General features: G+C 38.0%; 5 protein-coding genes across 13 annotated transcripts; 2 read left to right on the forward strand and 3 right to left on the reverse strand.

Annotated features, from left to right (window-relative positions):
- Positions 1–42691: 42691 nt before the first annotated feature.
- Positions 42692–231118, forward strand: il1rapl1a (interleukin 1 receptor accessory protein-like 1a). 7 transcript variants are annotated; one of them, XM_042002238.1, is made up of 13 exons: positions 42692–43466; positions 43899–44032; positions 70047–70150; positions 130514–130799; positions 140595–140781; positions 142118–142271; positions 177835–177909; positions 215283–215415; positions 219195–219340; positions 222441–222587; positions 225497–225667; positions 226599–226643; positions 228838–231118. In XM_042002238.1, the coding sequence occupies exons 3-13, from the start codon at positions 70069–70071 to the stop codon at positions 229557–229559; spliced, it is 2148 nt and encodes a 715-aa protein (XP_041858172.1). In that variant the 5' UTR covers positions 42692–43466; positions 43899–44032; positions 70047–70068; the 3' UTR covers positions 229560–231118. The 7 variants fall into 7 exon arrangements, with proteins under 7 accessions (XP_041858172.1, XP_041858170.1, XP_041858175.1 ...); XM_042002236.1 differs by lacking the exon at positions 43899–44032; XM_042002241.1 differs by lacking the exon at positions 43899–44032 and having other exon boundaries at positions 222444–222587.
- Positions 231119–235650: 4532 nt separating this feature from the next.
- Positions 235651–237211, reverse strand: nr0b1 (nuclear receptor subfamily 0, group B, member 1). Its single transcript, XM_042002244.1, has 2 exons — positions 236402–237211; positions 235651–236117 (listed from the first exon to the last, which is right to left on the reverse strand). Exons 1-2 carry the CDS (start codon positions 237036–237038, stop codon positions 235876–235878), a joined length of 879 nt encoding a protein of 292 aa, XP_041858178.1. The 5' UTR covers positions 237039–237211; the 3' UTR covers positions 235651–235875.
- Positions 237212–262830: 25619 nt separating this feature from the next.
- LOC121650487 (TLR adapter interacting with SLC15A4 on the lysosome) lies at positions 262831–264480 on the reverse strand. Of its 2 annotated transcripts, none has more exons than XM_042002024.1 (2): positions 264363–264480; positions 262831–264038 (listed from the first exon to the last, which is right to left on the reverse strand). In XM_042002024.1, exon 2 carries the CDS (start codon positions 264034–264036, stop codon positions 263083–263085), a length of 954 nt encoding a protein of 317 aa, XP_041857958.1. In that variant the 5' UTR covers positions 264037–264038; positions 264363–264480; the 3' UTR covers positions 262831–263082. The 2 variants fall into 2 exon arrangements, with proteins under 2 accessions (XP_041857958.1, XP_041857959.1); XM_042002025.1 differs by having other exon boundaries at positions 264319–264466.
- A 1541-nt stretch (positions 264481–266021) lies between these two features.
- On the forward strand, positions 266022–269881 carry LOC121650511 (uncharacterized protein C13orf42). The gene is made up of 3 exons (XM_042002066.1): positions 266022–266587; positions 266664–266808; positions 269316–269881. Exons 1-3 carry the CDS (start codon positions 266174–266176, stop codon positions 269558–269560), a joined length of 804 nt encoding a protein of 267 aa, XP_041858000.1. The 5' UTR covers positions 266022–266173; the 3' UTR covers positions 269561–269881.
- Positions 269882–270721: 840 nt separating this feature from the next.
- Positions 270722–276424, reverse strand: rnaseh2b (ribonuclease H2, subunit B). Of its 2 annotated transcripts, XM_042002064.1 has the most exons (11): positions 276257–276424; positions 275877–275945; positions 275006–275113; positions 274494–274570; positions 272455–272566; positions 272308–272372; positions 272119–272218; positions 271663–271744; positions 271532–271577; positions 271214–271291; positions 270722–270887 (listed from the first exon to the last, which is right to left on the reverse strand). In XM_042002064.1, exons 1-11 carry the CDS (start codon positions 276318–276320, stop codon positions 270777–270779), a joined length of 912 nt encoding a protein of 303 aa, XP_041857998.1. In that variant the 5' UTR covers positions 276321–276424; the 3' UTR covers positions 270722–270776. The 2 variants fall into 2 exon arrangements, with proteins under 2 accessions (XP_041857998.1, XP_041857999.1); XM_042002065.1 differs by lacking the exon at positions 271214–271291.
- Between the last annotated feature and the right edge of the window lie 11934 nt (positions 276425–288358).

A 288358-nucleotide genomic window follows, 5' to 3' on the forward strand; every position in this document is an offset into this window, starting at 1 on the left:
TGGGATTGCTGGATGCCGCTGTGTGAACACAGACCAGCGCTGTCACTGTGAGGTGATGTGTCTCAGGAGCATCAGGGGTAAGCAGCTCGTTAAAATGCTGCTTAGATTTACGCAGCAGTAAAATCCAAACCTCAGGGTCTGAGCCGAGTCGGAGTACATGTGCAAGCACGGACGTACACAGCGACATACCCGCTTTCTTCCTTTACACAACTGTGCACATCAAGAAAAAGGTTCAACTCTGAAACTGAAGAAAACATCGCAGGGATTGTTGATGGTGGAAAGCAAGGTGTGGACTGCAGGTTACCTGTTTATCACCCTTATCCTCACCCTAGCATGCATCACTGTGTACATCAGTAAAAGAAAGGGAAGGCAGGGGGATGCTGATTCATGCTGGTTGTAATGGACCAAGGAAAAAAGGAAGAGGAAGGAAGAGAATACGCTTTAAAATGACACTGAATGTGTGGGGAAAAAAAAATAAAAGAAAGAAAATAAGCTGCCAATATCAGCCATAAAACTGAAACGACAGCAGGCACAAACCCATGAATCAGTCTGTGACATGGCTGTAGAGCTGAGTGTGACAGGGACAGGTTCCAGTTATACCAAAACCCAACCGTCAGTCTGGGTGTTTACTGAAGTGGCATGAATAATTGCTAATACGTTTCTTTTATTAGCTTTTCTTCAAACAGCAGCAAATCATTTTCATCTAAAAATGGATTGGGAACACACAAGCAGAGCTATATTTGCACAATATCTTGTACAACAACAGATGGCTTTGTATTACCAGTTCATGATTAAAACCTACAAATACATCTCTAAAATGGGAATAACTAGCTTCTTGCACTTTGCACTGTGGGTACATGTAGCCATTATAGTTTTTGCCGTGAGACTGGGTTGAGATAACAGTGATCTTGTTGTATTTTACTTGGCTTAAAAGGTTAAATGAGAAAGCTGCTGTCTTACACAGTGTTTACAGGCTTGATACACAGCTATCGATTTCAGGTTCAGTGCCGCAGCATTACCATTTCTTCTGTCTTACTGTACAACATATCTCCTATTTAAAAAATCACCTCAGGTAGTTTGATTATAAAGTGCTTATAGAGTAATGTTGCTGTTGATAAAGCACCCAGTGGGAGTGTGATATTGAGATGTTTCCAACAGCTTGCAATCTCACCTAAATTTTCTGAAACCTTCTACAAGCCTACAGGGAGACAAGGATACAAAGCCTGCCAGAAGAAGACAATAGAGAATGGCCAAAAGAGTAGCATCTCATCAATCTTTGGCTCACTTTCGGTCTTAATGATGTGGAAACATATTCTTTTTAGTTTCTAAATTATGAAGTCATCAGACTCCACTGGATTTTATTATGCTTTGTTTTTTTTAGAGGATGCAGGAGCTCCAATAAAGCTTATTTCAATATAGTGAAATCTGGTTGAAATTGTTACTCAAGTATAATACAGATGTAGATTTATATCTGACAGATAAAAAAAAAGACTATGTGCATCTCTGAGGCCTTACAAGAGCAGATGGAGTCTCTTGGCTTTGTGAATATGAGAATAAAAAATAAGGTAAATCTAGTTCCTGCTCTGTAACACCAATCCGGCCAAAGATTAATGTCTTTGATCATTGCAGATACAGCTATAATTCTTTAACGCTTCCTGATGCTTCATCTTTTTTTTTGTTTTTGTTTTTGTATGTGTTTTTATGCCAGTAACCTTTTTGAACTGTGCCATATCTTGTCATTCATTAGCAACAAATTTATCATCCACATTATCATGATGACACATTTCTATAACCAAGATAAGCTACTGCCATCTTGCTGGTTGTTTACTCCTTCATTTACTTAGCTCATATGATGGCATCCACCCTTGTTGCCAAGACACCAGACTCTGCAGACTGTCTTATATTTATCACTTGAATTGCATACATTCTTGTGTGATTTTATAACTTTTATTTTCTGAGATATTGCCATTAAAAAAAATCTCTTCAAGGATTATTATGGTTATTCTAAACATTCAGGGAGCTGGTTTACCAATAAGTTAGATCTAATAACTGTTCTTATCTAAGAAAACTACTTATTTGGAGTGAAGGTATTTTAGTTGATTAGTCCATATCTGCAAATATATTTGTCTGGACTAGCACTGGATGAATGGTCATGAAATTCTGATTCTTCAATGATAAATTCTGTTACTTTATCCACTTTTTATAGAACAAAACTATAAAGCTAACTTTTGTTTGTCTATTAAATGTCTCAGAAATGGTTTAGTGGATTAAAACTCATGTACAAGAGTAGTCAAATTGTATAGTATTAATGATTTCAGCACAACGATGCAATTTTGTGCCTATCACAGAGCCAAATAACCCTACTGGAGATAGTTTCCTTTTTCTACAATAGGCTTACTTGAAAAATACAATTTTTCTGATGTATAATATTTCAATAAGAATAAAACACTTAAAAGGTTCAAACAAAATGTACAAAAATTGAATTTGAAACACTTTTGTTTCAAGTGGTTGTGTAAAGCTAACAGAGGGGAACAGAGAGACAAAGAAAACAGTTTTAAAGAATGGGGATTAAATGATTGGCTTTCAAAGCAAATGGAAAATGGAAGCAATAAAGTATAGCATGTAAAGTAAAAAATGACACAAGCAGAGCAGATGTAAGAAGAACAAGTCTTTCTTATACACGTTCAGGATAACATTCAAATACTATAAACATCATAAAGATACTTTTATAATGCTATTATTTTCTTTCTGTCTTCAAATGAAGCTTACTAAGCCCACACATTTGTTTTTATATGTAAATAGACTCCCTGATCTCTATGTGCTACTATATAGCAAACCGAGTGACCTTAATGTCTAGACTCAATCTCTCATTTAGATAATATTAACTGTCTTCTGGTGTGGAAGTCAGACTGTAGCTTGCTGAGCATAGCATTGATGCAGTTAATGAGCAAAATACACAGCAGGAGTAAGATAGAATTACGACTTCTTGGCCTTGATGAGGAATCATTAAACAATTCCTTGAGAAGCAGCAAGACTTCCTGTTTTCTTGACACCAAAGCCAGTGTTATACCCTTGAAAAGTGAACAATGGGAAGGAAGCAGTTTATTCACAAAGTTGTTCTTTCTTTTCTCTCCCTCCCTCCACACTCTGCCTCTGTTGACTTAGAAATTACCTTGAATTGCAAACATTGTGTGTTAATATACCGTATAATGTGACACTAAATATGCGGATCTGTACAGCACAACACCTGATTTCACATCTGAGTGTCAAAGTGCCATCTGTGGGGTCACCTGGTGGCCCCGGTCTGATGTCATGGCGAGTGCCGGACAGAAACATGCAGGAGTAGGGAGAGGGAACAACATAGAAACTAACTATGAAAGAAAAAGAGGAGGGAAAGAAGTCAAAGCCCCCCTTTAAAAAAAGGGTGCTCAACTTTTCACAACATCTTACGTAAGATGGGCAAAAGTAAAAACATGAGAAGGTTGTTGGATAAAAATGAGTGGATGGAGACAAAAAGCAGCGATTATCTGCTTAAATCTGTTCTGAGCTGCTTAAGTTGGAAACAGGCAAGAGAAGCTGCTCACTAAAGCCTTAGGAGAAGGAGGCTGCGACAGAATCAATGAGCCACAATTACCTTGTTTTTGGAGTTTCTGCTTCAAATTTTATAGTTTCAGCAATATGTTAGTTGGAACGTCATAGCGGCCGCACAGCTGGAACATAAGCATATTTTAAATCCCTTTTAAAATATGATTTTTTTCACAGTATGTCCTCCACTAATCAGTAAGCTTATTTTTGTGTAAACACTATGTAGAGTGAGCTCTTCCCATTTGTGTTTTGAGAACACTTCTTTTAAAACTTTGCAAATTTCTTCCATAGCTGCCCAGAAATGAATATTCCTTCTTATGTGCTTCATCGTTGTCAACAGTCATGTCGAAAATGAAAACAAACTTTTCAAACAAAAAGAGAAGAGTGAGATGAGGCGAGCATCTGAACAAATGTTTGAGAGGCCACATCTGTGAGTGTGTTATGAATGTGTGTGTGTTGTATTTGTTTGCAAGTTGGAAATGGTATGACAGCACGTTAGTCACTGCAGTCGCACTCCGCTGCTCTGGAGTGGCACTGCAGATGGATGTCTCTCCAATGCTTCAGTGAGTATGCCAATTCAGCAGCTCAAACAGATGCTAAATGTAGATATAAGCTGTAACTGCTATTTGCCCAACTCTGGTGATTGAGGATCTACTTTCTCTGGCATCTTCATTGGAAACAATCAGATAAAGATAAGATAGCATTGGCTTAAAGGGATATTTTTTTTTAGATTATTTCCTATATTTTACCAGGAAGGACCAACTGAGATACAAGATCTCTTCTCGGGAATGCCATTATATTGGTCCTAATGTGGCAGGAAGAAATCTCTTTATCTTTGCACTTCCTAATCTGAAAGACCCACACCTGAGGCCTGTACTATAAAGCTGGATTTTCTCTTAACTTCAGGGTTAACCCATGGTTTTCTGTATGATGACACAGGTTCCTTTTTTACCGGGAGAAATCACCATGGTAACTTACACTGAATGGCTGACCTGCTCCAGAGAAGGTTATGTTCTGGATGCGAGATCAACAAATATAAAAGCACCACCTCCGGATAAAGCAGTTCTCTTGGTAAATGGCCTGCCCTTTTTTTCAAAACATCCTGACCACGTTGGTGCACGGATCGTGAGAGGAGCGCTTAGGCGAGAAGAATTTTTAGGGATAGATACATCCTTTTGATGAAGAAATAAAGCCACTGAGTGCTTTGAAGAATGTTTTGTTCTTGTTCTTGACTTGTTACTAAGTCCGTTTAGCTCCACTAGGGTTGCATCTGACATAATGAGGATAATGATAATGGTCACACATGGCAGAACCATGAATTTATGGAACAAAAAATTACTTGTACCGTCATGGCAAAGAATTAAAATTCCAAAACAAAACGTACTCACATGGGGGCATACTGAGCCTCAAATAAACCCGAGAAAATTATAAAGGAAAGGAAAGGCCTGACTGGTAAAAATCCAGGACTCAGATTTATGACTTGGGTTTCCGGTTCCACAGGTTAACAAAGGTAAACGCTCCAACCTGGAATGGGGGGAGTACTTTGTTAAGTTATATCAAAGATATGGGAAATTCCTGAACTTTAATCTTCTGCAGCACAAATCTGCCTTAAAAGGAACTAAAAATGTTTTATGGATTCCAGATGGAACTCATCCAGAACGTTGTCCTTTTGAAGCGTTAATTTTCTTTCTAAACTTGTGTTTCTTTTCAACTGATAAGCAAAACCCCCTTACTACAGGTTTCAACTCCTAATGAACCCTCTTCAAAAAGGTGGGACCGGAGGGTGTGCTCCAACTACAGGGGGATCACACTCCTCAGCCTCTCCTGTAAGGTCTATTCAGGGGTGCTGAAGAGAAAGGTCCGTCAGGGAGTCGAACCTCGGATTGAGGAGGAGCAGTGTGGTTTTTGTTCCGGTCGTGGAACAGTGGACCAGCTCTACACCCTCTTCAGGATCTTTGAGGGGGCATGGGAGTTTGGACTTGGAGAAGGCATTCGACCGTGTGCCCCGGGGACTCTTGTGGGGGGTACTCCGGGAGTATGGAGTGCCGGATCCTCTTGTACGAGCTCTCGGGTCCCTGTACGACCGGTGTCAGAGCCTGGTCCGCATTGCCGGCAGTAAATCAGAATCATTTCCAGTGCGGGTTGGACTCCGCTAAGGCTGCCCTTTGTCACCGATTCTGTTTATAACTTTTATGGACAGAATTTCTTGTCACAGCGAAGGTGTTGAGGGGATCCTGTTTGGTGGCCTCAGGATTGGGTCTCTGCTCTTTGCAGATAATGTGGATCTGTTGGCTTCGTCGGGCCGTGATCTTCAGCTCTCACTGGAGCGATTCGCAGCCGAGTGTGAAGCGGCTGGGATGAGAATCAGCACCTCCAAATCTGAGACCATGGTCCTCAGCCGGAAAAGGGTGGAGTGCTCTCTCCAGGTCTGCAATAGGGTCCTGCCCAAAGGGGAGGCCAAACCACCTGTGCCAACTTCCTAAAGTGCCCGGGAGAGTCACCACAACGGTCATAAGTTGGCTCGATCCAAACAGAACCAGCGAGTCCTGCTCAGATCAATTCTCTGCTTGTCTGCTCAAGGAATGGTTGGTGTGCTGTCCAGAGTTGGTCTTAGTGAAGTAGTTCTACATCTTAGTTAAACTTCCAGCTTTAAACAGATGAGATTCAGTTTTCCCTCTTTTTCTTTTAGGATTCAGAGATCCCTTTTTTTCAGTCTTTAGTTGAATTAACACCACAGGATAATTAACTTTTGTTTCACTTCTTGCATACATGTAATTCATTCTGACACATTACATGATCTTGAAATAAGATTCTGGTTTGAACACCATATTCTGCATTTTACAATGTTTTATTTATTTACCCATGCAAAGTCCTTTGTAAATATTTCCTTTTTGTTTATGCATGATTAGACTACTAATAAATATTTCATATTTAACCTAAACTGGTCTGGTTATTATGAACTCCTCTTTTGAGTCATGTTTTGAGTCCCTTCGAATTAAGAATTCACGTTATTAGAGTCCTGAGACTGATTGATTGATAAGTGGTTGATTTGACTAGCTTGAATGAATTAATTTAATAAATGAATTAATTTAGTACTCTAATGGTGTCCACGCAGCTATTACATTAGTATAAAGCTATATGTGTGGTGGTGCTCCTCAAAGTATAATCAATATTTGGACTAATAATTCATAATTTTATGAAATGATTCAAATGAATGATTTTATTAAAAATCTTTAATTTTTAATGACGCTAAATCACTACAAGAGTCAGCAGTTTTCTGTTAGCATTATTTCCTGGCTGTTGCTGTGGCAACAGTGTTGCTCCTGACCTAGATGATGTCTTTGAATTCTTCATATTTTTAAAGAATCTGAGGCTGCTCTGCAGGATTTCTGCGATTGGTGAGATGCTGCAGACAATATCCCTTTCATGTGAGTGCGCACTCACCTAGATGGAAAAACACTGGGCTGAAATACGATGTTTATAACCAGCTTCGTAGTTATCAGAATTACAAATGTCTGGGTGAGTCAACCCAGATGATGGAGAGATGTCCTGTGTATGTTAATCCAATTTTGTAGTACAGGCCGCTGGTATGGCTCTGCAATATATAAGCAGATGTCTGCACCTTTAGTGTCTCTGTCCCAGACTAACGCTGGTGTAGTGGGCTGCAGTTTGGTGGCTTCCCCTTTCCTCTGGTTGGTTCCTCTGTGCATTTGGAATTATGGTTGTAGTTTGGTTGTGAAATCTGTGCCGGATCATTGGTTTTAGAGCTTCTCCTCCTGAGAAGTAAGGATGTTGTGTACCTCGGCTCCCAGGCATGTTGCAGCGCAGGTATTTCCGGCTTTTGTGGGATCTCTTTGCTGCTTTCCTAAGTGTCTCATCTTTGCTGGAGGTGTTGGTCATTGGCCCTGGTACCCCACCCAAACAATGAACGAGAGCTGTGGATCTACCAACTGAGTACTAAGTGTCGTGGCTTGGCAACCATGTTGGAGTTAGGTTTGTTGTGTTTTTGTTTTCAAATTTTGCTTTGCATGATTTTAGATTTTTTAGGCCAAGTTAAGACAAAAATTCAGATCTCGTTTGCCAACATGTTAACTGTAGGATGACTAGTCAACAGCCCATATTATAATAGGAAGGGTTCACTGTGTTTATTTCATATTGTCACGAGGTTGATGCTGGAACACTGTGTAATAAACACATCTGAGCCTTCACCCTGTTGTGGCTGATGATGTGCAGCTTATCAAAGCTGAAGTAAATCAGATGATGTTGCCTGATAAGTTTAAGAATCTTACAACAGGCAGATCTTTTTCACTTCTTATAAGCTTGTCATCCGATCTTAAGGCTTGGAACTAACAATGTTCAGTCATTCTCCACGTTTTTATAGTGTGCAATGAACATTCCTGCCTCATATAAATACTTGTTTGCAGAAAATTTTGTGGTTTATATGTGATATATACTTTGTTGTGTTTAGCTGAGGTCAGAAAATTGCTTTATCGAAAAGAGAAGGTGCAACAAATGCTGATGGAAGAAAAGCTTATTCTATTCTGCTTATTTTGTTTTATCTTTTTAATTCACAGTACACATTTTTGCATGCTGCTGGCTTGCTGGATGGCTGGATGGCTGGATGGATGGATGGATGGATGGATGGATGGATGGATGGATGGATGGATGGAAGGATGGATGGATGGATGGATGGAAGGGACAGGCCATCCCAATTCTGACTGGTAGCTCATCAAGTTTATTTAAATGGGAACCAAAATAAACATATAGATATAGACATAGATATACTTATATTATTATTTGCAGCTTGCTTTATTATCCTGAATTTTTTAATTATATTGTTTTACTTGTTTCATTTAAATAGTTTCTCTTCTGCATTTGATAAAGAACTATATAAATGAAGATTTATATAGTATATTTATATAATTAATGACAGAAGTCTACAGAAATGTTAAACATGCATTTGTACAGCACAGTAAATGTTATGGCTAATAGGTGTGTGAAGTATGGATGGTTATAGTACTGGGAAAGGAGAGTTTGGGGGTTTGGTGAATATAACTAACAACTTTAAAACAGGGCCACACTTCAGTCAATAAATTCCAGTGGCTACAAGGGCAGCTGCACTAGTGTTGATTGGTTGATCATTGGTCTTTCTGAATTATTCACATATACTCTGTAATATGAATCATTTTTAAAGCTTGAAAACGTTCTTTGTTTGTAAAACCAATTAGTTCCTTTTCAAACTTCACATTATGTATATTTTTCTTTAAAATCTATAAACAGAGTTTTCTTTTTGACATTGGAAAGGGCTCAAAGCTGTTATTTAAGGGTTTCCAGGCAGCTAAGAATCATTGACACTGACACTGATTCTAACAAAAGCAAACAATGATCATGCTGGGTGTTTTAGTTACTGATATCTATTAATTGGCCAACCCACACTAACTTCGATCTTACTCGTTAAAGGTTTCCAGGATATGCCACTGAAGGATACCAAAGAAAAGAAGAATCAAACAAATTGCTTATTAAAATACATAAAACTTTGAAAAGAAGTGAAAATGAGTGTTGTACGGAATCTGTGTTACTAGTGGTGTGGTTCCAGATTTTAGTCTTTTTCATATTTGTTAAAGCTTATTTGCAAACAGACAGTAAAAGGAAATTCATTGAGTCTGGCTTTATGTCCAAATTAATTTCACAATATTCTTGCTTGCATTTCAAAGGAACCCTAACAGTTCTCTCTTGCACAAAACATCACACTGTTGCCTTTAGACATTTTACACAGGTAGAGATACACTGGTCTTGTTTTGTTTAGTGATCAGCCTGTGATTTGTGATTTGCTACTAGCAGTAATCCTTGAAAAGGGGCCACTATGGTGCATCCAAATTTATTCACTGTCAAGTGTCTTTTCCTGACCAGCTGTTGTACATTTGCATGCTGCAAGCATGCAGAGCTCTAATGCTCGTTGTGGCCACCTCACTAGAACAGATGTCACACCTGGTTTGTGTGATCTCTGTTGTGGGGGTGACCTCTTGGTCTCTAGGTAAGATACAGTGCTGATGGTGCCTGCAGATACAGATGGATGTGTATATATATATATATATATATATGTCTGTGCATGTCGCTGTGAATGCATTAAGGCTTCATCTCCCAGTCAATTTACATGTGTGAACCTGAATGCATGTGCTTTTTGACAGTATTTTGGTGTTTTAACTGAATGAAGCAAAACAGTCACACCTAATGATTACAGACAATGAATATATGGAAAACATTATGTGGTATGATAGAACTGATAGAAAATGGAAATAGTCACTTTAAGCACAAAAAATGCACCTCTAGAATTTTTCAGACCCTGCTAAAACCCCTCTAGACAAAGATGGTATTCCTGGTTGTCGTCTTACTGTTACTAACAAAGCCTTGGAAATCCTTTCTCCCGGGCCTCCATCCTCCAAAATACACACATATACGCACTGATACAACACTAATCTCCCTCACATAGTCTCTAATGGGAAGGATTCAACTGAGTAGTTTTAGAAGAAAAAAAGTAGAAATGCAAAGTGATAGAGCACAGAGAAGGAAGGTACAGTATATGCTCAGAGAAGAAGGGCTCAAGGGAAACAGAGGAGGCAAGTTGGTCTGTCAGAAAATCATATTTGTCTGAGTGGGAGATGTCAAAGAAAGACAGAGTAGGAAAGTTAAAATCATAAAAAAGGGGAGACTAAAAAGGAAAGACACACCACTAGAGATGGCTTAGCAGTCTCACATCACCCGTGTTTGAAGCTGAAGAGAAAAACACTTTTCTGAACTTATCCGCACTGACACAATCAGGGATTACTCCTTCTATCCCCACACAATGTCAGCCTATGACAAGGCTCTACCAGGCTGGCCCAGCAGTGATAACATACATATGCAACATAGGACACATCTGGCTGTCTCTAGGAATTATGAACAGACATTCACAGAGATGCATGTAACTCCTCTAAGCATGCTTTAAACTGACACACTGAGAAAAGGCATGTATAGCAGGTGTATGGCATTGCCTGTGTGCACACACATCAGTCTGTGCCTGTGATTGTGTATGCTTTTGGGTGAATCTTCAGTAACAGTACCTCTTTGCGTGGACAAAGCACTCTGTATTTAGGAATGTGTGGGCTTGCTGAGAGCAGGGAAGGTCACTGGAAACATGTAAATGAGTTGCATGAATCAGCGGTTCCAAATGTAAGCTGTGCATTAAGTTATATAAAGGCCGAATACAAACAAAAGAGGATACGCTATGTTGTGGAGCTTTTAGAGAGCTTACTGTATTGAGCCAGGTGTAATGAAATTAACACAGTTTATTTTGTTTTAAATAGCCTGTGGATGGAGTCCAGTCTGTCTCCCAGTGTACCATCTTCTCAGCATTTTCAGGACCCTTTGACAACAGGCTGTAGCTTACAAGGTAGCTCCTGTTTAGTATGATATTTCTATATGAAAGGTTAACATCTAGAAAACCATGATCATTGTCAAATACAAAGTCATCCAGGTGTATAAACCTAACTACATGTGTTGTCTAAACAAAACCATTTTTCAAAATGAATACAACCAATGAGCTTGCACTGAAACAGAAAAGCAACTATCATTCTAGACTGAAGAGGGACAAAAACTGTAGTCAAAATGTGAAAAAAGAAAAAAAAAAAAAATCAAATCTGGGTTTCAGAATGAAAAGTCTTACAGCTTTCCCACCAATATGGCTGATACCTTCTGAGGTTTACTTTGGTTGAGACAGTGTTTGCTTCAAATATAGTTTCAGCCGTGGATCACAGCTGGGACACCAAGAGAGCTTTGTGTGTATCTCAGAGACTCTACTAGCTTTGATAAAACATCAGTATTTTCCACCATGGGAATGAGAATGGGTTGAAGAAGTTTACATTTGCATTAGGGTTGAACTTGCACCAATACTTGATAACAATGCTGTCAAAGAATAGAAGCCAAGAGCAAAGCTGCCATGCATAGAAATATTTTTCTCATCATTGCACTGGTAATGTTTAACCTGATTGTTTTTGTTCTAATGTTTCTGTGCTTCTAATTTGCAATACTCTGTGTATTGAATAAGAAGTCTCCAATAGTTTAAAAAGATAATATAAATGTAAAAGATGTTTTGCTGTAGGCTTAAATATGTGCTGTGCTTATTAGACTAAAGAAAATACTAGCAAAACAAACAACTAGCTAATAGAACTAATATTAGCAACCTTTGTTGCCCTTAGACCGCTTTTCCACAGCTGTATTTTTTTGAATGATTACTTATCATTGGACTAAAAAGAGAAAACATTTGCTTTCAAACCTTTTTCACCATCTTACTTGCAGGTTTTGTTACAGTTTGTTACTCTTGACATGTCTGACAACATCACTTCAAATTTCTTTGTTTTGTTGCTTGTATCTAAATCAAAACAACTAAATGTTTTTTCATGAAATGACATCTGTATGTCTCTCAAGCTTCTAAAGCCATTATGAATTATATTCATGCTGACAGTAAAAAGTACTGCATGCAGCAGTATATAGAGCTGAGGTTTTGTTGCTGGGATCAATCTACATGTAAGTACTGTGTAATCTGCTTTTCTTCGATTCAGTACCACACAGTAACATGGTTTGTCTTGAGCAATGATACACTGAGTGCATGTGTTTGGTTTTCTCCATGTGTCTGCACATGTATCTGAAACTTGTGATATGTTGACCTCCAGGTGTGCACTTTTTGTCCATGAGTTTCTTGATGTCATTTGTGGAGAGCACATTAATGAGATCTGGCCTGGGAAATCATCAGGATATGTGCTCTGATGCCCATTTAATTTTTGTTTTGGGCTAACTATATTGACTAGCAAGAGAATATTTAGTTTACAAGTCCCCATTAATCACCTGAGCTAAATATCATTTGTTTATGGACCATTTTAGAGCATGTTTCTGTTACCAATGGTTCACATTCACTTATCAATGAAGGGGCATTTTAAATCAGTACAGAAATGAGCCTACTGAAAGTGTTGTATAGTATCTAAACACATTATTATTAATATTTATAAAAGTTGTATTGACATAGTAAAAAAACAAGAGCTGCTGGAGGAAATGAAATAGGTGAGAAGAAAAACACTTTCATCTTATCATATACACTGTATCATACTGTATATTATATAGGAGCTGTGCAGTGAGTCACACACTTCTCAAGCTGAATCTTATAGAGACAACAAAGTGTAGATTCAAGTAGTGTGTATCTCTTTTATGTATATTTCATTGGACAACAAACAGAAAGAACATAAAGGCATATATATTTTTAACACCTCAATGATATATAGAATGATGCTTTGTATTGTAACTTTAAAATGTTAAAAGGTTTCTTTGTAAAAAAAGAAAACTGACAGAAAACTTGATAATTTTTACTTGATTTGCTTTTATTAGTCAAGCAACTTACTGATTTGATTCATGTATGTTAATTTATATATATATATATATATATATATATATATATATATATATATATATATATATATATATATATATATATATATATAGCCACCAGTGAAAGACATAGACCTTTCATCTCAGCTCAGAAAAGACAGTATCAACAATGAAACCATTTTTTTTCCTCTCATTTTAGCTAAATTATTTTTTATTAAGGATCTTGAGCTTTAGCTTTAAAAAGGATACAGGAACAAGGGTGTTTCCAAATCAAGAAAAACAAAATATAAAAAAAGGTAACACTGATTCCACTTGACGAGTAACATAAACCCAAAGAAAATAATTACCCTTATTCTACATAACCACTAATACAAAAGCAGCTGCACCCATGCTTGTAATGTGTCTAAGATAAATTAACTAAAGGAATATCCAATTAAATCAAATCAAATCAAGCTTTGTTGTCTTTTTTTGCTATACATATGCCAGTAGTACAGACAAGATGAGAAGTCACTTCTTTTTTTTTTTTTTTCTCTAACTTGTCCTGTAGAGCATCAGCATCATAGCAGGCAGAATGATGGTCTGGTTGCTGTATTCTGCTGAACAAATTTGCTTTGCCAAGGGGAGCTCTATGAGTATAAGGCTCCTCTTGATAATCAGATTTTTAATATTAAAATAATTATTTATTTAGAATTATGGAATTTACATAACCTTGCTGGACCTGACCAAAGGGTACAGACAAAAAAAAGAAGAATAGTCAACAAAAGTGAAATAGAAAGTAAATAAACGAAAGGAGACAAAGATGCAATAGATAGAACACCAGACAACCAACTGCCCACCACCCCCGAATCCCCCCAGCCCACATACACACCTATACCTATATCATTATGGCACATATACACACACAGAAACACACACACACCTAAACACACGCAAACCTTTTGGTCTCACCCCTAAACACACCCCAGCACCCCTCCCGTACCCACCTTTGCTCCCGGGCCATACCCTGGGTCCCGGGGTGGCAACCAAAAACCAGGGCATGCACCAACCTACCCCATGGCACCAATTCTAAAGCAATTTAGTTAAAACACCCCCACTTATGCAATCACGCCCCCTCCCCTCATACATCCCTTGTGTGTCATATTTTCAAGTTGGCAGAATTTACAAAACTGGTCAAATTAAGTCTCTGTAGAAGCAACCTGCGATGTAAAGTGCAGTTCCCAGTTAAAATCGTCTACTAGATAATAAGACTAAAAACTATAAATACTGTAAATTAAAACTGCAATCCTAAAATTAGATTAAGGTGCAGCATGTGTGCATATCTGCACCAGCAGTTCAGCATCATGACAGCTTGTGGAATGAAGTTGTCATGGTTGTGGTACAAATCTAAGCCTGTCTATTCTGGACACTACGTGACAACAGTTAACTTTAAATGTATAAAGAAGCGCAACCCTGCTAATGAGAGAACAGATTTAAACAAGAGGTGCAGTGGCACGCTGCTAACATTAAATCACAGATGCTCCTACAGAGATATTAGACACACTTTTAAACAGCAGGTGCAGTCAATTGTTCAATCAAGCGTAGCAGTAGGTTGGACTTAGGTGAAGTGACACAGGATAAAATGTTGGGTAAATACAGATTAATGTAGTGTTTTCATAATTTGTCTGCAAAGATAAAAAAAAAAAAAGTTTAATTAACTGCAGTGCAAGAAAAGTGCACTCTAACAGATGCTACAGTAGGACTCCCTGGTTTTATGGTGAGCTATGGTGCAAAATCATCAGCAGCGTTGACTGATGTTACCCCAAATCACTTGGCTGTGAGATGGGTGTTCTCAGCCCAACTTCTAAAATGCAATTCTACTTTCGCTGCCTCATTTGCTTTTTCATTTACCAACTTCATTCTCATGCTCCTGCACTTATTTGTTCTGGGAGATATAAAACACACTTTTGATGGTTTGAGAGATGAAACCACTTCTCCATAATGCAGTTTTTTCCCATATATTTTGAGGGGAGGAATGCGCAAGAAAGGGAAAATACAGTTTCCGCTTATATTCTTCTCTTTCTGTTAAGTTTGATCACAGCTTCTAATCATTGTCAAGGTTATGTTAATTGTAAAGCAGCTGCTTTAAAAATGATTCCAACCTGTTTTTGCACGATTCATACTTTTCTAAAATGAGTAGTCACCAGGATATTAAGATTGATAAATCACAATTTATCCAATAACTCTGCCATGTATTATTACCTTCTTGGATGGCAATGTTGGTAATGCGGTTGTACTGTAGTTGTATTGGTAAATAATACACAACTGAGGTATGAGTCCAGAGAGATGATTTAATTACTGTTAATCAATTGGTGCAGATATGTTATGTTTTTTATAACCAATCGAAACATTGAAATGGAATAAAGACCCAGATGACTCAAAGTTTTTGCTTTATCTCACTGCCTTTTTTTTCCTCCTGAAAGCTTCCTGAAGTTTACATATCTTAAATGGTAAATGGCCCGGATTTATATAGCGCTTTACTGTACCTGGAACGATACCCACCCATTTACTCACACATTCACGCAATGATGGCGGAAGCTGCCATGCAAGGCGCTCAACCATGATCCATCAGGAGCTAGTAGTGTGGGGTTCCCCAAGAATCAATTTTAGGCTCAGTTCTTTGTAATCTGTATGAGTTCCCTCTTGGGAAAGACATCAGGAGACACAGCATTGATTTTCACAGCTATGCTGATGATATGCAGCTTTACATTGCTGTGTCTCCTGATGATGTGGAGCCAGATAACAGTCTTTTAAAATGTATTTTAGATATAAAGTCACGGATGACATAGAACTTCTTACTCTTAACCAGGATAAAACTGAAGTTCTAATTATTGATCCTGAAGACAAGAGAGAGTTCATTTTACCAAAATTACATCATTTCAGTCCTTTTAAATGTCAGTCCTTGCCAGCACGGAGATGCTGATGCATGCTTTTATTTCTAGGATAGATTACTGCAATGTCCTGCTCTCTGGTCTTCCCAAAAAGTGTGTTTCAAATTTACAGCTACTTCAGAACTCTGCAGCACACCTTCTTACGAGGTCCAGAGGGTGGGAACACATTACGCCAGTTTTAAAATTGCTGCATTGGATGCCCATGTGTTTCAGGACTGATTTTAAGGTTTTTTTTAGTTGTTTATAAATTTCTTAATGGTCTTGGGCCTTAAATTATGAACCCTCACGGACTCTGAGGTCCTCTGGTTACCAAGCGTAAGGACCAAAACATATGGCGAGGTCTCTTTCCACTACTATGACCCTCGCCAGAGAACCTCAGGGCTGCAGAGACTGTTGATGTTTTTAAAAAGAGGCTCAACACCCACCTTTTTAGCTTAGCTTTTAACTGAATTTTATCTGATCTTAATTTATTGGATATAATTTTATTTTAGTGATTTTATTTTATTCTGTTTTATTATCTTTTACCACGTTCCTTTATGTGTATTATTTAATTTATTCATTTATTTATTTATCTAACTCCAGTGTTTTCCTTATAGGGATCCTTTGTGCTGGGAGCTTCGCCTGCTTGGTCTGGAGGTTGTTGCCACAGTGATCAACCCTGACTGGGTGGCTTGGGTTCCTGCACTGCAGCCCTGCGGCTGTGGCAATCTATAAGTAAGGGGGAGAGGGCGATGGGACTTTTATAGCTCATTGAAAACAAATCAGAAGTGTGAATCTACTTGATGCATTTTTGTACAGCATCTTACACCAAAAACCGGATGGAGGTTAAGCAAAATACTAGGCAGAGAAAATTATTTCCAAAGACCATACCAATCTGGAAGGGGATCAAAATTTTGTGTGATGTACAAATATATTGAGGTAACTTCTTATTAATTCCAAAAGTGTAATTTTTTCCCTACATTTTTTTTATTAATTTATTTAATTTATGCATTTTCATCTGTTGTACGAGGCAACTGAAGATCTCCAGTCTTCCTTTGGAAATGTCTCTGCAGGTGGTCAAGCACTGCATGATTTAATCTAATGACTAACTCAAAACTACATGAGACCTGCATAAGCAAACAGTAACATATGTAAGTACACATGCATTTATTCATTGATAAGTCCCACAGTCCCGTCAGCCCCACACACTTGTACAAAATAAGTGATAGCATGTCTCATTTTGAACAGTCAGCTTCCTTTAGCTTTTTAAAATGGCACTACTTGTAAAACATTACATGCATAAACACTAAATCTAATATTGTGGTGCTTTTAACCTTAAAGAGAAAATAGAATTTTATGCAAATGATATGTAAGATTTTTATATATATTATATATATATATATATATATATGTGTGTGTGTGTGTGTGTGTGTGTGTGATATTCACCACCACCCCTCCCCCATCTTCTTTGATCCTTGCAACATTCTCTGTATGCACTGCTCTTATTCTCCCTAAACTTTTCATTACCCTCCCTATTCTGAGTAAAAGAACTTCAGTGTCATGGGTTTATTTTGTCCCTTGGTAGTCTTGTGTTTATCTGCTTCTGGCACCCTTCCTTCCCTCTCCCACTCTTCAAAGACTCTCTGCTCTACTCTTGCCTCATGCTCCACTCACTCTCTTATACAGTACACACACATGTGCACAATACACACACACAGGTACTCTGTAATAGGACTAGCCCCAGGGGGCCAGAACAAAGCGGATGCTGTTAATCGAACCTGTGGTAAGGGAGAGGGAGAAGTAAGGGGAGGGGTTTCTTGGGGTGGGACTCTATGCAGGGGCTTGGGTCAGGCACTGTTCAGCTTGGCAGCACATAATGCTGATTCATGTTGAGTAGGACTAGATGTAAAAAAATGAGGGGGCTATTAAACTATATATCACACTTGTAGGTTTTACTCAGCCCTGGGTTAAGTACATTAACCCAGGGCTGAGTACATGGGGTCCACATTTAACCAGTTGACCTACCCAGCATCCCATGCGTATGATACAATGTCCAATAACTTGCATCAGTGTCAAAATAAAACATCACAGACCTGATACAAATTAACCCTAACTAACACAAAGGGGAAAAAATAAAAATAAGAGTAAAATATATATCAATGAACCACTTTGTTACGCTTCATGCTATAGTTTTTGATATGAAAGTAAAAACGAATGGCTGTTAAAGGAAACTGCATGCTTTAAAAGATATTTGTGAATAAACTAAAGATAAAAATATATTTTTAAGTTCTAAAGTTATTAAACATCTGACGCCAGTTTTAAATGCAGTGTTGTGTTATCGTTAGTATTTGTTTTTCCTTTGAGAGATATGATCGGCATTAAAAATTGGAAAGGTATTTAACTTTGCTTTTGATTTCTAACCTGTTTTAAGTTGATCATCTTGTCATGCCCAGATCGGCTTTTCATGAATACTTAGCTTTTTAATCATGTTTATTTCACTGATTGAAAAATCTCAAAGTGTTTTTTTTTAAATACATAAGTTAATCAATAGGGTAATGAAGGTTTTTAGGTTGTATCAATTTTATTATTATTAATATAGCTCCTGTGGCCTTAAGGAAATGTCACAGGATCTACATTCTGTTGAGTTTTACATGATGTTCACTTTTAATCCCCAAAGTTCATAAATAAACACACTGTTTGCACAGGTCTGGGTACAAATCGTTACTAACTGGCTTCCATAGATAATATCCAAAACTTTAAAAGTATCTAAGTCCACTCATCACCACGTAGTTGATGGGACAAAACTGACGTTTAGGCTTGGTGTCTATGGGAAAAAAGAAATTCCTCTGTATTTTAGTACCATGGTATCATGCTGTGTTTGTTGTTCTCTGAATGCTTATAGTCAATGGCATCATGTTGCTCCAGAAATCAATTGAAAAGGTTGAAAGGTTCAGATGATCTTTTCACAGCGCCGACCGCTCGTTGAACCTGCTTTCATCTGAAAACAAACAGTGTTATTATCACCAATTACTGCTTTGATTGATGTACAGACCTTATCTGAACCAAACAAACAAAAGATCTTTGTTGGTCATAAAACAAAATCAAAAATCAAGAGGGAAAGAGTTAGAAAAAGCATGTACTTACAACAATGATAGCAACATTGCCTTTGTTGTGATCCATAAAAGGCCATAGATGCTTCATATCATAATCCCGGTATAACTATCAGCATGATTCATCACTGCTTTTCATGTTTAATTCAATGTGTCAAATTAAAAAAATGACTGATTTTACAAAGTTGCACATATGCAAGTACATATAAGTAACCTATGCTGAATTAAATAAAACACCTGCAATGATTAATAGTTCTGTTAAATTAAATGCCTTAAATTCTTAACTGTACTTCTGTACTTCTCAGTGATGCTTTTAGTAGGAAATGTCTTGCAATTTTCTGTATTTCTGAGTGAAAAAGAGGGAACAAACCAGGGATTTGATGCAAAGCAGAGTGTATTTTATGTAACACTGTGAAGTAGATCAGAGAGCAGAGCATGACCTATTTTTTGGACTCCGTGGAGACAATGTTTCTGTTTCATGCACTGGAAACTATGACTCCTGCACTTCATACTGTAACCTCTTTGCAAATCTTTTAGTGCATTAGGAGGTTAAGGGTGGACTCATAACTCTTCTCTTCAAGGCAATTAGTGGAAGTATGTTATTTGATATTATCTAAATATAAAGTTACTTGATCATATGGAGTCAATAGAAGGAGTTTGTATGCAATTGTGGTGTTGAAGAAGAAGTGGTCATTCACCAACTGGAGGGTCAGCTTCTAATCTTTCATACTCTGCAAAGTCTCACAGAACAAGATGCTGAATCCATATGGGCTTCAAAGTGCTTTAGGTATAATTTACAAAGGCAACTGTGAAATCTTTACATATAAATGTATGCATTGTTGTTCTTAAAGCTCCTGGCGATGTCCAGGAATTCAGAAGCATCAACAGAATGGCAGAAAATAAGATCCTCAAGCCAACCTCAATTAAGACTTTTTTATAATATAGTATGTAGACTTGCTGTGTTGTTCCTAACAAGCAAACCCATACAAAGTGGTTCTCAGCAAAAGTCAGAAGTTAAGGTTATTTCCAACACATCTAACTTTACTTTTTGCCTGTAGAATTGAATTTCTTTTATTTGGTCATTGAGGGTGTTTACCTGCACAACAAAAATCTGATCATTAGTTGATTTCTGGAGTTATCAGGTTTTCAAGTGATCATATAAACATTAAAATCTGATATCCTATATCAGATAACTGCCCTTATCGGATTAGGAGAAATAGGATATGCATACCTAGATTACTTTCTAGTACTCTGATATCTTTGTGCATGTAAAATCGTATATCCAATTTTTTTATTTCGTGTTTTTACATCTGCACATGTGCAAAAGAATCCTTTGACTGAGAAAAAAAAAAGACATTAAAAAGGAGGTTAAAAAAGACAGAAGCCACACAGTCACAACCCAACCAGGAAAAAAGAACAAACAAACAAACATTAAACATTGGCATGCAATGTTTTGGTAATCGCTACACTGAATGCAGGGGCAGACAGGGACAAAAAATTAGCCATAACATTTTGCCCCATACCGGCTCATTCATGCACACCACAAGTCTTTGAGCCACTGAAACTATGCATTTAGCAGGAATCAGTGAGAGTAAATATGTTAAATACTTCCAAAAAGTGTCTTTTGTTACGAAAACAAAAATCTATACTCCAGCACATTGATGGATGTAAGAGGAGAAGTAATTCCACTCTTTTTGATGGAGGAAGAAAATAGAAGACATGAGAAATAATTAATCAGATTAAAACTGTTTCCAGTTCAAGTGTAGAAAGTTTCTCTCTGTCTGCTGCTGCTGTTCTCTTGTATGTTACCTCAACCAGGTTTAACTAAAGCTTGAATGGGGATTTTGTTTGTCTTTTTTATTATAATGATGCAGTCAGGTCCAGAATGATTGGAATCTCTGGTAAAGAGGCAAACAGCTACATAGTATTAACATATGGACTTAAGTGTAGGCTGAATAAAACTTGTTTATTTCTGTACATTGTTCATAAACACAGAAACTGCCTCTAACACATTTTGACCCAAAAGTATCCGACTATCAGCCCACAACCAATAACAAACAGGCTGATAAAAAAAATTCAAAATTTGCTGACTCATTGTTAATGTTGATGAATGATGTTGAGAAAATAATGTTTTCACTTTCAAAAAGATGATTTAGTTCAGAAAGACACTGAAGAGCTAAATTTAAGTTCAGCTATTTTAACCAATGAAAACAACCAATTAACCAGGTAATAAAACAGCTGTTTTAATGGTGTGCTTGCATCATTTCATCATAACTTTATAGTTTATAGTTATATTTTAGTATGTTCACCACTTACTGGGTTACTGGGCCTTTTTACTCAGAGCAAAACATCAGTGATGTGAAAGCAGTGCAGCTTACCACAGATTCTTCCACCCTCATCATCATCATCCACAGCAGCTGATGAAGGTGCTGCTGCGATCAAACTGTCAATAGTTTTAGGAGCTTCACCAGCAACATTTTTTTGGACAGAGGCCTCCTCTTTCACTTTACACACATAAATAGCTACGCTATTTCAAATGTTGTCAAATATCGCTACTCATATACTCCTCATACTTGCTTTACAGTGGCATGGTTGCTAGGCAACAGATCTACTAGAGGGCATGGTAGATTTCACTTCCATGTTAAGGTCAGTTTCAGACAATATCAAACATGGCGACAGTTCTCTGTCCCTATCCCCAGGTGAAGCAACATCATCGAAACGTGTGGAGTACATTCAAGCAGCCTTCCTTCGTAAGGTTCTGCCATTTCCTCTTCTCTTTTGTTTCTTTTCACTGGTCACACGAGCCATAATGCACAAAACAGTGCTCTCGATTTCTGGTTGCACTTCTTGTTTGCTGCGTTTGATTACGCATTCACAAGCTCTCTGAAAACAAATCGAAATACATATGAAATTAACAAAGAAGATGGACATAAGGCTCCATCCGTATGTATTTATTGTTGAGCATAACTGAGCCCTTAGGAGGTGGCAGGGACTTCCTATAAAGCTCCTCAAAGCTCATGAAGTGGAGATGGGAATTAAGCAAGTTGCACTAAAGTCAGTCTGGGGAGAAAAGACAGAGCAGTGGAGAGGTTTAAAGGATGGGGATCAGTCTAATCGGATTGAAAAGTAGTTGGTGAGAAGGACCATTTGACTAGAGTAGTGACAACAGAATTAAGAATGTGCAGAGTTTGACAATGTGGGAAACAGAAATTGTAGCAGGATGAAAAGTCCAAACACCAGGACAGAGGTGAAGTGGTGATGTTCATTTATAAAACCTTTGTAAGGCCACAATGAAGAAATTGCACCATCCATAAATTTTACTTTCTTTTCCAAACAAAAGCTTGGTTATTTAATATTTCAAGACTTATATAATATTTTAACTTTGATTTTTACACCCTTTGTTTATGCAGACAGAAGAAGACTATGTCAAGTACAATTTCACACAATGTCCTGTTTTATTTTCATTTAATTACACTTAATATTTTATTTTTAAGAACATTTGAAAGATATGGGGTTCATTAAAATAACTATTTTGTCACTAAGTCTAAAAGGGAATTCCACAATTCCCAAAATTATGTTGTCAGAGATCAGGCAAAGACAAAAACCTATAGGCAAGCTGGGATTGTACAAGCAGGAATGCTCAAGGAAATAAATGTCTGGAACGTTAGAAGAAAAAATAACTAAATAAACAACGGAGTGTGCATACTGAGAAAATCAAGACGGATGGCAAACAGGTGTTTATGGAACAGAGCAGTGCTGCAATCAGCAGAACTCAGAACAGGTGTAGTCAACATGAAGCTAAACTAAAAGAAATGAGCAATTGACAACAAAAACTAAAATTGAACAGAAAATGAAAAAGTCAAACCAGGGCAATATCTTATTTAGGAAAAGTCCTCGAAGCTACCATTTTATTATAAATATTTAATTTTATTCAGCATTGAGTAACATTTAACCTGATGAAATAAAACCACATTATGATTGTATGCCAACTAAGAATTTAGTTTACACCCATTATTTAAGGAATTTTACATCTATTCAGTTCTTTGGAAGCAGATGAACTTCTTCCAAATTTGTGTAAGTTAATTAAAGGTACTCCTGATAGAGTGAATCACACAGACAGACAGTTTAAAACACTAATAAATGAGTTCCTCTTTCCGCATATAGTCCACAACAGACATAGGGCTCTATTGGGCACTGGGCCCCCATTACTTACATCTTTTTTTTTTTTTTGTATTGCACCTCCTGTTCTACACTTCTCTCCAACATAAACTAGATTTTATGACTATTCTACCTTAAAAAAAATGATTTGTTGACCTTAATTCTCCATCAATAGATGCTGGGCAAATCTGAAGAAGCTATTTTTTTTAAATTATGACAAGTATAAGTACAAGTACGATTTTTATATTTATCTTTAAGAGTACTTTGGGTCACTCTAGAAGCATTGAGTCATTGAATCAGGCTGAAATTTTCAACCAGCTGTGTACAACAGAAAAAAAAAAAAAACTCATGCAGGTGGACAGAGCTCTGCTAGCCAGCAACATAAAACATTTCTTTCCACTCACACAAACACACTCACACACATCCAACCTCTCTTCAACCGCTGTGGGATCATTAGAACTGTTTGAGGAGTAAGTGGAGAGACCAAGTTTCTCTCCTCAGGCAGAATACTGCCTGGCATTTAGCCCATATCCCAGCACCCGTATCACCACTCAGACTGTGTGTATGTGAGTTAAAATGAGTTTGTGCAAGTTTGTGTGAGAGCTTTTCAAATGCTGTGCTCTGTCTCTGGAAATGACCCGTGACTTTGTAAAAGCTTTTCTCGTTTCTTCAGGACATGTAATAAAATCTTGTGTTTGAAGACTTGATGTACATGAAACCACATTTAAATCCTACTATCAGACCTGTGCATATTAATTTCCAGAAAAAAAACATTTTTTTAGAGTCTGATTTGTTGCTCTTGTGGTGGGTTTATCTAAAATTAACTAAATATTCTGTATTTTTTCCATTAAGCATTACCTGCTTTGTTAAAACACACACACACACACACACACACACACACACACACACACACACACACACACACACACAGATAGATAGATAGATAGATAGATAGATAGATAGATAGATAGATAGATAGATAGATAGATAGATAGATAGATAGATAGATAGATAGATAGATAGATTTTCTGTGAAACCATCTTTTTCTATTTCTGCCTTTCCTCTTTTCCTCTCCACTTCGAGTTACATAAAGTGGTGTGAAGGCCTGGCTGTGTGGGCTGCAGAGTGGAGGTGGGCCTCACCACTTTCTGAACTTTCATTCACTAAGGAGCTTGTAAGTTCAAAAGCTTCGCAAACATCCTCAGCCAGCCCACTGTTACAGAGCACAAGACTATTTATGAACATACTTCCAGTGCTAGGCACATTAAAGTCACAACTCCCTCTGTTTTTTAAATGTTACAGTCCCTCTGGTACTATAAGATGCACACTTTAAACTAATGACTGCTCTGCTGTTTTGTCTCATTACAAATGTTTGTCTCATTTAGCTTCTGCAATTTCTTTTTGTGGCTGTGTGACTTTGGTTTAACCATGCTTAAATCATCAGTTAGTCTAATGACACTGTAACTGCTTTTTGTGAGTTGCTATCAGATCACAAACCTCTACTTTAACATTTAAAACACCAAACTCATTCATTCATAAAGTTACTCTTCATATTGGAGAGTTTACAAATATTTTTATCAATTACACAATTAACAACTAACTGCACCAATAAAATACAATACATTTGAAACATTTGATCAAGTAACTGACATTATGGTATTGACCAATGGTTTATTAATGAGTTTGCTTAGTGTTCTATTTCAGAGCAGTTTAATAATTAATAATTTAATCTAAATATCTGATGACAGACCACTGAAAACATTTTCAAGCGTATAAAAGGCAATCAATGGAAGATATTGGATGATGCAAAAAGACTGCATACAAAGTGAAGGCAGTGTGTTTACCTGGGACTGAAAATCTGAAATTGTTTAATCTTCTGAGTTTTGTTAGTGATAAATTCATTGCATGACTTAGTTGATGAAAGCTCACAGATATTCTGGTAATAAAATTTCTCAGCCTATCAGCACAAAGTTTGATCATTGTTTATGTTTTTTAAAGGATTATTTCTGTTGTACTGTTATAAAGCACATGGAGTTCAGTAACATAGCATTTATAGTTTTAGAACTAAAGTTGTCTACATGGCTGTTTACTAAAACCCTGTGTGGTGACAGGTATGGAACGGAGATCTTGAATGATTAAGACAGCTGTCATTTCTTGTAAAAGTTATGATTGTGATGAACTCTGAGCCAACACTTTTGTACTCAGACATTATCTTCTTAAACAAAGGATCCAATCAAATTTGTGGTAGAACATTTGGAAATGATGAGTCTACAGCGTACCACTCATTATCAGTCCATGGGTTAGTGGGGGGACCAGAAATCACCCACTAGTACAAATACAAAGTAAGTGACATAATCAAACAAGACCACAACAAATTCAATCAAAAAACACTAAGTTTATGTGCCCCCTGGATGTCTACAAACAGAACTTGAAAACCAAAGCAATTAAATGAGAGCAAATTAAATTTGTGTGGATCTCAGTGAGACTGTTTATAATTTGTGATTACTGTTTACACCTGCCTCTATGTTAGTAGTCTTATGGCCTTTTCTGTTTAATAGTGGAACATTAATTTAACACAAACACCTGTCATTGTCACAATCCATGGGAAACAGAGGAAAGGATGGACCCAAAGGCAGGACTACAGGGCAAAAGGTAAGTTGATGTGGGAACTCAGACTTTACTGATATAATCAAACCAAAGATGCTACAAAGGCAGGATTCTCAGCATTCTGAATAAAACGGAGGCAAAAACATGATGGACAACTGGACATACTGATGGGACATAGTTTGCCAAGGCTTCATAATGTGTGTTAAATAATCCAGGAAGTATTTCTGTGAAGCACATGTCGAGGCTTGTATCGTGTCAGAGACGCGACGTCGTTGATGAGTGGTTTAAAAAGCAGCTCAGTTCTTGCCATGAGCCTCATCTGCGTTATGTGGAAGAATGTTTCCACTCTTGTTGTTTCCCCCCAAAAAACAGTAAAAAAATAAATAAATAAATAAGGGAATTGACTAAACCCAACCACAGTTGAAAATATATTTTTTTTAAATAAAAATTAATAAAATCCCCCCTTCCTTCTCTACATGTGCAGGTTAAATAAGCACTTTCCCTCTTCCCTGCCTGAAATTAACCATTTTTTTTTCGAACCAATTTGCTGGAAAGCTTCAGTGCTTCATGAAGCTTCATCTGATCATCACTTGCAGATAGTGTTGGGCTTGTCATTTTAAAAAGTAATTCATTTTAGTTACTAGTTACTTCTTGCAAAAAGTAACAGTGTTAGTAATGGAGGTACAGCATTATAAGAATAAAAATACTTGGAAAAGTAATTATTCCATTACTTTAAAAAAAAAAAAGGTTGAAATATGTTCCATTAACAAAACTACAAATTCATCTGCATATTCATTTATTCATAATAAAACTGAATATTAGATCTGGCTAATGAATGAAATAGAAACCTAATGCAATAAATAAATAACAGAAAAATGATCAACACTAATCTCAGGTTGCTGGATGTTGTGGCTCTGTCTCCTCCTCGGGAGCAGTGCTTACAGTCACCATGAAGAAACTCTGTTTCTCGTCCCAAAGAAAATTTTTCATAATGTTACTTTCTTTTATCTCTATGGGGGAAAAGCCATGTGATTCCTGATTAAAAATCTTCTCTTGTTTTCTCTGTAATCGCTGTTGCCCCGTCTCCTAATTGTTTGTGTGTGATTGTGTGCATGTATGTGTGGCTGTGCACACTGACTTACCCAAGTTTGCCATGACATTTTACTCTTCATCAGTTAATCATCATCAGTTAGGCTATGTTGTTGTTTCTTCCCCTAAGCCATTGTGCAGTCTATAGTGCAGCATTATGCGTCTTCAGTGTTAACTGTTAACTGAAATCTGGTTGTAAAAATAATGTGGTGAAAACTTCTGGCTCAAACACAAGACGGTGCTTCTATTGAAACATTGAGTGTATTCTCCATTTTCAACCATATCCCTCCACCTCCTCTGTAGTAGTAGTAGCACAGTATAATCTGAACAAATGTGAAACTTAAGTTCACCCAAAACAAAAATGAATCTCATTTTATAGTAGTAACGTGCTGTCAGTAACGTTTTATCCTCAGTAACGGTAACGGTGTTGTAACAATGGAAAGAGTAATTAGTTGTATTGCCCGTTACTGAAAAAAGCAACACAGTTAGTAACGCATTTATAAATGCCGTTATTCCCATTACTGCGCGCCGGCCATACAGTCTGCATGATTAACTGAAACAGATGTTGCTATGACAATAGCAACAAATAATGATCTGGTATAGAAACAAGAAGCAGATGTGGCAACCAGCAACTAAGAACAAGGGAGCAGGAAAAAACACAGCAGAATTCACAGGAGTACAAACTGCACAAATAAAACAGGAAGCAAGACTAACACTGAGGAACAGAACAAGCTAAAAGAAATGAAACCAATCTTATCTTCAGAGTTTTTAAACTAAAGTCCTGGGAACAGATTGAGGACACAATACAAGGCATTAAAAAGAAATTGAATAAGCACTAAGCCTGAGCAGTCATAGGTTTTAGGTTATTTTTATTGGTTTAACCTGTTAAAATGACTAATTTATCCCAACACACAAAGTCAACACACTCACTGACAAGCTAAAATGAGGGGATTTGATAAAGTCTGTAATGATGGTGTAAATCCTGGCTGTCTGAAGAAGGTTTTTCTAAATTTATTTACAATAAACATTAAAAAGCAGCGCTCTAAAAATGATGTGATGTGCAAAACCACATGAAAAAGCCTTAAACCAGGAATGATAAAGACTAGAATTGTGAATTTTGTTTTTGTTTTATCTTAATGCAACCTTTTAAATGTTAATGGAAATATATATTATTTCTAATAAATAGGAGCTTCCCTTTATACTAAAGCTTTGTGTAATGTGTCCGTACGCTGAGAGAAAAAGCAACAGTTTAAATAAATATATTGTTGAGTAAGTGAGGTAGCTGGGTTGTGCTTTTAATTTCTGTCAGTGTTGGTCTGTGAGATGCTGTCCAGGCTGTATGAAGACCGAGCATCACTTCATAACATGGACAGATTGGATTAGTATCAGCACTTAACAAACGAGGAACATCCTTCATACTAGTCTACCGGCTGTCTGACATGAACAAGGCAGGGGATACTCCTGTTCTTTCACTCCAGATCAACTTACTAATAAAACATCTACTGCAGCCTGCCATCTCACCATATGAGCACAACAGCATGAACTTCCACACACACACAGTATTACGTGTTATAACAGTAACAAAACCAATATTCATAACACCATTAGCAAAAGCTTCACAATGGAAGACAAACTATTTTAACTTTTAACAAAAGTCATTCACATGGCTGATCTTAATAGCTTTTTTTTTTTTTTTTTTTACTTTCAGCTTCTAATTAGAAGCATTTTGCTGCAGAGCAAATAAATCACTGCATATCCTGAATCATCATACAAATTCATGCAAACTCATTCACAGCAAAACAATGAAGTGGCAAATATCTAACACTCCTCCTTGTCACTCTAGGCTAAAAGCACTCTCCTTCTGTCTCCCAATGTCTTTTAAGACTTTCAGTAACTTGTCTTCTGCTTTCAGACCAGGTCTTTGTTTTTGCACTTGTCCTTTGTGTATGTTTTTACAGCTGGCTGATTTGGGATTTTACCAAACCACTTCATTAAGTTGATGTTTCAGTGACACAGACTCAGATAATCTACAATTTCAGTGGAATTTCACATGTCCTGAAAGGGGTTAAAAGGTCCATTTAAACCACAGTAATGTACTTGAAGAGAGAACATGAGCCTATTCTATAAGTAATATATTTAATAGTATATTGCTACAGTTTTGAGCAAACATCTCTAAACTAAACTACTGTTCTAAAACTACAATTAATAATTAAAATTGTAATTGTTCTTATTTTTATCACAATTACAATAAAACTGTTAAACTGTTAATAAAAATGTTCTAGACTACAGTTCTGCTAAGTGTTTTAATATGTTTTGAGCCATAATGAGAAAGCCAGGTCCTCTAAATCCGTGGTTCCCAAACTATTTTCCTTGGGGACCCCCTTCATGCAAATACTAAAAAGCCATGGAACCCCTGCCCCACTCTGTGCTGAAACCATGCTTGGTTTTATGCTTTCAAAAGTGAGATTCTCACCTTAAATAATGCATTCTGGCTGAGTCTTATCATTCCATAAAGCCTGTTAAACTAAAAACATCTAACCATACTTTTTCTTTCTTAAAACAGGGGCAATGTGTGGACATTAATCACAATGGCTCTGAAATTTCAAAGCCTCGGGGACCACCTATGCTCTTCAGGGGACCCCAGGTTGGGAACCACTGCTCTAAATTACATTAGCCAACAGCTAAATTAACGTGTTATCAAAGAGATAGACATTACAACATGGTGATTCGTACCAATCACTTCTGCATACTATTGACATGACATGTGGGTGGTTTAAGTGCTTTTGAAGTGGATAAAATTTACTACTGAGAATCCAAACATCACTTCATATGACTGATTCACTATGTAGATAGTTATATAGTCAGTTATATAAAATGATGATGAACCACACAACAACTAAAACTAAGTTAATTTAAAAACATAAACAAGATGGGATACATACCAAACTGTCCAGAGTTAAAGTCCTTTGTTTAACTCATGTAGTCATTTTGTTTTTATTTAAATTTGCATTTTTTTTTTTCATTTTTTTTTTTATTTCAATCTACATATAGAAAGGTCCAAACTTTATTTCTCCAGATAAAAGATTATTCAAATGCAGAGTTGTGAGGGGGCTGCAGCTGCTACTGGTCCATCACAGAACCAACACAGAGACAAACATTCAGTCTGACTCACAATTACTCCTAGTGAGAATCAGCCTAACATGCCTGTCTTTGGACTTTGAGAGGAAGCCGGGAGATGACCCATGCATACATGGGGAGAGCACACAAACTCCTCACAAGTTTCCCCCAAAAACCTATGTATATTAAATTGAGTATGTACATTAAAAAATTATATTGGATTTTTTTGAGTGTGTTTGTGGTCTACTGGGAGAATCACTAACCTGGGTGGGGGAGGATCTCAACAGAGCTGTTTTGTACTGGGATGCCTCAAAAAGCAATGGACGCAAGCGAACGTCAGATCAAGCAACATCCATCACTGATCAATATGTCTGATTTTACTTCTATCAAGTCCGACAAAGGCTGAAATTGCAACGTGTCTGACTGTTAAGTTTTACCAATTACTCATTCAGATAATTACACATGTACACTATGACTGTAGCCCCTCCCATCAGCTGCCATGGGGTCTGTTTTGATCAATGAAATCAGGTGTCACAGACTTACTTTTGAGCTAATTTGAGATAATTTATCCTGTTATCATAAGAAAAAGGTCCCCGTTGTCTCGATGACGATTAAAAAAAGAATAACAACTGATACTGGTCACTCTTCTGTAGCTGCATACATGTTGTTGCACATCTTTATCTTTGTAGTGATAACCAGACCTAATTTCAGTCCAAGCATTAACTCAGTGACAAACATTTTTTAACAGAAAAAGCAGGCTTTAGACAATGAATGCACTAGCGTAATTTGATTAAATGTTTTTAAAAGAATTTGCCTTTAAATTTCAGGGAAAAGTGCCACATTGATCACTTGTTTTCTATTATAAAATGTAACTATATTAATGTTGGAATATTAATCAAATGTACATGGATATATTGTTGGAATTTACTGCACTTTATTTAACAATATAGACACCAAACCCCTCATTTCTATTAAAGGACATACCTTCACCTCAGGTATTAGGTATCAGGTATGGTCAGCTTTCATTATGTCATTAACTAAGTAGCTATTGTAGGAAAAAACTAGGCGGTCCTCTCAATGCTATAATATCTAATGCTATAACAACAGCAAAACTGGGAATGATGGAGGTCTGGAATTACATGTGAAGAAAATTGTGTTTGCCCTGCACGATTTCCAAATCCCAGCAAAATAATTCAGTCATCATGCTCCTTCTGTCTGTATGCCAATGGCCAGAGTGGATTAAATCGGTCTTAACAGCATTCTTTCAGCAGGAGAGCTAGGCAAGTTAGAGCCCTAGGGATTTAAAGCTAATTTAATGAAGGTGTCTGGTATGAAAATCTCTAGTTATACGCACATGTCAACATCATTTTCACTGTCATGACAGAGACACAGATAGTGGGAAAGATGGAGTGAAAGAGCAACTGTGGCATTCCTGCTAATGTCTCTCTCAGACAATCAAGGTGTAGATAGCCATCTGCAGTTTTTCCTTCAGTTCTATGGAACATAAAACATGCAACTAAATCATACTGTGCTTAACTCCACCCCTTTTGTTCTTCATGAAATTCAGAAATAAGAGTACCAGCAGAAGGGAAAAGGCTATCATAGAGTATAAGCTTCAGTCTCTTTTTCGCCTATTTAGGCTGGTCTTGAAATGATGCACAACTGAGCGTGTGTTAGTGGCATATCTGTAGCAAGACCTTTTTCTGACTGGGTCTAAGGATCATAGATTTCTTGTTGCTTTCTGTCTGCTGCGTCTCTAAGACATTTCCACTGCCTTTAATAGGACTTTTCTCTTTGTATCTCTGAAGATAGAAGTGTGAAGCAGTTAGAGGCAAGGAGACTGAGTCCACATTCAGCCCTATATGCCCTATGTAATAGTCTGTAATTGTTTTACACGCTGAGTGCTGACATCCTCAAGGCATCTTCTGGAATCACTTAGATTCTATTTCCATTTTCAGTTCTATGTGGATGAGTCTTTGCACATCTAATAAGCAAATCCTCCACACGTTAAGGACTAGCTTAATTACTGATTTTTGGCTGACCTTGCTGTATGAACTTAGCTGTAGAGCATCAATTGTGTCTCATCAATTTCTATGTTAATGAACACTAGAGGCATTGGGAGGCACAGGGAGGAGACGATTGTTTTTGAACAAAGTTGATGTTCCCAAAGAGGACTTATATGATGACAAGATTGTTAAGCAACCGTCTGTTAAAAGAGACCTCAACTGCTTGGTGTCACATAAGAAAATACTTTTAGAACACCAATAAGTGACAGACTCATTGCAGAGTGGAAACTTTGCATTATTGTCGTAATAAAATATGTTGTCTAGGTAACCATTTTTTGTGTGATTGTTGTCTGACTTATTTTCCATTGTATTTCTTTCTTAGCACTCATGTATTCCTCCTCTCTAAAGCTGTTTCAGCTGTTTCAGCTTACTTCTATAGAAGAAATAACACTGCAGCTGTTACTTTATTATTATTATTCAACATCCCAGTGATAGCATGGATCACCACGGCAACCCAGAGAATACTCAGGTGTGTTGGTGCAGGGATACATGGAAAACCTGCTGGATTGCGGCCCTCGTAGGACCGAATTGAGTAGCCCTGGTCTAAAGGAAAGCGGCAAGGACGATGCCGAGGCACAGGGTTAATGACTTTACTTAGCATAGCAGATTCTAGAAAAACATGCATTGAGAAGCTTTTTTTTTTCTTTTTCTTTTATGCTTTTTTTTAAATGAAGCTGGGAAATCCCTTCATTGCATACAACCCATCACTTTACATTGGGAGCAGTGGGCCTCCAGATTCCAGCAGATTCCAGAAAGCACAAAGGGGTTAAGGGCCTTGCTCAGCAGGCCATAATTTCACCTCTCTAACCACTAGGCCCCCACCCCTACATTATCACTATTATAGTCCTAATTCCAATTATAATTATGATGTCAGAACATAAGTTGGAGAAAATGTAACTTTTTTCCCTCTTTACCTACATTCTGCTTTCATTTTTTAACAGAAACACTATAATGGAAGATTAATATAAAGGACTAGGCCTCAGGAGCAAAAAAAAGAAAAGAAAGAAAAAAAAAGAAAAAAGAAAATCAGTGGTTCAGTTCCTCAGTTCCCCATATTATGTCAAAGTGTCTTTGGGTAAGATCCTGAAGTCTACGTTCCCTTTCATGCATTTCAAAAAGCCCAGAGACTTTTTTTTTGTTGTTTTTATGGATAAAATAAGAATCACGATATTGTAAAAATTTGGGTGTGCTGTCATTGAATGGCCAGACAGATAAGAACACATTTGTCAAGGCCACATGCAAGGAAAAAATTAATGGAACTTTTCCTGAAATACAGCATTAAAATGTGCACAAACAAAAGTTGATGGAAACACAACTAAATAGTTTAACCAAATAGCTTCTACTGTTAGAATACTTCTACCAATTACTTCTGAAAGGAAGACTCACCTTCAAGGTCATCTGGCCAGTTATTTATAACAGCTCACACCACAGTGCAGTCCTGAAGGGCCACCTTAGGCTGTTCCTGATGTGCTGTGTAACAGTGTAATAGTCAGCCAAACTGACTATTACACTGTTTAACCCATTGAGAAAAACTAAGAGATTTTTTAAAAACACGGACCGTTAATGCCACTAAAATGAACCCACTTGGGATAACAAACACATAAGCAAGAAAATACTTTGTCAGTGATAAAAAAAAATAAGGATTATATTATTTACATGGCTGCATCATGGCTCCATATGGAAAAGAATCCCGAGAGGAAAACAAAGACAAAAAGGTCTACAGGACGATCAGCACCTACCAAAACAGAGTTGAGACACAGTTGAAGCAATTAGGAGATAAAGAAAACACCAAAGAGCCATGGACTTTAGTGTATCTGTCCTAACACCACAGGGCTCCACTTACACAATCTTACTTTGATAAAACAAAATGGCAAATGAGTCAGACAGAAATTTGAGTGTCTGTGACAACTCAGAAAGTGTTAATGACACTGTATAATGCCAGCCTCTATGGGCGCCTTCCAATTAAAGAAAAGGCGAAGAAAAACTGCTTTGTGAAAATGTTTTTTTGCTCTGTTTGGTATGCATAATTCTAAAAAGTATATTGATTTGTATCTGTATTAAAACTAAGGCATATCTATTAATTTTTGACACTACATTGCTCAGATGCTCACACCAAACATCCTGCATGATGCACATGAAGCACGTGTTTATACCTGTAATGCTTTACTTTGCTGCACCTATGGGTTTCTTCCTCATATCTCACTCTCTTCTGTTCCTCAGCCTTTCCATGTATTCCTGTGAATGAAAAGTGCTGATCCTGCTCCAGGCTTCTGATTAAAAGGAACAGCCTCAACTGGGAATTATCTGGAATGCTCCCATGACGGCTCCGGATGCAAGCTCTTGATTGGCTGCTTGATGTATATTTCAGATAAGATGGGAGATCTTAATGAGACTGACTAATGATGTTGACACGTGTCTCAGAGTTAAAGGAAATGAGAAATGCCTGCAAACTCCAACTGAGAAGTTAATTTAGAAAGACAACATTTTGATGCCAAATCAAACCCTCATCAAGGTCAAACTATTAAAAGATGGTTACCATGCTCATGTAAGGTCAAACTGTTAGAACTGGGATGCAAAGAGATTTAAATCAAGATCAATTGCAGCTTTTTCCTTCTCAGACTGATTAATGGTTACAGATTTTGGTGATTTTGTGCAGCCTTGCCCATTTATTATACTCAATTATTTAATAGTCATATAAAAACTTTTTTTATATGTCCTCTATAGTGTTGCATCTAACTTCTGTATATCCTACAGGTTTTTTTTTTTATGATGGTTTTACAGCAATGCACCCCCCCTTTTTTTTTTTTTTTTAATTATTATTTAATAAGTTACGGGATGCTGGGCATGTTTGATGCTACACTCACGCCTGTCATCATGCAGTTTGTTTGCATATTTTATAGCTTCTTTGGTGCAACCTTTTCTGACAAAGACCCAACTATGACTATCTCTTGTTTGTCTGAATGAATTTGTGGCTTTAAATTCCAGTCTTCAAATGGCCTAAGATCTACATTTTGATTTTTATATATTATTACACATAGAATTTTCTTGTAACTGCACACATTTACAAAACATCCTCCTAAAAGAAGTACTTGTAAAACTATTTGGCTCTGTGTTTTACAGGATGTTAGTTTAGTTTAGTTTAGTTTTTCAGTTTTTTTGTAATAATTTGGTTAATGGTTTGTAGGAGAGGTTGAAATGTTGTTCCCTGTTTAAATATTTGGAATTGCTCATTATATTGATGAACCCCAAGCTATAAATGTTTTGCTAAGTGTTACACTTTTCAAAAAGCTCTCAGCACAGAGTTTTGCATCAATACTGGAAAAAGCTCATAGTATAGTCATTATTCACACAAGGTCCTGCTGCTTAAAAAAATCATTTTAGTCAAAAAGAAAGTGCCATCAAAAGGAACGTCAACTAAAATGCAATGTTACATGACCCGAGTTCCTTGATAGCCATTTTATGATTAGAAAAGCTGGACATCAAGTAGAAGAAAAAGAATTTGAATAAAACCTCAAAGTTGACAGTGGCTGACATAAGCCAGGGCTCTTCAACTCTAGTTATCGAGGGCCACTGCTGTGGAGGTTTTAGATGTTTTCCAGCTTCAACATGCCCGACTCAAAATGGTAAAATGGTAAATGATCTGTATTTAAATAGCACTTTACTGTACCTAGAATGATACCCAAAGCGCTTCACCCATTCACACACTGATGGCAGAAGCTGCCATGCAAGGCTCTCAATCACGACCCATCAGGAGCAATTTGGGGTTCGGTGTCTTGCTCAGGGACACCTTAACATGAGCTTGACAGGCCAAGGATCAAACTGGCAACCCTCAGACTACAAGATGACCGCTCTACCCACTGAGCCATACAGCCCCAAACAAATGGATCATTGCGCAGAACTTGACAACAAGCTGTTGGATCAGTTTTATTTGAATTGGATGGTTTGGAGCAGAAACCCGCAGGACAGTGGCCCTGACATAAGCAACTGACCAAATGATCAAGTGAAACTTGACACTGATGCCTTTTTTACACCACAAATTCATACACCTCAAACAGACAGTCCAGTTAAAGCGTTACGGTACTCTGATATGGAAAGATGCCCCTTTGATCAAAGCGAGGCGATCATAGCATCTACTGGGTGAAACGTCCACAATGATAACACGAACACGGCCAAACAAATCCAGAAAACAAAAGGCTTCTTATCTGGTCGAGCAGTTTATGTTTCCAAGGACACTTATGTATACGGAGACAGAGGATCAGTTACTGAGAGACAAATTTACTCTCAAAGGCAAGGAATTGAAAAATGAAAACTGTAGAGAGAAAACCTCTGAGGGACTGGGAACAATATTCTCGCTCTCATGTACTGCTTTTATTTCATTTGTGTTTCTTCGGCTGTCTGTAGTTTTTTTTTTTTTTTTTTTTTTGCTGGCACAGATGTGTATACCAGATGAGCAGGGCAAATGGCTTCATCTCTACAATTACAAGAAGGTCGTGACCTGCTGTCACGGCAACCGCTTGGCATTCATTTGGAAACTGCTTGGCACCCAAAACCTGCAGATTTCATAAACCTGCAATTAGACGTAGGGCATGTATCAGTCAGCTCACTCTGTGAAACATCTGCTGGTCTCTGTGTGTGTGTGGGGAGGGGTGTGTGTGTGTGTGTGTGTGTGTGTGTGTGTGTGTGTGTGTGTGTGTGTGTGTGTGTGTGTGTGTTTGTTTTCTCTATGACAAAAATCAGCAGAAAAGCGAGACAGTGCAGTCATTGTGATGTTTTTCAAAATATCCTGGATTTTCTTTTTGATTTTCCAGCTTTTGCTCTAGAAGTCATGTTCCTTTTAAGCTGTGATATTGTGCTTGAAGCTGCCTGCTCAACAAAAGGCTTTTTTTCAGTTGCCTGCAAGAACTTAGTTTGCACAAGAGTGTTTTAGCACCTTTCAAGTTCTTGTTTTATAACCTGGAACTTATGATTTTGTCTCATAGTAGATGTTTTCTCCCAAAATGCTGCCAACAATTGGTAATGAAGACAGAACGGCTGTTGTCTGGTTACCATATATGATTAAATGAAATTATGTTTTGGTAGGTCTTGGTGGAAAAATGTTCATGCAATGTAAAAAAAAAAATAGTAATGAATGCAAGATTAAATGAGGCCTTTTACAGAGGTGAAGCAAATAAAAATAATGAACGTAGATGGTGCATTCTACTGCAGTAACTATCTTTTTTTCCTGCACTCAGCTTCAATTGGTTATTGGAAAAGCAGGGGAAAGCAGGAAGAGTTAATACATTTGATGCTGCTTAAATAAATTAACAATCTCAGTGTTCTCTGTATTTTTCAGTGATGATCAGGCCTGGGAATGCATTATATCAATGTGCCCTCTTGCTTGTGTGTGCATTTGTGCAAGGATAGAGTGAGCACGATAGATTTGTGATGCAGCTTCAGAGTATTGGTTGGCTGGGTCATGAGTAGAAACAGCCAATGAGAGAGAGAAGGAAAAAAAAGCTGTTTCTGAAGCAGGGACTTCTGGCATTCTGGCTGTGCAGCCTCTTTTTGGAGGAGAGGAAGTGAGGAGATGGCAGCAGGATGTGAACTGTCCAATAAAACGCTCCTGGCTCTACAGATGCAGGTTTTGTGGAAGATGTCCTTGATAAAATGCAGATAATCAATGTTGTGCTCAGTAATCTTTCTGGATAAGATGAATCTACTCTCTAGCTGGTATGTATAAAATATAGCAATAAATGAGCAAAATATTCTCCCCAACAGTTGTGAGCAATCTAACACTGTGCCACAAGCATAACTGTAAAAATCTATGTCTGAATTTGTTCTTGTGTAGCCAGTTATCCGTGGAGACAAACAGGTTTTTTTCCCCCCTTGTATTCAATTTAAACTAAAGAATAATTGTTTCTTTATCTGATTGCATTTAAAAGCAAAGTCTATTTCTGTTCATGCAGGAAAGTGGGACATGGTGCTAATTCAAGAAATTGCTCTTTAAAGTGAAGTTGGTGCCTTTTGATATGATGGAAACATTATATGTGGAGCTGTAACTGCTCTGTCAAAGTCACTACAGTGCAGTGAGATTGAGCAGAAGAAGACTGGAGAATGCTGCCGGAAAAGGAGATGAAGAAGAAGAGGAAGACGTGTGGGAGTCAGATGCGATGCAATCTCTCAGCAGTTTCTATGGCATCGGTCATCCATTTAGTGAGTGAGTGAGTGAGTGAGTGAGTGAGTGAGTGAGTGAGTGAGGGGGGGAGGGAGGGAGGGAGGGAGAGAGGGGGGGAGGGTGTATTTTCGAAGGAGAATGAAGAGGAGGGTTTATGTCATAGTAGTCAGCCTCTATATTTTCTGCAGGCGTGATGATGGTCAGGTACCTACTCATGCTCTGAAAGAAAAATTGTGGAGGCAGACACATCTGTGACGAGTTTCCTGAGCCCTGAGCAAGTGCAGTTATACAAGACAGCTCACTACTTTCCCATCTAGTTTAGAGAGGCCACAGATCCTGATTAGATTTGACAAAGTAAGGTTAATACATTCACAGCCACAAAAGCTGGCGTATTCTGTAAAAGAACCGAATTACAGGACAAAACCACACAGTGTGTCTCAGTCACATGTTCAGCCAACACATTTCCCCAGAACATTTTCACAGCTTTTAGCTAGCGATTCTACAAGTCTCTGGAACTGTGGGATCTGGTGATGGTGAAGGCCACATGTCATTATATATCATTTTCATGTTCATCTTTCATTAGCCAGTTTTAATTCAGTATCGAAGCAAATTTGGAGCAATTCATTTGAAAAGCTACAAAAGAAGAAATGTGAATCAGAGACAATTCCATAGACTGGTTGAAAACCAATAAATTAGGATGTGTAGTGTCACCAAAGGATGACAGTAAACGCTGAATTGCAAATGGTTGTAATTCAGTGAAACAAGTACTTGACCAAATTGGGGGGAAAAAATCTAATGTGGAAACTGGTTGTAACGAAGCAGAGGTTCGTTACTTTACCTGGGACTTGTAAATATTGTATAGCACACTAATTGGTTCATGTACATTTTCACGTTAAGTTGCAGTTTGGCACTTTAAAAGAATTACAATTATGCACAAAGGTTGAACTGTTTATTTATTACTGATGTGGTTTGTTTTACAGATGCCTGCAAAGACAGCCGTTAACAGTAATAGGCAGAACATTGTGTAAATCTGAAGTCATAGGTAATTTAATGAAGCTTTACTTACCTGGCACATGGCCTCTCCAGGGTGACTGGGCAAATGGGTTTCAGGTGGCCTGGATTTCTTTTAATGAGTTGGGAGAGACCATGTGGCAGGAAGATTGTTGGAGTTTTTGTATATTGGGTTTTGGTTTAACTTCATGCTTGCCATATTAAGTATATAGTGTGTGTGTGTGTGTGTGAATATTTTTAGCTTTTGTAGGATTAATTTTAATAGAGAAATGGGTTATAATTGAGAATGCACCTGTTGGGGGAATGGTACAGCCCAATCAGCAGCAGAGGATAAATGAGGAGGATTTGCTCATTTGTGTGTGGCTGCTGATGGTGACTGGACTACCCTGCAACAGAAGGAGTGAGTTTCCTATGATTGATGAATAAAACCTTTTTTTGGGATTGGATTCTGTGGTCCTCGCCTCACTGTTTTCCAGCCGTTCTTAGGCCAGCCTGCTCACACTGGTAAAAACACTTCTTTGTGATTTAACTTTAATTTCTGTCAAATACGTGTAGTTTATAGTGAGTCAGGTGAGATTTGTCTCCTTTGACAGTGCATAAAGTTTTTTTTTAAAACCATTTCTCTTGTTCATTAGTCAAAATTTTACATAATGTCTTATATCTTCCAAAAAAGAATCAAAAACATGACTCTTTGATCCCCAGAAACTACTCCACACTGGACAGAAATAATAAGATGAACACTCACAATGATCCTTCCCTCTGATGAAACAAGCTGATTCAAACCATGTCAGTAAACTACACTCAAAACATAACTAAGTCAATAGGTCTTTTCTCTTTAGAGTTCAGCGTTTTCCTTAATGTTTCACTCATCTGTAGGAGTGGCTGGTTTACACTCATACAGCCCCAATTTATTGGATCTAAAAATATAAATATTTTTGTAGCAATTACATTTTTGTAACATCTTCACTATTATACAGCACATGTATAAATGCAGTTCATCCAATGGCCACTAAAACTGAAACTATTCAAATTCAAAAGAATAGTGAAGGATAGAAAAAGTTTACACAGAACTAAATTTTTCTCCAAAAGTCATTTTAAAGGGGTCATCCAATGCTTTTGGGGGTTCTCCTCTCCTCTCCTCTCCTCTCTATGCTTCATCTAATTTTTTTCATGTAAAATGTCTCTGGAGTAATAAAACCCCCAAGACCACTCCAAAGGGAGTCTCACAGAAAACACTACCCCTTAGTTGCCTCAAGTGCCTCATTTGTAGTCCAGGCTTTTCTTTAACATTGTCATGTAAGAGACTTGCATAATGCCTGTCTAGCAACTGCTTTGCCAGATCTTAGGAAGAGAAGTTTGTCGTTCTTTATTTGTAACCAGTCAAGTGGCCAACCAGAGTGGTCAGGATGTTTTAAAAGGGAAAGCATAAAGAGACAATATGAAGAGTTTCACTGATCCACAGGTTGAGAAAAATACCCTCCAGTTAGAATCATGTATCTGTAAATGACCATAATACAACGTCTTTATATGTATAATGAAATTTCACAGGATACCAGCTTTGACCCTTAAAACTCATTTTGCTCATTTAGCACTGTGGTATATTATCTGATTGGAACCAATACTACTGCACAACAATGCAAACTATTTAACAGATTGTCATTAGAGGATTAAGATAAACAAAGAAAGCCAAATTCCTATGTACTATGTGACATGTGAGAGGAAAATGTTAAAAGGATTTTGTTTGTTGTTCTTGATCATTCATAGAAAATGCTTTTTATTTCTTTCTGTCAAAGAGAAATAGAGTCGTGTGGTCCATCCTTATAGGTGCATGGAGGTCCTAGTAAGACACAAAGGGATGCATAGAAACAAAAAGAGGAGAAACAGACTTTGCCACCAGTTGAATTCAGTTTATTTCTATTGCACAAGTGATGCCAGCTTACTTTTGTTGATTCAATTAACTTCAATTTACAATTTCATTTGTAACAAGTTGATTTACATTTATCCAAGTACATTTATTAAGTTCATTCAACTTAACATTCAAACCAACTCAAATCCTTTGGTACCGACTGCAAAGGCTCATTTAACCTTTTATGATTTCTACCCGATGAATCTGTGTTACGCGCTTAACTGCCTTATGTTTACATTTAGACAATGTTGTTGTTTTTTTTTTCTGTTTGAATGTTGAAATTATGAATGTGAACAACAGTACAGAGAGAGACACCCATGCATCAACACTTATGGTTGGCTTATTCCAACAGCAGAAATAAAGCATGACATCTTGTTTTGTCAGTATTTACAAAATAAAACACACCTATTTTGGAAACTAAAACTACAATGTAAAAGTATACAATTTGAATATTTTGTTTCCTATAATGTGAATTATTAATTTAATTTTGGGATCAATTTTTTCATTTGTAACTTGAATCTTTTAAGAAAACTTTTTATAGAACTGAGTCAGAGTGATTCAGATTCTTTAATTGTTCTAAGTAAGTCTGACTTACAACTTATTTGTTTTGAATTGAAAAAAAAATGGTTAGTTCAACTTTTTTTTCACAGTGTAATCAAGTTAAGTCCTATTCATTATTAAACCTGATCATTCATTTATTAATTTATGAATGGAAATTCATTTATTTAATGTTAATTAATAATAATTAGCCTAGCTAAGAAAACCAAACGTTTGTAGCAAATCTTCCTTTTATTTTAGTTTCGAGGATCAGTGGTGCATGCAGATGTTCATCATCACTGTAAATGATAATAAAATGGTGGCAATAGAGGACAGCAAAGATTAGCCAATTAATATTAACATTTGCTTGCCATTTTTATTTTCAAAATATCAACACACACACACACATCTTGACTGATTCTTATCTTGACTTTGATTTAAATTCCTCAAAGTTAAAGAGTAAAGTTTAAGTTTGGTTTGGATTTTTGTCCTGGTTAAATAAATAAAATCTTAAGATACTGATTCGGTTAATAATAAAACATCAGCACATAAGCAGCACATTTCTGTTGTACTCCAAAATCTTTTATTTAAAATTTTAAATCTCAAAACTCTATATTTAATTTTCGTTGTTCTTCATCCACAGGCAAAAGTAATAGTTAACTCCCCTTATTGGCTTATGCTGGTCTTTTAAATGTCAGCAGTAAAATAATTTAAACTGGAGCTGCCCATCTCTTGTGCTTGTCCTGCATTGATCAGATTGATTTGCACCAAAAGTGATTTTTTTTTCTTTTTTCTGCAGGCGTGAGGTTATGAATTCAGACTTCAGTTACAGCTTTCATCTCAAATGAGGCAGGGGCATGTGTATGCGGAACCATTAGGTTCAGTTTTAACCCCCTTCCCTCTCTTTCTCTCTCTGTCTCCGTTGATCTTACTCCCTTTTCCTTTTACCCTCCTCTCTTCTCTGTTCCTCCCATTTTCTACCTTCTCCTTTTTCTCTCTCTCTTCCGACAAGTGAAGCTCCTTATTTTGCACATCCCTCTCTGTTGAGCGTCGAAGCTTTGAGTTGAGTTATAGATGTCTGCTGGAATTTCTTCTCCCCTCATCCATTTTACTGTTTAATCGATGAGGATGACAGAGTGCAGGTGCAGCCGCGACGTGTGTTAGAGCCAACAGGGACGGCTGCGTGGTGCACTAGGACCGGGGAGAGACTGCTCTCATCGTGAGCGTTGCAACTACAGAGCGGAGCTGTGAAGGAAACCCCCAATTGGATCTGGCGATTATATCCATACATTTCTCTTTTTTTTTTCTCCCCACATCTCCACCGCGGCGCGGCTGAGTGAGGATCGCACCACCGAGAGCGTTTGGGATGGTCAAGCACCCACAGGAGAGGATTAGTAACTGAGCGCGATTTGCGTCAAAGTCAGCTGTCAGATATTTTGGAGGGAGGCTGTCATTTGGCAGCTTCACCCAAACTCGTTTTGTCTTATCATGTTTCACGGGGTTCAGTAGTAGAGTCTTCTCCCTAACCCGGCATCCCTTTTATTTCCAGCGCGCAAAGTCACATCTGCGAAGGAGAGAGCTTGGCGCACTTCTTGCCCACAGGACAGAAACAAAATCTACATCCTTGTGTTTGGAATTAATCAGGACGATTGGCTGAATGGGTGACCTCGCTGAAACACAGAACATCCCCAGCTTGCACCCACTGTGTGGAAAGGTTTTCCTCTCTATTGACCAGGAGTTGTGATGTCCAAAGCCTTCCCTACTGACTGACCCACGGCGTCGTACGATTTTGGAATCGAGTTGTAGGTAGGCCACTTTTTACCTCTTCTTGTACGGACATAACGCGGCTCTTCGTGGCATTTGTTAAAGTTTGCAGACCTCATTTTAAACTAGTTGTTCGATTATGCAGCAATACATTAATCGTTAATGGCTCGGGGGGTTTACGTCGGGCACTTTCAGCAGTTATTCTAGATAAACCACGGAGGTGGAGATGTAATAGGCACTTAATCAGTTTAAAAATAAGGCTCTGGGCCAGTTAAAGGCTTTAAGAAGTTCAGTACCTGTCAGTGATGCAGCATTAATATTTGTTCAAATATAAAATGTAGTAGAAAGCATTTAAAAGAAATGGACAAACAACTAAAGTAAGGAGCAGCCTGAGAGCAAATATCATTGTTTGTGTTTTATTTTTTAACTGAATAGCTCTGTTTTGTGTGTTTGGCTTCCGATGTGTTTGCTCAGGAACTCAATCATGGAGAAGCCCTCTGCAGTGCAGTCTCGTACAGCGGGCCGCCGGGCTCACTGAAGCTCACTCAGGAGAGGATTTAGATAAAGGTGTAAGCGAAGCGGCAGCTTTCCCTGAAGGCAGTCTACCAGTAAGCCTTATTATATGCACAATCCTGTCTTTATACAGGCTGCTGGATGTACTGAGGCAACGATTTAACAATGAAACAAACAGGAAAATACACACACAAAAAACTTGTGCTCGCTCTTTATCTACCCTCTCTCTCTCTCTCTCTCTCTCTCTCTCTCTCTCTCTCTTATTGTGTGTATTTGTGTCACGTGTACACTCACACACCACTGATACAGTTTGAAATGTGTGTGTGTGTGTGTGTGTAGTTACGTGGTCTAAACTGCCACAACCCACAAAACGTTGCATTTTCTTTATTTTCTCCGCAAAGTGTTTCCGTGATATAAAGAAACAAGAATCCCAGCTTCGTGCTTAATCGGTGTGGGTTGAACAGGTTTGGGTTTCGTGCCATTTCGACCTACTGTACGAGTTGCCCACAGGGAAAGGAAAAGAAAAGAAAAGAAAAGAAAGGAAAAGGGGCGGCCCATTGCGTGGAACCGTGCAAATACCGACGCATAACGCATGAATCTGAGCAGTAAAAGATGATCGCATCACTGGTGGTGATCCTTGATTGCCTGCATCGTCAACTCTATTTATTTATTTATACTCTCTCTCTCCCTCTCTCACTCTTACACACACGCACACAAACACCCATGCACGCACATACGCGCGTACACAAAGTAGTGGGCCATTCAAGTTGAATGGAAGTCCACCAGTGCTGTTTCGCTGGACTGCAGTTTAGGTGGGCGACATCAAGCCCAGCATATACGTCGTTAATCATATCTTTTTTTTTTCTTTTTTTTTTTTTTAAATCTGTCTAATAACAGTTTGTGCTGCTAGAGACATCGTGTCAAGGGTCCAGTAAGATTTGAGCCACATCTCCAGCTCTGGTTGTTAACGAAGAAAAGTATTGAGACAAAATGTCTCTGTGCCTCATTTGATTATCGGCGTAATTTTTACGAACGCAGGGCCTCTCCTTAATGAATTCCGGGAAGTCACTTCTGTCAGACGTCGCAAAGTGCGGCGGATAAGCGGCAGGCCGTCGCTCCTGCCAGCAGCGCCTAGTCATTGGGAAGATGACAGGAACTGTCCGTGGTGCTGAAACTGAAAGCTCTTTTTGTTCGACTCTGACCTCATTTTGTAAGTTGGAGTGTTCATTTGCTGCAGTAACTCTTTCATGGCTTCAGTTACACTTTATGTTTGAACATTTGAGCATCAAGTGACCCGCATGCATGGATGGTGCACTGAGCGGTTCATATATTCGCATTAGACAGAAACTGTAAAGAAAATATATAGAAGTATTTATTTATTCCTCCCAGCCATGCTATGTTTCATACATTTTTAATATTGCTCATTCTAATCGAGACATTGTTCCCAATGCTGCACTGCTCATACTGTGATGACACATTGTCCTTTACATCCTGTCCCTTTTTTCATAGATTTGACCCTGAATCATACTTTAAATACTATTACTCAGTCTATCAGATAATTTGAAATTAGTTTCGTATCACAAACAGCAGTCTAATGTCTTGAGGACGTCCGCTCCTGCGGCCAGACTATTAAGTCAAAAATAAATTATTTCTTTTCAAGTCTTTAATCCAGTAATTAATAATCAAGCACACTTTACATTTTCTTTTTGTAGGTTTTAAAAATCACACTACTGTATGAAAATAAGCCACAGAATACAACAGTTTTAGCAGCATTTACAACACCAAATGTCATCTTCACACAACTGATGTTTGTGCAAGGTTTAAACCAATGCTCGAGCTGTAATTTCCATTTGGGCTCCACAGGGTTAAACACACAATTCCCGGTACAACGTGCAGGGTGCACACTATGTCTGCTATAAACACAGTTGGAGAACTGATATACAACCCAAGAGGAAATCAAATTAACTCTGGGGGAGCTGTGACAGCTACTGTGAGCCCAATAATTGACTGCATTGCTTCTCTGTGATTACTGTTGCTTAGTATCTATAAATGTGCATAATTTTCTGTGTATCTCAAAATGTCTCAACACGATAGCAGCATTTGATAACGTTTGCTTTAGGAGTTCTTCACTAATACCCAGCAGGACCATCTTTCACCAGATCTTTTGTGTTAATTGTCATCTGTTATAAAGTGATGGAGTCTCCTTGAAATGGACGTATCCAGGTGATGGATAACATCTGTTTTTTTCCAAGGTTGATTGAATTAAGCCATGCCATAGACCGATTGCTCTCCTACGATGTGAAAGTGATCCTGTGGTGGAGTGTATCAATAAACTGGTGGTTAGAGTGTAAGTGGTGGTGTTGCTTGGAGCAGGCATCCAGTCATGAGGAAGAAGGACACGCTTAGGGAGAGTTCCACAGATCACACAGCAGATTGGGAGCCCTTGGTGCTAACGTCTGTTGGTCCCTGCCATAGGGGGAGAGAGGGGAGGGGCCACACAGAGCTGACCCAGAACCACATAATGGGCCAGCTTCAGGTCAGCTTCCTTACAGAAGCCAGCCCTGTGTCGCTGTTATTTTATCATTAGCAGCTTTTTAGTATACATCACAAGCCCTTGCTCCTGAGTTATTCAGTAAATTAACTGGAGTTGTGATCAGGTGAAGAGACAGATTCAGTGCAAAGCATTGAGCAAGCCCAGCATTTTGATGGCTTTGTTTTGAAGGCTGGTTGCTTTGACGTGGACCCCCATGAGGCCACTGGCAGCTGAGCTCCCACTGTGGCAGATTGATATTTGTAATTTAAGGGAAGCTGTCACACAGCATCCTCCAGATGGAGAGAGCCACGGAGGCACACAGTCAATTAAACGTGGTTTGTTTAGAAATAATCATTTTGATGTGGAAGCTAAGGATTTATTTGTGGCATATTGGCTCAAAATGTCAAAATTTTCAATTACATAGCAAAGAAGAAACTCATTATTATAACGCAACAACGGAATGGTACAGAGAGCTGTCATGTGATAGGTGCATTTAAATACTCTATTATCCAGTGAAATACCAAAACAGTCAAGATCACAGCAGAAAGCACAGGTAAGGGATTTGTGTCTCTGCTACAGAAAATGCTATGGGATAGGTGAAGGGCTAATTCAGTAAGTCCCACTCATGTGAATAAGCATGTGCACATGCATGTTGTTTTCGTCACTGAACCATTGGACGTGATATTTGGCAGTGGGTTGTTTTTTAAAGAGCCACATCTTCCTTGACACACATTCTTGCTTTATTGTTATTCAAACACACAGTAAAAAAGCCTCTTAGTTAACTGCCCCTCAAAAGAGCCAAACATGCACAACACATAGAACATCCATCTCACAAATTAGGACAATGGCATTTTGATGCAAGTTTGATGACCTTCAAGCTTGAACTCATATTTGTATTAATTGGTATAAGCAATAGTTCTACTCTGTGATTATGTGTTAAGAGCTCTATAATTTAGCCTTTCTATATACAGGTGTTAGGGGTTGGGGGTGGAGATGGATGGGAGCCAGACAGAATGGTGGGATGATGCATGTTAGATTTTTATTTACTCTTTTTTGTTTACAGCTGTTAGATATAATTACAACAGTGCCATACCATTCCCTATTCTTATAATCAGTTTGGTAACAAGAACAAAACCGCAGACATGGTCGAGTTCAGTTCAAAATTCATGCACCTGTTCTGAAAATAGAGGATTAAGCTGAAAAAAAAAACTTCAGCCACATCAAGTTATATAGTTGGCTTTTAAATCTTCAGTTCGGAACACTCATAAACTTATTAACAACGAGTAAGATTTTTTCCTCTCAAATCAATTTCTAGCCTTGTTCCTTAGTAGCAAACAGTCAACCGCCTGGTAGTCGAGAACAACCAAGTGGGACAATATGGAAGATCTGATTAAACATAAGGTACCTAGAGATGTGTAAACATGCAGCATTTAACGTGATTGAAACATTAATTGGAAGAATAATTTTCAAAATGTAATCTTCCATCATTATCTGATTTGATTTGTTTAAGACTGTGTTAAGAAAATATACGTATATTTATTATTAATGCACTTCAGCTGCTTTGAGCTTTTTTAAGTAAATTTTTTGTTTGCGTTGCAGGAAGTATTCAAAATCAGATATGTTGATCCAAGAGACCACAGGATACTTGGTTATAGATGCTTGAACTCACTTCCAGTGATAGCTCTTCTGATAAACTCTCTGACATTATCACTTTCAGAAATCTAACACTGATGCCTTGCTTGTTTTTTCTTTATCCTTTAAATTCTGTTTCTCTGCCGGTAGTACCTGGAGCTCTTTCTCATGAGACGTAATTTCTCATCTTTACTGTACTTTAACAGATGTCAATGTAGAGTAAGACCTATCAAGAGACTGAGCTTGGCTTTTGAATTCAGTCACTTGGAATTAGATTTAAGCATTTTAACAGCAGATATGCTGATTTTTGTACCTTTAAGTTTAGGTGAAATGATTTTATGCTTACACATTTGCAGAGCAGGTTCTCCTGACGTGAACCCATCAGATTTTAATTTTCCAGTAGTTTTGCACCAATTATGCCTTCCAGTTTTTGTATCAAAACCCAACCAAACCATAAATACAACTACTGTAAGATCAGAAATCTTTTCCATCTTGTTGAAACCACAAAACAGTCATGTTGTTTTACAGATCGGACCACAAAGTATTTGTGTCTTCATATTATACTATCAATGTTTCATAAGCATTCTCAACAGTATCAGCTCCACTAGAGTGGCTTAAATTCTACTCAAAAGTACATTTTTCTGCAATAATCAAAATTAAGCAAATTTCTAATGAAAGATTTGGGATTTAGGATATGGAAACTTTCAGTTAAATCATGCTGAACTGGTTAGCTTGTTGTGTTTTATAAATAATAATTACAAAGATTCTGAGATTGAAAGGCTTTGAAATAAGCTGTTATAAGGTTTTAGTTTATAAAGAATGTTTGTGGCAGATGTAGATGTTTAGCTGTCAAAGTTAAAGCGTCTACACTGTATTGCCACTGTGGTGCATATTAAAAAGAATAAAATAATGTATTAAAGTGCAACCTATTATTTTAGTTGCTAAAATCCAAAAATACCTTCATTCAGTCTTGTACTAGGTGGTCAGATCGTATATCTACTGCAGCAGCATTAAATTTACCATAAACCTAACAAAAAAGCATGCCAACTACTCATTACCCTAATGAACAAAACTAAAAGCAGTAACTCTTAATGCTCCAGTTGCATAAGGGTTTTCGCTGATTTCACTTGGTGTTACAGCATTATTGTTAGGTGGTAGATGTGAGTACATCTATAATGAGATCGACCACAAACATTATCCCTGCACAATCTAATATGTAGCGTTTCATTAACTCCCTGTCATTCACTATCTGGAGAATATATTTCTCTCATTTTTTTCTGTCACATTTTCTCTCCTGCTTTAGAGACACTTAAGCCTCTTAAAAGTCATCCTCCTACTCCTGACAGTTTTTGCACTAAGTAGCTCTATTAAGACCCTATAAAGATGCTTTGTGAATGATATATCTATGATATTTTGTGTTAATTGTAAGAGAAATATTGCCATAATCCTGAGGGTTTTTTTTCTCATATTTTTGTCAACAGGAGCAACTATTTGAGCTTTATGAGTTTGTGGCTGCATCAGACAGCAGTTATACTGCACAGGCTTTCTTGAAAGATGGCAAAGTTGCTTTTCTCTCGATCAGTTTGGAGGACATGTTGCCCTCTCGGCCGCTTGGTGCACGTAAGCATGTCTTCCAGTTCCATCCAGAAAAGAAAACAAGAAAAACTGTGTGGATACTGTTGACTGTATATTACATGATTGTGTCATGCATTTGATAAAACTTCAATACATCGTATTCCTGACCTCATTCATATTAGTTTCTCCCTCACTGTATACATGCTGCTTTTAGCCTTGCCCATAAAGCACAAAGGGTTAGACCACACCGGCTGTAATGAAATCATTCTCTCAGCTGTCACTTTGCATTGGTTCTGGACAAATCTTAGGAATGTCCTGTGGGATAAGAGATGAAATATGAGCAGTCTCAGCTCATGTGCACTTACAACACACACAAATGAAATGAGTGAAGGAATGAAACATATGAAATACTCTTTTCTGTGACACATAACACACACACACACACACACACACACACACACGACTAACCCTGGTAAATTACTTTGTCTTACAGCATAACATTGTATTTAAAGGTGTAATTTAATCATCTCTGTTTTTATAGAATTGGTGCAGAAAGTGAATCACAGTGATGGCACTCCTTAGAGACATAGATGTTCAAAATCCCACAGCTGGCAGTTTCGTTCGCAAGAAAATGGTTTTTGAGAATTTTCATGATCAGATTCGCTTGCAACAGAGAAATTGTTAGCCACGATTTTTTAGTCGAATGGAGGTATAAGAAAAAAACAGAAGAGAGAGACAGAAGGTGAGAGAAAAGCAACTTTACCTCAATTTTCTATTTCTCAGTTCGTCAACATGTCGCTGAAACTAAAAAGGAGGAAAGACTGAAATACATTGACAAGGTCATGCAAGAATTGGCAAGGGAGAGAAGGAAAGGGAGCTGCAGTAAAAAAGAGAAAAGAAGAGGCGTTTCTGTAGTTTCCTTAAGCTAAAACATTCTGCCCTGTTACAGTATGTTGTCAGCAGCAGTGGTCTGTGTTATGGTGCAATGAGTCTCTCGGGAGTGGGGACTGCCATAAATACTGCACCGTTTTGAACAGTGATGTAGGTGCACATTGTGTACAGAATGCCGGCGATTAGTGCCATCGGTCAGTAATGAGTGGGAACCAAGTCCCAGCCAATTGTTAAAGGTCTTTAAACACGCTTCCAATCACGTTTACACAGAAGCACACACATGGCAGCAGTCTAGCGCAGCAGAAATCTTCCTTGTTAGAGAATGAGCCGAAATTTAAACCCTTAAACGTTCAGATCTCATTATGAACACACACATGCTTTTCAAGTTTGTGTAATGATGGATGACCGCTAAGTGTCTATGTTTGTTAGAGCTGATGCGTGTTTGTCGACGGTCAGTGACATCAATGTGTCTGTTCATCTTGTGTACTTGTGTGTGTGTTTGCATGCCCGTGCACACCGATTTGACACACAGGCCCAGTCAGTCCTGTTCTTGGCTCCAGCAGTGATCTGGCACTTCTCCTAGTCCTGCAGCTCCTGCCATGCTTCCCTCCCTCTCTCCTGCTGCCTCCCCACCTCCTTCTCCTCCTCCTATCCTTTTTTTTTTTCCTCCATCCACACACCAGTGCAGATCAGCCTGCCCAGGCATTGCAGGTTGTTAAAAAACGAATAAAGAATAAAGAAAGAAAGGTAAAAGAGACCGAAAGAGAGAGAAATGATTGCACTTTTACCCAGGCTCTCCTGGTATGTCTCCTCATTTCTTGCTGTTTTTGTAATGCTTTGCTTTCATATAACAGTAATATGGCAAGATTATGTAGCCAAATATAAAACACCACATAGAAGATGCTGAACACATGGCCCGTAAAGAGATGTGGCTATTTACATGCCAGAGTTGCAATCGACAAAACCCCCCTCTCAATATTCCTTTGGCAAAACCTTGGATAACCTCACAGCAGGGATGCACATATTCACACACATACAAAAAACACACACCGCTGCACTGTTGAACAGTTCTGTTTCTGTTCACATAAATCCTGTAATAAGATTCCATCTGAGATAACTGGACTGCTCCCTGCAGGGCCTTTACGCTTCTCTGAGACCCACAGCAGCTGCACTATGGATACAGCTGTGCTTGGAGAACAATCAATGATACTGACTGTGTGTGGATATGTGTGTGTGTGTGTATGGAGGATTTTAAATACCATTTCTAGATCAACAGCAAAAAGTGGACACTAGATAATAAAGTTCAGCAGCCACTCTGACTTTTAAACAGCCCCAACTCTTTTTTTTTTCTTGGTAGTAAAACCAGATTTTTTTTTGTCTTGCTTCACTGGTTTTAACTTTTTTTTAGATTAAAATAAGAATATATAATCTAATAAAGCTAAATATAGCTGCATAATTCAAGAGAGAGAGATACACACTGGTAGAGCCCACAGCTGTCTTGTTTAGTCCAGGTAATAATTTATCAAGTTATTAATCCACTAATTGCTGCAGCTGTTCAGTGTATTAATTGTTTTATTTCAACGAAATGAAAGCAGTCTGAGGAATTAATGTAAATGTTTTTATGCTGAAGAGTCTCTAGTTGCAAATATAGTCACTATATATGGATATTTATGCTTAAACTAAAACACATAATTTCCCATTAGCATTGGTGGATCTAAACATTTTTACATGGGGTTGCAAGGGAGGGGCAAGATGAGTAGACAGGGTGGCGTTAGTTGAGTTTACATGGAGCACTTTTGACCCGATCAAACATCAACATGAAATGTGACATGTAAACACCTGAGCTTATCCGATCAGCCCCGATCAGAATGAAGTTTCAATCTGATCGGGTGGGAGGGGGGTTAACCTTTTCACGATTGGACGAACAGAAAACTATAGGCATGTTTAACACTCTTTCTGTGATGGATGTTGTTTCTGCTCATGCTTGAACCACGTGGAGGTTTGGTGTCATGATGAGTTTCAGGAAAGATTTAAAAAATGCTGTCACTAAAACAGAACTAGACTGTGGAGGATAAAACTTTTAGTTGGAAACTCTGGAGTCTTCTGACTGCTGAGATTTTCAATAATCAGTAGCTCTTTCAAACAAGTTGTTCAAGTAGATATTTGATTAAATTTAAGAAAATCCTTTTGGTTGTCTTTATTTTCTTCTTCTAAATTAGTGCAAATTGTGAGTGTTAAAAGTTTTACAATCAATCTTTCCATCATGTAAGCACACAACTGATCAGATCACTTTATTTAGTGTGAAAATAAACACGTCAGCTGGAATCTCTGTCAGATTCATCTCAGTAATAAAGGAGAAAAATTTGTTAATGTAAACGTAGCTATTGATTGTCTTCTCTGCAGTATGGGAAAATCCCCCAAATCTACAAAAACCATTTAAAACAATTTACTCCATTTTTATCCTTCTAAGAAAACAAAGACTATATTTAATCATAAATTTAAGAAAAGAACCCTCAAAATAAACAGAAAAAGAAATTAAAGTGCAGGACAGATATCAGCAATCTTTTTTTAAGAGAGCTGAAGATGACAGTGCTGTGCAGCAAAACATCTCACAAACATCAAAATCTGGAACTTTTGCAACACAGAGAACAACTAGATTCCTCACATAATTATCCCTGTATTTTGATATTTCCAAAAAATATATAGTGACAACTAGAATTATCTATTAGAGTTTCACAGAGTTTATAATAGAATTTGAATCATATTGAGTTTTATTTATAAATACTGCCTGTATAAATTGACTAGATAAGTAAAGTTTCACTATTAGCATGTTGTTTTATTATGGAACTTACTCATATTCCTACACATTGCCTTCTTTGTTTGTGTGTGTGTGCGAATGAGTGTTTGGGACCTCTGGTTGGCCAGAGGCACTGTTCTGCAACACCCATAAGTTGCTCTTATTGGTTCAGATGCTGATGAAGCCCATATATCTTTCACTGTGAAAACAGACAGGGTCTTGGACATTTTGTTGGCAGTCAAGAAGACTTTTCCATCTCAGTTCAAGTCTGTCATTACTGTTGTTTTGCTCACACTTTGGTAAGTTGCAACGGTGTGTTTGTTGTGTGTGATTTAGCTTTTTTTCTGGCATAAACAAAGTGGGTTATTGTTTATGAATGAATGTTATAATAGCAAATGTCTTCAAAATTATAAGAGTTTATGGAAATTTTCTTTCTTTCATATTTTGCCTCTCCACACTGTGTGTGGTTTCAGATATTGAGATGCCGTTTTATGAAACTCTAAAGCTCATTTTTTCCAAATCAGTGACAGCATTTTTAAAGTTTATTGAGTTTGAAGAAATAATCCATCACAAGGAGTTGCCTCTTGCTAAATTCCATCAAAATGATTAAAAAGTTTTGGTCCACAAACTTTTCTATCTGTGTTTCATCTGCACAAAGGGGGATGTTGAGCGAGCGGAGATGAGAAATGAGGTGGCATCCAATATGTCTACTTTCTGATTCACTGATTGCATTGTGGTAAAGAGAATGCAGGCTTTAGCAAACAGTTAGCATTCTGCATGGTTTGCCTTTTCTCAGGCTTGCCCTAAAGCAAATTGGCTATTTACTAGTCAAACCCAAATGCTGAGAGAAAGTAGAACCTTGTTGCATCACATTAAAATTATTGGCCAAGTATAAAAACATTTTGCTCTTACTCACACTTTCACCATTTGCAGAGCAAGAAACACACACACACACAAAAAAAATAATAACATGAATTTGATAAATCTAAACATACAATTACGTTTAAAGATAGTTTTCATGTATAAGAAAACAGGCATGAAATAGAAATTAATGACAAGAGAACAGAAAAAAGTGCTATGTGCACAGATTGTCTGATTGTTAATTATAAAGAAGAAAAATGCAAAAAAAAAAAAAAAAAAACGCTTGTCCGCATACTGCTCAGCACAATAGTACAAATTGTAAATTGCACGGAGATGATGAGATAAAGCAGATATCTGTGCAGCTGAGATAAATTCATATTTGTTTTCAATCAATAGTGTTTTTACACAAATATGCAAAACCTAATTTACTGAGCTGTGCAGCAATCCGGGCCAGATTAATGTTATCCACATGCATCTCATGTTTTAGAATGCACCGGTATAAAAAGTTTCTGAAGGAGTGACTGAATGTTTCATTGGTTTCTTTTTTATCTGTTGCAACCAATCTCAACCTCCCTTCCTTCGGTCTCCGCTTTCCTCTCAATTTCTTCTAGCGCTCTCTATTCCCAGCCTGTCCCTAGTCAAGCAGAGAATCGATTTTTAAACAGGCAAGACTCTGGGGACTGAGCACAGAACCATTACTGGCCTCATTTAGGCTTCATTGCCACGACGATGGCTTCTCTAGACAATAGGATAGACTCTGTCATGGATACCAAAGCGTAAATGCACATTCCAGCTGAAAACCGCTCAAGCCAGCATTTCCTGTCTTCAGGCAGTTTTGTTTGTTTGTTTGTTTATTTATTTTTTTGTTAAAGAATCTTGTCCGTTTGAGAGAATGCGACGTGATGCCTCTCCACACATCGGTAATGCGCCCATCCATTTCACAGTTGCAGTCAAGAAAGGAGGGGGATATAGCTAATGTATGGACCGTGTTCTATGCTTTTTTACTGCCTGCCAGCTTTCTCTTTTTCATTTCTGCCACACTTTTTGTAAAGTCTGCAACATATGGCAGTGTGTCTGTTCTGTAAACAGCGGCTGCTGAGTCCTCATCTGGGAACTGGGCTCTTTTATAGCAGCTGCATGTCTATCAGGCATATGATGCATGTAGAGCCAATCAAGCCCTATTTCTCTATCTAGGATTGAAAGGATCCAGGAAAGCAGCACTTGAACAGTTTTTCTAGCATGATGCTACATCATTCTGTGATCAAACTGCAATGATGAAAGTGAGATATGCACTTCTGAATTGTTCAGGAATCCCTTCAGCTGACATGTCAGCTGGTGAAGAAGAAAACGCTAAATACAAATGAGATCTGGATCTTAGAGTCCAATCCCAACAAAAGTTTAGAGATTGACTTGAAAGGCATTCTGTTGCAACAGTTGCAGATTTAGACATGCGGTTTGGCACTGTGATGAATATTTGGATGCCCTCTAACAACAAATGCCAGCAATTTGGTAAATGAGCGATATTATGTTCTACTCTTGATTAAAAAAAGAATTCATTGGAAGGAATCAATAACCATTTGGTGGTATTTTTATTCAATTAGATTGATGAGTAGATAGAGTTTAGATGACCCTCAAGATCCCCCAGCTCCCTAGCTTGGCTACATCATTCACACCTAAAGGAAACTTTCATATTCAGCTTATTCCAAGACTGACCTTAATCCTCCCCAAATTTATAAGAGTGCGTTTTGAGACTGAAAAACAAATGAGACAGAGCTCTGGATAAGTGTAACTACACTACATATTTACTGTATTACATTGAGCGTGTCAGATTTATTACCCTGAATGGCAAAGAATATCATAGAAAAGGTTAATAAACCAACTGTTTTTTTTAATCAAAATACTTTAATAAGTTATTTAACAACATTAACCAAAGAGATTTTCATATAAAATAAAAGGTGGAGATACTAAATTTACTGAAAGGTACGTTACCAAATGTCTTGAAAATCCAGTTCCAATATTTTATACTCTGCAAATGGTTGTAGGTGATAAAAGTCCTTCCACATAGGGACAAGTTTCTACTACAGCTGTAGTTTATTGTTTGGACATTTCATCCACCCAGAACCGGAATATCTGGATTCCAAAACCACTGCTCCCAGGTGCATCTTTTTTCACAACCCGATGACACAAACAACCCCGGAAACGCTGTCAGTGTTCACACAAGAGCTGTATTACACACTGTGTTTCAATAAAAAATAAATAATTAAAAAATAAAAGAACGAACACCGACAGAAAAAAGACGTGGACAGAAGTCGAGCCACCTTTTCAACTACAATTTCTGTTGCAGCTACAACCAAGTGCAGCCTCCACTCCAATTTAAGTTTGTTTTAACAACTTATGAAATTTATTTAGGCATCTGAATATAGTCTATTGTGTATTTTGGAAACCTGCAGGTTATAATAGAGCCTTGTGACTCAGTGATTGTCTTTCAGGACCAAATCTGCTCACTGCTGATGTTTACTTCAGTAAGTAAAGTCCAGCCTCTTTGGTTCTAGTTAAACTGATGTGAACGGGGGCCGGTTCGCCAGCAAGCACTGAGCTTCTCAGACTAGACAACAACCCCTGGGTCTGTGTGAAAGGACAAGCGCAGACCTTTGTCTGTTTCTTTGGCCTTTTTGCTGGCGGTTAGCATTTGTGCACGTTCCATGTCTTCTTCTCAGGTTTTGGTGTATTTCTTTGCCAGCACCACTTACAGACTTGATATGGATATTACAGCATTTTCAATGGAACGTTTTTGCATCTTCATGTGGATCTGGCCTAAAATTGAATTGGAGAGAAAAGATGATGCAACCACTGGTTCCCTAAGCAATTCAGTCTTTTCTGAAATGGCTTCATATAAATACAATTATTATGAATTGGACTAATGGGAATTATCTAAGCAGTTAGATTTAATTGGATTATAAATGGACAATTTCTTCAAAGTTGCATTGAGATGACTCCATCATGGTACTGTACAAATAAAGCTGAACTGAATTTAATTTAAACTAATTGAATTAATAAAACCTAGAGTAAAAAGAGAAACTTACCTGAAACATGGTGGAGGTTAAATAATGCTGCAGGGCTGCTGCTTCTGGCAATAGGAGTACCGAATATGATTCAAAGGAATGACTCAATTTAAAGGTTTCTAAGGCCTTTCAGAGCTAAATGATTTACCAGCGACAAACAGCAACATGTAAAGCAGGAGTCTTCAACATGACTTAGGCTCAAAGAACTCATTACACAAAACAAAAGTGGATCCAAAAGAAGAGGTGGTTTTTCCTTTTTAAACTGGCTAATAATAATTTGTGACCTTAATCCCATTTGTAGAGAACTGAAATGTGTCATGGAAAAATGGACCTGTGCAAGCTGGAAAAAGCTGAAAAAACATAGCAGTGCAGGAGTGGCTGTAGCTTCTATATGGTCATAGAAACATTTTAAAGATGTTTCTAAAGCAGCTGAATAGTAGTGGGATTTTTTTTACAGTAACTTCCATTTTTTTTTTACAGTAACTCCATTAATTCATTCAGACCCGAGGTTTGCTCAAAGCGTGGGAACTGCAGCACATATATGGTGTATCAAATATTAATGTGTTTTTTTTAAATCACTTGTTTACAAATATTTTAATAACTGTTTAATTATTCAACCATGCCCCAAATACAAAGTGTTGTAGCGTAATAGTAAAATAGATGGAAGAAAGAATGTGCAAAAAAAAATTTGATGGTTGAATTATATGTAGAGCAGAGGCATCATATCCAAACTTAAAGGTCAATATCAAAAAGGTTAGCTATGATCTTGATGTCCTAATTTGTGTTACATGTTACCACTAAGCTATTACAATCATCCTCTTAAAATTATATTCACTATAGAAGGTGAACATAACCTCTGCTGTGTTCTTTAGACAAGTAAAAAATTTATTAAAGATGATGTGAAATCTTCATTGTGCAATTTCTTTTTGTAGTATGGGAGTTGCTGGTTTATGTATGTTACTTTGTGTTTAAAAGAGATGGTTTGGGTCAGAAAAAGCAGTTTATTGCACATCAAGCAGCAAAAACAAGCTAATTAATTGAGGCAACAATGAATCAACTCTTGTATTCTGTGAGGCAAAAACAACCATTTTTGTCAATGGAGCTTGGTACCTTTTCAGAGAGATAGTTAAAATACATTTTCTGACCCTGTTTATAGGAAGGCTTTATGTTTCAGTCTCCTGCTTGCTTCAGCAACTGGGTAATGTAAAATGAAAACACTGATCAGTTAAAGCTTGAAGTGTCATTGATTACAAGGGGCCTTAATCAACAGAAGCGGACTGAAAGTGCCATTTAAAAGCAAAACACAAATCAATGGTGTTGGTATGGTCTAAGGTTCAGTTGACAGTATGTTGCTATAAATAAAACACTTATATCACGCTGCCTTACTTCAAAGAAGCTAACGTGAAGCGATGATAAATATGAAGGTGTACCATCTAGCCAAAGTTATGCAATGGCCCTTAACAATGTTTTGAGAAATCAGCAATTTGGTTTTGTAATTTCAACATTAGCAGATTGTTTGCCTGCTTGCCTCTGACTCAAAATATGCAACAGAATTGAGTAATATAAGCACAAAAAATGATTTCACCAATTGTAGATTTCTTCTATAATGTCATGAATCTGTCCCAGTCTTTTTGTAGCACTGCTTGAATTCTAAACTGTACAGAGTTCACAACACACCCCACACATAGTGCACAGTTGCTGTACTCTACACTAGGGTTGGGCATCTAAGGTATAATGCCGATCCAATACGCATCTCGATACTAAGTATCCGATGCGATATATTAACGATACATGTGTGGCATTTTGCGATGCGGTATGATACGATTTACACCCATATCATGATACGATGCAATAATTCAGTACTATTTAAATAGATCAATTTCATGTAGTAATGTGAAAGAGGATGCAGTGCAAATGAATTAGTTTGATTTTTTATTAACCAAGTAAAGCCAAGACATTTTTACAAACTGTTTTTTCTCTCAGAGCTTGAGTGTTGGTTTACAGTAAGGCCATTTTAAAACACATGGCACATACTTAGGCCAATTTTAAAACACATGGCACATACTTAGGCCATTTTAAAACACATGGCACATACTTAGGCCATTTTAAAACACATGGCACATACTACTTAGGCCATTTTAAAACACATGGCACATATTTAAGTATTTCCAAGAAAAACAATGTATGAGTGCAATATATACTAAAATATATATGTATTTGCACTCTTTAGAAAGAAGGCTTACAGTTGCACAATAACTGTGATTTCACTTTTCAACTGGAGGAAGGGGATGCAGGGACACTGGCAGACGCTTCCACAACAACACCGTGGCGCCGCTTCAAGTGAGATATCAGATTAGTCGTACTGCCCATGTATTTTACAGATGCGCGGCACATTTTACAAATTGCAGCTGTCTTGTCAAGTCGTCCTTCTTTCTTGTAAAATCCATAGTGTTCCCAAACTTTGGACTTGAAACTAAGTGGAGGATAAATGATCTTGGCGTCCGACATGTTTGTTTTGCTAATTCGCGCTTCCTGACAACTACCTGTGGGCGCATCACTGGCTTCATCCGCGCAGCCCCCATGAGTTGTAGTGTAAACATCCGCAAGTCCGTTGCTTAGGCCTACTTTATGTAGGTCGTTTAAATTATGCGCTAAAAAAACAGGTTGACAACACTTGTTAATAAATAATCACATTCTGTATAAAAAGAATAAGCCGTATCTCAGAAAAACCGATGCATCTCGCAAAAACCGATGCATCTAGATTTGCTTCAAAAGTTTCATTCATCCTCTGCTGCTCTACCGATGCACTCGCATCGTGCACGCGCACGACCGCGTATCGATTCATATCGGTTAATCTTCCCATCCCTACTCTACACTGATTAACAGAACATCATACTTTTTAGCTAGTCCTGCTCATGTCAGCTGCTAGCTAATCTGTTTTACCTTCCCAATGAAATGCTGGTGAGTACAATACCCCTTAGATGTCTCAGCTGCACTCTTCTGCCTAAAAAGAAAAAAGAAAAAAAAGTCACAAAAAAACAAAACCCTAGCACAACCATTTTTTGAAGCTTTATTTAATCCCAAATTGTGATCAAGCTTGTGGTACATTGCTAAGCAGTTCAATATTTTCAGTCGCCTTGTAATAACTGCAGTTTTGTCCAGTTACTTTCATGCATATGACTGTTAGGAAACATCAGTCTATATTTTGATTATACTCATAATAACATAGTTAAAGGAGACTTATTATGCCTTCTTTTCACAAGCTGACAAAGTTTCTTGAGGTCTTAATAACAAAGACCAAATAACACAGAAACCGAAGTAGCTCCCTTTTCATGTATTAATTTACACTCAGAGCACACAACAAACAGACCTACATTTCCCTCATCTCCACTTTGACCATAGACAACTCTGGTGCCCCTTTCAGGTATAGTCTTGTCATGAGTCATCTGTTCAATTAACCTGATTTCTTAGAAAACACATTGCAGATTCTAACCGCTTCTGGCCAGCCAACTTGTAATTCCTCTATCATGTCGGCTCCATAATCTCCATAAGCTCATTCCTCTGTTAAAAAATGTCCTGGTAGGGTGTTATTAATGCAATTTGTATTTATTGAAGTTCTCGCTTTCAAGTAAAGTATTATCTGAAGTTTAAGCTTGGTATAAATAAGTTGGATATCCTTGTATATGACCAATCTTAACAGCTCACTGAATAACTTTTATATGCTTGCAAGCACAGAAAAAATCATATATATTTTATTCTGAATCCTCATGTATGTGTTGACAGTACAACCTCATTATGTTGTAATTAAATAGTCTGTATACATTTACACGTGTTGTCTACAGACATAATGTTGTGGAGAGATATGTCAGGTTCAACGAGCAAAAAATAGCAATACTGTTGTGTCCATGGACTTAAATGTTCAGGTATTTGTTAATAAAACAAAGACACTGCAGTCATTATCTGTTAATTAATTCTATAGTTGTGTCATATCCATTTAGTGATTAAAATGTTTTTCATTACAGCAACAAGAGTAACAAGAGAACACATGGACTATTTGCATGGTACTTTCCTAGTTGTATTTGACCACTCGAAGCATTTTTACACTTCATGCTAGATTCACCTTTTCACACACACAGTCATACAGCACCTTTTAGTATGAGTGCTTTTAAGATGCTATGTGTGTGTGTGCATATCTAGATAGATTTTTACTGTGTGTTGGGGTGTATTTTTGACATTGTTTTTAGTGCACCAGCTGCCCCCAGAGGGGTGTGTACACTAAATGGGTGAAGAGAGGGTTGGCCTCTGCTCTCTATCAAAGGCAGCATTGACTGGGAGCACGAGAGCGTCTCTGCAGCCAGTCATCCTTGGACAGCTGACAATGGCCTGAGCACTGGGGACGTAGCTGAAAGCAGTCAACAACAACTGGGGAAAAACGCTTCGCTGCTGGTGGAATGTGTCTGAACTCAAACCTCAACAACTCACCGTTCCGCTCCTGACCAATCACAAGCGAGTGACTCGGGTTTGCCTGCAAGCTCTTTCAGTTAATTACGCACACAGTGTTGCTTTTTGTGTTTGAATGTGCTCTTCATGCGCTTGTGTCTAGGAGAACAGCAGGGGAGCGGATTGGCTCAGAATTGTGTGGTAATTAATCTCACTCAGTGAAGAAGTGCATGTTGGGACCAAGGCAGGGCATAGCTCACAGCACCTTGCTTGTTAGCTCTAACCACCTATGGCCAGCCCCTGGAGATTAACCAGGGCTCGCCACGGTCAAAAGCGGTCAAATGCATTTTAACGAAAGCTCACTCAGCCTACTACCAAGATTATTTTTTATTTGCAGACAGTGATTCACCTCACTACTGCAAGATAATACTCATGGGGCTTGACTCACACTGTGACACATCTGGCAAACAGCAGAGCAAACACACATGTACACACAGATGCTGCATCCAGCAAACATCGGAGCAGGTAGACATACACGAAGGATAGCTGCACTGTGCTGTGCCCTGCACTAGCTCTCCCAGCATGAATTTCTTTGACACAGTGACACACAGAAACACCTTTGACTCATTCACTTGTGTGTGTATGTATGTATGTGTGTGTGTGTGTGTGTGTGTGTACTTTCCCTTTGCTTTTTGGTGACGCCTTTAATGGTGCCATAGCTAAAGCTACACATTTAGTAACAATGAAACTTGAGGAGCGGCAGCAACACTCAAATTGAGTTTCATTCCAATTTTACTTATGATTTTAAATATTTAACTTGCACTGTATTAAAAGTATCAGTGTCTTTGCAAATCTCCCAGAGCATAACTTCTCTACAGCAAAAGCCTGCTGAAGCAAATAAATAATGTAGGTTCAAAGAATAGAGGATTAAATCTAAACACCATAAATACATATCTCATGACTCCAGGATATGATATGAATACAACGGAGGAAAATCTTTTCACCTGTCGAATTCTCATTCAGTATTCTGTGCTTATTACTCATGCAATATTGATCAAAAACTGGTCTGCTCATGTGTATGACAGTCAGTTAAATCTTGTGTATTTGCTCTGGTTTACCTGCAGCACCATTATAAATTATCATGCTCTTTCTTTGAATACTATATTGATGAACCTCATACTTTGAGCCTTATATGTGTAGAATTAAATACACATGTATACCAACATAATCTATTCTCCTGTGTAAGAATTCCTTTTATGGAACAGATTTATGAATTGCCTGAGCAGACGACATGTTTTACTGAAGACAGCTGTTCCAAAGGTGTTAAACAAGTGACGGGGCTTTAAGAAAGCAGCAAGATGAGCATTTTCAATGTCTAGGTTTTTCGTCCTGGCAACTTTTCAAGCTAAGACTGCAGTGGAGGGTGCCCCAAAATTGGATTAACTCCCTAAATCACAAGATCAATCAACCACTGCTTGGCATGCCAAGATGGCAGAGCGTCCTTCTCTATCTTAAGATGGCATAACTGCATGCTATATTAACAGTAACAGAGCAGAAACTCTCTGTGAATTCTAGAGAAATGAAAGAAAAAGAAAAGTGGAATATGAGGGTTGCATACGCATAGTCCTCTGTGCACAAGAGAGTGTGTCAGCAGCAAAAAGCTTGAGTTGGTCATTTCATTTTGGGAAATGATACAGCTATCCTGAAAGATACAGTTCCATAACCGGTGGCAAGTCAGTAAATTCCTCTTTGTTAAGGCCAGTCAGCAGGCAATGTTAGGCCGTGCCCCTCATTTTCTGATAAAAAAAAAAAAAAAAAAAAAAAAAAAAAACAGCAGGCGAACGGCATGTGTGCTTCTGTGTGTGATGATGTGTGCAAGCTTCAAGCATCGCTGAAGCGTAGATATCATGCCATGCCTCTGTGTGTGCCTTCTCAAACACACCTGCTCCTGATGCCTCAGAGAAAAAGCTTGGCATGCAGTTAACCACACAAGCAAGACGATATCTGTGTGGTACTATTTACCTCTGTTCAGTTCTTTATACAGTTCAAAGTCACCAACCTCAGTCAGTTAGAATCTGATACCGTTGGATTGTTAGAGATGGTTTTGCTGAGCAATGGTACTGCAGCATCATAGCATTCATGCACTGTTACCTGAATAAGTCTCTTTCATTTGTTGTAACCACCTTTGACCATAGTGCAAAATAGCATTTTCACAGAAAGTCCCAAAATTTGTAAAATGACAATTCCCAGGCTCCAAAATTATTACAAATGTAAATTTGCTTTTAAAAATCGTGACAAATTCTAATTTTGCATTATTCAAAATTGTTAAAAATGAATGGTAATTATTTATTTTGTTAAATGATTGTTAAACTCCATCTGGGCCAACATGACTTAAGTTTGTTCACTTTTCTACTTTACTGTCACTTGCAATTGGCTTAGGACTTGTTAATAAGTAACTACATTTAGAAATGGAAAAATCCATAAGTAAGATTTGGCATAAAAAAAAGTAAATTGCCAGGGTGGGTGAGGCGGGGGTATCAGGTATAGAGAAGGGAATTCTAACAGATATTCAGGGGAAACTGACCTTTACCAAGAGCAAGTGAATGTAGTAGATAATGTACTTTTAATGTACTTGTACAGGTTAAACTCAAACAATTAGAATATCACACAAAACTTAATTTTTTTCAGTAATTTAACTTAAAAAAGCAAACTAATAAATTATAGAGACTCATTAAATGCAAAGTGAGATAGTTCAAGCATTTATTTTTTATCATTTAAATGATTATGGTTTATAGTTAATTAAAAAAAACCATAACACTTGTAAAGGACTCTTGAGCATTTAAATGGTCTCTCCGTTTATTTCAGTAGAATTGACAATCATGGGAAAGGCTTCTGACCTGACAGTTGAGCAGAAAACCATCACTGACACCCTCCACAAGAAGGGAAAGCTTCAGAAGGGTAATTGCAAAAGAAGCTGGATGCTCTCAAAGTGCTGCATCAAAGCACATCAATAAAAAGTTGAGTGGAAGGGAAAAATGTGAAAGAAAAAGTTTCCCCACTAGTAGGGATGACCACAGCCTGGAGAGGATCATTAAGAAAAGGCCATTCACAATTGTGTGGGAGCATGTGTGTGGGAGCATCACAATTTCTGATGAGAACAAACTTTCCATTTCATTTGGAAATCAAAGTCCTAGAGTCTGGAGGAAGAATGGAGAGGCAACGATCCAAGACACTTAAGTGCAGCGTGACGTTTCAACAGTCTGTGTTGATTTGGGGAGCCATGTCATCGGCCAGTGTTGGTCCACTGGGCTTTATTAAGTCCAAAGCCAAGGCAGTTGTCTACCAGGAGATTTCAGAGCACTTCATGCTTCCTTTAACAGAAAAGCTTTTTGGAGATGCTGACTTTATTTTCCAGCACCTGCCCACACTGCCAAAAGAACCAAAACCTGGTTCAATGACCACAGGATTTCTGTGCTTGATTGGCCAGAAAACTCCCCTGACCTGAACCCCGTAGGAAATCTATGGGGTATTGCCAAGAGAAAGATGAGACACATTAGACCTAGCAATGCAGAAGAGTTAAAGGTCGCTATAGAAGTATCCTGGTCTTCCATTACACCCCAGCAGTAGGCTGATAACATCCATGCCACGCTGCATTAAGGCAGTAATTCATGCAAAAGGGATAATTCATGCATGATTAAATCTGTACAATTCAGGATCATCCTAAGTAAACAATTGTAGATGAAAAAATATCACTGGCTTTTACAAATAATGCTTTCTTATTCACTTTAGATGGCCACTTTGGTTTTAATGATCGATTCATCCATTCATCCATTATCTGAACCCAGTTATTCCAGTGCAGGGTCTGAAGGGGGCTGGAGCCAATCCCATCTGCTACTAGGTGAGACAGGGTACACCCTAAACAGGTCAGCAGTCCATTAAAGGGCAATAAAGGTCTCATTTAAATGAGCCAACTTTTTCCTGATCTGTGCACTGACTTGTCCCCCCCCCAATCAAAATTTTTTTTTTGACCCACCACTGACAATCAGCAAGACAAACATTATCATCCTTGTTTAAGAGCTTTATTTTAACACTACTCTCTTTTTTGCAGGGTGAGAAAACATAGCTCACATAGAAATGAAAGTCATAGACTGTAAGACAAGGCCACTTGAATGTTAGGTGAGTAAGTAACACACATGGTTAAAAAATTTCCCTTTAGCCTTTTGATTCTACCAGGGGACCAAGTGAACCTTTAAGGTGATCAGTATGTTATTCAGTGCTGCGTGGGTTCCTTTTAAGCATGACAAAATGTCCTAAGAACCTTTGAAAGTTGAGTAATTGATGAAAGAAAATAAAACAGCTTGAACTCTCCGCTTAGGCGCCACCATAAAGCTCCATTTTATGCAGGACCGAATCACTGGATGGTGAAAAGCCTGCATTATGGAGTCCACAGACTGGTGTCTAATGCGTGTTAATGCTTTCTCTCAACCTGTCCATCAACGAGCAGTCTGTTCTGGCGAGTATACACTGAGAGGTCAGTTTGACCTGTCAACCATTTTGGCTTTGATTCTTAGAAGTTGCTTTTTAGCACTTATGTGTTCCAGTGACAGCTTCTTTGTGGTGAGAAATACAGGAAGTACAGGGAGGTGAAATGGAAAAAGAGGTGTGGGCAGATGAGGTTGGTTGGATGTTCATGGTGGTCGTGTGAGCAGCACAATGCCTCGCTGTGAAGCAGGCTGGTGATGTCATAGTTGGCAGGACCCAAAGCTCACTGTGCATGTGAAGACATGACATGATTTGGATACAGAGGAGGGTCATTGACATTGTTATGCTGAATTAGACTACTGAAAAAGGTCCACAGCTGAGTCAAACTGGAAACTGAGGGGATGGAAAGGCAGTGCTCTATCATTCAGAGACAAACACTTTGAATGCCAATCTTCAGTAGGGCTAAATACATAGTACATTAGTTCTATAAGATATAAAGTTACAGTGAGACTGTTTATTAATATTTAATTTTTTTCAGTCTCTGCATTGCGCTTGTCTTGTGACCATGGCAGCAACAGCTACAGATGGTTCATCAAGAGTGCTTGAAGAAACTAACCTCTAACAGATCTGGATCTTTGAGCTAGCTTCTCATTAGCTGTTTGTGTCTTCCTGCCCAACCAGACATTAAGCTCAAGTTGCAGCAAACAAACACATAGAGCTGACTTACTTACGTTCCCTTTTTTCAGGCTTTTTCTATGAAGATTTAAAATTATTAATATGTGGTAGATTTTTTTGGCAATGCGGTGTTCATCAGCTGAAAGTTGTTTCCCTAGCAGAATGTGATTGAGGATGGGAGAAAGGCGTCTTTTTTACAGCAAGCGTTGAGTGTGCCGTGTAAACACACCCTTAGAGAGGCTCTTTTCATTAGCTATGCAAATCTGGGCACGTGACTTGCTGCAGTTTCCAAGGTCCCTCCTGGCTCTGTTTGTCTTAGTTTCAGTTTTCAAAGACCAGGGCCCAGTCTTGTCCTTTCAGGTTCATTGAATTAATTTGCTGTGGGTTGTGTTTTCTTTTTTTTTTTTTCTTTTTTTTTGGGGGGGGGGGGGGGGGGGGGGGGGGGTATAGTGAGATTGACAGAAACATGGATTTGGATATTGGTGAATCCATCCGTCTCTTCCTATAACCTTTTAGCTGCTTGGTGCTTCTGAGGCATACAACCAAGAAGAGTATTATTTTCAGTAAGTAAGAGCTTTGCTTCCTTTTTTTGTCATTACTTGACCTAAAAAAAAAGTAAAACATATTTCAACCCACACACAACCAACACAGAGAATCCATCATCCATCAGTCATTGCTTCTGGCCAATAAATACAAAATTTTGAGCTCAAAACTGTGGCTACAATAAACTCGAGGATTATGGACCAGAGCAGCTGCAGGTAAACCAAAGTCTGACTGCTGAGAGTGAAACATCAGGCGTGAGAGCAACTCCAAGATTTTTAGTTTGATCCTCAGAGATCCACTTTACCCACACATTCTTGTTCCTGCCTCATTGTGTTCTGGTGCTTAGTTGAGAGTTCTCCATGAGTTTTCATTACAGGAGGTTGCTTTCACTGTAACGGTCCAGTGTACAGTACACAACACAACAGTGGCGATAAGTGGCACCAAGGCCAGATTGACTGCAAATATCAACAAGAAAATAACATTCTGTAGCACATAGTTATCAACAAGTCCATTAGACTGTTGTTTTTCACACACACATATATATATATATATATATATATATGGCTGTCAAATGATTAAAATTTTTAATCACGAGTCATCACCATTTGCGATTATGTCTGAAATTTGCACGTTTTTACTATACTGTTTCAACAGAACAAGCCAATGCTTACAAATATATACTGTTAACTTAAATTCCCTTAGGTAAACGTCAGATGCCCAAGGGTTGGTAAATGCAGCATGTAATGTACTTCTATATGTTCTAAAAAAATCTCTACCATGTTCTAGATCATAATTCAGAATTCATATATCATCAACTCACAAACCATCTCCATGGTAATACTTTATGTCATAAAACCACCAGATGTGAGGACTAAAGTTAACCAGCCAACATTGATGAAGGAACTCTGATAAAACTGATGATCTGGATAAAAACATGTTTTTCTTTTATGACTGAAGTGTAAGTGTTTGTGCAGCAGTGATAAAAGTCCAACAGCAGCATCACCCAAAGTAAACACCTGTTGATAAAATAGATCATTGGCTGTTTGTCTCACAAGTTTTTCTTCACTTTTTTTACATTAGATGATGACTTTAGTTGTAATAAGCAGGGTAAGACAGTGTATTTGTATAGCACTTTTCATGTACAGGACAATTCAAAGTGCTTCACATAAAACAAAAGTATTACAGATATTAAGAAATATATTATAAAATAATATATATATATATATATATATATATATATATATATATATATAATCAGTTCAATATTTCATAAAATCTAGACCTAAAGAAAGGTCTTATTTGTGCCCCCCCTTTTCCTGGTTAGTGCTCCTGCCCCCCATCAGAACTTTTCTAGACCCGTCCCTGCATAGCTGAAGCGTAAACCCTGTCTACCAACAGCCAGCCACTGTATTAGATAAGGTCCTGAAGTTTCCTCTTTCTCAGTTGAGCCATAGACATACGCAACAAGAGAGAAAAGCCGATCAGCTGATCACTGACAGTGGTTATGATTTGCTGAACAACATGAGAGGAGAGGGAGGAAGCAGCTGCTGCATAGAGACAACCAGAGAGCCACTAGAGCAGACACGTTGGTGCAAAACGCAGGGTATGTGTAAGAAAAAAAAATGTAGGAAAAGTGCAGGTGTGGCTCTTCTTTTACATCTTTAGAGGGTTGGTAAAGCATTATGGTTTAGTTTAAAATATGTCATTTTACAGCGTTAAGCCACTGAAATGAGCAGTAGTGAAGGAATACATAGTTTCACTACATGTACAAAGTATGAATAAACCATGGATAACATATCCAGATTCAACCCCTTCATCTTCACCTTTTTTAATCAGTAAAGGTAACTGGTAATAGCGCCAGCACTGTTATGATGGTGGTTGCATTTGAAGAGTAATATCATCAGCTAACAATGGCAGCTAATAAACTGTTACTTTGATGAGTGTATTCCTTTTTCATTTAACATCAAATTTATACAGCAGCACCAGCTCTATTTCAGGAGCCGGCTATTAGAGGGTAATTACTACATGTTAGATTATGTCATTTACTCAGAGAAGATGAGGAGCAGAGAATGAGTCACCTCCATCAATTAATGCAAGATATGAGTCGATGAGGGGTATGGGTGGGATATTTGTTAAATCTCTCTGAGTCACGAGGTGATAATTTGAAATTTTCTTAAGGTGCCTCCACCCTCCTACCACACCCCTTTTTTATGAAAATGGCGATTAAGAGCAGTGTTTCTTACACATGTAATTATTTCTTTATTGATTCGTCTGCATCTCAGAGAATGGTTTTTCATGAACTATATCCATGTAGTGATAACTCGTCTCAATTACAATCATGAAAGAAAATCGTTACAAGAAAGTCCCCCCCAGGGGAATGTGGAAAATGGTGTGTTGGTGTGAGTGTCCAAGTATGTTTGTGCAGGACTGGCTGTACAAATGTTTGTACAATTGTGTGTGTGCTTGCTTGCTGTAGTGTTTGCAGAACATCCTTCCCCACTGACACTTGCTCTTGTTGCAACAAGGAGTTAGTTGATCTCATGTACAGGCAGTGATTGATGGCTCTGTCTCTCTCCTTCCTCATCCCTCCTTTTCCTCTTTCTTTCTTCTCATTTTAGGCTGTGAGGACAGGGGAGGAAGATGAGACCTCCCAGCCCTCTCCTGATCCTGCTGTACTTCACCCTATCCAAGAGTGTTAAGGTGGTCTCAAAAAGGGGCTCAGGTATTTTCTACACTTTTTCTAAAGCCCTTGTATGCAATGCTGTTTACTTATGTATGATATAGACTGTTTAATACCTCTTTGGTAATGTGTTATATTGTCTTCTCTTAAGATTGTATTATTATATGTCCAAGTCAGGGTTTGGCACAGTTGTTGATGCTAGTTATTTCTTGCACAATTTATGTTTTTGTTACACAGATTATAATGTGCATTTAAGAATTGTGTTTAGCTGGTGGCTAAAAAATGCTCACTGATGATATTGCATCTCCTGGTATACTAAAAGCATCATCTCATGATTCTGTTGGCTTTTGGTGCTAGAGCAAAACAGAAGTGTTAGTGTTTCCGTTCAGGCTTAAGAAATATTACTCAAGAGGATGATTGACAGGTAATTGCAGAGGATGTTACCTTCGCTACAATAGAAGGGCTGTTAAGCAATTTAGCAATGAGAGCAGCTATTTTTTCAACTTGCGCTTTGGATGAAGAGCATATTACTTAATGAAGAGATATACAACGCACCTCTTTGAATTCACTAGACCTGCCTTAATCTAGAGAGTGACAGCTCCCAAATGATCCAATTGCTCAGTGACTGGGTACCAAGGGTCAATGTGAAACTAATTTTAGTTCTAAATGCCAGCAAATTGAACATCAATGCTTAAAAATGCAAAGGTCAAAAGGAAAAATAGTGAACAAAAAGACTGAGTGTAGAAACTTTTCATGACACAAAGGCCATAAAGGAAACACTTAAGCATCCAGCACATTTCCACGCACAGTTAAATCAAGCTACAGTTATAGCTCAGCTAGGTCACTTCATTAGGATGCATTCACCTGAGCCCCTCCTTAACAAATCTTAGTTCGTTACTCGGAAAGTCTGGTTTGTTTGGGGAGGTGTAAATGTGCAACCGAATTCTGAAACGCATCACAAAGGTGACCTCTGGTCACTGGTCTCTGTTTACTTCAAGTTAACCACACACAGGCAACCTACATGGCAGAAACAGAGGTTGCCCTTCCCAGTAGATCAGCAAGGTTTTTTTGTTAATTGTTTTGTCTTTTCCATCAGTAATCCTTAATACAGCACTGCCTCAGGCAAAGGGGGGGGTATGTTTTTCAAAAAGCTTGGTTCGTTTGATTTTGCGCAATGTGAAAGCAGACTCAGACTGGCTGAATGTCACACCCCCAGCTGAACTAACTCCCTAATTATACTGAGTCTAGTGGACTAATTGGGTGTGAAAATGACTTTAGACTGCTCTCCTTGTCCCAGTATACAAGCGCAGATGGGCAATCAGTTTATAATGATAGCCGGTCTCATGTCCCCTTTTAGTGAGCTACTATAGGTGATTAATACAAAAGGTAAACTTTCTTCTGGTTTTTTATGTAAACATACTGAATGTAAAAACAAGCTGCTTGTCAAATGAAAAACTGTCTTTTTAATGGTATTCTTATTTCATGCCACAATTAGTGATCACTAAATCTAATTAAGTACTTAATGTTGTATTTTCATCAAATCTAAGCTAATGTTTTTTTAGTAGGTAAATATCTAATAATCATTGCTTGCACACAAAACTGCTAACAGTGCCGGTTACCCAATGTGCTCTTTTATAAGCTTCTCTAGAGGTCTTTCATTATTTCAGCTAAAGGGGTTAATATGTATTGAAAGATATACTTACAAGGCAGAGGCACAATGAAGTGTTGTAAAAAGAAATCCATTTACTTACTAAAATATAAGCAACAACATTACTATGATTGGCAGCTTAACCAAAAATTGGTGCATTAGGATTCATGCTTGTGTTTTCATTAAATATGTCATTTTGGGGGCTTGCTGTCATAGTAAATTGGCTGGTCTCCAAAATGTTAGCCAGCCAGAATGGCATGAGCCAGCCTCTGTAGCTTCTTTTATATTTTCTCTGAATGTGGCGGCTCATTTCTCCCCAGGCATTTTGTTCTCAGCACTGAAAATAATTTCACTCAACACTGAGTAACAGCTTACAGTAATCTAAAGCACTCCAAATTAGCAAAAGTTTAAACTGGCAGTCTGCTGTCAGCTTACATGTTTGCTGCAGTTTACACATTTGTCAGGTCAGCTCAGTTGACAGATGTGTTATTTCAAGTCTCATAAGTGTCTGCAAACCTTTTCTTTTTTTAAATAGGAGGTTGTAGTAATTGCAATGAATTATTGTGAGGTCTTAAATTTGTTATCCATTTGTCTTTTTGATATGTTAGAGATTGATATAAAGATACTTGTACAAAACAAGGAACGGTGGTATGTTGGAAACTACTTAGCCTAATATTTAAACAATCATTAAGTTTTTTTTTTTTTTTTTCAGTTTTGTTTTATATTGTTTTTAAAGACTACCAGCACAACGATGACGGGGAGTAAATGTAGCTAATGAACCAATGACTATTGAAAAACAATTTAATCTTGTTTTATGGGATAAACTGATGCTATTTAAATGGGCATCTCTTGAAGTTTGAGATGATTTTCAGTAGTACTGCATTTAAACTTACTCATTACCTTCAAATCTATTTTTTCTATCAAAGGGCTACAACAACCCATCAACACAGTTGATGGAAAATATGACAAAATAGTAAAAACTCAAATATTCAAAACAGCTTAGCTAAAGATAATGACTGAGCTTTGCACTTTTAGCTTGTGTGTTGTATAAATGTTGTATTGTTTTATTAATTTATTTATTTATATTTTTATTTATAATTTTTTTGTCTTTTTTAATCTATGAGAGCTCAAAAAATTATGGAGTCAAGTTATCTGATCATATATTTCTGTGAGCATAAAGTTCAAATTTTGATATGTCAGAAAATCCCATCAATGAGTCAACTTAAACACTACATGTATTCAGTCATTTTATGGCAGATTCTTTCTCTTTGTTTTGCTGCAATGAAATACGAGTAGATTATTAAGATGTTTACATTAAATTTAACTTTAAACAGCCAATAATAAAAATATAAGAAGTTATCCCATGCCTTGTAAATATTTTATATTCAAATGTAAAAAATACAAGCTCCATTGGATAAAGTAGAAATGGCAGTTAATTTTATTAAAAATTTGTGGTTAATGTCTTTTTAGTCATTTTCACATGTACCAAATTCATCTCGCGGGCCAGATTACTGTCTGTGACCGGCTGATTTTAACCCCCGGGCTGTACATTTGACACCCTTGTCTTAGAATAAGTCAAAATAGTTGGTGAAGATGGTGCCCGCTAACTCTAAGCTAAGGTTTTATTATAAAGATTTTTGCTTTCCTCTCTCTTAACTGTTTTTTTCCAACTCACTTTGACATTGTTGCTGCTCCGCCTGCCTCGCTGCAGTCGTTAAACAGGAGATCTTGATATTGAGAGGAAGGCAAAAATCTTTGCAACTTAAACTGCCCTTTAAAGTCTTTATCATCTTGAAAAGATTAGACAACTTATAGATGCTTGATCTTGCCCCATAAGAGGTTTTCAGGCAATCATTTCACATATAATTGGTTAAATCAAAGAGCTAAATCAGCCTTACAACTTTGTTCAGGCCCATAAGAATACTTAAAAAAGATCAGTGGCATATAATTGATGATCATTTATGTGGTCGCAAATTCTAATGCATAATTATAGTCTCACTATATCACAGCACTGGAGTAACACACCACTGAGCTTTATCATTCATGAACAGAATACAGTAACAGGCCGAGAGACTAATTCTATAGAAGGTATTTTCAGCAACTGAGCTGTATTTATTTTAATACATAAATAATTGTGACATTAGGTATCTGTTAAAGTTGCACCACTATAATAAAGTTAGACATTGACTGCATGTGCAGACAGTACACATGCATGTAGTTCAAGCGCACATTTGATAGTAGGTCCATTACATACGCCCACACACAGTAGTACTTTTGTGTTTGTACATTTGCTCCAACCAGGAATGCCACACATATAAGACCCACTGCAGCACATCGGATGGGTCAGGTGGATCTTTTTGGTCCCTTTGGTCAAATATTGTCAATATTACCTCCTGAGCATGGATCAAAGGTGATGTGCAATAAATATTTTGTGGTTATACACAATGAAACAAAGATGAGCTCCTATGCAGGACTATTGTAAAGGCAATCACACTTTTTATGACAGTGAGGATTTAAGCCATTGCATGTGCAAATAATGCTTGTCACAGACAGTTGGTGAGCTTTTTTTTATAGCTTCCATATTACAAAAACAAATATTTTATATCCTTTTGTATTACTAACCTTCTCTTTGTGCTGTATTGTGGCAATCACTCTGTGAAAGTAGCTAAAATCAGTTTAAATGACTCACTTCACAAACTATATCTCCAAACAAGCAGGGCCTGTATAAAGTTATTATGTCAGCACTGTACGGCAGTCCACCACGACAAACCATCCAAGCTTCTTCTTTTATTTTATTCTTTTTTATTTCTGTAGTTGAACTTTTAAACAAGACAACACAAGTGTAACCAATTCTCACCCTTCTGGCACAAGGCTTTTGCTTTTAGCCTCTATCTCAAGCTTACACATGTCCTAAACAAATCTTAGGCCAAATGAGAAAAGCAGTTGTGCTCAAAGTAAAAAAAAACAAAACAAAACAAAACATATTTTCCACACTCCCACCGTTGGTTTTCCTAATAACAGATCAAATTTTGATCGGCTGTTGATCACCAGTCATGCATTTTTTGTCTTCAGGTGGGTAAGTGCAGCACCGGGTAGGTTAACCTCTCATTCTATGTCGCAGATTCAGAAACACTAAATCTCTGTGCTATGTGTATGTCAGCATAAAAATATTTTAGAAATGTATATTCTTTGCCTGTTAACCCTGTAAGGTCAGTACGTATGAACTGCTGAGCATTTTCCATCTTCCATCCACCTGTTGCCAATATTCTCTGCCTCCACAGAGGTAGGTAGGAAAGTGTATGTGTGTGTGTATTACTATGGTAACACCACATTGTATCTCCTTCCCTCTGAGTCACCTCCACTTTGCTTTTTGCATTTTTTTCCACACTGTAAAAATAAGTTTAGTTATTGGGATTATGTTGTGTCTACGTCCATGCAGTGGACTTCCACTTTAGGCCACATTATGTTTTTATAACATAATGTTTAATATGAAATGTCCTTCTAAAAATAATTTGGTTTATTATTAAAGACAAATATTTATTGATCTTGGAGCATTCTTGGTTTTTATGGGATCATCGTTTAATCTGGACCAGTGTTAGTGGTGTAAAAATGGAAGAAATATGTTTAAAATATATATTTAAAACATATTTCTATTACTATATCCTTCTAAGTTTGCTTCTGTTTTCAAAAACTCAAACACATACACCCATTACAGTGGGTATGAAGACCATCCAAGGTTACTTTTCAGTGGGTTTCTCTTGTCTTTGTGATGTTCAACTGGCCACTTTTCATCAAGGTGAAAACAAGCGTTGCACTTGCATTTGCTCTTCTGTGCCAAGTGTTATGTCTATGTACATGAGCCATATGCATATTTTTAGGCCTCTGCTCAAAACTGCATAACCAAGAAGAAATGAGGGGGATACTTTAATTTTAAAAATTATTTATACCAGTATATATTTGGAATGATGCAGCTGTACCTCTAAACCCCAGTTTGGCAATCTGTTCTCAACACTCCCCAATTTGGGACGTCAGGTTTTAGAAAGTTAAACTAACTAGAATTATCTTTACAATACAACACAGTTCTACTGTAGAGTAGGATTCAGTCTGTTTCTTTGCTGCAACACACCTGGCTCAAATTAAGAGATCCATTTCATTTGAATCAGATGTGTTGCAGCAGGACAACATCTAAAACCTGCAGGGCCATAGTTGGTGATATCTGTTGTAGAGCACTGATGTTGTATTAATATAAGTTGTTTAGTGCAATCATTCAATCTCTCCTACTAAAAATAGATGTTTAGACACTGAGCTAAACTCAAAGAAATCAGCATTTTGCTTCAGGCCCATGAGAAAATATCAATGCCTTTTAATTTAAAATTAATTTTGAAGACTCAATTTAAACTTTAGCTTGCTAAGTCACAGAATACAATGGCTTTCATAATGGGCTAATATTCAGAATACAGTAACACAATGTGGGGCTAGTCTTAAGGATTATGACTTCATTTTTACTGTATTTTTCAGCCATGGAAACATCTTTAACACTAAATTGCTTGCATACATGTGACTCATTGTATAATTAGATTTGTGTCATTATAATTTATACAGCATGTAGAGATATATGCAGTCATTCGGAAGCAGCCACTCGGGTGTGCTTGTGTATCCTTTTGTTCATGCCTACACACTCATACTCACTATTGGCTATGTGGTAGTATGCTTTAGTCCACTGAGAATTTACACAAAGATCCACATGGATCAGAGCCAGGACAGCACATAAGATCAATCCAGTGGGTCCTCAGGGTCCTTCTGTCAAATATCAGTAGCAGTAAAGTCAATATTGCCCTGTGTGTGTGGGTCAAAGGTCACTGTCATTTTGCTATATGATAGCATTTTTGAAGGGTTCTTGTGTCTTTCTTGAAGACTCTAAGTGAATAAACGGGAAAAATCAAACATGCTTATATAAAACTAACAGTCTCGGACATGGAAAGTCACTTTAAGTCTTTTGTGATTCAGTTGCATACACAGGCGTGCAAATGCATTGTGTACATGCATTTACATATGAATATGTACTTGTGTTCCATGTATGTTTAATTTTATTTAAAGAACATCTGAGGTTGAAGTTTGATATCTTGCTTTTAATTGTGCTTTTGGTAAGAAATTCACTGACCCTGAATAAGATCAATGTTTTTTCTGAATCTCTGACTTTTTTCATTCTTTCATAGATGGTATTGTTCTGTTTTCTCAGGTCCCTATCTTAGTCTCTGACAAACTGAAGAGGACAGGGGTTAGGCATCAGTGTTAAAGATAAAATGCATGGTAAAGGAGATTAATTGGCTGATAAAGCCCCTGGTGGGTCATTGTTTTCTAGTTCAAAGGTTTAGGACATTTGTCTTCATGTGTTGCAGATGAAAGAAATGGAGACCGACTCTCGTGATTGCTGTTAAATTAGCTTCAAATGATCACCCCAGGCTTCTTATATGGACTCAGGTCTGAATGATTTCTTGGTAGTTATCATTCTTTTTGGGCCCAAATCACAAATTTCAACACAACGTAGGCAGAGGAAGAAAAAATTAGAGAGAAAGGTAGTGACTTTTGTTTGGAATAGTCTTCTAATGATTTTTTTTTTTTTTTTTTTTTTTTTGGGCCATTGTGTTTCAGATGGGTATACTCTATTGTTTCTCTATGACTGGAGAAAGAATGGGGAATTTGACTCCACAACCTTATATAGCTGTGGGTAAGGGATTAACTGTGAGGGTTTGATTAGCCCTCTAGGGATGCTGGGAGAACCAACTCAACAATTGATTTTCCCTCCCTATGTCTGGGTGGCATTCCCAGTGTTGTAACACTCAAAAATCCTATAATTATTCAATGTGGAATGTGCTTGGGTCTGTATTACGAAGACTAATGAGTTTCCCAAAGGTGTGAAGGCTACATGTCTCTCCTATTCTCTCACTCTTTGTGCCACGCTTGGTGCTGCTCATACTTTTAATGACCACTAAAGCTCCGCAGAATGAGATAGTAGTTGGGATGGGCAATTGTTGTTGGTTTGTACACACAGATGAGTGAACTCATATATGAGCTGTTTGCGTTTGACCCACATCTTGGCGTGCGTATACTTTGCTGCTGCAAATAAGGGTTTTTACTCCAGGCGCTCTGTGTGATTGTGCAGTGGACTGACCACAGCCATGCTGATGCCACTTGCGATTCACTCCCAGGGACTGTGAGCAGTTCTCTGACAGAAAGAAGCTGTCAGGGTCCATCCATCAGACCCCAGTTGTCCAAGTGGTCCACACACATGACAACACAGAAGATCACAAAGATTACACATGCTGTATAAAAATTGCTATAAAGATAGATGGAATTTATTCAAGTCTATTAAAGATTTAAATTTTCAATAATTTAGGATCTGAGGATAGTAATTGTTGCCGTTTTTCAGAGGGATTTGTGTCCATTCTTGCTGAATACAAGGGTTTAGCTGCTCAACACTCATTTGATTTGCCTCTTTATGATGCTCCATACATTTTCAGTAGGAGACAGATGTGGACTGCAGGCAGATCAGTTAAGCATACACACACTGTGTTTATGAAATCATGCTGTCGAAAACTGTACATAGTGAATGCTGGCATTGTTCTGCTCAAATAACCTCAGATTTCCTGATAAGAGACATTGCCTTTATCATAGCAAAAGTCCATTATATGCTTGAGCATAAATGGTACTTTCACATAGGTGCAAGTTGCCCATGTCAGAGAGGCTCACTTCCTAACATCATCATTACAGATGCTGACTTTTGTTAGCTGCTGATAATAGCCATTTTTTTTCATCTATGGCACATGGAACCCATCCATGCATTTGAATTCCTGCTGTTTTTCCCAAAAGCCCCCCCCCCCCCAAAAAAAATACAAAAAAAGAAAGTAAGTAAGTGGTTAATATGCAATATGTTTTCTGCTTGTGTAATACAGTTCAGGTTACATTTCTGGATGCAGCAGCAGACTGTGTTGAGAGAAAGTGGCTTTCCAAGGTATTCCTAAGATCATGTGGTTATACAGATCAGAGTGGTATGATGATTTCTGATGCAGTGCTTCTTAAGGGCCTGAAATTCACTTGCGTCAAACAGTGGTTTCAAGGTTAGGCATTTACATTTAGATTTAGCTCAACTCAGTGAGTTTTATTCACACTAATATGCTCTGTAATTTGGAAATTTACACAAATGAATTGACAGATTCACACTTGTGTTGCATTTTTAGAAAACCAAAAACCAAAACCAAAAACCAAAACTACTCTTGAAATACAATTTGTAACTTCAAACTATTCCATGCAAAGATAATTAAACATTTCTTTTGTAGGATGAAGACATGGCTCTGCAGCCAAATCTTTTACTAAAAGATCATATTAAGTAATGAGAAAATGGTTAAAAAAAAAAAAAAAACTTTTACAAGAATCTTATAGTAGGGGGAAACCCAGTGACTCATTCAAGTTTTATAAACACAAATTAAAAAAAAATCAACAAGTATCATTAAAGATAGTCAAAGTTGATCAAACAGCTTCTTAATGCTTTACAAAATGAAAAACAAGGCAACGATTAATACCCAGGTTTTTAATATAGACTGACAAACGCTGGGTTTCCATAGTGGTGAACCAGATCTGAAGCAAACTTTCAAGATGTTGCTTAATAAGAAAAACATGCAGGATCATTTCTATTACCTGATTTGAGACAGAAAAAACAAGATTACATGTTGTTATAACTGTTACACTTGTTGTTATAATTGTTACACTTTGGGCAGACAACAGTGTCCTCAGGCTTGTTTAACACACTTACTCTCATCATAAGCAGTTTCTGCCTTCCAGCACACTTTTTGGGATTAAGCTGTAATTCAAACTGACATCAAGAGATGCCACAACATTTGGAGGAATGTGGGAAGACCAGAGGCCAGCAGTATCTGCGGTCTGACCTGATTGTAAGTAGTGTAAGTAACTTTGTGGGAAACAGATAATTAACCATGGTTACAAGGTCAAAAGCAAGAGGAACAACCAAAGCAAAGCCTAATTGACTCACTTGATCTTGAACCAAAGGCATCAGATGTAACATCTTCTTCAACAAAGCCAATGGACAATGGCGTGCCACAACACCAGGGCTCATCAAAACTGGACAACAGAAAAATAGAAAAGCATTGCCTGGTTTAACGATTTCGATTTTAACATTCAGATGACATGAAAGCATGGATCCGTCCTGCCTTGAATCAGCTGTTCAAGCTGGTTGTGGTGGTGTAATGGTGTGGGGGATATTTTTTGTCACACACTTTGATCCCCTTAGGACCCATAAAGTGACGGGCAAGCATGTACGAATAACTAAAGAATTAATTAGTTAAATGGTGGCCTTGCATTATAAATGTGGGCTGTTTGATCAAAATATTATTCTTGCTTGCTGCTACTTCATATTCTTGAGGAAAGCTGTAAATATAAAAGAAGCTGAAATTTATTTGTACAAGTACCTCTAGCACTAGTTTATAGTTTAGAGAAAACTTAAATGTCGTGCTACAGCTAAAATGTTTTATTGTCAACAAACAGTTGAAATTTCAAGCCAAACAAAAATGAGAAAAACATTGTTTTTTATAGTGTAAATGATTGGAGTGAAAGTCAGAAACGGGCACAATCCTTGACAAAACAGGTTGGAACTCTACAAAAATCGAAAAGTAGAATCGGCCTGGAGAAACTGCAGTCAGTTTATTTCACACACCCTTGGTCAAAATCCATGAGCTTGTGGTGAGAAATCCCATCTGATTTAGTTTTAAAGTAACAGAGGTGTTCTCAATGGTTCACTGCACACTGAGGAGGAATAGGCCATCTTTCACTGTGGAATTAATGATGTCTTAGTTCGATCAGGTGTCCCAGTAAACCATGACAGTAAACCAGGATTAACAAAAGCAGGACGTTCCCTTAGTGGAATGCAGCCATCAGTAGCAGACCTGTGCTTTTCCTACTGTGACAAGTTGAGTTGCCTGCCAAGACAGAGGTCTGTCTATTCTGTGAGTACTGTGCACTGCATGTCCACCAATCAGTGCCTCCTGCTCAAAGGAAGGATGTAGTGTATTGTCATAAGCAGGGTTCTCATGATGCTGTGTGTGTTTTCTTTTGCCTCATCGTCACTGCAGACAATAAACCTCATTATGAACTACTCACAGCTGCAACTCCGCATCATCACAACTGCTGCTCTCCTACACAGAGACACAAAAAATAAAACGCTGGATGAATGCTTTGTCCATTTATCCACTCTAAAAGTCATAAGAGAGCCAGACAATACACATCACTAAACACATCCAAGGCCCACTGACCGGTCTGTTAGCTGAAATAATGGCTTTTAAACACAGCCTGCAGGGATGAGTGAACATGCTGCAGTGGAAAACATCGCTCTGCACTCAGCTCAAATAAAAGAGGATGGGAGCCCCTCGGTGTCTTACAGCTAACCCAGTGAAGGCACATGTCATGCAGCTATTATTCCAAGTTTCTTGTAGTAATTCAGTTGGTCTTAAAGGGATTACTGGCTCCACATTCAAAGCATAATATTGTCAAAAGTTAAACAATTACAAAGTTTTCCTTATTTCCTACACAGATACAGGTTTAGTTTAAATTTTTAAGCTCCTCAAAGGCCTATATATTCTCACATGATGCAGTTCTATTTTCACATCTGGCAAGTGTTTACTTTGGCCAAAAATACTCATAAGGAGGCTGGAGGAAATGGCAAACAGCACTCTAGGGAGACATTACCATCTCACAGTTTGCAAGGATGGGTTGTAAAACTGCTATTGGACATGTGAAAAGATCTTTTTATGATTGTATAACAGATAGATTTATCCAGTAGTCCAAAATTTAGTCGTGCTACAATAAAATCGTAGAAATTATATAAAGTTAATGTTTTAAATTGTGTGTTTTTATAGAGCTGCTTTTTTGTGACACAGTTTCATGTATTATGAACATTTAAAGCATAGTATGTTTTTTTTTCCGCCATGCAGCCCCTTACACATTTTGATGTGACACTTAATAACAACATATGCCATACAGACATAAAAGGGCCATCCATTCTATTCTATTCTATTCTATTCTATTCTACAGTCATTTAGCAGACGTTTTTATCCAAAGCGACTTACATTTGAGATCCAACATAGGTTGCGTCAACTGGACCGAGTTTAGTTTTGTAAAAATGTTTCAGTCTTCATCCAGGATTTCCAGGATTTCTGGTGATTTCTGCAGCCTGTGAAACTGCTGATTAGAGTCTAGTTAGAGTAACCATTGTCCATAGTTTCACTTGTGGCTAAATGTGAATAGGTGTAATCAGTCTAATTCAGATATCTGAAAGGATGCTATTGTAGGAATGGGAGAGGTGATGTTTCAGTCCTCCTCCTATGTAAAGTGAAAGTTTAGACTTTAACTTTGTGGTCCTCAAAAGAGTGTTGTTTATCATAAGAAGCAGGAAAAGAGTTGCGTCCTGCCCTGTTAAGTTGGCTGTCCTGTGTTGAGCCACCTGTCTGTTGAGTGGTTATTTAGTTTCCCCAGCGTAGAGCTGATTACAGTCCTTACTGCACTGAACTGCATACAGAATATTGTTTTATTGTGACTGTGGGGGTCAAGTCCTTAGGATGAACCGTTTTCTGTCTGATGGTGTGCCTAGGTTTGAAAAACCAAGATATTTGGTGTTTGTTAAAAATCCTCCTGAGTTTTCTCAGATGTTCCAGCCACATAAGGGATGTCAGGGCTTCCCTTTCCTTTTTCTTTTTATCTTTTCTCCCTGTGTTGGTGTTGTTTCTGGGTCTTGTTGTAGTTTTAAAGAGGGTCCAGTGGGTAGACACAGTCCTTAAATGCTGCCTTTACGTGCTTCTTTTCTTTCTCCTGGGCTTCTGCATTGGTGGGGATGTTATCTGCCTGGTACTAAATGGTTCTGATGACTCCCTACGTATGTTCAAGGGGATGCTGGGAATTGAAAGAGATGTTTTGTTTGTTTGTAGGTTTGATTGTATGTTTAGCAACATATAAAATGCAAATATGTTTCAGTGATTTGTACCATAAGTTCTTCTAGCATCTCTCAAAATACTTTCCGTATTCATTATAGTTGATCGATAGGAGAATCAAATGCAGAGGAAAGCTATTTAAAAACACGTCACCAAAGAAAAAAAGAAAAAAAATACTGTCATAGCAATAAGAAATGAGAAGACAAAATAAATTCACCTTGGATATAACTGTTTAAAGAAACAGTTCATGTTTTTAATTGCATGTATCTTTTCAATTTAAGTCTTTTACAGTGATTATTTTCCATTAAAATGAAAAGCAATTTAGAATAAATAGAGTTGTAGAAAATAAATTATAAAGAGATATAAAATAGCTGCTTCGGGAGGTGGTCAGTGTTTGTAAGATCTGTTTCTTTGAGGAACAACTATGTTTAAACCTTTTCTTTTAACGTGATTATCTTTTCAAAAGCACAAAGAGCATATTTTCATAAATTACTTCAACACAGTATTGTATGTTAATGAATATATTTAATATTGACAGAGGAAAAAAAAATGATTTACAGAGGGGTTTTTGTGTACGTAATGGTTCTAAATTAATTTCAGCAAGACTGTGATTTAAAAAAACTAATTATACATAGATTGGTAGAGTGCTGCTTGCTGTGTCTGTGTCAAAAACAACTGAAGTCAGCTTACTGTCTTTCTACTCTGATATGACAGGTTATTGCCAAGTGATCCCCAGTGAGATGTCAGGAATACATATGTGCGCATGCACTGTCTGTAAGATGTGTTATTCATGTGACTTGTGATATCCCAACCTTGGCGTGTGTGTTGTTCCTCTGAGCTAGGATTTAAAAAAGAAAAAAAAAAGAATGATAAAGCCAATATTCTAGATGACTCTGCAAAGTCTTGCTCCAAATCCCTGATAAGAGGCTGCTGTGGATCACCGTAAATCTGACATGGCCCCAAGGCAGCATGGGGAATGAAGTCCACAGAGAGGATGCTTCAATAACCACTCGATAAGTGTGAGGACAGGAATGCGAAATCCAGGCAGTCTGTCAGTTAGTTAATTTATTTGTCAAGGTTCCCCTCCTTTCATCCCACAAATCACACTGCTGCAATTTCTCTGACACTTTAAAACTGAAATGTGCCTTTCTGTACATTCCCTCTGTCAAGTAGATGAGCTAAATGACATACACAAATAACATGTAGGGAAATCTTGTCTCTACTTGTCATGCTTGTCTCATACCCCCCACACCCCAGGCTTCCTAGACGCTCGTATTGAACATTCATTCCCTTCATTCTTCAGGCAGGACATGAGCATTATAGTTTATTGACGGATCAACACTCCATTTTGACATCTATACACACTAACATATGACTGCAGCCTGTTTCAGCTTTAATGACCGATCACCTCTAAATTTACAGGTTTAAAATGATGCTGTATGTTAAAGACTAGTTTCAGCCCCCTCATGTCTTTAGTTTTTTGCATTAAAATGCTAACGCGGTTGCCTTTGATGATGATTAACAATGCTGTCCTCGTCCATGATGCATCTTTGTTGGCGTGAGCCGATAAGCAGGAATGTCAAACTAAGTGTTTATTTATGATAAGCAGAGAATATGGTCACCTGTGTTATCCAACAAGACATCAGTGTGGAAAGAGGCCAATAAAGTGGAATAAATGTAAGCACGAGTATATTCACATTTCATAAATATACTCAGATTGAAAAGTTGTACATGGTGTTAAAGAAATAGAAGACGAGGAGCAGCATGTATTCACTGGAAATTTTCATTTGTTTACTGCTAGCTCCCAACCCACATAGATGTACAGAGGCTGTACCGGCCCGGTCAATACTTCTCTCTCTAAATGATGAGGAATGACCTGTGCTGCAGTAACACTCTGCTTGTAGATTGATCACATGCAGACTATTGGAGATTAAGTGGCTTTTTTGTAGGAAGCCAGACTTGTTTTCCTTGTTTTATTCACTTAAGCTGCACAGTGTTAGCAGAGGATACATGCAGGCATTTTTATGAGAAGCTATTGTATGAAATTATATTTGACTGCATTATTGTCTCGTTTACTGGTGTCACAAGCAAGAAGATGGTTGATTCTTTTAATTTGGAAAGTGAAAATTCTATATTTTTGTTTTCTATTTTTACTTTAAGCCATGAGTGTTTGGTGGTGTGAAGGTGAGAGTTCCTAAGAACATACAGGAGGACTGAAAATCCTGTGTAGTGCAAACTGACAGAAGTACTTAAAAACACCACAGTCTCTTAAACACCACACCAAGTGGTAACCCCCCAGGCTGAGACCCGAGCGTGGAGCTGTCAAAAAGCTGCATTTCCTCGAAAGACTACTTGGAGCTGCCTCCCAAAGTTACTGTGTACCTGGGGATCCAAATGTTAAAGTCTTCTTGCATTAAATAAATTGTTTTCTTTATGGTGGGTGGATTTTTATGTAGTTAATGTGTGAATGCATAGCTCTCCTTAAGCTTCATACTGAAAATAAGCAGTCCACAAAACCTGTGGATAATGTCACTGTGGCTGTATCCATCTTTTGTTTGTATGTGTGTTGCATACAATATGTTGAAATAATAGGCACCATGGAAAATATGGTGAAGTCCAACTCCACTGGCAAGTAGACATATGTTCTTTTGTTTAAGTAAGCTGTTGTAAAAGCTAACAAAATCCTAACTGAAGAGGCAGGAGGAGGCTGGTGGTGAAGTGGCTGTTAGTTTACACATGGCATTTTGCTTCTTTACCTGAAGCCAGATTCACACTGTAAGATTTTAAGGACAATTTCCGTGTCACAGATAAAAATTTGAGGCCTTTGCCAAATGGCACCAATCTCAGGCCTAATCACCAGTCACTATGTGTGAACACTTCAAATATGCATTTTGTGAGAAATGGAAGGACACAAGAGGCTGAAATCCATAAGAAGAACACAAAAAGAAAACAAAACAAAACATAGAAACAGATGAGGAAGAATATGGTGAAGATGCATAGTCTGTGTGTGGACTCAGGAAATCAAGAAAAGCCTCCCTGATGTTTCCAGCATGAAATATCATAACACACTCAAGAGAAAAAAGGTGAAGAGGCAGATGAGTTGGGGGTAAGTGTGGTGTACAACATCTGCCACTGGCTAGACAAGCATGTCATGTAGTTTACACAGCGATCAGATACCCTACGGATGTAGCCTATAATTAAAGGCTGAATAATTAGGATTTTTTCTGTAAACATAATTTAAAATGTTCTCATTTGCTGCGAAGGATAAAAGGAAGCTTCTCTATAAACAAGCTAACTCCTACATCAACAATGTCTTTGTCAAGTTTTTCTCCTTCAAAATAAGAGTTCTTTCCTACTTCCTGGTTCCTTAACCAATCATATGCGACTCCCCAAGGTTGCCTAACAACAACAAGGCAGCGTTTGGTATTTTATGGCGGCAAAAGAGCAGCAGCGTGCAGGTATGGAAGCTAGTAAAAGAAGCGGACCAGAAATAGCTTCAGAAAAACCTAAAAAGCCTCTGCATCCTGCTAAAAAAGCAAACTTTTAAGTTTTTTTTTTTGTCTGAATGTCTGATGTACAAATAAGATTTCAGATATTTTTTAAGAAACTATAGTAAAATCACCAACACAAGTGAGGCAGGACTAGTGACTCCCAAGTGAATGGTAGAGACCACTTTGTAATGTGCTGCTGCGAAGTCCTGCTCATTCCACGTATTTCTCTGAGTATGCTGTTTAAGTGATACACACTAATGCTAAATCTGTTGTAAAGGGTCGGGTATATTTTTCTTGAAAAAAGCCATGACTTTAAGTAGCTTTCATAAAGTAGGCCTTTAATTCTCTGATGGTTTCCATATAACAACCATAGTAGTGTGGTAATTATCCCCCTCTATTAAAGCATGCTCAGAAATGCATGCAGTGTGATGCCATGTGTGTATTAATGGGCATGCTTTGGTGTTGTGTCATGTGGAGGCTGCATATTCCAAAGTGAACACATGATTAGAGAGACACATAGTGTAATATGTGTTTGCTGGTCGGCACTGATAATGAAGCAATTATTCAGGGGAATCATTCATGTTAGTGGCTCGTGTTAATAAAATGGGACATTCAGCAGATGACCTACTGTACCTGTGCGTGTGAATGTTTACATGAGTGGGTCCTACAGAAATAATCTGCCAGGTAATTAAATGCTGGTAAATGAGAAATGCCACTCGACACTTACTGACGTCAAGGCAATTTCGTTTGCATTACATGGCTCTTATGCAGCTGCAGTGTAAGGGCTCCGTTTGTACCTAATTTCTCAGAAACCTTCACTGTCTGTTGTACTTTTGCTTCTTCGTGTTAGAGGAAAGCAGAAGATTTAAAGATAACATGTTATTATTTGCACCTCAGTTTGCTTCTTTTGTTATTTCCTCTATGTATTTATTTGTATGCAGAGAAAGAGAAAGTTACTTGTTTTTATTCTTGTTCTATTTTTTTCTTTTGTTGTTGTTGTTTTTTTAGAGGTTTAGTATTGATTTAAACCAGTTCAAATCATAGATGTATTCATTGCAATCAACAAATTAAAAGAATGTTTTAAAACAATCAATACAGGTTTGAAGTTTGGAAAAAAACAACAAAAGAAAAAACTTCAATATAACAGTGGGCTCACTGTCAAATGAGCAAAAGCCGTTCCCCAACCCTTACCCCCCTACGTTAGAAAAAATCCAAACTCACAAAATGAAAGACAGAAAAAGAAAACTATAGCCCAAAAATGTCTGAAAAAATAAATAAACAAATAAATAAGTATATTTTAAAATGTTACATTATCACTACCATACTCCATTGATTTTTAGCCAAGTCCAATCATAAACATGAAGTAAACTTCACCGGTGGGAAAATGGTTGGTTGGCAAGAATCGCAACATCATAAAACCCAAAATTTGACTATTTGAAATGCTTTGCACATGTTAAATTGACCAAAAACATTATAAATTTACAATATTTGGGGAAAGAAAAACAATCACAAACATACTTTAAGTTTGAAATGGTATTATCTATATGTCACCTGGCTTCATTTGTGACATCTTTAACTTTACCTTCTTGCTTTGTAGGTGTGGTATCATACACACTGCAGTCCTAAAATTATGAGGTTAAAAACTCGAATATTTGCTAAGTTCCGTTTGGATTTATTGGAGATTTTATTGAATATGTTAACCCTTTAAAGCCAGACCTAAGGAGAAATGGGGAGAAAAATAGGTTTTGAGCAAAGTTTTTACCATAAAATGATGGAAAAGGTCTCAGAAACAGTATGTATCAAATATGATATGTATGGCATTATAGGGTTAATGTAAACAACAAAATCAGCAAGATGGCGTGTGAATACAGTTTGCAATCCTCCAGATCATTTATAGCAAGCATGAAGTTGCAGGAGAACCTCCTTCATCATGAAGGACCCCAGCTGCCCTGCACACAGCCTGTCTGTCCTGCCCATCAGGGAGGAGGCTGCACAGCATCAGAGTCGGAACCACAAGGCTCAGCAGGAGTTGCTACCCTGGTGCTTTAAGACTATTCAACTCAGTCACTAGGTCAACAGTCGGTGCATAATCCCACCTTGTATAACATGCTGCAATATAATGTGCAATAACCCAATTATAATTATGTGCAATTTTTCACCTTATCACCCAGACTGTGCAATAATCTTTTACATCTCAATACCTTGCTCACAACTTCTTTTATCTTATTTTATTATTTTATGCTCTTCATTTTTCCTACTTTACATTTCATACAATACCTCACTAACGATCCTGTGGATCATAATTTTTTCCTTTCATGTCAAATGTACAGAATGACAATAAAAAAATCTTCATTTTGTCAGTTTAAACATACAAAACAGTAACTCCCAGCACACACATGCCATATATAACTTGTATATTTTTCTGCCTCCTCTGTGTCTTACCCAGGTGCATCTCTAGAACATTTTCAGTTCAACAGAGAAAGTGAATTACTTTGATCTAATATGGTGAAACGTTTAAAAAGACAACTAATAGGAACAGAGGTTCCCTCCAAATTTAATAGAATATCTAAAGCAGCACAAAAAATACTACTTCTAATAAACCATTGTTTAATAGAAAATTTGAGTACATTACTGGACACAGCATCCATCACCAGTATTATTTATTGGCACTATTGTTTTTAGAAGTTATTACATCAGATGCCTTTAAATCAGAGGTTGCACAGCCGGCCACAAAACTACAAAGAGCAGCAAACTAGAACCCCCCTTCAAGCCTTTAGAAATAAACAGATAAATAAATCACCCACAGTACTCTGTCATCTCCTCCTGTTAAAGTGATATGCGCTCAGTTGCTGTTATTAGACCTTTTAAAGCACCAACTTATAATAAATATACATAAGAAAAACACTCATGCATGCATCCTCGGTATCTGTGCATCTATTTTTTATCCTCATTAAATGAAACTTACAAAAAAAAGTGAAGCTCATGCTGTGAATGTGGGGGATGGATCCAAGTTTGTCTTCATATGCTAATGAGAGGATCCTGCTTCAACAGACTGCAGTGTGTTTATTGTTTGTGATTATATGTTATATTTATTTATTTGTTTGCTTGGCAAAGGTAGGGTGATTTCTAAGCACAGTTATTTTTACATGTCATTAAAAGCCGTGCAGTGCAGCCCCATCACCCTGACAACTACATCCCTTCTTTTCCCTCCTGCTTATCACCATAACAACTAATCTACCGTAAATAGTGCTGTGTCCCTCTGTCTGCCTGTGTCTCATTCTTTCTCTCTTTCAATCCTTTCTACTTTTTTCTCCGTCTCTTTCCACTCCTCTTGTTGCTACATCACCTCCCTCGTCCTTCACCACTGCCATTTCTTCCATTCCTCTGTAGTTGCTCTGTTCAGAGTTCATTTTTCTGTGCCACTGCAGATGTGGGTGGTTCTGATGACTGCACAATAACCTTTCTGCTGCCTCGCATTGTCAAGTGCCTGAGTTCAGATGACGATCAATACAAAAGGCAGCTAGAACAAGTTATTTAGAAACGTCTTAGAATCCTGAAGTGATTAATACTTTTTTTCCCAATAAATATTCCTTTAAAAACATCCTTATTTACATACATGTACGAATTTGTATTTTATCTGATCTAGTTTGATTAGGTGTATTACTAGAAGATCCGTGCCTATTTGTTTGACCTGAATGTGTTATTGACGATGAGACTGGCCTGACAACTTGATTGGCCTGCTACGCTCAGGGAATAACCAGCCTGGCAGGCTTTTACAATCAAAGATCAAGCCAATGGTCTGTTTGGCTGAGTAGCTCTGGGACAGACTTAACAGCCTGATGTGCTAATGCAGAGTTATCCCAAGGTTGAGCAGGATAGCAAGGACATACATACTGTTCTGTAGTCTACGCTGATCCATAATCTGTTCAGAACCAAAGAAAATTTGAAAAGGGGACAGCAAACACTTATCTGTGCTTCAAAAACCTTCTTTCAGTTTGATTAATTTTGCATCCTCTGCTCTTTTTTTACTCAATTGTTTCTCAGTGCTTGATTCCCACTGGTTAATCACTGCTTGAAATCACTAATTGTTCTGTTTTCTTTCTTGTTTCTTCCCCCTCCTTTCTCTTCCTGACTTAATCTTTTCATCAGCAGCGCACGTGAGGTCACCTTTGTGCACCTCTACCCCATTTCCTGTCTTTTTTCTCCTTTCATTGTGTTCTTCTCCTTTGCTCTTTCCTTTCACCCTTCATCCAAAGCTCAAGGGAAGCCCTCTTGGGTCCCTCTTATATAACCACCACCCCCTCATTCTCCTGGATAAGCTCATGTGTAAGAAGCAACGTGAGCGTTAAGGCAGGAGGAATATTGACATCAGCAATTCACACAAAAATATTAAATTCATTCTTCTCACAGACAGCTGAGGCCTAATGAAAGCTTTGATTTAAAATTGGGATAATTTGGAGTTTGACTGACAACTATAGGAAACGCCTTAAGTAACAAGAGAAAAAGTGTATGAATGGTGTTTAGAGCATACCAGTTAAAATGTCAATTGAGACGATGGTCTTTAAGGCTTTATTTGAAGGCAGCTATTACCACACATCTCGAAATCCTATAGTGTCCTTTCTCGAGCTGTTTCCCATACGCATGCCTCAGTGGTTTGCTGTAGGTGATGTTGCAGGCTGTGACGTCGGAACTCTTTTGAAGCTAAAAATGCCTACTTCTTTCTTCGTATTTCCCTCTTTCATTCTGCTTTCATTTAGAGGTTGTCTTAAGCTACCAGGCTTAACGCTATTTACATTTTCATTATTCCTGCGTTACCAGGAAGAAATGGCATGAAATCCAGCAGTGTTCAGGACATTAGACAAGCTTCATTCTCACAGCAAGTGGATTTACATAAATAAGGAGGCTGATACATGGCAGTAGGGGAAAAAAATGAGACAACAAAAGATGGGGGGGGGGGCTCTAAAATGGATCAAGAGGACAAGTTGTGGTGCACATGCAATATTGGTGAGAGAGATACAAAGTGTTAAATGAGAGGAGATGGCAGCAGATTCTCTGGCTGTATAAAGTGGGCTCTGAGGGAGTGACAGAGGTCCTCTGATTGCACTGCATGTGATCAATACAGCCCTGGCTTCCCTCATTACTGGCTCAGATTTCATTGCATACAGTGAAGTGGTAGGATCCAGCTGTTTATGTCTGCTTGTGGACACTAAGGAATCTTAAGTTTTAGCCTTGTTTTTGCCTCATATTTGTTTATCCTTATATCTTAAAGTTACTTTGTGGTTTTGTGTCAGTTGCAGTTTTGTTAGGTTTACTTTGTCTAACCATGATTTTTTTCTTCTTTTTTAAATGCCTAACCTTTAAGATAAAAAACAATCCTGGGACAAAAGTGGGTGGATTACGCTTGAACTTGCTTTTTCAAGTTCAGTGGTTTACTTCTTTGTATGAGACTGATCATTTTATAGTTGTGCAACTTCGTCTTTGTGACAGCTTCACATGCTCCAAAATAAAGGCGTGTTACAATTTGCAACAGAAAATGTACAGTCAGTTCATCAGTAAACCAATGTGGCTAGTACATTTTCTGGGGTATAAATAAGAAAAATCTTTAAAGTTGATTCCAGTAATGCAATTAATGGTATGATGAAAGCTTCATAAAGATAATAAATCACTAAAAGAAAAAAAATGTTTCTATGTAATGATAGTCTTGGAGAAATAAAGAGCCAGATGTTGGCATGCCTTTGCAGCATTTTATAAAGAAAGAAAAAATACAATTCAGAGAGGGAGAAGCCCTAAATATGCATTGAAAAAGCGAAAATGGATTGAAAATATTGTTGCCAAACATTAATGAATGCAGATAATTTGTTAAGATAATCATATATAAAATTAAATATCTATATAAATCAAATTTAATATTCTATCTTTTGTAATTTTTTCTGTTTATTTTATTTATTTCATTTCATATCTTTAAGCTGTATTTACTGAATTTATTTTTCCTCATATTCCCTTCATTTATTTTCATAAGCGTTTATATTTCTTTTTATCTATTTATTATTCTTCTTGACCAATAGTACAAAGCTTCACAGATTAAATGAGTAAAAATGGCTCATTTTAACATTTTGTTGTCACCTTGGAATTGTCAAATATTTGAAATATTTGCTTGCAAAAATAACCAGAAATGCAGGTGTGCATTTTATGCTAATTTTGTATCTTTGGCAACGAAGGAAATGAGTAAAAATTGTTTTTGTGTATTTCTGTCCAAGTTTAAGTAATTCCTTTTGAATACTAATGACAGATTAGCCTCAGAGGATTCCTCAAACTTCACCAATTGTTCTTTGTGGATCTCAGCCAATCACGGACACGGATTTCCCTCTTTCAACCCTCTCAGTGCAATTTTTTTCTAACCACTGTGACCTTGGGGACCCTCTCTTCAAACCAGGAATAAAGACAGAACAAAAAGAGGAAAGAGCTCTATTTTCCGTTTTTCTTCCTCCGTTTCTTTTCAGCTGAATTTTCTCAGGAATTTTCTATTTAAAATCTTTCTAAGAGGCTTGCTGGTGTTGTGTGTTGGGTGAATCCATCACCTGCTTGCCGGGAGGCTCTCTCAGCAGTCCACAGTGAACCTTAGAGAGAAATGTTCTAAAGAAAGAGGCTCAGTGAGCACATCAGGAACAGCTCACTTCCTCGGAGACTATACATCTTTCTACCAGCTGCTCCTTACTGCAGACTTCTCATCGTATATGCAGTGTACTAATGTAAAGACCTCTCACTGTAATGGTAAACTCAGAGGCATGTATGATATACTCAGCTACTGATTCATATTTTATATTACTCTTATGAAACAAGACATTTAAAAGTCTTATGCAAGCTTCTGAAATACAAGTATCCCACAGGGTACTGTTTAAAAGACACAGACTTGTCAGAACTCAAAATCTGACATCATATACAAATACATCATCTGTCTAAAACAGGAATGACTTCATATCTTTTTAAAATATAATATAGTGCACACATTTTTAAATCTGGGACACCTACAATAAATTATGAGAAAACAGTTGCATAATTCAGGTTCTCTGTTACAGACACATATACTTGTCTGATGAAAGATAAACATCATGAGCACATCAACAAGAGGCAGATCATTGTGCACGTAAGAGCTGAGTACACAAGCTGTGCTTGTATATGGGCTCTCCTAACTGTTTGGTTATGAGGGTTAAAGGTCACCCTCTATACACAGTGAAAGACTGAGGTGAGAGATTGTTATTTATGCAAGAACGTTAGTATCGGCAACTCTGCTCATGGGTGATTTTTTTTCCTGATTCAACAACTAATGTAATTCCAATAATTGTGTTGCAGTCTATAAAAGTAATTTGTCTGGTTCTTTAGGTTTGATTTTGATGCAGAATACCAAATAACAGCAATCTAATAGACAGTGCAGTTCAGCTTGTGCCTTATTTCAGTGTAATTTTGACTTTTAAGGTACAATACTCATCTGTTAAAAGGACATTTGTCATTTATCATACAGATGAAGAACAACAACTGTGCACACATGCATTTGTTAGCACTGGCAGATATGCTCTTATCACAGCCATTTAAAACTCATCATCATTATCTGTGAGTGAGACAGATGGAAAGAGTATGGACGGGAAAGTGGTGTTGAGGTGATAGGGTGAAGGACAGCACCTTTCCACAGATGCACATCCCCATTTCCCAAAAGAGTCTTCATATCCCTGATCATGTATTCAGTTCACTTTTTTGTCCTGCTCCACAAACCCCCAGAGGTTTCAGCCAAATTAGCTGAATTATTTTAAAGTAGCTGAATGCCTGCTTTTCACTAATGGAATGGTGCTTTCGGGCAGATGTTTTATTGAAAAGGAGGAGGTTTTAATTCACTTTAAATTTTTGATAAGTAATGTTATACTTAGATTATAGGCAAACCAATTTCCCCCCTCTAATGGATAAGGGAGCTGTGTGAACAACTTTACAGCAAATACCCAATGCTCTAACACTGACGCACACTCAGTATTTCTAGAGAATGGGAAATTTATATTTTGAAAAGACAGGAACAGACAGTAATGACCATAATTGCCTGACAAGGCTAATTCACATCCACAGCTCAATAAGCTACTTGCTGTGTTTGCACCTCTCAAGAGAATCCTGCCTTTCAGTCATAGTCACAGTTTTTTTTTTTTTTTTTTTTTTTTCAATTCTTTGTTTAAACATCTCGTTGTTGAGAGGACTTGAATTTTTTTCCTCCACTTCTGCTCGGTCCTGCTAACTGTATTTGGATATGCAGAATATACAGTACATTTTCTTTTCCTATTATCTCCCTGCTCTTTTGCACATATTTCCACAGTACTGAGCATATCTCAGGGTCTCCTGTCTCTCCTGTAGCTCTTACTTCAACATTAAGTACTTCCACCACTAGCCAGTCATACATTTGTGATCCCCCAATGCATCATTGGCATGACTGAGCAAGAGACAGCTGTTGCATAGCTGGGTAGAGTGAGTGTGGGCGCTGGTCCAGACTTGCCGGCAGCTGGATTAGCAGTGCAGCCATTAGCGTCTGAACTCCTGTAATGGGACAATATGACATGGATTATGCCATCTGAGGGCGACTGGCAGGAGCTGTTGCAGCAAGACAGGGGCAAGCTGGGAAAAGGGGTAAACTACAAAATTGGCCGTCAGGCAGGTGGGAATGTGTGGGTGCAGAATATTGTATGCTGAATAAAGGAAAGAGAATAAACAGTTAACAGCCCAAAGTTGCAGAGTGGACAGAAAAGGAGGAACTGTGTGGGAGAAAAAACAAGATTATGCACACAAAGAAAAACCCTGAATTAATGAAAGAAACAATAGAGTTTGTGCATACGTAAGAGAAAAATGTATGAAAAATGTATTATTTGGTCATAAAGCATTGGATACACTCAGTTTAAAAACCCTTTTGTCAACAGATTGACCTTGCAGTTTTCCTATGAATACAAAGACTTATACAGTATATACTGGTGGTTCAATATTTATATTAAGGGCATATGAAAAAGGATATTCAATAGTACACTCATACAGATTAGGGTTGCAAGTATTAATTTCAAAAGAGGTTATTCGGCCAGAATCTGATCATCACAAAAGAGGACCCCAGTGGATAATTTGTTCATGCAAGCAATGAGGACATATAACTAATTTTAAGGGGTACCTCTACCAGTCATGAGAGCAACTGCTTGTGATGTTTTAAAATGCCATTGTAATAAACTAGCGCTGCTCTAGACACAAGCACAGGACACCAAACTGCAAATTAAAGCTTTTATTTTGTTATTTTCAAAGGGGTATGGCAGAGGAGATGTCTAGAGGTGTGTCTACAGGATTCTAGTCGTTTTTCTGGCAGGTCACACAAGGGCAAAGCAAGAGGTCAATTTTGCTGTAATGATCTGGTATCAGCTTCAGGAAAAACCCAGTCTTAAGTAGTCTCTTGATCAGTGGAATGGACAACAGGTGGCAAGATTTCCAAGTGGCCTCAGGTGTGAGTGTGGAACAAGCAGCACAGGGGACGTGACAGCCATCTGATAAGGTGATGATGGCAAAGTACAGGATGTATTTTAGTCCAACCCATGATATATTTTTTTTAGTCTTAACCAAGTAATTGTCTACAGGTGCTGATGTGTCATAGAGACTGTCCTCCACAAAATGTCCCCTTGGGGTGTTTACCCATGTAGCCAAATTATATGCAACCTCATTTAAACCTTTATCAAATGATGTTGTTGTCCAAACCCAGCCAGAGTGACAACGCTCTGTTGTAACGTGTTTTCATGTTCACATGTTACAAAGACAACCAGCAACATGGCATCTATGAAGGTTATGGTCACATTTTCCTCATGTTACTTGGAGGTGCATTAATTAAAAGACAATAATAGATCATTATAAAAAGTATGAATAACAGCTTATTTGGTTATTTCAAGTGGAGGACTTGTTGTGGTGTATTCATGTGTCACCAAGGCACCCAGAGGAATCAAGGTGTTAAAACACGAGTCTCCTACAGCTGAATAGATTTTGCAGCAATGAATGCTTTCATTATGTCTGCAAATACAGCACTTTCTTTTTCTTTTGTCTCTATGCTGTTTTTTTATTCTATTTCTTTTACTTGTTTCTAATAGAAAATGTAGATAAATCTAGAATATTGTGGTTTACATTTAACTTAAACTCTAGATTACCTATATAATTAAACAAATCAGTAAAAAGATTTTATTTTTTTATAAAAGCTTTACTGACAAAAAAAATTAGTTAGGACTTTACTAGTTAAAAAGGGGAAGCTACTTTAACTTTTTAGGAAGTCTCTATCTCTCAAATTTTAAATCCCTGGCCTTAGGTTAATCACTTGAGAATCTTTTTCCTGGAGGTCTTGTCAGCTGGGGATACAACATCTATCACCACCACTTTCTTACAAAGCACTTAATCTGTCTGGATCTGAACGTCTGCAGGATCGTCATCCTGCCGGTCTCCCTTTGCTTTTCTCAACCATGAAATTGGTGCCTACATGTGACCGTGGCAACATAAGAGATTTTCTCTTTCCTTGATTTATTAGGTTATCTTTACTAAACATGTGGAGTAGTAGAGGACGTTTGAGTATCTATCTCTTCATGTGCTGTAGATGCTTTCTATGAATTATAAGTGCAGCAATAATGTTAGCAACTTCCAACTGAGAAATAATAAATAGTTTTTACGTTCCATGCAGTAACTTATAAAATAAATGAATAAATCAAGTGAAATTGTGTTAATGACCAAATAAACCAGTGGAGTAGCATTTTCTTAAGAAACATAAAACACTTTAATTGATCTGACTGATGAAATTATGCAAATTTTAAAGAGTCCACAGGCTAGCCACAATTTGTGAGAGTGTAACTGATGTTTTATTTCAGTTGTTTAGAAACATGCACTTTGGGTCATACAGTAATGATAACATGTTGGGTAAATCTGCATTTTTAATGAGAGATTTAATAGACCGTGGAAAAAATAAATAAATAAATAAATTGCTGACATTACATGAGCCTAGTTCAGAAGAGAAAAAAGTGAAGGACATGAGGAGGCTGTTACACTCAGGTTCATCCAGATTACCTAGTTACTCTTCGGCGTCACCTCTTTTCAAGGGAATCAATCAACACTAACCCCTCCAACAGAATTCCTTTCTAGTTATTGTTGTAACCAAATCTGCTCTTGGTCTCTCTATTCTTACTTGTTTGCTCTGCTCAGTTAAACTCCAGCCTGAAAAGATTTTATCTAAAATGTAATGTAAAAAGGGTAGAGGATATTTGGAGTCCTGAAAAAGCTAAAAGATATGTGTATGAGATTGGATTACAGTTATGATAAGCTAGTGTGGAATATGAAATGGTATTGGTAACACTGTATCTACAAAAAAAATACAAAATATAATCAGTAAAATAGAATAAGTCCCAAACTTTAAGCACAAACTTGAATACAAGCACATTTCCCAAAATATTAAACCAATCCAACACTTTCCTGGCTGGCGTAACACTTGCATAAATGTGTAACATCTTCACAAATTTATGCAAGTGCATGCACTTCAATGAGGTGGTAAAGGCTGCTACAGCAAAAACTTTAAAAAATAAAATGCATAAAGATAAATTAAACTATATTTTTTATCTTAATTATCTTTTAGACAAGTTCCACAGTTCATCCAGCCTACTTTTTGATTAATTTTGATTCATTATAACACAGATTTTCTGATAGGAAAAAAAAAATTAATTAAATGCTTGGAGTAAAAGGAGTGCTACTGCTGGCAGTAAAATCCAAACGTATGTTTTCTACCTCAGATTTTCTGCTTTAATTCATATCATACGTGACAGCAGCTGACATTTTTATCATCTAGTAAAATTTACTTTAATGCAGCTCAGCAGAGAGAATTTAATAATAGAGGCACCAGAATTCTTTAATACATATAAAATTATACTTTCAACTTCATGTCAAACTTTTTTCATGCGGCAGTGGTAAAATAAGGTTTATAGAAAGCTGAGAACAATCTTCTGACTGACTACCACTGGTTTTTAACAAGTGTTCTGCTACCTCACAGGATGCATTATCTTTAGATTAGCTTTTTGTCTGGACTAAATCACTTACATAATGTCCACCTAATGCTTCTCACATAATAAAAACAACTTCTCTTCTACAACTTCATGACTGAGCAGTGGCACATATTCCGTATCTATCAGATAAGACAAACAAGAAGAACGTTCTTTGCAACAGATATCGTGTCAGGCCAAGTTCAAGCCCACGATAACCACCTGTCCAGTCACTCCAGAGTGAAGGCTGTAGGAGCTCACAGCCGCTGACCTGCTTCCTTGTTTCCCTCCAGGCTGAAGAGCTTGTCACTGGCAGAGCTGCATTTAGATACAATGCTCCATTACATCAATAATAGATAGCGGGATGAAGGAGGTAGGCCAAATAGGATGGGACAGCTCACTCAACAGGAGATGACAAGTTACAATGATGGGGCAGAAGTGTGTGTGCTTGTGTGTGTGCATTTACCATTTGTGAACGTGCACTCAGGATTGTACATGTTACATGGACTAGGTGCATGTGAGAGATAAGATGACAAGCAAGCAGGGGTCTGAGGAATACTGTGAGATATTGACTTAGTGGGTTTCTGCTACGGTGGCACCATTTCAGATCAGACTGACCCAGTTTCCACAGAGCCCATACATTTTAGATAATCCCTGAGGAAACTGGGTTTGCACAGTCTGCCTCCCCTGCATGGTTTTACATTGTAGGAGACAGCAGGTAGAGTGAATGCCACAAAATGAAGCACTTAAACGTACATGCTGAATCATGCACGCTTGTGTTAAAGAGAGGATATTCATTTCCTTACCTCTATTAAACCGCCTTCCTTTGCTCTTCCCTCCTCCTCTCCTTCTCGCTCTCTTTCCCTTTTGCACTAGTTGAAGTGGTTGTGGCTTTATGTGGCAGTCATTTAAATCATTACCTTTCCCACATTGATCCAGCCAGAAGGTAATTGGCTCAATCAAGAGAATTAAAAACCTGGGTAAGATTGAATAATTCAGCTTGCAGATCAAAAGAGGAGGAGAGGACGAGAGAAATGGGATGGGTGGAGGAGAATAAGAGGAATGCCGATATTAACTTAGTGGATGAGAAAGTGAATGGTTAAGTAAAGGGAAAGGCAGTAATAGAATAAGAATATTAGTATAGGAATGAAGTAGAAGTGTATGTAGAGTGAATGACAGAAAATAGTGCTGCATTTTAATGATAGATATGGATCAGGATAGCACAGAGGGTAAACAAAGGTCAAGTAGTTGAATGGAAAGATTAGAATTCTCAAAGTTTCTTTGGCAATCACAAAATATCCCATGGTTAACCTGCTGCCCCAGTCTCTTTCTGATTTCACCAAAAAGTTCACTCCGATTTTCAGTTTGCCCCAGAGATGCAATTCTCTTTTAATAATCACATATTGAGTGACATTTTTGCAATTTCTCCTGCCCTCTCAGCATTATTCCTTACTTTTGTCTGTCAGCAGTGTAGCGGAGCTGTGCCAAAGTTTCACTGTGATGTTAGCACATCTCCTCGCAGTTAATCCCTGAAATTAGAAAACTGACAGTGATGATAAGTAAGTAGCAGAGTCTTCAGGAGGCAATACAAAAAACAAATATAAAACATAAAAAAAAAAAAAAAATACAACCTCATTTCCTTCCAAAATGGATAAAATGTTTTGAGGTAAATTAAGTGAAGCTTCTAAAATTTTTAACCACCTTTAAAACATCCTCTGATTCATTCATTTCAATTTTACAACCTTCGCCTCTGTTAATCACTCTGAATTCTAAAATATAGCATTCTCCCTTATTCTTATTACCAGGCCAGATTAAGATTTCACATTGTTTCTCTTCTTAACCTTTTAAATCTGAGGTCCGCCAGTTGGAGGACATTGAGAACCTCTCTAAAATGTTGTTCTGCTACACTTCATCAAAGTTGGCCTTTGCGAAGATAATGTTTAGTGCTACAGCTTAATCATTCTACAGGGATACCTGAAAATGTGGCTACCCTGAGAACTTTTCCATATATGCCATGTGCCATCTTCATTTATTCATCACCTGTAACCAGACTTGGTGTGATGGATGGTACCCAGAGGTCAAAGCCTGCCCACTCACAAATCAGAGCCTCACATCCAGTAAATCAGCCTTTGCATTTAAATTTACACACTTTGAAAAATCATTTTCATTTATAATTTTTTAACCATTTTTGTTATCCTGGTACTAAATGATCCGATATATTTCGGTGCCTGTGTGTGCTTTTTCTGGTAGTGTGAAAACTAACTAGATATTTGCAAGGTGGGTTTGCATGTGTAAGTATACATTCCTTATGTTAGACATTGTCTAGTTTTAATAAAATAGAAGTATAGACAGATTAATATAAACAGTGGACATACAAATCTGGTTAAACAGTAATATGAAGAAAGGCACATGGTTCAGGTATCATGCTGCAAAAAATCAAAAACTTCCAGCTGCCTGAATGATTCCAGCAATGTGACGGGAACTGGCAACCACAGCAACCACGGGCGCATTCGTCCCGCTTTCTCCTCTGCATTATCTGCAGCTGCATTAAATTCATCCTGACTGAACCATCCATACATAGTATAGAGTCACAATTACATTTCAACCAACAGTGTTGTTAGTCTGTTTGCTTGTTGACTGCTGAGGACGTCTTTCATGTTTTACAGAGTTGAACAAAATTAACCAGGATAAGTTTGGTTGCGCATTAGTTCTCTGTTTCAAAAATTAACTTGTATACAGTACTTGTGCAGGTTAGTTATTTAGCCCTCCTCCACGGTTTCTCTTTAACCCTTTAGGTCCATCGGTGTCATATTTGATACATACAGTTCCCGAGCCCTGTTGCATCACTTTATGGTAAAACTTTGCTCAAAACCCTGTTGTACACAATCTAATACTTGTCTTCTGCCCCCTGGTGGACTCAATAACAACCCAATAATGCATTACAATATTTTTTACATAATCACACTGTAATAAACTGTAAATATACAATTTACATATAAAGACTTCATATTAAAACAATGAGACTTTTCTCCCCATTTTTTCTGGCTTTAAAGGGTTAACTGGGGTGCAAAAGTTTTTCGAGTGGGAAGAGAAAAATGAAAGCGTGTGCACTGATCACCTGTTATCGTTTCCACGAAATGCTGAATGTGTTTCTTATAATATCATTGTTTAGGTACTTTTAATTTAGTCAGACAGTATGTCATTTATTGTAAAGTGTCATTATTAGTTAAGATTACAAAACTGACTTTGCTAATAATACATGAAATGTTCTAAAACTGATATCAGCCAGATATGATTTTAAGTCTAAGCAGATGTTTGTGCATTTTTTTTTCACTGTGATCTATCTTTACAAAGGGGTAAAAAACAAGAAAAACAGGTACGTTACATAAAGTCTTATGATAACCTATAACTGTGGTTGTATGGATTGTCTTGTGTACACTTTCATACCTGCCCACTTGCTGTAAGTGGGCGTGAAGCTTGTGAGTTAGATTCAAGGTTCAAGAAGCAAGCATATGCCGCAAGAGTTACAGATGAACAAACCTGACACTTGCATTACCCCCAGGCTGATTAGGATGAGGCATGAAGGCAGCAGGAGGTGGATATGGGGAAGATCGCTACTTTGCAATTAATGGTTGAGGAAAATGGAGGAGAAGGATTAAGAGAAAATGAGGAGAAAATGTTCATCGATATTAGTGTGTGAATACAGTAGAGGTCGAGGTAGGGTTGAGATGTCTTACTATTGAGATATAAGATGCTAAAAATGAAGTCACATTTCCTCCAGGATCCTTACTTTCAAAGCAGAAATATTCATTGTTCTGATTTATTAATGTGGCCAGTGAGGAAGTTCAGGATCAGCTGATGAAACACACATGAATATTGAAGTTACATTTCAATATACACATGAAAGGTCAGTGGGGCATTTTCTGCCATCTCCTGCCTCAAAGTAATAACTGATTTCATAGCTTTTTAGTTCACCATCCTATCTATTGAAGCCTTGGCTGCACGAATCAGTAAATGCATCTCTTTGATTTCAGGTCATTTCAGCCCACCCAGCAAAGCTCTGTATTTTGTTGTGATCCCAAAATCAGTTTTAACTGGTAAGATGCTTTCATGTAATCCAGTTCTTCCAAGCATATCTGCAGCAGCCTCACAGGACTCTTCCTGTCGACTTAACTGGAGGCCTGCTAGTGTTTGCCAGCCTGTCAGTTTTCTGCCTCTTTCTCACCAGTAGAGGAGTCACATGAGTCCTGTCCCCCTGCTGTGTTCCCTTGGCTGCTGTGCACACTGCTGCAGAAAAACTCCAGGGAAATGTCTACGCCTGGAAAGTACCATCCAGCCAAGCTGAGAGCACAATAGGTAGATGGAAAACATACCCTGCATAAACAGCACACAGCTTATGTGAGCTTTGATAGGCAAGTGTGTGCTGTATATAAGCAGCTGACTGTAAAGTAGAACACAAAGGCCTGTTTATAGATGGGTTTCAGTGGATGCTTGTCATCTTGCATGTAGCTGCGTCATCTTCAACTGAACATTTGTTTTAAATCAAAACAGTTTGTGTGTTATTGTGATGTGAGGACTGTGTCCTCATGCATCCATTTGTAAACAAATTATATCACATATATGTCATTATGTCAAAGAATAGGATCTGCTTTAATAACGGTTCACAGCATTTTAATTATTCTCCATGTTAAATATTTCACAAACACAAAGCTGGCTGCCATTTTTCTACTCTTGAACACACACACACAAAATAACATGCACACACACATATTCTATATTCCATACATACAAATGTCAGCTTACTTTTTAGACCTGCTCTCATGCTTTAGCCCAGCACTAACAGCACCAAGAAAGCCAACATCAGTATAAAGTTAATTTCTGTGCAACTTGTCACTGGTAATGGACCATGAATTATGGATATGGTTCATACATCACCCTCACGTTGACGCTGTAACATGCACAAATTTGCATGTGAGATTAGTTACAGCCTCCTGACCTCTAACCAAGGGCATGATGGGTGGTAGAAGAATGTGATGTAGGAGATCTAAAATGCAAGTCAATTTCCTGGGGGGCTTATCAGGGCTATTTGACTGGTGTTCGAGCAGAGAGTGGCCATCAGTTGTCAGGATTTAAACTTAGGGAGGAAATGAGACATTGGGGTGTGCTCTGAATATCCTACAAATGATAGGATATAAATTAGAGCGAGGGGAGAGAAAACTCACATAGCAAATACTTTATATCACTATAGAAAAAGGATGTATGCTTCAGTGGTATTATTAGTCTTTGCATAGCTCCGGTAGTAGCTTTCCCTCGTGTGTTGCCAAAAGATCCAGCACTTTACTGGCCGTGGTGACTGTATCAGACTGCCTAGATGACAGACATATCTTCTTCCCTTCATTAATCTCCATTTTGTTCTACACTGGAGAGAGGAAAGCAAGGCATGCGAGCGAGCACTGGACAGGGCAAAAGGAAGAGGAGCAAGATTAAAGATATGGCTGACCATGAAATCGAAAGGAGATGGACGAAGGGGGGAAAAGGGAAAAAAAGATGGAAAGAAAGAGGATGAGGAGAAGCAGAAATTATCAGCGAAAGTGAGGATACAGTTGGCAAGAAGATGGGTGAGAAAAGTGAGAGAAAAGGGGGATGATGGTGATGGCATGAGCATGGATGAGCTAAGGAATATAGGTTTAAATTGGAGAAAAATTGAGGCAGGAGAGAATGGCAAGAGGAGGGGAAAGGGAGCCTGCTGTTTGATCTTTAACAGGATTATTTTTCCCTGCTGTCCCTTTTATTTATTTGATTTTTACTCATATTTATTCATATGTAAATGTTGGCTGTGCGCCAGCAGAAAACCATATTAGAGTTTGATGCTGCACTGAGCCCACCCTGTGACTGTGCCTCACCAATACACACAACCATACTGGGTAATCCTAAAGGGATTTCAGTGGACTTCTGCAGCCCTGCAGTAGGCTTGGATACAGACTGACTTTAGCAGCTTCAATGTGGACTGCTTTATGTAGTTCTTTTGTTTAAAAGCTCAAACTTTAGAACATGATGTTTGACAGCCTGACCATCTGTGTGCTCTCTCTGTGTATGGAAAGGGATGATGGTCCAGCTTTTGTACGCTATCCATCATATCCAAAAACAAAAAAAACAAAGTCAAGGCCAGCCTGTGCCTGGTGATTATTTTGATTCCCTATTAAAACCGAGGGCTTGGCATATGTTTGGTAGTTCTCCTCTAGGGTTGATAAAGCAGTTCTAGGCTCCTGTTTGAGTGGGTTAAACCCTCATTTGAGTGGTAGGTGCTGTATCCTTTTGGCAGATATTGATTTGGACTTTCCCTCAGATTATATGTCTTTGGCACTGCTGATTGTCAGTGAGGCCATCAGTGGGGGCCAATACTTAAGCTCTGTTGCATGGAGCCCAAACAGGATTTAGTTATCCCTGTATTTTTGATTGTGTGTACTATTTCTTGAAGCTAGTCTCAATATTTTTAGGATACAAAGATCCCTTACCAATAAGAGAAAAAAAGTTTGTGAATGTGCATATGTTTCAATTCAAAAGCTCTTCACATTGGATGTATGAGATGTTTCAGGTCAATAAGCAGACACAGAAAGGGTGGACTCAGTCCTCTTTGACATAACTGTATGCTTCGCAGATTCTGCCAGAGGTTCAGTGTGTTCAGAATCATGAACTAAGCCGGCCACATGCTGTACATACATATAAAAATATGTTATTCTAAGGCCTGTACTTCTGAGAAAATGCTGGTGGACTGACAGCAAACACAAATGTGCAAGAACTTCACAAATACTGACTCCATAAACCAGATAGTGAGGCTGTGTGTGTGTGTGTGTGTGTGTGTGTGTGTGTGTGTGTGTGTGTGTGTGTGTGTGTGTGTGTGTGTGTGTGTGTGTGTGTGTGTGCTACCCAGACATACAGCAAGGAGCCATTAAACTGGCATTGCAGATTGTCTTGTAGGGTGCTCAGGGCCACAAAATGCAATTATATTCTCATATAAAATATTTATTTCCACAACACCTACTGTGCACCAGAGGGGCCTTTATCCACTGTGGGCTTAAATATGAAAATAGTATATAAAGTGCTTGCCTGAGAGAGCTGCAGATACAATTTCTCAGCGTGGGCTTGCGCTTTGGCTTTGTGGGCACAGATGAGTGCATGCAAATAAAAGTGAGGGCAGTTCATGACTACCTATTATATTACTTTCTTATATATTTGGAAAAATGCACTATAATTCACTTTTTTTAGAGTACAAGTCTACATATTTATGTAAATTTCCCTTCACTGAAACTTATTGGTGAGGCCTATTATAACAAATGACAGGAAGGAAAGTTGGGTTAACAAAATACAACCATTCACAAACCACCTGGCATAAAATTTTTGTTGCTTTTATTATGTTTTATTCAGGGTGAAAAATCCATTTAGTCAATCACATTTTTAGCAATTTCTCTGACTTGAATATATTTTGCTACTTTAAACGTTCCACTGCATTTCAGAGGAAAATTTTACTTTCTACTTTTATCTGTTACTTTGCACTATCATGTTTATTATAACAACTTATTTATTCATTTTAGATTGTGCCTTTTTTTAAAAAAAAATAAAAGTTACTCAGCTGAAAAGAAAATCCATTAATGCAGATTAAAGCTTTATCTTGCAAAGAAGAAATCATATGTAAACATGACCCAGAAACACCACCACCCTTATGCCCCATTAAAATTAACTGAGACAACTTAGAAAACTGTTCCAGGGTGAGACAAGTCATGGGCACTCTGGATGAAAGAGGAGAGGCTTCATCCAGCTTGTTATCAAAGTTTTAATGGTATAGAGGTACATTAGTGGCTATGGAACTGAAAACTTATTTCTGGAAAGAAACCATGAAAGATGAAAGGTAGAGGTTTCAGAGCAATATATGGTCCTATTCACATAATACCCTTTTTTTTTTAGGCAAGGCCTTGCATAGTTTAGCAAGAAAGCACACTGCTGCACATTACAACAGCATGGCTTTGTTGTAGAAGACTCTGGTTGGTGGACAGGTCTGCCTGCAGTCCAGACCTTTCACTACTGCAAATATATGGCACATCATAAAATGCAAAATATGACAAAGATGACCCATGCTGTGGAGCAGTCCTGAGGGGTTTTACGCTTAATCATTTCAAAACAAGAGTGTCAGACTTTCTCTAACCTTGAGTTTTGCTTGAGTAAACAAAATGGCTTTTGATTTCACCACTGACTGTATTAAACATGCGTTGTTTTCTAAGCTAATGTGCTCTTCTTACATGCATTTTTTGTGTGGACTTTTCTTTTGTTTTTAAAATCCAACAGTGCAGGTTTGCCGTTATGAGCTAAAAAGATACTTATTTTTAGCAAGTTTGTTATTTGTGTTGAGCTATTTGTTTTTTTTTTTTTTTGTTTGTTTTTTTTTACCACTGGCTATAGAGAGCTTAAGTTGTGATAGTTGAGGAGTTTTAAATGTTAGCTTGGAATACTAATTATGTGTCTAAACCCTTATACTGCAGAGGCAGGGATTAATTGATTATGTTTTCAATGCCTCTGAAGTTCCTTTGTACACTGCAGAAAAAGATCACTGCTGCTTCTTCTTTTTCCTCTGAAATGCTTGACAAACTCGACTGATCAAGATTTTCCAGTGATCTTTTGTGCAGGGCTCAGTGAAGTTTACAAACTAGTGCTAGATTGGAAAATATGTAAGCACAGCACGAACAGGTGAACCCTGACTATGCAAATAAGTAAACTAGTTTTGCTATCTTGCAGTGTCTTACCAACCACCAACCATGTGCTTGTGTAGGCGGATGAGTGGGTGGAGGCCAAATGTTAATAAATAAGCAGTAGGAACAATAGTTACTGTAAGGATCACAAGTCAGTGTAGTTAAGTTATTCTTTTACAAGTTGTTAAAAAGACCATATGTGAGCAATTTTTTTTTTTTTTTTTTTTTTTTTTTTTTTTTTATGAACCAGACTAAAACTTCAAAAGGCCTCATTCTTTTGCCTGACTTATATGTTGAGTAGACTTAAGTGCATCATTTTTTATGCATTTATTTTTCTGTGTATGCGTGTCTAATAAATATATTCATGTGTGTGCACTATATTTATGCGTGCCTACTGTATGTGTGTGTCTGGCCTGCACTGGGAGGATTACTGTAGATTTACAAGGCTGGGTAACAATGAGCAGACCCACCCCTGGGACCCATACTCAATCACTATCACAATGAAATGCTGCTAATTCCTATTTAAAGCTGCCGCACAGGCACTGCCCCTTCCTACTCTCTGGGCAGAGGGAGAGGAGGAAGCTTTGAGGCAGAGGGAGGAGGAATCCATGTTTTGTTAGTATGAATAATTTTGGGTAATTCCTGCTGCTGATTTTATCCCCATAAACCAGTCCTCTCTTATTCATTTACAGATTTTTCATGAGATGACTTCATGAGACTAATGCACGTGCCACTGGAAATGCATTGCACGTTAGCATCTGTGTTGCTTGTCTTAGAAGTGCCTACCCAAAACCCTACCCTCTCTAGGACCTTATTGGCTTTGCACTGAATAATTCAGAAGTTTTCGACATAAAGGAGATTGCTTTAATTCCTGGCCAGCAGGTTAATGTTGGGCGTCTGTTGTTCTATTAAATGTATGCAGTAATTCATAATGTCTGTGCGGTCAATGCGCCCAGCCAAAGAGGGCATTATTTTGTGTTATTAGAGTGTTGCATCAAGGGCAAAAATGTTTTGTTGGTACTTATTTCTGCTGTACAGTATTGCTGCTTGCTCTCACTGCTGCTGCTTCCCTTCCTGTCTCCTGCAAAAGACCATACTTTTAGAGAAATGCTTTAATTGGGCTCCAAATCAGGGACAGAATTCTCCAGCTACATGAATATTTTAGAGGAACGCATTGGACAGTTCTGCCAAATCTTATACTCTTCACTGTCTATTCTATAACTTTTATTTCTTTTCTCTCTTTCACTTGCTGCCGTGCATGCAATACTGGTGCACCTGGACTTAACACAAGCTGCTCAGGTTTCTCAGGAGCTGTAATATCGCCTCCCTCCCCCCTTTGGCCATTATGGGGGGATGATTTATTGACACCAACTCAGCTGACAAATCCATTTTACTTGTGCAATAGAGAAAAGCTTGCATGCAGAAGCTGGCAAGCAAAAACATATCCACATATACTGTGACTTTTAACTGGGACACTATCGGAAATGGGGTAATGATTTCTGCATTATTAATGAACCAGCTTCATACTCATCTTAATTGAAAAGTTCTTTTATCTTCAGTACACACTCAATTATACTCTCCTTTAAAAGAAGTGATGAAACACAAACTGTAGATAGCCCATAATGCGTTTCTTTTGTCATTATTCTTGTGTATTTACAGCTTCCAGTGCTGCTTCTTTATTGAATAGGATTTTTTTTTTCTTTTTTTTTTGTCGTTTTTGCTGGTGTTGTTACATTTTATGATGTATTTGCTGTTTGTCTATCTACTCACTCGCATCTTATACACGTTTGCAAACTATATATAAATATTTATATGTATGTATATATATATACATATATAGAACACAAACTATAGAAACTAAACTTTGATATTTTGTATATCAAAGTTTCCTTGGTAACCCATGAAAAGATATAATAAAATATTTGCAAAAATGTGAGGGGTGTACTCACTTCTGTTAGATACTGTACACACATATATATATATATATATATATATATGTATATATATGTCTGATAAGATAACAGTAAGAGAATATAAGAGTTAGATTTATGTAAGGATTTGCTTTCAAGGCTGAGATAAAGGGATAAACAAACCATTGACTAAAGGTTGATCTATGATGGGTGTAAGCTGCCAGGTGTTATTCTAAGGAACCAGGAGAAGGATACTCATGGTAGAGGCCAGGTTTCAGTGATGCTTCATAGCTTTATCAAACAGATGGATTGGAAAGATAGTAAGAAGACAAAGAGGAGATATGATTAAACAGAAGCAAACATTTAGGGGCATATACCAAGAGAGCATTAGTTACACTTCAGCAGAATAAATGATATCAATTACGGGTTCATGCCATCAGTCAATAACTATCATCAGATGCTCATGAATGATGATGAATAGACCTTGCTTTCACATCATACAGGTCTATAATGGCACTTCTCTGTCTCATGCTCCTCTGTCATGAGAAAGGTGCCTGGATCAAGGCTTAGCGCAGTGTGCCATGAACTCCCATGGCTCTGAGTCCTGATCCCTCACTGGAGACATCTCTGTGATGGTTGGATGGATGGATGGATGTAGCATTCACTCTTTGACCCTCTCTCACTGTCGGTTCCACTGTTATCACCGTAACTTTCTTTCACATTTCAAATTAAATTATAGCCATGATGTTCTTTCTTTTTGACGTGTTTTAGACATATGGTTTCCTTTCATTTGTGTTGGTATGACTTAGTATGTGGTGTGGCTTAGACATGGTATGACTTAGTATGTAATTTCTCAAAAATCAAAATAAGACATCTTCTCTCTGCAAACATATGGCAGAAGGAAAAGAAACATGAATGAGTTATGTGGAGATATTCATGTATGCACTATTACTGAGATACTTAAGGTGTCAGATGAATAAATCATCTCCGTATTTAATGAGACATGATAAATTATGAAAAATGCATACTGATCACCAGAATATATACATGTTTATCGTCAACTAACTTGACAGCTAAGTAACCACAATTATTATGCTTTTTGTTCTGAATCGAAGTAGCACTTGCATTTTGGCCATGAAAATCCAGCACCATGGATAGTTCCATGGACACTATCAGTAACGTACAAATCTTATAGGGCTTATCTGCAGCAATTGGTACAGTTAAGACGTCTCAGCCACTGGCAATGTCTACCTAGAACCCCATTTCTCTGTATCTGTGTGATTTTTGTTTTTTGAATCCCACCCCCAGGCTGTACGCTGTCCAGAAATTAAGTCCCTTGGAAAGATTCATTCACACACCCTGAGGATACACAATCAAACAGCCTATGAAGCGTCTGTTGAGATGATTTGTTTTCAGAACATTTTTAGTAAGATGGAACTAAATTTTGTTTGGGTTTGTTGGTCAGAGGTTTGTTTTCTGTGTCACTTGCACTGTTCACAGGTTTTTATCTTACTCAGATATGACTTTAGGATATGGATGCACCGATACCACATTTTTATAAACCGAGTACAAGTACAAGTACTTACATTAGAGTACTTGCCGATACTAAGTACCGATACAAGTACTAATAAATCCCATTACAGTTCTCTGGTAAGGAATGTGAACCAGATGCGACAACTGAGTGGTTAATTGTGTGATATATCATATGAGTCATCCTGCTGCATCCTCTATATGTAAGGCTGGAAAACTGTCCGAATCAGAAATAAGGAGGATAAAAGGGGTTTTGGTGGATTCTGTTCACCACTGTGACAAAGCACCTTTATAACCAAAATAAGGTTAATTGCCAAGATTAATTCAGAAATTCAGATGTTTTTTTTTTTTTTTATGGCGTGAGTAATAACTTTGTTAAATTGATTTAAATAAAAATGTTATGTAGGGGAGAAAAAAATTAAATAAAAGAAAAAGGTAAATAAAAAAGGAGCATCGCTTTAATCCCACTTTGTAAAGGAATAACATCAGTTTCTTATTTTCTTTCTTCTGATCGAGCAACTCCAGGAGTAGTCTTTATAAACTCTGACTGAACGACCCTGGTTAAGCGGCATATCTCTACCCCAAGCCTCCCAAACCAGCCGTTCCCTTCTCTGGAAACAGTGAAAACAGAGGACAACAAGTTGAGACTTTGGTTTGAGGGTTGCGCTGTGGTGAGCCTGGTCCACTTCAGGTGTGGAAGAGAAGATTTCGTCATGGCCTCTTGCAGACGTTTCAAACACAACTGTGTAAGTTATGGACCCCAGTCAGCCAAACGTAGCAGATTCTGCTTCTCGCCTCCAGGTCAGCTAGCTTAGCCTTGAGCTGCTTGTTACCAGTTTGAAACTGAGTGCAAATTTTCTATCTACTATCTATTTCTATATCTACTTTTATTTTTTTTTATTTTTTGGTTTATATCTCTATTTCTGGTTTTTATCTCCTGCAGTTGCTGGGGAACATGTCAGTATTTGTTTTTTTTTTTGTTTGTTTGTTTGTTTTCTTTTCTTTTTTTGTGGTAGCTAGCAAAGGTTGTTTGGACATCCAATTTGTTGTTAATATCTTGGACAGACGTCTTGAGTTTGGAAAACAGGGCTGATCTGTGGTCAGCTAGTATTAATATGCGTTTGATAACATAGGCGTCAACCTCAGGCTTTGCACCTGATTCAGTAGTTTTTAATAGTTTATCAGTCAATGCAATAAAAAATGCATGTCAATTAAACAGATTAATCTCTTAATAATTTCCAAGTTGAGTTTGAAAGCACTAGTTTTTGTTGTTATTGTTGTTTTAATTTTTATTTATTTATTTATTTATTTTTTTGTAGTATTGGAACACTTTTATGAATACAAGCAGAGTGGATGCACATGGTATCGGATTGATATCTGATACTGATATCGGTTTTGGTGCATCCCTACTTTTGGATGATGTAGTTTTGACCAAAAAGATGTAAAAGCTGCAGGCCTGCCATGGTAATGAAAGGCAAGTAATAACTTACAGTAGGTGGTAACAGTTGCATGTAACTAAGCTATGGACTCAATCTTAAGTCATAATGATTTTGCAGTTGTAAATTAATGTTTGCATCTGTAAATCAAGCTTGTCACCCTGTAAAACAATCTGCCTGAAAAATTCAAGTTCACAAATGTGCAGAAAAGGATTTGCATGGTTGTAAAAAGATTTGTATTTATGAAAATAATTTTTTTTTTGGCGAAAACCCTGTTCACAGAAAACTGTGTGCAAGACTCTAAAGTTGTAGTTGCAAATTTTGTCCATATCCTTACACTTTTATCTGATTGGGTCCAGACAAATCAAACTATCCAATCAGAGAGCAGACAGCTTCCTGACCTCCTGCACCACTGCAGGGTCTTAAGGTAGAGTTTCAACATGGACAAAGGTGCAAGTACGTTTCTTACTAAAGTCTAGCTGGAGGATAGCGACCGGGTGGAGGAGAAAGTGGTGGTTTGTAGAGATAAAGACAGTCCTGCTGGAGTCTTGGACTGAATATCAGTCTATGTTAGAATGCAATGTCTGTCACTTGTCATAATTCATGGTGTTGGTCATGATTCTTGTGTTTGGCTTTTGTCTGTTTTGGTTTGTGTTATATTTTGATCTTAGTTTATAGTTTGTGATTTTCAGGTTTTAATTCTGTGTTGATCATGGTTTAGGGTTTTGGTTGGTCATGTTTAGTTCAGGTTAGATCTTGGTTTCTAGTTCTCGTTTTTGTGTGGTTCCCAGTCATGAGTTTGTGGGAAAAAAACCATTGTCACCTGCACAGTTCTGCATCTGGTCACGACTGTCTGGTCTCAACTGCCTCACCACCTCCGCCATTCATTACAGTCACTAATAGAAAATCTTTGCATTTATGTGCGTTGCTGTGTTGTTTAACTGTCCCAGTCAGAGTTAAATAAAAACAATAGCACCTCCTCTCCACAGCAGCAGCAGAGTGGGTGCAGTACACGAGTTCAGAGCAACATGTCTCCTGTGTGTGTTCTTTAAGTTACTATTAAGGTTCACTCCATATGTGTGAGGGATGTTTATATCAGCAGAGACGTCACGAAGGAGCTCCCGAACGGAAAAGGGACGAGAGAGAGAAAGAAAAAGAAAAAGAAAGAGAGCCAGCAGTTTATCACATTCACTTTGCAGCTCCACATTTGGACTGAATCATATAATTTTGTCTGATAATGTCACAAACTTCATCACATTCATTTTGTCACAGAAATTGTCGCACCCAGTGTTATTTAATAAACCACTCTGGTCGCACCATCACCCGTCTTTAAAATGGATCTATTCACCTTTAAGAGCCTGCAGTAGTGCAGGAGGTCAGGAAGTTGTCTGCTCTCTGATTGGATAGTTTGATTTGTCACAATCCAATCAGACAGAATTGTAATGATATAGACAAAATTGGCAACCGTAACGTCAGAGTCTCGTACGCAGTTTTGTGCTTTGCATCTGTAAACAAGCTAATATACTCACAGAAATTACAATGTTCTTAAAAGTTTTTTTCTTTAATTTATTTCTTCTTTCTTTTGATTTATAAGTTGACTTGCTTCATGGGTGGATTTGCTGTTTTGTCTGCTTGGTGTTAACACCTTTTCAGAGGCATAACACTGGCAAGTTTGACACAATCATACGTGGTTTCCCCCCAACAGTTTTCATAATCCCTCTCCGGGGAAGACTTTCCTTTAGCATAAAATTGAGAATACAAATGTAGGGATGGTTATTTGTCCACTGAGATATATGACGTATGTCTAATCCTGTGGGTTTCTAGCCTTGGGGTTTTATTTACCTGCTTCAGAAGCCACTGAAAAGCCAGTTCGGTAGTCAGTGCTGAGGGTTGTAAGGTAAGATGCACCACTTACCTTCCAGGTCGAATAATTAGCCTGCTTTTCATTTCCCACAATTGGTTTACTACTGTTCTAAATATCAGCCCTAGATCAACTGTAATTTGTCCTTTATAATGAAAATTAAATCAATCTTTAATCTTGATTCTTTAACTTAACCAGACCTCATCTACATCAGTGTTACAGCAGAAATTATTTACATATGTAAAATTGAGATTTTTTTTCATATTATAGAGGCAGTAGATCTCTAAGCTTAAATTGCTTGTTTGGATGATCCTGTATAAGTTAAGTGTTTTGTTAAAACTAACTTTATGGGGGTGTGTGAAATGTTTTCTCTAATACTGAATTCCCACTGTACTTTAGTCATTGTTGCTGCTAGCTTTTCTTTGGGCCCGAGGGTGTGGAAAGCCATGTGCTTTTCCCAACACACATAGCCACCAGCTGCTGCTTTTCACAAGACAGCCAAGAAACTTCTCCAAAAGGACTTTCTGTCTAGTTTTTGCCATATTAAAAAATAAGCAGGCCTTAGGGAATGACTTTTTGAAGGATGTGAAGTTTACAGATATCTGATGCAGAATAATGTGGATGTTAATGAAAATGGCAAAAATCCACACTATTCAAAAGCTCAGGTTTTTGGATTACCTGATTACTGAGAGCATGGTTGTGTGTGACTGTGAGTGGAATTTAAAGCCCTTGTCTTGCTTCATTCTTCCTTCTCCTCTTTATTTTTGTGTCTCTGGCCACAAGAGGGAAGCGGGAGAGGAGCATGGGTGATAATGACTTGTCAAATTAGAAGCGATGGAACCTGCAGCGAGTGTAAACACAATTCGGAATGTTCAGATGACATTTTCCAAGCTGTATTTCTACTGGGGGAGATTAGCAGAGTGACAGCTCAGCCTGAATATCAGGGATCATGGCTGTACAATGGAAAGCACTGCCGCACGAGTACACATACACTCGGAAAGGATGAATTATTAGTTGTTTAATACAAAATCCCAGATGACACGTGTATAGGCAAAGATTGCCTCACAAAAATTACACATGAGCATACATTGTTTGTATTCAAACATGCTGTAATATTGAATGCATCGCCTCTTTAGTTCCTCTTCCCTTGTCATGGTCCAAAGGACATGTTTTAGCCAGTCAGCCTGCATGGATTCATGTCCATGTAGCCTGCCCACACCCTGTCAACATGATGGATGGTTTTCATGCAGTCTTAACTCTATAACTTATATGGAGCTTATTTGCATATGTTCTCATTGCCAGTAAAGTTGTACATGATGTAGGAGAGACACAGATGTTTTAGTCGTTAAGATATTAGAGGATCTTGTTTCTTAGTGTTCTATTTAACGCATGGCCGTCCTTCCCGGTACAGCCAAAACCAGGAACGGTGCTGTTCATTTCCCAACTTTGCCTATGAAATAAAGAGCCATTTACGAGGAACAATATCCAGGCCTTCCACATCTCCCTCTTATCCTGCCCCCAGTATTGGAGAGATACTATTGAGAGTCCTAAGCACATCAATTTGGGCCTTAAATGACTTTCTCCAGCTGGCCAAATCCTGACAAGCTTTCTGTTCTCCTTAAAAAGAGCCCTTTTATTATCAAGAGAAAGAAAGAAAGGATGAGCAAGGGAAAGAGAGAGACGGAAGTCAAAAAGCTAATGTCTCAGTGACACCCTTTTGCACACAACAGGGGAAATTTCTGTTCTATAACTGGTTCTGGTTAATTTGAAGTCAATTGGAGAGTTATTAAAAGGATCTGAATGAGCTGTGCTGAACTTGGTCAAGGGCAACAAACCCACCCTGGTTTCTGTATGCAACAATAGATACAGTTCTGTCACCTTCAAGCAAACTTGAAAGTTTTTAGGATTTGTCCATAAATTACTTCTGATATGGTACTGTGTAGTTATTCTTATTCTAGCCTATAATACGTTTGTAGTTAGTTAGCCTAAAAATACATGTGCCTGTTTTTATTTATTTTTTCAGGAAACTTGCCGTAAATCTCACATTTGAGGATTTTCTTCACTTTAAGTATTATTTTTGGTTTATCTCTCAAAGCTTCATGTTGCCTTTGAAATTACTCTGCCAATATGTATGCAAATGTCGACATCCACCAACCGAAATTAGATTTACTGCATTTCCGTTATATCGTATGATATCCTTTCTGTGGTCCTCAGGTGTAGGTGCAGTAGTTTAACGTAGAACTGTTTTGCATTACAGCACAATTTACTGTTGCAAGCACAACAAATAACATCAGGAAGACAAAATATCAAAGCAAGCTGCAGAGAAATGGAAGGTCTGATTTAATTCTTGTCCCCTAATATAGGGTACATGAATTACAACTGTAAACATACACAGAAGCAGAGAGATGGTAGCAATTTATTTTTCTAGGCTAAATTATTAAGAGTTTAGTTTGGATGTCTGATGATCATCTCTCTCTCTCTCTCACACACACACACACACACATATATGTGTGTGAGCGTGTATATATATATATATATACACACATGTATATGTATATGTATATGTATATATATATATATAACTACTTTTTTAAATAACTTGTATTCTATTTTCAGCAAATGCAGACATAACATGCATTTGCAAAAGTAGAAGAAATCAAAAAAGAATAGAAACAGATGAAAATATGGTTTAAATACAACCACTGCAGTACAACTAATCTCAAAAACCATTCTCAAATATACACTGATTCTAGACATTTGAGATAAATGACTATATCTCAGAATTTTAGAGTCTGTTTCATAGGTAGCACATATTTAAAGAATCATGTAACTAAGATAAATAGAAATGAAAAATAGAAGAGTATTAATGAAACATAGTTATTTAAATCTAAATATTCTAAATAAACCTAAATAGTGTCAAACTATAGCATACAGTGCCAGTCAAAAGTTTGGATACCCTTTCCCATTAAATCTAATGGGAGCCAATTAAATTTAATGGGAAATGGTGTCCAAACTTTTGAATGATAATGTAAAAAAGAAGAAAAATATATACTTACTTTACTTCTACTAAAATTTTAATAAAGAACAAACTACATGAGAAGGTCAAAAGGAAGGCTCATTGCTAGGCAACAGTGGAAAGGAAGTAGTGAGAATTAACTCTACAACTACGAGCTCTACGACTGGTGAATCATCTGTGAACATTTCTCACAAAGTCAGTGGTGCCTAGCAGTGCTGTGGATAAGGAGTCAAGTCAAGTCAAGTGCAAGGACTCGGTCTGTGAACGTAAACTTTGATGGAAAATATGACAACCATGGAACAGAAGACTTGCCTCCCAGTCAGTGTTTGAAAAAACTGGGAGTTAGCCAAAAGATGAAAAAGAATAAACATCTCCATGATTGAATCATGCCTAAAGCATAAATTAATACAAAGACAAAATTAGCAGCAGTGTTTTCAGCATAATCAAGACAGTTGTTAGATGGAAATCCTAAGACATGCTAACTTGAGCAAGAAAATGGTCCACAGAATTTGGTCAAGGACGGCCCTCTCTGAATAGAAAGGCTTTGTGAGGGGGTCTTGGCTTGGGGGTCTTTTATTCCAGAGCAGCAAGTTACAAAATGAACCATTATTATTATTATTAATATTATTATTATTATTATTATTATTATTATTAATAATAATAATAATAATAATAATTTTAAATAATAGTTTTTAAAACACTGTTTTGCTCTTCTCAAATGACTTGAAGAGCTTACTTGATCCTCTAAAAATAATAAATTTATTACAGAGTACTGTGTAAGAGAGTGTACTGACCATTTATGTAATTTAAATGTTAATAGATAATTATTCCAATCAAATTTGAACCCATCAATATGCTTGAGTCTGCTACACATATATTACAAATTTCAAAGCCTATACTACTATATATGGAGGTTAACAAAAAATATAGAGGCTAAGAAAAAAGAAAACGTTTCATGCTATTTCAACACCAGTTCTATTTGAAAGGACATGAATAGAAGTCTTTATCTTGACCAAAACAATACTGTCAGAAATATATCAAAATGGTAGCAATTTATTATTAGCACCATACACAAATTTACAATGTTAATCAGCAATGCAGACCTCGTAGTTTTAGGGTAGAAAAAGAAAAGACTGTTAGTGAGGTAGGCAGAGTTAAAGGCTGAATGATTAGGATTTTTTTCCTTAAAAATAATTTAAAATGTTCTCATTAGCTGTGAAGGATAAAAAGAAGCTTCCCTGTAAACAATCTGTCTCCTACATCAACAATGTCTTTGTCAAGTTTTTCTCCTTCAAAATAAGAGTTCCGTGCCGGAATAACTTCGGTGCACTGTGTTGCTCTTTCCAACTTCCTGGTTCCTTAGCCAATCAAATGCGACTCCCCATGGTTGCCTAACAACAACACGGCAGTGTTTGGTACTTTTTGGTAGACCATAGCCAACTAGATTGAGTGCCCCCTGTCACCTCACTACCTTATGGTTCAGAAACCACACAGCTTAACAAAGCTCAATTAAAATTGGGCCAGTATGAGGTTCTGATAAACTGAATCAAATCGTATCAATCTTTTTGTAGTATTGTGAAATTATGGCAAAAGGTCTAAGATTTATTATTTTGAATTGCTGCTTTTCCATCAAACACAATCTTGTTTATTTTACAACATATACAATATTTGAAACATTAGTAAAGATTTATGTATTACACTGGATCAGACATGTATATGTGACCTACTTGACTAGCAAATATACATAGCTTAAACCTGTTATTGAGGTTTTGATGCCTACATACTAATAATGCTGGCACAAGTGAGTTTGTTGACTTATGTGTAATTCATAAACATACACACTCGTGCTCTGTCTCAGTCAGCAAACCTACCAGACACCCAGCAGGCCATTTTACAAAAACGTTGTGAGTTTTAACAGACATACATGACAGTGGGTGACTTAAACACAAGAATATAAGTGATACCAGCTAAATTTAATTATTGAATCAAAGGAAAAGCACTAATTTCACAGACAATACTACCTCTCTGATCTGCTCTGTCTGTGAAGTAACATTTGTACTTTTTAAGCAGCTGATGTTGGCTGGTTAATAAGCCATGTTATCTGCCTCAGAAGTTAGCCTACAGAAGACTATATATTTCACCAACGCTAGGAAACGTTAACTCTCATAGAAGCACGCAAATGTTCATTTCAAGATGGTTTTATTTTTATTTGACAGAGTGATGAGATGACATGTGCAACTGTGAGTATCCCCTCCTTTAGTTAACCATCTTCACAAGCTCCTGCTGGATTACCTTCATTCTCCAAAGCCACCTTGTGTTTTTCATTTTCTTTCTTTTTAAATCCAAAAAAGAGACAAAGCCAACTTTGTTGCCTTCTTTTTTAAAATTGGGCTGAACGTTTAAGGGTTCCTCCTCCTTCAGACATCATACATAGCTGGATGACAGCTCACACTAACCCTGCACTTTGACTTTTTTTTAAAAGATGGTTTCATAGAAGTTTTAATAGTTCTGAAGTAATGATGTTTTAAAACCATGATATAACCAGATACTGACCCAATACCATCAATTTTTAAATTGCAAATTTTGCTTACCTCTTCACTGGAAAAATTTCTCCTACTCTCATCAGTTAGTCTACCCTTGTACTATGATAAAATGTTTTGAAGAGTAACAACAAGCCACAGCTGCAGTCAGAAGTCAGAAGTCAGCTCAGAAAACTTGAAATTTTGGGTTTATATGATACTGTATTGTTGTCTGTGGATATTGCAGCTTGTATTATATCTTTGTACTTCTATAAATAGTCACACTCTTTGGTATTGAAAATAAACTACTGCTACCATAATGTGGAGCAATTAATGGTTAAACCAGTTGTGCTTTGGGTTCAGGGTTCAAGCTTTAGGGTTCCTTTATTAATGCCCATGAGTAGATTTGTTTAGCAGAAATAATAGTAGCATTTGACATGGGCTGCAGCTTAAGTCTGTTTTTAAACTATAGTTTGCATCTTAGCTTTGTTGTTTAAGACTTCTATCATTTATTCATCACATCTGTTGCTGCCGCTGCTCACTTTGTTGAAAAACAGATCAAAATTGGTCATCAGAAATTTTGCAGCTGACTTTGCCTTATTTTTGCAAAATGTATCTTCCCACTTACAGAACATATCTTTACCTGATGTCATTCTTCATATCAGTTCTATTTGCTTTATCTTTTATGCAAGCTAATGAAAATGAATTGTTAATGACTGCAATCAGGAAAGCAGATTATTCTTTTTAGAACTTGTTAACAAGATTGTATAAGAAACAAAATATTAATTATTTGGTGCTTCTTTGGACTTAATACTTCTTTGGGCAGTCAGCACAACTATCCAACATGGAGTTAGAAAAGCCAGAGCAATTGGGACATATTCGAAGTCTGGCATTGAGATGTTCATTGGCAGTGTTGTAATTGCTGAATGGCAGACAGACAGACAAGATGCTTCTATGGTTTGCAGACCATATGTCACATCCCATTAGTGTCACTTGTCAGTCTCTCTATTTTTGTTTCTCTATGGCCACATTTCCACTTCTAATAATATATGAGCATGGATTCTTCTCCACACTCTGGGAAAAATCTAAACCTAAACTGCTTGTGCATTTATTAGAAAAGCTATATTCCTTAGGATTATTTCAGTTGATTAATAAATATAATGTTTCCTTAAATCCAAAATGTTACTGAACTTCAAACCTGAATCTGAAACAAAAGAAAAGTCTGTCTTATCTTCCTCACAGAAATTGTACAAATAATTTGTCAAATGTATTAAAATCAAATTGTAATTTTTTTCTTAGTTCAAATATTCAGGAAGTTTTTCAAATAGGTTTCTCAAATTGACAATTAAACGACACTTTACCCCCACTGGGTAGGGCCCGCCCATTCACAGGTCAGGTTCTCTCTCCCGCCTTTTCATTTTAATATATCTCATTTATAATTATTTAAATCTTTTAATCTCTCGAGAAATTTGCAGGTTGTGTATATGCATATTTAATCTATGTGTGTGTGTAATAACTAAATCTATAACTTAAAGTACATAATGTGTTCTTTAAGTTATCACAATATTTGGTGCAAAGTCATTACTGATACCTTTGGACAATGGACATAAGAAAGCAGTCCAATAATAGCGTGAAGAAAGGAACATGTGTCAGGTGTCACACTGCAAGACTGAACCACATCCAGCAGTTTGGATGATTCAAGCAATGTGACGAGACATAGCAAGATAGTAACCATAGCAACCACAGGTGCTTGTGTCCTAACTTCTTCTGTTCCTCTGGAGAATCGTCTACAGATGTATTAAACTCAGTCTGACTTGTCTTTCTAGTCACAATTACATGTTTACTATGTCCGGTTTTGGTCTGCTGCAGATGTTTCCTGATGTTTTACAGAGTTGACGTTGCACAAAATGAACCAGGATGAGTTTGGTTGAGCTGTAGTTGCCTTTCTCTAAGACAAACTTATGTAAACTTGTGCAGGTTGGTAGCGTAGTGTTCCATCATGGTTCCTATTTGGTTGGGATGTAGAAGTTTTTTGAGTGGCTAGGGCATGATGAAAACATCTGCGTTGTGCTGAGCGTTTATGGTGTTTTGTGTAAAATTTGACCCATGGATCTGAACATCTCCCTTTTTTTTTTTTTTTTTTGTCAATAGTTGAGGGGGGAATATATTTTTTTATTTATTCTATACCTAATCTGTTTCAACACTCATCAAATATTGAATTATAAAACGGGAATTTGTCCTGACTGGAGACCTTTCCAAGGTGTACCCTGCCTCTCACCTGACAATTGCCGGGATAGGCTCAAACCTCCCCAGACATACATGGATGGATGGATAGATGGATGGATAAATGGGACCCACCCACAGCGATAAATTTCCCGCTCTGGCACTCTGTCCTGGCACTTGGACTGACCTAAATATAATATACTCGCTGTGGAACCCAGAATTTTTTAGAAAAAAATTAAGCCAAATAAGGAGTGGAGTACGGTGGTGGAACATTAAGATTGTGGCTCTGTGAAATGCTGATCACTTCTTTCTTTGCTACTGATATTTTCCAGAAAGTGGCAGAAGGTTTGGTACTTGATTTTCACTCCATTTTCTACCTGTAAAGGTCAAATAAGCACATCCTTAATGATACAGTACAAGCCTACACTAGTAACCCTCCTCTGCCTTGCTGCTGCTTGACTCAAAGTGGTGACCTTTGTCCATTAGTGATCCAGGCAGGGGCCCATCCATCCACTCTATCAAGTAACATCAGCTTTGTTCTTGGTCCAGTTGTGAATAAACTTTTTAATTATATTCAGTGATGGTTGTGATCCTACCTTTCTAATCCTGGTCATGTTTTGAAATGCTTTACACCATATAGTCCTGGAAGCTCAAGAAAGGTTTAATTGCTGGAATATGCTGGCACTAAACAACATCAGATACCTTGAAGCTTCATGTTGAATATTTCTCGTTTTTTTCAGTTCAAGTTTCAACAGGTAATTTTTAGTGTTTTGAATTCATGGAGGTGCAGTATGATAAACTGTAAAAAGTCAAAGTAGGAATCTAAGAGATGGATGAATTGGAAGTATCCAGTTCTATTCAATACAATTGAATTCAGCCTTATAGTACCAATTCATAACAAAATAATCTTTAAGCATTTTACAGACGTAATCAACTCAAGCTAATTCATTGTGATCCAATTAAAACAAATCCAAACAAACTGTGTTTATACAAGTCAATACATAAAAATAAGTCTATAAAAAAGGAAGATCTATGTATAACTTTGAATATTCTATTCAATTCAGTTCTTCAACCTGAGCATGAACTGTGGGCAACAGTGGAAAGGAAAATACTCCCTTTTAACAAGAAGGGAAAATCTGCAGCAGAACCCGCTCAGGCGGGCAACCATCTGTCTTGACCGGTTGGAAGTGGAGAGGACTGGAATAAAGGGTCAAGCATCACAGCTTTTAGCCAGGGGGACCTGCTGTGAGAGAAGAAGGAAATACAAGTCAATAAATTTATACATAAATTTATACATGGAAAATAAAGCGCAAACAAATGCACATGGAAGAAAATGATCAGTGCATCATGGGGCATTGCCCTGCAGTGTAAGCCTTTGGCAGCATAACTAAGGGATGACTAACCTGCAAGATTTTTTAAAAAGTAAGGTTTTTAAGGGCTGATGGACAATGGAGATAAACAACAATGATTTCTTTATTATATGGTGCAATTTGCAGGTTATGTGGTTAGATGTCACTAAAAATTAGACCATTTATTTTCACTGATTAATATAGGTAAAGGTAAAGGAAAACTTTAATGCATGCATACCTTAATTGGCTCTTTTTAATTCTTCCAGACTCAAACAATGAACAATGGAATTAGGTGGTAATGTTTAAACCACTCATTTTCAATCTCACCCTGATCATCTCATGCTCATAAGAAATCACTCGGGACCAAAGCTTTATCTTGTGATAACAGGTTACAATACGTGTTTATCTTAAAAAAAAAAAAAAGAAATAAAAACATTTCTTGAGATAACAGAACCTTTCACGTGACAACAATCTGTATGATAACAAGATAACACAATTGTTAACTTCTGATCTCCAGATAGCAGCATTAAAACAAACAATTGCAGGTATGGCGGTGCTTGACTTTTGAACAAAAACAATGAAGGTAAAATATTTTTCAGATAGAACATATTGATAGTATTGATGTGGAATTTAGAAAATGATTCATTTTCAGTTAAATTTCAGTCACTTTATCTGTTATGCAGTTGCGATAGAAAGTAAAAGAAAGGGCAGAAGGTAAATGTATTCAAAGTAGTCTCAGTCTAACTCTGTTTAGTGGATAAGGAGCAAAGGTTGTTCACCATCTTTAGAAAGAAATTATCTGTAGGCTACTGTTCCTCATTTGCATATAAATGAATAATGGCAAATTTTAAAAAAAAAAAAAAAAAAAAAAAGAGAATGACTTTTGGACAGGGAGTTATGGAATGGCACAGAACAGGGGGGTGGAGTTATTTTTCCGAGCTGGAGATTTTGCTTGTTCATGCATTTAGGAACACCATGGGAAAAGGTGTGATCAGGTCGGTGCTCCCATTGACCTCATCGTTAATAAATAGAAGGTAGGAAGACATAAACACAAACCTGCATAATGCAGGTGCAGTCTTTCTGAAATTTGAAACATGAAGTTATTACAGTATTTTTGTTGTGTATGTGATCTGCTTTGTCATTTAAACTCTTTGTTTCCAAAATTGTTTAGTATTGGTATAGCTTTTGATTCAGTACAATTACAAATGATTGATTTTCTCATTTGTCTTAATCTTATGCAGAAACTGGTATGAACACGAATCCAGGTCCTCTCAAGTCCCGATAAACCAGACACTGACACAGTTAAACATAAAGTCAAAACAAAGCATAGCTGCTTGTGTTGTAAATCCCAAATAACAAATATAAACTATCCAGAAGCTTATTTTCTACATATTTTTTCTTATGCTTTTGAAATATTGCATCTAGCATTAGCATTTCAGCTTCAGAGGTTACTGCTTCTGAACTGAATCAGATGCCAGAAAACGTAAATCATTCTGATCTGATTGTGTTGTGTATGCACAATTTTTCATAAAAAGAGCATTTTAAATAGCAAAATATTATTTGTTCTAGCAGAAAACAAAAGCTAGAACTACCATTGGACAAAGCTAAATGAAGAGATAATTGTGCTAAGTCAGGCACATCACTAACGAGAGGATTAGCATCACAACTGTTTCCATCAGCTGACTTGCTATATCATAATCATGCAGGTATACAGAGAAATGATTTTGGATTAGAATTTTCTCACTAATACTCTGCTAATACCCTGTCTGTATGTCATTCCTCCAGCACAGTATTTCTTACTTTATGAGCATTATTTTCATATCTTATTTTCATCACTGCATTTGCGAGAGGATTAATTCTCACAGCAGAATCCTCTCATCCATATCTAACCACGTACTATAAATAGCCCATTCTTTACATAAATGTCTCTTCCATCCAAATGAATAAGTTTTAATAAAAGTCAAATTAATATGCATTTCTATCCACATCTGTCACACAAGTATTAAGCTTTAGAATGAGATAAACAATTGTCAGAACTAGTCCTCCAGTTGAGTGCTATTATAAAATTGCATTAGATGCTGCCACTATTTTATAAAACATTTAAATCTCTTTTATTTGCTGTCTGTCCAGTGCACTTTGTCACTGTTTGTTTTTTATCAACTCTTCTACACTGGCCAAGCATAAAATCTTATTTGTAAGTTTATTATTAGCAATACTATAAAATTAAATTGTGCATGTATTTCAGAACAGGATTAACCTTTGTTAAGTTGTACACTGTAGGGTGTATACAGGTATGCAGGGTATACCCAATTATTTTCTATGTGAATTGGGTAGACTGATCTCTAAATGCCTCCCTTAGGTTGATCACATTCAGAAAATTGCTGCAAGTCAAACTTGTTGCCTAGGACAGTGAAAGCAGGACCTCCCCTTCTCTAATTCTGACAGAACTTGCTTCCTTTCTTGGATTTGTTGCTGAGGTTAAAATGTGTTATACCTTTTGCATCTGGTGGAGTCCACTGTAAAGGAATTTGCACAAGGCTGTCTCGTAAAGAATGTTCACCCAGAAATGTGTTGTAGTCAGACAAACTTGTTCATGTAAATACTATAATGTGGACAACCACCGGCCAATGTTTTAAACATTTATCCTCATGTATTTCTGAAACTAAGAATGAAGTGAAAATCTGTTAGGAAAAGCCAATGATGGGCAGAGTTAGTTAGGGTTATGCATGCTTCCAGTTCTTTACCTGCCTTTTTAGTTGTCTTAAAATTATACAGCAACAAAATATATCTTTTGGAATAAATTAATCACAAATCTGCCAATAGGGCCAATTAAGAATATGAAAATGTCCAAAGAAACAAGGAAATTTACAAAATCTTTTAAAATATGGGGTGGCACACAAGATAACAAGCCTGGAAACATGGCAATTGTGACTACTACAAGTCCACAGTGACATTTTAGACATGTTTTCTTTTTCCATCATCTTATAGGTTTGAAGATGGTCATTGTCAAGATAACAATGTGTGTTACCACAGAGCAAAAATGGTCTTAGTCCTTAAAATGAGTCTTCATGTGTGGTGATTCCATAATTTTACCCAGACCTTGTAGTTTTGTGAATGAACAAATCAATAAATGCCAGCTCACTTGTGACAGGACGATTGCCAAAATGCATAATTGTGCAGCTGTCTCACCCTTTAGGCATTGAGCTGGAAGTGATTGCAGAAACTGTACTTGTACTTTGGCTAATTTCTAGGAGTGGAACTTGATTTAAAAATGATGAAATTAATTAGGGGCTTTGTAATTAATTAATTAATCTCGATTAATCACATTTTAAATGGTTGTACCAAAAAGACAAAAATTATTTGTATTTTATTTCAATGGATTGTTTTCAATTGGAAAACAGTTGAAAAAGAAAAGGGCCAAAACTAAACAGACCTAAGGTTAAAGTGCCATTTTAAGTACATTAATTAACAGCTGCAATGTGTTATCGTACTTTTGTCCACACTCCTCTTTACTACGCATTGATATCTGACTGCAACCGGGAACCGGGCAGCTGCCACGGGGACCGGATGGGGGAGGGGCTTGCAGCAGACGTCAGTCTCCAAAAGTCTCCAATAACACTAAAAAATGTCGCAAGATTCGTTGCTAGTTGCTTCTTTTGAAACAGTGTTGATAGAGGGGTCTGAAAACTAGCTAAATATTGCACCAAAGTCGCTGAGTTGGCAACACTGCATTATCCAAGCTCTGATGTGTACAACAGTGAAATTGGTGTAATTAACGCCTTAAAGTCCCACTCCTAATAATTTCTTAACGATACTTTATTCATGTGATTAGCTAACAGAAGGGAAGAGCAAATTTAATTTAGAAGTAAAAAGCAGACTCACTTCTTCTAGTACCACTATACTACCATTTAAGGTACATTTTTTGACACTCATTGTACATTAATTTAAGAAATCTGTAAACTAGCTAAAAGTTTTCAAATTCAGAGGCACTTCTTTAGGCTAAGAAGTCACAGCAGGTAAAGTACAAAGACAGCTGGGATTCAGAAGGTTCACATACTGGTTGTGTTCAACCATATTAAGAGAATGATGGTCACTCAACAAACCAAACACAACAAGGTGATTTTTAATTGTGCCCATTGTGAAGGCAATAATGAGAATGATCTTTTTATCTGTTTAAAGGACATTTGTTACCACTTGTGTCAAGCTGAGGGGAATTGAGTTATTTACAAATATATTATAAAGTATGTTTTTACCTTATACCAGCCCTTATCTTGTTCTATGAGTCATCCTCTGAGTTATTTGTCATCTTTCACCCCCACACTTGAAGAACCAGAGCACCAAGGATGTTTAATATGTAAGGTACTAATCTGTTTCATATGGAAATTAATTCCTCACAACAGTGAACCAATAAGGAACCACTCATTATCATTCTAAAGATCAATTTGAAACTCCTAAATAGGAAACAGGAGAGGAGAAAAAAATCTAGAAGGATGAGTTGTATGAATAAGGGGATGGAGTCTTGTACACAGTGTAAACTGAGAAATGGGTGGCTTCTCAGGAGGAGAGAAAGAAAATGAGACAGAAAGTTATTAAGTATCTGTATCCATATATAGATCATTGAACATCTTCTTGGCCCGCAAGAACCCTGCCGCCCACCCAGCATCTGATAATTACACTTCATTAGGAGAGCAGGTAGTGGTGAGAGAGGAGAGGCTGACTGCTGAGGGCAACCTGAGAGCGAGGGAAAGCATGTACGTGGGAAGCACAATGGAGCAATATAATGTTGCAAAAGGATCATGGGAATATGCTAATGAAGGAAAAAGAAGTGGGAGTTGACTCAGGTGACACGTAGACCACTTTGTGATCCATGACTAGGTTGTTGTGTGCGTGCGTTTGTTTGTTTGTGTGGCTCCATGAGTGTGTGTGTGGGTAAATTTATTCAAGCTCAGGGGTCTGTATTTATTGGCTTGGTTTAGTGTCACACAAAGATGGACAGGTCTGCCCTGATGCAGAATGTAATAAGGTTTCTGTGACACACACACACACACACACACACCCACATCCCGTTACTTGACATTCCCACCTTGGTATTTTCTTGCACCAGCTATACTGTACCTATACCCTATACATCATGTGACGTGGCAGCTTTAGAGTAACACTAGTAAGTAAAAGAGTGCTGCAGATTGCAGTGCTGCAGTAAAAATCTGAAGACTGACAGCCACATGGGAACGCGTCCATATGGAAACATCCTTCACAGCACAGGCTTGTCGAAGAGTGGCTGAGTAAAATCGCTACAAATCCTTGATGTCCCAGAAGTGCAGGGTGGAAAACGAAGAGATCCTCTGCGTGTGTGTAGTTATATGTGAGCTGTCAGCAGAGAGGGAGTGAAAGGTGGGGACTGCAGTATTCCTCCAGCGGGAAGCATTGATTTTCCGGCCTAGCATGGGGATGTGGGAAATGTCAGACTCTAATTGAGTTGATAAAACCGTTTTGAGTCTCAGACGTAAATATGGTTTCCCCTCACAAAAGGCCACTGCATTAGACAACTCCCCTTGGGATGTCTGTAAGGAATGAAAGGTCTCCTTATTTGTGCATGTGTTTGCATGTACATACTTGCATGTGGAGTTGCTTGGTCAATGGAAGTGACAGGTATGCTGTCACTGAATAAAAGGTTTTGTTTCATTGTGGATCAGAGGGGAGGCTTGTTAGGATAATCATTTTTTGGTGTGGCAAAGGGGGCAGTAATGGAGACTGTGAGCATGACATAGAGGTCATATCCATTAGAGGTGTACAGGGTGAATAAAGAAAAAGATGAATGGAGCCTCTGTTGTTCCTGCTGATTATTAGATTGATATGCAGGGAGGGCAGAGGACTTACCTGCTGCCTTCAGTGGAAATTCACCTCAGAGTCAGAGGAAAGATAGTGGCCTGTGTTTCAGTGAATTTCTTTTTGAATAATAACAGCAAGGGATTTTATTTGATTTTGCATTATATAAATACCGTAATAGTCTACTGAAAGACTTGTCTGTGGAGTTATCACAAATAGTGGTAAAGAGGCATATCAGTTAAAGTAATCAAGTGATCAGGATTCAGTCTGTGAGGAATGAACACATGCGTACATGCATGCCTGCATCTATAAGAACATGGTTTCACTGTTAAAAGTGATAATTTGACAGCATGAAAAATTTATCCCACAAACACTCATGCACACACATTGTTTCTTTCACATCCACATGTGTGGAAGTGCACACACACATTTGTGGCAAAGCCTACTGGTAATTACTGACATAATTAGGCAGACAAGCATTCGTATAGGGAATGCACACTGATGAAAACACACACTCAAAGACACACATTACCTCCCTGGTAATTAAGAGTATTAATTACAAGCATAGCTGTCCCTGTGAGGCTCTGTATCACTCACAGACTGGCACACAGCAGGGTTCTTATTACGTTATCTCACCACAGCATCACTACTTCTGTCTCCTTCTTCCAGTCTCTCTGGTTACTCTTGCATATTCTCGAATGTACACCTGTTGGATAAACAAATGTTAGCTAATTAGTCAAAGACTGATAGCTGACCATAGGTTAAACTCCAGAGGCTTGGGTCATGACAGAGATCTGCTCTCTGGAATAAGAACAGACCACTATGCCTTAGGGGTTTTGAGTCTTTGATTTTTGTCAAATGTCTTTTGAGCAACTTTGCCCTCAGGCTCACTTCCTCTTTTCTTCTTTACCTTGTTATGCCAAAGCAACTAACGTAGGACCGCACATTGAAAAGATCAGGCTAGAGAGATACTGTTTTCATTTTTGTTGCGTGCGGTATGTTTCATCACACATTCTTTAACTTTATATTCTTCTTTCACCATAGCTGACGTGGCAACCTATTCACACATCTTGGTTAAACGAACTTATGAATGATTGCTGAGCTGCAAATCTGTTTAAAAAAAAGGAGTGAAGAGCACATTTTGCTTGATAGAGCTTGAGGCATATTCCCAATCAATGAGCTAACCTTGCACCAAGAGACGGGGCTGTGGAAAATCTGCAGCATTTGAAGGTGCCTGGCATCATTTTGAAGATATTTTACAGTTTATTCCTAAATGTCACAGTGGTTGTGTGTTTGAATATTGCCTGTGAGTGTCTAAGTGGTCTCTGCTGAAGCCAAGGTTGCATATACCCTGAATGTGTTTGCAATGTCAAGATACCGGGAGTGGGATGAGATGTGCCTAGCTCTTTCATTACACAGTTAAATTGCAATCTTTCCAAAGCGCTAACAGTAAAAAAACACGTAAACTAGACTTTGGTTTAGTGCACACCATGAAATAATTAACTTGTTTGGCTTAGTGTCTTGTTACTAGTACAGCTTCTTTAGGGAGTATTTTCTAATAAATAGGGAGGATTGTTGTGGGTGGTTTATGACCTGGTGATCTTCACCTCATATGGTCTTGCATAATAATGTGAGGATGTGTAATATTCCTATGGTATTTGTTTGTATCTGATGGAATCATAATGCAACCACTTCTTTATGTGTACACAGCACTGTATTATTATGTGTTAACTTATTTCATTCTTACACCATTTGTAACTGTTGCTAAATACCTCCCTTATTCTCTTTGTGTTTCTCTGTAGTGGACGGCTGCACAGACTGGTCAGTGGACTACCTAAAGTACCGGGTGCTACAGGGTGAGCCAGTGCGGCTTAAGTGTGCTTTGTTCTATGGTTACATCCGGGCCAACTACAGCCAGGCACAGAGTGTGGGCCTCAGCCTCATGTGGTACCGCAGCTCTGGCCTTGGCCACAGCGACTTTGAAGAACCAATTTCTTTTGACGGTGTGCGCATGAGCAAGGAAGAAGACGCCATTTGGTTTAGACCTGCTGACCTTCAGGACGTGGGCCTCTACTCCTGTGTGTTACGGTAAGCTTTTTTAAAAGAATGTAGATGTCCATATAACTAAAACACTTTTTAACTTAATATGTTTTAATTCAAGTAAATGTGACTCAAAAGTCAAGCAAGTTTGAGGAGTCTGAACATTGCGCATTGTCCTTGAGCTCTGTACAATACTGTGTACCCAAGCCCATTTGAAAAATGCTGATTCAGGTCCACATCAAGGGTATGCATCATGTGTGAAATCTGTCATAATCATAAATAGTACCTGTGAGAGGTTACACATCAACATTTATCAAAAGTCTATTACTTAACTGTAGGATGTGCAAAAGTTTTGACATACTCGGTCAACTCGTTAGACCCTTATAGACTTTGGTCATTTTTCTTAGAGAGGTCAAAAGAGCAGAAGGCAGGGCTGGATAACTTCTCTTTGGCTCAAAGCCCAGCAAGGCTATGAAAACATTTTAGTACATTTCAGGCATGCTGTTTCTGCCTTGATGTGAATGAAAAATGGCAATTCAACAATGCAAATTAAGATAAAATATGTCAGTTTTCCAGGAGAAAAAGTAAACTTCAGCCCTGCGACTGTCTTTTTTTCCCAAAACATGCACATGTGGCTTGTGTGGATCCAGTAAGAGACACTTACATTAAATTAATATGACACTGCTAGTTGTCGTGAATACAACTAGATGTGAAACGGTATCCATGGTGGTGACAGTTACAAGGTAAAAATAATCTATTTTATCCCTAACCACAGTCACTTTGTAACCCTAACCAAATGATATTGCAGCCATTTTTTGTAGTAACATGTTGTGTTTACATGTAACCTGAACAAAAATTCTTTCTCTAGTTGCAGGCTTTGTGGCTTTTTAAACAAATGACTTAATAACGATTTTTTTTCTGATGTAGAAATGCTTACATAAGGTGTTGCTTGTAGGGACGTTATGTTACAGGACAAATTTCTGAGTTGCTTCTAAAAATATAAGCAAACAGATAGGATCGTTTCAGTTGGAGGACTTGTTGAAAGTCCCATTTGATTGCAGTGGAACTCCATAGAGGGGAAACATACAGAAAGCAGTATGTAGGTTATAACACATTTTTTTCCATCTGGTATGGCAGCAAGAGTCTTATTTTTCTTTTTAAAAACTACGTGTACAGAGTGACCTGGCCTCAAGCAACATTCATGAACACATAGCAACAACATATTTACCTTTACACTCCCTCATTAAACAGCTCGTTGCAGATCCTTAATTCACAGATACTTTAATAAACCCTGTTAAAAGCCTTTTAAAACCCAAAGAGGCAGAATACATTTGTGTGCAGTGATACCCCAGTCCTTGCTGCATTTCATTACTCCACTGTGCACAATATTCTGAAACAAACACTTTGCAGCTTTGTCTCCCTCTAAATGAATATTGCCTTTAATTATTGACAGTTTCTTCTAACAAGTCTTTGCTCTTATTCAAATGTTGTGTTTGAAATTCGGGAAATAACTGTGAAACTGTAAAACACTGCACTTGTAAAAAAGTGCCCCTAGCTCTGTGTTTCCCAGTTTGCATTGAGCTTGGGGGCTGAACTTTTAAATCACATATTGCTGCAAATATGACCCAAACCTTTTCCCTAAAACTCTCTCTACTCTATTTTTGAGTTCTCAAGCACTTTCAGTTTTTATGTAGTACGCTGTTAGCCCCCATTAATAAAATAAATAAATAAATAAAAATCAGTCCTTATTGTAACACTGAATGGCATAACTTGATATGTATAAATATTGCTGGGCCAGTCAGTGGGTTTCTATCTCTTAATGTGTCCTTTTTTACCTTACTTAGCCTTGTTTTGTCACCTGTCTTGTTTAACACCTGACATTCTTTGCTAATGGCATTGCTCCTGTTCGTTTGTTTATCATCTCACTGCATCTTTACAATCAGTTTTTTTGTTTATTGGCAAATCCTCATCATTGCTTCCTTCCTTCTGTGTTGGTCCACTTCTGTTCTCTGCGTTCCTTACTTTGTGATTTTACATTTTGATTTTCCTGGAACTGCAGCACCATGGGCTTTGGTCTGTTGTTGTTTCAGTGTAAATTAGTCCTGATATTCTTTTCAGTATCTTTGATGGCCTTTGCTTCTGTTCATTTAATGTTGTCATAGATAATTTGCTTTTTCTCTCTGTGTGGCTCTGTGTTTAATGGGGCTAGAAGAGATAGCATTAACTTCATTTATTTTATTTAAAGCATTAGTTAATGGCAAAATATCCATTGATTAATTTTTAATTTGAACAAAATGTCAACAGAAAGATAATGGGTTTGTATAAGGCAGCCTTATGTAATATATCAATAACTTTCAAAATAAACATCAGAATAAAGTGATGATTTACACGTGATTGTTTCACAACAGTTTTTCATAGTGTTCTGGTAGTTTAAGCAGTCATATTTGCAAAGAGATTCAAGTACAGACCAATGACAATCTAAAAGACAAACTTAAACCCATGATTGTTACTTTAAAGATATATAGTGGCTCTGTTTTGCTGAAGGGGTAATTTTGCTGCTGTGGTATTGGTTCACTTTCTCCCTTTGAAAGAAGGGTCACCACAAATCAATACAAAGTTTTTTGAGTGTTCACCTTTATCTTACGATGAAACTTTTCCATCCTGATGAAGGTGGTCTCCTCTAGGATGACTGTGCCCTCATTCGAAAGGCATGAGAGGTCAGTGAATGGTTTGATGAGAATAAAAAAGGTTTGAATAATATCTTTGGCCATCACTGGCTGTGCATTTCAGCTCAGCAGAACACCTTGGAGGTATGAGAAAGTGCTGTCCACCACTATTATCAAACCACTGATGGAAGGAATATCTTTTGTGGGAATGTTCCATCTCTTAAGTTTACAGATTTGTAGAATCAGTGCCAAGATGTATTAAAACCTTCTGTAACAGCACATATTGACTGAACCCACACTGTGACAATTAATGTTGTTTTTGACAATAAGTTCTCTCTTGTCTTTAGTTTAAGCATAGTCAATACTATTTTGTGCCTTAAAGGGAATACATTTTCATTTTTAACATATTATCATTGCATCTCTACTGTACTTGAACTCTTTTCTACCCCCTTTTTTTACCCTGACCTGCATCTACATGTCCAGGCAATGCAATCATCAGGCAGCCACCACCACACACATGACTTGACATTTGAGTTTTACATGTGCAAATGGAAAGTGTTGCTCAGTGCTCACACAGCGGCAACATCAACATGAATAAACCTCCCGAATCTTTGCCTGAGGAGGAATCAGCATGGTCATGTTTAGCTAAATGTATGACTGTAATTTCCTCTGCCAGCAAAGCCTACATTTTCAGAATAGATCATTTGGGAGCAAAGAATATTTATTGATTGATTTAAATTAATTTTAGTAAGACAAGAATTTTGACAATTAAGACTGATTTCAAGACATCAATGGTGGTGGATTTCTGATGGCTAATTTAGATTACACATTTGGCTGAGTGAGAGCGGAGCATGTAATCAAAGCTGAAAAGGTAGCTGTAAGAAACTGTCTATTTAGCAGTGAATGTACTGTTTTGCTAGAAGCTTCAGCAACAAAGGCCACAGCTCCTCTGGTTTTAAGCTGCTTTCTCACTGCTGTGTAAAGTGAACAGGGTTAGCTAGCTGCAGCTTTCACCCAGTGCTGTTTTTGTCAACGATGACGAATTTATTTTGTTGACGAACCTTTTCTTCATGATGATAACGAGACGGTGACGAGCTAAAAATGGCTCTCTAATGACGAAAACATGGTGAGACGTTTGTGAAATTTCGTTGACCAGACGAGACGATGTGAGAGCAATCTGTCAGTCAGCAATGCTGCTGCACCTTGGCCACGGCCACCACCAGACGTGCATGGCACACAGACACGTAGTTTATTCATTCATATGTTAACCTTTCCCGTTTTTCTCGGGGGAGATCCTTCTTCTCCAGGACCGAAGTAGCATTCGCTTCGGGTTTAACTCCCTACGCTCCTCTCTACACTTGTTAACGGGGTGAAACACAAGGAAAGGAAGGCAGCGGTTGCGCTAAAAGAACAGTGAGATTACAAGACCTTTACACAGGTTTGTGTGGGGGTAGTGTTCAACTCACCTGGTAGCCACCACGTAGACAGAAGCTACAGCTCCTCAATGCACCTGGACCAGGTTCGAGTCCCAACCTGGAGCTATTTGCTGAATGTCACCCACTTTTCCTGTCTACATACTGCACAATAATGGCCACTAAAGCTCACATAATCTTAAAAAAAAGAAGAAAGAAAGCACTTGTGTGAGTGGAAGGCACACATTATACAATTAGCATTTTGCAATTTCCCTCTGGGGATAAAGTATTTATAATGATAGTCAAAGTGACGTCACAACTAATCAGTTTTAGTCAACTTCCTATTCCTAATACACATATAAAATTAATTTAACAACTTTTCTAAGTGCCATCTTAATCTTTTTCAACTCAGTTTGAAGTGCTAACTTTCCAAGTAAAAACAAAAATAAAACTCAAGTGGTTCTCAGAGAAGTTGTTTACACATGCAACACTTGTTAATTGGCAGAATCCTAAAAAAACACTGAGTACATTAGAGGTCCAGAGGGCATGCTGACCTGTAATCTGCATTGTAGTACACCACTAGTTATAGACTGACCTAACAAAGCCAAGAGCGACAAATATTAAGCAACTGTGAATAGTAGTGGGCTGCCTGGGCTTTCTAGAGTCGGTGAAAGCTGCATGCATACCAGAAATTTCAAGCTACTGATGGCAATCTACTGTTTAGTTGAAGACAGCTGTTTATGCTACAGTTACTTATTTTTTTATTGTGATGTTTTAGTTTAATATTGAGGTTAAAGATTCTGCTGACAAAGAACACTTTTGGTGATTAATTGTACTCAACACAATAAAAAAATGCCAGTGTGCCTTTATCCCTTTACATTTTGCACTAAGAAAAATGCAAGAAAAAAAGTTTCTTTGCATTTTTTTAATGATAATAAAATAACTAATAATTACACAATATTAATTATAATAAAATAACAAACACTTATTTTTGGTATTACATACACGAATCAGTGGTAGAGAAGGCTTAGGTAAGTTTATTTCCAACATTATTTAATTAAATTCATTATCACTGAAAAAAAAAAGTCAATGTAAATGGAAGAGCAGGCTGTTAAATAGTTATTTGGCTAATTGTTATGGGCTTTTCAAAAAAGCCCTTCAAATGTTTTTCTCAAAAAAGATATATGAAGGCACACCGATTCACCAATGTGTGTATTTGCAGTGTATTTAGTGTGTGAATGGTTATCTTTGTCCTTCTCTCTCTTGAAATTCAAGTCTAATTGCGAGTTTTTATGTGAAGGTGACTTCATTTACATAGTAATCTCCATGTGCCTTCTTTGACTTTCTCTTTTATTCCTTTGCTCTTTTGCTGCTGCTGTTCCCTCTGCATATCATCTTACATTAGGTCTGTAGCACTTCTTCAGATTCATCAATCTTTCTTTCTCTCTTCTTCACTCCATCACTGCCACGGTCCCTCTGTTTCACCTGATAGATTATTTTATAATAATTCTACTAATGAGTCAGTGTTCTGGAGTGGGTGAAACCATGCACATTTCCTTTCCATGATTGCATTATCCCACATGTTAGATAATAACGTGTGGAGAATTACAGCTAATGTCAGCCGCTGACTAATATCCAAAGCAGCTACACTTAAATAGAATGTGACAGATGTGAAAGACACTGTAGGACTGTGCATTGACCCCCATCTGTCCATCAATTGAGCAGCGCCACTTACACCTTCTCACAAAGCTACAGGGTGCCTGCTCTGAATATTTAAGATGTAGAGATGTATCCTTTTTGGCTCCCTGGGGACTTTATTAGCTCAGATGATTGACCGTGAGAGGTCATCTCTGATCATCTCCCCATTATTTAATTGAATTTTTACATTTGTCTGCATGCACAAGTACAGGCTGATGATAAATTAAGGGGAAAAAAAGGTAAACCCTTTAAGTGAGGGGATCCGGTTGTTCTGTGATGCTGTGGGAAGATTTAGTGTGCATGATTTGCACTTCACTTCTCCTTGGAGGAAGAATCACTAGAAATCAGTCCACTCTAAAATCTTAATGATCACCAACATTTCTGTTCTGGAAGTCGTCTCATCCAGGATTAGTTATAAAAATGGACTTAAACGTTACTTTGATTCAAGCTCATTTTATTAATTAACAGTGTTGTTATTGTTAAGGTGGAGTTTTCTTTTATTTTTTCACATCTTTTGAAGTTTGACATAATTATAAATAACTAAGCACAAAAACCATAAGAAACTACTAAGAAACTACTAAAAGAAACTATACTACCACACAGCACCAGTAAAACCAGGTCCATGAAATTACAAACATGTATTAACATGCAGTGTGTCTAACCATGCTTATTTTCAGTGATAATTATAACTGATGTAGTTATTGAATTTCAATATATAAAGATTTGTTGTGATGATAGTTGGTTCGGCTGTAATAGTGAACATCCAGCAGTGGTCCACTGTGCTCCAGGCATTTTTACTCACCTTATTAAGATATTTTATGTTGTTTCTTTCTATAATCTATCTGTAAGTGTCCATGTTTGTGCTGTTCACCATGTGTTGATATTATTGTATTTGCTCTTTAAATAAATATATAGTCTAAGAATGCTCTGAAAGCCTACAGCATCCCATCTCACCACTGTGTTCCCACCAGATAGGAGGTATTGAGTCAATAATGTTAGAATTCAGCACTAAGAGGGCAATACTATGTTGCAATATCTTGCATCTAACTTTTTGTTCCAAATGCCCTTTTAGTCATCTTCTTTCTGGAGGTATACAGTATCTTTTCTCCTCTTTCTAAGTAGCTATCCTCCCTCTGCTCCTCTCGCTGCTATCTGCAGCCAGTGTTCCTCAGCTACACAAAGCTACATTTGTCTTTAAGTAAGTGTCTGTGGGTGTATGCGTGTGTTTGTGTGTGTATGCATCTGTATTTTATGGCCCCAGGGGTTCAGAGGTGTTTATATGAGAGAGGTGACTCCCTTATTGCTTCCATAACCTGACTAGATTATATGAAACCCTGTCATTTACAGTGAATGGGAGCACCTGGCCAGCTGTAAATGTAATGTAATGAAATGAAATGAAAGCCCATATGGCTTTTCTCACAACCCTTTGACCAAGTCACTGACCGAGCCAGATCACAGCTGGGTTGGGGAGGCAACAGAGGATGGAAACACATCCAGACATACATAAAAGAGTATGTCTACTTTTTGGGTTGTGCTATTTTTCATGATACAGACCAGGTTGCTGCTGCTGCTGACACACTGATCCACGCTTTCATTACCTCCAGACTCAATTACTGCAGAGGCATCTTTATGATACAGAGTCCTTGATAAACTCCAGTACATCCAGAACTCTGTTACTACTTATTACTACTTTTGTAACCATAACACCCTGAACCTCCACTGGCACTTTGTTCCTCATCTACAAAATCTTCTTCATGGTCACAAAACCTTCCATAGCCAGGCCCCCTCCTGTACTCATCTTATTCATCAGACTTCTTTTATTCCCATACTCTGACACCAACCACATGGACCTGGTTTCATCAGTGTTGGGCACATTCCTTTAAAAAAAAGTAATTAATTATTACTAGTTACTTCCCCACAAAAGTAGCTGAGTTAGTAAAAGAATTACAGCATCACAAAAATAATTAATTACTCAGTAAAGTATTCCATTACCCATTTTTAATGTTCAAATGTGTTCCCTTTAACAGAGCTTTAAATTCATTTGCACATGTTGATTTATTCATAATAAAACTGAATATTAGATCTGACTAGTGAATAAAATGGGCACTTAATAGAATAAACTGCCAGCAGAAAAATCATCAACAAAAATCTCAGACTGCTTGGATGTCGTGCCTCTATTTGTGTGTGTGTGTGTGTTGGGCTGTGCTCAATGACTTACCATGACATTTTACTCTTCCTCAGTCAATCATCATCCCTTAAGCTATGTGGTTGTGGTTAAATAAAGGCAAAAAGCTCAAATAGATTCAAATAAAATGCAAGAAATAAAAGTTACAGTCTGAGGAACTAACAGTTGTTTTGATACAAGCTGGCAACAAATAGAAAAGTTGTTCACCTTTATTTAAAGCAGCTGAGAGTTTCATCAGTTTGTCCCACATGTGAGGAACATAAAAGCTGAACCTTCTCCATGTTTAGTTCTGACTCAGAGAACAGAAAGTAGACGTGATACCGATGACATGAGGAATCTGGTTGGTTCATAACGACTCAAAAGATTCTGAATGTATCTGGACCCTAAACCGTTCAGTGCTTTGTAAACTAACAGCAGGATTTTGATGTCAGTTCTTTGACAAATGTGATCCACTATCTTGGTCTTAGTGTGGACTCAAGTAGCAGCGTTCTGGACTAGCTGCAGCTGTTCGATGGACTTTTTAGGAAGACCTGTAAGGACAGCGTTACAGTAGTCCAGTCTAATAAAGATAAATGCATAGACAAGCTTTTCTAAATCCTACTGAGACATCAATCCTCAATATGTTCTTTAAGTCATAACAGGCTGACTTCACAACTGCCTTAAAGTGACTTCTGAAATTCAGGTCTACCCCCAGATTTCTGGCTTTGTTGTTAGTTTTGAAGTTAGCTGTATTAAGCTGTGTTTACGATGAAACGAGCAGTTAATTAGATTACCCATTACTGAAGGAAGTAACGCTGTTAATAATGCTGCTTATTTTAACTCTACTACCATCATTGGGTTTGACAGGGCCCTCTTCTAGGCACTCCTTGCTCCTGGAACTCTTTGATCAGCTTATTCTGGGACTGCGGTATTCTAGTTCTATTCAAGATATCATTGAAATTTTAACCTTTCTATAGCTTAGTTGATTGCTTTTTGATGCATACATATATTTTGTGCAACAGTGTACATTTACTGTGTTTATTTAACTATTTTTGAAAGTGTTAAAGGAACTATCTGGATGCCTCATGCTTATTGATGAAGTCTGAGATAAGCTAGAATATAAAAGCCTGGATTCAGTGCCTTCTATGTTTGACCTCTCTAATGCTCATGTAGGTGATTGGGAGCCAGTTCACCTAATAAGACTTCAAAATCTTGTTTGCATGAGCATGTAAGCTATCACAGAATCAAAGCTGTCCACACGTATTTGGCCTTATAGTGTACATTTTGTAGGGAACACCTTCTCACAGCCAACAGTTTAAAGGCAGACACTGTGTCACACAAAACCAACAACATCAACAGCAAAGCTGGACAATCATTATTATTTCCTAGATAGCAAAGCTAAATAGCTCAGCAGTGTTGATGGTTGCTGGGAAACAAGTGGGGCAGATGAGCAGTGAGGACTGACTCATTGTGATGAGCAAGCACCTTTCTGTTGCTTGTGAGACCATCTCTGCATTTGTCTTTTCTGTGATTAGCATTCCCTGACTACCCCCATAAATCCAGCAGTGGTCATGAGCATCCGAGATTGACTCAGTAAAGTTGCTGAATCTGTCGTTATTGCTTCCCCTCCAAATACTAAGTGGGCTTAGCAAGGCAGAGGAAAAATGGATAATATCTGAAAAGATCAAACAGGGACCAAAACATTAAAAAACGTGTGGTCAAAGGATCCATTTATTTTCTTTGTAAAATAATTCAATTGAAAGATTCTTTTCTGTATGATTGTCTGACTCTAATGTAACATTAGAGCTGTTAATGCAGCAAAGTGACACGTGATAATGGTTGTTACCAAGCAAATAGAATCATGGTAATTAAGGTTTATTTACCTCTCTTCTCTACCAACCAGAAACTCTACGTACTGCATGAAGGTGTCCATGTCTCTGACCGTGGCTGAAAACGACACAAACCTTTGTTACAACTCCAACATGAGAAGAACTGAGAAGGCTGAGCTCAGTAAGAGTAAAGATATCCTCTGCCCTGACATAGATGACTACGTTGAACCTGGAAAAGATCCCGACATCACGTGGTACAAGGTGGGTTTACTAACTGACTGAAAATCCTTCTAATTGTGTTTGCTGATATATTTCACCTCTATATTTGCTTGTGATTTGTATTCTTGCCTCAAGGTTCATTGGTAACTTTTTTGACTAAATGCTGCGGTTTTTTAAAGAAAAAGTACCAAGGAGTGTGTATGTTTTTGTGATCACGCAAACAGGAGGTTTTCTTCAATGGTTCATTGGTTTGTTTTTGTCTCATTTCTTGGCTGTTTATGTTTAAAAGCCTTGTTGGAAACGCAGTTCCAGATCACTTAGGCAGATTATGTATGGAGGCAATTACTTAAGCTGTATTTGCAGCTTTCCTCACCATTGTGAGAGCCATCGAGAGAGAATGAGAACTGCGTAGAGGGCAGCTGCAGTGATGACTTTCATAATGAGCACAAAACTTCTATGAGAATAAAATTGTGCAATATCATTCTGTGCCCTGTGGGAAGACTGGATGCCCTCCAAATGCTCCTGCACCCTGATCTTTATTCAGCACGCACCCCTTCCTCACTCACCTGGGTTCTTGCCTTTCTCAGGTCAAGCATGGCCTGCGGACAACATAGTGCATCCCGACGAAGGGCTCAGGCCAGACTAATCACAGGCAGATCAGCAGTAGATTAGCTGGCCGGGCTCGACCTCTAGGTTTTTCTAGAATTCAATTACTATCTGGGTAATGACTGGGAGTGCTGGGACCCAGAGTTATTTGGACCACTGCGGAGACTCTGTGATTGAATTCAAAGGTTGCCAGAAGCAATGATGGAATAGAATCCGCCAAGCCATCGTTGTCCCCGCCAGAGCACCATGGAGCTGGAGAGCAGATCATGTCATGAAGTCACTCTTCGAGCCTGCGCATGCATACTCTCACATTCACAAATACGCTGAACAAACACACTTGTTTTGCCAGGAGGGACTGCTGTAAATAAAATTCTCTGTCCTCTGTGGCCTCAGTAGAATATTGAATGGTGTATTTTCAGTTCAGTGCAATAAATCTTGTAGAGATAAGTGGGATAATGGCCACGCCTTATCATTTTACTGCGTGGAATTATGGGGAAAGCGGAAAGCTACACACCCCTACCACTTTATCAACTTTCTTAACTCTGTGATGTTTTAAAGCTTCCGTATCCCGCTCACATTACTTGTACTCATATGGATGTAATTTCATTGTGATGTAGCGGAAAGGCCTTAAATTTTACAGTTATAATTCATCTCTGGACATAAGCAGTTTATCCTCCCTGTTTTGCCAGCTATTTCATGTTTGATGTGTACAGTGTGGGATCAGTAATCATTTTTAGTGAAGTTGACCTGTCTGTTCCTCTCTAAAATGCAGGAGTGTCATCCCAAGCAGTGGCGGGCCAGCATTATCCAAAAGAGAGACATTTTGTCCATCCAAGAAGTGAAAGAAGATGACATTGGGAATTATACCTGCGCAGTTCAGTTTGGTGGCTTTGTTGTCAGGAGGACGACTGAACTCACTGTTACTGGTAAGAGGAAACCAAAAAGTAGGTCTTTGTACATGCGGGGGAACCATTTAACAAATACTACTGAGAGTGGTTCATGTTTTAAGAATGAGTAGCAGACACCTGAATACAAGTAACGGTTGTAACAAACATACCCATGTACACACACAAACACATGGCTGACACATAACTGAGTGCTGCAATGACGTCCTGCTGCTGTGTTAATTGTAGGGGGAGGTTGAACACTGTAGCCTGGCCTCTAGCTCAGCACTTTCCACTCAGCCAAGCATTGTTGAAATATTTAAGGCTAAAGGCTAAACCTGTTCACACAGAGAGCTAAAGAGCCAGGACCAAGGTTAGAAGATTTACTTTGTTTCTCTTTCTTTCTTTCCTTTGAACAGTTGGAGGTTGAGCACATGACTAATGCATGTATCTCTGTATTTAAAGCTTATATTTTTTGCCAGAATTGTTCATTCCAGCCATTAAAGGTAGTCCAACCTTACGTGTTATATAAGGATTGATACTTAAGATGCTTCCTATTATACCATGTCCTTCAGAATGAGCTCACTAAAGAGTAATATTGTAGTGATGATGTAGCATCACAATCACCACTTCACTCTGGAGAATACAAAATTTATGACTGCTTCCCAAGCCTAGATGACTGTTGTCCTAGGGTTTCCAGTGTGCTGCTGTGCATGTAATAGCACCAAGAGAGAGATGAGCACCATGTGGCTGTCAGACTGGCAATGGGTGAGTGGACTTAAGCACGGTTGTTCGCGGGTTCACATCAACTTGACATCTAGCAGCCGGCATACCGCTTTTCCTTCTCCTGGCTCTCAGATTCAATCTCATGGGCCTTCAAGCTCGTACTGTTGATATTTGGTCTGTCGTTTCAGTTCATTTGATTCTATGACAAAGACAGAACCTTAAAGAAAACAATTCTTTAGAGGCAAGAAGAGCTCCTGATACAAACACTGACTAGCTTCTGCACACAAAGATATTTATCTGCAATTTCCAAGATCCACCTGATCATTTCTCCTTGACATAACATTAGAAACACCTTTTTATTATTTCAGGCTTTCCCCAAACTTGACAGCCAGTAATCATTTTTCCAGAAAACAGCATGCATACCGTAGCTTCAGCTACATCTTTTTAGCACCAGTCAGAATATTATCATAGGTATGTATAAGAAGTGTGTGTGTTAATTAATTTTTATCCTAGCAGAAATTGCTCCTGGTCCTCTCCTCCACTATATATTAACATCCCTTTGCAATGCATGACATTAAACTAGTTAGATACAGCTTGTTAGAAGAATGAACAGCTGCTTTTTAACTAACTTTTTTTTGACTCAACTGACCAAATCAAAGCAGACTGGGCTTGAGGAAACAGGAAAGAAAAAAAAAATATGTATTTTTTTTTTCTCTTTTTTTTTTCTTCTTAACACTGAAGCATCTATTTAACTAGCACACACAAAATAAACAAGGAACTTGCAAATAGGGATAATGTAGATTCTTTACAGTTTGAATGGATTGAATGCATTTTCAGAATCCTGCAAGCCACGATGGATGTGTGACTGTTTATGTCATTTCATTTCTGAGTCGTCACAACCATTTACAGAGTTTTTTGTCAAATCTTCTTCTAGAGGACAAAGTAAATCTCATTAAGCATCCAAATGTCTGTACACATGTACAAATGTCTGTGCATGGTTGAATAATTTTAGATTATTACACATAATTTGGTTTAGTGACTACAACCAACTTGGCTGCTGAGTCTTTTGAATTATCAGCACTTTCACATTTTCAATAGGATCTAAATTGGAAATGTACTGGGACATGAATAGACAACATTTATTCCAATATAGGTTCATCAGTTCCAAATCAGCTTGGATTTAGTGTAGACCTGCACAGTAACAAAAACAAATGCAAAACTGCAAAAAAAACCTTTTAAGACTTCAAGTAGGACAAGCCATTTTTTTTAATAAAGCTGAAGTTGTGCATGTTATACAACAAAATTGCATGCACAGAAGTAATGCAGCTGTTATTAATACACATTATTTACATGTTGCAGGTCATATTTTATTTGCCACCTTCAGCTAAATATTGCATTTCATTATAATTATTAATTATTATTAATTAAATAAATTAAAAATCAAGATCCCAGTTAGAAATAATTACTACTTGTTAAGTATTATTAAATCTGTGGACTTGGTGTGTTTTCATTGTTTGTGGCACAAACTTTTTTACCTTTTGGTATCTAAACAGTTTGATCGTCAAGAATCACTTTTCTGTGTTGTCAATTATTTTGTTTCTATTTACAACTGACTAATGATGTTGATGTTGGAGGTACTTGAAAAATGTGCCTAAAATATGAAATTATGTTCCAATCAGATGAATCCTGTGTTGGCTGTATGCTATAATTACTTTGGCTGTACCCTGTGTGTTTGTTAGACTGCCACATGACCTTAATGTTTAAAAACGATGATGGTCATAAAAACTTTATTGCCATGTAAATATACAGTCTAAATCAATGACACAGAGGGGAGGAAGAGGTAGAGATATTACAGAACTAAAAAGAGAGAGAAATAAAGACATGGGCTCCATTACAATTCCAAAACAATAGGCAATAAGGCAAGAACAAGAAGATATATATGACTGTGAACAGCAAGCTGGGAAGAAACCAACCTTTTTAATGAACATGAGACAGAGAAGTAAAATGTTTGTTCTAAATTCCTCTGAGTTTTTTTTTTTTTTTTTTTTTTGTTTTATTGTATTTTATGGATATAAACATCCAATTCTAGTTTCAAGCATATGCTTGACTCATCCTCATACACTCATATAAATCAGCATTAAAAATACTGATAGATTCTGCCATGATGATATTATGTTGTCTTGAGGAATCCCAAGTCGTGATTTTACTTCTGAAACTATTGTAGTTTGACATGCCATTCAACATTTTGACAGTTCAAACAGAGTTGAACCACTGTTGGCCCTTGAGCAAGGCCCCTAGTCCCTCCCAGCTGCTCTCTGGGTGCTGAAACATGGCAGCCCACTGTTTTCTAGGACACCAAGAGATGGGTCAAATGTAGAGCCGAATAAATCAATATTATTTAGAGATTTAGATGCTCTATGCTCTATATTAGCAACCGCGCTATAACTATAAAAATATGGCATGGTCTTTGTTACCACGTCATTTCACCTTCTCTTTACAGCCTTAACACCCTGCTAAAATCAGATTAGCTCATTCTTATCTTGGGCTCATTTCTTTTAATAAACCCACACCATCATCTCTTCAAGTGGGCTTGCGATTATCCACATTTTATCACATCCTGTTAAAACCACCATTGCCTGGACAGCAAGCATAAAAGGCCAAACTATGTTTAAGATCCGAGAGCTAATGTTGTAGTTTATTTTATAGGCCAAGAGGATGAAGGAGGTCATTAAGTTTAACTGATGTAGAATATAGTGCAATAGGCAGTGACCTTTACTTTGACCCTGGCTTGCTACAGATTCTGCGTGTTTGTATGTGTTTAAAGCACTGATCCTGCTCAACGGCCTTTGTTACAAAAAATGAAGGAGATGCTTTCTGGGCTGAAGTCAGTCAGGGGGTTACCTACTGTATTGGCACAAACACAGGGCCAAGCTTAACCAGAAACCAGTTGATAGAGTACCAGTCCTCCTAAGATTAACAGGGATATAAAATAAACATGACCCATCGCCTTATTTTATGTTTTGTCATGGTGCATTCAAATTTCTTACACCATAATATCATCCTGAGCATGTGCAGACAAGGAGCTACAGCCTGTGCATGAACATGCATGTAGTGAGAACAGGAGTACTGCTATCAACAGATGGGAAGATTTTTTTTCTTTTTCCCCTCGATAGACTTTCACCTCTACCTCCCATCTGTAAAGAGAGTGCCTTTTTGTGTACTCTTATAATTGATTCATAGCAGCAGCAGGTTTGCTATTTCCTGGTTCCTTGGAGGAATTCAAAATGTGGACAGATTAGTCTACATTTCTGTTTACCTGTTCCTGCTTTTAGAGACATGAAAAGCAATACCTCCGCCGAAACCACAATCCACCTGCGATTAACTGATACTTGTGCGTGCAGCGTGGGCCACCCTATCTCTGCATATTTATGTGTTCTTCTTCTTAAAGTTGTATTTGCATGACAACCTGGTGCTATACGTCTTGTTTCTTTGTCGCACATCTGAATCATTTTTGCTAAATATTCATGGTTCTCAGCTTCAGCCCTGCACTGTGATGGTAATGCTATAATAGTATAACACCAGATAAAAGCTGCAGCTCCCTCTGTGTTGTGTGAAAAAGAAAATATTATACAGAGAAGGCGCAAAAGGATAAAGAGAACAAGGGAGTGAAAGTGACTGATAACAGGAAAGAAGAGGGAGAAGCGATGGAAAGAGTGAAAAAGATAGAGGTTGGCGCTCCTGTATCTTATCTGTATTCTTTGCCAGTGTTTCCCAACAGAAACAGTGTGTCCAGGACTATAAACAGACTATTATCCCAGTGTTTATCACAGTGCACATTACCGTTTGCCTCTGTCGGACTTACTGTAATGGAGTCGTTTGGTTTGATGGATGCCTTAGGCGTGGGTTTTTATCTATTGCTCCCATTATACCTCTGTCTGCATCCCCTCACTGTAGAAATGTCTGCTTGCACATTCAGCATTGCCTGCAAGCATGGTGATTGAGGTTATGGCCAATGTAAATGTACCATTTGGCACAGTGAATTGAAGGTGAAGAGGGAAAAAGGAAATCGAGGGAAAGAAAGGAGTCGTCTACCTACATTACAGCTTATAGAGCATCAACTGTGAGAGGTTACACTTGAGAAACTCACATTGTGAATAAATATGTTAATGTGTGAAAATAAAATATGTGACAGTTTATGGTTTATTTTATTCATTTATTTAGTTATTTACTGATGTTGGTGGTGGTGGTGCGTTATATTCTGTGCTTACTGGAAGGTATTATTATGGATGAACTGAACGTCTTCAGCAGTCTAAGCTTAATTTAAAGATTCATCCATCAGACTTCACCGTAACCTGATTGCCCTTGTCTCTCTGAGCTGCACCTTCCATTTGAAATGGGACAACATGCATAGTGCATGTGTGGTGTGAATGTATGTGTGTTAAAAAAAAAAGAGTATGTGTGGCTGCGCATTTGTGTGTGTAATGAGGAACTGAAGTATGGGGAGGTGATCCAGGACACTGTCTCATTGCCATAAAAGGTTCCTTACACTTCTTCTTCTGTAGGGTCACCTTCAGGAGCATGAACACTTCACGGCCTTATAAAACATTACTGCCTGTGTGCACATGCCTGAGCGTGACCATGCGATGTATTTTTTTTTTTTTTTAAGGCAATACCTTAGCTTACCTATCCAGCTGGATGTAATCTCAGTGGATACTGCAAGAAAAGACAGAAGCAGTCAGCTGAGTTGCAAGGTAAGAGGGCTGTAGCATCCATACCTCCTCCATCTGTTTTCCCTCCTCAGCTAGCGGGCTGAAGGAAGATAGATGGATGAAGAGGCAGCGATTAGCGCTGATATTATCCTAGCAAGCAGGCAGAAGAGGAAAGAGTGGGTAGAGATAAAAGGTGTTGGGTGAGAAAAAGAAATGGGTTTACTCTCAACTGAAACCCTCTCCATCTTGAAGTCTGTTTGCTTGAAGTATGTATGAATACATTGCACCTCGGCAGCCTGCAGCTTGCTGGCCTGTTATCATCCTGCTAAACACTCAACCACGGCTACTGTACATGTCCTTGGAGAGTTTATGATAAAATCACACCTGAGATAAGTGTTATACCAGCAGCTGGCTTTCCCTAGCTTCACCCACATGTATGTGGTTGCATACAGTACACTTGTATTAGTCACACCCATTGGAGTCTGGAGCACACATTGTAAAAGCGCTTTAATATGTGAGACGGGTATTATAACCCATAGTGTGTCACAACCCTCTCATATCCATCCAGTGTACAGAAGGTCTGGCTTGAGGATATCTATGGGGCATGTCCACACACTTTTAAAGCCTATAAATTTCCAGAGCAGCCTAGTTAATAATAAAACAACAGTAAAACCAGCATTGAATTGAGCAGAATGGCTCATTAGTTTGAGGTAAGCTATCACTTTCGTCCTTAACTAATCTCTCTCCCTCTAACCTCTCTATCACTTCCCCTGCCCTCCCTTCTTCTCTCTAGTGTTCTCCACCCTCACTTCATTACCATTCACCAGCTGTCCTTTTAGACTCCAAGCAGGCCAGAGTTCACATTGTTTTAATTCAATTAAAACTGACATCGATCTGCATGTGACGAATGAAATTTACATACTCCACAATTAATCTTGCCTGACCTACCCAACTCCACCCACATACTCACCCTCAGTCACTGGTTATTATCATTATCTAGGCCCAAAGGGCTCATACCAGTGTATGAGTGAAATTAAAATTGTCTTTTTAAAGTCTTTTGAAGTCTCGGTCAATAATTGAACAGTGTTTCTCTGTAACTGGCGATGCATCTGGAGAAGATATGCTACTGCAAAAGTGAAAAGGCCTGAGGATTTGTTTCCATTCAGTGAAACACTACTCTGTATTGGCGTTGACGTATTCAGCAGCTACATCTGCAGAATTGCTTGAAAGTCATTAGTCTTTGTATACTACAGTTAAATTAAAGAGAAGAGGAATTTCTTGCTTTTGATTCCAAAGATATGTTATGTTTTCAGCTTGGTTGTATCAGGACAGATCAAATAATTTAAAAAGAAAAAGAAAAAAGTAGCATTAATGGATATTAAAGTTTTTATTTACAGTAAGTCTCAACACTAAAGCTGATTTCCTTTTATTCAGACATATGAAATGCAAAAAAATAATGGTATTGTTTTTTTTAAAGGTTTCAGTTTCTGCATTTTGCCACAGCTCTCACATGTTCATTACAGATCTGACTTTTAGGCTCAGATCCTCATCTGTGAAGCTCCTACTAAACCATTAGACTGCTGTCTCCCTCAAAAGCTCATTTAAGGAATACTGTGCTTCAAGGGATGACTGGCCATGGGGCATATTGGAAATTTTTTCAATGGGCCGATTTTTTTGGAGGGGGTGACACAGTGCATTTATTGTTCTGACTGTACTGGTCCATAAAAGTTGGTAGGTTGACAGCCCAACTAGCACTGGGCTGGTTCCCTAAAATTTTTAAACATCATCTGCTTTTGTTGTGGTCCCTGTGCATGAGTAATTCATTCATCAAGTCATTCAGCACAAAAGTTTCTTTCCTGACCACAGGTCCATGAAATACATTGATCTGCAGCCCATTTGTTCTGTTCTTAACTGACACCAGGCTGAACCAATCAGATACTTTAAACTCCTTTCCGCTCTGTGCTCGTGGATGCAGCTAGCTGTGAGATCGCAGGAAAGGAAATGGGAAGGAGGTGTAGAGAAATGGCGCAATTGAAAAAAAAAACAAAAAAAAAACAAAAAGGACTCTGCAAAATGTCCAAAGATAATTGACATATTTGCCACAGCAGGACTTCATTAGTTACTGTAGATGATGATGATGATGATGATGGTAGAACCTGTGATATGCTGCACGTTAGTTAGTTTGTCTCATTATGAAATTAGTTGTTGATGTCAGTGTTTCCAGGACGAGAACAGCTGGTTAACTGGTTGTGTCTGGGTAAAATAATAGATTTTATATTTTTTATTTTTTTTATGGCTTCCTCAACTAAACCGTCTTATTGAAATTGAGAACATGATTCATCAACATCAGCAGTGAGTCAGCAGCTTTCTGATTCTCTTGATTAGCCTGTCTGTTATTGGTTGTGGGCTGATAGTCGGCTATTTAACATGCATTAGAAGCAGCTTCTGTGTAGGTGTTTATGGACAACATACAGAAATAAAATGATTTTTTAAAGATTTTTTATTTATTAAAATTTTTGTCCAAGTGTCAATACAGATCCAGCTGTTTTCCTCTTAGAAAATTCTGGACCTGAATACAGTATTATATTTAAAAAAAAAAAAAAATTGTCCTGCTCCTACATTTTTTCCAGGAACAGTTTTCATTTGATGCATCCTTTCTCATTCGGGTTCTTTATGTTTTCTTTCTCCCTCAAGCACATAGGGTGAATGCTGCCTTAATATACTGTGCTCGAGTACAGATTTTTTAAGGCAATACCTTAAAAAATGACACTTTTTGGAAATATTTTGCATGTCTACTCAAGATTTGTGGTGTGCATGATCGTATTAAGGCCGGTCCGGGTCAAAATGACAAGGCTCAGTTTTTGGACCAGTCTGTCCCAGCTTTTGTGTAAGAGTTTTGCCTATAATTTAACTTGAACTTTGATTATTTGATTGACGACAATGGCCACTCTACTAAAAACTGTGAGAAACAGTCTGGCAAGACTAAATCCGCATACACAGTAATCTTAAAATGGCATCAGTCTTCTTATCTCTATCGTCACAAAAAGGCAATTATTTCCCTAAATATCAAACTTTTTCTTTAATTATGTGGCTCTGCATTTTACAGAATACATTCTAGCTTAGCTGCTGCTCCACATCACAGAAGAATCATCTTCCTTTAATTGTCATACTATATTCAGGGTATAATATTCATTAATCATAAATTATTGATATTTATTTAAACTGACTTTGAGTTTTGATCTGAATGGATTTCTAAGGTGGATCAGGGAAAAGGAGATAGTTGCATTGAAAAAAATGTTTTACTCTGCAATGCCAAATAATGTGATATGCATGGTAAGCATTTGTGATAAATATAGATGTAAAACAAGCCCTAATAAGATTTTGAAAAATTTGGGTCCCGCTTCAAATTTCTGGAAGTTATTTAGTTTGCCGTGGTACAGCTCTCAGTGGGAGTGCCTTTGGTATAAGTGACATGCAGGCCATAATGAAGACTGTCACATTCTCTGTAAGAACAGAGAAATCTGTTCTCTCTCTCAGGGCTGTGAGAATGTCCTCATTTTTTTCTCACAGCCCTGGTTTGTGAGTCCTTGTAGCTGGTTCTCAACATCATCTGGCAGAACTTTTTTTTTGTTTTTAACCTGTGTGGTGTCTGGCAACTATTGTATGTCAGAAATCTGAAGGGGGCATGGTTAGTGTGGAAAAAAAACAGTAAAATATAAAGATATCCCTCCTGTTTTTCTGCTGATGTAAAAAATTTTAATGAGGTTAAACTGATAACTTTGAGGAACAGCTGACAGGGACAGTGAGACAATTAATACATCTATCAGCTCCATGAAAACCCACACCTAGCAAGGCATCTCATGAAGTATAAATGTCTTTGTATGACCTGCAAAGAAAATGTCTTGCCTGCAAAGACAAATATCAAATTTCTGTGTTGTTGCAATTTACAGGCCTTTACTTTTCAATAGTTAACCAAAAACAAAGAAAGCACCTCCACCTGCGCGGCGCGGTTTAAATACCTGTGTGTGACAACTTCTCCCTGCCAGTCTTGGTTTATCCTTGCACGTTTCCAGCCCTGATATTCTGCCTGCCAACCTGTTCCTGATCTCCGACCCGTTTTGACCTGGATTTCCTGACTCTGCTTGCCCCAGTCTGGCAACTCTGTTGTTTGGATCTTTCTGGAACTCTGACCTGTGCACTGTCTTTAAGAATTGGATTTGGATTACGGAACTTGTTACTCCCCTTTCTGGATTAAACTGGAGGATTTGTCTGGACCCTTCTGAAGGCTTTAACCTGGAAAACGCAGCGCTATTTTACAACACTGTCTTCTAGTTCAGCAGTTCCAACAGCCCCCGGTGGAGTTTCCAATCGCAGCCCTCTCTGTTCTGTTGGCTTCTACCTCCTCTGCTGGCTAGCGGACTTCCCTGTTGGCTCTCATCTCCTCTGCTGGTATGTGATCACTATACCTCACACATTCCTCCTGATCACCCTGGTTCTCACCGTGGTTCTCCTACCCTCACAGGCAAGCAGACTGAGTATCCAGATTCTCCACCCCAGGAAATATTCTCATCTCTATAATAAATCTTCACCCAATCCTCAGTTCTGACTTTTATTGTGGTCCAGTTTGCTGATACGTGACATATAAAATTCCAATTTTTTTTTTTTTTTTTTTTTTGGACCCCCCTATACCTGTTTCAGTAACTGGGAAATGTCTTCAATCCAATTAGCCACGTTTTTGTCACTGTCAGCAGGTAGTAGACACTGAGAAAGTGATTTGCTACTGCAGTAATGGTGGCTCTGTTAGATGGCAGAATACAGAAATGAGTCCCATTAGTTTGTCTGCAGATTAGTTAATGAATAAATCTGGCTTTTGTGCCAAAACACTTTGGATATAATCAACAAACCAAAAGAAAAATCACCTCAGACCTCTCAGTGGACAATTTGCTTGTGTTTTCTTATTCATGTAAACTTTTTTACTTAGTGTTCTGTGTGTAAGTCAAGAGTGCTGGTTTAACTGGTCAAGTGAGTAATTCTCAAGACGAAAAACTGGGACAAATAAATGGATCAAAGTAACAGCCTGTAAACAACAGGAAAGCCTTTATATCTCCATATCCATCTCTGCTGAAGCTGTGATTAATAAATAAAAGATTGAAATAAATAATGCAGATTGTAGTGACAGTTTATTAGTTTTAACACTGAAGATTTTGGGTTTTGTAGCTTTTGGGGTTCATTCCATATTTTTTCGTCTGCACTGACAGATTTAAACAAAACCTTGGCTCTATTCTGGGAACTCTTGATTTACACAAAAGCACTTTGTATAAATATGAATAAACATAATAGAAGCACCCTAGCATCACAAAGTCTGGAGAGCAACGAGTTGAGAGAGATGCAGTTTATTGCAATTTATTTTGTAATTTCACACATGAATCATCAAACATAGAAAAAGCATAGAAAAATAGCCTTGTGTTTAGAGACATCCAAAAACACACTATTATGTTTTAAGTAGAACTTGTGAATTTTAAGAGGGGTTAAGCTTCTTTAAGTGTGAACTATGGTGTCAGGGTGAAAGGATAGCTCTGTTGTTCCAACTCTGTGTACATACAATTGTATAATGCTGACATTTAAATAAATGTACAAACCAAATAAGAATAAAAAACAGCTTCTCTCAAGCTCTGGGAGACCATGTATATCTTAAAAAAACATTTTAAGAAGTGTTGCCCCTATAAGCCCACTAAAACACTGCAGCTGAAAGCACCACACACTGGTACATCCAGTGTAGTGAGCAGAAAAACAAAGCTTTGTTATGTACTTTCCCACTGATGTAAATCACTCATGTAAGTGCTTTCAATCCACCATCTCTGGAGAGGACAAGGCTTTCTCCCCCTGTGTCTTTTTCTGTCTCCATGCTTGTGCAATATTGTATTACCATGCATGCCCACAAAGCTGCTGCAAAGCTATAATTTTACTTCAATTTTGAGTCCAGTTCTTGTTCTGAAAGACAAGGTCCTTTGGAACAGCACAATGAGATAATGGTGAACATGAAGTTTGAGGTCTACTTGTGAATTATTTTTACAGTTTTGCACCTTAAAGCAAGGTTAGAGCTCCTGTAGTCCCTATTTTAAACACAGCAGTAGCCACAGTAGCACTGATAGGCTCACTGTGAGCTTTAATTTGTACAACTAGCAGGGAATATATGTTGCACACTGTACTTACATTAGTGTTTTGACTCCCATTCTGTGTCTTTCTACCTCTGTGGTATTTGTCACAGTAGTTAGTTAGTTGTTAGGGGCTATTGTTCAGTTCTGAAACTTTACTTCCCTTCCTTTCCCTTACCTGTCTGATTAAAAGAAATGTGTGTACAGTTCTCTTATAAACTGAACAGTTCTTGCTGCAGTAAGGTTCCCATGACAGGGATCTCTGAAGGTCAGTTAGAGAGCTCTAAATAACCCCCTCATTATAAAGTGTCCTTAAGAAAAGAAACTCCAGAAAGCCATCCATCCAATTAAAAGATAAGGATGTGACCATTAAGAACCAAAGGGGATGCTGATGATTAAAAGCACAGATATTGTCACACTTTTTGATCTCAGCCACAGAGAAAGGATGGACACACTCTTGGGCAAGCCCTGATGTGTCCAAATTAATGGGGTTGGGGAGGATAAAAAGGGTGTGTTTGAGCATCTGTGAGTGTAATTGCATATGTTAGACTTGTCTTTAAATATATGGATGGAAAGCCAAAAGAGGTGATCAGTATGCACATCCAGCTACTAGGTACAGATGCAAGGCAAAGAAAAAGATAAGTAACAGGGAAGTGGACAGACTGCTCGCACATGAAACTTTCCATTAGTGTATTGTTTTGGTTGCTTAATGGAAACATTGCAGGTCAAAACATTGCTCTAATCACAAATTTCAGTGCACCGACAGTTTGTTTTTCAGATGTATATGCCTTCGGTATGTGAATGAAGCATGCTATATGGAGAGTTTGTAGACATGGGAATAGAAAATGCCTCTGTTTTTTTTTTTTTTTCTGGGAGAAGGAAGGAATTGTTTTTCCTGTCAGCATAACACAAAAAACTAAAACATGCTGCTATACATGAGGCTCAATAACAATAAATGTCTCTCTATTCCCCCACCCCCTCACTCTTTTTCCCTAGTTATTGATCCTCATAAGGCTGTTGCACCCCTTGCCCTTTTATTGCCGCTCAATACTCTTAATCATACATTTAGTGCACAATCAAGGCATCACTTCGGTGTGGTGGATATATAAATAGAATGCTATAAAACTGTTGAATGTGGATTTCCTTCGTATTTGCATTAGCGTGTCCCTATGTCTACCGCTTAATGTATGTGGGCTGTACTGCCCACCATTTCAGGTCCAATGACTGTTATACTGCGCTACATCTTATTTGTCATAGACCCAGTTGCTGTGCCTCCGAAAATGTTGCATATGTCAGAATGATGGTGGGTTTTTTTCACTACCTTTCAGTAAGTCCATGACTAAACGTCTTAACTGTCATTACCATTTTGTGTTGCCACCACTTTCCATTGCACACAATAAAAATGATGTCTTTACAGCAGCATCACTGCTTCTCTTGCCATCACTCCCTCCCTTCCTCCCTCCCTTCCTCTCTCTCTCTCTCTCTCTCTCTCTCTCTCTCTCTCTCTTTATTTCTTTTTCTTTCACATCCTTCTATACTGGCATCCCAGCAGAGTTTGTAAGGCTTTCCAAGAAGACTGTGTCAGCATCTACTCAGTGTGTGTGTGTTGGTTTGTATGAGTGCATGCAAAAGAGACAGAGAGAGAATAGTCTGTGTCTATGTTTGCAACTGTTTTAATGCATGTGTATATATATTACTGCACTTATATCTGCTGCACAAATCTGTGCATGAGCCTGGTTGCCCACTCATGCAGGCCTGCCCAACTAAGTGCTTATAAATGGCACTGTTTTTCTTTTTCTTTTTACTTACCCCTCCTTAGAGCCTGTTGCCCCCTTTGACAAACAGGTGAAAGCCTTCAGTCTTTCGGGGGAGAAGTGGTGTCTCTGAAAGACCAGTAAAACGGGCAAGCTTATACCAGCAGCACCAACACACCAGTTTTCTTTTCAACAGCAGTGATTAGGTGATGGTTAGCCCAGCTTACAGGTGGCCAGCAGATACATGGGCTGACGATGTGTCTGAGATCATCCTGATGACTGTCTCTGATTGACACATTAACCTGCAGTGAATGTCTATCCAGACAGGTGCTCAGTAACAGGAAATGCCCTTGTAATTCAGCTGTATTCATTTTTGCACCTATAACATACCTTATTTTACCGTAATTAAAAGTTAAAAAAAAAAAAAAAAAAACTTGATAGAATGTGCTTTGCCGGAGATTAAGTGAGTCGTTTTGCCTATTTGCTGCAGATAAATTTATCATATCTTTTTTGTTTTCTCCCCTTTATAGTGTTGATATTCTTTTCTAAGATCCTCTGATCTCATCCACACTCCTTGGCCTTTACCATTCTCCCCTTTCCTACCTGTTTCCTTTTTTCTCTATTCTATTTGGTTTGTTTTTATTGCAGTCAGTAGGCTTTAGAGACAGATAATTGGTGGAGAGCTCTTTTCCTGTCCTCCGTCATACTTTATTAGTGCAGTGCATAGATGCTGGGAGTATGAGTGCTGGGGTGCACTGTTTAAATGGGGGTATAGCATCACTTTTGCTGAACCAAAAACTGAAGAGTTTCCTAGAAAATTAGATTATGTTTTTTTAGTCATTTTGATCATTTTTATTGTAGCTTTACTACTGAATCCATAATACTTGAAAACAAGCAGAATTCATAATGTAGACAGAACATATGGGGTGTTGTTAGATCTTGCCTTCTTTAAAGATAAAGTTTTGTTCAGGGAAACTTAAATGACAGTGTTCCCATTTTTTGATCCACTTATTGTTGACAAAAGGTGCTTTGTTGTGAGTTTCCTTTGTTCTCCTCTATCCATAGACCATTATCCCAGAGAGAGCGTGACATAGCTTCTTGAATCACTGCAAACATTGCTCTTTTATCTTTCTGTGTTTTCTTAGTTCAGTGTACAGCTGATTATTCACCCTAAAACAACCACTCCAAATTGCCAGGTCAGCCTGAAGCTCCCTGGATGACTTGAGTGTGTTTATTTCTGCAATCAAGAGGAACCTTTGCACGGCTTTCTCGTTAGATTTCTTATTTTTATCAAGTCTTGGAAGTGTTTTAGGATCTTTGATGACAGCGTTTCTACCTTTGGTGTGTCTTTTCAGAGTAATATTCAGCTTTCAGACCACTCTTTTTGTCATCATTACCTGGTTAAATCTAATCATGTAAATACTGTGAATTAGGCATGGGTGGTTTAAGTTTATCTGACTGTACAAAAGGCATTTCTTACAACTCATCTGTTTTCCTCAACATTGTACATTTTTGGCTTTTTTGTCATTAAAAAGTTGCTTGTGGCCCTAAAATGGCTTTTGCATGTTATCCTTTGGAATGCCTATTTATTTATCCTTTGGTTCCACAAATCAATCAATTAATCAATTTAGTATGACTCTACAGCTTTGCACCTGCTTACTTAATCTGGGGTGCAGTCATCAGCATTTGTTAATGTCTAGCTACATTTTCTACATCGCTTTTACTAGCTAGCTACTGCAGTGCATGCACAATAGCAGTACAACATTCAGGATGTCTGACCTTGCCTTTTTGAGTATCCCCAAATCCAAACCCCAAATCATAGCTTTGGTGAATGATTTTGCTTGTGATGTGTCTTGTAACACATAAGAACATTGTTTGGAATTATAAATGGTAAAAACCTTAATTCTGACTTTGTGATCTGACAAAACTGCTTAAATAGTATTTTTCTCTGAAGATACACTACCGTTCAAAAGTTTGGGGTCACTTCCCTATTGAACACACAGAGGTGAATGGAAATCTCTGGAATATTTTTTTTTTTTCCACACGCCCCTCACATTTCTGTCAGTATTGCTCTCGTTTCAGTTAGTTGTGTAATTATTATCCAGTGTAATTATTTGCTTAAAAATATGTAAAAGGGAAACTACCGGTTATCAGTAGTTTTCTTAAAAATTCTAGACAGTGATTTATATGAATTGCATCTATGCTCCATGGCTCACTGGCACAGTGTGAGGGCTGGGTCAATTCCTGCAGTTGTTATTTAGCAGTGCACTGAAGCAGGCTTTATGCTGATTAACTGCATCACATCTGATAGATTCTTGGTGACCTCTCCACCCCTCAATATAGCTCTGGAAGCCTTTCAGGAGTAAAAGGCTTCCCATTTTGATTAGACAAGAATTGGAAATCTATTAGTGAATTCAGACAAAGCTCAGCAATGAATGAGGAGTTTCTAAGTTGCATAAATCTTAAACCCGCCCATGGTTGTCTTCATGTGAACAGCTGGTGGACTCTATATCACAACTGAGGCACCGAGTGGGCTCTTTATTTACAAAAACATAACTCAGTAATTAAGTTGGTGGTATATGAGTATCTTGATTAAATCATGCACAAGCTGCATTTTACAGTGAGCATGGTGACTATGGTGATCCTTAAAATGTTAAGCGATGGCTTCATTCCATTGAAAGTCCCAGTAAGCTGATGTCAGTAACACTGTGTGACAGTGAACTTACATTTTGCAGTTTGACCATTTTGGATCAGCATTTCTGCTGCAGGTCCAGATATGAACCTGCTTTTCCTGCTCTATTATAATGAAAAACATCCTAAAGAAAAAAAAAAAAAACAAAAACAAACAAACAAACAAAAAAAAACATAGCAGCTATTAATAACTAGTTTTATTAATTCTGTTGACATCAATTTGCCACAAGGTCCCATGATTAAGTATCCATTTGCATGTTGAGCATGTACTGAAAATGATCCCAATCAATGCAAGTTTGAAGTGGCTGGTTTTAGTAAGAAATCACCACACTTTTAATAATCAAAAGTCTGTGGTCAAATTAGGCAGATAACAGTAATGAACACATTGTCAACTGTAGTTAGGAGGTGTTTTGTCATAAGCAAGCACTTTATGCACATTGGAAATCCTGATACCATCTCATGTGCTAATGCAGAGTGTTTTGGAGTGTGTGTGTGTGTGTGTGTGTGTGTGTGTGTGTGTGTGTGTGTGTGTGTGTGTGTGTGTGTGTGTGTGTGTGTGTGTGTGTGTGTGTGTGTGTTGAAGCGCCACAGCTGTGATAAATAATAGACCAGAGGTCGTCGTGTCCATGTTATATTTATGTCGAAGAACAAACAGAACAGAGGGAGAAGAGCGCACCAGTGCCACAGCACTGTCCCTGCCTCAACCACTCAAAGATACAGTGAAGCTTCAGTGTTTATTATTTTCATGATGAAAAAGAAAAGTGGGGTGAAAAGTTTCATTTTTAATGTAGGGGCCAAACTTTCTTTGGAAAATATTTAAAAGATTCATTGAAAGCTTGCAGAGAGTAATATTTATGAAACAATCAGCTGAGGTTTGTGTGATCGTGGCCTTCACTTCATAAAAATTAGTGATGTGCGGATGGGTACTAAAATATCGATACCTCCAACACCAGCTTTTTATGTTCTAGAATTGATTTCCATGTTAAAATATAAATATTTTAGTAATTTTGGATAAAAACTGCTGTTTACCACAAACTGGGATATAGTGAAACATAACTACATTTTCAAAATCTTCTCTTAATACCCAGTTTGCAGGAACTACTTTTTCTTCCGTCTGTCATAGTTATACATGAAATGGCACAGCGTAGCAATGTAGCAGGGCATCTCTCATTCACTCTTTCCATAGCAGTCACGTGTGGAGCTGAACAGCAACGGTACGATGTATGATGTGTGTGGGAAGACATAGAGGTAATATAGCAACACCACAAACCTCCATAAACATCTGAGAAGCAATCATAACAGAGTATATAATTAAATTATGATGAGGAAGAGGAGGAAATTAGCAGGACAGGTGTTGCAGGGGCGAGACACGTCACTCCTGGAGTTATTTGTGGCTACAGGCAGGTACTAACCAGTATTCAGAGGGAGAAAACGTGAAGTTGTGTACCACCAACGCTAAATTTTGGGAAAGAGATTTTCATCTGTCTGCTAGGTTTAAGGTTTTGTGTTGATGTTCAAAAAACGTAACTATCATTTCCTTTCCCTTCAGCATAGTTTTTGTACAAAATATTGAATCAGTATCATCGATACAGGCTTGTATTTTACTTGGTATCCGTCGAAAAGAATAGAAATAGTATCACACATCACTGATAACAATGCTCACTTTGATCGATGAATTCAAAGTGAGCATTGTTTGAATGGTGAAATGTATGTAAGGCTCGTTCATAGAATGAGCCTTACATATAGTTTCTCTCCTAATCTTTTGCCTTGCGGATCTGCACACTCTTCTGCACGCCATCTTCTCGTGGCATCTGGGGCATCTTACTGGGATAACATGTTACGTAATTAGCACCAAATTAACACTCAGACAGTCTGTGTTGAGAGGGAGGGGACATACTTATCTTCTGAGGATTTAAAATTCACATCAGAGCCACATTTACCACCTGTTCTACTGAGAATATGCTTTATGTAATGTGTGCATGAAGTTGAATTTCCAGAATGTAAAATATCCTCATCATTCAGTGTGAATGTCTGCAATCCTGTATATGATTTGCTCTGTTTGTGGCCCATTGATAAACAAAAAAACTTTCAATATATTCTTTTTGCTGATGTATTTTACGTTTGTTAGCAATCCAATATATTTGATTTTAGCTCAGCCTGTTTTACAGTTTGATGTATAAAGTGCAACAATGGAGCAAAAATCTCAGAATACAAAAACTATGACAGTTTAAGAAAAGACACAATTGCACATAAACACATTTTTGTGTTTTATTTTGTTGTAAAATTTTTATATAAAATTTTCCAAAATGTTGTGTTAACTTTTTTATTATTTTCATGTTTTCTGTTTTGTTTCAGATACCATGTCATATGATATTAAAACAACAAGGTGTCTGCACTAACCACAGGTTAAGCATTGAAAGACTGCGGATCACCTGCATGACATCACAACTTCATCCTGATTGGCTGAAAACTTTTTTTTTTCTCTCAAATCTCCAGATTAAATTTCTCTTATAGTTTCTCTTCCAAAAGGCATGTCAATTATCTAATTTTTGCCCCTGGCAGCTCTTTTTCTGTACATATGTGATCTTAACGTTACAGTATTCATCTTCAGCATAAAGCTTGTGAGAACAATTCAGTTTAAGATGTTCAAAGTGATTCCTTTGAGAATAATGTTTTAGTTCTTTTGGATTACTTTTTTTCACTCTCTTAGTGATGTGATTTGATAGAATTAAAAAAAAATTAACAGAAGTTTGGTTGTTTCTTAAGGTGTTTATGTGTCTAAGGGTCGCTGTTGTGAGCTAATATAAATTAACTGTGGTCAACTTGACTGCAGCCTTATTACACACTTCACCTCTTACAGTACATTGCCGGCAGCTCTCAAGTCAGCTGAAGTCTCACTCAAATGCACTCATTGTGAACAAACACAATTAACATCCAGTTGGCATGGCTAAAAAGTCCATACTTTTCCAAGCTGCGCCTTTTTTATGAAGCCATGGCTGAGAAAGCACTCATGACTAAGCTGAAGGAAACTTTTTTTTTTTTTCACAGCCATATTGGAGCAATCACTAACACAAAATACCTGCTTCAGACTTATTTCTCTTTCACTCTTATTTCCTCCCTTTTATTATTTTTTTTTATTATTATTCTCAGTAAACTCATCTCTGCTTCCCTTGTTTTGCTCGCTTCCTCTTTTTGCACACAAGCCTATACACTCCAGCACACACACATTCACACCTCTGTTGGGGTGGGGTTCTTTATTTCATTAACAGCAGTTTGCATGCCAAAATTCATTATGCCAGCCTTCTGTTCTCGTGCACCCAAGCATGCCGGCTAACGTGCGGAACAAATTTCTCTCCCCCATTTTTTTTTCACCCTTCCTCCCTCACTCTCCTCCCTCACTCCTGCTAATAAGTATGTTTAGGATAGGATTCACCTGCATCAAAGGCTCCCTGTGAAGAGGCTCGCTTTGTATCACTGGGCCATGATTAGTCATTACTGTCAAACCCTCTGTATTTCTCTCTGTTGCTATGCTTTGAAACGAACAGGTGGTTGTATCCGAAATGCTAATGACCCTGATATCTTTACATCCTTATGTGTTCCTCCATTCTTTGAGAATGTGTTAGTATAGTGCCTGTGGTGCTTCTCTGTAAGACACAAATGTATGGAGTAAGTGCCAGTTGATTCCCTTTTATCTGAGCTAGAGAACTTTTTTTTTTCTTTGGTAAATAATTAATGTCAAAGGAATAGTAGTTTGACTATCACTATCTTTAACTGAGGAGTGCAGAAAATTGCTGTAAATGTAGTCCTAAAATTAAAATAACTTCTTTAATAGAAATTCCTTCACTAAATCAGCAAAAATCAAAATAAAATACAATTCTCAGTAAGTGTTTTCCCTGTCTAATGTAAAAACAGCTGGGGAACAGTAAAAGAAGACATCTAAATAAACAATACTATGGGGAAATAAGTACTAGGGGTGGAGATGTAATGGGGAAATAGAATAGACATAAATATATCCTATAGAAAGATGTATGAAACAGGTTATTTGGAATAAGTAAATAAAAAATGCTTAACAGCTTAACAGTTGACAGTTATTTAACTTCATTATATATACAATATAATAATAATAATATAATATAATAATATAATACATATATATATATATATATATATATATATATATATATATATATATATATATATATATATATATATATATATATATATATATATATATATATATATATATATATATGGGAATAAAGAGAAAGAAAATATTCAGTAAAAAATTAGGACAAAATGTAAGTATATAGATAAATCAATATTGGTTCATTAAATCATGTTGAAATATGAAAACTAAATGGAAAAGTGAAAAATGGGTGTTTTAACATTAAAAAGTAAAATAAAATAACTAGCAATTAAAACAGAAATACCTAATTATTTTATTTTATCACTACAATAATTATTGCATAAATTGACCATTTTATCTATTTTTATAACATTTAATGACATTAATGAATTTGTCAAGTGATAGATAGATAGATAGATAGATAGATAGATAGATAGATAGACAGATAGACAGATAGACAGATAGATAGATAGATAGATAGATAGATAGATAGATAGATAGATAGATAGATAGATAGATAGATCACGTGTAGTGGCGACTACAGTCAACATTCCACCTACACATAAGTTTAATGCTAAATTATTAAAAGCATTAAAGCATGAAAAAGGTTAAATAACATATGATAGCTGCACTGGACTGCCATTACATAATGTGCCAGTTACTTCTGCATAATCTGTGAAACTGTGATTCTTCAGTCTGAATTTCAATTAAATCTCTGTCTTCCTACTCCTTCTTCCCTAAAACATTGCCCACTAACATCTTTTCTACATTTGTCAATGCCACCAAACATGTTTCCATGGAAATCGATAGGGTGGCACCATGGACTCAGCCATGTTGTGACAAGTTATTCCAAGTGGAGTAGAAAGGGACTTTGTCTTGAAATAAAACAAGAGGGAAGCCTCTGAGACTGGCCTCATTAATAAGACACCAGTGAACACAATTCCACAGAATAAAGCAGCCAAACATGATTGTAAGTCAGACTTAAGGTCTCTAAGGGTTTTTTATTGCTAACAAATAAAGTTTTTAGTGGTTAAAATGAAACATCAAAGAAGGCTAAAAGTCAAAAGAATGTACAAAAACAATTTAACTGCTCTTCACAATTTACTTCTCATTCCAACTTGACCTCAGATTCTTATGTCTATTATCTCTTATAGTGCCTATCTTTGTTGTCTTGCTATGCTTTTCCTGATATAACATTTTGCCTTTTAGCAAATGTATTGCCTTGTCTTTTTCTCTAGTTCTTGCAGGAGCACTGTCAGAATGTGCTGCAGTGCTGTGTGTGTGTCTATTTACTGTGTGCATGTCAGGGGGTTTCTGTAGGGTTGTAATTGCTCGTTGATTTGTGGTCTGAGTGGATTAGACATCCTCCAGGGAACATGTCAGGTTTTTAAAGGCAAAAAAAAGGAGCCCGGCCCTGCACCCATTTAACCTTAACCACCTACAGGGAGGTCAAAGCACTAAATCAGCTCCTCTACTTTTAGTAGCTCAAATACAGTCAAGAGGGTGGTTGAGAGGATGTATGCACTCAGTTGTTTGTATGTATCTGGGAGTGCGTGTTAAGGCTAACATTTGCATGAACCATTGTTTCAAAAGACTGTGAAACCTTTTCTAAGTAGTGACATCAGCAAGCTCAAGGTGATAATTACAGGAATCTAAATGCTGTTGGTCTCTTAAGATAGAGAGGCCAAAGGGTCCTAGAATATATTGTGTTGAAATTATGTGTCAATACCACAGAAACAAAGAAAGCCACTGTACAGCTTTTTTTAGTGGTGAAATAAATAGTTTGCACAATACACCAGCAAAACATAAACTAAAGTCTCCATTAGGAGGTAGGAGAGGATGGTGATGACGTCTCTAATGGCCCTTTCCTACTAGTACCCACTTAAGGCAGATTTATGGTCGCGCGGCTTCTGCGTAACCGCCGTAGGCTCAGCGTAGCTCCACAGAGGCTCGATGCGCACCTCTTCTAGACCTGACGTGCACCCCTGCTACACAGACGGTTACGTGGAGGTACTCCCTTGTGACTGGTCAGTTTGGGATCACGTGTTGCTGGATATCTGGATCTTCTAGCTGAATTTGTGTGATAACCACTTTTTTAAAAACAATAACCAGTGGTTGATGAGAGGCTGGTCGAATTATTCCTTCGTTTTCTTCCACAAGAAGGAGAAACTGCAACACAACACCAAAACGACGTGCACCCTCTACGTTCGAGTGTGAAAGCAAACTCACCAGCGTCAGCTATGCTGTGGCCGACCGCACGCAAACGCTGCGCAAACATAAATCCACCTTTGGTCTTAAGCTCTGGTCAAAGTGTCAAATAACATTAGGTTGAACACTGATTCTGATCAAGTATCAGTCCTGGTTCTGCTGGATCTCGGTGCTGAGTTTGATACTGTGGATCACAGAATCCTGTTACACAGGCTGGAAAACTGGGTTGGACTTTCTAGAGCAGCTCTTAACTGGTTCAGGTCCTATTTAGAAGGCCAGATTTATTTTGTTACAATTGGCATCTATGAATCTCAGTGAGTGGCTGTGACTTGTGGAGTCCCCCAGGGGTCAGTACTTGGAACTCTTCTGTTCAACTTGTGCTCCCTTCGGGTCAAATATTACAGAACTTTAGCATTAATTATAACAGTTATACAGATAATACACAACTTTATGTGTCTCTGTCACCAGACAGTTGCAGCCCAATAGACTTACTGTGTAAGTGTCTGGCGCAAATAAACACTTGGATGAGGGAGAATTTTCTACAATTAAATGAAGACAAAACTAAGATTATTCTGTTTGGTAGGAAGCAGTGGCTGGTTAGGTCAGTTGGTAGAGCATCTGTCTCCCATGCAGGAGATCAGGGATTTTTGCTATTTGTTGCTGCATTTTACTACTTTTGAATGTTTTCTTTGCACATCTGTAGTGCTTTTAATATTTTATGTAAAGCGCTTTCAAATTGTCCTGTAAATTGAATGTGCTATACAAATAAGCTTGTCTTGCTTTGCCTTAATTCTGACACTACATCACCCTGGTTTTTATTGCTTCTATGTCAAGAGAGGGCTTTTGAGGCATAAAAGAGAAATTGGGAATGACTGTAGTTTGAGTTCCATTGTTACGGACCTAGAGCTGATCACACTGCAACTTAAGATAACACATTTAAACACCACCCATGTGAAAAAAGTGAGACAACTTCATGAATTTAACATCACATTTATTGCAAAAACATAGAAATGCTTAACAAAGTCACAAATAGAAACATCTATATTATCTTTGACCTCACTATGAGATCATCTGAGCTAACTGATGATGTTAACTGCATGCTTTTCAGTAGTAACAGCTGAGTTTACTCAACATACAGTAGCTATTTGGTTAGGCTCAGGAAAAGTTCATGGTTTAGGCAAGTTAAACACAAATCTTTATTAATCCCCAAAGGATATTGTTGAATGACTAATGGTTTAAACATATAAACAAACATAGATTAATGAGATGAAAATGAAAAAATACTCATTATAGAGAGCCATGATGTAAGACTTTTACAATGAGTGACCCCTGGTACCGGGTCTTTAATGTAGCTGAGAGGAAAAACCTGGATAAAGGCACTCCACCGCTGAATCATTATGCTGTGTAGAAGGTTTGCAGTGTTGTCTTTTATATTTATCTTTGCACATTCAGTCTAGAGGCCCAAGGGGATAGAAGGCAACACTGGCAACGTCTCATATATTGTGGTTAAAAAATAAAATAAAATAGAACGTTTGACACATAATGTGTCTTGCTTGAAATGAGACTTTTTGGATTTTGTTAGTTATAACCACTTCTCAGTTATTGGCTTGTGGCGAATGAGCCTGTCACATAGCTGGTCCCACAACTGTTGTCATAATGAGAAATTAAGAGTTGGGGCCACGAAGGAAGTACAAAATGAAATGATGGATTCAGCTCAGATGGTCACCAAACAGGACAGCAGGAGTTCTGACAGTTTTTAACACTATTACAAAAATGCTCACAGCTTCATTGTTACATTATCAATAATAAAATCTATCACTCCACACCATGGGGTGCTAATTTAATATGCCTTATTATTTCCTAATAATGCCAAACAATGACAGAAATTTACAGATATTTTTATCTGTGGATTTTTACATACCTTTAATTGGATTTGTATCATTTAAATATTTAGGCAGATTATGTGGTATAGATCATGTGGTATTCAAAGTTGTGAACTTCATCACTACCATTTTATTTTTACTTCCTTGGCAGCCTCAAAATGTCCAAACCAGATGTGATGTAAAGAAATGGTACATCTGGGGTTTGTCTAAAGAGGTGCCGGAGTGGAATGCCTTGATGGAGGCTTTTTCGTTCACTCAAGGATCAGCAGGGCCTAATGGCTTCTCATCAATTCCTCCTGTCTAGGGAAGTGTGTGTCATGACTCCTGTAACTGCTTCTGACAAGAGTGATGAAGCACTTGTTAAAGTTGTAAGATTTTGCTGGAGTTTGAAACCTTTTGATATAAATCTGTGTAGAGGGAGATGGTCAGAGACAGTGAGTAAGGGACAAATAGAGGAGGGGACGAATAAAAAGGCAAGATGGAGAGCACCAATGGTTTAGACATGACAGATTGAAGGGTGGAAGGGAGGGGAGAGAGTAAAGCTAATGATCTCCATCTGTCTTTGAAGACTGGAAGAGAAGAGCATTGTTAGGTGTTTGGGATAAGGGGAAACAAACAAACACATTATTTGCAGACATTACCTTGCTTCTATGTTGGGTGACCAGCTTAATTTGAAGCATTTTGTGGAATATTGCTCAGGGACAGTTTAGTCAATCAAATGTGTCATGCTCCACTTAGAGCATTTTTGTCACAGTATGCATGCTTAAATCATATGTAGCAGTGTCTGTGTTTCTGTATATATTTTTCTGAGTTTAACACTCTTCCCACCAAACACCAGACTTCCATGGATGTTGTTTTTATGGCTAAATAACATCAGTCCATTAAAGCCTTTATTTAGCCCAAAAAGATGTCCAACATGGACATCTAAACGGATGGATGGATGGATGGATGGATGGATTGATTTTCTGGCTTCAGTTGAAGAAACCTATCAGAGCAAGAACAAACCAGTCCATTAAAGAGGAAAATATGCACTGTTCAAACTGTAACCAAATGTATTAAGGATAGTTGGATCCTTTTAATGCAGATCCATTCACCTTTTAAACCCATCAAACATCTTCATAATTCCATTTAAACTTCTGCCTGCTTGATTGTTTTGTAAAGCAAATATTTTAGTGAATTTAACGAATCTTTTAAAGATTTGTGAAAATAAACCTTCCTGAGCCATCTCTACAGCTTGGCTTGATGATGTAATGCCCTAAAGTAAGTCTTATTATCCCATTATTGATTTGAGTTTTGACCGTTTCACTACTGTTATTGTTGACCATATGTCTGTTATTAGTTTTTATCTCAACCATTTGTTAAAAAACAATCATTCTATTATTGTCCAAAGGAAAAGATTAAAAATTGCAACGAAATTTTTCGTTTTACATAAACACAAAAGGATTCATATATTTTCTTTATATGTATGGAAGTTACAGATAAGCAAATCTGATTAAAGTTAAACATAAATATAAACCCCTTTATTAATTTATGTGTAAAGACAAAGAGCCTTACCGTATCTGTGAATTCCTGTTTCTAATATACTGAGATGTAAAGACAAAGCAATATATCCTCTTAGGGGAAATGCAGTAGGTAAGAATTACTTGCACACTGTAACAGAATTTTAAATCATTGTTGACAAATGAAATATCATCTTACAGAGTTAACAAGACAATTGTAGTTTTAAAAATGACATTGTAAAGCACTAGTAGTCTTGTATGTCAAACCTGAACATTAGAGGACGGTGGTGGATTGTGTCCAATGATAAAGGCATATCAGGAATGATTCCAAATTATACAAATTGATTTAGAACGCAGTGAAATTGCTATCTATACAGGTAGCTGCATTTCTGACATTTATTGTTAAGTTATTATACACAGATGAGGGGCAGCAGTAAATTTGGGGAACTACTGAGGTTGCTGTGGAGACAGGTCAAAGAGAGCTGCTGGAGCAGATGGCAGTGAGGTGACCCTGCAGGCTGTCTGTCTGTTCTTCTGCTGCTCCATGTAAATCTCAGCCCTCTATACAGGTAGCACACTGGCACTACCAATGTGTTTACACACCTGGCTAGACCTGAGACCGATATGCAGCATGGCAAAAAAAAAAAAAAAAAAAAAAAAAAAAAAAGAGAGAGAGAGAAGACAAATAAATACACACAACCTTCCAATGGGATTTTACACAGTGCATGCTGGTTGTAATGCGCCAGGACTGTGTTAATCCTGTCCCTCAGGTCTGTATCCACCTGCCTTGGCTCTTTTCTGCAGTTGACTGGGTTAGCCTTATACTACTGCTCCAACAGAGCAACAGAATGGATAGCAGGCCACTAGGGCTTCTCTCTGAATCACCCAGTAAGATCAGCACTGATCAGGAGCTAATCCTCTATCATTGCCTGCTGTAGGGGTAGACACTGGATGTTTTGATGGTCCGTATCTGTCTTGTCTGGAAATGTTGTTCTCCCTTTTTGTGTGTCACACTTCTCCCTTGTTGATTTCCCTGCTCTGCCTATCTGCATAACCTCCATGTGTGTTTATTGTCCATTTCTGCTGTTTCATTTAGTGGGAAGACCTCTTTTATCACCACTTCACCACTGGGTATAGTTATCTGAGGCCGACAGGAAGGTGTTTGTGCTGCATTGACATGTGGTGTGCACGTCTCTCAGACCGTGTGTGCTTGCAGGGATCATCTGCATTTGCAGGCAAATGGAGCATGTGCAAATGTTTACATGTGTGTCTTAGTGAATGTGTGTGTTTATGTGTATGTGGGATGCTTGGGTGTAAACTAAGGTTATACTCTGGCAGACATAAGCACTAACCTGCATTATTGAATATGTAAACTGAGAACTGCAACTTAATGGAAGAACAGTGTAGTGGACTCTCTACACATTTGAAAAACATTCAAGTTCACAACAGATCAGAGATGGATAAAAAGAGTGTTATGACTAGATCAAACATCATGAAACACATTTCATCTAAACAAATTGAAACAATAATACATCATCAACAATCTGTTTCTTTCCACTTTATATCTGACCAGGATCTCAGAAAACATTTAGTAGAGGCTCATTGCTTGCAATAAGCCAACCTATTTTTAATTATTTTAACTTTGAATTCATCCCAGTTGCAGATCTCCTCTTGTGACCCACTATTATGCATCCTCACAGGAACATAAGCCTGTATTTTTGTTGCTTTTTCCCTCAAACATTCTTCTCGTACACTTCATTTTATGTGTAGTTGACTGTCTTTGTATGCAAATATGGATGACTATATTCTCCCAACACACGCTTGCAAGTCTTGCAACATAGAATTCCCTTCTGTTCTCACTATAGTGGGTTCCCAAGGCTCTCTGATGTGCCTGTTGTATAACTCTGTAGTGCATTCAAAGATTATGAAACAGTTTAAGCTCATGCCTTGTTAATCTTGGTCTTTTCTCTAAGTGCAAGTTCTTTGGCATAGAGCATCTGCTAACTGGAAGGCTGGGACAGTCATATCTCATACTGTAACACATCGGAGTGCAGCACACCATATGTGTCACACATCCCTGAGGACTGTGAGGAGCAATGATTGGGCGAGTCGTTTCGGTGCTTTGTGTGTGTGTTGTGTGGGAGCTTTGTATAGGTGTGTACATGTAAGTGATAAGTGGGAAAAAAGTCTGCATTTGTTACGCCAGTGATTCACATACCCTACCTGTTTTTATTTTTTTACTTTAGCTTAATTAGATTAAAAATCTAAATTCGAGTCATTGTTTTCACTTCAACAGAGTGAAAAGCTCCGCTTGTATTTTTCTTTGTATGCAAGTCATTAAGTTGAGTCTTTATGTCTTTTATCTTCTTAATTTACATTTATCCTTACAAGTGTTTTTGTGTGTGTTTTTGTGTGTGTTTATTTCTTATTTACCTCTGATGCATAAGGGAGACCATTAAATCTTTAAGTTGCCTCTATTTTTCACCTGAGTATCCTTGCTTACTGTTTAGTATTCACTAAACAATAAGCACTAAAATGCTCATCAGTCATTTCAAAAATTATATTCACATGTCTGTGGTGCTAGCTAAGTGAACCTCTTACATTAAAGGTACTCCATCACCTTACACAAAATTAAATCCTTATTGTGAGTCTGAAAATGCCATTGTAATAGGTTTGCCTTTTATGTATGACATCAATTATGAGCATATTATTGTGTATTGTGTTACAGTAAAAAACCTTCCTGAGCATTCGTTTTTGTGTTCACTGACTAGCTTGATTGAGAAGATGCTGTGGTGAACTGATGTCAAATTATAGTAAAAGTCATGTTAAAGTCTGCAGACAGTTTCCCTAGAAAATTATCAGTAATTGGATCAAACAAGAGCCACCAGAAGAACTAATTCAAAATGTGTGCATCCACATGTCTTTTTTTGGTTGATGTGACATAAAATTTGCCATCTGCACTAGTCTACGATAGTCCACAGGGAGTCTTTTCAGCCTTCTGTGTAGACAACACAGACCGTACAGATTTCCCAATGACTGCACCTTAGCCAGGAAAACAAACACAGTAATTTAGTTCTATAAGTACAGGTCAAAGAAATACAGCTGTTTTTATCATTCATCATTGTAAGATCATGTCTGGTAGGGGTTATGCTCACAAATGCTCTACTGTCATGGTTGAGAGATGTTAACCAAAAGGTGAAGCTGTTGTCATTCTACATTATTGTCCCAAGAATGAGTTTGCAAATACAAAGGGCCCTATCCACCACCAAAGGGTGGCTGGTTTCACCCTTAAGGGTAAGTTGAGGAGCTTGGTCATCAGGGAGGGGGTTAGAGTGGAGTTTCTGCTCCTCCACATGAAAAGGACCCAGTTGAGAAAGTTTAGGTTAGGATGCTTTCTGGACATTCTGGAAATCTTTTAGGGGACATGTCTTGGACATACTCAACAGAGAAGAGCCCTTGAGGTAAATCGAGGACATGCTGGAGAGATTATGTATTGTGTAAGTGTCACTATTAAGGTCTGAAAGAGACAAAGGTGACTGAGGAGATGGATGGATAGATGGTATAAAAGAGCTTTTAGGATTATGAATCTTTTGTCCTGCCCATAAAGACAATGGCAGTTTGTGATGTTGCCATTTTCTTTCTTAATTCCCATGTTTGTAATCAATAATAGAGACTAATACTTACCTTGTTGTGTAAATATAGTCTATGTTTTCCATCACACATTCAGAAACCATGAATCAGCCTATAGGAAACAAATTGACCCATAGCTTCAGAAAAGCACACATGCATCCATGTGCACATGCACACACATGCTGAGAGAGGATGATTTCAATCAATATTACATTTTCTCAGTCTGTCCTGTTCTCTGCGTGTCTCTGCCACTGTCCCCCTCTTTGCATTGCTCTTATCCTTTTCAGTGTGTCAGTTTCCTTGTTCAGCAAATGCATTTTTAATTGCTCTCCATGTACTTCTTATTAAGTAATGATTTGTTAAATGTAGTTTCTAATGGTTTTCTTTAAATGGACAGGGAAGCGACTGGCCAGCACTTTTGATTTCCCCTCTTCTTATTTCACAAAGATGTGATTTTTAAAGCTGCACAGTTGGAGTTCCACTTTAAACAGCTTGATTGCCACCATGTTTTATCACAAGATAGTTTGAGCTCAGTAAGAAGATGTCAAATGACCATTTGGCCAGAAGAGGCCAATTGTATTAACTTTTTTTTGTGACGATAACATTTGACGTGCCAGTGACTTCGATCGTGGGCCCTGTCTAGGCATATTTCCAGGACAGATTGAACACTATTTCTGCATTGATGTTGAAAGATTTCAGATTTGCCAGAGGCACAGCTCTGAGACAGCACAACAGTGCTGCACAGTGGGAGCGTGCGACACGGTTAAGGATGAATATAACTACTTTTATTAGCTACTTCTAGATGATGCCAACCAGCTCACTGCACAGCTTCTTTCGTATGGGAAATGGTTAGGTCTGGAATTGAATTCTGTATACAATGAGGTGACTTTATTGGGAACTCATACAGGATGGTTATTGCACCATCAGGAATGCAATGAAACTGGCTCAAAGGTAACAATGGTACAGAGGAAGGTCATTTTTAATATATGGAGATCTCCTGAAGTACAATACAGAAGTCTACCAGCCACAGAGGAAAACTAAGACTTCTCTGTTCGAGCTTAGCTTAGCAGTCTTTGGAGACTCACAAAAGACTTTGTTTGCTCAAGTCACCTTCTTTCTAATCTTCTGCTTCTTCTCAGGCTTGACTTTTTTTTTTTGGTTAGAAAAAAAATGGTAAAAAACCTTTGGGAGCCAATTTTGTTAGACAGGAGAACGATGCAAGCCTCTGTTGAGAACTTCTTGTGCATGTCTCCAAGCAAAAGTGTTTGTCAAAGTCAATACACTTCATGTGGCAGCCATTTAATTTCTTCTTATATTCACCATTAATATCAATTTGTTAAAGGCATATTTCTTTCTTGCAACCCCACCCCCTATCCCCCCTCCCATTCCCAAATGAGACAACGAACAGAAAAAAGCCCCGTGATCCAAGTATATCAGCTCCATCCTTAATTCCTTAATTTGCTGTTTGCCTACAGTCAGTCACCCAGAATAATCCATCTAGAAAGTCCAGTGAGCTTAGCCACCATCAAGCAGAATTGGGGCTGTGGATGACTGATCACAAAGCTACATCCTCACTGTCCCACGCTGTGCTAATATATCCACATGTAGGCCAACACTCACACACATACAAACCTTGGTTTAGTCCGTCTGTGGTCACACTTACAATGAAGTTACTTCATTCTGCCTTGTGTCAAAGTATACCCAGCTACTTTATTTTAGACATGAGCAGTGGACTGAATAGTTCCTTATTTATAAGTTACAACTTCATTACTTCATACATATTAAAGGAATAATAATAATAATAGATTTATGTGTAGAATGAAGTGTTTTACTGTGTGTTTACAAAGAGGAAAATACTTACAACACTGCAGAAGTCAAATTAAGACATATAACCAAAAAATACTAAAATAAAACCTTTAAATAACCACGCAATATTGAATGGTAATCATTCCATAAATCCATCATTTTGGTTCCTGGTCTCACTGTTATGATCTGGTTAGCATCACTTGCTTCAATGAAACATGCTACTGTGTCGTCTTCCTTGTGTTAACCTCTGATAGCGTTCTGTTTCCCACTGATTCAGGGATTAAACTTCATGTTCTGTGTATGTATCATCAATAACACTGAGAAATGGCTTTACTTGTGTCTGTATTGATAAACTAATTAACCATCTGCTAATTATCAAAGATTGCTAGAGCATCTCCCTTGAAACAAGTCACATAGTTAAGGTATACTAAGTTATAGTAATATGGCTCAGTGAGTAAATAGCTTATTGAACCAATCCAATACCTATAAATCCGGATAAAGACTTTTTAAAGGTCCCATATGGAAACGTGATTTGATTTGTTAAGCACATTTTGAGGTTGAAAAGGAACATGCTGTGAAAATTAGAAGTGATATTATTTCTGCAAATTTTCCCCTTTCAAGTAGACCACATCCCAGATGTACAAGCCATGTGGGATTTAACCATTTTCTATATTATAAATGGACAGCAATTATAACATAGTGATAATTTGTTTGAAGCTGACTACTAAATCAGACGCTCCACTGGAATAGTGGTTCAGTGTCGAGGGTTGATGGTGATACAAAATGCAGCATCTCTGTATGTCTTTGTTCTGCACAAGGGAACAGATAAAAGAGATGAGTTAGAGGATGTTAAGGATCTAGAAGGGGCATACATAACATATCTGATAAGTAGTCATGAGCTGGTCTGTTAAGAGATCTAAAAACCTAAAAAAACAATCTTAAAATGAATCCTAGATGAAAATGTAGCTCATTAAGAGCTTTGATTAAAAAAAAAAAAAATTATTATGGCCGTGGTAATTTAATTTATGTTGCATTTTTCATTACAGGCAGTACATTGGAAGAGAAAAAAGGTGGAAATACAGACAAGAAATAAGGAAAAAATAGATTTTTTTTTTTTTTTTAGCAGCTGTTCTGTACTTTTGGTTTTGGACAAATGAAGGGATGCTGCATTTTGAAGAAGCTGAAGTTTGTTTAAAATTTCTGAAAGGCTTGGGAACAGGACATTGCAGTAGGCTAGTCTGTTAGAAATAAAGCCAGCTGGTAGAAACTGGCCATGTTGCATGTGAGCAAAGTTTCTGAGATGATAAAATGCATTTCAAGGGTTACTGCAGTTGGAGCATTGCTGCGTTCAGGCTGAATACATTCCCACTTTTATTATTAGGTTGAAAAGTTTTCAGAGATACTTCATGTCACCTTCTAAAATGCATTCATCCCAGTTTGCTGCCGGGAATAGACAATCTATCTGCCCCGAGGATGCCCAGATATCAATGTTTTACAGTGAGCCATTGATGAGAGCTTTGAATTTGAACAAGTATACAAAGTGAGCCATTTAGGTCCCCCAAAGACACAAATTCATTCCGTTCAAAACAAACAGTTAAAAAAGTTCTTTTAGAGAAGGGTACATACAGCATCCTGTTCTTTCCTGATCAGCTCACACCCTTTCATTAAAGTTCACCAGATATATTTGCATTTTTACCTTTAATTTTATTATATAACTGCTTGATTCCAGACTTTTCTTTGTAATATGAAGCAGAGATTCTTTCTTTTGTTCAAAGTTTCTCCCAATTCTCCACATTTTAAATGGTGTCCCCTGTCCCGAACTGTAACTGATGTATTTCCTGTAAAGGAGTGGCAATTAAGATAATGAGATTTTCAGAAGCAAGTGTGGCATGCCAGAATACACTGAAGAAAGGGGGGCATATTTGTGACTGGTAATAATCAGTTTCATATTAAATTTTCCCCTTTTTTTTCCTTCTCTCTTCTGTTCACCCACTCTACTTCTTTGTCTGTGTGCCCTCCTTTCTGTGCACTCGTAACCACATCTGCTTCCTCTCTTGTGTTCCCTACACAGCTTGTCCTTATTTGTATGCTCAGTGCATAATTAGCTATAGGATCACCCATTGTGTAATTATGTATAGCAGTTTGATATGTAATTAAAACTGTATCAGTATCCAGTGTAATTTGTGCTGTGTGATTACCTATTAACAGTGCAAACAGTTGTGCCTAAAAGCCCGTGACCGCCCCTCTCATAGATGTCACAGAACCTCTGTCACTATTTATGTACAGACAGGTACAGCATATGATACAAAAATAAATAAATAAAATTAGGGATAATAAACATAAATATTTCAGTGTATTCAGCCTCACATTAACGCATCTTTTTTGCATATCCAGTCATTGTTAACCATGTTATCAAGAGACTTAAGTAAGACTTGTACTTCAAACAACTCGTTGCTTTTTCTGAATTACTTTAGCACAGCAATATAACGTAGCTTGTTGCTCTCAAAACAGACACCAAAACAGAAGAGGCCTTTCAAAGAGCTCATTAGTGCACCCATAATAAGGTTTAAAAAAGAGCATGTGAGGAGACTCAGTGGCGACATCCTATACTGGAAAACTGACCTGAATAAGCCCTTATTGCAAATTCAGCTCTAAATTATTTAAGATGCCATTGAAGTCTGCTTTTAGGAGTTACTTTTGTTTTGTTTTTTTTGTTTTTGTTTTTTTTTGTACTGTTTTGTTTTTTTTTTCCTGCTGAACTAGTATTTGCCCACTTAAAGCATATGACAGAATGCAGTATGACCGTTTCTGCAGCTCTCTTACGGTAATGAACCTCAGATTGTCAAAGGTAGTGTCATTCATCTCCACCTCACTTTAAAAATGTGTCCTAGTCATGAGCAATCTGTTTTACTCCAGTAAACCGTTCTTTATCTGCAGCCTGAAAAGCTGCCATGTGCTTACCCAGATGTGCAGAGAAACATGGGTTATAATGCATTTAGTATGCAAAAGATTATTCTCTTGTTGTTAAAACAGAAAGGTAAAATGTGGATTGGATAAAGAGATATATCAGATGCATCAGTACATGCAGGGCTTGAACATTATTTTTACTTTTTCTATTAAATGGAGCAAATATAGTAAGGTGATTCTACAACAGTAGAAGAATAAGTGCACAAGTAAAGGTAAGGTTGACTGGTTTCATTAGTTTCTGGTGTACAGTACATGAGTACTGGGCAATAAATCTCAACAGAAACAAAGATTCAGTTTTTGTTTTTGTTTTTTATAGTTAACATGCATTTAGCACAGGTAGCATTGTGGATTGACACAATGAAACGGGACCATCCAAGTGCCTTGTACAGAGGCATGAAGAACTCTTGTTAGAGTAAATGGCTTTGACTGGACTCAGGAAGACTTCTTTAACTTTCTCTTAGGAAATAATTTTATGCAAAGTTTTAGAAAGGATTCCAATATTAACTCTGTCATCTGCTCTGAAAGTACCTGACAAATCAGTGCAATTTTACTGGTATCTCTCCACCTTTCTTTTTGTTGTCAAACCGTATTACAGTTAAAAGCCTGGCCTCCTTCTCTCTCCCTGTGCGTTACATGACCAACTTTTTCCCTTTCAGTTTCGATGATAGCCTGTGGTCACTTTTAAAATGTGATCCGAAGCCCTGAACTTTCAGAAATGAAATAGAAGCAATTCGATCAGGAGTAAGACCACCCAAGTTTCTGCTGTTTAGTCCAGTCTGTGGTTTGGAGAAGGTTTCACACTTCTGATGCATCCAACTTGTAGGCAGAGCATCCCCTTTTAATTTGTCATGTTCAGATATTTGCAGAAATAAAAAATAAAAGACCTTCTTTATGTTTCCATTACCCTCACTCTCATCACCACAGAGTTCAGCTTTTGTTGCAGAATATATAAATGCTTTTAACAACAATAAAACTACTGCTTGTTCTGTCTACTCCCCAGAGGAACAACTTAAGCAGCAGGTCTGACATCTGCCGTATGGATGATTAGCATCATTAGAGCATCATCTGCTCCCGTTAACTCAGGGAGGTACACACCCCATGATGGCTCTTCAGATACTTAACATTTAGATCAAATGGTGCTGTGTTCTTGATAAAATAGTGAGACATCAGTGATTGAAAGTAGGTCAGATGAATGGAACCCAAAGTCTGCAGACTTTAAAACTGTGGCTGCAAAGATGCAGCTACTGGAAACCACAGTGGCTGTTTATTTATTTAGACCTGTGTTTTTATTTATGTTGATTATTACAATGAGGATTGTGAAGAAAAAGACAACAAAGGAACAAATTAAAGGCAATTTAATCAGAAATTCTCGCCATTCTTAGTCAAAGATGGTGTGCCTATGTAACTAGTTTTTGTTGAATACTTCAAATTGTGTTTGTTTCCCCTTTCAGCTCCTTTGACCGACAAGCCGCCAAAGATCCTGTTTCCCACGGAAAACAAGATTAGCAACATGGAGCTGCAGCTAGGTAAGATCATCATGGGATTCCCTCCAGCTGCTGTCAGTCGTATCAGAGCTGTTTCCAAATGACAGGAAATGGATGACTTTACAAATCCTCTCCAGCACACCTTCAGGCCCTGAGTGCAGATCATTGACGGCACTTTTATTTGCTGGAATGGAGAGATGGCAAAAGAAAAACAACATGGCAAAAGTGGTTTCCATATATGCAAATTGTGGGTGCTAATGTCCCTAAGGCTGTTTTGTCAACAATGGAGAGTCCATATGTTCCCAGGGTCCCATACGCTGGCCTGCCACATTGAGAGGCGGCTGCTTTTTGCCACTGTTGTTTGTCTTTTTTGACGTGGGGTCACAGTAAGCCGACCATGTGGGCTTGCATGCAAGAGAGAGTATATGAGAGTGGTGTGTTTGTTTTTGTTTTTTTGTTTGTTTGTTTGTTTTTTTTCCCATGACAGCATATTGCTTGATTTCTGGGCACAGTCCGCTATCCACATGGTGCTTGCAGCTCTGTGAATGGCTAATGTGTCTGTCATGAAGAAGCCGATCAGACAAGACTGATAGGTCTGAAAAATTAGAGGAGGATTGGAAGAGTTTGTAACAGAAAAAGAGGTGTGGAGACAAAGGCAAAGAAGGTGAAATGATTCACTGAGTGCTTGCCTTTTGTCTTCAATCTGATGCTACTGGAATGCTGGTAGTTCATTTGAAATGCCTCCACGGTTGGTTGATCAAGGGTGAAAAATTGCTGCTGTTGATAAACTGACAGGCACAGACTCACATCAGCCGACTCACACCCATGCATGAGCAGGCTGCACAATGTGGGCCCTAGAGCTATTTGTGTCATTAGTCTATATCTTGATTCCTCTGAGATTTTGGGGAAAGGGTTGACTTTTCCCATGAAACTGTCACACAATTGTTTAAAGCCTTACTGATAGTTCTCTCTCCTATTGGCTGTTTGAGTAAGTGTTTATGATCTCGTGTTTGTCTACTTTGTTGTGCATGCCTGTGCATTAAAGGGCTTGAAGCACCTCTGTAAAACTCAGATGCTTGTAAAAAACAGTTTTTAACTAGAGATTGCTTTAAAATGAAGTAGCAGTGTTCAAAAAGTCAAACAACAACAGTGACAAGAAAATGTTTTGGTGCAGCAGGTCAAAATGAATATGATTAAGTCAAGAAAAACTCAAGTGAGCTCCAAATGTGTAAATTTTAACACTTAAGTCCTTTTTTTCCCAATGTTTTTTTTATTTTTTTTTTTTATTAAATCACCACAAAAATCATAAGCACTGTTTCACTGTTCTGATGCAACAACTGGATGAATATGACATTTGGGGCAAGGGCATCAGAAGAAAATCTTACCTCTGCTCTTACTGTAAGAGTAAGTATTAGATATCTTTAAATGAATGCACTTTAGTTATAACAGGACTTTTAGCTGTAAAGACCAAAGATATGTTGAAAAGGAAAAAAAAACTGCAGATTTTAATGAAAATACCAGCTCTCAAACTTTTAACATCCAGTTATATTGTTGTTGCAGGGGTAACAGTTCACTGGTTGGAGAAATAATTGATTCAGTTAAATGTCAGCAAACTCTAAAAAGAAACATCTCTGTCCATGAAAATAAAAAAGAACAGCTTCAGCAACAGAAAAATGAACTTAAACACCCTTGTGCAAACCAATTCCTATGAACCTCACAGTCTAACGGCATGCAGGACAACCCAAGAATCTCACAAATGTAGACAGCTTGTGAGGAATGGAAAATACACATTACAAACCCTTAAAACACAATTAGAAGTTGTAATACTTACTAAAAATGTTGTTTTACAGGGAATCCAGCTTTTGTCTCCTTTTTTTTATTTAGAATCTGTAAAAGATGGAAACAGTCCTAGGAAAGGTAACTAAATAACTGATAGTATTAATGTGTTAGATTACATGCATATCTTTGCCATCTTTAACTCACTGAAGGTTTTCAGCCATTTTTGAGTTGGGGTGCCTAAACTTTTTCTGCATGTTGGGAATCTTGAAGAACACTGGCTCCTGCACTTGTCATCTAACCCTCAATGCCAGATTAATGCATATGACTTCCTTGTCTCAAGTATAAAATGTAATTTTTCCTTAAGTTTAAGCAAGGATATTCCTAGTGACATAAGAAAAGTTATTCTGGAGCCAGATGGGACATTAGCACTGTTTTCACAGACTAATTTGTTAATGAGCTACCTTGACAATTAAAGTAGAAGCATTGCCCCTGAACAATGATATGGTCCACAAGGGGTTTTTTTCCCATCAGTGAAGGAGGTATAAGCAGGCAGAGCAGGATTTGAGATGTAAGAAACTAAGAGTAGGACAGAGTGTATCTGTTATGTCATGCAGTGACTTCCCACAGAATCCCAATATATCGTCTAAAGCACTGAGACACAGAAGTAAATATTTCACAGTCGGGCTCCATTTTGTGTGCAGAAAAGTTGTCTCTTCTTTCACATGAGAGTTGCTTTTTTTCATTTTGTTCTGGCTATCTTTCTTTCTTCCTCCTTATTATTTGTTGAGCTAGGCCCTGCTCAGCTTTATGGAGCACTGTGGCAGATTTATAGAATCCAGAACGTGCATAGAAAGAGGCCAGTCCTGTATGGTAAGTGGGGAGTATGGAGAAAGGGGGGGGGGGGGGGGGGGGGGGGGGCAGGGGCACGAGATCCAGTTGAGGCTGGTGGATGGGCGGTAAAATCAGAGTCGTAAGCAGAGAGATAAATCTGCGACACAGCCGGGAAGCACAGACCCACTTTATCTCCTCTGCTGTTACAACCGGTACAGGTCTCAGACAGACTCCGTCTTAACCAGCTTTACACAACATACACACACTGTATATCAAACACTTAAGTTGCATAAACTCTCACTTAAGATACTCAACAGGGATGTAGTAGATAAAAAGTCAAAGCGGATGATGCAGAGATCTGATCACAAAAAGTGGAAAATGAATGATCTCCTTTTTCTAGTGAGTGGTTATGTCAAAGAAAAAAAGATTGCTGAGGAGATGCAGATAATTAAAAAAAAAAAGAAAAGAAAAAAGGAAAAAAAACAATTAGATTATTACTGGTTGTTTGCTTGTTTCGGAGGGTGGCTTTGTCAGATTGTCCCCTACCTTCTGAGGTCTCTTCATCTTGGATGTCTCGATCATTATGTCCCATTCTGCTGCAGGGCCAAAATCCTGCAGCTACAGATTCTGTCCATCATGACTACAAACATTAAATCTCAGTGCCACCCCGAAGCAATGTGCCTATGCTGTTCTCACCACAAATCTCGGCTTCAGGGCTGCACCAGACCCTGGGAATGTGTTTTTCACAGGTCTGTTTTCATCCCAAACATTTTAGACTTTTAGACAACTTGACATTTTAGTGTACTTTTTAAAGAAGACAAAACCAGGTTGTGTGGGTTGTTTGGATTTTGTCAGCAGTTGTTCTCTTGCCAAATTTTCTGCTGTCCCCCAGTGGTGAGTTGGTAAATTCCACCTCTATCCAAAGTGGATGATTCATATTGCTGGGTTTAAATTTGTGTCTATGTGCTTGTCATGGTGTAACATAACTACACAAAAATACACACACTTACACTATGAGGCATATTACATGTAACAACAAATTTAAAACACAATCACGCACAAACAGGCTCACTGGCTTGGTGTTTATTCCCTCAGGATGATTTGTCATGGATGCATCGTCCCAGTAGGTGTGCTTGAGGGATTCGGCTCATGCTTACGCAGCACTCCACTTTAAACATCTCGCCGGCTCTCGCTTTTAATGACACACAAATGATATTTGCACACTCCTGCATTACTCGGGGTGGACAGGTCAGACACACGCTCGCGGTGCATTCCTCTTCAACCACGGGATAATTGTGACTGATAAAGGATTTTACTGTCCCCCAAAGCCAGCAGATGGGTGCACTCTTCTGGAAAGGAATTAGAATCCATTATTTTAGAGCAGGACCTAACAGCAGGCAGTAGGAGGAGGATCAGTTTTATATCTGCTTCACTTCAACATGATCTCTGTTCATGACGCTTTATCAGACTTGCTCAAACACTCATACGCACGAGGGCAAAGACATATTTCTTATCACAACTTTTTCCAGATGATTTTTGTTTTGCTCTTTTATCTATTTATTTTTCACACATGCAAACAATATCTACATGTCTTACTATTTTGGGTGGGAAATAGACAAATGGCTATGGGTCCACAAACAAATGTGTGCTTAATTTATTAATAAACAATCAGGGATCAGCAGGAGGAAGGATGTAAATAAAACTAATGCTTTCAACTAGCAGAACTGTGCATTGAAAACGATAAAATAATCACTTTCTAAAATGAATTGACCACTTTTTTAAGTTCAGTTATACTATTTGGATTTTTGTTTGGTTTGTGTTCATTTTCTTTTCTATTTACTCCATTTTGGACATAACTAGCACATCTACAGGTACCAAAGAATGCAGATTCTGTAGAAAGTGGTATTAGGTCAATGCAGACTATGAGGAAAAATTTTACTCGTAGTCTGCATGGACCTAACACCACTAATTGGCGACATTTCAGTGATGTACTGAATCGGTGAGGATTTAGTGCATCACTAAAATGTTATGTACTGGATTGTCTGCGGAAACCCTTCCATACACCCTCTAATGATGACATTTATGTCACATGAACCACACTGAAATTGAGTCCATAAATTAATGCGTTAGGTGTAAACCCCTAGTCACTCACAGCAGTAAAAGCCATGTTTTAGTTTACTTCAGTGATGCCAACTGAGCGATTTTGTTACTCGTTCTGGTGACTTTGCAGAACCCTTTAGGGAGTTATTCAAAAACAAAAAGTACTGCAAGGCAAGAGCGAGAGCTTGCTGCTCAGCCAGAGGCACACCTTTCTGCCTCTTCTTTGTTCAGACAACAGCAAGAACCTGCACCCATAAATAAGCTTGTTTGCACTGTAGCAGTGTTGTTTTTGTGAAGGTTGGAAACTATGTGAGAACGTATACTATAGTTTAGAACGGACTTTCTAACTTTGATATACACATGTGTGTGTGTGAAATCTGATTGTAGATTACTTAGATGACATCTATTCACTGGTATCCCCATACAATGCAGGCGAAATGCAATTTAACAAATTTTCACCTAAAGAAATGTTATTGGAACATCTCACATAAACCTACCTGCACCTACTATACAACACTTCACTCCTCTTCCTCTCCGTTCATATCTAACGTCTTATCTGTGTTTGTGCTGTCCCATTTCTCTGCCTGCCTCTAAACCTTTTATCCTTTACCTCTTTTCCTTCCTCACTGCATCACCCATTGACCCATGCTTGTGTGCTCAGGGGTTTAGGGAGTTCTACAGAAATGTACAATTGTGAGGACTTTCTCTAGCTCAAACACATAGCTGTAACAACAAACACGACACCTTGCTGCATGGAAAGCATGGAAGTAAAATTGACTTCACTCCAGAGAGTTCCCAAAGGTCAACGCTGTGGCACTTCATTAAAAAATATTCTCTGTCCCTTTCTGTCTGTCTTTTAGTCTATATCCTGCATGCACATACAAGCACACATAAACACTTTTGGAAAGATTTGACAGTTCATCTCACTCTCTCACTTCCACTTCTGTCACAGTTGTTTTGTCAGATCAGAGATGCATCTCAGTATCTGTAAATGTGGGGTCATAGTCCTGAACTTGGTGTTTGAATGACTTTACTCACCTAATTTCATGGAAAGTAAAAGCTCTGATTGTGCACTGAAATATTGCACAGCATTTTGCATTATTTTATTATCATTCTTGATATACTCATGATTGTATTATTTAAATGTTGCAGGTACAGGTAGGGCTGATCTTGACTACTCTGTGTATTGCTACGCCATGTGGGGTTAGTAAATCATTAATCATGTAATCATTGATATTTTAATATGTATTGTTAAGATGCCATGTATCTGGTAGACGAAGACAATGTTGTGTTCAAAGAACGAATTCATTGAACATGTTCATTTTTGGAGAACTTTCAGATTATTCAAAGTCCCACAACAGTCCTACAGTCCAACAGATTGCAAGACACAACACAAATTTTCTTTCTTAGGTCTAGTCTTTCAGTCTTCCTTCAAACCTAAAAAAAATAATTAAATGACCTTAACTTTGAACTAGTTCAAAATTGAAATGCTGAACAATTAACATAAACTATTCATTTTAACCTGCGAGAATTGTAAACTAGTTCATAAGAAGCATTACCTGACATAACACTGAAAGAAGAAGCAAATACTCCAATGACATAGTTCAAGTACACTTAAGTACACTGCATAAGTATATGTACTCTAGTATAAATAAATCTTCCACTGAGATGGGCTACAAGCCATTGTCCCATTTGGCTGTATATTTAGTTATGCAAATTTCTTTGTGATAAATGACACATTTATATTCTAATAAAGAGATAAACAATCACACACGGAGAGCCCTTAAAGGTCACCCTGCAGATACGTCATTGTATTTGTGCAGTCCCACAGTAGTGTAGCGTTAAGTAACCCATGGTGACCAGCATGGTAAGTAGCGTGTCAGCGAAACAAAGCTAAATGTTTAAGTGTGTGAATGGTCGTCATTAATCACAGAGTCTGAGGCTGAGAGCAGGAGACTGCAGTATGATAAATGAACTAACAGCCCCTACACATGCCTAACAGGGAACAGGAGGGAAGAAGGCACAGAGGTGAGAAAATATACAAAGCCAGAGACAGGAGCAGCACCACATACTGTAGCATGCAATAAAGTCAAACACAACACCCCACTGTGCATCATATGCAGTGGATTGATTATTGCTGCCTTGAAATCGCTCACTACAGCCAGTGAGTCGTAAAAATGCAAAAAAAAAAAAAGAAAAAAAAAAAAAACTTTTGATTTGCCTCAAACGTTAACTTTCTTTCTGAGGAACCAAGCTGACATGACACTGTTATTTTAGAGACTCATCCAACACTCTTGGTTTTATTGGACTTTATTATCAGCTGTTGGATCTGAGGCAGATGGATACTCAAGACAAAAAGCTACCCGACTGCCAAGCAGTCCAGAGAACCAATGATTTTGTCTGTTTGGTAGTTTCTCCTTTATCTCTGTATTCCCTTTTTCTGATACCATACAAGCACAGAACAGCAACAACAACAAAATGAAAACATTTATAATTACTTTCTATGTTTTGTCAGATTGAACAGTTTGTTCTAATGTATTTTCACGATGTATTTTCAGCTCATCTTCAATAGTCTGTCAATTCCAAGTATATAGATGGAAACAGCTTTTTAAAAGCTTTAAAAGAAAATAAAAAAGATCAATGTGAGTGAGTGAATTATATATTAAAGCTATGTACATGTACATTCATTTTAGTGGAATAAATAAGGAATTATACAAATAATTATACAATACCTGTTATTCAGACTTGAAATTAATCTTTTTTAATTCAGACACTTCTCCTAATAAAATTATTGGGTTTGGTTTATTTTGTTTTGTTTTTATTTTTCGTTTTTGGTTTTTTTTGGGGGGATTGGGGGGTTTGTTATAGAAAATCTGAAAAATGTATATTTGTTTTCAGTTTTTACATTATTTAAATGTTCATTTTTGAAAGAATGTGAAATTTAGCATCATGGCATCATCTTTCAAATCCAGAATAAACCACACACAGCCAAAGCCAAAGACAGCCAAACAAGTTACATTAAGTGAAAGAAAATGCTGGATATTTTGAGAAATCATTTGCACAAAGAACTTTAAAAAAGAAAAAAATGGTTTAAACTACTTTTTGGTGCCTTTAATGCAACACTATAGGTTTATGATCTTAAACTGTGCTACTGATTCATTTTGATGATTTATTGTGCACATTCCTGGAGCATCCCAGGGCTGAACAAACAGTAGTTTACAACTTTTTTTTCCACCCAGGAGCATCATATGACAGCAACATTTTACCTTACAACACTGCATCATATGCCTGCAACTAGATATTAACACACTGGTCTTTTTGGATGTGCACTATGGCTGATAAACAAGGAAACAAAATAGGACATTATCAGAAGACACAAGCAAAAGAAATCAGAAAAGTGAGAGAGCTTAGATTAGAGACAGGATGCAAGACGGATGCTGTTTAACAATTATCCTGATAAAATGTGTTGAACTTGTGTAACAGCAGTGTGCACCAAGTATTTGCAATTTTCTTCATAAATACAATGTGTATACCAAATATGAAGGTGTATGACATTTACACATAGTTGTTCTTTTATCCAAAAATAATAAAAAAACAAAAAATGTGAAAGTTGATCATTTTTTTCCTTTTTCTGGAAACTTATGGACCAATAAGGGGAAAAAAACTGACAACTTGAAATTGAGAGCGATCACTAATTTGATAAAAAAATATATTTGTTACTACCTCAATAATACTTGAGTATAAAAAAAAAAACACTGGTGAGTTTTTACTTCCTGTGTGTGTGTTTATGTGTGTTGATTTTCAGGTGATTGTCTGCTGTAGACTTTGGAAGGATGTGAGGCAATGCGAGTTGACACATCTGTCGGTTTTTGTTCGGTTTGGTGTGTCAGGTCCATAACAAGGGCAACAAGATCTGCTTTGTGTCTGTCTGGCCTGAGCTCATGCTTACTGTCAGTGTGTGAATCCACTCAGTCTGTCATGTGTTTGTACACGTGTGTCTACGTCGGTATTTATTAAGCAGCCATTATGCAGACTGTCCCAAGCACTTGTGTTAAATCAGTAACTGGTAAGAGTTTCTCTGCATTTAAGTCAAGAGATGTCTTTAAAGAGAGACGATTTAGTTAATAGCAGCTTTTACCTTGTCTGGCTCAGATGCTCAGGCTCAGTGACAGGTTATCAAAGACAAGAAGTACCCCACTCATCCCTGCATCACTCTACATTTGATAAAACAAGGGCAGACAGGAGCAGTGGAGAGAGCCATAATGAGACATGTCTTCTTTTTAGAATATATCTGTGCCCAAAAACTGGCCTTTAAATCTTTACATTCTCAGTGTGGTCAAGATGGCAAAGACAAGGTCAGAGACCAACTTGAAATATCCCAAAATATGGTGTGAAAACTGAGTAATTGACCAAATAAACAGAGTGAGGCTGGTGTACAGTAGTGAGAAAAGATGGAGGAAGGATGAAGAAGTGAGAAAATAATGACAAGGATAGTGAAAGATGGGGGAAGCTGGCAGTGGAATGACATGCATGAACAGCAAAGCGAGCAGGGGAAAAGACGGCTTTGCCATTCACTTTGAAGCTTGCTCCACTTCTGTCTCTCTTACATAACAGAAAAATGAAGAAAAACAAGTGCCAAAAAAAAAAAAAAGAAAAAACTTGGCAGGGTGGAGAGAGGAAAAGAGGAGGGAAGACAGAACTTCAGAAGCAGGGCTCTGAAGTGTTCGGTAAGCGGGTGGCTGGAAATGGACAACCATTCTGACCAAGCTGTGTTGAGTGAGGGGTTATGAAGAGAGGGATATCAGCTATTGGTGTACACAGATACAAAACAGAAAGGTTGAGATGAGGTGACCACACAGAAAAAAGATAAGGAGACAGAGGAAGAGGGATAAACAGAGATGAGAGGGACCACACTGAGCATTTGAACCCCAGAGTGCTATCTATAATAACTATCTTTTGCCTTTACTTTCTCTGTGTTACATAAGTGGATTTTTCCATCCTCAGTGCTGACGAGAACAGACCAGCTGTGGCCTTTCACATATGTCTGTTCTTCATTAACCAAAGAAGACTCCTGGCTTAGGGCCACAACTTCATCCAACAATGAGGAACACTAATGCACTTTAGCAAACACCTTTATCACCACTGCCCTCTTTCTGCTTTACTTTTGCTTTGTTTTTTTTTTTTTTGTTTTTTTTTTTTTAATGACAATCAATCTTCATGATGTCACCATCGCCCACGGCACTGAATGTTGCTATGGTGATCAGTAGATCTGTGCTCAACTACTGCCTTAGGGAGAGTATGCAAGCATACATTAGTGCATGTGCTTGCGTGTGAATTTCTCTGTATCTGTGCACACGGTTCATCTTTAATTGCCATCGTCAATCTGCATCCTGAACACAGTCAGTAATTCAAGAAGCCCAGCGTGTGGTAAATAGCTGGAGCTCATTTACAAGGGTGTTAATGGACTTTTCTTGTCTTTGTCTTTCTTGTTTTCATGTTTTTTCTGTATTCCTCATTCCTTTATGCAACCACACGTAGATCTAAATACACAGTAGAGCAGCGAAACGGACTGAGCGCAGAGGTCCTTGAAGAATAATTTCTAGACTCTTATGAATACAAACATAGGGAGATGATTACATCAGATATTTTTCATTACAGTAAACTATGTTGGGTTGACACTGACGCTGTATTTTTATAAGCTAGCTAAGAGAGCTGAAGCTAACCTGAAAAGATGTTTGACAGCTTAGGAATTGTTCAGAAAACTGTTTAGGATTAAAGAAAAATTATTGCATACTTAAAGGAAAAAAGACAATACTTTTCAACTGTAATTTACCCAGTTGAAGGGATGAGAGAGCCTAATTTCCGCTTGCTATTTTAGCTTCTTCCATTTTCTTCCATCTTTGTTTCTGTCCTCTCCTCCCAGTTTTTCCTTCCTGTATTTACCACTCTCTTCAACCCCCTGAAATGTGTTATTAGTATTAAACAATGGAGGAATGGGCATTTTAAGTACTAGCTTTACTTTCCTTAATAACTACCCTCCATTGTAATAATCACCCCTTTTGAAACAAAAGAAAAAAGCCTCCTTAGGTTACTAGGCAATAAGCTTGCAGCTGGGACTGTGTTTTATGTTGGTGTGTGGGTGTATTCATGGTTGCATATATAGTAGAGCAGGTCCAAGACCCTTTGCTTCATTTTCAGAATTGTTTGATAACCACTTAGCTGGATGTTTTGATTTTATTTATCAGGAAAAGCAAGAAAAAAAAGTAATTCATTTACAGGTGTATATAGCTGTTTTTATGGGTTTTCAGTGGTGACTATTAAAACTCTTTTGTCAGTACTGGTAACAGTTCTTTCACCACCCGAAGATCCTACATTTTCTTTCCATTTAATGGATCTTTTTATCACCCCCCACCTCCCCACACCCCTTATTTACACAGACACACACACCTATACCATACAGTATTGCTGTGAAGTAATGCCATCAGTGTGGGAACCCATTGACTTTAGTCTAATGAGGATGCCTCTGGTGACAGTGGCCAATTTTCTGAGTTCGCTGTGTAGCCAACTGGTATCTGTATAACAGTTATTGGTGCCAAGACTTGCTCCATGCACTGGCCATGGTTTGCAGATAAATCTAAAGAGGCTAATGAAAGTTGAATCGTCAGTGGTTTTGAGATTGCCTTTTGGCAAACATGTTCAGGGGCTTTTATTGTCCACATAGCTGATATTCATGCTACTAGTGTTAGGCTGAATTAATGTTACCTGCAAAGCATAGCTTTATGCAGCAAAAATTTTGCCCTATGCCCAGCGATTTATAGGATATATATTCATAGAGATTCATGCCAGCTACAAATTCTCTGTCCACTGCTTGATGAAACATAAAATGAGAACTAAAAGCTCTTAATTTGTTAATGGACATACGTTAGGTTAATGCAGTGGATGGTTTTTATCTCCTAAGACAAGCCGTTTTAATTTGAAGTGTTCTTTTCTTGTCAATGATCTCATTCTTACATATATATATATATATATATATTAACAGGAGCCCATTGGCAAGAAATAAAGCTAATTAAAGCATTGCCAGTTTTTTTAAGGTGATATAATGGTAGTCCTCCAGCAGTGTGGATATTGCCACTATACGGAATATTATTGAACAGCTGTGAGGTCTGAGCCACATAAGGCACAGACATTCAGATTCAGGTTTAATTGTCATTCAGCAGTGTCATCGGTGATTCAAAGCAGAATAAAATTACAAGCATGGCAGTATATAAAGGAAATAGAAAATATTCCTGGCCAAAGCTGAACAGACCTAAAGTTAAATTGGCATTTTTAGTACTTTAACTAACAGCACCGGCTGTTCTCTAATTAAGAGTCTACAACATGTTAGAGTATTTTGAACTTTTTAAATGTTTTCATCCACACTCTTCATTAAAAAGCATTAATATATGACGGTAAGGCAGGGCAGGATCCGCCAGTGGGAACTTCATGTGTTTAATTTTTAGCCTAGTCATGGAGCAAAGGTGACCATCTCCTGCTCGGACTGCAGCTGGGTTCTGTGTAAACAGCGAGGCTTTTGAATGCTTTTGGACAGGGGAGGGGCACCCGTTGCTCATTTACAAGAGTAAATTATATGTGCTTTCATGTCTCCAAAAATTTCTAATAACACCAGAAAACGTCGCTAGTTGGTTTTTTGAAATAGAGTCGCTGGACGGGTCTGAAAACTCTCTAAATATAGCGCCAAAGCCACTAAGTTGGCAACACTCTGACATGTGCATCAGTGAACCAGAAATTGAGCATTGACAAATGTTCCATGTTGTTTGGAAAGCAAACTCCAATTAAATGTGTGAATGTTTTCAGTATGTTACATTTTTTGTAATCAGTTAATCGTAATTAACGCATTTACATGCAACAAATATACATACACTCATATATACATACATACACACATGCTCACAGATACATTAACATTTTAAAGTTAAAACCCCCTAAAGGTGTATCTAAAACAAACATATATATACCCTATAGTTGCATAAAAAATGCTCCGCCAATCAATCAACCAGTTATTGAAACATTTAATTTTTTAGCATTTAATTTTATCTGAAATGGGTCTCTTTTGACAATGAGACATTGGACCCAAATAGGATCATTTGTATAAATAATTGTTTTAAAACATAAAAAAATCAGATTCAGAGAACATGTATCTAGGCACATTCTTGCTGTCTTTTAAAATATATTAACTAGCAGTCTTGCTCATACTGAGCTACGATTCAGTGAATCAGTATGTAAACTAGATCGGGTAACGTGATTCATTTAAAAAATAAAAATGCTTTCTCGCTGCTTTGGATTTTTAATCTCGGTCCCCTTGTATGAGCTCCACACACGAGGGGCGACCAACGACAGCGACAGGCGAACCTCATCGTCACCCAGCATTGCGCTCTCTGATTGCTTTGCTCCAAGAAATTTAATTGGTTATGATATTGGAGGGAATTTTTGACATTTTCAAAGCAGTTTGTGACAGACAAGGCATGAAGAATGAAGAGTCACAAGATTTTGCTCGAATTGACAGAAATCTTGCCATTGACTTTCTGCACAAAAGTAAAATACAACCCAAACAAAGAAACAGCATGGTGGATATCATCATTTGATAGTGGACCACAAGGCTGATCCAGATAAATCCAGAATCTACTTTCAGACAAATTCACCCTGGCACCACATGGCTGCCTTTTCATTTACATCTCTATAATCTTTGCGTGAAGTATTGCAAAGTATGAGAAAGTCAGACACATCTAAAATGATCTGTTCCTCCATGTTCAAAGTGTTTGCAGACTGTGCTGTGTAGCCTGCTCTCGTTGGTGAGTCAACAAAGCCTTTCGCTGGTTGGTTGTAGTACCATGCGACAGCAAAAAAATTGAATATTTTTCCATTTTCTTGTCTAATGTCACAAGCCCCCCTGTGCACCTGACGCTTGGCTGGAGGTGGGCAGCAGTTTTTGCTTCATCGAGCAAGTTCCATAGGAAATGAATGGAGAAGGAGAGAGGTCACCTCCCGTGTGCCGAGCCCATTAGTTTTATGTTCAAAGACTGTAAAAATGGTGGCAAGCTCCCCAACTATCTAACAACCTAGCTCTCTCTCAATTCTATTACCTCAGTTGAACTAACAAGGGGAAAATCCACAGAATCTACTAAACTAGTCACATTTTTGACAAGTTTAGACAATAACACTTACACTTTCCATTGTTTTGAATTAGGTTTTCTCCTGACGTTTTTTTCCCCCCTTTTGCCTTATTTGCTATTAGAACATTATCAACGACCTGACCTCTAGAAGGATGCTCCACTCATTACTCAAAGGTGACCCACAAGTGCTGTATCTAACAATATTGTGTAAGACACCTCAAATTTGTGTCAAAAAGTCCTCAATGGCAATTTAATCTGTAAACTAATGCAAGGATTGTTCATTTATTTAAACTAAAAGCAATATAAAACATGTGACTGCCACCAAGGGTTCATGTTTGTGTCCTATATTTAGTAACAGTCAGACCGGATTTCTTCTAACCATGAAAGCAACTTTTCCCTGTGGCTGTAAGCAGGTAGTTTTAGAACACTTTTCCTCTTGATGTATATGTTCATGCTGTTCTGCCAATGTTAAACTTTTTTATACTTGTGGGTGTGCAAATGTCTGAGAGGCTTTAATTTTGCAATCAAAAGGTAAAAGTGAAGCTGTGCAGATGTTTGTGTGGTGTCAGCAACTGTACATATTCTAAAAAACTGAAATGGTTACAATCACTCATACAGTTCATCTTGCATTAAGTGCATTAAGACTATCAAAGGACCAACAACTTCTGGGCAATTGTTCAGAATCTGAGAGAGGAAGAAAAAAAAAACACCTCAGATGTTGTTCTGTTATATAGGTTAGGAAGTAGCATTTTAAGAGCTATGATTTAGCTATGGAGACTGTAGAGGGCATTCACAGGTGGGTCTGGGTCCCTGGCCTGACATGTTTTTTTAACTCTCACCTCCGGTTGCTGCCATTGTCTGTCTTAACAGTCAGGGGACTAGTTCTTCAAATTTTTGAAAAGCTCTCACCATCTGTCCAGTGCAGTTGGCTGGCACCAGAAGCTGTGTGTTGTCAGAACTATCGTACATGCACTGATTCCAATGCCAGCAGTAACTCTGTGTTCATCTCTTCATTTGCTAAATCACATTAACTCCAGTGTTAATTACATCGTATTAAATTTTGCCTTCACACCCAGTATTTATTTATTTATTTATTTTAACAGTCTGGTAATTTCAACTGAAGGTGACCTTCCAGATTTTCCTAAACAAACTACTTTCCTCTGCATCCATCAAAAAGAGGAATAAACCAATAGTCAACATATTTGCAGATGGAGAGCCCTGCACACAGCTGAGGGACTCACTTTTTATTCCCGGTTTTGGCTTTCTTTATATTGGTATGAGATGCCACTCTAGTGTTATATCAAGTGGTGCATATTGTACATTTAAATATCATAATATATGCATTGTTTAATATGTGGTGAGACTGCCAGATATTATCTTGCAAGCATACAACCTCACTGTACTAAACTGCTACTGTATTAATTTCTTCCCCAACTTCTTATTAAATTTCTATTCTACTCAGTGGCTTTTCTAATCGCATGCTCTCTCCTATTAGAGATAACATGACCTTTTGTGTGTTGGCAGTTTCCTGTGTGACCTTTAAGAGTGAGGCTGACTGAGAACAGATGTGGATCGAGTGGAGTTTAATACATTGCTAAAGTGGGCTCCACCATCACTGATTCAGTCAGAGTGGGCCATTACAACGTTTCGTCTTGAACTGGAAAATGAGAAAATTAGTCACCTTTACGTACATGCAAGTGTAGCCAAGCTTACAAGGACTTCTCTGACTCCATCTCTCATTCTGCTCAGCAGAAGGTGCCCAGCAGATCAGGCCGTGTTTCACAAGCAATCTGTCACTTTCACTCTTTCTTGGTATTCCTCCTCATCACTTTCTTTGCCACTCACCAACTTTGGACTTCTGTCTCCTGTTCCAACACTCTTTCAGTTCATAACTCTCTCTTTAGTGATTTGTTATCCCAGAGAAAATGTGTTAAGTCCTCAGAATTTTCCCACTGAAACCAAAGTGGTAAATAACCAGTTGTTACAATATATATATAAAGCAAAGCAAGTCAAAATTAACATTTTTCTTGCTCAGCAATGAAACTTAATTGGACTTGTTTAACTAGTAACAGGATGCTAAAATTTAACTTGATGCTAAAAATGAGGAGAATGCTCAATTTTATTTTCAGAAATCACTGAGGGGAGAATGACTATTTAAGAAAGATAAAAATGTTTTAATTATCAGAGCTCCAAACTAACGTTTTAAAGCTTAAGTCATTTTTAAAAATAGAGAACTGTCTGTGTTTAACCAATCTTTAACAATAATTAAAACAATGGTTGAGTTGAAAGGCAAGCCTTCATTTTTTATGTGGCTGTATGGAGTGAATTTTACTGGCATCTCGGTCTCATCTGCAGACCGATTGGTTTATTCTTGCCTTTGCTGTTGTAGATTTACTGCAGTACAGTGCATCTGTTTCAGGAGACTTTCTGCATGTTTGTGATTGAGCAAACTAGTTATCTAGTGACAGCAGTACCTTAAATGCACAGCATTCAATATTTACAATATTTGTACCTTAATATCTGTTTTGTTTTGTGTCAAAAGGAGTAAAATTGTGCTTGTTGAATTTACCTGCTGATTTTGCATCTTATCCTCATCATTAACTCAGGACTGGCATGTCACAGGTCTGAATGCTCATTTCTTTTGAAAAATACACCACAGTTTAAAAGGAAGAATGAACTGAACAGACAGGTAGATGAACAGGTAGATGGTGACTCTGGTGTTGGGTGAGGTAGGCTCATGTTTACTTTTAACTTAAGATGTTTTAACTGGAGAAGATAAAAACAGTTACAGTATGTTAGTTAGCACTGATGCCGCTGCAAATAAGTATCTAAGTAGATACTAATTTTTACTATTGATTAGTAATTAGTTTGCCTACACTTCATTCACTGAGTGGGTAGGGGATAATTAAGTATGCCAAAAGTAATTTGTAAGTGAACATACTATCCACGTGTCCATCCTTTTCCTAAACCTGCTTTATGTAGTTTGGGATTGCGGTGTGAGTGAGTTGGTAGACCACGTGTTGCCAGTCCATCACAGGGCTGCGTTAGCATACCTCTAAGCCCTGCTTTTATGATTACAACCGCTGTCAAGTAGAGGTGTAGGATTTGAAGCAAAACCTATCTCCACGCTGGAGCCTATCCCAGTAATTAGCAAGTGAGAGGCAGGGTACACCCTGGACTGGTCGCCCGTCCATCTCAAAGAGACAAACACACACGCTCAAATTCACTCCTAGGGAGAATTTAAAGTGTCAAATTAACCTAACATGCATGTCTTTGGACAGTGAGAGGAAGTCGGAGTACACGATGAGAACCCACACATACACTGGGAGAACATGCAAACTCCACACAGAAAGGCAACTGTTTGAACCTCTACCGAGTCGAGGCTCAAACCAGCAACTTTGTTGCTGTGAAGCAGCGGTGCTAACCACCGTGCAGCATTTTAATACTGTTTTTAATCTAATGTTCTGTCTTTTTTCTTTCCCTTTTGTTTTTAATTTTAAATTATGCTTCTTATTTTTCTGATGTTTCAATGTCTCTTTAAAGCATTTTGAATCACCCTGTAGTTGAACTGTCCTTTACAAATAAACCTGCTTTGCCTTGCATTGCTACAAGGACACACCGTACAGCACCAGCTCCGGAGCAGATTGTGTTTAAAATTTCTTTCAAGAGTGAGAGAGCATAAAAACTCCCTGTCCAGAAAAGCAGCAATTGATTTTTAAACAAACAATTAGAAAAGGAAAGAGTTTTTTGGGTGATCATTGACCAACTTCACTGATGCAGCAACAAACTCAAAAACAGTTGTAATACAGGCATCATTGCCAGTGTGTTACTGCAGGGTTCCTTTTAATGGCACTGTTCAATCATTTGGGAACTGAGGATAAGGATTGTTGCAGTTTTCAAAGAGCACTTTCTGTTTCTTCTTGTTGAATACAAAAGTTCAGCTGCTCAACACGCCAAGGGCATTGGAGTATGGAGCTACTTTTCAAATGCAGACAGATCTGTACTGCAGGTTCATCAGTCAGGTACACACAGTGTAGGTCTCTAAGCAACGTTGTTTAAGTTCTGTACAACAAGGACTTGCCTTGTTTAGCTGAAATAGCTACAGATTCCCTGTAAAAGATGCTACCTTGATGATAGCACGTCTCTAAATAAACACTTCTAAATATGTGGTTCTTTGTATTTATTTCACAACACCAGAGTATGGTTTCAGATCACTGGCTCTAGATACAGCATGGACAGGGTTGAGTGAATATGGTATTCCAAGGTCTTCCTGAGCCTATGTGGCTGTAACAATCAATGATTATGATGGCATGAGGTGATGGTCTCTCATCTAGTGTTGCCTGAGGGCTCTGTCATGCACACGCTACAGTGGTTTCCATTCTTGGCCTCTACACACTGATATTTTGCTAAACTTGCAATACAATGCACTGAAGCTCTTTTTTTTTTTTTTTTGTACCTGCACACGTTTTGCAATTATTTAGCAGATGCTTAAAAATGATGAACACATAATGTGGATTTTTTTGTATTGTCAGAGGACTCTCATAGATGTTGTATGAGCTGGAAGTTTGGAATCATTCTAACAACTTCATGATGAAGGGACAACTCAATCTCTGGAGCTCCAATCATTGTAGTGTTAAATCAGATTAGCAAACATTTGGGAGATACCAAGGTCAGGTCAGTTGTGGAACTTACAGCTCTGACACTACAAAGCAGTCACGGATTCTGGACCATACTGCTCTGCAACATCAGTTTCCTTTTATAAAGCTACAACATCATCAGTTGTGAATCTACCTTTCACTACAGGAGAAAAAAGATGTGTGTCATGAGAGCTTGAGTCTTAAGCTAAGGTCATGAGAATTTGGCACCTTGTTCAACTGATGGTTAAACTTCTCCGACTTTGGGACAGATGCACATTTATTCACACAATGTGACATCAAATACACATATGAATATGTGCTTTTAAATCCAGCTGGATGCTTCAACATATAATTTTCATTTAGGCTGTTGCAGTTTCTCTGGGTGGTGTGTTTGTCTTGGTGGGAATGATAGCGCAGTGCAGTGGAAAAATACCAAATGGTAATGATATCCTCCAACAGAAGTTCCAGTCGTGCAGCGATAATCATTTCTACAGGATTAAGTCCTGACCCACATCAGCCGAGCATATTAGCATTCTGAGAGAGGAGAAGAAAAAGAGGAGAGGGGAGTGGAGTGGATGCAAGCAGCAAAAGGGAAAAATATGATTGAATATGAGAGGTAAAAGTCAGCTTCTCATGAGTGCTGGGACTTCCATGTTTGTTGTATGTGTGTTTTCTGGCTCAAGCTGAGCCCTCCTGCAAGCCTGAAGTTGTACTCTATGGATTGGTTTATATCTTTTTTTTTTTTTTTTTTTTTTTTCTAAATTTAATTTTATTTCCATCCTGACATCTGCGTTAAGGAAGCTGTGTGTGAAATTCCCTGCACCTCGAAGATGTTGCATGACTGATACTCAGTCTGAGACAAAACTTTATTAAAATTTTGGCAGTCTCCACCTATTCCTATACACTGTGATGTGTGATATAGTACCAGGTTTCTAACACTGTAATGCTTTCACGTGTCCTTCATGTGATGGAAGATTCGAACGACATCTAATTATAAAGTTTTTGAGCAGATTTGCATTTGTAGTGGGTGTGAGAAAGCAGCAGATGGTTTGTTGGAAATAATTATAACACTGAAGCACTGGCCCCCTCAAAAATACTCTTCATCCAGCCCTTATTTGTGTTTGGCCATCAGTTGAGTTGGTCATAACCTAACTAACTGCTTTGCTAAAGTGTCAGCTATAACTCTAGTAGTATGATCAGGACTGTCTGCAGATTCTCAGAAACTCTATTATTCCATATTATTGATTTATCCTTTGAGGAGCTTAACACTCAAATTACAAGTGAATGAATAAATTTTAGATTTAATCTAATTTGTTCCACTCATCCCTGCCTTGCAGTTTGCCAGTTTTCTTTTAATTGAGTGCATCGTGCCATTCTTAAGGGAAGAAATTATTGCAATTCAAAGTAAAACATCTGCCGTGAATCACACTATGTTAGCAGTCCTGTCTCCCAGAAATTATGGGTGAATGTTACTAAATAGTTTTCCTAATCACATTTTGCTGACAGCAGTAATCATTTACTGAAATTTATTCAAATACATTATTTTAAAATAAATGTAGTTAATGAAATGCCGATGTGGTGTTGTAATCCGTTCATTTAAAAAAGGAAAGTACCCAAACACAGCACACAGGAAGGAGGTTTGAAAAACACAAAACAAAAGCAGGGTTTACTACAAAGCTGGTATGAGATTACTAAAACATGCAGGTGGGCAGAGAAACCAACGGGGAACAGGAAGAAAAGGTAAAATCCATGGACAGGCACAAATCCTACAAAACAGATCAGGCTGAGGCAAAAAGAAGATATTCAAAAAGGGGGCAATGACAAGGTCAGTCACACCAGGAAAGCTTAGCAGAACAAGAATACAATGAAAAGAATGAACTAGAAAGAGGAATCAGTGGAAATCTCGACATGGGGTTGTGGTCAGACAGACTGGGACATGAGGTTTACATACTGAGAAGGACTGGTTAATGTAGAACAGGTGGTACACAAAGCAATGAAAGTACACGGATACTGTGGCTGTGTCAAATTGTCCACTGTTGTGTTTGCAGTATAGAAGACTGTATAGAATAAGAGGAGACAGCTATTGATTGATTGGTGACACATCATCGAGGTGACACCTCTACATAATTACTGTTGCATGAATAAACAGCAGAAAATCTGCAAAAAATTGTCACTACAATGCTGCTATCTTTGAATAAAATGCTGTTATTAAGCATGTCATTCAACAAAACTGAAATAAATTTAATTTATATCGGAAATTGTCAATGTTTTTCCCACTGACACAATACTTATAACTTTAACTGTATACTAGTCTTCTATACAGCAACCCATGCAAAACGTTTAGTTTCAGCTTAATGAGGCATTGTTTCCATTATTGCATTTGCTTTCTTAAAATTATAACAAATGTATTAAAAGTTTTTAATATATATTAAGACTTTTTTAAGTAATTCATGTCTTAAATATGGTTTTAGTGGAATTTTAACAATATTTTTTACTTTCTCTTAAAATTTCCATGGTGCTGCAATGGAGGCTACATGGTGTATTGCAGTGTTTGTGATTATTTAAAATGAAAGAAAAAAAGTAAAGTCATGTCTGTTGCATCAGCAACAGTAGAGACATGCCACAGGCGTTATGTTCTGTGTCATGCCATAGAATATGAGATAACACTTATGAGGAACATTACAAGCAGTTAGCAGGAAAGATCTGAATAGATTTTTTTTTTTAATAGTTGATTCATCCCTGCCTGGAGCTAAGTCACAGCTGTTATATGTGAGATTTTTACCCTCATGAAGGGACAATGAACACAGTAACAAGCATGTTCCCATTTTAAATGGTTCTTCAGCTTTTGATTAATCCAGAGTGCAGCCAAAACCAGACCGAGCTGATCCTTTATTACTGCACAATCTGCCTCACTTGAAGACACATTTATCAAATAAATCTTGAAAATGTGACCATGCACGTACGTGTGGTTTTAAATTAACAGAAGCAATCTAGGACTGGGATCACCAAATATAGGCACTAGGAGCAAACTTTTTTTTTTTTTTTTTTTTTTATGAATTCCTCATTGGTAATGTCTATCTCGTTGTAGAATCGATTAGTCCACCAAAAGGCTCAGCTTGTGTTTATTTCATACACACAAACATTCACATTTAATTTCAATTTAAGTCTAGTAATTCCTGTTATGACTCACTAACATGATCCTTTGATTTCAATTGTCAATCAAGGATAAATATGAATAAAGGACTGCATCCTCTTACAATTAAGTTGAAATTCTGATATGTAACTTCAGGTCAAGCTTTATTATGAGTGCCAATTTAAATTTGTCCACTGAAATGTTTGAAATAAATATTTCGATTATTGTTTAAAACTCCATGGATGCAGTGCATTTGTACAGCGCACTTTGCAGTACAGCCTTATAGCAATAATTGGTTATCTGGTGGTCTAACCTTAAAATTTGTTAATTTCAAGTCTAAATACACTTGAAAATAAAAAACTCATCTCAGTCTCTCAAGAAAACCTGTGCAATGGTTGCAGTTAAAGTGCCGAAGTTTTGAGATGGTCACAACCAGTGAAGTACGAATATATTGTTATTATTTACAGAACTGTTACAATATAGTTTTTGCAATAAAGCGCCCAGCCATTGAAGCCAGTTGAAACAAGATATCTCACCCCCTTGTCCTTATTCCAGGGTCCTGATCGACACAGCATCTAGTTTTCTGCAAACCAGCACATGAATTAGCACCCAAGCCTTACCTCACTACCACCTGTTGTTGTGTAAAGGGAACATAATGCAAACCTGTAACCATCAATTTACTAATATTAAAACCTAACCACGTATTTTTCCTACCTAAGCAACTGCAACTAATTACAAAATAGGCAAGTGAAGCTGTTGGACACTGTAATCTTCACTGACATTAAGCCACTGATTAAGATTTAGCCATGCAATTCAGTTCTTTACAATATTTACAATATGAAATATAAGGTTACAACATGCCCAAGCAGAAACAGGAACATACAAAAGACAGTTTAGTTTGTTTAACAAGTTGACCTAATTTACATACATTGGAGTGCATGTGCGTTTATATTCTGATGAAAATTGAAAGTCTCTCTCTCTCTCTCTCTCTCTCTCTCTCTCTCTTTCTCTGTTCATGAATAAGCTGGGAAGTGAACTATTCTGTTACCATAGAAACCAGATCCCTGTTGTGTTCTTTAAAGTAATGATCCCCAGGGACCAAAAGGAAGGAAAAGAAAATAGGATATGATGCTATGCGTTTTAATGTCTCCAAAATGAAGTCCTGGCAAGGATTCATAGATTGGACCATTAAAAGAATGCCCTGTCAAATTTCAGGAAGAGAACATGTGACATCGTTATAGGTAAAAGACATTAAAAACTAAGGTTATGGTCAAAGTGACAGAAACTGAGAGAAAGTGAGTGATGAGTTATTGTGGTATGAACTTAAGCACTGCAGCTCATTTAATCTGTTTTGGAGACAAGGAGGCACTGATTGATGCTCTGCTCTCCCCATCGAATAATGTAGCACGTATATTTTTTTTAGGTAGACATACATACAAATGCAAGTACGCACACAAATCAAACACACCCTGCATCTCACAGGAAATCATTGCAGTAATTAACGTCCTAGCGCGTTCCCTGGTTGCGTGTTTGATTGGCTGAAAGTCATCCTAAGAAGCAGGTCTGCACTGTTCCCACAGGTATTTTGCCAGAGTGAAATTATCCCAGCACTTGCCAAGTACCAGGGGACATCATCAACCTGTGTCAGTGTGTAAACATTGCTGTTTTCCCCAGTGCCCCAGTCCCAGTATCTCCAGCCCACCCGGCACAAGTCATTTGTCAGCCTTGATTTAGATTTATCAAGACACAGGCCTCCTGTGGCTGGAGCTCAATCTTGCACTCCTACATAACAAACCAGGCATTCAGTAGAAGTGGAATGAGGGTGAAGGAGGCTGAAGAGAGTGAAGCCAGAAATTGAGGGAGAACACATAAAAAGAAAAGGCTGTGAGACTTTTATTGACAATAGCTTTAGTGGTGTGTTGAGATTTGAGGGTCAGGTTCTAAAACCAGAGGGTGAGATTAAGGAAAGAATGGTAGACGTGCGATTAGACGCTGAGCTGTGGAGATGAAAAGGGGTGGCCCACCCTTTTGTGATATATAAAGGTAGGATGGTTGAAGGAATTTGTGTTTGCATGGGTTGATGGATAGATATGTTTAGTTGAGAACAGGAAAAAAGGAAGTTAATGGAGAAAATGGTGGGATATGGGAGGTGAGGTTTGAGCGATGGTCACAAGTTAAGCAAAAGCTTTGGCTGAGGAAATATCAGGATGGACATCCAGGAGAAGGTATACTTCCAAAGTATACAAGGCAGGGTGAGTTTATTTGTATTATACAATTCAATGACAGGGTGATTCAAATTGCTTTATAGAAACGTTGAAGCACTAGAAATGAATAAGCATAATTTATTTTATTTAATAATTTTAAAGAAAGAACATTAGATTAAAACAGTTTTAAAACATGATCAAGTTTAAGAATTTAAACTTAAAAGAAACAGTGCAGATTTGGACTTTTAAATAAAAACTATTGAAATGCAGCAGAGAACAGTTGGATGTGGAGTTTGTTACAGACATGTTGGTGCATAGAAGCTGAATGCAGCTTCTCCTTGTCCAGTTCTAACTGATGTGGTCCACTTTCTTGGTCTTAGGGAGGACAAGAGCAGCAGAGTTCTGAAAAAGTTGGAAATGGATTTTTTTGGTAGACTTGTAAAGCCACTGTTACAAGCTAACATGGACTAGTTTTTCCAAATCTTGCTGAGACATCAGATCTTTTACCCTTGGTATATTGTTTTTTTTTTAATTTTTTTATTTTTATTTTTTTTTTTTTTTGCAGAGATATAGGATATCCTGCATAGAGTAATAAGATAAAAACAAAAATAGCATAAGCTGTATGCATGTTCAAAACAAAGGTTCATAAAAAAATTCAGCTATTTTAGAAGCCACCTTAAAAAATGTACTTTTAGTTTTATTTTCTATTGAAGTGTGACAGTTCCAGCGCTACAGGAATCTGTTAAATTATTGTAGATGTTAAGTGAAAAACAGAGAAGTTGAAACTGTGCAATTGTGTGTGTGTGTAGGGATGGTCTACTTCCTGCAGTCACCATCCTTGAGTTGCCAATAGTGCAATTTTCAGCGTATTGACACCTACGGGACATAGTTTGTTAGAGAGGCGAGAATGTGTAAAAACTCATAATGGTCATTTTTACTTAAATAAATAGGTACATCCATTTCAAATGTTGTCAAACATCACTGCCCACATGCGCCAATCCATCCTTCACATTGGCATGGTTTTTAGGCAATAAATCCACCAGAGGGCAGTGCAGAGTTCACTTCTGACTTCTGACGTCAGTTTTAGACAACAACAAACATGGCACTGGTTGAGGAAACCATGATAATGAACTTTCAAAAGAGGCAGAGCAGTAGAAGATGGTGGTCTGTGTGGCCATTAAATACATAATAACAAAAATACAGGACTGACTGAAGGCTCCATCCGTATCTGTATTTAACATTAAGCATAAATGAGCCCTTACAGCACCGTGCTGACCTAACAGTTTGATCATAGTGATAGAAATGGCAAGCATAAATTTGACTTGAGGAGAGGTGATTCACTTTAGCTTATCCAAGTTTTCATCCAGTTTGGTATTCATTCCACCAATTCATTTGTCCCAAATAACTTCTTTCTAACAATCGAGGTTCATCGCGTAATGTATGACAGATGCTATGTTGCAGCTAATTATAAAAATGAAGCTTTTCAGAAGGTTGATGACGTTGTATTTTTGTAAACTTGTACTTCACAAAATTCAGTTGCATTAGCAAATAAACAGTTTCATTTTTTGATATTATGGTATTTAGACCGCTTTGTTGTGTTATATGAAAAGTACCCTACTCACCCTAGAGACATTGCTCCTCATTTCAGGTTGAATATATGGTACAGTAAGGTAAGAGAGGACATTTCTGTTGACAGAAGTGGGATGACACAAGAGGGCGAATAGGATTAGATAAAGTCCACTGGGAATTATGGGTTAATGGTGATGGTCAGGGCTGGTGTGACTTGGATAGTGAGCTCTGGTTTTAATTGAGTTAGTTTGGCCTCAGTTGGTATTTCGGTCAGTGGGTCACTGCCTGCAGTCAGGCCTCTCCTGGGTTGTTTGTTAAAGTGATTTTCCTCGTCAAGTGTTGAGATCACACCATTTAATAGGCCTCCAGCAACCTGGACAGGAGCCAATTACAGATCCTTACATCTTTTGCTCTGCATATTTTGCTTTAAGCTACTATGTTCTGATTGTTTTTTTTTTTGTTTGTTTGTTTATTTGCCCCAACCTTTTTTTTTTTGTTCTTATTTACCATATCACTTTCACAGTATATTGGATTAACAGTTATTTTCATTTTCGTTGCATTTCCTCCGTAAACGACAGTTCTTTTTACAAGGGTCAGCTATTTACAACTGCCTGAAAGGCAGTTTTTTAGAAGCATGACACCCGCACCATTGAGAGAAAATTACATTCTCTTTGGTCTCATTTTGACCATAAAAGGAGATTTCACATGAACCCAGAATATAGCATGAAAAGTGATCCCAAAACCCTCAGGCATAAAAATGAAGGAAGCATAAAAGAAAAGGAGGGTGTTAAGCCTTGAGGGATGATAAGACATGAGTGACAAAGACACTTTGTGAGAGAACAAGACCCTGTGTTTTCTAAAAGTCTAAATTATGACATGCAAAGTGCAAAAATGTTCAAAGGGCAAGAGCTCATAAAATGAAGGAGTTGAACTGTTATCATTTAATTCTAGTTCTGATTTAATGGTCCTTCTGTCAGGATATGGAAAGAGGTGGATATCTGGTAGTTGTTGCTACATACAACCCTTTGTTGCAAAATGACAAATAAGCATGGGAAGGACAAGGCGTTATACATGAATGAGTGAGCAATAAAAGAGGAACCCATTTGTTTTACAGCCCCCAAAACAGCAAAACCTGAAGATCATTTAAAATAAACAGCTCTGCCTTCCTCAGAATAGGTAAACACCCTCTGTCTCACAGAAGGCCTATAGAGTGGATCCAGCTCAATCTCAAACAGTACAGACCTCTAGAAAAAGAATTGCCAAAATTGTTCATAAATAAAAAAAAGATTATATCAAAACATTTCCAACCCAGTATCTAAGTGTGTAGATTAACAATCCATTTTGCATTTGTTAGTATTTATTTGGTATTCATTACCCAGTCAAAGCAGACAACCTGCTGATTCTTATCCTATGAATGAGGTGAGCTGTGTCTTTAAAGATCAGCACCAAATGGTCTGTTATTTTACAAAATGTTTATATAATCACAGTTTAATTTTAATCTATCTATAAAACCAGCAATTGATTTTGAATTGAATAAAGACCAGTAGTAGAAGACCATGTAGTTTTCTACATAAAGGTGGCATGTAGACAGCAGGAGCTAGTTCCTCATACCATCAAAATTGCAAGAAAAGAAAGAAAGTTCCTTATCGCATCACCATAAAATACCCTGCGGTGCATCTTGCAGCACAATAGGCCTCTACCCTCTGCTGCATCGGACAGAACACCTATTATGTCATCAGAAAGAGACGATTAGCATACTCAAGTAAGGATGAAAGAGAGGTCACCAACTACCTGTTCACAAAGGCCATAATTTTTACCGGTAATTAAAGGCTTACATTTCCCTGGCGGATCATCAGCGGCCACAGAACAAATGAGGAAAAAGAGCAACAGAGGAAAAAAGAAGCAGGATTCTCCTCTGTTAAAAGCTCTCAGGCTTGTAATGGTAATTAAGAGCTTGTCTCCAGAGAGGGGACGATATTAGAGCTAAAGCAAAGCTGAGGTGGTGGAAGGGGGTGGTCCCCAACTCTTTCATGTTCTCATTTCCCTTACTTGTTCCTCTACTTACTCTGCCCAAATCCTCCAATCCTCCTATTCACTGCACTTTTCACCCCTCCAACACTCCCTCCTCACACTAACCTGCACCTCTCTGCAATGCAGAATAAAAGTAATCAGTTCTGCCTATCGTCATTGTTCCACACCAGCTAACCACTATGCTTTGAACAGAAAGTCACGTACTTGCATACAGTTGGTCCTGTTTGCAGATACTGCTTTTTGATATGTATTTTTTTTTTTAAACTACAAGCTACAACAGTTGCATGAACCCAGGTTTTAGTTTTCCTCCGTCCCACAGGAGCCAACTTTGATTTCTGCTCACCACCAACATACACCGACAGCAGTCTTACTGTGGCTCAGTACCTGTCTTTGCTGTATTTTTTTTCTCTTGATGGAGCCTGCAGAGCTGCTGCTAGCCAGCTCAGTAGGTGTAGTCATGGTAACCTGCAGGCAGCTAAAGAAAAGAAATGTTGACAGGCAGATATGGGTTTTTCTAAGCTCAGTGTCCCAATCCTTATACAACCAGAAAACAGCAAGCACACCTGCCTGGTTGTGGCTCTCATGAGAAGCCTCTTCCTGCACTGAGAGGTGAGCATGGACAGGAAGTAGGAAGTGATATTTTTAGTGGCAGGACTTAAAATGAGAATTTCCAGGAATCTCATGTTGGTGCTGCCGACTAGCTGTCATTCATCTTCTCTTCCTCCTCAGCATTTAGTCTATTTCTCACTCTTGCCCTTGACTAGAGCTTGTGTATATTTATAAAGTATGTTTAGTGTTGTTTATGTAAGAATGCAAAAGAAATGCATGTATATGCAGCATGCACTGTAGGAACTTTTAATTTCTGAAAGACTGATCTGTCCATTTGTCACCTCACAAATAGAATAACTTCATTTGCAGTTTGAAATCTATCATAATTCTGCTATCTAAATCCATAAATACGTGTGTGCTTGTTCACTCTTTTATCCTTCCTGTCAGATGAAAAAGAATTACACAGTAACATGCACTTTTTCATGCTTGCTTCACACCTTGTGGGGGAATAATTATGACTGACAAGTCTTGAATCAGATTCTCCTGCAGTATTATCAGGAAATAGATAGATTCTGGACTTTCTGTGGTTACTGCACATGAGTTACATTTACAGACCAGACATATATATATATATATATATATATATATATATATATATATATATATATATATATATATATATATATATATATATATATATATATATACACATATATGTGTGTGTGTTAGATAGATAGATAGATAGATAGATAGATAGATAGATAGATAGATAGATAGATAGATAGATAGATAGATAGATAGATAGATAGATAGATAGATTCGGGTTTGTTCCATTCAAGTAATTTGTAATAACAAATAGTCTTTTCTTATAATAAGAAATAATTGGCTCATTTTAACTGAAATCCTAACAGGCTCTGAATTAGTGTATTTATTTATCTATAAATCTCTCAAAAGCTCCTAATTTCATGCATGTTTCAATTTCTTCCTGTGGATCTTTGACTCTCACGGTACAGATTGAAGCACAGTATGTTGAGAGTTTGTGGAAAGCTGTTTTCACATTCGTCCTGTGTACTGTAAGTTTGAAACATGCACATATGGGCAACTGGTTGTGATATCTCAACTAATGTGAAAGCCAATCATGATGGCACAAAAAAGAAGCTTGACAAACACAAGTGAAAATGTAAAATCTTTAGTTCTCCAGACCGTGGTTATAGTGCTTTAGGTTTTACATGAGAAAGAATAAATCTGTGTTTTACTACTTTTCCCTTTGTAAAGGTTCCATGTGTGATATTTTGAACACCAGAACGCAGCCGATCTTTCTATCCGAAGATGATGTGGTTATGAGAAACAGCTGTTTTCCTTCTGTTTGTAGTAACTACAGCATATGTGTTGTGTTTTCTGGCAGTCAGTCTAGCTGTGTGTGTGTGTGAATGTTGAAAAAAAATAGATTAATTTAAAAAATTTAATTTGTAGGTTCAAAGATTTAGAATTAGTTCACAAATTAGAAAAGTTATTTTGTTTGAAAACATCTTCTCTTCAGGCTTCCATGCATTTTAATGTGGTTAAAAGAATCTGAACTAGCATCTGCTCAACTTTGCTGTCAGAGCTGATATTTTAATGTGGACAAACAACCAATCCAGTCTTCAGTAAAGGCAAGGCACACTCTGGATTCTATAATGTTTCAGGGGGAGACGGGGCTATAGGTGTCAAATTTTATTCTGCACAGCTACCTAGGTTCACATCATCCACCATCACTAAGAGGTTAAAGAAGCTGAAGAGGTTAAATGTTTACCTCAAACTGCACCAACCTTCAGCTGTACAAAAATAAGAGGTTGAACACTACAATTACAATAGTACTGCAAACCCTGCAACAATAAACTGTGAAATATTTTTAAAGAGGATATATAATGAAGAATCCTTATATAATATAGTTTTATTCATTTCAGCATGATTGTGCATGTATTTATTGCATTTGTAAGGGAGGAGTCTTATATATAAATAATATTTACTGTGTGTGTTGTTTTTCCAGAAGATGTAGTGTGATATCACTCACATTTTACTTGTTGTTCAACACAGCATATCTGATTATATTTCATATGGGATTTACGTGTTTGCTTGTTTTTAAGAACCTGTACCCCCATAGAGATCAAATGACAATATTCTGAGAAATAAAAGGATAAAAGGCACCTATGACCTAAGCCCAATAATTCTTTGTCTTAAAGAACCTTCTTTGTTGTGACTGAAAAGCAGCCCATTAAGACATTAAGCTTTCTCACACAGTCAACAGCATCATGGCATTAGACATTTTTCAGTCAATACCCGATACTCACTAAACTCAATTCCCCTTCCATGCATGTTTACATGCAGACAGTCTAGTTAAATGGCCAGGTTGAACTTGTCGAAGATACACATAACTTTCCCTGATAAGCTGCAAAGAAAGATGATGATATGTGCAGCTGCCTCTCATGGTAAAACCCTGCTTATGGAAAAAAATACCTGTGTCTCTAAATTGTTTACCACTGTCTGTAAATATGGTATATTTTTGTGTAGCAATTTTCAAATTCTACTTAAAAGAATAGGGAGAAAACAAATGACACAAATTGAATGACAAAGCAAGGCAAGTACATTTAAGTTGCACAATTTAGTGTTTTACATACTAAATTATTTTATTAACCCTTAAACGCCAAATGTATCATATTTGATAAATACACTTTCTTTGACCTCTGCACCACTTACATTATAAAAACGCTTCTTTAAATCTCATTGCATACAGCTCAATAGATGTATCCTGCCCTATTGTGACCTCATTGATGTTCTGCAGTATAAAACAGTCCGTTTGTTTTTATAGGTCCGATTAAACATTCAACTGATTAATTAAAATATGATAGAAAAATGATATAACCTTTTAATTAAACAAAGTAAAAACAAAAAACAGGTAAAATGTGTTGGGTGTTTTCCCTCCAACACAGAGCAAAAAGTCATCAAATGGGCAAAGTACGTTTCAGGATGAGAACCACTGACACGTGATCGTACTTTTTGTGTCCCACTTCAGCCTGCCTTGAAAATAAAACACACGAAAATCAAAAGAAATGAGTTGTGCTGGAGACACGTGAAACATCAAACCCACCCTGACAATGACTTTTTCAAAACCCTCTCCATTATTCTACAAATAAAACATGGAGGCTGTCACACACACACCCACACACAAACACACTCTAAATCAGACTCGACTCCAAACAATTAAAGAGACTATTCAGACTATTCAGCGTATTCTAGAGGAAAGAGATGGGACCGAAATAGAAGAAGTGGCATGGTGTGTATGTGTGCATCTGTTTGTTTATAATCATGTTTGTATGTGCATGCTTTATTGATTTTTCTTCTTTTCTTTCCCGTCTGTTCATTCGACTACTCCTTTCTCGGCATATCTGTCAATCTCTCTGTGTGTTCTTTGCATCTGTGCTGAGTTTGGACAGCATCTGCACAGTGTTTTCTGTGCACGGTTTGTTTTCCTACCCTCTGGCTTGGAAAGTACTCCTCTGTAGGGATCTGAGTGCCAGCTCTATGAGGTCTAGTTATTCCAAATACTAGGAAATCAGCAGAACATGCACTGAAAGTTGCTGCAAATCAAATTTATGTCCCTCTGAAGTACACACATCCTTTTATAATCTCTCAAAATCCAATCTTAGTTTCCGGTCTCTTAATCACTCACTCAGTCACTCACTAACTCACATTGTTATTCATTCATATATCAGTAAAATACATAAGACCTACTGCACTTCGGAAGTTCCTTGTTTCCCATTCTTCTTCAGTGCTGTATGGATCACCTAATTGAAGGCTTCTTTATGATTCCTTTCAAAGGCCTAATGTGTTTTTCTGTTTAGATCTTTAATAGACATGAATACATAGATTGTCAGTATTGTAAGTGTATTAATTAAGTACATTCATTCTGTTATTTTCAGTCACTTTAAACATAAGCTTTTGCCAAATGAATGCAGTGTGGTGAATAGATTTTGTACAAATTAACCGAATTACATAAAAAAAAAAAAAAAAAGGAACAGCTTGACACTTGAAAGAGATTGTCTGCTGACAAAGCCAGTACACAGAAAATTAGCAAAACACGATTTATACCTGCTGTTAGGTCCTCTAAACAATTAGCTTGACATTTTAGGCATTAATTTATTTTTTTCTTTTGTGAAATGTTAGTAAATATGAGTCAAAACTCAAGCAGATGGTTTGATTCCCTAAAGTTGATTTAAAAAAAAGGCTCAGTGTAAAACGCACAATACCCTCTCCTCTAAATATGGAGGACCAAAACTGCCAAAATTTGAAATAAATACAGAAATATAACATGGATCATTAAATAAATTGATATGTCAACACATTATACAAAAAAAATGTTTTTCCATTAAGAAATCTATAAAACATGACAAATGTTTATATATTTTTTATCATTTTCAACTTTTTAAATTGAAGTTGTTGTTAATATTCCTATTTATCTACCTTTTCTTGTCATTTCCAGTTTAATTTATTTATTTCTGTGTCTCCTTTTTACATTATTCTGTCTCATTTTTTTTATATTTTTGTACATTCATTTCTGCCTCATTATGTAAATGAGGGGGACAGCCTGTCAAGGTGTGTCACAGTAGCAGATCCTCGCCTATTGGTCAGTCAACACTGAGCAGGCTGTTAGTGCAGGGAGGACTGTGCAGCCAAACCTTCCGGTCTGGTTCTGCCTGGCTTTTTAAGTGGGTAGGATGTTCAACAGGAGACTTCACAGGATCTTCGGCACATTGCACTTTTAGCTGAAAAAAATCACACAGTCACTTAATAACTGTTTACTGTTTGGTGTGTCTGCAGTAGCAGAGAGGGTGTTCCAGCTGCAAACATGCACAGCTAGCATTACGTGTTTCACAAAACATCACATATCACACTGCACCTGACAGGGTCATGAAGTTGGTTTCTGATTGATTTCTGTGGTACGTGTGTATGTGTGGTGTGTGCAATGTTTTTTAAACAACTGAGTAATTTGTATTCACTTAATTTATCTGAACTGAATAAAAATTACTCAGCTGTTTCACAAAATATTACAGGGTGCACTGCAGCCCTGTAATGTTAATGTTTCTGTGTTTATTTGTAATTTTGGCAGTGTCAGCCTTCCATACTAAAACTCAAAAATCAACACGATTAACTTTTTTCCACTCTGTTTGAAATCAGCTGATCCCACTGTGCTTTAAGTTAACTTGTGTGACTCCTAAAGTTATGTGCTAAATGTCTACAAGATAATCACTTTTGAGGGAATGAGGTGCACATATGATATTCCAGTTTCAGCTTTTCAGACAGACAAATGAAAGAAACCCTCTGTGAGAAAAAATTGTGTCATAGCTCAGGGCATAAAAGATAGATTACAAAAAGAATGGGTCTGCAGCTCTTTGTACATCTTGACCCATTACCTCCAATGCACATCGAGTTATAAAGGTCCTAATCTTTCCTTAAATTGTTCTACACCCAGTATTCATAGTAATGAGCATGTGATGGACCGAAATGTAGAAAGACTGCATCTTAAGTCTCATTTCCATCAGGCACCATGACCAACTCTGAGCTGGGGGGAGGATGTCAATCAGTCAGATTACATGGATTTGTTCCACACCCACACATAATGTGAAGGCAGAAACAAAGTACATATACAGAAACACACACTCACTGTGCTCCTGTACTGTCCAAGCTGCACATACAGTCAGCGGGAGATATTTTTCACACCTTATCTTGTCAAGTCTTTTAATGGCACATTTATTAGTAGGCGCTAATAAATGAAACAAGGATTTGAATTTCTGAATCTTAATCAAAAAACTGAATCCATATAAGCTGTAGATGATGGTGCTAAAAGAAAGATATGGTTGAACAATTCATGTCTCAAAGGTGCCTGCTCAGAAGGGATATAAAAAGGCAATAACAAAACATATATATATATATATATATATATATATACATATATATATATATATATATATATATATATAGATAGATAGATAGATAGATAGATAGATAGATAGATAGATAGATAGATAGATAGATAGATAGATAGATAGATAGATAGATAGATAGATGACTTTTTGATCTTATAAGTTCAATCATTCATTCATTAATGCATCCATTCATTATATGTACCGCTTTGTCCATTACGGGTCGCGGGTAAGCTGGAGCTTTTCCCAGCATTTTATCAGGTGAGAGGCAGGGTGCACCCTGGACAGGTCACCTGTCCATTAGTATTTTTCATAAACATTCTACTGCTTTTGGCAATCTAATTAAACATGTGTTGCACAATTTCAGACTAAAAGATTTATTGGTGTCTTTGAAAAAGTTCTCTTAAAAGCCAATCCAAAGCTCAAGGCCATAATTTAACTTTTGTAGACTTTTCTTTGCTGACTTTACTTCTTTACTAAAATGTAAATACATTAACACTTCATGCATTTAGAAGTAAAGTTGCTGGAAATAATTAAATTTCCACTTCAATTCAAGTCAATGTAGTCACCACTGTAGTGAGTTACAAAGGGTCATGAACTGCACTGAGACTATTGATAGATAAAGCTAATACAGACACTACTGTGGTGGTTTGACAGTGCAACATATCTCAGATATTTTACTCCTCCTTCTTGCATGCAAATTATTCACTCACTCCAGTACTTATTAACAGATCCATCATTGTGGATTTGTTGTGTGTTTTTTGTGGGTATGTTTGGTTTATTTGACACGTCCTCTCAGTCAAGCTAATATTTGTGCATCTTTTTAAACAACTCTGTCAACTAAATCCTCTAATTGTTCTTTGCCCTGTAAATTTAAACTGTGGCTGGAGACACACTTTGTGTATTTAACACCAAGAGAGAGAAAGTAAGCTTTCAAATATGTCTGGTGTTATTTCAGCTGTACCCTGGAATGTTCCAATGAAAATGGAGCAAGTGTTTATTTCATGTAAAACGGGCCAGTCTTAACTATTTAAATGAGCAATATCAGAATGAAAACCACCATCCTGGTGCACAGTGTCCAGTTCTCACAGTGTTTCTGTGAAAGTGATGATGATGTTCACCACCCACTGCCAATAAAATATAACACAACTGTTGTATAAGAGGGTTTTTGAAAGTGTTGCCTTTGGATTAGTATCATGCAGCAGGAGGCCTTCAACTATTTCCTGTGATTCCCAGGCAGCTCAGTGGAGACTTCCTCTGCAGGCAGCGGCTGCTGGAAGCATGACATTCCTAGTTTACAATTGATCTAATGGATGAACTAAGCACAGAGCAGATTTATAAAATTAGGAAAATGTAAATTATGCATTTCTGTCACACGCAGATATAAAGATGTACAACATGTGGTTTTTATGTATGTTTGCTATATAGATCAGTCTTACTGCAAAGAAAGATAATGTTTCATGCACACGTGTGCATTTGTTTAATCACAGGCAAGAGGTTTCTATTTTGTAGGTACAGCATGTAGCCTTTGTGGAGCCTGGCTGTGCACAAATACCAAGCTGAGAGTGGCTGTTGAACTTTGGAAATGTCAGCCATTGCTCCTCACAGAGTGTACTATCAGTTCATTCCTGGGTGTCCTCCCATCCTACTTCCCTGCACATCTTAAAATTTTCCTTGTGCTACAAGTGACCTGCTGAAATCTTTTGAAGTTGTGCCTTTGGTTGTGGACAGAACAAGCACAGAGGATTCAGGCCTTTAGTTCAAACACAAACACTCTTTTAAGAAATAAGCCCGCCAGTGTGGGTCTGAAGACATGTGACCCATAGTCAGTGGCCAGTGACACAGCCAGGTCACACAGGAAGGGAAAAAGGTGCTGTTGCCAGTAGAATGCAGTTGATTCAAACCACTTCAAAACGTGACACAATCCATCCATACATTCGTTTTCTTTACCAATTAGTCCAGTTCAGGGTCATGGGGATGCTGGAGCCTATTCCAGCTATTGGCAGGCGACAGCGAGGATTCACTCTGAACAGGTCGCCAGTCCATCGCAGACATAACAGAGTGTGATAAATAATTAAATGTTTAGTTCTAAATATCTCTGAAAAAAGGTTAATTGTGTTCCCTGTGCTGGGCCATGCAGAGCTATCCATGGTGCTGTAATGTGCTGATCAAAATAAACAACATATAGTACAGTTTGTTTTGCTCCATTGCTCATAAATTCTACAGCTTAAAAAAGGGGAAAACCAGCTCCTTCAACACCCCCCCTACCAATTCATCCTTTTCCTCTAGAGCTTCCTTTGTGGCATACCTCGAAGCAAATTCACAGCCCTGCTTGCAGAGGAAAGTCCTGTACCAAAGGGTTTACAGTATGTGCTGCATGATGAGCCTTCCTGTTGTTTACATGTTGCTGTTTGGTTCACTAAGAGGTAGCAGCATGTGATTACCGCACCCCAGGCCCTTCAGATTTCCACTTCTGTGGAATGCAAAATTAACATGTGAGCAGCATGTTGGCAATGCTGTATCTTTATTTTAAGACAGGCATTGATCATGGACACTGAGGGTGTCCTACTCTATGCAAGATGCCAGCACTAATCAGCTCAGTGCTACATCTAATATTTGGCTTATAATTTATCATGTTTTATCTTCTGCTCATTAATTATTTTGAGTCCATATGCTTCCACAGTTAACAGCATCATAACAATAAAATTACTGCATTAGATGTAAAAGTAAAACTTTTTTAATTGCTACTGAAGCAACACCTTTTTCTTCCACGTGAATATGTGTTCTCTCTTTTGAACCACTCATTCATGAAGCAAAGATCCCATTGACTGCCAATAGAAAATTACTCCCACAGATCATCTCTCAGCAAACTGCTGTTGTTGACTTTTGGCCTTCCCGCACACCCAGCAGCAGATCCAAATAAAATAATGTTATCATACGTCTCCTCTCAGTTACTTTTGCCTTATTTTCTCTTATGGACACAGTCTCTTGGGGGGGGGGGGATTTTAGGCAGCCCTTGAGTGCCATCATGTGTTCATTATTATTTTTTTTACTTTTACATCAATGTACTGGGAGTTGCGTATCTATGTGTGTGCATGTGTGTCATTGACCAAACAAGTGAATCAAAACAGCCCCCTTGATATTGCATAAAAAGGAAAATCTGACTCAGAGCAGGAAATTCAGAGGAAAAACTTGAACAGCACAGATATATGTGTGCAAATGAAGAGGAACAAGTATGTGCCTAGCATTATGCATACATGATGCACTAATGATAAAGAATTGGTGTGTGCACGTCACACTTGTCACCTGCAAAATTACATTAAGCATCTGTGATGAAGCTGCTTACTTTGATGGTGCTGGTGCTATATTTTTCAGGCTGTGCACAAGAGCATACCTGTCAGAAGACAGCGGGATGATCATGTGTGACAGCATGCCTTCTCCTGTCTTCACAGGAAGTGCTTTGAACATCACTTGCCGAGCATTTTTTGGCTACAGTGGCGACGTCAGCCCGCTCATCTACTGGATGAAGGGGGAGAAGTTCATAGAAGACCTGGATGAAGAGAGAGTCCAGGAGAGCGACATCAAGTAAGAAGCACATTTCATCTCACTGGTCTTGGCAGTAATGAGGAATTAATAGCAGATGTAGATAAATTTACCACAAATTATTAAAAGACGATGCCAGTGGTTTTGCATGTTTTAGTCCATTAGCTCTAGATTGCATAAACTAAACCCACCATTTTTTAGAGATTTATTCTCTGACTTCCAAATGGTTGGCGTTCTCAATTTGTCTTGCTATGGTTTTATCATCATGCAGGGGATTGATGCAGGCCATTAGTCATTCATTTTTAAATTACAATGTCTTTCTGTGGAAATACGCTGGCAAGTAGGTGGAAACTAGACAGCAGCATGAAGAAAAAAAGACTCATTATCATATGAACAATAAAACTACTGGAAGGTTATGTGAATAACATTGATCACTGAGTTAAAATGCAATGATCAGTTGGGAAGGCTAGGCTAAGTAATTTACACATACCCCCATCTATAAACATTGAGGCAGACCAAACACCAGACCAACCAACATACCTTTTCCTATTGCAACAGTCCTCTCTGACAGCAGCACCCCCTCTAGCAGGGCAAGGTGTCCTAAAAGTGCAAAGAAAAGAAAATTCTCAGGAAGTGCCTAAGACATTGATCCAGCCTCCAGTCTTCCTACATCCTAATTCTATTAAGCATCAGCAGGATACTAAACTACATGTCAGATCCACAAAGACTCTGTCCAACAACACACAGGACCTAAAAGATCTGCAGCTCATGTCCTGGTGCCAGGCTCCACAGCACACCCTCGGAGCTAATCTGTATTTGCCGCAATGCATCAGGGCTGTTCTGATGGCACAAGGGTGGAACAGGTGATTTTACATTGTGACTTATCGACGGAAAACACATAACCCTGAAAAGAAATTAAGATGCTTTCATGGGTAAAGATACAATATTTTAAATTTTATTTTTATTTAAAGGAAAGTTAACAGGAAAGATAACAAGCCAAATCAACCTTTACTGTCATAACTAACATGTCACCCTTCTCTCTATTTTCACTTCAATGGCCTTTTTCATAATACTGCCATCAAAACAAGTAAAAGATACCAAATATTTATTTTGTTGTTGATCTGGATATTTAACATTTTATGCCCACGTTTATAAACCCTCTCTTGCCCAAATGAATCTCCTTTTAATATAATTCCAATTTTAGGGCCTTCAGACATTTAAAACAAGTACATCTTCATGTCTTTTCTTCCTATTGGTGTTACACGTTTAAACAAGTCCATTCGCTGGTCCATGTGCATATTTCCCATTAGGGCTGTTTGGAGAGGATGCAGCTCTGCAGAGACAGTCCTGTCAGATGGTTAACAACTGCCATTTTTCACACCACCAGTACTATTCCTCTCTTCCTCGCTGCTCCCACCTATAGCAGCATGCAGATGGGCCATAAGAAGCTGAGGTGGAGCAAGGCAGGGAGGGAGGAGAGGGAGAGATAAGATGGAGGGAACAGACAGGGAAGAAGTGGAAAGAAAGAAACTAAGTGTGTTACAAGTCACTGTGACGTAAGACAGAAACATTTGCTTTAATGAGTTTTCTTGTGCACTTAAATTAACATGCAACAGAGACAAATCTCAGTTTAACCAACCCCTTTGTTTCTCTCTTCCTCCATTACTCCCTGACAGCAGGATTCCCCTCACTCAAAGGCTGAGGGGTTATCTTTTCAATAATTCATAGCCATATTCCATGCAGCGGATCAATAATATATTCGATCATCCCTTCTCTGTTGTTGATGCTGCTACACCAGCCACTCAGATCCTGCCATGGTTTTACTTCCATAAACATAGCTGGAGATTCATCCCAGACAAAGAAGGAGTAGAGTGTAAAGTAAGGATAGGTGAAACCAAACATGAGCAAGTCTGTTCTTTCACTGCAGCCAAGCTCTCTCCTTTTAAGATTATACAGAGTAGGTTCCTTAGAGTTACGTCTCTTCATCAGGCTGGCACCCACACACACTTAAAGGTTTATTATTAATGCGTCAGCACCAAAACTCGAGCTTGGAGAGGAGCACTCATACCTCGTGTTCTGAGTTTCCGCAGGCATTTATTTACCCAACTCTGAGCCTATTGATTTGGAGGAGTTCATTTCTATGGCAACCTGAGCCCATAAATTCTCATTTGTGCCACCGGGACAAGGCTGCCTCTGTTATCATTGCATGGATGGCTGGACATTAGCATAGCATTCAGAGATTAATAAATTAGCAAAACAAATCTGGCTCAGCATAATGAAGGAAGGAGATCGATATGTCATTGACCCAGTTCAGTTGGTGTTTTGCAGGTGCATTGAGGGGAATGTATGAAAGGAATGAGTAAGGTGGAAATTGATCACTAAATGGGCAAACACAGGTTTTGCTGATGAGGAAGTAGGAAGATATGTAAAGAAAAGTGCATGCAGCAGCCTTTTGTTCAGAACAAGTTCATGATTTAATACACCTGTGACAAGGATGGATTAATTAACTCAATTACCCAAGACTAAGAATGATGGGGTTTTTTATTAGAAATCTTAGATGCATTCTTTAAAAAATCTGACACTTTTCTATTTGATTTGAGAAAGTAAGACCATATTTCTCTACACAGAGTCATAGATCATTACAGACACAGAGTGAAACTCATTCTTTAGTTAAGGACTTTGTGCATAATATCAGCTATCATCTGCATAACCTACTCAAACTTTAGCCTCCATTTAAGGTTCAGGTGCGTTTTGTTGGCTCACATAGTGTGATTATGTGAAATGGGAGGCTTCAAAGTACCCACCACTCCCTGAAGAGACATGAATTATTCCCATGCCTTCATCTCCCAGTGCCCCAACCCCCATCCCACCGCACAACAACTTCAATATCATCAGCATTGCCTCAGACTCTCTACGCACAGCACATGATACACTTTCAATTACTGATGCCAAATCTCTCCAACAAGCGCTCCTTATGTGCAGTTTATCGGCTTGAAGGCAAGAGGAGTGAGATGCTTGAGAGTCATTATCCCCCCACCCCACACACACACACTCAAGCACACAAGCAAACACTCTTTCCTCATCCCACTTCTCCTTCTCAACACAGCAAATTATACATACTCATGCTCACAGAAGCACAGACGTTCACACACACACATACACACACACACACACACACACACATACAAACAGTGGAGATCTATTTCTCATTTTTGCTTTGTTTCCTCTACAGTGTCATTTGTGCTGAGGGTGCTGTAAAAGTAGACTAAGTAGTGTCTAAGGTATGAAGGAGCATTATCTCCCTGTTCTCTTCTCCATCAGGCTCAACCAGCCCAGCGGGGGACACTCATTTACTTTATAGAATATTACTTTCTCAACTCTTGCTGTTACCATGGCAGCCGCTATAAAAAGATTTTCTCCTCATCGCCATTATTTGATTTCACAACCCCCCCCCCCCCCACACCGCCACCACACACACACACAAGCTGAGGAAGATCCCTTATTGATTTTCATTCCTCATATGTTTTGAGTGCACAGAAAAAAATTAATATACCGTGAAGTACTTAACACAAATAAGGCTTCATAAACATACTTTTGTGCCATAGACACACTTTTTCTTTTTTCTTTTTTTCTTTTTTTTTTCTCTATTACTGAACTCTTGCAATTTGCGAAATAATCTCTGTCTGAATCATGACTCCAAGAGATCCTGCTAAACACCCCAACCTTCTCAATGGGACAGATCAGGGGAAGCCACTTCCTATGTATTGTTTTCAAAGCTGGTTTAATAAAGGACACGTTGTTGAGTCTTGTTTGTTTTGCAGGGTTGTCAAGGAGCATCTTGGTGAACAAGAAGTAGCGATTTCCTTGACGATTGACTCTCTGGAGGAAGAGGACTTGGGAAATTATTCCTGTTATGTGGAAAATGGTAACGGCCGTCACCAAGCCACCATCCAGCTTTTCAGGCGGGGTAAGTACTCCCACTGGAACCGTAAACAACCTGCTTAAGTTTAACTTTTCACATTTTATTTCTTCAAAATGGCTTCATGCTTGGTGAAGTAATCTTTTTCTTTATTTTCTGGCAGCATCAAATATTCTGCATCAGCTTGTTCCAGCTCTCTTAAAGCTAAATGATAGATGAAATAATCTAAATGAGCTGCATCAGCTCATCAAATGGAAATATTCTATTCTGTGCAGATTTACCCAAGCTTCAGGACCCCATTTGATTTTGTCATATCTTCCACATTTACACAAGCAGCTGTGTAGCTATTTTGGCTCTCTTGCATGACTTGTCTGAAGCTCTTTCATGCACTAGCTGCCACCCCTGAAGAGAGGTAATTTGATGGCTGTTTAAACAGCAAATTGGTCCTCAACTTTTCCCAAAAGGCCAATACATCCAGCATACAATTACATTTTAAGTCTTCATATGTCTGTTTCCACACTTTAATCTCTGTCTCTGTGATCGTCCTTTGTAGACAGCGCAATCCATTTGAGTGGTCTTCGCACGCTGCAGACAGCTTCATTTAACTCCCTTTGTCAAAGGAGAGGAAAACTCTCTCTTTCTCTCTCATCCACATCTGATGTTTATTTCATGTTCCCCTTCAAAGAATGCATCACTCATAAGCCCAGTGGCAGGTCTAATGCCACTGCAGGCTGCTTTTGCTCATATCTTAAAAGGAGTGGAGAAATGGAAAGTAGAGCAGTGGTCAGTAAAACATAAACAACTTAAAGAATGAGAATGATTGCTGATAATGACCAACAAGTATTAAGTTATCCAAAAGGACAATTAGATCCAAAACAACAATTTTCCATTTTTTGTTCACATTGTTTTTGTTGTTTATGAGAAAAGAAAAAGTAATGCAAATTCTGAACAGATAAAAGTTTAGTTTGAGATCTGAATATAAATTAGGGATGCACAAAAATATTAGCCCTGTTCATATTGCTGAATACAACTGATGGCAGTAGCCAACTTTAATCTGGTGTGCTGGTTACAATGTGATGACCCTAAAACTGACAAGATGTAATTACATTTAATTTTGTTAGATACAAACAAATTTTGTTGGGCTGCATAAGCACTGGAAAGTCATTGCGTTAGTAACAGTTTAATGGGCTAATATGTCAATAGTATAATGTGTAAAATGTTCATAAAAACAGAACAAAATTATACGCAAATCCCATAAACCCATATTTGTAACCCAGATTTTAACATTTTATGAAAAATATTAGCTCATTGAGAATTTAAAGGCAGCCACACATAAAAAAAACAACTAATTAGGTTAACAAGCAGCAGGTCAGTATCATGACCAGTGTTAAAAGAAAAAGGTGATGCTACACAATAGTAAACATGACCTTCTTCCAACTTTTTGTTAGATGAGTTTCTGCCATCAAATTAAAAATGACTTAATACAGTATTTTCAGTGAAATAGTAAAATGTCCCAGTTTTAACATCTGATATGTTGTTTATCTGCAAATGCACGGACCAGTGTCTCAGCATCACTTTGAAAAGGGACGTTTCTTCTTTTATAGATAGTATTACATAAATGAAAGAAGGCTACTTTAGATACTTGTTTTAGATGTGACCTACAAGACAAAACAATCCAACAAGAAAAGTAGACAAAAGCATTAAATGTGAACTAGTTTTTACTATGCCCTGTGTCCTCAGTGGTTTAGTTCACACCCACATCACTGCATTTGTCACTAATGAACACAGAAATTTCACTGACACTGTAGTACAATGATTACTGTATATATGTGTGAATGTGATTTTTTTTTTTTTCCTGTTGTTCAGCTGCACTTTCAGTATTGCTCTTGTGTCATGTCACCACTAGTTGTTGCTTCCTTGACTTTACATAGTTTTTTTTTATTTATTTTGTTTAATAATGTGTTACAAAGAACAAAAATGGTGCTAAAATCCACAAGCCCTTCAATTTCCAAACACGGGCTTGTTGCACAAATTCGTGCATGTTGGTGTTTGCTCAGGGAATATTTATGAATACATCTTTACAGCAATGCCATATAATATATTCCTGCTGGCTGGGTTAGATTGATGTGAGGAAAATTAACAGACAAGATCATTTAGATAAAGCGCAGATCTAATAGGATTTTTTTATTATTATTATTAATTGCTTCCTCTATCACAGTTATGATTAATGAAGAATTATGGCTGTATGACATTGGTATTCAGCAGCTTAAACAACTCTTTACTCGTTCCCTAACATATATATTTTCTTGTTATTATTTACTCCACTAATTCATACATTTAACTTGCTTAGATAAACCTTAGGTCTTAAATCATTTTTGAACAGCCGCAAAATTAATAATATTGCCACTTGTGAAGATATTTGCCTTAGTGTGCATTGAGGTTGCCATGGCAGCCACACAGTGTTACAGCCCACATTGTGACAGAGATAGAAGGTGAACCTGCTTCAGATGAGTCAACCAGGTAAATGCTGCTTTAATATGCACCATAACTCATCCTTCCCTGAGTTACGTCTCAGAGTAGATGTGGAGGCGATAATAGAGAAGAGAAATGAACAGAGAAGGTGAGGAGAAGTTGGGAGAATTTGGAGGGTATTTGATGGAGAGGCAAGTGACAGGGGGATGAGTAAACTAAAGCATGCTGTTTTGAAAATGCCACTATCCATGTCCAGAACTGTCACAGTCCCGTAATAGATGACAGGCAAAATGCAGAGCTGTATCATTGCTGGGCTATGCTAAAAAGATTTGCCTAATTTCTCATTATGTTTTTTTCCTTGTGTCCTCTTGCCATGTACACTCTCATTTTTCCTCAAACTCATTATGAACCTTATGTCTCTAAAGATTGATCTGCTTTGCTCTGAGCTGAGCTATGAAAATTTTGAAGACATGTACGGCTTTTCAGCAAATTCAAATGTGTCCTTTGAGTGTCTCAATGCTGAGCATAAAAAATAAAAATAATAAAAAAAATAAAAAGATTTGGGTCCAACCTGGTGCAGAAACAATAACCTTACAGGCAAAACTGCAAATGGAGTTTGAACTGTGGTTGCCTCAGCAGTTTTCATGGTTTTTTGGTCTGTGTGTGTTGTCCTCAGCAGAGCTCATGTACACCGTGGAGCTGGCAGGAGGGCTGGGAGCGATCCTGCTGCTTCTCATCTTTCTCATCTCCCTCTACAAATGCTACAAGATTGAACTCATGCTTTTCTATAGGAGGCACTTTGGCAGCGAGGACGTGGATGGAGGTAAAGACGTCACAACACATTTTTAAAAGAAACCCTCTCTCTGTCTCTGCCTGTAGCTTTTTAACCTCCACTGAATTCTCACCTTTTTCACTCAGTTCTTATCCAAAAGTCAATGTCAAGCAAGCAAATATGACTGAACATGTGCCTTTGTGGGGTTTTTTTTTTCAAAGATGGGAATTTGTTTTGCTTTCCAGTGTGTGTTCCATCTAGAATAGACTCCTGAGTAGATATAAATGTCTTCTTCGCTTGTGTCTAAATGTCAGGGGGACCATTTCCTCTTCCCCTTCTCTTGTGCATGTGTGGTGCATGTGATTGTGTGTGTTGAGTACACTGCTGCCATGACCGCACTGGGGAAAAAGGAGAAGGATTTTCAATTTGTTGTCCATTTAAAAAGAGATCAGTCTCAATATGTCACTGAATGGTGCTCACCCTATGCTGACGAAGGCCAGGTAGTGGTACACAGGGACTGAATGGGCTCAAAGCACCATTCCTGGGTGACAAATAGAAGCAAAACCTGCTTGAAATTGTAGGGCAGCCTCTTGTTTTTTTCTACAAAAGAGTTAACTTTCCCTCAGTTAAGAAGTTCCCTGTTTATTTTTTATTATTCTCTGCTTTCTTTTCAGATATTCCGGAAACACTGGATTGTTTCTCCAGAAGCATGATTTATCTATTACACACAGTGTTGTTTACTCAAACTTTAACATGATTAAGTCATACCGTCAGGGACTGCTGATACAGCCTGTTTTGATTTCCCAACTTTGCTAGGTGGTTAATTTGCAGGGTAGATTGCTAATTTGAAAGCACTGTTTGATGTTTGGATCCGGTGGAGCACAGCTCCGGCCTTTCCAGCGAGTTTCAAAGCTGCGCATGCTCCTCAAAGAGTTTTTGAAAAAGTCCCTATCTTCCCTTTTTGGATGGCCCACATTCCAGTTTCTACAGAGAATAATGACTAGGACTCACTGAACGTGTCACCAGTAGTGTTTTTTTTCTCTCTCTTTCTTTCTCTTCCCCCATTTTCTGTCTCTGCCTTTCAGTTCTTTCCACTGTCTTCTGGGAAATCATTTTGAGGTGGGGAAGAGGGTATTGCTTGTGTTTTGATTTGGGTGTGTTTGTATCTAACCTATTTTATTTCTGAGGCACTACATGGCTAAAATTCTTGTGTGGATTTTGTTATTAAGTATAAATCAGTATGTTCTAATGATAAGACTAAGCATAAAATACTTGAGCAGATGTGTTATACCTGTTAGAAAACCAAGGACCAAATAGATTGCTGAGTTTGGTGTAGAAAGACTTGTCAGATTCAAGTCTCTGAACAACAGTCCCAGCTTCACAAAGGCTCTTGTGGCTTAGTGGAAATAATTTAAGAAACCAGAATCTAAAACTATATAAGAAGTTCTTACAAAGGAGTGTTGGCCCTTATTGCAAAATTATTCAATGTTTGGTTAAAAATCGGATGCAGTTAAACACCATTTTGTCTTAAATGAAAGTTAATTTCACACCAGTTCAAAGTAAGACTACACTGTGGACTGCATTACCTGTATTTAGAATTACACAAAAATCAACATGTATAGGCGTGCCTTTAAGTGCAGCCATACCCATTCATCAACACCATCACCAGCAGCAGCAGATTATCCTCAGTATCCTCACAGGGCTATTTGCATACTCATAGATCTGTCCAATAAGCAATTCTGTAAACTACTCCAACAAGAATTGATATTTGACTGTCCTACAACCTGTGACTAATCACAGCATCTAAAACATTATCAAACTGGTAAAACTTGTTATGCATGACTTGGTGTTCTTGCAAGATGCATAGAGCCCAGTAAACTCAGCGAAAACTAGCCTGTCAGTCCAGTTTTTACATCTTTGTTGGAGCTGGAGTTAATGAACACTTTTAACTACCACAAGTATTTCACCATTTTACTATTTCCCATCGCACACAAAAGGCTAGTGGGTGCAATTTGAAGGTTCTTGAACATCAGGGCTTGAATCTATTTTGGTTGTTTTTGAATTAGATTTTTTGCCTTTACATACCACAAACTAATGTTTACCGTAGTCATCTTTGACATTTTTTCAGCAGTTTCACCTATATGATCTAATAATATTTTTTTTTCACTTCAACCTACTTTGCTAGCAATTTTGATAGCAAGAAATGCAACACCTTCCTATCCCACTTTTACACTCAGATAAATATTTTTGTACTACCATATTCTGCAGTTTTACATGGTCGCTCAGTGATAAACAAGATCTGTAAGAGTTTAAAATCTGCACTTTCAAGTGAACTTGGTAGTAGTATGACTTTTTTGTCGTAGTGTTTTGAAACCATCATGTGATTTGATCACACCAGAGTGACCACCAGCCCCTGATAGTTAAAATGACATATTACATCAGTACTAAAAACTAGACTTTCTGATATGTATTAGTACTTAGTGCAAGTAATTTTGTGTTTGCAAAGTTAACCAAAGAATCACTGAAGGTTGACTAAGCCCAATAATAATAAAATTAAACTAAAAGCCTTAACACATACATTCAAACCCAAAATTTTGGTATTTTTTGGCAAAAACAAAACTAATTGCTAAAGATTCTAGCGTTACTGAAGCTAAAGCAAACTCACTTTTGATTGGAAGAAGTTAATTCATGGGATAATTGTTCAAAAACAAATACAGAGGAAAAAATTTTTTTAACTAATTACTCTTCGTAGTATGATGTGAGAACATGTGTTGACCTGGAGAATCAATCCACTGATGCTCTTCACAAGGAGAAACAGAGCAGACTTTACTTGTTGAAGTGTAATGTTGAAACATGTTTTCATCCATGTTTATGATACAGGGACTCTAGCTGTGAGTTGGATGTCAGTACATTTGGTCGCCATTTTTAAAAGAACTTTTTTTTTCCCTCGTTTTTTTCAGAGAACAAAGACTATGATGCATATTTGTCCTACACCAAAGTGGATCCTGACCAGTGGAGTCAGGAGACCAGGGAAGAGGAGCGATTTGCCCTGGAGATCCTCCCTGATGTCCTAGAGAAACATTATGGCTACAAACTTTTCATCCCAGATCGAGACCTCATTCCAACAGGAAGTAAGCACAATGAATGTGTGTGTGCATATCTGTATATATATATATATATATATATATGTGTGTGTGTGTGTGTATGTGTGTGTGTGTTTTGCTGTGTTTGGCACATTGTTTACACTTTGTCATAGATTTTAATGTCTGTGTCGTGTTTGTATCCAGTGTTGTTTTTCACCATCACTGTCTTGTGTTTTTAATGCAAATTCAAACTGAGGATATTCATGCTCACAGGTTAAATATATAGATGATTTTTCCAGAATTCCAAAACAACACAAGCAAAAGGGTAAGATTCAGTCCAAAACTGTCAACAAGGATATACCCTCAAACCTCTTTAGACAGAAGAAGAAGATCATAGCTCTTCTCACTGGCTATTCCCACACTGGGTACTCCAGTTCAGGGAATACAGTATACAGTGTGTACCGGGAGCTGATATACTGAACAAATTTATCATCCTTTCTGGTTTTTATCCATGCATTAATAAATCCATGAAAATTCTGTCTGAACATATTCTCATGCGTGCTAACTCGTGCCTGCTTAGCAGTCCGTCCTCCAGTGGTACACAGTGTGCTCGACTTTGTAGCGATGCTGCGTGTTTGTACTGTAGGCTTCATGTGGAACAGATAAAACGCAAACACATCCTAGCTGGTCCAGACAGAATTAAACATCAGTGGGAAATGTAAGAAGGCTCTGAGCCCCACTGACTGAGCCGCCTCTATCCTTTAATCAAAAGAAAATTGCCGCTAGCATCAGTGCCAAGCAGAATCATTGCAGATGAATGTCCAATCCAGGGAACATGGTATGTGATTAATTATATGTGAAATAAAAAGATAAGTGAAAGGAAGCACAGCTGCTTTGACAACAGTGTTGTGCAGTGTTATGTTTCTGTGTCTGTAATGTGTTCTGCCTGTGACCTGAATGTTAAAATGTTTATGTTTAGGTCTCACCAATGAGCATTTCCAGGATGACACACGACTCTTCGGAGGTACTCGCCTTCAGTCTTTTACTCTTGCATTTAGCTGCTTTCATATCCTGCTGCTAGGACGTTGCAAAGTGACGTGCTCATTCAGAGCCATGTGGATATGTTCATCTAAAATATACTGTAATAATTCAGATATCAGTAGAAATATATTTATGTACACACACATTTGCAGTAGAGATGGAAAAATTTCAGACCCCTCTAAATTTTCCACATTTTATGTGTCAGAATCATCTAAAGTATGATTTGTTTCATTTCTTTAAAAAAAAAACAATCCACAACGGTCCACAGTGGCAAAGCAAAAACAGGTCAAGGTGTGTTTTGATAGATTATAGACTGAGATAAACCAGTTGTATAAGTATTCAAACATTTGCTAAGACTCTTGCAAAGCAGTGATCTTTAAGATGCTTCAACATAGTTGAAGTCAATATGTGTCAAATAAATGTAATGTAACAAATCAAGGAGGAATACATCTTTCTGTATAGGGTCTGTTAGTCAATGTTTATGGTCAGAGTTCAACCCAGAAGCACCCAGAACTATGATAATTTCCATCATTCTAACATGGAAAAATCCGTTAGAAATACATTTGGCTGCCATGGGCGGATACAGGGACCAGAGGGGAACCGGCCTCTACTGAAAACTTCTTGGTCCCTGAGGTACCAGGCTTTACTCTTTAAAGAAAGTTACACAACTGTAATGTTTTTAACATTCCAGCATCCTCAGTAATGCTATGTTTACACCATGTGGTAAATAAGACAATAAAAAAAGGAAATCAACTGGGGGTGTTGATAAAAGGATGAAAATGTGCTATTTCTGAAAACGCATGAATGCAGCAATTCCAAATGGACTGGAAAGTAGCATGACGTTGCACTCCACCTGAACTCAAGAATCAGCATTTCAGTGTTCCCACTAGGAAGAATGAACTGGAGTCTTACAGAAGTTGAATTTCTGACTCAGAAAGTTGGTGGAACCACCCCAATCCTGTCCTCAAAATCCAAAATGGCTGCCCCGCACATCAAAATGATGAAATTAACTAATAATTAACTGTTTATTATTAGTACTTCTGTCACTTTTTATCTTTTTAAATCAGTCACACATAGTGCTGTTGAAACTTAATCAGAGGACAAGATGTTGTGGTGTTTCTATGTGTAAAATACATAATAAAAATGCATTGCAATCAACATGTACTTTTAGATGTTGAGCAAGTCCTGCTGGATTTCTGACTTTCAACTGAAGAAGGTCATCTTGGCTATTAGGTCATTCCCAACTCAGAGCTCTGACTTTCAAAGTGATTCGAATGCAACAAAACATTTTAGGTGAACCCAACAATACTACTACCATTTCTCAGTTCACTAATATTTTCTTTCAACAGCTTTCTTGTAATTTATGAAAAGACAGATTAGTGACTCTTTAACTGACAGAAGCTCAATTCTCTGATCTGACAACCCAACATTTTCAACAATTTCCTACCATTTACAATTAAATCTGGCCAAAACCAGACAGTGAGTATAGGCATCTTAAAACCATCCCTATGGTCAAACATGGTGATAGAAACATACCTCTGTGGGTTTGTTTCTCTGTGCCAAGGACTGGGAGACCACCCTTTAGAGATGGATGATGGGTGAGAAATATTGAGCAGTCTTAAGTAAAAAGTTATTTCAGGAAAGCACAGTAAAAGTCCTGAAAGGACCCAGCCAGAGTCTGGACTTATATCCAATAATGCAATAACTTTAGAGAGACCTAAAAATGTTTACTGATGTTTCCCATCCAACATGGTTGAGCATGAATGTTTCTACCAAGAAGTGTGAAAGAAACCTACAAAGGAAGGATGTGCTAAGTTTGCAGGATCATCCATAACCTGTTTTGCTTTGACACTGTGTAGATGTGTGTGTAGACTAATAAGAAAAAAAAATATTTAATCAATATCAAGATAAATCCTACATATAGCTGTTCTGTCCCCTTGTCTTTCTGCTCAATAAAAGGCTGCAGACATAATGAGTGTCATAACTCCAGATTCCTGAGTGGACATCTAAACAATCACCTGTCATTGTCTTGTGTTTTGTACTTGATCTGTCTGATCAGCCATCATTAAGTGTCGTGGTTCTGGCTTCATTAACTGATCTCAAATGTACACTAATGGCACCTTTGTTGTCCCTTAAATGTCTGTTTGTATCTTCCTATGCTTCTTTGTTTCCTGTAGCCTACATAGAGGATGTGGCACGCTGTGTAGACCAGAGCAAGCGCCTCATTATAGTCATGACACCCAATTACGTAGTACGCCGAGGTTGGAGCATCTTTGAGCTGGAGACACGGCTGCGTAACATGCTGGTGACTGGTGAGATCAAAGTCATCCTGATCGAGTGTGCTGAGTTGCGTGGCATCATGAACTACCAGGAAGTGGAAGCTCTCAAACACACCATCAAAACCCTCACCGTCATCAAGTGGCGCGGCCCCAAAAGCAACAAGCTCACCTCCAAGTTCTGGAAGCAGCTGCAGTACGAGATGCCGTTCAGGCGCACGGAGCCCATGCTCACCCATGAGCCGGCGCTGGACGTCAGCGAGCAGGGCCCTTTCGGTGAGCTGCAGACCGTCTCCGCCATCTCAATGGCAGCAGCCACCTCCACCGCCATGGCCACCGCCCACCCAGAGCTACGCTCCTCGTTCCACAACACCTACCACACCACCATGAGGCAGAAACACTACTACCGCAGCTACGAGTATGACATACCCCCAGGCGGGACTCTGCCACCTCTCTCCTCTCTGGGGAATCAGCACACCTACTGCAACATCCCACTGACACTGCTGAACGGTCAGAGGCCTCCCGGAAAGAGCCGAGAGCACAGCCTGGAGGAGGCTCACGCTAACAATGCCATGCTCCCTCTGCTGCCAAGAGAAACCAGCATCTCCAGCGTCATCTGGTAGTGATGAGCAGCCTTGTGTCAACTTTAGGATGATCAATGAGCCTCAGACATGACTAGGCTCCGTCTGGTAGTTCTTAGGAACACAGGTAGAGGTCGTGGTTATGGCGAAAAGTGTTTTAAATCCATTCGGCTTCAGCCGTTGATAACTGACAGCAAGTGACGGAGGTGCAGGAGGATGGTGGACACAGTTTACCTTGTTTTTCAAATGCACTCTATCTCTTTTACAGAGGATGTTTTCTATATGGAAGTAAGTGGGACGTAACAAAGGCACTGTTTTATCGACTAACGAGAAATGGACTCGCAGGACCTCCACATCAACAAATTAACACTCTATGGCAATTGTGCACACACATGCATTCACATTCAGATAAAATTGTGCATACATACAAACAAAAGGAAAACAGGGTCTGTACATATATTTCAATTTATTTGTAGCATCAGTGTTTTCCTGTTTTTGTTTTTTTTGTCCATTTTATTCAATCATGTCTGTTGCCTTCTCAACTGTAGGACTTTGCTTTAACTTGTTATACAGGGATGTATATTTTGCATTCTTTTCCCTTTTCAGTTTTTTCTTTTTTTTTCCTTTGTTCTTACTTTAATATGCTTGATTGGAAAGCCAGTATGTCACGTACCTGCGCTGTTGTATTGTTTTGTTTGTTTTAAAATCTTTGTGTAGTTTAAGAGAACATTTTTTAAAAACCTTTTGGAACAGCCTGGACATTGCAGGAGCTGTGAAGAGCTGAAACTTGTTTTTGTTTACCTGTATAAGGTGTATCTAGTTTAAAAGGAAACTCTTTTGAAAAAAAAAAAAAAAAAACATAGAATATGCAAAAAGAAGGAGAAGATATACCACTCTGAGGGGCCGAGACAGAGGAGGGATTGGGGAGCAGTGCTAGCCCCCTCCAATCAGACAGACCGACAGACTGGCAGATCTCTCTCTAAAGCTTCATTTTTTTCTATTGAAACAAACAGCCTTGCTGTTTTAGAGTGATAGTGAAATGCCTCACCTTAAAAAGAAATCTGTAGATTATTTTAAAAAGAAATCTATTTTTGTAACAGAAAAGAGTTTGCTTGAGAGATCATACTTATTTGCATTTCATCTTCCATAGAAAGAGGATTTGTGTATAAGTGTTTTGCTGGTTTTGTACACTTGCAACACGGTTCCAGGTTTGTTAAGAGATTAAGGTGGTTTTTGAATCCCACGCGACACAACACGTCCTCTACTGGTTACTGATTCAAAAATGAGAAACATTTTTAATGTTTTAATTTTTAAAGCATAATATTATTCACATGCTGATAATTCATTTGGTTCGTATGGACAGTTCATGTTTAAGGAAAGAAAAGAAAACATTTGTGTTTTGAAAGACTTTTTAAATATATTTGAAGGTGTGATTTTTGAGTATGCATAGCAAATAGATATGTATTCTATATATAATATAGATATTTATATAAATATATAAACACAATTTTCACTTGGAAAGAAATGTCTATCTTTATAGAAACACAATCATTATCAGTTGCCCTTACTTTCTCACTGCACATTAAAAAGCATTGATTTCCTTTTTATTGTTTCCATTTGTGTCCAGGATCAACTATTTATAATACTTATAACACTTCAGATTGTACTCTTACAGTAAGATTAAGCTTCTTTCCACTCCTTATGACTCCTTTGGCAATTATTTGGTTCACTGTGTGATAAAAACACTAAATTTGAATCAATGCTGGAGGAAAATCTTTCACATATTATTGGCATCTCTAATCAGTGGATAATATCACAGTCTGATAGATTTATAAGGACAATAGTCGTGTGTGTCATCTTTTCTACCTACATGTGCACACTTAAGAGCAGATTGAGAAATGTTCTTTGCAAAGGGTCACCTTTTAAAAGGTAGCGGATATGGATGTGTCAGTTTCCAGGTATTTATCTTTCACCTCTTCTTAGATTTCTCTTCTTTTCCATGAACTCATTACATCATATGGTACAAACTAACATTCCCAGTGACAGCAAAATGTCAGTGCAGCATGCAAAGGGGAAAGTCAACAGTGGTTTTCTCTGCAGATATTTTGGTTTGTCTTAGCTGGAGAAGAGCTGGTGAAATCTGAGTTAAAAATAACTTCATGCCAGTTTTGTGAACTACTTCAACAACCATTGCATTGTGCAGTCTGGGTTCCTGTCGCTATGATGGCTTACGTGGCTTCTGAACATGGCTGAGTTTTCCTCACCTGAGCTTTTGCTTCTGTGACAAGACAAAATGTCTATCACAAAAAAAGGTCTTTTGACAAAAGATCCTGATGGGATAAAAATGTATTATTATTGACTGATTACTGAAAAGGCCTACCAGATTCAAGACTGGACCTCAAGGAACCGAGACCCCTTGTGTTATTCTAGAAATGTTGTGCACATCTCGGTAAGAGACATAAATGAACCAAAACTCAATTCTAAATAAAACAAAAGATGCAAAAAAATCTGAAGAGACTCAATGCTAATAAAAAATGACTAAATGGAGGCAAAAGATATGGCAAAGCAGAGATTCAAAACAGCTAAATGCACACCACAAAATATAAACTAACATGCAAAAGAAGCAAAGACAGACACATAAAGACAAAGTTTGAATTAAAACTCAGAAAAAAATGTTGTAATAGAACATAAAAAAATTAAGATGATAAACAACCATAGAGATATTAAGTAATCAAAACAAGCAACAGTAGATGCATTACTGTATTTCCTAATCAGTTCATGTTAATATGGAGGATATCTGGCTTTGGGAAGCAGTGAACCCCTCACAAAATCATCAGTCCCCTGGTTGAAGACTAACTGGAGAATTTGTTTTGTGCACATCTCAGTCTCATCCAAGGTTCCCTGTCAATCACAAACATGTTGGCTTAAAGCTGAAGAGATTAATTTGACGATTGAAGTTTGCTTGGAAACTTAAGCACCAGGTGGCTAAATGCTGCCAAACAGTGCCATCTCCTGGGGATGAGCACTAACTGCAGTGAGGGTTTATAATCGAATACTTGTAAACATACAAGCGGATTTACTGCCAACCCAAAAGAGAAAACAGAAGGAAGAGGACCTGGGGTAGAAGAGAACAAAACACCAGGGTAGAAAGGCAGACAGAGAGAGAGAGAGAGAGAGAGAGAGAGAAAATGGCTGAAAAAAGAAATTGGGTTAAAGGCAGAGTCTTGACACAATCATCATCATCCTCCTTGAAGTCAGGCTGTTCAAAGAGAGCTGTAAAGCTCGGATGGTTTTGGATCATTACACAAAGAAAAATTAATGATATGAATAATATTAATGAAAAATTAAAAGGGCAGCAACCAGCAGAATAGTCCTTTTCTCCCCCTTCTTCTTGTTATAAAAGGTGCAGAAGGACACAATAACAAATGCAAAACATGCACAACATGCTGTCAGACTGAAGAAAAGGGGGTGGCTCTTTGCCTGTTGTCACCTTCCAGCCAGACATCAGGAGTTTTATTAGCAGTCACAGAATTAATAGACTCTTTATAACCCAGAGCAATTAAGGACTAAATTGAATAGAAAATAAACCCTATTGAGGAGCATGCCGCAGAGATAGACAGGAATAAGAATGTTATCAGAGCTAAGTCCACAGTGGCATGTGAGTGTGTGTGTCTACTCATGCATATGTGTGCATTTTTCTGCCATTAATCTTTTCTCCTGCAATGCCTCGTTAGACCACCAGGGGGTGGATAAGAGTCATTTGTGATGGTTTAACATGAGCTAAGTTTAAGAGTAAGACCCTAACAAAGGCAAAGTGTTTGCTACTTTCAAGGATTATAAAATGTGGCTGCTTTTGCAAAGATTTTTTTTAAAACAGTTATGCAAAACTTGACTGCTGTTTACGCAAAATTTTGTTTTATTCACACCCTGGCTAGTGCTCCAGCAAACAAGAGTACTGCTGCACAGCCAATGATGCCAGTGGTCCCGGTTTTAGGCTCCCCCCCAGAAACGAGATCATTTCTGGGTCTGGTGGCACTTTGAGACAGAAAATCTTTTAATTTACTCCGAGCAGAGATTATGCATGTGTTTTATAACACCATCTTACTATCTCATCCTTAATTTTCCCCCTTTATTTGAATACAGTGGCATGTCATGTAATGAGCATATGCATCCACGTGGATCACATTAAGTCCAGTCTGGAAAGTTTCTACTTGGCTGTTCATTTTCTGACACCTCGTTCTTCTGTTTCACAACCAACAGATCAAACTGGTCAATTCTGATTTATAAATCCTCCTAATAATCCCAAATAATTTCTAAACTATTAAGTAGCCAATCTTAGTGTACTCATTCATTCATTCATTCATTCATTCATTCATTCATTCATTCATTCATTCATTCAGTAAGTCAGTCAGTCAGTCAGTTAAAATAAGGGTTCCTATACTTTAAGAAAGAGTGTTTATTACTGTCATTTTAACCATTTACAAAATAGAAAAACATGAGGATGACAACCTCTTCTCCCCCTGTTGACACCACAAAACTGGTCCTTGGATGAGAGGAAGAAAACCAGCATGGTCATTTCTTAGTTCTTGTTCGTAGGATTTGCTTGTATTCCTCCTTCTTTGCTTTTGAAGTCTGCCACAGATCTTTTATTTTTCATTTGAAAGGATTATGGGTGCTATGGCAAAAAAAACTTCAGCATCTTGTTCTAGGATTAAACTACAAAGGAACATCTGTCATTTTTCATGTAAACACTGCAATCACTGCAACCAAAACTGTGTTTTAACTTAGTCATTAAAGTTTGTTAGAACCTCCTCAGAGTCTTTTACACCCAAACGAGAGTTTCGACTTCCCTTCTTGTTTCCCAGACTTCGATTTGACCTCCACTGTTCCTATAACTGGCATTTATTATTTACATCACAAACAGAAAAATATAGCAAGATTTGGTATCTTTTTATAGCCTGCTTCTGCTCTTTGGACATCTAATATTTTAATATTTGGTGTCAGGCAGTTGCAGAGAAGCTCATGTCTTGTTGTTGGAATGAGATCTTAGAGCTCACATTACTATCACAAGGTAAGCATTTCCTTCTTTGAATACAAGAAACATAAAACACTCATTTTGCATATAAAAATAGTCTGTTCTAGTTCTTAAATGCAGGGTAATTTCTCCTAACCTTCCTCACCATGTTTATTTACTTTTGCTCATGTAGAGATCCAAACTCGTTTTCTGCCATTGTTTGACCGCAGGCTAAAATGTTGGCTGAGTTGTTTCATTAGAAGCAAACAGAGCCACAGATACTGAACTGTATCAACTGAGCGAGTTCTAGTCATCTGGGTTTTGAATAGTAAGAAAGTATTAAAGCTGCATGAGGAAGAGGAGGAGGAGGGGCTCAGATGTTCAGGGACTTAGCTTCATAAAATTATGATTACGGTGTGTCTGCAGGTAATCTTTATCCCGTTGTCCAAGGTGAACATTCATGAGTTAGAGCAACCATTGTGTATGATGTTCTACATTACCTGCTTGTATTTATATTGATAAATATTTTTTTTTCATTTATTTTCCTTCTTCTCAGCCAGTCCTTCATCTTTGATGCTTCACAACCAAATTCCATACCATAACAGCCTGAGTTGAAGTGATGGGTATCGGCTGCTTTACCAGAGGCACTTCTATTACCATTCCCATGCCTGTCTCCGTGTTGATGGATGGGAGGCGGGTGGGGAGGGGATTGTGCACAATCGCTGCATGCAGTGCACTGTTGCACTCTGGTGGTCTTAAATGGCATTTCACTGATTTTATTCCTTTAACCCCTCCAAAACTTACCTGCTCCACTGGAATTACAGAGCTGTGTCCTTCTGAGGTCATCCTAATCTGCAGCTCCAACAGGCCTTTATCAGCAATTGCATCATGATTCAGATTATTTCAGTGTGACGTCATATTTTGTAAGTGCCCTGTAGTTATCACTGTTGACCTGAGACATTTTATCTCCTGCATAAGATTCTGTCTAGCACACTTTCTTCACTGGAAAATGTGTGAACGATGAAAGAGCAGATATCTCAGGCACACATGATGATGTTTGTTTATTATTATAGAAAAATAGTTTATATAAAAACAAATAAGTTATTATTTAAGCAGCTGCTTTGTATGTTTCCTCTGTTATAATTTTTCTTTCCCTCATGCTTTCTCTGTCTCACTCATTCTCGCATGCATACACACGCACTCATGCTAAATTTGGTCACTTCACAGACCTTGAAGATTTTCCACACTGTTAGAAATTCAGTCCTCATCTGCCCTAAAAGTTCTGAGCATCTTTAGTCCATCTGAACCTGCTGAATTCATCCCAGTCCTCTGTGGAGCTGTGACCTATTTCCCGTAAAACATCTCCATGAGCACCTCCTCAATGTTGACGGTCCCGATGACGGGTCTGAAGAAGAGCTGGGCCACCACCGGCGGACTGATGGCCCTCAGCATCGACAGAGCGATGAGCAGCTTGGCGAAGCGCGTCGTGTCATCACGGTGGATCAGCCGGACGTGCTCGTTCAGAGCCTGGTGTGCCTCTCGGCGCAGCGACTGAATGTAGTGCAGACACCGCAAACCTTCTATGTCTGAGTGGATAGAAGAAAGGACAGAAGTGAGAAAGTGGAGAAAAAGTTTTGTTTTTCTTTAAAGTTACTGTCTTTAAGGTTTACGCGTAAAACTTGCTTCTTCTGTATGAATATTGAGACAATTTCCATCTAAACTAGGCATTTGAAACGAAGTTATAGATTACCCAGTTCAATGCCTGTCAACTTGCGTTGTTAGTTAGTTTTGTCCCATCGGGGTTTCGAAAAAATAAAATTAATACATAAATAAAAACCTTTCATGCAGAGTGATGAAAACTCTGACCCACCTGGATTGAACAGCACAGCTCCCTTCAGGTACGCATACTCCTTCGTACTGATATCAACACTCCAGCACTTCTTCAGGAAAGCTTTGATAGCTTCGATGTCCAGTACGGAGACCCCAGCAACTGCCCTGCTCTGGTCAGCCAGAGCCTCACTCTGCCTGTCCGGCAAACCCGTGAGGATGCGCTGCAGCATGCTGGGCTCCACGGTCTCCGTCGTCTCAAAGTCCACCCGGTCTTGCGCCAGTCCCAGCACGAGCAGGGGTGCCCACCCGCTTCGGATGAGCATCAGCTGGTCATCCTCTGGTAGCTCGCGGAAACAGGGCACGTTCTTCACGAACCGTAGGGTCTTCACCAGAACCGCGGAAGCGGCTTTGCACGTCACCTGTGGAAATCGGAGGACACCTCGGCGCCGCGTGGAGCCGCAGGAGCAAGCCTGCTGCCGGAGCTCCTGCAGCGAGGCTGGCACTGAGGAGGGGGTCTTCTGGAGCAAGTGTTGCAGTGTTTGTTGCTGTTTGGAATGTGGCTGTTGTTGAGGCTCCTCGACAGTCGCGAAGTTATCGCTCTTTAAAATACTATAAAGAATGCTGTTGTTGTTTCGGCCGCTGGCACCCCGACAGCGACAGCCCTCCAGCGTGGCCATGGCCGCTGGCCGCTGTGCATGAGCCGGAACTCCGCGCGCTCTGTCGTCTCTTTGAAGAGCCAGAGGTCAGTGACAGAGGTAGCGCTGTTTTCGTAGCCCCTGATAGCCCCGAGTGAAGGGCAGCCCGTTTATATTAGCTCCTGTCTGTCCCCGCGCTTTGAAAGCTCGTTCAGATTTTCTGCATATTCCTTCTTCCCAAACTCACGCGCCTCCTCTTTCTCCACCTCTTCTGTTTTCTCTCTCTCTCTCTCTCTCTCTCTGCACACTCACCTTTTTCGAGTTCTCACATCTTAAAACATCTTTAAACTCACTCACTCAAGAAGAAATTAGAAATTGCACAGTGCAAATGATCTCCTGCTCACCTTTTAAATAAAACATCAAATAAGGATGCTCAGCATCTTAGCCTGCTGGCATTCGAAGTTAAAAGAGCAACAGTCAAAAAGTCTGTTAATTTTAAGTTATGCGTTATTTACAGTGAAAATTAATGAAAAGAGGAATGCAAAGAATGGAGAAGGAATCAGGGGGTTCTGCTCCTAACATCACCTTGACTCTGGCAGTGCTGTTTATCAGGCAGGAACCAGTAAAAAATATAGACCAGACATGGATCTGAAGGCTTAATTATTTAAGGGACAATTTATATGATTTTCTATGAGAAAGAAGTAGGAAGAGCTAAGCTGTGAAGGCCAGCCTACATCCTTGACTCGGACACACTGATATTGATTTAACCGTGAAAACTGGAGCTGGTGAATTATGATGTCATGACTCAGTGCTCCCCTTGTCTCTGTCACCACAGGAGGATGGGGGTGGGGGGTGTGGAGCTGGGGGAGCAGCTGGGAAGGAGTGGAGGTCAGTGAATGAGAGACTGAGAAGGACAGGCCAGGATAAAGCAAATGAATTAGAGGTTTATCTTAATTGCTCCTATGAGGGAGCACAGGTTAGGGTTGGCTGCTACCTGAGAGAGAAGGAGGGGGAAGAGGAATCTGGGGAAATCAGAAGTGGTTATGGAGGAGTGTAAGCAGGCGTGAACTATGCAATGAATGAGTGAAAGTGTGTGAGAATACAGCAAAGGAGCAGCCATGTCACCACTACCATTGTACTGTCAAATCAGGGTCTTCAAAGTTGTCTTTACCAATGATGACACTGCTGCATTCATGTAAGCAGGACCTCAGTGTCCCTTGTTCTGTAGCTCCGAAGGACACAGTTCTGAAAAGAGGCAAGATTAAAAACTTTTGCTGTAGCGCTGTAACATTGTTCAGAGGCCGAATGTCTTTGTATTGATTTAGCTGAGGGGAAAAAACAGAGAGATTTTTCACATGTTTATATCAAGGACACCGCAGGATAAACAGCCTTCACTCAGCCAGTCTCTTCTCCTGCTCAAGGCCCAGCCAGCATAGGTTATAAAAATCCCTGTGTCTCAAGGAGAGATTACATTATGTGTTGTTGCAAAAGCACAGAGTTGAAGAGACAGCACTCGGTTGCTCTTTGTTTTCCCTTTTGTCTTGCTCTTAGGCCCTCTTTTTCTACCTCTGATTATCAGATTTTTTTTGGAAGATGTACTTAATCAGCTCTCTGCTCCACCATCTTTCCTTCTGACAGGCCAAACACAATCTATCTTGAATATTTCCCCACTGACCCCCAGTTCATGATGTTCAGCCAAACACCATTGGAACCTTTAATGCTTTATTTCAGATGCTGAAGATAAAAATATGTCATGCCAGCCCTTGTTTTTGAGATAATGATGCAAATTACATTAATAATAGTTTCATTTTGATTACTGAAAGAGATCTCATGTTGATGTTTTTTTTTTCTTTTCTTTTTTTTTAGATATTTAGACAAACTAACCTTTGATGCCTATATTAACAATCCCTACATATAAAGAGGATATAACTGAGCACATATTCAACAGAAATGTCAGTAGATGTAATATAGAATAGAACTTCTTTTTGCATTGAGTTGAAAACTAGTACAGCTGTATTATACACCTCACAATGAAATGCAGAAATTTCTAAAATATTTTCATAACCTTTGAAGGACTTAAGGACTTTTTCCAACATCCTCAACCTTTTGTCTGAACGCTTTTCAGAGTTTTTTTGGCACAATGACACCAAACACATCAATAACAAAGACTTCTTGTTATGTCAGATGCCAGATAACATCACCAGCACTTACAGAAATTGATTCACATTACCTGTGGTGAAGAAACACTGTTGTGACACACTGATCGTCTTTATTCCTTTTAATGCTCCATTTTTGTAGCTGATAAATGACTGATAACCATATTGCTGAAACCTAGGTTATAACTGATTAGACAGTAATTATAATGACAGGTTTGATTTGATATGGCCATAAACACTGAACTTCTGTGTATTTGGTAAAGGTGAACAATATTTTTTTTCTTTCTTTTAGAAAAAAACAGTAAAACAAATTTGTAATTATAATCCAATATTGTGCATAAAATAAGCTTTTCTTTGAACCAATCATTGTGACAAGTTCTATACACAAAACCCTGCATTGATTTAAATCAATACGCAATCATTGATATAAAAAAGCATCACATACAGTCAAAAATGAAATAAATACATTACACCCTCTTTAATGATAAAAAAGTACTTTATTAGGACATAATGAAAACATCATCTGGTTCCTCTGAGGTCATATAATTAAGTAAATGAAGGATTGTTGTTCAACCATAGTTGAACCATAGATGAACAATGACACATTATATGTTGCACTATATCTTTATTTATAAAATATAAGAAAAGAAAATAATAGAATAGAATAGAATAGAAACATATAAATGTACTTTATGGAAAATCAAAGTACATCCTCATTGCTTCCACAGGAATAAAGAGAGTAAGCAGCAGCCAGGTGCTGCTGATCAAATGCTTGATTAAATGATCTTCAGATATTGGCAGTTTGCTGGTCTGGAGTATTCAGGTGAGTGTTAACACAACGACAAGGAGGAAAGACATTAACAAGCAATTTGGAGTCATTTCTACAGTGAAAAGATTAAAACACAGTGGAAACAGTTAACGAGCCTCCCAGGAGCAAATCTTCCTGCAAGTTCACTCCATCAGACAATGTATTGCACCAAGGAACAACAAATAAATTAATTAATTAATTAATAAATAAATAAATACATAAATACATAAATAAATAAAATAAAAGAACATAGAAAGAAAAAATATGACTCAGTTAGCGAATTACATTGTTAGCATATAATGGCTGTACAATGAAAAAAAATACAAAACACATATAGTTTATTTAGAAGTGCTGCCAGGGAAAAGCCTTTTCTCTCTAAAAAGAACATGGCATCAAAACTTCATGTATAGCACCGCAAACACCTGGAACAAGGTTCTTTAGACACATAAGTCCAAAGATGTTTGGTCACAATTTAAAACTTTATGTTTAGTGAAAATTAAACAAATTATATCAGCACAAACACCTCATAACAACTGTTAGGCACGGTGGTGGAAGGGTAGTAATTTGTGTTTGTCTTGCAACCACAGGATCTGGACATCATCCAGTCATTGAGTCAACCATAAATTCCTCCGTATACAAAAGTATTCTACAGTCAAATGTGAGGCTGTCTGTCAAAATGTAACAGGATAATTACCCAAAGCCACATATTCGATCTGGCACTCCTTTTCCTTTTTTACATCTTTATTCACTGCTTCAGATGTGTTGCTCTTCAGCCGTATTCAGAATTGGAACATCTGGGTTAACTGATCGAGTTGATAACCACCATCAAAGTACCATTTAGTCAGGCCACCTTACAATACCCTGAACAGTCTGAACCAGTGGTGCAGGCCCCTGGAAAGGACAGTTTTTTTTTCTTTTTTTATATGATCAAATATGTAAAACCTTAGACTCTAAGGAGTTTAAGGAGAATTTAAAGAGGATGTACTTAACTTTTTATGGGACTGCACAATTTGCTTTTTGTGGTTTCTTCTTAATCAAAACAGCTCAGTATATCTAGTTATTTTACAGTCTTTCTCTGAAGTATGAAGGATCTTAACTTTTATTCAGTTACATAAAACTGATGTGGATTATGTGCATCAACAAGTTTTAGTTATTCTTAAGAAATCTGAATGAAATAGACTGGACCATAAATTTAATCATATGTATCTAACTGCAGAATATAAGCACATAAAATGCTAATTGCAAAAAATTAAATCATAATCATGTGATGAAAGATTATAGCTGCATGTTAAGAGCTTTATAAAAAATTAGAGGAGCAGATTGTCTTTCATAATCAAAGCTCATCTTCGCATCTCTGAGATACAGCGCAGCATCCTATTCTGACCAGGTGCCTATGTCCCAAGCCCAATTTAAAATGTCTCAGCATTGGACAGCCCCTCTCACAGACCCATCTCATAACTATCAGCATGTGAATCTCATAACTTTGTTAAAGGTTGTGTCAGTCAAAAAATTAAAAACATTATTTCATCATTGCATTCATAATTTATACCCAACACTCCTCAGACGGAAGTTTAATTTACAGAAAAGTTTCTTTTGTGGCTCTGAAAGGGTTTTGCTTTTGTTTTGTTTTATAAAACCAGTAAAGAAAGTATCATCGGTTTAAATCATCTCAGTGACTAGCTGCTCTGCAATGCCAAAAGACATGATAAATAAAAAAAAATATAAAAAAATCAGTTCTTATTAGCACACACACACACACACACACACACACACACACACACACACATAGAAGCGCCCACTCGATGGCCTCTTAAACTGCTGTAATTACTGTGACACCCAGACAGTCCGAGTCAGACAACATCAGCCAGCCTGAAGCTCTGAGTCTAGCAGTGAGATTTAGAGCAAGGTCAGAACCAAAGAGGATATTTACTCAGACAAAGAGCATGGGAAAGTGAGAGCGACAGGCAGGAATTAAAGTGGAGGTGAAGACTGCATGAAGCACTGTAATAATTACACTCCAGAACTTTGGGCTTCATGCTGTTAGTGAAACTAAATTAATTAAAAAGACTTTGCAAATTGAAAAAGTACTCTTTAATAAAGCATAAACAGTCTCTTGAAGTCCTCTCCTAACATCCATTTGTATTCTTCATACCGTCCAGCTGTACTGACTAAAGAAAAAATTACCCTTTTATACAGTGATTCTACCACCATACAATGAAGAATTAGAAAAGTTTAGTAAAATGTGCAGATTGCTTAAGTAAATATACAAAATGTTTTCAGTAACATAAGTATTGTGATGTGTTCTTGCAGCAGGGAGCATTTCCTGGAGGCTGATCACGCAAATGAAATTCTGAGGTTGCTGTGACCCAAGACAGCAGCTCTTTGGCACATTCAGTCTTACCGGCCTTGAAACACAAGTGTGGAAAAAAACACAAGGTTTTTACCAAACACTTGGGGCTTAGACACCCACAGACACTACAAGACAGGTCTCTGAAACTTAAGAGGACAACTTTGTATGATTCAAGGCTTTGCATCAAATGGCTCCCCTGGAAAAGTCTTGTACTACATTGTTTGTTGATTTGTTGGGCACTCTTCTGGCGGTTGCTATAGTGACTGCCTCCATTTTCTCTCTGTGGCTGCTCACATAAAGGACTGTGTCCTTGTCTCCATAATAGTTACAAATTGAATACTGCACTTTCCAAGGACTCATGTCACCAGCTTACAGCAAAGTGAAAGTTAATGTGCATGTGTGTGTGTTTGTGTGTCTGAGAGGGCGGAAGAAGACAAGTTAGCTTTAGATATGTAGGATAAACTAGAGGTAAAAGAACGGTCTTTTACAGTCATTTTCCACAAAAAAGAAAAAAATAACACAAAACAACTAAGTGAAAAGATGCAGTGAAGCACAAAAGAGATTTAAGGGGAACCTTCAAATAGGAAAATTAAAGATAAAAAAGATTGATAAAAGGCTTGATGTTGTTACACATGATTAAAACTTAACATACAGTACATCAGAATGATTTGGTAAACTATTCAAAATAAATTCTTAATCATGCTTTTATCACTAATGTTAGGGCAGCCTTGTTGGTACACACCACTGCTGCCGAGTCAAAATATAAAACAACAGAAAAAATAAAGTTACATCTAATTAGTTAAATTCAGTCAAAGCCTTTAAATCAACTAAGTGTTAGCCCATCCTCCCCCCAACAAAAAAGGAAATAAAACAAAATGCATTTCAGTGACTTCACCGGATTTTTACCAGTATTACAAAACTTAAAATAAACGTCACAGTAGGATAAGAGTGGTTTGTGTTGTAGGGAAAACATTTTAAATCAAACTCTTCAATGCAATTTTAACAGCTGCCATTATGCCACTGACGAAACTCGCTTTTAAGCCATATAATAACATACTTCAATAATCTTTATGAAAGGAAAAGAAAGTCAAGATTAGATTAATTAAACTGTGTAATCCCAAGGAAAAGTTGAGATATTACATCCATAACATTGCTGTATGATCTGTAATTTAAAATGGATAAATCAGTTAATCTACTATCCAGTTAAAAGACCAGACAGGAAAGATACTGACACTAGGTTATGATCACCTTTTTAATTTGAGATGGAGAAACTTTGTTGTGATGCATCACATGAAATACTGTTCGTGTCAGAGTTATGGACCAAGATACACCAAAGGCTTTACACTGAGACCTGTTTAACTATGTCACAATCCCTCTCTAGAAAAAGTATGAAAACATCTAAGGAATAGCATTCAGAAGTTCACATGTTTTAGTTGGAACAGTAAACATAGGTTTTTGAAAAAGTAAAAACCAAATCAAATTAAACTGTATTTATAAAGCACTTTTCATCCATAACAGCAACACAAAATGTTTTATATAATAAAAAAACAACTGTTTTGTATCTTAAAAACACAAGGAATCCAAGTTCATCACAAACAAATCAAAGCACACACACACCTAATCATGCCCTCTCCCACACACACACACAAACGAAACAGGCCACTCCCACCCCTTGACCCCACTCTCAAACAAATTGTCTCTAACTAAGAAAAATAACAGTATAAACATATGTCTTGGCACCATTGAATCAGGTGAGGAAAATGAAAGATGTAATTCCTGGACTCATTGACACCACAGAGAGCCTAATTTTGGGCATTGGATCTAATGTAGTTTCAAGAGATTAAATTCTGATCAAGTGACCAAATATTTGTTCACATAGTTGTAAATATGTGAAAAAGCAAGAGGAAACTTGGCAACAAGCGAAATGCATCAACCAATACTGAAAAACAAGCGTCAAATTTCAGAGAAAAGTGAAGTTAAGAAGGCACTGACATACTCAGTTAAAGACCTGTGTGATAAATGTTAATCTTTTCATATCAAATTCCACAAAATACTTTGAGACTATTCACGTCTACTTGTGGTAGAAAACTGTCTTTGTGTCTTATAATTGTTCGACTGAAAGACAGTTTACAGGGAGGGCTACCTTTTTGTTTTTTTTTTTTGTTTTTTTCTCTTCCTAAAATTCCTCAGCAGTAAACTATACATTTATATTTTTACTTTAGCAATTTGAGCCCCTTCATTGTTTAAAACACAGCTCGTGATACATGGAGCCGCTCTGTGAACAAACAAAGCATAGCTCATTGTTTACCTCGGCTGTGAACCTCTCACTTCATGTGGGTAAACAGCATACGTAACAAACGCTTGTGATAGGATGGTTCATTGTCTGTTTGTTTCTGCTCTTGTAATAGTGTTCAAGGTTGGTGTACAAACACAAGGTTACCATGATTGCATCAAACAATGTAGCAGATATGTGAGGTTTTAGGTCAAACACGAGTGAGCTTGCTGTTGCAGAATGATGGGATGTGTCATGACATAAAATATATCATATAGTGATATGGCTCATTCATTCAGTCATTTAGATTGACACTTGACAAAGCAAATTGATTTATAAAGTACTTTTCTTATCACAATTCAACTAAAATATGCAGCAACATTACATATATTCATCAAATATTAACCTTTTCAACATGTTCTTTAGACAACAGAGGACAGCTGACATAAAGTAAATGGCACATAGCTTCCATGCCATGTGCAGCAGAGATCATAATCTGTTATTAATGTCTTTGTCATTGCTGGGTAGTTTTTATTGCAGCCTGGCCCTTTGCATTCCCTGGTAACCTTCCATTAAAAGAAATTAATGTTGCTAAGGTTGTGTTCGCTATGTTGCTTCAACATCCAGGAAGCATGACGCAATCGAGTCAAGTGGGTCAAGTCAACCAGGTAAGCTTGTTAAGTCCCTTAAGTTTATTACACAATATATGTTATCTATGTGTATATTACACACAATATTTGGCCCATTTAGGTTGTTTTGGGATAGGGATGCAACACACCTGATTCAAAAGAATGGGTCATTGAATGGCTTCTGCTGAATCTGACACACGCTGTCAGAGAACCATTTAATTTGAATCATGTGCAGCAGGGAAACATATAAAACCTGCAGGACATTGGTCCAAGAGGTCCGGGGTTGGTGATACCTGAAATAGTGCATCAGAAAAAATCTTAGTAATTTAAAAAAAAATTAAAAAAAAAGCTTAAAATGACTTTGCGAGATGAGTATTAAACTAAACTTATTAAACTTAAAAATATTCAGATACAGTACTTGCAGATCTAATAACTATTTCTAACTTTCCTAACCATTAATCCATTTTTCTAACAAACAGACCCAGTAATACTATGTTGTTTACAATGGTTCTGATGGTTTATTGTTATTTGGGACAGCTTATGGCAAAGCCAGCAGTTGCAAACAACTGACAATGCTCAGTAAATGTATTTCACTTTTTTTAAAGACATTCAGGGAATGACAATTTGAGTTAACATTTTTTTACTACAAAGGTATTACCAAGCTAACATTATTGTTGTGACACTATGCTCGTTGCTACATAAAAGCTAACATTAAGGGTCTGTCCTTACCACGCCGAATTGCAGTTAAACCCCAAAAGTATTTTAGAAATCCATCTTTTCATCCACACAAAAATATCCATGAATCATGTCTGAAACCAGGTACCAAGGTGGATAGGTTCGAAACCTCTACCATCTGTGTTCTGTCAGGGCAGCATAACCGCACAACTAGAGGATATGACGTCAGTGTGACAAACACACGCCAGACACAACAACAATATAGGCGTCGGTTGTGTTGTGGTGCTGCTCCACACAGTTCTGGCTTGCGTACAGCTTTTGCACCAAAATGTACTGCTTTTACAACACAGTATTACACTACTGTACCATCAACAGTGGGAGCAAGCAGATATGAAGAACAGCATATGTCAGTTCTGAGGTCCACTATAGAGAAGGACAAGAAGAGCAACCAAGAGAAAGTATTTGGTTCGACTGGGAAGATCCAGCACTGGGTTGGATAATTATGTTAACGACGTTGTCACGGACAACAAATCGAGGGAAAACTGTAGACTACCCAAGCCCTCTTTTATTGCTTGAGTCAACAACTCCGACCGTACATTGAACGGCAATCCACAAACATGACATCTTCAGTCAATCCTATGAAGAGGACTGCAATAACGTTGTACTACCTGAGCAACGAGGGAACAGTAGACAGCCAACGCATTTAGTGTGTCGTAATAGGCTGTGTCTCGCATTGTTAGAGAAACAGCTAAAGTGATCACCACCCACCTTGGTTGACAGTACATCCCAGTACCACTGAGCCCAAGGCAGAAGACCTAGTTATGGATTTTCAATGAGCCCATGGCACACCACCATGTTTTGGTGTAGTTGACGACACTCACATTGAAATCAAACAGCCACATGAGAACGCCATGGACTACATGAACAGAAAGGGTAAATTTCCTAATGTCCAGGCAGTCTGTGATTACAGATATAGATTTCTGAATGTCTGCATAGAGTGGCCAGCGAGTGCTCATGATGCTCAAGTTTTTGTTAATTCTAAGGTAAACTCTCATTTGAAGACTGGAAAAATACCGCTTCTGAAAAACAGATTGTGGATGACGAAAAATCTATTCCGATTTTCCTGCCAGGTAACCCTTCATACCAGTGGCGGCTGGCCAGCAGGGGGCGCTGGGGCGCCGCCCTCACCTACAAAGAGTCCATATTCCTGGTTACTACACAATTAAAAAAAACAAACTGTTAGGAATAATTTCGGATGAAGATATGTGTAAAATAATGTATTTTTTTTTAGCTTTTTGTGCATGTTAAGCGCATTACACAGTGTTTCTTTTTAATGATTTTTCATTGAACAACACTTCCTGGTTGCGGGGGCGCCGGTCAAATGAATCCCTATTGTCAGCCTCAAACTTTTGACTAAAACGTCACTGGAGGCTGCGTTTTGATTGGTTCGTTAAAAATCTGCTTGTAGCGCAGCTCGGTGCGCCCCGGATACGCCCACTTTTCATCGTCAGCCAATTAGAATAGTTGAATTATGTTGCCTCAGTGTGTTTGGACAATGTCATGGTCAATTATACACTCCTGTATTTTAAGCCAGTGTGACGTACATCCGTAGTAGCAAGCAGAGTGAGTTGGAGACGAGTCTGTAGTAGCGTACGATTAGAAAGATGGCATGTGAAAGTGGAACCGGAATTCCCGAGCGAATTAATTCTGTAAAATATTTACAAGAGCACCCATTTTCAAGATGTTCTCTCGAGGAGAAAAAGAGGATAAAGGAGCTCGGGGCTGACCAGCCTGATCTGCAAGCACAGCAACAAAGCGGCGACCGCGGAAGAGCTTATACCCGGGCTTTTTCCCGCTCTTACTATGAAAAACGGAGTTGGCTTGCCGGTTGCGCCGTGAGTAACTCCTTTTTCTGCTTCCCTTGTCTGCTGTTTGAAAGTGTTGGCACCACCGAAACGTTGTGGACAAGCCATACACAGACTTCGTTTTTCTTTTCTTCCTAACTCTGTAACTGTATTGAAATTAAAGTGGCTAAGTTTTAAGTGTCAACTTTCCAAGAAAATTTGCGCCCCCCCTAAAAAAAATTGTCATCAGCCGCCACTGCTTCATACCTGCTGTTGCCTTACCTAATAAAGGAGTAATTGTTACAGTGGTTCCACACCTCAGGAGCAATACTTCGGACTGAGTTTATGCAGGGCACGCGTGGTCATAGAGTGCGCCTTTGGTCGCCTTAAGCCTAGATTTGCGGCGCTTCGTAGGCCCATGGACATAAATTTAAACGATCTGCCCACTGTTATATATGCATGCTTTTTTCTACACAACTTCTGTGATGCTACAAAAGGAGCGTGTGGATGAAAAATCTGTTTTGGAAACAATGCAAATTTGAAAGGGACAAACAGCCATCCATGCGGTGTAATAACTATCTCACTGATTGTAACAAGGCAGCGGGAAGAAGCGTGAGGAGCGTACTCATAAAGTATCTTTAACCTTAAAGTTGGACTCAGACCCGGATTTATAATTTTTTTTTTTTTTTCTAATCTAAGAGCTACAATGTACTTTTGTGAGTAAACTTTATCCAGCAACCTGAAATAATTTCTTCTTCAGCTTTGTTATTCTGAGAGAGAATGTGCATATGTTGTTGTCATCAAGATTGTTTATTTACAATGTGCCATTTGTCATGTACAAATAAAAAAAACATTGCAGACTCTTTTTAAATTTGTTCTTATAAAACAAGGTGCTTAACAAAAATAAGTAGTGTACTTAGGAAAAGTAAATGGCTGCATACTGCAAACACTTTCCAAACTCCTGAAATGCAGTGTGCATGGTCTTTTAAAAACTATGAAGTTGTGAAATCCAGTCAAAGCTGAACTTATTCATCTGAAAACAGTTTGTGCTGTATGAAAAATGTTGCTTTGGTGTTTCATGTGGGTGTGCAAGTCCTGCAGAGTGGCGGGGTTGTACGTGTGTGTAAATAGGCTGGTGTAGTGGGCTGTGGGTTCATAGGGAACAAGGTGAAAGAGTGTTGTCCATATCCACTACTCCTACTGAAAGACTGCAAATCATCATCCCAACATGCAAGTTCCTGTTAAGCACATTAAAAGTAGAATGCATAAAAAGAACAGAAACAGGTGCATCATAACATTTTATTGTTGTTCTCAGAGTGCATCACTGCTCGCCAAAAAAAGTTTCAAATGATTGTGAACATACCTGTAGAATATCCCCACACTGTTTAACCAGAGCAAATGGGAGACCATCACTTGATTCAGCGGACAGAGGTGACTCTGTGTTGAACTGTTCGGATGGAGATGTATTGCTCATCTCTGCAAGACTCAACTCTTCCATGTCTGCAGTTGATGGTGCCGTCGATACGGTGGGGGAAACACCCCAAACCGCCTCACACAGCTCAAAAAAGCAACACCACACGTCTTTAGCTACTCCGACGTCCAGTGTCAACTGCCTGCCTGTATTTCATGCGGGTGTTTTTAATTTTGTTAATTTTGGTGGTAACCTGGGCTTTTGTGATGTTTTGAGGGTAATCGTTGTCTGTCGAGTGCCCTACCGGATACTGTGCCTTGAAGTCTCACAAATTATCAGCGTTTTTACTTTGCACAGATTTCCAATCTGCTCCTTCCTCAATTTTCTGTTGTTTTTAGTCCAGCGTTACTCGAAGAAGAAACTCGACTTCTTCATGATTCCAAACAAATGTTTCTCTTTTGCCTCGAACTGAATCCTCAGCCATCTTCTCTCCTTTTCTTACAATTAGAACTTCCTGCAGCATGAAGTGAGCCTTTATCTTTGCACACGTTACATCTTGTTCTAGCTTTGGGGTATTTAGTCATCAAAGCACCCCCTACAGCCTTGTAGTATGTACTACAGTGGTTTCATCAGGATGGTGAAGCCTTTCTCCTAGTTTTTATAATCATTTTCACACCAGAACCGGCTTCAGCACCATGTGAACATATCCTAAGTCTCCATATTTCAGTGACTGACTTATCCAGCTATGTTTTAAGGTGGGGGATGAAGTTGGATGTGGTTGATTCAATGTCCTATATTTTCATACCACAGACATTGTAACTTGCTGCTCTTTTATTTGTACTCTTTATGAAGTTTTTATACTTAAAAGTTACAACGAAAGGTGGCAGCAACAGGTGTGCTTACTGAGACTGGCATTGTTCACATCAGTGTTATGTCTGGGGAAATGGAAGCTGACAGACAATCATTCAGAGAGAAGATAATGAAGAAACATTAAAAATGAAAGATTGATCGTGAAGGTCAAATCCCAAGTCTGAGTAGGGTCTCCAGTCCAGTCTGAAGTCACTGTATATGTGCCTTAAGTGTGACTCAAGTGTGAGTTCCAGGATCAAATTCCCATCTCTAGCTAAGTTTGCATTCATCTTGCATCCTACTTTTACTCTGAGCTCTCTCCAGCCAATACAAATCGGTCTAGTATTGACATTTGTCTTATCTCTTGCTCTGTTTCTTTTTTTTACTTTTTTTCACCAATAATGTCCTCTTGCGTATATTTTAGGAATCAGCTTAGGTGAGAATTCAAAACCACTAATGTGTTGATATTGTGTTGCTGTAAAGCAAAAAGCTGCTGTGAAGTGATGCAACATCCTGGGAAAAAACATTGTGAAGTGTGGTTTCTCAGCCTTGGAATGCTGTAGGGCAACAATGGCTCTAGGAATGTCCTTTATGGATATGAGTGTACCATCAACACGAGTAACAAACGGATATTTTCAAGGTCAGAAAGTTACACAGTGCTACTTTAAATCACTGAGTATTTCCCTTGATGTGTTCCTCCAATTAACATACACTTAGCTTGTTAAAGTTTAAATTATATTACATGCAATAGGGGACAACGTGTTTCATAAATGAGTTTCAGGGACTGTAGACTATAAAAAGTCTGAGCTGCATGTATGCACATAAAATCAGGGCAATACCAGCTCACACTGACTATCAAGGTAGGTTCCATTTGGGGTGGATACATGGAGTAATGAGGCACAGTGACATCCATGTGGGGCATGGTGCCCTGAAAAATGCCGTTTCAGGCCGTTCTCAGGCCAAGCATGGGAGGCTTGAGATGCACCAGACCTCTTGGCAACCAGCTGCCAACAAAATGACCTGAGCATGACTTCTTTGTTTATAGGATGTCAAATACGAGACTTGGGCACGTGCCAAATGAAAATAAACCAGGCAGTAATACTGCTCTGTTAACTATAACATTTATACTGTAAAACTTTTGGTTTGCCAAACAACATGAAGAGTATTGTATAGTTATTGAAAAAATTCACAGTTCATCTAACTGTCATTGCCCCAGTTGTACAAGGATCTGCTCTATGTATTGCTTGTGTTTGCTGTTGTCAGCTTGGTAGAAACACAGCGCTCTGCTCTCATCAAAGGGCTCATTTGAACATTGACCTAGTAAAAAGTCTGACTGCTGGCACAAGCAGTTTTAATGACTTTTTATAATGTGATCTAAGTGATTTAAGCATTGCTATAAACAATTAAACAGAGGGCCTCTACACGTTAAAACCATAACTTTAGATTTTATTAGAAAGCACACTTTAATGACACACTTTAATGATTGCAGATGCAGACATTACCATGGACATGTGTTTTCAAAGGTCTTTCTAAACACTCTTGACATCTAACAGCCTTGTCTCACCATTAAATGTGTAGCAGGTGCATTTGTCCACATGTCCAAAATGTAGCACTGTCACAATCCATGGTTATGATTTGTGGTATTTGTGGGAATCTGTTTACGAATTGTACAATGCATATTCCCTAACCATGTATTTTGTAAAATCTAAATGTAACCTTGCACTGTCCTGACTCTAACCCTAACTAAATGAAGGTAAAAAGAAAGAAAATCTCTGATCTTTTAGGACCAAAAACAATGGCTATAGTTTTTGCTAAATTTAGAATAAGAAAATTGCAGCTCATCCAGGCCTTAGTTATTGATTTATTTCCTCAGGTTTAATCAGATAGTTAGAAATGTATACCATGGTTTATAATGATGTTGCCCAAAGGAAACATTTATAGTTAAAACAAAAACGGTCCAAGTCCAGTACCCTGTGGAATACCATAATTAACTTGAGCTTGTGTGAAGCACATATAATTTACATGTATAAACTTGAATAACATCTAAATCAAGAACACTTAGTTGGTGTGTGATGTCCTAATTTGATCTCAGTGGCTGGTATGGGCCACAATCAATCTTTTTTCTTTAATGATTGGAATCTGGGTGACTAGGTACACCTCAACTCCTGATTTCTATTCTTTTACATAAAGGATTCAATGTTAGATGATTAGCACATGTCTAAGTAGCATAGAGACACATAATTTAATTTAAACCCGCATTTGGCGGGTTGGCTGGTGTTATTTTGGATCTCTTGTGACATGATAACATCACACAGTTTTTGCAAATTTGTCAGGTGCTCATCCATGATAAGAATCTCTACCACCACAGGGTGTTCTGCTGGATTGAAATCTGGTGACTGTGGAGGCCACTGGGGAACAGTAAACTCATTGCCATGTCCACGCTTTAATGTCGATTATGCCAAATTCATACCCCACCACCTGAATGTTGCAGCTGAAATCAAGACTCATCAGACCAGGCAACATTTTTCCAATCTTATGTTGTCTAATTTTGGAGAGTCTGTGTGAATTGTAACCTCAGTTTCCTGTTCTTAGTTAGTTTAGAGTATCACCTGGTGTGGTCTTCTGCTGTTGTAACCCATTTGCTTCTAGGTCTGATGTGTTGTGCATTTAGAGATGGTATTCTACATACAGCACCTTAGTTATAACAAGTGGTAATGTTGCCTTAATATCATCTCAAACCAGTCAGCTCATTCTCCTCTAACATCTAAAATCAACATGTTTATTTTTTCTTTTCTTTTTTTTTTCTTTTTTTATATAGATTTTTTGTAAAGCCAATAGATGGTGGTGTATGAAAATTCCAGTAGATCATGTAAATCCTTTTTCTTCCTCATTCTGATGCTAAATTTAAACCCTAACCAAGTTGTTTTTGTCACCATAAAATAACCTGTAAGTGTATTTTCATTGCATGAATATAACAGTCACCAATATCACTCAATCAAAAAGGCAGGATTAACACAGTAGCATGTCTCAGGGAGGTACTAACGGTAGCACAGACATGGTTGGAGTGCCATCATGGCAGACAATGCTCTGTTCAATGTCATTATGGAAGAATTGCCATTGTGTGTGATAAGGATTATCTAGAAACATTTTATCTCTGTTTACATTGTCATTTTGCTTTGAAAATTTATGCTGCACCTTGCAGAAAAGCTTTATCAAAAAGCATATTATTGTTAAATAGTTTGCAACTGTGTGCTGTAGGCAAACACAAGAATCAAGCTGATACTCATTAATGAAAATATTTTGTCTTAAATGACATGGATATCAGAGGACAAGAAATCTTAATCAGGACATCCCTAAAATATTATAACATGTGCATTGTTAATGTGATATCATTATTTAACTTTTATTTGATATCAAAGGTATATAACAATAGCCATAATTCACAGTAACAGGATTTACTGAATGAACAGAAGAAACAACATGCCTGACATATACTCATAATTTAAATCAATATACATTTAGCAATTTATTGCCCTGTGAAAAGCCATATCAAAGTCCAATAATCAGTCACATCGTACCTTTGATTTTTGACTCCATCAGCTCTAAGAAAACTTATAGCATCTGGGTCTTGAATAGATTCTTCTTTCTCCTGCCCTTGTGTCCTGAGCAGGTAAAAGGTGTGTCAGCCTTTCCAGAACTGCTTCCTGCTTTAACTGAAAATGTTGCTCATAACAACAGCAAATGTAAGCCATAACAGTGATGTTGTGGAGCTGAGAATCAGAAAATGACTCTTTCAGTCTGAGGGCCCATATTTCATCACTATGCACAAACCTTTTCACATTACATGACTTCATTTTATTCGTTATAAATGTAAAATATTGATAATAATGACTTCAGTTTAAATGGTTTGAATGAGTACAAAACTGCTGCATACAATAGGTTTATAGGACATCAACTGATTTATTATACAAACAGAAAAGGCAGATAAACCCTTCCTTTTAAAGCGCCACTGAAAGAGTGAGTGCGTGGCTCCATGTTGAAGCGGGACACTGCAGTTTATGGCGTCCTTGTTGTGTATAAATTGTGTGGTGAACATATGCCACTGGGATGTGAGCTAATTAGCCAAGGTTGAGTGGGACTGTAGGGGCGGGAGTGGATAAACATGTAGGGGGTGGTGGGGGAAGAAGCAGGGAGAAGCAGCCAAGGTCAAACCCATAAGCGTACATGTGCTACTGAATGCATACAGCACAGTAGTCCTTCAGTAGCACTCTGAGGGGCTCATTTCATTCAGTGACCATCTTCACTCAAGCAACTTTACTCCAGTTATCTGCCTTGTCCTCGCTGATCTGTTTATCTTAACCACATGTACGTCACACCATGAAATAATGCTCCTCTTTTGTATGTATAGCCCACGCTGGCAACAAAGGGGAGACATGCATGTATTACTGTCTGTGGACAATGTGATGCATGGAAAGTGAAATATGAAAGAGCCATGGAGCGATAATTTATGTCCCTCCCATGTCATTGTTTATTGGTCTCATAATAACTACAGTATGAATATTTTGCCTTACAGCATATCGAGGACAGGGTCATGTTTGCATAAGGAGGTAAATTATGACACCAATAACCATGTCGGAGTGCTAGGAAGAGGCAGACAGAGGGAGGTTAGGTTGAGGGGAGGGATGGAGAACAAGAAAAAGCAAACGTGAGAAAAAATCGGATGCTTGATGCTTAAACACATTTAGAGTAAATGAAATAGATAAAATATTATTAGTTCACAAGAGATTAAATCCGTTATTTTTCTTGCATTTGCAAAAATTTTCATTAGTTTCTTTTGTGAGGGGGGAATTAAGTGAGAATTTGAAATCATTTGTAATTTTGCGCACCTTGAGCAACAACAAAAACATTTTCATGTTTCTTCAAGGGTTTGCAGGAAAGTCAGTGAGTCACGCTGTCTCACTTTGCTTTGCTTCCTGAAAAACTGCACAAGTAAATATCCACAAGACCTTGAAAATTAAATGTTTTCAATCTTTTATTGTTCCAAAGTGAAAGTATTTAACTTTTTTTTTTTACTTTTGAAGAGTTGTGAAGTTACTTGACTTCTTTTCAAACCTCTGAAACCATGTCCTATAAATTATTTATTTGTCCAACTTCATGTGGCATTTCACCCCACTTCACAAAGGACAATCCAGTTTCCTCCGGTTTTCTATTAAGACAAACTGTCTGAATTGTTTTATTTTGAAGATAAAATGGGCTGAGCGGTTATTAGAACTGGGGCAAATACTGAATTTGGAGGGGTTTATTTAGCTGAGTTTTAGGTTTACTGGTGAGCATGTATTTTTTCAAGTCAAATTATGTCACATAACCTGTCAGTTAAAATGTCACTTTACTGGTTTTAACATCCGTATGTGTCCATTGTTTAACTGTTTGTGTGATAAATACAGCATTGGTAGGAAACTGCTGAGTGGCTGAAGTGTAATATGGAGGACATACTCATGATAAAAAGTCTTATGGCACAAAGTTAGAAAGTCCCCCCAAGTCTCTTTACTCTGACCCTAATGCTCATACAACATCTACCTGATTTCAGACATTTGTAGGCTGGGATGAGTCTGATGATCTGGATTGCATTGCTTCCACATCTCCTGCTGTCGATGCCTTACAATAAAGAGAGAGCTGATCTGCTGCATCCTTCCTGCATCTTTTAACAAGATGTGTTCAACAGTGCCAAAGTAGAAAGCCTTTAGCGTCGCTGGAGAGACACCAAATCTCAGCTGTCAAAGACTGAAAAAAATCATATCAACAAACATATATCAGCAGGTTTTATAGCAGCACTATTCTTTAAATTCCTAAATGAACTATATATTCGCACTATATGGCTCTATATGCAAGAGTATCATTATAATGTCCACACAGCTTTCTGTCAGATAGTTTACCTTGAAGCTCTTATTTTCATTTTGCTCAGTGAGCTTGAGGTTTAAGAGAGAGGATAAGGAAAAATCAGCCTGCATTGGCCCTTTCTGTCAAACACTGATATGAGCATTGTTTGTCCAAACAAAGTAGTTCAGGGTCCTCAGCTATGACAACAAACTGTAGTTTTAAAGTATACCACACTTTACCTGTATTACTTTATTCCTTGATTCTTTTATAGTTTTTTTTTTAATTATGTTCTTTTTACCTTTCCAAGTTCATACGTCAGCCTTGCATAACTAAAGAAAATACTTTTCCACATCATTCTGCTTCTTCTATACAATTAATTTGTACCAGTAAAAAATTTTTCTCTCTTTTCAAGGCATTGATTTCTATACATGTTTGCTTATGCCAAGGCCAAGGCCTTCACTAAATGTTAGCTAAACTTGTTGAACTTTCTGTTTGGCAGCAATCTTTGTTGAGCTTCTTTAAAGAAAACTATGCTGTAAATACATCTGCAGCAATATTAAAATCAGTGACAGCTGATGTCAATTATGTAAACTGATTATCTGGCTGCCCTCAAAACTCCCCCAATGTCAAAGCACTCAGGAATCTGTGCTGAAAATACAAGTCTGATCCTTGAAAAACATACCTTGCAGCTTACAGGCACGGTGGTGTTAGAATTGCAGTGTGTGAATATCGGCTGTAGAGAATGCGCACAGAACATCACCGCAGCTTTTTCTGCCATTTTGCAGGAACCCGGTTTCGGTTTCCATTGACACTTTTAGATTTTAGTTGAGTAAATTATGTTAAAAACATGTCTAAGCTCACAGAGAAATGAGGGATATTTACAATGCAGAAACACTAATAACAGAATCGTTAGAGTACGCTGATTAATGAATGAAGTTCAGCAGATTGAAGGTTGCCACCTGGATTGGCTCTTACTCGCTGGAGAGAGCTCAGAAAGGAGACAGGATGCAAGATAGATGCCAAATCAGCATTTGTTAGGTGGTGCCAAAGTGTGAAAATCTGCCAAAGTGCAGTAGTGCTGCTTTAAATCTGTGGTAATTTAAGTTTGCTCTCAAACTTGTTTTAACAATGTGATAGTTTCAGACAGAAAATCCAAAATGTCTGAACATTACTGACACTCAAATCTGAATGTTTAAATACAAAATAATTTGGCTTTTTAGGGAATATTATGTATCTGTGAAGGGGGGAGAATTATCAGGCAGCAAAAAGAACTGATCCAAATTCACTTGTTTATTCTGAATTTATAGTGTTGTGATTTAGGAACAAAAAAATTATATAAAATAAGGCTTTAGGTGTCTTACAATAGATTCAGTAACCAGTACAACCCCTTGACCCCCTTTTCCATTCATTCATTAGGGACAATTCACAACTAGTGATGATCAGTCCATAGTCTCCCAACTGCTGCTCAAAGAGGTATATTGTCCTCCCTGACTGTAAATTAAATCTCTGAGAAGCATTGACATAAACACAGTTGATTTTAGGCCAGGGGAGGAAGGTGGCAGGCTATTATTCAGTCTCTTTGCCAAGCAACTGAGCATCCCTGTGTTGGAACTTTATCCTGCATAATGATTGTGGCCTCCATGAATGCTAAAAAACTCCCAGGTTAAAGAAAATGTCCAATATTTGTTCCTACTGGGATTTGTCTCATAGCTCATTTGGGTTTCGAAAAGGTGTAAAGATTTCATCATTAATGACGGCAGCCTGAATTAGCATCCCTACTCCAACTCATCAGTTTCATCCAGAGTAATCGTCTATATAAAATCTTTGAGAATCCATCTTCATGACTTTTGATCACTGTGACTTTATGAAGATTTTGTAACTTATCAAAGGAAATAGTTTAGAATTGTGTCTGCTCTTATTTATCCCTTACAATCTCTCAGTTCAGTTCGGTTTGGGACGGTAATGTCCGGTACGCTATTTTGTGTGTTTTCATTATAAAATGGGCCCTTACAACTGAACTATACCGCCATACTATTGATCCATTTGGCCCTCTTTTTACCCTTCTTTTTCAAGTGCCATCTGGGGCAGGTGGGGGGGTTCCTAAAAATCAAAGTCACCAACATCCTGTTACAGTACCCCCAATTTTAAGACTTTTTAAACTGGCCTATCGTCATGACACCCCAGATAATTATTCTTTTAAACCTCATCCTACTATCTACGGACTAAACTCACATTTTTATGGTGTGGCTCTTGCTTACAAACAGAGCTGTTAGTTCTTGGTGGAAAAAAGAGCTGTTGTTTTATATAATAATAATTCCAATTATATGTTTAAGTTTAGCTTATTCATACATGTTTGGTAATGAAGTATTTTACAAAGACGCAAATGATAACAGAGAGGCATAACAAGGGATAAAAGAACAAGTGTGTCAAAAAGTCTTACAAATTAGGTCAGAGTGTGTGTATGTACTTGCTGATGATAACCATTATCAGTACAGTTTTACATTACAAACAAAAGAGCATGATATTAAAGGGCTGCTTTGAGAACATGAAGTTTAAAAATAAACAAACTCACTTAAAAATGAGAAGAATCATACAGCTGGTAATGTAAAATATTAGTAAACTAACAAACATATAGAATAATCTCAACAGTAGAGCAGAACGTGCTGATAAAATCTGTTTATCCAACCAGCTCCCATGCACATTCACATGGGGACTGTGTGCTGTGATATATGGTCAAACATGAACACATTATGTTTTTTGGCTCTTTGAGAGCACAGATCCTGCTGCTCTGCTGTCTCTCAAGGTTTCTCTCTGTCTGCTCTGGCTTAACCAAGGTCATCCACGCCGCCGCAAGCTCCCTGCAACCTTGAGCGGCTAATTGACCGGGAAATGTGTGTTCTCCCGTTCCACCACCTATGTATCCCAGTGTCAATCAACCAGACGCAGAGCAGAGCTGTCATTACATGTTCCAGCAAGCTGCCATCGGGACATTAGATCACTCCAGCAGATTTCTTCTGAAAACAAAGGAAGTTTGCACAAAGACATCCAAGGAAGAAGGTGTTCAGCTTCTGGACAAATGGTAATTGAATGAAGTGCATTGATATATAAGCTGTAGCCTAAGATGCATCCACTTGAGTGTGTTTTGTGATTTTCAATTAAACAAACAGAAATGTTTGCATTAGTATTTAATTCTGTAACAAGTTCAGTGGATCTTAATCATCTAAAGGTGCTGACAAATTATGATCAGGGATTCTTTAATCTCTCTGTCAATAAGTGAACCTTCATGATTCCTGCAATTAACAAGGCTACATAGTGAAAGGTTTTTAAATAAAAGCAAATCACAGAGTGCTACAGGCATAAAAGCCACAATAGTGAGAGTGTATCTAAGACCTTGGTTTAGATATGAAATCTTGCGACCTTGCCTCTACTGCCCTTCGTGTTAAAAGCTCTTCGTGACAAAGAAATTACTTTATGGACCTCTGAAAGACACTCCAGTGCCTCAGCCTTCCTTCTAGTTTCATTGCTAAACCATGAGAGAATCGGTTTTTAAAATCTCTCCAGCTTGCCTTACGTGTTATCCATCTTTGTCCCTGCTCTCACTCACAGCTTCTCTCTCTTCCACTTGACCTCAATTGTACTTTCCATTTAAAAGAAAAGCTGTTAATTACAAATATTTTTTTTAATCTTTTGCCCATTCTTAATTTTTTTTTTCTTTTTTGTAGAAGTCAAACGTTGTGAGATGTTTGTAGAGCTGTTAAGAAGGGAAGGTAAATAATGTGCATGATTTGTTATGTTTAGTGAAGTGGAGGTTTTGTAAATAAATGCTATGAAGGAGCCTGCTCTATGTTGCATTATCTACAACCCTTTTAAACAATTCTGCTAAACAACCTCTGGTGAAACAACAGGTCTGCTTTTTATTTGCCCAAGGTCTGTGGAAATCAGTTTATTTGAATGTGCTTACACCGACAGGCTTGGCATTGGGAGAATCAGATTTATATGTGAGCATTTCTGTTCAGGTCTTTAAGACTTGCTTCTTTTAACATCTACCTGGAATGTTCTACCCCGATAGAAGCAGAAATACCGAACATGTGTCTCTGCAGCCTTGAGACTTCACAGGACACCGACTATGCAGCACTCAGCTCGGTAAACACAGTTTCCTCCTGTGGCTTGCTGTTTGGACAGGAAACAAGGAAGCTGATCAAACACTGGCTAAGAAGGCCATGGCCAGACTGGGCTGAAATGGAGTTGCAGGTCTTTCAATGCACTTTTAAAAAAGAATATAAATACCACTTCTAATGTGCAAATGTACTTGTTTGCTACCATGCTGAGTGTCTCATTTGTACAGTTTGTGCAGTTTGTTTCCAGCCACATCACACAGCTTAGATAATCTTATCCCCAGCACAAAGCAGTATCACAAGTGCAGTGTAAAATTTGGTGTTGGATCATGACTGCCTGCATGCTACAGATTTACAGCCCATTCCTGATGACATCACAGTCTGAGAGCAGGAGAGTGCAGATGATAAGAACCATTAACTGGATAGATATACAGCGGCAGAACAAGGAGGAGGCATTAAAGAGGCAGAGGGGAAGAGGACTTAATAAATTAAGTGATAATGCTCCCCCCCTTGTGACTGTTTAATAAACTGCAGACTTTAACTGAAAGTCATGCGAGAAATTGAAACATTTATCTTTTAATAGAAAACAATCCATTTCCAAGTAACTGGCCTAAAGGTTTCTTCTTTCAAACAATTATATTTTGGCTTTGCTGATCTGAATGAAAATTACTTTTAAGTGGATCAAGTTTTGTTTTTGTTTTGGTTTTTTTTCTTAAATGCAGTTCTAATGCTACTTTATGCTTCATATTTCTTTTTCACAATATCTCAAGAGAAAATGCTGTTTTCTTTATGTATTGTTCATGCTCCAACCTGTAGTTTTAAGCTCTTTGGCATCAACTTCCAAAAAGCAGCATGTAGTAACTTTTCACAGGGACATATCTTGTAAAGGTCTCAAATGAATTTGAGTTACAAAAGTCCATAATCTCACAAATTAAGAGATTATGGAAAAAAGTCAAAAGAACTAAAATCCTCTCCATGTTTCCTCTCTCATTTAAACTCTTAGAATCCCACAGCTTTATCGGTTGGCCTTGTATGAAACATTTCATATAAAGTAGTTCAAACCACTTCCACCAGGGGAAGCAACCAGTTACATGGTGCTTACAGAGTGGTGCTTCACTCTTGTGATGTCATACCTAAACATTTGTCTTGCTTTAATACTTTAACTACAACCCGCTACCAAATCTCATAAACCCATGTTTTATTCCCAACACATCAGATGTTGAAACTGAGAAAATATTAGCTTCTTTTGAATTTTAGGGGCAGCAATACAACTAAAAAAAAGTTGGAAAATGAGCAGCAAATGGCTGGAAAAGTAACTGGCAGAAATCAACTGGAGGAGTATTTGACAACTACTAAGTTCATTGGCAGCAGGTCAGTAACATGATTGGGTTTAAAAGGAGCATTTCAGAGAGCGGAAGCCTCTTCGTGGTGATTTGGTGAACCTCTCCCCGTCTGATGTGGAGAGCAACAAAAGCTCCATCATTCAGTGAAGGAGTCATGTGTAAACATGAAACACTGCCGTCTTCTCTGGACCAAAGCTCATTTAAAAGGGTCTGAATGGAAAACTGTTTGAGTGAATCAAAAGTTGAAGCTATTTTTGAATGCCATGTCCTGCAGACTGAAGACAAGAAAGCAAAAAGAAAACAAACTAGACTAAACTAAACTAAACTAAACTCAGTTAAACTGTTGGAAAGTTGAAGTGCAGTGAGGACATGGTCTCCAAAGATTGTACTTTATTATAAACTTGACTTTTTAATACGCATGCTGGGTGTTGGTAATTTGTTGGTTTGTGCTTCATGTGTTCTTTGTTTTGCAGTTCTGATTGTGTCTTTGTCTAGACACACAGACACGTGTCTAATGTGTGTGCGTATGCCGGATCCTTGGTGTCACGCCTCGTCTTCGCTGTCATGCTTTTCTTTGCGTTTCTTACCTTTATTAGATACTCTGTTTCTGCATTTTGGTTTCTTGTTCTTTCTAAAAAGAGAAATGTGTTTGTTTTTTAAGAACTTTTTGTTGTTTTTCAATAAGTCATCATTTCCTACATCCGCCTGCCTTTTACCTCATCATTCTGCATTTGCGTCCTTCCTCCTACCCACACCATGACAGGTTTCTAATTTTACAGTCTTGCAAAATTCGGCTGTTTCAAGCTCAAGTCAAGGCTTAAAGTGAGCAGAAAAAACTTTGGATTATAAAAACAGTCTGATAATTTCCAACTCATCTCTCTAAGTGGACATTTCCAACCTTTAGCTTTTTGCACATCTTTCGCAGGATGCCATTAGGATGAAATTCTTTCTGCATCATGACAAACACTCCAAACATACAACCAGAACCTTTAACAATAATCAGCAAGCAGAAGAACTTTAAACAGAAGCTGTGAAGTGGTGTTCTCTACATCATGAGGTCAGTCTGGAAATACTTAACATGTGAGATCGATAGAAAAAAAAACATGAAAACATGCAGTGCCCTGAACAACTATGTGTGTGTGTTGAAATGCCAGCTGCTGTTAGTTTAAAATAAAATCTTTGTCAGACCACATGGTGATTTTTGTTTTTTTGGTTTTTTTTTTGAGCATCATCATTTTTTCACATTGTACATTATTCTGCACAGTGAAGGCCAGGAAAAGCAAGTAAGCAGAACATTTTTTAAGCGAGGTTGAAATTTACAGTTCAAATTAAAAAATTATAAAGCCATGATGCAATGGAATACATCTAAGTGATAAATAAATTATACCAACTTATAATTTTTATTTATATGTCTACCAAGGAATACATCAAGCAACATTGTGATGTTTTTGTGCGTTATAATCTAAGATTAAAGTTCTGTGGAAAAAAAGGCGGAAATACTAGTTTCTGTTTTCAGTTCTCATTTATTGTCCTTCTCTGAGGGAATACTGAACAAAAACAACACATATTCAGAACTGAATACCAATCAAAATTATGTGTAAATATAAGTTGCATGAAATTAATTATCACACACAGAATTTCCTTTAAAAAGAAAAGCTAATAAAAAAAATAAAGAAATTGTAAATCAAAAGTAGGATCTTTTTTGTGTAAAACAACAAATTAAATGGCAGAATTGGAAGTGTTCCTTGACTCCCAGATTACATCTCTTTATTCTCTGTGAGCTGCTCCCTCAATGTTTCATTTGAAAATTGCAGGAAGGGAGTGCTGATCTCGCTGGACTGCACATCACCAGCCACCCGCAGCAGGCAGCTCAGGACCATGTCCTTAGCCAGACCGGCCTCTAGGTTGCCTTCTCGGCTGAGCTGCAGAGTGATCTGGTCAAGGCTGGTCAGAACCAGCTCCGAGCATAGTAGAGGGCAAATGTTGCCAGCTTCAGAATCTGAACCTGGGGCTCCTTCTCTTGCCATGTTCTCCATCATATATTGCTGGTATAAATCCAAAAGCTTTTGCTCCAGGTAGTGATTTAGAAAAGAGTTTGAGAACGGACCTTCTCGCCCTTGGAACAAAAAGCTCCGATCACGGCCACTGCCCTGTCTCCAATGATTTGAACCTCTCCTCAACGGATACAGCAGGCTGCTCTGAGATGCTTCCCCTGGGGGAGAGTCCTCCACAGCCGGGGGGACATCACAGGATTGGAGAAAAGGGCCGACACCCTGCACCTCAGTACAGACCCGTAGCTCACCCTCATTGGCTGAGAGAGGCAGCACCTGGTCACCTCCAATGTGGAGGTCGCTGTAGTCTTTACAAATGCTCTGGCAGAATGAGGGAACCAAAAAAGGGGTGTCGCCAAGTGAGATAGCCTGAGCTGGGATCTTTATCTCTGGGGAAATCTGTCTCCCTGTAAAGGCTCCCTGGAGATTTAAGGACTGCAAGGGAGAAATGTACAACTCCAGCGAAGCACTCGTGTTGTCTGAGCCATCCTTGTGCTCCACAGAGCTGTGATGAATGAGTGAAGCTGGTTTGCTGGAGCCTGGTACAAATGTGGCTTTAGATGGATCATATGCAGTGCTGGAAGATTTTTGAAGAGGGAGGGACTCCAGCTCCTCCACCTCCCCGTAGGTCATGCTCAGCAATCTACCCTCACAAAGCATGGCTGAAAGAATGAGATCATATACTTAGAAGATGTGAGCAGAGTTAGTAACCTATGAAGCCCTAGACTGTTGTTTTTACATTTTCACTTAAAAAAATCCCAAAAATGCAGCCAACCACAAAATATTATCAGAAGGCTACAGTGTGAAGACACAACATCATAAAATTACCATAAAACTTGATGAAGATTCTTGTTCAGATAATCATTTTAACAGTGCAAACTGCTAAACTGCAAAACAAAGAAAAACTATATTTAACCATACAAATGAAGGACCTACACTGACCTCTCAAACAAGCCGTTCTAACATCACTTTAGACCTCTTCCTACCTTGGACCAGAGTCAGTCTCCAAATCAGCTTACAACTTGTCTTTGGGTGCTGAATGTCAGTTCAAGCTTCTCAAAAATGTAACATTTTCTACTAATTGTCTAGATGTGTGCACTTTTGAGAATCTGTTTGAGAAGGATGCAGATGTGCTATTTTATACCAGCAAAAGAGGAAGTGTGATGTTTTTCACTTTCATCCCATTTCTGTAAATCCTGCATAGGCCCTTTCTGTCAAACACTGATATGAGCATTGTTTGTCCAAACAAAGTAGTTCAGGGTCCTCAACTATGACAACAAACTTTAGTTTTAAAGTATACCACACTTCACCTGTATTACTTTAATCCTTGATTCTTTTATATCAAGTTTTTTTTTTTAATTATGTTCTTTTAACCTTTCCAAGTTCATACGTCAGCCTTGCATAACTAAAGGAAATTATTTTCCACATTCTGCTTCTTCTATACAATTAAATTACATTTCTGCAAATTTGATGTTACAGCTGCCCCTATCCTGAACATCTATTATTTCCATAGACTTATTGCAGAAACACTGATGTATTGTCCTTAAATATGTCATTTTGTTTCTACATTACAACTTACTTAAGACATACTTGCCTTAGCATTGGATTTATTTATTTATTTATGAATCAACTGACATTGAATAATGCAAATAACCTGTAATGGAAACCACTGATGTTTCACTTCTATGTAAAAGAAACAGGTGTGAAAAGTGAAAAAAAGTTTTTAACGATAATTTCTTTTTAAAACATCAGCAAACAGAAAGTGATTCTTCTAATTCCTCTTTTCGTTTTATTAAAGGTGACCACCCATTCTAAGCTTTAAACTCGAATATTTGATGTGTACGTCTTAAAGCTTTATTCCTCCTGTTACCTGTGTCCAAACCAAAGCAGAAGTATCACTTCAATCTCAGTTATAGTCATCATTTCCTCTATGACGCTCTCAGAGTGGTCATCTGTCATTTTTCTCGTTGTTTGCTTTTAGTCAACAAACCTTTATTTGGTTTCATTTGCCTTCCTTTTTCAAGCAAAGCTGACTCTAAATCAGTTGTGTGGTGAAAGTGGTGGAAACTTCCAAGCTTTAGTTAAGGCCAGGGTTTTTTTTTCCAACATAAAAGCCCCTGTCTGCATGTCTGGCTCACTTCAGATGAGATGCTTTTCTTTCAACTTCCTGGTCTTACAACAGAGAAGCCTGAAAATGGCAGCTCATGAAACCAGAGAGAAAATGGTTTATTATTAATTAAGCAAGGAAACCTTAGACGTGAGTCAGCATCAGGTAAACTCTGGAGTTTGTTGCAGTTTACAAGCCAATTATACACTGAATGAGTTATTTTGGTATTAATGTGATTTTATATTTGTTTACAATTAATTAATCAGCCAATATCTCAGCTTATAAACAATATATTTATTACCTTTTGTTCCATCTGGCACAAATATTTATAAATTGGTGGATTTACAGCCACAAACTAAACACACAACTGGGTTGCTTGTCAGTTTTATCTTCTTAGTCTCCTGCTGGTTAAGATATCTGACAGGACTGCTGATCAGTATCATTATAGCACATGGTATAGAGTTACCAGCCTGTTGCTACAGCGATGTTGCTGGGCAACATCTCATAACATTAGACATACTGGTCTCTAGGTTAGACACCTGTTTCAGATCTTTTTTTGTCTTTGAATAGCCCTTCAGCACCCTGGACAGTGGACGTTTAGTCTTTTTAAAAGAAATGGGATGGGTACTGATCACATATTTAGGACTCTAAAAGGCAAGTTTGAAACTATGACAGACTCAGTTTAGAGGAATGTTTAGGAAGATCAATAATGTTTTCCGTCCAAACCATCACGGACACAGAGGGCGGGATGCTGGTGGTGGGTTACAGACCGAGGATTACCACAAAGCCTGCACAGTCAGGCTGGTCCGCAGCACCTCCATGCTTGTGGTGGGAGAGAAAACTCAGACAGCAGGGGGCTCAACTTTAAAACGCAGCAAGAGTTCAGTGAGCATCGAGTCGACTTTGTACTATTATCAGAGACAAGAGGACAGGATATGGCTGTACACACAGAATCAGAACTGCCTCGAGTATCTGGAGGCACTTGTGGCTCTGAGAAGGCAGTACACAAAGAGCGTGAGTGACTTGAAAAGCAACGACACCAAGGCAACGGTGTCTTCAAAGAAGAAACCCGCACCCCGACCTCCTCCTAAGAAGGAAGAACTGGTAAGCTCACATTATTCTTTCCCACAATGCAGAGAATGATGTGTCAAAGGCAAATATTCTACCATTTTAACTTCAGATATCAAGAGCCAAACCCTCGACTCCTCCAGTCAGCGTTGAGGAGGACACTTTGCAGTTCTTTGATGAAGTCATCGCCAGCTGTGACAATGAACCTCAGCGCAAACCCTATATGGATGATGGTCACGCAGACGTGGATTTTATAGGTGAGTTCGGAATTCCTTTGTTGATGGTCCTGGGAATTAAATGTGGCAATCTGATCAATTGGAAACAAATATTCCAGTCTGGGAAACACGTTTATAGACCAATAAGCTTCAACCTAATGGACCTGATAATGTAAGAAAATGTACTTAAATAACGTAATCTCTTAAAGGTTTGGTTTTTATAACTTTGATATTTTGCCTTACTTCTGTCATTGTTAATATAATAATAATAATAATAATAATAATAAAATATTAAAATCTCTGGATTCTTAACTCTAATTTATTTATCTGATTAAGTCAGAAGCAGTTTTAGATTCTGATTTTACAAATAAAAACCTAATAAGCATTATATAAATTATGTTTTTTAAAAGATGAAAGACATTTAAAATAATCTTCACAATAACAAAGTAGTTTACTACAAATGCAGAAAAAATTACAATCACTGCATGATTAATGCTTATTTTTATTCTAATCAGGGGTGTGGAAAGTCTGTCCTCGGGGTCCGCTGTCCTACAGGTTTTATATTTTCATATATTTCCTGCTGCAGCACCTCTGAATCAGACTGATGGGTCAACATCCTTGGGCAGAACTTAATAAGTTGTTGAGGAGAGCCATTTTATTTGACTCAGGTGTGTGAGATCAGGAAGTCATCTGATCCAACACACGTGATCCACCTAATCCAACACATACAAAACCTGCAGGATTGCAGCATTTGAGGACGCCCCTGACTTCGAAGGTTTTTATTTTATTTTTTCCCCTGAGGACGAGGCTATTTCTTCTAAAATGATTTACATATTCACTTTTTCTGAGAAACTTTGAAAGTCACTTTTGTCTAGTCACAAATCCTCCTCTTTACTCTAAGTTTTTATTGTGGCAGTAATGTGCCCCCTTATTTTTTTATTTTTTGGAGATAATGAATTCTTAGCCATCTAACGACCCAGAAGAGCTAAAATGACGGCTACTGCACGATCTTACAAAAATAGCACTGGGACTGGGCCAAGTGGAAGGAACTGAGATTAGGCTTTAGGATCTTCCTTCAAAGACAGCATATGTATCCTTGTGCATCTTTAGTGCACACACACAGGTGTTTGCAGTCATTTTGTCATATTTTTCATGTAGGTTAACACACACCAGGCTGACTAATATCTTTAATTCTTTGACTATCAGCTTTTTGGGATGGGAATTACTCTGTCAGCTGTAATTATTGGACACCCTTAAAATGAAAAGCTAAATTAAAATTATGTAACATTAGATGAGCCATAAATTACATACGTTCTTGTAGTTTGTTTATATTTTAAGATGTTAATACTTTTGTGAAGCTCGTGCAGTTTTTGTTGCAAAATTATGATGAAATATTAAAACACTTATTTTTTTCTGCAGAAGCACGGGTGTTGCTAATCATGTTAATGAGGGTTCAGTGTGCATCAAGGCCACAGAACAGAACTGGCACACCTTCAGTGAATCTACTCATTTAATTGTGTAATAATTAGACCTGTGTACACAATTTGGAAAATACAAATGCTGTTTTAGTGGGTTTATTTCCATACCAGCTACTTCATCTCTTTTAATCTCTACTACTACTACTGCAATTTTGAATACCTGAAAAATGTACAATATCTTCCAGCACAGGAGCTCTGCATTTACAAAAATATTTGTAAACAAAAAAAAAAATGACAATCCTTCTTTGTTTATTCTTGAAGTTGGTGGTGATAGTTTATGGCTCAGATGGCTTATTTTAAATGCACTTCATCATAAAAAAGGAAGATAAAAAAGAAAACACATTCCTAACAAAGCTGATGGCCACACTTTTATTTTCTGAAATGTAATTAGAAAACCAGCATACTTGCTGAAATATAATTTCCCTTGCTTGTTTTCTTATGTTTATTTGTTCTGATTGCATGTGAATGTGATGTTTTTTGTTTAGTTGCTGTCTTTTCTGACATTTTTATAGCGCTTTTGGTTTTATTGGTGTCTTTTGCAGCTCAGGAGGATAAGTGTTCCTAACATTTGGTCTAGACTATGTGTGTCCTGCAGGTTTAGGATGTTTCTTCCTGCAGCACACCTGAATGAGATTAATGGGTCACTATGCTTGGGCAGCATTTGACAACAAGCTGTTAAGGAGAGTAATTTTATTTGAATCAGGTGTGTTGGAGCAGGGAAACATCTGCAGATGGACACCCCTGGTCTACACCATTCATATATCATGTATAAGGGGACAAAAAAAACACTTGGTGCAAATCAGTGCATGCCCAATACCTTCTATTGACTTAAAAATAAAAAAGAAAAGAAAAACGTTCAATGATCACATTTTGATGTCAAACACTGCAAAAGTAGACACTTTATATGGGTTATTCTAGCTGAGCTGGTGGCTTGCCTCACACTCAATTTCATGTGAACCAAACAGCTGGTGGTTTGAAAGTCATTATCATCTCAGATCTACAGCACATCAGTGAAAACCATCTTCCACTTTCAGCCTCATCTCAGCTTCTTGCTGTCTGTTTGTCCAACAGTGGCTTCCAGCTCTACTGAGCACGACCTCCACTCCAACTGGGTGTTGAGAGTTCCTCGAGTCGCAGATGATTCCAAACAGGGAGTGGTTCACGAATGTGCCAATCAAAGCGCCCCAAAGAAGAAAACCCAGAGCGGGTCCATGAGCAGCAGACTGCGACTTCAGAGGAACCCAATCCACCTGCCCAAAGTGGTGGAGAGCGCGTTCCAGACCCTGCGCTTCAAGCCCAAATTAAAAAAGCAGTGAAGCCTGATAAGACATTTGAATCTAGCAGCACTGCCACAATGACAGACCTCAGCTTAATTTGTTTGCTTGGATAAACGTATTTGATGACTGATGCCATCACACTTAACACACAAGTGAAGAACATTACATGAAAACTCTGGCTGATAAATATACAAGTGTTAACATTTAATCCTCTTTACTGAACTGATAATCAGACAGCATAAACAAGGTCCAAGGCCCTGAAAAACTGAAGCAGCTACAAAAGTTTAACCAGCTTTTTTATTTTTTAAATGCTGTGATATCTCATTGCCTCCATAGAAAAAAGAAAGCCTTTTTTTTAGCAGCATGTTGCTTGCTTTTGTGATATCACACACCGTACATGAGTGTAATATACCAAGGGGATTATAACTCGGATGGTCTGCGAGATGGGTCTAAATTTAATTAAAATGTTTTTTGTAAAAATCCTCAGTTCCTCCTGACATCCTAAGATTACTTTGACCGATCTGTTCATAGAATTTTTTTAGCGATGCCTTTTGAACTGAAGTAAATAGGAGAAGCGTTCAATATTGTGACAGATATGGAATTTTGGCTGATAATGGGGTTAAGTTCTGACCTGAGTGTCTGTATTCCTTCCAGGTATCAAATCCAACCAGAAAAAGAAACAATGGCTCCTTTCAAGCTCAAAGTTAAAGACAGCAGCAGGAATGTCTGTTACGTTCAAGAGTGACGCTCAATGAGGCAAAGTCCAAGGCCTGAGCTGTCTGAATAGATCCAAACCTGGTCAATTTTGCTGCATGTACAGTTGCTAAAGCTGAAACAGTCTTGAACTTGAAAAGTCAATACATGGATTTTAAGAGACCTTTATGGTAAGCAGCAATCCTGATCCATGTGGTTTTAATTGCTCAGGTTTTAAAGGCACGTGTCTCTAGTATTTATGGTGCACTAGAACATTTGTTTCATGTAGTGCTTACAGGACTGAGACAACTTAGAAAGCTTAGATACCACTGTGCGGTAAAAGATTAAAGTCTGTACAAATTTGGTTCTAGTGAAACATATATTCCAGCTGTTTACTTACATAAAACTATAAATATGAGTTTAAATGTAATAAAAAATGTAATACTCTTGAGTTCATCATGATCTCTTTAAAAAAATTCTAAACTTAAATAACAAATTCAATACATTTTACATTTGTTTTTTATTAGAAATATTTTGTATACAAATCACAACCCACACACATTCATTTTTTTTCTGCTTTGACCTTAGGGCTGAAGAAGGATGACATTGGCTTCATGCCAGTCTTGTCCACCTTTGCCAGAGTTTTCTGAGCAGCTGTCATTTTCTTGGGTGGCTGAAATAAGTGGAAAGACAAAAAAAAAAAAATCAATAAAACTCAATGACCTTGTGCAGAGACAGCAGAGAATTCATTATCTATAATGGTGTTCAATTCGATATGAGAAAACCATGTTTCCACAAGGTACACCCTACTGGCACATTTCTATTATCTACACACAAAGCAAAAAGAAAGCTGTCAGCAACAGAGAAAATGACTTGAAAGATTAAAAAAAAAAAAAAAAAAGACTGCTATGGTCACAACTGAATCAAATAATGTCCAAAGCCACTGAGTCCTCTAATAATGTTTTCATCTGCCCAGGCCGATGCTCCAAATACACTCACTTTCCGCGCAAAGTCTGCACTGTTGAATTTGGTGTAATCTTCTCCTGCCTCCACCGGCTTGTCTGAAAGTTTCCGCTTCTGCCAAATGAGGAAGTAAGAGATGCTTTTCATGACATAGAGCACCACAGGAATACCATGACCAGCTCTACTGACCTCAAACTACAGCCCTTAAAACCAGTTACACCACACAAGCAGTAACTGAGGAGGACTGAAAGCATGCACCAATGTTACAGTGAGGAGGAAGACAACGTAAAAAGTGCACAGCAGCTGCAGCGACATGCAGAACTGAGAGAATTTTATTCATGGATGCTAACGTACCTTGGAAGGAGGCTCCATCTCTTTTGGGCTTGTGAGTTCTGGTAACCTGCAGAGAGCAGTTAAGACGCATGTTTGATCAAAACTGACAGCGTAACTTTAACTAATAATAACGTTCATTTTGATTAAGTTACCCCAGGTATTTGAGAAGGGCTTTGCTCAGGTCCTCACTGATGTACTCTGATATCAGACCATGGGCATAGCGTAAATAATCCTCTGCATCATGAAGACAAGAGAAAGTGATAACCACCACAAACCTCATTAATTCTTTACATGCTTTTTGGTTGAGTGATTTAAAATCTGAGGAAAGTTTGAGGAAATGTCTTAGTGATTAACCCTGCACATATACAAAAACAATACACCACTACTGCCATCTACTGGTTAATATCCATATCTGCTGCAAAGTTTAGCCTTCAAATGCTGGGGGAAAAATAAAATTAGTGATATGTTGTCAATGAAATTAAGGTACTTTGTGCTTCTTCCAAAAAAAAGGCAATGGCTGCATCAGGTGCTTCACAGCTAAAAATATCAAACTTGTAAAGATAAGTTGTGTTTGTCTGGAACAGAAAGGTGTTCTGAAGTCTGGTTACCCTCATCTGACTCAGACTTGACTCTGACAAATGTTGTAGATTTTACTCCTTCACCCACGGAGATATTTGTCTTCTTCAGGACTACGACTGTCCTCTCCACCTACAGCAAAAAATATATCAAACAGAAGAATTTTTACAATTTTTCTGACATATGTTGTATTGTATTGTACTTAAATTTACTGTCTTCACCTTTTTCTTTAACCAGTTCATAGTCCGATCCGGACAGTATCGATGAAACTTCAGGCTTCCCACCTCTGGATGTATGACACACGACATTTAAGTCAAACATGAAGCTCAACCTTGTAACTGAGTCAAACCTACACAAACAAACTTCACCTTTTTCATCTGCAATGTGGTGCAAAGAGGCAAGTGAACGTGTGCAGCTGAGAAGCCTTGAACAAGCTGGGAAATCTTCATCCATAACAACTTGAGCCACAGGCTGGAACTTCTGCCGAGCAGCATTAATATAAAGAAAAGGTAAAAGATTAAATGTGTTCAAACAGAAACAGCCTCTGTCAGTATAAACACCAGAGCAACACTGCTCACATTCATATGCAATGCTTCCCTCAGCCTCTGCCTTTTCCGCTGTAGTACTGACAACTTTTTCTGTTGCTCATTTTCTTGAAGAAAATTCCAAATCCAAAAATTCAGAAATTGATTACCTAACTGACAAACGAAAATTTTAAAAGTTGAATTTTTATGTCCAGCTCTATTTGTTTTTCATTAGGAAACATTAAGTTGTCAACACGTGCCTCAGCATTTATTGTTTATTATCGTTTATAATTATGGATCCCCATTACCTTATTGTGGCTGCTTTTCTTCCTGGGGTCCAAGCCAATACCCATTCACAGAAAATTGCACCAACAATGTAAAATATCCTAACACACACAAACAAAATGACTATAAAATTGACAGTGGTATACGTTACTCTTCCAAAACCATCAGTATTACAATCAAAACTCAATCGCCTCATTATATCAATTTTACCATCACCATATTAAGAGTAAAACACTATTTTTACACTATTTCAACCTTGGACCTGCAGCGTACCAACAACAGCTTTTAAAAAACATATTCAGCCAAACAGGTTTCATGCTAACAAACCTAAGGAGCGAATAAGGATTGGACTACTGAGGACAGGTGGAGTGACAGCTGCCAGTTTTAAATCATAACAAGTCATCCAACCCTCGAACCAATCCAGTCAACATGCATGAGGAGACTTGTCAAACAAAAAGAGTTTAAATACAGGTTGGTTACTGGGGGTTTGGTATTTACCCAGAGAGTGAGTTTCAACATTTTTCCATGAACTACTGCACATGCTACAGTACTTTGCCTTTTTATTTCCCCTGACAACCGTTTCATAATAGAATACTACAGCCACTGTGTGTGTATGTATGCAGCTGCACGTATGCCTGTGTGAATATTTGTTTGTTTCTCTATGTTGGCCCTGCGATAAGAGAGGCGACCTGTCCAGAGTGTATCCTGCTTTTTGCCTATTAATTGCTGGGATAGGCTTTAATTTAGGCTTTAACTTTGTTTTACCCTCCCTACTGTTCTGTGTGAAGCAGCTCCCATTTCATTTCCTCCCATATTAGTAAAGAAGTCCTCCTACATACAAAGTAGAGTGACTCATTTGCCATTTCTTCTACAACAAGCAGGCTTCCCAAGTCCCCACATAATACGCGTCATGATGAGTCACGTTAAACAGAGTGAGATGCACCCTCAAATATATCACGCAATTCCTCTCGAGGTCCTAGCATTTAAGGAGAGGATGGGTTCGACGGACAGGAGCACCAAATTTCATATGGGAAGTAGAAGCAAGAAGTAGGTAATTTAAGAAATTAACAAATCAACATTAGATATTTTGTTCAAACAAATTTGAAAAAAGATAGAGGTAAATGTAATCTTGGTAGTAGTGAAGTACCCTGGCCTCTATAATCAACATGTTAATTTTAAGAGGAAAATAAATTGGAAACAATGGAGATGAAGCCTCCACAACAGCCGCTATCTGATGATACAAGCAGACAGTTGCTGTCTGGATCAATAATATTTTGTTGGACCATCTTTACATTTGACTACAGCACATATTTGCTGTGGCATTGTTTAAATAAGCTGTGCAATGTCACAAGATTCATTGTTTTCCACAGTTGCATTCTTTTCTTTTTCTTGCCAAAATCTTGTATGCAGATGGAAGCATTACTTTTTTTGAAAATGTTTTCAGACATGTTAAAGACTGATTTTGTTCAAATGCAGTGTGATAACAGTTTCCACAGCCACTCACACAGCTTTCTCAATTCAGTCATTCAATTTAGACTGTTTTTAAATAAATATTAACCTTTACTCACATTGGAATAAGACTGAAAACTGCTCCTTACCTCTCTGCCAGATTTAATCAAATATGGCAAAATAAGATAAAGTGGGTCCATTGGTGTCACAAACAGAAGTCTCCCATCTGTTTAAAGAAAAGGAAAACATCAGAAATGCAACAGAGTAACACTAAGTCAGTGACAGGATATAAGAAAGACTAATTTAGTGCAACACATTTTATGATGATAATGTTCAATGTGGACATTGGTTTATTAGTAATTTAAGATAATAGACAACATAGAAAGCAGTGCTATAGCTCATAAACCCACTCATTTACAGACCTTAGCTGTAACATTTGTAATCAGCTCAGTATATATTATTTGATACAACAGGGTTGATCTTTTTCAGTTTTTAGAAGGGGATTTTAGCTCTAAAAGGTCAACTAAGCAACTAAGTTACAAATTATGTTTACAAGACTATTTTATATGCAACAATCCTGATGGGGATTTACAGTGAAATGAGAGAAACATGGCGCAATATTTGTGATTAAAGCTATGCTGTAATGAGGAACAGGACGCACCTCTCTGTACAGTTTGTCCAATAAACCAGGAATGGAAATCTTCTTCGAATGCTTTGACCTCAAACAGTTGTGCATCACCACCACCCAGCATATACAACGAAGCCCCATCTGCAGCGGCAATGAACAAGGAACTGTGTTACTTTCACTTCTGCTACCACAGGTCAAAATATAGAAACAGACTGCTGTGAAAAACCATGTGAAACATGCAGGAACTTCAGAAGTTTAGGTTTTGGCTTGTCTTTACTGCTGCATGAAAATGGTTTTAAAAAATGGTAAACAATTGCTAAAAATAAAAAAAAAACAAGCACCCTGTAATAACGCATGGCAAGTTTTGGCACTATCTGGACAAGCTGTGTACTTATAAAATTAGGGACAACACATCTTAATGTACTATTACCATGAACAAAATATTCATAATACTTCATCTTTGTCTTCTTAAAAGACTAGAAGTCATTTAATACAATTAATACAGCATCATCATGGTATTTTAGAGGATCTTTGATATGATCCAAAAATAGAATTGACAACAGAAATAGTCCTGGAATTTTATCCTTAAAATGTACCACATAGTCTTTTCAAAAATACCCACTGTTTTGGCCTATTAAAAATATATAATCAGAATTAGTGTATGTCACTCAAAGCCAAGCAGTGATAATAGCCTGCAGCCATCAATAAATTATAAGACTGAAGAATTGTTTTGATGTTACTTAGCTTGAAAAAGAAAACCCAAAACTTTTTAAAGTGTTATTTAAGCATTCAAATCCCCGTTTCCTCCTCCAGTTGATTACAATTTACAATCTTCTGAAAGACATAATGAAATAAACTATTAATTGCAGATCAAGAGACGTGAAAAACAACAGTGAAGTTACACCTGTCGAGGGATTCCTCAGTCTTACAAAAGCTGGATCGCTGTTGTCATTCTGTGGGTTTGTGACAGAGTCTGTAGACAGGGGGAAAAAATAAAAGGTTACGATAACTCGAAGAGTATTAAAAGATATAAAAATCACTGTATAAACTATGAAGTATTTCAACAAAACTGCTTCATCTTATTTCTATAGCTATCAATAAGTTGCACAGTAGTATAGTTATCTAAAAGCAACTCTCGTGTAGTGCAAGTTAAAAAGTATGCTTTCAAGGATTAAAGTTAAGAACTGCACTAGTTAAGACAAGTTATCGATAAACATGATAACAAGGTTAGATAACTTTACAAGTTACGTAGCTAGTTAGCATATTTAGCACTGCCTAACCTACCTGCAGCGACAACAACCCAACCGTCATTCCCTGTGTTTGGCGTTCGCTTCTTTTTAGATGCCATGTTGTTTAACTAAACTCAATAGAAAAGGTTTCTTCGGCTATGTTTTGATTATGTAGTGAGCTTAATGTTTTTTTTTTTTTACTTGAAACTATTGTAAGCCTTTAACAAACAGTGCAACTATTTTTGTCCGACATGAGCTCAGAAAAGGCGCCTCTCTGCATCGACTTCCTGCCACCGTCACACAGAAGAAAAAACGTCCTCTATTAAAGCCCTGATAGCTAATTTCATGTACACTGTTTTAAAAAGTGCATTTTGTGTTTGATTTAGACACGGAGAAATGTTCAAAACAACTAAAAAGACTTTTTTTTTATTATTTTATTTAACGTCTTCACCCCTGTTTTATATGTAATGGTATCTTCCGTACTGACGTCACGCTAGTATGTGGATTCCCTCTACCGCCGCTAGAGGTCACCCATGAACTTCTAATAAAATATCAGTTCATCAAATTATTTGGGTCTCATTTCCCTACCAATCTTTTAACTGATAACTAATTTAATGGTTTGGGTTTGAGGTCTCTTCTCTCAGGTGCAAGATGTTTGGTGGCCAGTTGTCCTTTGGCACTGTGGCTCATAACAGATTGAGGGATCCATCTGTGCTTCAATAAGCGCATAGCATCTCTCACTCTCTCAGGATGTGACACTGTGTGTCCCAGTTGGTTTTCACTGACTCATTTGTTGTTGTTGTGTTTTTTGTTTTTCCCCTCCTCCTTTACTGTTTATGTGCATGCTCAAATTCTCAAATATGTGGGATGTGTGTGTGTGTGTGTGTGTGTGTGGGTGTGTGTGTGTGTGTTTCCAACCCTTTTATTTTATTATAGCTGTGTTGAACTGAAACATTTATAGGGCTTTTTGTTGTTGTTGTTTGTTTTAGTATTTTTTTTCAGTTAATTTCTCTTTCTTAGGATTATGCACACCATAGACCATTAACAGGTTTTCCATTAGCTCCTTTTGGTAATGAGGAAGGTAGGGATTTGTGTGCTAGGTGACTGAGCTTTTTAAACATCACCATACAGTGTCCCTGCAGGGAGTAGTATGATGCAGAGTAAAATTAGATTTAGCACATTGTGAATTACAGTTGCAAATTCCTCTGACTTGCTCATTTTCATGTAATTGTAATTTGTGCGTGTGTGTGTGTGTGTGCGTGTGTGTGTGTGTGTGTGTGTGTGTGTGTGTGTCCTGTATCACTTTCTTTTTTTCTTTTTCTTGTTGTCTGTGTAAGAATATTTTTTTCTTTTCCAAGTCTATTTGCCTAGATTTGAGCAACACATGTTTTAAACCCTCTGAAAGCTGCCTCAGCTCCTCCTTCAAATCAGTTAGATTTACGTTGCTGTAGTCTGTGGCAAAGAGAGCGTGGGTGAGATATTGTCTGTGAATTACTTGTTTTATGGGTCCCGTGAGTATCATACACCACAGTCTGTGCAGCTAAAAAGAATATTCCATGAAAGCCTTTCTTTCTTTTTGGGCTGCTTTAGGGAACGTTTGTGTTTCTGAATGCCAGGCAGAACAACAGCGGCCTTTCTGATACACTGGACCACAGACAACCCCAGAGAGCCGAGTGTTCTGTCACCAGCATGCAGACAAGAACAAAGTGGATCTAAATTTAGGTCCAAATATGGTTTTGGACCCCCAGTCTGAGACCCCTTCATCCTCTCCCAAACCTAACACCACAATTCTCATCAATTATGCATCAAACAAAGGGAACACAAAAGAAGACATGTCAATTTTTACTATGCAACACACAAGGTCTCCTTCCTGCCTCACTTTTTAGCTGGCTGTTTCTTAAAAAATGAGGTAATTCCAATAAACCTCTCTTGAGATTTTCCTGCAGTTTGCAGGCTGTAGCTGGTCAGTCACACTCTGCTAAACACATTGAAAAGCCAGTAGTTCTATCTATTGCTGTGGCCTCATTTGTGGCGGTCCAATGCTGGGTGACTGGTTACAGCTTGCAATATCGACTCAGCCTGGAGCATTTATGCCAGCTCCACATGCATTACAGAGGCTGTAATTTTATTCTCTTCATCATCTGACTTAAGGATTTATAAAAAGAAAAGGGCATTTTTATCTGCTGTGGTAGCAGGTTATAAATAGAAAGACAACATCACTTAGGGTGCTACACTTCCTGTGTAGATACCGTCACAGGCTATTATTTCACACTACTGTTTAAGCAAAATTACTATTTTAAATTCAACCCTACATTTTCACCTCAAGGATGTAATGCACACATTGATGCCCTCAGCGTGCACACAGATGAAAACAGATGTGCAGAGAGTTTCCCACTGCAACAGAAGCCTTTGAGTCATCATCTGGGATTCCCTTCCTCTCACTTCCAAATATGGGTGGGATTGTGAGAGAGGGAGAGGAAGAATGTAGAAAGCAGTGGAACCCCTTTGTGATGTCAGAGCTGGGGAACAGTGAGCCTAACGCTCCCTGGAAATTCACAGGAAAGAATGCTGGGAATGCGGGAATCACTGCAATGCTATTCACTCATGCATGTTTGCAAAATCCAGGTTGTAGCACACACGCTTCGTGAACACTCACACACACAATCATGTAGAGGGCTCTGGCAGTTCTCTCACGGGGGAAATATTCTTTCCCGTAAAGTCTTATTCCTCTTCCCTTCACACGTTGCACAAGATGGTGACTCCTTATTCCCAGCATTGGATGCTCTGTGTGAGGCCTCTGCATGAATGCGTTTTGCCTCCCTCTGTGTGAGAACACTAAAATGGCTTTAACATTAACTGTGTGGTGGTTAATAAAGCCTCTTAAATTTATAACTATACTTGTGAAAAACATACATGATGGAAACTACAGACTTTTTCAAACAGGCAAACATTTGCAAGTTAATCCTCTGAAACATATTCTCAATGACATACATGTAATTCTTATTCATTTCATAACTTCCACATAAATAGCACGGCTCAGAAGACCACTATGAAAAGAAAGCTCATGGGTTCAACGTTTCTCTTGCCTGAACATGGGTTAACAGGACCCCCCTCTGGAAACAGGCCTGGAGGTGAAATATCTAGGTGAGCACCTGGTGGCCGGGCCTATGCCCATGGGGCTAGGTTGGGCTCAACCCAATAGGGTTACATGGAGTGTGGAAGGGGCCATAGAGGTTGGGTGCCGTGTGAGCTGGGCAGTAGCCAGAGGTGGGAACACTGGCAGTGTGATCCTAAGCTGCAGAAGCTACCGCTCAGGAAGTGGAACGTCGCATCTCTGGCAGGGAAGGAGCCTGAGCTGGTGAGCCAGATCAATGGTCCAGCTAAAACACCTCCCCCTGTATGAAAGGGTTTACCCCTGTGGATGAGATGGCAGCCTCTCGCCACCTCTGGGTGAAAGGACAGGTCCTGTCTACTGTATATGTCTGACACACCAAACAGTGGTTCAGAGTACCCATCTTTTTGGAGTTCAGAGTGCTCCTGCTGGAGATTTCCTTGTTCTGCTGGGTGACTTCGATGTTCACGTGGGCAATGACAGTAAAACCTAGAGGGGCATGAATGGGAGGAATGCTCCACTGATCTGAACCCGAGTGCCATTTTGTTTTTGGACTGTGCTTGTCATGGAGTGTCCATAATAAACACCATGTTTGAGTATAAGAGTGTTCACATGCGCACTTGACACCAGGATATTCTAGGGTGCAGTTCAATGAATGACTTTGTAGTTGTGGGAGTGAAGGAGTTCAAGTATCTCAGGGTCTTGTTCAAGATTGAGGGGTGATGGAGAGGGAGATTGATGGATTGGTGTGGCGTCTGCAAAAATGCGGATTCTGTAGTGGTGTCGTGGTCATGAACTCTAGGTAGTGACCAAAAGAATGCGATCGTGATCCCTCAGGACCCTCTGGCCCGGGAGAAGGAAGTCTGGGCTTCTCAGCTCAAGCTGCTGCTCTTATGACCCAACCCCTGATAAGCAGCAAGAAAGTGGATGGATAAATGGATGAATCTGAATAAATATAAACAACAAACATAAAAATAGATCCATGAAACTATCTTTGTTATTAAGATGCTGAACCAGAATTTGGTCTTTAAGTGAGAATATGACTAGAAGCAAACTAGCAAACCCATTAGGAATAGCTGAGTCAAGATTTAAAGCCCACTGAGATCTTGGCTATGTAAGAACAACTAAATATTTCAGCAAAAGGTAGCATTTTGTGCAAGTGGGTAATGCAGGTTTTTCATTGCAGACATTTTGAAATGTTATGGCAGGAAATGTGCAAGTGTACTAATGATTGCTGCATTCTTCTATGGAGAAGTCATGCTGCTGTACATGCTGCTTTTACTGTCATGGACACTAAAGCGAACTGAACCATCATTAATGCTATTAACTGCATCTGTGTTTCCCTGCTGTGACAAGTAAAAAAAAGTCTTCTGTAAAAGTAAGCATTAAGGCCAAGGTATAATAGGGAAATATCACACTATATATATATATATATATATATATATATATATGTGTATATATATATGTTGTGTTGTGCTATATGTAATATTTTAATATTATTATTATTATTTTCATTTTAATCTTATTTATTTATTTATTTATTTATTTATTTTGAATTTCAGAATCTACATATCGTTGGACCTGACTGGAGGGGACAGAAAAGAAGAATAGTGAACAGAAATAAAAGGAGAGTAGAGAAAAGAAAGATGAGACAAAGATACACCCATTAGAAGGCAAAGACCCTTCAATCCAAAACAAACACCAACTGTTACACCTGTACAGGAGCACAACAGAGAATTTCCTGTAGCTTTTATATGAAAATAAAGCTGATGAAAAGCTTTGGGAAAAAAAAGATTACAAAAGAACAAATATGTATCACAGCAAAAACCAGAGTACCAGAAACACACAAAAAAAAACCTTAACAAAAGTAGCTTGTTGTGTATAAACCAACTTGATAATACAGCAACTGTGTCAGCATGCAAAATACAAGGAATCAAGAGTGATCAGAGATCAGAGATGAGTGCTATCATGCAAATGTGATCACGCCTCTACAGAGGCTAGAGGCAGAAACCTGGGCACGAATCCCAACCACCCCACCACAAAGGTGATCCCAAACCGGCCCAGAAGGCAGCAGAAGAAGGTCCCAGCCAGAGCCCCCGTGGCCCCGAGCCATGGGATTGGTGGGTAGCACACCCATCCACCAAGGTTATAATAGTTTTGGATTTTTTATTAGTTTTAGTTTTTATTTCAATTTGACTTTTTATTTTCAAATTTAGTTAGTTTTAAGTAGTTTCTGGAGCAAATTTTCTAGTTTTTATTAGTTTTTGTTTTTTAAAAATGCTTAGTTTTAGTTTAGTTTTCATTAGTTTTAGTGTTAGTTTTAGTTTTTTGTGCATTTTTATGTAGCAACTATCTGGTCCTATCATTTTTGTCGCTCTGGGTGCAGGGGATCCTGGTCATAACGCATTTCATTAAAACAATGTTCAGACAGAAAGGTAAGTTTGGGGTGTGTTCCCATTTATTGAATGAATAAATGAGCATCTGAAGTCCAGGATGGCGGTCTACGGCAACAGGATGGATGGATGGCCTTGAGGTTATGACAGGTATGGAGGTATAGTAGAGGCGGTGTGGAAAAGCATTGAGAAGTGGGAAAACGTTAAGGATCGGAGCAGTGATGGAAGTGGTCAAAACTGTGCGACCTCCCGTCACCCCATGCATGTCATCTCCACGCCTACATGCACTTTCCTCAACACCTGTGCCATCCCAAACATAAACAAACACCACCACAATAAACCTGAAGCAAACAATAAACAGAAATAATGGCTCCTACATGGTATTTGTCAGGTGCAAAATTCAAAATAATCAGAATAAGCACTGTATAATAAAAACTTATCAAGATACAATTTTAAAAACTGTATCAGGAGGAAACATGAACAGCCATCGACAAATCAAACACAACAGCCCATGAGATAGCAGCCTTAAATAAAAAAAACAATGTGTGCAATGCTGCTTCTGAGATAGTGTGCTAGGTAAAAATCAACATAACTAACATGCTATAGACACATATCAGCATAACATGAATCCTTTTCACAGTCCCTGGCAGCCAGGAGTCTAAAGGAGCTCAATCTGACTAATCATGAACAACCTCAACAACCCAACAAACTCTAGACCAGAGGTTTAATTCATTCATTAAAACAATTAATAATTAACTACATATAGAATTGCAGTAAAGGTGCAGCAGTATTAGTACAAATCACTGCAGCTGATTAACAGTACAGAACCTCACATGTTATACTGGACATGATAAAGCAGTGAATATTTTAGACACTTAAAGTGAACGTGTCTGGTAGACCGCAACGCCAGCAGCTGGTTAAGATACTGATGGATCTCAGCTGGATGATGATGTGCTTTTCTTTTCTTTTCAGAATTAAAAGTTTAGTCTCCCAGAAAGACCAAGAGAAACTCACTCATGCATTCATCTCCAGTAGGCTGGATTACTGTAATGGTCTTTTAACAGGACTTCCTAAAAAGAGCATTTTTTTTTCTGCAGCTCATCCAAAATGCTGCTGCTAGAGTTTTAACCAGGACTAAGAGATCTGAACACATCACACCAGTTTTGAAATCTTTACACTGGCTTCCAGTCAGTCACAGAATAGATTTTAAAACCCTTCTGACGGTTTACAAATCCCAGAACGCTTTAGGCCCAGAATACATCTGTGATATGTTCAGAGAATATAAACCTAGCAGAGCCCTTAGAACCAAAGACTCTGGTCAACTAGTCCAAACCAGATTCCAGACTAAACATGGAGAAGCAGCATTTAACTGTTATGCTGCAAACAAGTGGAACAAACTGCCAGTAGAGATTAAACTTTCACCAAATGTAGACATTTTTAAATCCAGGTTAAAAACATTTCATTTCTCATGCACCTATGCATGAAATCTGCATGTTAACTTTTTTAACTTGTCTTGCTTTTAATAATTTTAATGTAATTTATTATTTTATTGTGATTATGTGTTGTTGCCTTTTACTATTTCTAAATATCTGTAATACCTTTGTTTTATGTAAAGCACTTTGAATTGTCCTGTACATGAAATGTGCTATATAAATAAACTGCCTTGCCCTGCCTCTATATGTACCTTAGAATACAGCTGATATCAATCAACAGATTTTACCAGCTCCAGTGAAGAATAAATTTTATTTATAACCTGTGAAAGTATCTTGTCATAACCAAGACAGCAGCAACAACAACACAGTTATCAAACACTACATATACAGACATATAACAAGAATAAGAATTAGTTCATATGAGATGGCTGAAGCAGAAAGGCCATTATGCTGAGAATGTTCACCCAAATTTCAATCAGAGATCAACACTCCAAGCCCTGTGAATACAGTCAGGTTAACCTAACGAAGACTAAGGTTTCAGCAGGTTTAATAGACCTCCATGTTGCACACAATATTTTTTCTCTTAAATAAAAATTTAATCAGCTCATACTTCAACACTCATGGCACTATGGGAGATCTAAAGCCAAATCAAAATTTATTTATAAAGCACATTTTAAATCAACAACAATGTTTAACCAAAGTGCTGCACATGAAGAATAAAAGACAGACATAAAATAGTGGCACAAATCACAATAACTCACATACAATCAACTCATGATGTGTTGAATGCTAATGAGAAAGGATGAGCCTTAAAATAAGATTTACAAGAAGACGGTGATGCAGCCTGCCTAACATGTAGAGGTAACTTGTTCCATAATTTTGGTGTTTCAACTGAAAAAGTCAGCTCCCCTCTGAGCTTCTGTCTCGTCCTTGGAACAACCAAAAGCAGCTGATCAGCTGACTTCAGAGCCCATGAGGGAGAGTACGGATGAAGCAAATGAAACACTGGTGTGAGGGTTTTATTAATAATTTTAACTCTCACAGTCTCATCCGAGCTTTCATCAGTCTCCTCTTTTCCTTCTCTTTAACTCTTAACCCCGCCTATGACGTCCCACAATACTCCATCCCCAACCCTAATTATTGTTTACTAGGATCAATCTCTCTCTTGCTGTCCCTCTCCGTCTCTCCCTCAGTGTCTCCCTCTCTCCCTGTGAACCAGGGACCATAGATGATGTGGTAATTACATCTGCCGACTGCTGGTCCACCGCAGACGGCTCCGCGAGTCTCTGAGCTTGGAGAAAAATTAGAGACTTCTCAGTGCATGTCCAAGCCTGTAATTAGAATAAGTACTCTACGAGTGAAATGTGTTTATTTGTTTATTTATGAGACCCTGAAATTCCCAGACTATGTGCTTCTGCTGTCTAAGGTTGGGCCCTGTCAGGGGGGGATGTATACCAAAACCCCTGCTGGCATTTCAAAGTACATCTGTAGCTGAATTTTTTAAGCATGTGTGTCTTTTTGGTGTATTAATGTGCTGATGACACCAGCAAAAGCTGGACGATAATAATAATGTTCCGTATTTTAAGTTACTTAAATCAGGTTTGGTGTATTCAATCAATTATTTTTCTACTTTGACATTACCTATTGGGGGTGTATTTGGCACAGTGGGAAAACCTGCTAAGTCACCTTTGCAATGAGGCATAACTTATAATGATTGCATTTCTGAGGAATGAGCATCACTGCCTAAAGTGTGAGTAATGACCCCCAAAAATGTGCCAAAATTGGCTGCAAAATTTTATCTATTGGTAATCACTTTTGTTTTGAGTTACTTGGTGGACTGGATGATTGCACTTTCCCAGAATAATAGGGAACAATAATAATACCCATTTTTTACATGATTAATTTTACACTGTCAGGGGCCTCAGCCACTTGTGTGCTTTATATGTGAGAGATTATGAGTGATTATGTGTATGTTTTCAATTTGGTTAGGTTATGTACTTAAATATGTGAATGCTTGTTTTTTATTTTATGTTGAAATTATTTTAATTTGATATTTAACTGTTGATATTATGTAGAGCACTTTGTGCTGTTCTTTGTTGTGAAAAGTGCTATACACATAAAATTTTTGAGTACTTTTATCTCAAAACAAACGTGAATATCAATAAGAAAATAAGGCAGGGGATTCCGGCAATTTTTGAGGTATTTGCTGCTTCACTCCATTGAAGCACAATCCTTACAAGTTATACCTTGTTTTAGAGGTGGCTAACTAGGCTTTCCAACAATGAATAATACAACATCTAATGGTTTTGTTAAAGGGGAGACATACTGACCAAACACATATTTCCTTACTTTTGTCTTAGGTTTATTTAATGTTTATAATGTAAATGTAAAATGTATATAAGCGTAGTTCACCAATAAATTCTGTGAAATCATGACATGCCTGTTTTTTATTTCTTGTCCTTTCTTGTTTTTTGGGGGTTTTTTTTGTTTGTTTTTTGTTTTGTCTAGTTTTGTTGTTGTTGTTTTTGTTTCCCCTCCTCCTCCCTGAGCCGCCACCTTACCGTGGTGGTGGAGTTTGCGTGTCCTGAAGATCCTGGGAGCTATGTTGTCGGGGGCTTTATGAACCTGGTAGGGTCACCCATGACTAACAGGTCTCTAGAGAAGGGATCAGTCGGGCTTAGCCCGAAAGGGCCCCCACTGCCGTGGGCTCATTACCTGTGTACTGCTGTCTAATGGTGTAATGGTGTAATAACTGGTCACAATCTGAACTGTTTTAGCTCTAAAACAAATATTTATAACTTGTATTTTAATAGAACTCATGTGACTCAGTGTGTCCTTCAGCTAAGAACATCCAGCACATGGTGACAGATAAGCAAGACTGTGATGTAACTACAAACCATCAGTTAGATATACAGTATCTCACAAAAGTGAGTACACCCCTCACATTTTAGCAAATATTTAGTTTTATCTTTTCATAGGACAACAATGAAGACATTACACTTTGATATAATGTACAGGAGTCAGTGCACAGCTTGTTCAACAGTGTAATTTTATTTTCCCCTCAAAACAACTCAGCACACAGCCATTCATGTATAAACCACTGGCAACAAAAATGAGTACACCCCAAGTGAAAATGTCCAAATTCAGTCAATATTTTGTGTGTCCACCATTATTTTTCAGCACAGCCTTAATCCTGTTGGGCATTGAGTTCACCAGAGCTTCACAGGTTGCCACTGGAATCCTCTTCCACTCCTCCATGACAACATCACGGAGCTGGTGGATGTTAGAGACCTTACGCACTTCCACCTTCCGCTTGAGGTGGCCCCACAGATGCTCAATAGGGTTAAGGTCTGGAGACATGCTTGGCCACTCCATTACCTTGACCCTCAGCTTCTTTAGCAGGGCAGTGGTCATCTTGGAGGTGTGTTTGGGGTCGTTGTCATGTTGGAATTCTGCCCTGCGGCCCAGTTTCCTCAGGGATGGGATCATGCTCTGCTTTAATATGTCACAGTACATCTTGGCATTCATGTTTCCCTCAATGAACTGTAACTCCCCAGTGCCGGCAGCACTCATGCAGCCCCAGACCATGACACTCCCACCACCATGCTTGACTGTAGAGAGGACGCACTTGTCTTGGTATTCCTCACCTGGTTGCCGCCACACACGCTTGACACCATCCGACCCAAATAAGTTTATCTTGGTCTCATCAGACGACAGGACATGGTTCCAGTAATCCATGTCCTTATTCTGGTTGTCTTTAGCAAATTGTATGCGGGCTTTCTTGTGCACCATCTTTAGAAGAGGCTTCCTTCTGGGACGACAGCCATGCAGACCAATTTGATGCAGTGTGAGGCGTATGGTCTGAGCACTGACTTGCTCACCCCCGACCTCTTCAACCTCTGCAGCAATGCTGGCAGCACTCATGCGTCTATTTCCCAAAGATAATCTCTGGATGTGATGCTGAGCACGTGTGCTCAACTTCTTCGGGCGACCGTGACGAGGCCTGTTCTGAATGGAACCTCTGCTTTTAAACCGCTGTATGGTCTTGGCCACCGTGCTGCAGCTCAGTTCAAGGATGTTGGCAATCTTCTTGTAGCCTAGGCCATCTTTATGAAGAGCAACAATTCTTTTTTTCAGATCATCTGAGAGTTCTTTGCCATGAGGTGCCATGTTGACTCTCCAGTGTCCAGTATGAGAGAGTTTGAGAGCGTTAACACCAAATTTAATACACCTGCTCCTCATTCACACCTGAGACCGTGTAACACTAATGAGTCACATGACAACAGGGATTCAAAATGGCTAATTGGGGCCAATTTGGACATTTTCACTTGGGGTGTACTCATTTTTGTTGCCAGTGGTTTATACATGAATGGCTGTGTGCTGAGTTGTTTTGAGGGGAAAATAAAATTACACTGTTGAACAAGCTGTGCACTGACTCCTGTACATTATATCAAAGTGTAATGTCTTCATTGTTGTCCTATGAAAAGATAAAACTAAATATTTGCTAAAATGTGAGGGGTGTACTCACTTTTGTGAGATACTGTACATAGAGTGACATAAGCAAGAACCAGATGTGATTAATGATCAGTTATCAGTCAGGTCTGTTGCATTAGATACATGCCTAAATTCAACATTCACACACACTGAACAGCACATCCTAATCTATTGCATGAGCAGTAGGTGGCCTGCTTACATTTATGATAACTGGCAGTTATAATCGGTTGTGTATCAAGCCATCCCATTGTACGAGACAGTCTCCCAGCCTAAGAAGATAAAATGTGATCACATCCATTGCTTGGGGCTCAGCAGGATGACCTGTCCTTTGAGCCCAGCGATGCATTGCTTTACCTGTGACCCGAATTAGAATAAATCTTTTTTTAAATTATTAAGACGTCCTCTCTTGGCTTTTTGTTCTCGAGCTTCCAATATATTCTCAGAATCAGTCTGAGTCAGAATTTCCCTCTGAGGTAGGGAATGAAATGTTGGACTTTTGTCCATGTTGTTCATCTGGGGTGGGTGTGGTCATCAGAAACAGGTTTTTCCTATGTCGTACTACCTCATTTAGATATTTGCTTGTCTCTGTCTGAGTGAAATGGGGCTGCTTGTAGAAGTTCGTGACCACCAACAGGTTCATCATGGATGATTTATTTTTGACTGGGGAGGAGGTCCGATGGTGTAAATGTCAGCAATTTTTGTAGGGTAAATGATGTGGCCCTGCT

This window comes from Melanotaenia boesemani, chromosome 12 (assembly GCF_017639745.1).
Source record: "Melanotaenia boesemani isolate fMelBoe1 chromosome 12, fMelBoe1.pri, whole genome shotgun sequence".
NCBI lineage: Eukaryota > Metazoa > Chordata > Actinopteri > Atheriniformes > Melanotaeniidae > Melanotaenia > Melanotaenia boesemani.

Bases quoted from the DNA above. Each gene is read 5' to 3' on its own strand.
- il1rapl1a (XM_042002238.1), top strand. From the start codon at position 70,069: ATGAGACCTCCCAGCCCTCTCCTGATCCTGCTGTACTTCACCCTATCC. The intron at 70,151-130,513 runs GTATTTTCTACA...GTTTCTCTGTAG, and splicing joins GGTCTCAAAAAGGGGCTCAG to TGGACGGCTGCACAGACTGG. The intron at 222,588-225,496 runs GTAAAGACGTCA...CGTTTTTTTCAG, and splicing joins CAGCGAGGACGTGGATGGAG to AGAACAAAGACTATGATGCA.
- nr0b1 (XM_042002244.1), bottom strand. From the start codon at position 237,038: ATGGCCACGCTGGAGGGCTGTCGCTGTCGGGGTGCCAGCGGCCGAAAC. The intron at 236,118-236,401 runs GTGGGTCAGAGT...CTATCCACTCAG, and splicing joins AGCTGTGCTGTTCAATCCAG to ACATAGAAGGTTTGCGGTGT.
- LOC121650487 (XM_042002024.1), bottom strand. From the start codon at position 264,036: ATGCTTTGTGAGGGTAGATTGCTGAGCATGACCTACGGGGAGGTGGAG.
- LOC121650511 (XM_042002066.1), top strand. From the start codon at position 266,174: ATGTTTAGGAAGATCAATAATGTTTTCCGTCCAAACCATCACGGACAC. The intron at 266,588-266,663 runs GTAAGCTCACAT...TTTTAACTTCAG, and splicing joins CTCCTAAGAAGGAAGAACTG to ATATCAAGAGCCAAACCCTC. The intron at 266,809-269,315 runs GTGAGTTCGGAA...TTTGTCCAACAG, and splicing joins CGCAGACGTGGATTTTATAG to TGGCTTCCAGCTCTACTGAG.
- rnaseh2b (XM_042002064.1), bottom strand. From the start codon at position 276,320: ATGGCATCTAAAAAGAAGCGAACGCCAAACACAGGGAATGACGGTTGG. The intron at 272,567-274,493 runs GTAAGGAGCAGT...GCTGCTCGGCAG, and splicing joins TGATTAAATCTGGCAGAGAG to AAGTTCCAGCCTGTGGCTCA. The intron at 271,292-271,531 runs GTACGTTAGCAT...CTCATTTGGCAG, and splicing joins AGATGGAGCCTCCTTCCAAG to AAGCGGAAACTTTCAGACAA.